General features: G+C 47.7%; 8 protein-coding genes, 1 long non-coding RNA gene, 1 other non-coding gene and 2 pseudogenes across 26 annotated transcripts; 4 read left to right on the forward strand and 8 right to left on the reverse strand.

The window, feature by feature from the left end:
* Positions 1–5,870: 5,870 nt before the first annotated feature.
* LOC110125561 (ubiquitin-like protein 5 pseudogene) lies at positions 5,871–6,349 on the reverse strand (annotated as a pseudogene).
* A 13,236-nt stretch (positions 6,350–19,585) lies between these two features.
* Positions 19,586–95,426, forward strand: TNPO3 (transportin 3). 4 transcript variants are annotated; one of them, XM_070465903.1, is made up of 24 exons: positions 19,987–20,076; positions 32,832–32,992; positions 44,316–44,516; positions 45,484–45,557; positions 46,932–47,088; positions 56,857–57,000; positions 59,634–59,809; positions 60,547–60,685; positions 61,733–61,879; positions 64,021–64,128; positions 65,830–65,921; positions 67,901–68,040; positions 70,653–70,844; positions 73,706–73,797; positions 74,663–74,739; positions 76,535–76,595; positions 77,396–77,536; positions 80,089–80,205; positions 81,056–81,150; positions 82,577–82,733; positions 84,430–84,597; positions 86,781–86,893; positions 93,490–93,581; positions 95,113–95,426. In XM_070465903.1, exons 3-23 carry the CDS (start codon positions 44,394–44,396, stop codon positions 93,548–93,550), a joined length of 2,574 nt encoding a protein of 857 aa, XP_070322004.1. In that variant the 5' UTR covers positions 19,987–20,076; positions 32,832–32,992; positions 44,316–44,393; the 3' UTR covers positions 93,551–93,581; positions 95,113–95,426. The 4 variants fall into 4 exon arrangements, 3 of the variants coding, with proteins under 3 accessions (XP_020730294.1, XP_070322004.1, XP_020730297.1); XM_020874635.2 differs by lacking the exon at positions 32,832–32,992 and having other exon boundaries at positions 19,589–20,076; XM_020874638.2 differs by lacking the exons at positions 19,987–20,076; positions 32,832–32,992 and adding an exon at positions 20,272–20,294.
* A 6,006-nt stretch (positions 95,427–101,432) lies between these two features.
* IRF5 (interferon regulatory factor 5) lies at positions 101,433–113,628 on the reverse strand. 3 transcript variants are annotated; one of them, XM_020874649.2, is made up of 10 exons: positions 112,594–112,687; positions 108,842–108,946; positions 107,058–107,263; positions 104,974–105,163; positions 104,522–104,568; positions 104,015–104,048; positions 103,562–103,837; positions 102,934–103,326; positions 102,726–102,844; positions 101,433–102,438 (listed from the first exon to the last, which is right to left on the reverse strand). In XM_020874649.2, exons 3-10 carry the CDS (start codon positions 107,250–107,252, stop codon positions 102,193–102,195), a joined length of 1,500 nt encoding a protein of 499 aa, XP_020730308.1. In that variant the 5' UTR covers positions 107,253–107,263; positions 108,842–108,946; positions 112,594–112,687; the 3' UTR covers positions 101,433–102,192. The 3 variants fall into 3 exon arrangements, with proteins under 3 accessions (XP_020730308.1, XP_070322012.1, XP_070322009.1); XM_070465911.1 differs by lacking the exons at positions 108,842–108,946; positions 112,594–112,687 and adding an exon at positions 113,284–113,628; XM_070465908.1 differs by lacking the exon at positions 108,842–108,946 and having other exon boundaries at positions 112,594–112,696.
* Positions 113,629–114,619: 991 nt separating this feature from the next.
* Positions 114,620–124,886, forward strand: LOC139034702 (uncharacterized). 3 transcript variants are annotated; one of them, XR_011487192.1, is made up of 3 exons: positions 114,669–114,965; positions 115,385–117,910; positions 121,457–124,886. It is a non-coding gene; the product is annotated as an uncharacterized lncRNA (long non-coding RNA). The 3 variants fall into 3 exon arrangements; XR_011487191.1 differs by having other exon boundaries at positions 114,670–114,965; positions 115,385–118,205; XR_011487190.1 differs by having other exon boundaries at positions 114,620–114,965; positions 115,385–124,886.
* Positions 124,887–133,028: 8,142 nt separating this feature from the next.
* KCP (kielin cysteine rich BMP regulator) lies at positions 133,029–162,056 on the forward strand. The gene is made up of 40 exons (XM_070475316.1): positions 133,029–133,107; positions 136,144–136,310; positions 136,831–137,020; positions 137,101–137,177; positions 137,778–137,858; positions 140,071–140,157; positions 140,363–140,456; positions 141,299–141,387; positions 145,134–145,227; positions 145,343–145,422; positions 145,499–145,592; positions 145,919–146,004; positions 146,079–146,160; positions 146,416–146,568; positions 146,659–146,762; positions 146,840–146,933; positions 147,930–148,103; positions 148,223–148,305; positions 148,464–148,563; positions 148,646–148,834; positions 149,177–149,347; positions 150,071–150,247; positions 150,891–150,976; positions 151,219–151,303; positions 151,395–151,477; positions 151,547–151,640; positions 153,627–153,800; positions 154,066–154,148; positions 154,701–154,821; positions 157,254–157,333; positions 157,530–157,629; positions 158,113–158,201; positions 158,509–158,611; positions 158,707–158,849; positions 159,105–159,277; positions 159,360–159,471; positions 159,566–159,667; positions 160,619–160,783; positions 161,184–161,490; positions 161,636–162,056. The coding sequence occupies exons 1-40, from the start codon at positions 133,029–133,031 to the stop codon at positions 161,902–161,904; spliced, it is 4,914 nt and encodes a 1,637-aa protein (XP_070331417.1). The 3' UTR covers positions 161,905–162,056.
* A 2,692-nt stretch (positions 162,057–164,748) lies between these two features.
* Positions 164,749–165,151, reverse strand: LOC110125551 (2-iminobutanoate/2-iminopropanoate deaminase pseudogene; annotated as a pseudogene).
* Positions 165,152–165,744: 593 nt separating this feature from the next.
* LOC139037809 (collagen alpha-1(XXII) chain-like) lies at positions 165,745–172,283 on the forward strand. Its single transcript, XM_070475470.1, has 9 exons — positions 165,745–165,870; positions 165,942–166,028; positions 166,109–166,270; positions 167,104–167,171; positions 167,538–167,644; positions 169,584–169,706; positions 170,170–171,167; positions 171,239–171,640; positions 171,726–172,283. The coding sequence occupies exons 1-9, from the start codon at positions 165,745–165,747 to the stop codon at positions 171,777–171,779; spliced, it is 2,127 nt and encodes a 708-aa protein (XP_070331571.1). The 3' UTR covers positions 171,780–172,283.
* SPMIP1 (sperm microtubule inner protein 1) lies at positions 171,964–174,526 on the reverse strand. The gene is made up of 2 exons (XM_020874664.2): positions 173,683–174,526; positions 171,964–172,137 (listed from the first exon to the last, which is right to left on the reverse strand). The coding sequence occupies exons 1-2, from the start codon at positions 174,101–174,103 to the stop codon at positions 172,028–172,030; spliced, it is 531 nt and encodes a 176-aa protein (XP_020730323.2). The 5' UTR covers positions 174,104–174,526; the 3' UTR covers positions 171,964–172,027.
* Positions 174,527–174,630: 104 nt separating this feature from the next.
* Positions 174,631–177,468, reverse strand: ATP6V1F (ATPase H+ transporting V1 subunit F). The gene is made up of 2 exons (XM_020874665.2): positions 177,217–177,468; positions 174,631–175,106 (listed from the first exon to the last, which is right to left on the reverse strand). Exons 1-2 carry the CDS (start codon positions 177,372–177,374, stop codon positions 174,905–174,907), a joined length of 360 nt encoding a protein of 119 aa, XP_020730324.1. The 5' UTR covers positions 177,375–177,468; the 3' UTR covers positions 174,631–174,904.
* A 2,980-nt stretch (positions 177,469–180,448) lies between these two features.
* FLNC (filamin C) lies at positions 180,449–208,576 on the reverse strand. Of its 2 annotated transcripts, XM_020874663.2 has the most exons (48): positions 207,939–208,576; positions 203,092–203,340; positions 201,471–201,568; positions 201,205–201,355; positions 200,995–201,113; positions 200,746–200,823; positions 200,374–200,536; positions 199,925–200,125; positions 198,397–198,534; positions 197,907–198,033; positions 197,620–197,756; positions 197,191–197,384; positions 196,984–197,097; positions 196,188–196,331; positions 195,852–195,975; positions 195,538–195,698; positions 195,230–195,320; positions 194,973–195,142; positions 194,637–194,754; positions 194,280–194,542; positions 193,075–193,672; positions 192,283–192,456; positions 192,007–192,169; positions 191,607–191,767; positions 190,688–190,855; positions 190,487–190,610; positions 189,785–189,941; positions 189,520–189,709; positions 189,400–189,423; positions 189,043–189,290; positions 188,509–188,589; positions 188,096–188,195; positions 187,659–187,799; positions 187,276–187,404; positions 187,016–187,189; positions 186,302–186,463; positions 186,003–186,206; positions 185,403–185,555; positions 185,192–185,314; positions 184,823–185,065; positions 184,381–184,650; positions 184,144–184,281; positions 183,764–183,879; positions 182,939–183,071; positions 182,676–182,852; positions 182,311–182,529; positions 181,458–181,667; positions 180,449–181,343 (listed from the first exon to the last, which is right to left on the reverse strand). In XM_020874663.2, exons 1-48 carry the CDS (start codon positions 208,291–208,293, stop codon positions 181,156–181,158), a joined length of 8,163 nt encoding a protein of 2,720 aa, XP_020730322.1. In that variant the 5' UTR covers positions 208,294–208,576; the 3' UTR covers positions 180,449–181,155. The 2 variants fall into 2 exon arrangements, with proteins under 2 accessions (XP_020730322.1, XP_020730321.1); XM_020874662.2 differs by lacking the exon at positions 188,509–188,589.
* A 6,112-nt stretch (positions 208,577–214,688) lies between these two features.
* CCDC136 (coiled-coil domain containing 136) lies at positions 214,689–242,600 on the reverse strand. Of its 9 annotated transcripts, none has more exons than XM_070465945.1 (19): positions 242,167–242,600; positions 241,270–241,377; positions 239,500–239,757; positions 239,342–239,416; positions 233,475–233,798; positions 231,145–231,256; positions 230,387–230,555; positions 229,996–230,136; positions 229,504–229,659; positions 229,066–229,236; positions 228,405–228,590; positions 226,693–226,887; positions 226,021–226,248; positions 224,072–224,584; positions 223,467–223,694; positions 222,094–222,375; positions 221,058–221,441; positions 219,180–219,286; positions 214,935–215,021 (listed from the first exon to the last, which is right to left on the reverse strand). In XM_070465945.1, the coding sequence occupies exons 1-18, from the start codon at positions 242,222–242,224 to the stop codon at positions 219,185–219,187; spliced, it is 3,690 nt and encodes a 1,229-aa protein (XP_070322046.1). In that variant the 5' UTR covers positions 242,225–242,600; the 3' UTR covers positions 214,935–215,021; positions 219,180–219,184. The 9 variants fall into 9 exon arrangements, with proteins under 9 accessions (XP_070322056.1, XP_070322071.1, XP_020770541.2 ...); XM_070465964.1 differs by having other exon boundaries at positions 221,058–221,363; positions 242,167–242,598; XM_070465955.1 differs by lacking the exon at positions 219,180–219,286 and having other exon boundaries at positions 214,689–215,021; positions 221,058–221,363; positions 242,167–242,596.
* A 9,242-nt stretch (positions 242,601–251,842) lies between these two features.
* TRNAP-AGG (transfer RNA proline (anticodon AGG)) lies at positions 251,843–251,914 on the reverse strand. Its single transcript has one exon. It is a non-coding gene; the product is annotated as a tRNA-Pro (tRNA).
* Positions 251,915–255,332: the final 3,418 nt, after the last annotated feature.

Genomic DNA, 255,332 nt, shown 5'->3' on the forward strand with positions numbered 1-255,332 from the left:
CACAAGGGTGGTGTCATCTGCATATCTGAGGTTATTGATATCTCTCTGGGCAATCTTGATTCCAGCTTGTGCTTCCTCTAGCCCAGCATTTCTCATGATGTACTCTGCATATAAGTTAAATAAGCAGGGTGACAATATACAACCTTGCTGCTGCTGCTGCTGCTAAATTGCTTCAGTTGTGTCTGACTCTGTGCAATCCCATAGACGGCAGCCCACTAGTCTCCTCTGTCCCTGGAGTGGGTTGCCATTGCCTTCTCCAATACAGCCTTGACGTACTCCTTTTCCTATTTGGAACCAGTCTGTTGTTCCATGTCCAGTTCTAACTGTTGCTTCCTGACCTGCATACAGGTTTCTCAAGAGGCAGGTCAGGTGATCTGGTATTCCCATCTCTTTCAGAATTTGCCACAGTTTATTGTGATCCACACAAAGGCTTTGGCATAGTCAATAAAGCAGAAATAGATGTTTTTCTGGAACTCTCTTGCTTTTTCGATGATCCAGCAGATGTTGGCAGTTTGATCTCTGGTTCCTCTGCCTTTTCTAAATCCAACTTGAACATCTGAAAGTTCATGGTTCACATATTGCTGAAGCCTGGCTTGGAGAATTTTGAGCATTACTTTACTAATGTGTGAGATGAGTGCAATTGTGCGGTAGTTTGAGCATTCTTTGGCATTTCCTTTCTTTGGGATTGGAATGAAAACCGACCTTTTCCAGTCCTGTGGCCATTGCTGAGTTATCCAAATTTGCTGGCATATTGAGTGCAGCACTTTCACAGCATCACCTTTTAGGATTTGAAATAGCTCAACTGGAATTCCATCACCTCCACTAGCTTTGTTCATAGTGATGCTTCCTAAGGCCCACTTGACTTCACATTCCAGGATGTCTGGCTCTAGGTGAGTGATCACACCATTGTGATTATCTGGGTCGTGAAGTTCTTTTTTGTACAGTTCTTCTATGTATTCTTGCCACCTCTTCTTAGTTTCCTCCTATATAAAAGGGGCATAAAATGAGTGCTCACCTTGTAGGGTTGGTGTGATGATTAAATGAGATAATGTGTGTCAGATTCTTAGATAAGTTCTTGGCCCATGGTAAACACAGGTAGGGCTTCTGTGGTGGCTCAGTGGTAAAGAATCAGCCTACAATGCAGAAGACCTGGGTTTGATCCCTGGGTTGGGAAGGTCCCCTGGAGGAGGTCATGGCAACCCACTCTAGTATCCTTGCTTGGCGAATTCCAAGGACAGAGGAGCCTGGCGGGCTCTAGTCCATGGGGTCACAAAGAGTCAGACACAAATGATGCTACTGAGCACTCACGTATGCAAGCATAGGCAATTTTTTGCTGCCATTTATTCTTGGAACGAGATTTGCCAAATTGGGAGATTTGCCAAAAATTGTTTAGGCTGCTATTTCTGGAAGAGAAAAAACTTTCAGGCTGTTTGGGAAATAACTTCATTATGATTTTCTCTTTGTGGTAGGGTCTATTGCTGCTGGCCCTTCTCTTGTTAAAAATTCTGACTAGTGATTTTTCTTTGTTGTGTTTTTCCCTCCATGGTACCTATAGACATTGAGGGCATGGTGAACCTGTTACTAACAGGAGGTGAAATGGTAGCACAGGAACAAGATTATCACACTGAAACTGAACTGAAATATGCTCTGAGCCTTTGAACATTTGTTGTTATATGAACCCGGGTCAGGGAATAGTTTGGGCTTTCCTGGTGGCTCAGTGGTAAAGAATCTGCCTGTGATGCAGGAGACCCAGCTTTGATCCCTGGGTTGGGAAGATGCCCTGGATAAGGGCATGGAAACCCATTCCAGTATTCTTGCCTGGAGAATTCCAGGGACAGAGGAGCCTGGCAGGCTAGAGTCCATGGGGTCAGACACAACTGGAATGACTCAGCAGCAGCAGCAGGGAATGGTATACTCCAAAAAATGTTTTCTCCAGCCATCTTTTTTGGTCAGAAATTTGTTAACTCACTCCATCATAGTTCGTCAGCCCTGTGAGAACAAGGTATATATCCAGAACTCTATATCCAGAAGAGCACGCTACCCCAGCTCACCTCTCTGCACGGGAGACCACTGCTTTCCCTTTGCTTGTTGCCCCAGCCTTGTAAGAGTTCTCTTTCCCTAGAGAAGCTTAATCCATCACCAGTGCTGAGTGGTATTTTAGAATGCACTCTATATCCTGGAACACAGTAGGTGATGACCCAGAAGGGTTCCCATGGCATGACAGAAACACACTGAGAGTCATGCAGTCTGTTCCTTTGTCTCACTGTTTACTGTTGTCTTGGGGACCGGGATGATTCTCTGAGCAGAGACATCCCTACAGGATAATTAAAAGGTAATATAAACATTTCCAGAAATTAAACCTAGGAAGCGTACTTCAGTTCAGTTCAGTTCAGTTCAGTTCAGTCGCTCAGTTGTGTCCGACTCTTTGTGACCCCATGGACTGCAGCACGCCAGGCCTCCCTGTCCATCACCAACTCCCGGAGTCCTCTCAAACCCGTGTCCATTTAGTCGGTGATGCCATCCAACCAGCTCATCCTCTGTCGCCCCCCTTCTCCTCCTGCCTTCAATCCCTCCCAGCATCAAGGTTTTTTTCCAATGAGTCAATTCTTCGCATGAGGTGGCCAAAGGATTGGAGTTTCAGCTTCAGCATCAGTCCCTCCAATGAACACTCAGGACTGATCTCCTTTGGGATGGACTGGTTGTGTCCTTAGCTCTAGCTAAATCTCGATACTAATTGTCTTCCTTTGACCAAATTCTCAGGCCTTCTTTGAAAACTTTCAAACATTTCTAAATTATTTTTATTGCGGTAAAAAAATGTATGATGTAAAATCCTAACCATTTTTAAGTGTACAGAACAGTACCATTAACTATATTTACATCATTGTGCAACCAATCTCCAGAAATTGTTCATCTTGTAAAATTGAAACTCTGGATTCGTTAAGCAACTCCCCATTCGGCCCAGCTCCTGGCAACCGTCATTCTACTTTCTGTTTTTGTGAATTCGACTATCCTAGTTACTCCTATAAGTGGAATCACACCATATTTATCTATTGTGACTGGCTTAATTCACTTAGCTCAGTGTCCTCAAAATTCATCCATGTTGTAGCATGTGTCAGAATTCCTCTTTAAGGCTGGATAATATTCCACTGTATGTGTATACCACATTTTGTTTACTCATTCATCTGTTAATGGACATTTGGATTGCTTCCATCCCTTAGCTGTTATGAATAGAACATGGGTATACAAATAAGTTTTTAGGTTCCTGTTTTCAGTTTTTCTTGGGAAAAAAAATAAAATTGTTGGCTCATATGGTAAAGGCTTCCATTCTTATTGCGAAAAAATATCACATACAAAAGAATAAAGTTCTCATAGGACATACAAAAATTAGCTGAAAATGGATGTGTTGGGCTGCACCCCACAGGCCTGCAAGGCCTGTACTTGCCCAACTTCAAGACCAGAAAAAAGAGCCAGGAATTGGTGACAGAAACATCAGGAGTTTGAAGGATGAGGGAGCTCGAGTGACACCCCACCATGGGCAGCAGATAGCAGGCAGGACAAGGCAGTAGTCTTCCCTACCACAGGAAGAGGGAGTTTACCAGTTGTGGGAGAATTGATATCAGGTTGGCTCATCAATTGCCAAGGAAACTATCATAGTGGAGATAGTTCTGATCTAAAGATTAGGACAGTTACTAGCTGGGGCCAAGGGGAGTTCAGTTCAGTTCAGTTGCTCAGTGGTATCCGACTCTTTGTGACCCCATGGACTGCAGCATGCCAGGCCTCCTTGTCCATCATCAACACCCGGAGCTTACTCAAACTCATGTCCATAGAATCGGTGATGCCATCCAATCATCTCATCCTCTGTTGTCCCCTTCTCCTCCTGCCTTCAATTTTTCCCAGCATCAGGGTCTTTTCCAATGAGTCAGTTCTTCACATCAGGTGGTCAAACTCCATATATTGAAGTTTCAGCTTTAGCATCAGTCCTTCCAATGAGTATTCAGGACTGATTTCCTTTAGGATGGACTGGTTGGATCTCCTGGCAGTCCAAGGGACTCTTAAGAGTCTTCTCCAACACCACAGTTTAAAAGTATCAATTCTTCGGTGCTCAGCTTTCTTTATAGTTCAACTCTCACATCCATACATGACTACTGGAAAAACCATAGCTTTGACTGGATGGTCCTTTGTTGGCAAAGTAATGTCTCTGCTTTTTAAAATGCTATCTAGGTTGGTCATAGCTTTCCTTCCAAGGAGTAAGTGTATTTTAATTTCATGGCTGCAATCACCATCTGCAGTGATTTGGAGCCCCCCAAAATAAAGTCTGTCACTGTTTTCATTGTTTCCCCATCAATTTGCCATGAAGGGATGGGACCAGATGCCATGATCATAGTTTTCTGAATGTTGAGTTTTAAGCTAACTTTTTTACTCTCCTCTTTCACTTTCATCAAGAGGCTCTTTAGTTCTTCTTTGCTTTCTGCCATAAGGGTGGTGTCATCTGCATATCTGAGGTTTTTGATATTTCTCCCGGCAGTCTTGATTCCAGCTTGTGCTTCATCCAGCCCAGCATTTCTCATGGTGTACTCTGCATATAAGGTAAATAAGCAGGGTGACAATATAGGTCTTTACTGATTGGGCTCTATGATTAAGAAGGAAACTCACTCAGTTGAGTAAGGTGTAGGTGAGGCAGGGACTGGTCAAGCATGGGATGAACAGGTAGCAAGAGAACAGCCATCTGGGCTAGCCAACTCATGAAGTTCAGTTCAGTTGCTCAGTCATGTCCAACTCTTTTTGACTCCATGAACTGCAGGATGCTAGACTTCCCTGTCCATCACCAACTCCCAGAGCTTGCTCAAACTCATGTCCGTTGAGTCAGTGATACAATCCAACCATCTCATCCTCTGTTGTCCCCTTCTCCTCCTGCCTTCAATCTTTCCCAGCATCAGGGCCCTTTCTAATTAGTCAGTTCTTCACATCAGGTGGCCAAAGTATTGGAGCTTCAGCTTCAGCATCAGTCCCTCCAATGAATATTCAAGACTGATTTCCTTTATAAGATGTAAGATATAAAACTATTAAATTAGAAGAAAACATGAGATAAATCTTTATGATCTTAGATTTGGCAAAAGATTCCTAGAAATGACACCAAGAACATGAGGAGCAAAAGCAACAAGTAGACAAACTGAACTTTGATAAAAATTTAAGTTTTGTGCTTCAGAGGACACTGGCTTAGTCCATTCAAACTGCTGTCACAAACTGTCACAGACTGAACAGCTTATAAAAAAACAGAAATCCTCACTGTTTTGTAGGCTGAAAGTCTGAGATCAGGGTGCCAGCCTGGCTGGGAGAGGGCCCTTCTCTGGGTCGCAGACTTCCTGTTGGGATCTCACATGGCAGAAGGGACTAGGGAGCTCTGGGGTGTCTCTTTGATAAGAGCATAATGCCATTCGTGAGGGCTGCATTCTCCTGACCTGAGCATTTTCCAGTGGCCCTACATCCTAATACCATCACATTAGACATTAAGATTTCAAAATATGAGTTTTGAGGGGCACAAATATTCAGCATGCACTATCAAGAAAGTGAAAAGATGATCTACAGAATGGGAGAAAATATTTGCAAATCATATTGAATAAGAAACTTATATCCATGTATATGTATGGCTGAGTCCCTTTCTTGTTCACCTAAACTATCACTACATTTTTAACAGGCTATACCCCCAACACAAAATAAAAAGTTTTTTTTAAAAAAGACAGACTTGTATCCAGTATATATAAAGAACTGTTATAACTCAGTAATAAAAAAGATAACCCTAAAAATAAAAAAAGGAAAAAAATGAAAAAACAAAAAAAGAAGAAGAAAAAAGAAAGATAACCCAATTTTTTTTTCAGCCTCTAAGTTTTTATTAACATGAGTTTCCAAAAACAAGCATCCATATTAGTGTGGGAAGTGAGGGTGGGAGGAGGGGGAAGGGCAGGAAGAAGGAATTCTGTTCTTTTGGTAATAAAGCTCCAGGTTCATTCCATAGTGGATTTCATAGTCCAACAGAGACATGTGGTCCTTAAAAATCGTGTACCACTTCTTCAGTACGATCTTGTTCCAACGGGTGCCAGTTTGGGCTGCGATCAGCTTCTTAAGGTCCCTGATGGTGTCATCCGTATTGCACTTAATGTGCGCCTTCTTCCCCAGACGGTCGATGCAAACAACCTCGATCATCCTGGCTGGAGCAACACAAAGCGGGGACCAGGAGGCAACTGAATCGGGACTTCAGGGGTCCCCTCAAATAGCCTGGAAGAAGCACATGCCACAACCTCCTCGCACTGCTGCCGAGATAACCCAATTTAAAATGAGCAAAGGCTATGAATGGGAATGAAGTATTATTGACCCATGCTATAGTGCAGATAAATCTTGAAAACTTCATGTCAAGTGAAAGAAATCAGTCAAAAAAAGGCTGCATAAATACATAATTCCATTCACATGAAATCTGTGCAATAGGGAAATCTCCATGAAGATAACATAGGTTAGTAGTTGCTGAGGACAGGGGTGGGGAGAGGAGGGCTTGGGGAGAGGAGTGATAGCTAAAGGGGACAGGGTTTCTTTTGAGGTGATAAAAATTGTTCTAAAATTGGTGACAGTTGTATGTATCTGTGAATCTATTAAAAATCATTGAATTAGAACTTTGAGGTGGGGAAATTGTACTATATATGAATTATATTTCCATAAAGCTAGTTGAGAAAAAGAAGAGGAGGAATTTATTAGAAAGATACAGACTTGGGACTTCCCTGGCAGTCCAGTGGTTAAGACTTCATGCTTCCACTGCAGGGGGCACAGGTTTGATCCCTGGTTGGGGAACTAAGATCTCACATGCCTAGCAGCTCAGCCAAAAATAATGAATCAATCAGTCCAGAGACTTGGGCCACATGCCAGACCAATTACATTAGAAAATCTGGGGATAGCACCCAAGTTCCAGAAACCAGGATTTTTAAAAAAGGTACAGACTCATGTAACCCATGTAACACTAAGGTGGGGCTGAGCCTGTTGAGCCCTCAAAGTTTGAGGAAAAGAAGTGGGGGAATTAATCAGATATAGACTTGGGAATTACTTGGGAATTCCCTGGCCATCCAGTGGTTAAGGCTCCGTGCTTCAGATTGGCCAAAAAAAATCTATCAATGCTGAAATTCTGGCCCAGAGGAGGGGTCCTCACAAAATTCCTAATTTGCAGCATCAACACCACCTGGAAACTCTTGGAAAAGTAGACCCTTGGACCACTGAAGAGACCGACTGAATCACAAACTCTAGGGGTGCAGCCCAAAAAACAGTGTTTTAAGGGGATGCTGATGCAGGCTCAAGTTTGAGAACTACTTGAGCACCATATGGAAGCCAGGAAGTTTCCTCCTCACTTCTGCACGTGTTTCTTTTTGGGCACATGTTTCCTTTGTTGCTGCAGACAGATTTTTTCTGTATCACCCATCCTCCCTGACACCTAACAGTAGTCTTCACTGTAGGAAAGTGTTGCTATTGTTCAGTTGCTAAATCATGTCAGACTCTTTGTGACCCCATGGACTACAGCATGCTAGGCTCCTCTGTCCTTCACTGTCTTTCAGAGTTTGCTCAAATCCATGTCCATTGAATTGAGGATGCTAACTAACCATCTCATCCTCTGTTGCCCTCTCTCTTTTGCCTTCAGTCTTTCCCAGCATCAGGGTCTTTTCCAATGAGTCAGCTCTTCCAATCAGGTGGCCAAAGTATTGGAGCTTCAGCTTCAGCATTAGTCCTTCCAATGAATATTCAGGGTTGATTTCCTTTAGGGTTGACTGGTTTAATCTCCTTGCAGTTCTAGGGACTTTCAAGAGTCTTCCAGCACCACAATTCAAAACATCAATTCACTGGCTCTCAGCCTTCTTTCTGGTCCAACTTTCCCATCCATATATGACTATTGGAAAACCATAGCTTTGACTATATGGACCTTTGCTGGCAAAGTGATGTCTTTTCTTTTTAATGTGCTATCTAGTTTTGTATAGCTTTTCTTCCAAGGAGCAAGCATCTTTTAATATCACGGCTGCAATCACTGTCCACAGTGATTTTGGAGACCAAGACAATAAAATCTGTAGGAAATGGCCACCAATTCCCAAATTTAAATCTCTTTAGAAGCACTAGCCAAATTTAGACTAGCATCCAGTTCCAACTGCAAATTCTGGGGGAGGAATTCAGGTGGCCCAGCTTATGTCAGCAACCTCCTCAAGGTTGTTCCCAATATAACCCTGGAATGGGGTTGGGAAGGGCCAGTTCCCAGAAAACAGGTGAGAGAGACAGACAAAACAATGAGGATCTCTCATGGGAGGCAAGAGAAGGAAATCTGTGGTGACTAACCACTGAGGTTTGCCTGGGACCTTCCTAGATTTAGCACTGAGAGCCTCATGTCCTGGGAAACCCCTGGGTCCTGAGCAAACTAGAACAATTGGTCACTTGAGAATTGAAGAGTAGGGTGGGAAGGGAGGGCCTTTCACTCTGGAGAAGTACAAAAGGAAAAGGAGTTGGTGAGATTCTCAAGTGGGGGCATTTGGAGATGTTGGTGTGTTTTTGGTTGTCACCACGACTGGAACTGGGGTGTGCAAGTGATACTCCATGAGGCTTGAATCACACTTGCACAAATGGTCCTGCCCCCAATGCCAGTAGCTCTCCTGCTGAGAAACTCTCAAATGACTAAATGAACATGCAGCCAACAAACTAGGTACACATTAGAACCACCTAATCCCTGACCTAGCCCCAGGGTTTCTGATTTAAGTCGTCTAGGGAGGTACCCAGGCATTGGAGTACCCAATGTTTAAAGTACCCCCAGGCAATTTTAATGTGCAACTGGGTTGATAGGCACCATTGAGAATAAAGTGACATCAGAGAGTTTTGGAAGGTGAAGTATTAGGGTGCTGGGGGAAGAGGGAAGTTGGGATGTCTGAGGTTGTAGAGAGATCTAGAAGCCTGGGGGACAGTGATGAGGGCATTGGATTTGTTCACGGAAATAGGCCCTGGAGTCCGGTTACTGCGGCATAAAACCAGAGCAGGTATGTGATCAGTGCCTGCTAAGCAGAGTGGCAGGGAAGGTGAGAGTCATAAAGTGGATCTAAATATCTAATTTCTTCCAGAAGTGAGAGCCAGCTGGTAAGCATTTGGACCCCAGAAAGTGTGTCAGTGTTTATTGGTGCTTGGCTGGTAAAGTAGCCAAGTCTTTGGCTTGTTGATTGCCTGGAGAGATCATTAATACACTATTCCTCCTATATTTGAAAAGACTTGGTTTGGGGGTAAGAACTTGTGATTTCTAAGTATCTCAATAAGACCATAAGTGACAGTTTGACTCCATATTTTTGTAAAATGCTAATTGCTTTACAGCTGCTTCGTGTGGGCACTGTTATGTCCAACTTTTTGGGAGCCCATGGACTGTAGCTCACCAAGCTCCTCTGCCCATGGAATTTTCCATGGCAAAAATACTGGAGTGGGTTGCCATTCCCTTCTCCAAGGGATCTTTCTGACCCAGGGATCCAACCCAGGTCTCTTGCATAGTAGGTGGATTCTTTACTGTCTGAATCACCAAGGAAGCCCTTAGGGGTGTAAAGAACCCAATGTAAACAATGAGCCAATTCCACGGCGCGTTCATCGATCTTACTTGCACCTCCTTGTAAGTTGGATGGGTAGGAATCATGCTGCTTTTGGCAGGGAAATCCAGTTTAGGAAAGTAGTTATTGATACTCAGAGTCACATAGGACTTCCCTGTAGCTCAGATGATAAAGAAGCTGCCTGCAATGCAGGAGACCTGGGTTCAATCCCTGGGTCAGAAACATCCTCTGAAAAAGGGGATGGCAATCCACTCCAATATTCTTGCTTGGAGAATCTCATAGACAGAGAGGCCCGGAGGACCACAGTTTGTGGGGTGGCAAAGAGTCGGACACGACTGAGCGACTAACACTTACTTACTTACTTACTTAGAGTCACATAGCTAGAAGAAAGTGCTGCTGGGACTGGTACCCGGGGTCTAATGTTTAGGATAGCCCTCCTTCCACCATGCCATATAAGGGAGAGTCATTTTCTTTCTCCCTGTAGCCAGCTGGTGTGTGCGTGAATGCCTGCTCAGGCTTTAAGTTGTGTCTGACTCTTTAAGACCCCATGGACTACAGCCTTCCAGGCTCCTCTGTGCGTGGCATTTTCCAGGAGCCTTCTGCTTTTGTGAGGGGAGTGTCATCTTCCATCAGCCTGACTGGGTGACAGTTTGACTCACAACATATGAGCACCAGTGTATTGCTTAATACACTGAAGTAAAGCTGGACTAAAAATCAATAAACTGTGGATGTTATATGACATAAAATGTTAATCTTGTTGGAATAAGGCTACATTTCCCCTCCTGTGTGTCTGGCTTCCAAAGAGAAGAGTTAACTGGGGAAGGAAGACTTTGTGAGGGATTAAGGAGAAGGAGGGTGCTGCTCATGTGGCACTAGTAGTAAAGAATCTGCCTGCCAATGCAGGACATGCACATGGGAGACGTGGGTTTGGTCCTTGGGTTGGGAAGATCTCCTGGAGTAGGAAATGGCAACCCATTCCAGTATTCCTGCCTGGAAAATTCCATGGGCAGTGGAGTCTGGCAGGCTATAGTCCATGAGGCCACAAAGAGTCGGACATGACAGAGCACAAGAAGGAACTAGGGGCAGGTGGGTGGACCTTTACTGAACTGTGTATGTTTTTTCTGTACCATTGCCCTTAGGTTCTCTGTACAGTATTTTTTTTTTCTGAAAAGATTATCACTTTGTGAATGTTCAGAAAAATTCCAACCTCCTTAGTGTCTTGCCACCCCACTCTATCAGAACTGTCCCTCAGAACATCCCTCTTTCAACAAGGCCCCTTTTGACTGTGGACAGTTAATTCATGTTCTTCCTATTCCATAGAAATTTATGATCTCTATTCACCATCCTCCTCTCCTGATCCCTCTCACTGGTTTGAATTTGCTTTGCAAGGGAAATTGGGAGCAAAGCTGGCCATGACTGAGAAAATTCTGAGCTGGAGAGCCACACAAAGGCAAATGCTGTCCTCAGCACATGAGCCCCGGATGTGGGTTTAATGAAAGGAAAGAGGTTTAATACCAGGTATATGACTGTCTTGGGTTGTGCAGCTGGAGGAATATGATACAAGATATGTGCCCTATGGGTTGAAGCTGGGCCGGAAGAGGCCTGTGCGTGCGACCTTTGGGCCAACAGTCACCACGACTGAGTTGGCAGCGGCTCCTGACGGTTATGACTTCAAGTTTACAGTGTCACTGTTTTGGGGAAAAAACCATGTTGATTTTGAGAAAATATATTTGTTAAAAGTGTAAATAATCATTATAAAGAAAAATTCAAGTCATAGAAACACTATTAATGCATTTAGCAAATATTTATTGTGTTCCTGCCATATGCCAGGAACCACTGAAAGCTCTGGGGATATGACGTTACTGAGAGCTTCCATGTTAATGGAGGGAATAGCCAAAAAATAATAAAAATATGGAAGGTGTCACGTGGTGATAAATGCTATGAAGAAATACACAGAAAAAAGAAAGTAGAAACCACTCAAAAGTCCATCACTGCAGCTAAGCTGTATTAACATTCTGTTGAAAATTCTTCCAGATACTTTTCTGCTGCTGCTGCTAAGTCACTTCAGTCGTGTCCGACTCTGTGCGACCCCACAGATGGCAGCCCACCAGACTCCCCCATCCCCAGGATTCTCCAGGCAAAAACACTGGAGTGGGTTGCCATTTTCTTCTCCAAGGCATGAAAGTGAACAGTGAAAGTGAAGTCGCTCAGTCATGTCCGACTCTTCGAGACTCCATGAACTGCAGCCCACCAGGCTCCTCCGTCCATGGGATTTTCCAGGCAAGAGGACTGGAGTGGGTTGCCATTGCCTTCTCCAGATACCTCTCTACTTATATAGAAACATAGGTATGATTTCCTGTCAATGAGTATTTTTATATGCTGTCATAACCTGTTTCTTTTTCAATAATATTTTGCTATCTTTTCATGTCAATAAATAAACTAACATAATTTTTCCAGTTATGACATTTGTTTTAATTTGCAAACTTTCAGAGAAGTAGAGACAATGGTATAGTGACCACAATTACCTATTCCCTGCGTTTAATAAATGTTAACATATTTGATTAATTGGGGGGATAGGACTTATGCTAAATTACAGTCTTTGTGAACATCTTACTTGTCCTGTTTCTACCCTAGGGGGGTGAAGGGCAAGTCAATTCTGACACCGTCTGTAGTATCAGACTCTACAGGCTGAAAGGCTCAGCCCCCCTCACTACCCTCACTTTGGATGTCAGTCTTACTTCAGGAGTCCCCAGGCCACCTGCACTACTGAGCAACTGGTTACAAATTCAAGGGTTCCCACTACCCCCACAGGTTTGAAACTCTTCTAGAAAAACTTACAGAACTCAGTTAAGCACTACATTTATAACTGAAGTTTTACTTAAAAGGGCAAGTTGTGGGAAGATGACACAGCTGTTCTGTCTGGGTGGAGTCAGGATATGTCACCCTTCTGGCATACAAACATGTTCCTCAACCAGAAATCTCGACTGAGCTTTGATGTCCAGTGTTTTGATCAGGGTTTCATTACTAGGTACATTATATTGATATCAGTGTTACTGATTGCACTTAATCTGGCCTAAAGTTGCAACCCTCTAATCACCTGATTAGTCTTTCAAGTAACCAAACCTTATCTTGTCATTTCATTGTTGAACTGTTCTTTATATATTCTGGATAATGACTAATCCCTTGAAGAGATCTCTAGTCTTTCCCATTCTTTCGTTTCCTCTGTTTCTTTGCATTGTTCACTTAAGAAGGCTTTCTTATCTCTCCTTGCTATTCTCTGGAACTCTGCATTCAATCGGGCATCTCTTCCCCATTCTCCTTTGCCTTTCCCTTCTTAGCTATCTGTAGGGCCTCCCAGACAACTATTTTGCCTTCTTGCATTTCTTTTTCCTGGGGATGGTTTTGATCACTGCCTCCAGTAAAATGTTATGAGCCTTTGTCCAAGTTCTTCAGGCACTCTGTCAGATCTAATACTTTGAATCTATTTGTCACTTCCACTGTATAACGGTAAGGAATTTGATATAGGTCATACACGAATGGTCTAGTGGTTTTCCCTACTTTCTTCAATTTAAGTATGAATTTTGCAGTAAGGAGCTCAAGATCTGAACCACAGTCAGCTCCTGGTCTTGTTTTTGCTGACTGTAGAGAGTTTCTCCATCTTTGGCTGCAAAGAATATAATCCATCTGATTTTGGTATTGATCATTTGCTGATGTCCATGTTTAGAGTCATCTCTTGTGTTGTTGGAAGAGGATGTTTGCTATGACCGATGCATTCTCTTGGCAAAACTCTCTTAGCCTTTGACCCCTTGTTTTGAAGGAGGTCAGCATTACCTCATCATAGTTTGGCCTCAAGCCAAGCTACGGGGGGGGGGGGGGCGGGGACACAGCCCCACCCATCAGCAGAAAATTGGATTAAAGATTTCAGAGTAAGACCCAGATTCCCTCAGAGCCAGTCCCACCCACCAGGAAGCTTCCACAAGCCTCTTATCCTTATCCATCACAGGGCAGACAGAATGGAAACCACAATTACAGAAAACTAACCAAACTGATTACTTGGATCACAGCCTTGTCTAACTCAATGAAACTATGAACTATGCCATGTAGGGCCACGCAAGACAGACCAGTCATGGTGGAGAGTTCTGACAAAACGTGGTACACTAGAGAGGGGAATGGCAAACCACTTCAGTGTTCTTGCCTTGAGAACCACATGAACAGTATGAAAAGGCAAAAAAAAAAAAAAGACAGGACACTGAGAAGAACTACCCAGGTCAGTAGGTGCCCAATATGCTACTGGAGAAGAGTGGAGAAATAGCTCCAGAAAGAATGAAGAGGCTGAGGCAAAGCAAAAACAACACCCACTTGTGGATGTGACTGGTGATGGAAGTAAAGTCTGATGGTGTAAAGAACAATATTGCACAGGAAATGAAATGTTAGGCCCATGAATCAAGGTAAATTGGAAATGGTCAAACAGGAGATGGCAAGAGTGAACATCATCGATATTTTAGGAATCAGTGAACTCAAATGGACTGGAATGGGCAAATATAATTCAGATGACCATTATATCTACTACTGTGGGCCAGAATCCCTTAGAAGAAATGGAGTAGCCCTCAGCGTCAACAAAAGAGTCCGAAATGCAGTGCTTGAGTGCACTCTCAGAAAAGACAGACTGATATCTGTTCGTTACCAAGGCAAACCAATATCACAGAAATCCAAGTCTCTGCCTCAACCACTAATGCCAAAGAAGCTGAGTGGCTCTATGAAGACCTACAAGATCTTCTATAAATAACACCAAAAAAAGATGTCCTTTTCTTCATAGGGGACTGGAATGCAAAAGTAGAAAGTCAAGAGATACATGGAGTAACAGGAAAATTGGCTTTGGGGTACAAAATGAAGCAGGGCAAAGGCTAAGAGAGTTTTGCCAAGAGAATGCACTGGTCATAGCAAACACCCTCTTCCAACAACACAAGAGAAGACTCTACACAAGGACATCACCAGATGGTCAATGCAGAAATCAGATTGAGTACATTCTTTGCGGCCAAAGATGGAGAAGCACTGAATAGTCAGCAAAAACAAGACTGGGAGCTGACTGTGGCTCAGATCATGAACTCCTTATTGCCAAATTCAGACTTAAATTGAAGTAGGGAAAACCACTAGTCCATTCAGGTATGACCTGAATCAAAATCCCTTAGGATCAAACAGTGGGGGTGACCAATAGATTCAAGGGATTAGATCTAATAGACAGAGTGCCTTAAGAACTATGGACAGAGGTTCATGACATTGTACAGGAGTGAGGTATCAAGACCATCCCCAAGAAGAAAAAATGCAAAAAGGAAAAATGGTTGCCTGAGGAGGCCTTACAAATAGCTGAGAAAAGAAGAGAAGTGAAAGGCAAAGGAGAAAAGGAAAGATATACCCATCTGAATGCAGAGTTCCAAAGAATAACAAGGAGAGATAAGAAAGCCTTCCTCAATGATCAATGCAAAGAAATAGAGGAAAACAATAGAATGGGAAAGACTAGAGATCTTGTCAAGAAAATTAAGAGATACCAAGGGGACCTTTCATGCAAAGATGGGCACAATAAAGGACAAAAATAGTATGGACCTAACAGATGCAGAAGATATTAAGAAGAAGTGACAAGAATACACAGAAGAGGTATATAAAAAAGATCTTCATGACCCAGATAACCACAATGGTGTGATCACTCACCAAGAGCCAGCCATCCTGGAATGTAAGTTAAGTGGGCCTCAGGTAGCATCACTACAAACAAAGCTAGTGGAGGTGATGGAATTCCAGTTGAACTATTTCATTCTAAAAGATGATGCTGTGAAAGTGCGGCACTCACTATGCCAGCAAATTTTGAAAACTCAGCAGTGGCCACAAGACTGGAAAAAGTCAGTTTTATTCCAATCCCAAAGGAGAGCAATGCCAAAGAATGTTTAAACTGCTGCAGAATTGCACTCATCTCACACCCTAGCAGAGTAATGCTCAATATTCTCCAAGCCAGGCTTCAACAGTATGTTAACTGAGAACTTCCAGATGTTCAAGCTGGATTTAGAGAAGGCAGAGGACCCAGAGATCAAATTGCCAACATCCTATGAATCAGAGAAAAAACAAGAGAATTGCAGAAAAACATCTATTTCTGCCTTAATGATTACATAAAAGCCTTTGTGTAGATCACAGCAAACTGCAGAAAATTCTTAAAGAGATGGAAATACCAGATCACCTGACCTGCCTCCTGAGAAATCTGTATGCAGGTCAAGAAGTAACAGTTAGAACTGGACATGGAACAATGGACTGGTTCTAAATTGGGAAAAGAGTACACAAGGTAGTATATTGTCACCCTGCTTATTTAATTTATATGCAGAGTAAATCATGCGAAATGCCGGGCTGGATGAAGCACAAGCTGGGATTAAGATTGCCAGGAGAAATATCAATAACCTCAGATACACAGATGATACCACCCTTATGGCAGAAAGTGAAGAGAAACTAAAGAGCCTCTTGATGAAAGTGAAAGAAGAGACTGGAGTATTTTCTCTCATTTTGCAGGTGATTATTTCACCTTCTTAATAGTGTACTTTGAGAGACAAGTTTTTAGATTTGATGAAGTCTAATTTATCTATTTTTCCTTTTGTTAACTGTACTTTGGTGCCATATCTAAGAAACCATTGTTTAATCAAAGGTCATGAAGTCATACTCCTGTTTTCTTCTGGCTTAAAACTCAACATTCAAAAAACTAAGATCATGGTATCTGGTCCCATCACTTCACGGCAAATACATGGGGAAACAATGGAAAGTGGTGAGAGACTTTATTTTCTTGGGGTCCAAATGGTGTCTGCAGCCATGAAATTAAAAGGTTCTTGCTCCTTGGAAGAAAAACTATGATAAACCTCGTCAGCAAAATAAAAAGCAGAGACGTTACTTTACCATTAAAGGTCCATATAATCAAAGCTATTTTATTTCCAGTAGTCATGTATGGATGTGAGAGTTGGACAACAAAGAAAGCTGAGTGCTGAAGAATTGATGCTTTTGAATTGTGGTATTGGAGAAAACTCTTGAGAGTCCCTTGGACTGCCAGGAGATGCAACCAGTCCATCCTAAAGAAGATCAGTCCTGGGTGTTCACTGGAAGGACTGATGCTGAAGCTGAAACTCCAATAATTTGGCCACCCGACGCAAAGAACTGACTCATTGGAAAAGACCCTGATGCTGGGAAAGACTGAAGTCAGGATGAGAAGGGGACGACAGAGGATGAGATGGTTGGATGGCATCACTGACGCGATGGACATGAGTTTGAGTAAACTCCGGGAGTTGGTGATGGACAGGGAGGCCTGGCATGCTGCAGTCCATGCAGTTGCAAAGAGTCGGACACAACTGAGCAACTGAACTGAACTGAGAGGAACCAGAGATCAAACTGCCATCATTCACTGGATCAAAGAAGAAGCAAGAGAATTTCAGAAAAATATCTATTTCTGTTTCATCGACTGTGCTAAAGACTTTGACTCTGTGGATCACAACAAACTATGGAAAATTCTTAAAGAAATGGGAATACCAGACCAAGTTACCTGCCTCCTGAGAAACCTGTATGCAGGACAAGAAGTACCCGAACTGAACATGGAACAACAGACTGGTTCAAAATTGGGAAAGGAGTAGGTCAAGGCTGTATTTTGTCACCCTGCTAATTTAACTTCTATGCAGTGTATCATGTGAATTGCCACCCTGGATGAATCACAAGCTGGAATCAAGATTTCCGGGAGAAATACCAACAACTTCAGGTACGCAGATGATACCACTCTAATGTCAGGAAGTGAAGAGGAGCTGAGGAGCCCTTGATGAGGGTGAAAATAGAGAGTGAAAAAGCTGGTTTAAAACTCAAAATTCCAAAAACGAGAATCATGGCATCCAGTCCCATCACTTCATGGCAAATAGATAGGGGAAAAGTGGATACAGTGGCAGATTTTTTGTGGGGGGGGGGCTCCAAAATCACTCCAGATTGTGACTGCAGCCATGAAATGAAAAGATGCTTGCTTTTTGGAAGGAAAGCTATGACAAACCTAGACAGTGTACTAAAAAGCAGAGATATCACTTTGCCAACAAAGGTCTGTCTAGTCAAAGGTATGGTTTTTCCAATGGTCATGTATGGATGTGAGAGTTGGACTATAAAGAAGGCTGAGCACCAAAGAATTGATGCTTTTGAACTGTGGTCCCAGAGAAGACTCTTGAGCATCCCTTGGACAGCAAGGAGATCAAACTGGTCAATTCTAAAGGAAATCAACCCTGAACATTCACTGGAAGGACTGATGCTGAAGCTAAAGCTTCAATACTTTGGCCACCTGATGCAAACAACCAACTCATTGGAAAATATCCTGATGCTGGGAAAGATTGAGGGCAAGAGGAGAATGGGGTGACAGAAGATAAGATGGTTGGATGGCATCACTGACTCAATGGACATGAGTTTGAGCAAACTTTTAGAGATAGCGAAGGATAGGGAAGCCAGGAATGCTTCAGTCCATGGGATCAGGAAGAATTGGATACGACTTAGGGACTGAACAACAACTCATCCCTTATCAGATATTTGAGTTGTATGTATTTTCTTTCATTTTGTGGGTTTTCATTTCACTCTTTTAATATTGTTCTTTGAGACACAAAAGATTTTAGTTTTGATGAAGTCCAGTTTATCTATTTTTCCTTTTGTTAATTGGGCTTTTGGTGCTGTATCTAACAAACCACTGTCTAATCCAAGTTCATGAAGACATACTCCTGTTTTCTTCTAACAGTTTCATAATTTTAGCTCTTACATTTAGTTGTTTTTTTTTTTTAATATGGTGCAAGGTAGGTCCAACATCATTCTTTTACTTGTGGATATTAATATTCCTTTTAAAGTGTAATGAGTAACTTGTATTTCTTTGCATTTAGACTATAAATTCCATGAGGGCAGAGACCAAGATGGTCTTACTAAATTTTTAATGAATAGATGAATTAGGTAACCAAAATATCAAGTTTCTTTCCTTTTGTCAGAAATTATATAGAGTACAGTACCTGTTTTCATTGCGACCTTGGTAGTTATAATCCTTTGGCAATAACAATTCAGAAACTAGTACACAGAATGTTAGAGATGGCATTCTTTAACAGACTCTGGAGCCAAATTGATTTGGATCAAATCCTGATTTTCATTCAAGAAATTTGTAACCTTGGGCAGATTACATTACCTAGTTCTTATTCTTTAAAACGGGGATTTAGTTTCTATTAACTGTTAAAAGGATTAAATAAGACCTTGTAACTACAGTGCTTCATACATTGTAAGCATTTATCAAATGGTAGCAGTTATTTATTATTGCAAAGGAGACATAGCCATGTTTGTAAATTTTCTCCCTAGTACGGATTCCAAGATTTCTATATTCGCTTGTGTATTGATAATTGTTGTAGAACTGATGTTTGACTCAGAATGAAAGGCATACACAAAAACAGAATTCAGTGTGTTTGTGCAAATACTCGGGAGTCAGTGTCCTGAGCAATAGAATTACACCCTTTTGGGTGTAAGAATTTCGCGGAAAGAGGGTTCTAGGCATTTTCTATTTTTTTCAACATGGCACATTTCCCAGGTTTGTACGCTAGTTATTTGATTGTATGTCTGTCTCCTCCATTAGAGTCAGCATACAAATGCTGTCTTAAGTCATCTTTGGCTTTCCAGTACTCAGTGTCAGGCCACAGTTGAATTGACGCGCCTTGTCCACGGGGGTCCTAAGAGATTCTGGGGGAAGGGCTGAAGAAGTCGGAAGGGGGAGGGAAGACCTCGGATCCATTGCCAAGGAGAGGAAAGCTGCACAGGTGTGCCAGCCCCGAGGGTCGCAGAGCTCCAGACCCAGGCAAGATATGTCGAGATCTTCTTACCGGCTCCAGTCCCTGTAGGGTCACTTCCGGGAGGGGGCGGGGACAAAAGAGAAGGCGTGCCGGCACGGAGGCCGTTTACAACGCACCAGACGGAAGTGTGCCAAGGTTTTGGTCCTGCCGCTTCCGGTCCGGGTAAAGGCTGCTGAGGTACGCTGCATGGTCTCTGTCTTGCCGGGACAGCCTCCGGAGGGCAAGTTAGCAGGTCAGGAAGCTACCACCGGCGTCTGGATTCAGAAGTGTGGAGTCTTGTGAGAAGATCGGGAAAAGCGACCAGGAACTTGAATACGATCTAACCTGTGTTTCCGAGGGGGTTACTTCCACGAGGAACTCATCTGCCCTGGTAACGGCCAAAGAGGAGATGGCGCCAGTCAGGGAGCGGCCGTGGCCGACACAGTGAGGAAGCGCGAGGGCGGAGCAACCGGAGGAGCCTCGGGAGAAGAGCCAGAGCCGTCGCTGCCGCCACCACCTCTACCACCATGGAAGGAGCAAAGCCGACACTGCAGCTCGTGTACCAGGCAGTGCAGGCGCTGTACCACGACCCAGATCCCAGCGGAAAGGAGCGCGCCTCGTTTTGGCTTGGGGAGCTGCAGCGTTCGGTGAGGGGCCGGGAGAGGCCGTTCTGCGCCGCGGGGCCAGGGCTGGATAGGACCTAGGCTCGAGCTGGAGTCCAGCGGTTGGCCTCGTGAGGTCTTCCTTGGGGAGGAGCTGCTCCCGCGGGGTGGGGCTGCGAACCTACATCGCCGCCGCTTTTCGGAAACTAGTTGCACTGGTCGGTCGCGAAGTGGCCCTTTCCCCTCTCCGTAGAATGTGATTTGTAAGTCCTATACTTCTTGCTTGTGGCTTCGATCTGTTCCTTTTAAGTTTTACACTTGCTGCTGCTTGTTTCTTAGGCTTTGCTTTTCCGTTTTGTCTTTCTTTAACCAAATCCAATCCCGGTCTGTATCTTCTAAGGATGCTTTATCCGTCTCTCTTCGGTGTCTAGGTGTACGTCTGGTAATTCCTTTCCAGTCGTAGCTTACATCTTAACTGTTCTTTGCTGCTTTTCACTCTAGTTTGAGTATTGTATTCTCGTAGCTTCTCAGGTTTCTCGATCCTTATCCTCGTGAGTTTTTTCTTGTGTTTTGGAGTGCAACATAAAAAAAAAAATCAATTCTGGTTTCAGAAAATCTTTGCAGTTCTCTAATCTTATCTTTCTCCTGATTTTGACCTTCTCTATGAGGTATAAATATCAAAGCTGCCTTGATTATTACAGATAATTCTGTCTGCATCCAATGAGGGGATTAATTTATTGGGAGCCTGTCTTTTAATATTCAAATATTTATTTGTTTTTAATGGCAGATCGGGCTTCCCTGGTAGCTCAGACGGTAAAGCATCTGCCTACAATGCGGGAGACCCGGGTTCAATCCCTGGGCCGGGAAGATCCCCTGGAGAAGGAAATGGCAACCCACTCCAGTATTCTTGCTGGAAAATCCCATGGACTGAGGATCCTGGTAGGCTGCAGTCCATGGGGTCGCAAAGAGTCCGACACGACTGATCGACTTCACTTCACTTCATATACATTGTATTTTGTGCGTTTGAATCACGTGCATTATGCTTCCTCCCCTAATTTTCCTACTTACCCTTGCTTTGCTTTAATTTTGTGTGGGTATGTATACTTGGTGATTTTGTTGACTTTACCTTTCTTATTTTTGCATTTCATACACCTAAGCATATTATAAAATTTGCCCCCTCCCTTCCCATTTCTTTTTTAAAACTCATACCTAGTACTTAAAGATGCTGTGCCCTTTTGAGGGCTCCTTGGCTGTAAGTGCATAATAAGTATTTTAAAATTTGCTACGTCGACTTTGAATATTACATTAAAAAAAAAATCGGAAACTCAAGTCCTGGATGACCACATGAGAGGAGAAAGGAATTAAGACTCACTGTAGGCTACATAAGAAAATCGTTTTTATATGGTCTTATTTGTCGTTATTTAGTTGCTAAGTTGAATCGGACTCTTGCTACCTCAAGGACTGTAGCCCACCAGGCTCCTCTGTCCATAGGATTTCCCAGGCAAGAAGAATACTGGAGTGGGTTTCTATTTTCTTCTCCAGAGGCTCTTCCAGACTCAGGGATTGGGCCTGCTTCTCCTGTATTGGCAGGCAGATTCTTTACCACTGAAGAAGCCACCAGGGGTCTTAGTGTTGAGTTAATTTTTGTAATCTGGGAAATATCAATAACCTCAGATATGCAGATGACACCACCCTTATGGCAGAAAGTGAAGAAAAACTAAAGAGCCTCTTGATGAATGTGAAGGAGGAGAGTAAAAAAGTTGACTTAAAGCTCAACGTTCAGAAAACTAAGATCATGGCATCCGGTCCCATCCCTTCATGGCAAATAGATGGGGAAACAGTGGAAACAGTGGCTGACTTTATTTTTTTGAGCTCCAAAATCACTGCAGATGGCGACTGCAGCCATGAAATTAAAAGACGCTTACTCCTTGGAAGGAAAGTTATGACCAACCTAGACAGCATATTAAAAAGCAGAGATCTTACTTTGCCAACAAAGGCCGTCTAGTCAAGGCTATGGTTTTTCCATTAGTCATGTATGGATTTGAGAGTTGGATTATAAAGAAAGCTGAGTGCAGAAGAATTGATGCTTTTGAACTGTGGTGTTGGAGAAGACTCTTGAGAGTCCCTTGGACTGCAAGGAGATCCAACCAGTCCATCCTAAAGGAGATCAGTCCTGGATGTTCTTTGGAAGGACTGATGTTGAAGCTGAAACTCCAATACTCTGGCCACCTCATGTGAAGAGCTGACTCATTTGAAAAGACCCTGATGCTGGGAACGATTGAGGGCAGGAGGACAAGGGGATGACAGAGGATGAGATGGTTGGATGGCATCACCGACACAATGGACATGTATTTGGGTGGACTCTGGGAGTTGGTGATGGATAGGGAGGCCTGGCCTGCTGGGGTTCATGGGGTTGCAAAGGGTTGGACACGACTGAGCGACTGAACTGAACTGAGTCTCTTATTACAGCCCTGCATCTTCACCATTATCATCATTATCACTGTTTACAGTCAGTCAGGTCCCAAGATGCACACTTGAAATAGGTTAATTTGAGAAGGGTTTGTTTTATAAAGCTACTATTTATAAAGATACAGATATAATGTGCCATTAAAGTGTAGAAACCTAGAGCCAAACAGTTAATAGCCCCAAGCCATAAGAAATAAGATAGGGAGTGGTTACTTCTTGAGCTGTCAAGAGGAGTATGGAGTTGACTGCCTTGAGAGGAATGGTAGTTTTCATTTGAAGGGCCCTAGCCATCATGAGGTGATTTTGCAGGGAGGAAGTTGGAGGAATAAATATCTACACCTTATTCTCCTGACTTCTCTTGGGATACCCCATTGGGCAAACCCAACCCTGAACTAGGAGACTCAGGAACCTGTTGATCTTTTCCATAGAGGTCAAGCAGACTGGGGCAGAAAACATGGTAGTGAAGAGTGGAAAAGTGGACCTGGAAAATAGCACAGTCACACATCATCATTTTTAGTCATCTTCAGCATTTGGATTGACAATTCAGCTGACACATTGGCTTCTTAATTCCCTTCTTTTTCTCAGTCACCTGGTCACATAGTCACATCTTGGATCTTGTCATTGCTAAAAAAAAAAAAAATCACCAACCCCCCAAATCACTGACTCACACGTTGAGCTCTAATCACATAACCCACTGAAATTCTTCTATTTTGCTGACTCAAGAATCTCAAATAATGTGATATAATACCTTTTGGTTTTTTGAAGTCTTACATAATTTTAATTTTTATAAAAATTAAGGTTATTAACTGTTGTTAGCTTAATAACAAGTGTTATTATTGTTAAAATAGTTTTAAACCAGACTTCAAAAATTTTCTAAAAGTTATAAAATGGAAATAGTTTTATAAGATTTTGGGTAAAAAGACAGTAGTCTTATATAGACTTTCTCTTATGAAAGATGAGGATTTAGGTTCCTTTCACTTCTTCATACCCCATTACTCTAACATAGGTATACCACATTTTTGGTCATATCATTACCCATTGTGAATCATGAAACATATATACCATGATAATTTCTTTTTTGTGCAACTTTTGTGATAATTTTTTTCTTTTTTTACCATTTGCTTTATTTTCTATGTATCTACAGTAATCCATCCCAAACACTGTTAGTAAGTATAAATATCCTCTTAGTATGTTCACACTGGTAATCTGTTTCCATTTTTGTTGGAAGAAAACCTTTCCTGAGAGCCCTCTATCTTCCTGCTTCAATCTGATCTGGTTGCTCTCCAGGTCTGTTGCATAATTATTGTCCTGGGATCTCACCATCTTAAGAGAATTCTGTTCTCTTGTATTGGATGCACTGAATCCTGGATCCCATTATCTTTTTTGGGTTTACTTCCTCATTTGACAGATAATTGAAAAGGGAACCTTCATCTCTTCTTTCTCATTGTCTTTGTTGGTCTTTTTTCTTGGACCACTTTTTTTACTCTGAGAGTTCTCTAGTCTTCTCCTGGGTGGGGTTGGGGAGTTATCAACTAGGCTGCTGGTGGCATGTGGGAGAATGACCACTAAGCATATAGACTTTATTTAATCTATTTTCAATATGATACTCCCATCCATAGGTGAGCCAGTTGTCCAAAAGTCCAGAGTTCTACTATAGTCTCTCCAAAGTAAACCTTGAGTCTTATGCGATGGTGAGAGGATAGTTATAGTATCCTGGTCCCTCAAGAGTCAGGGAGAAAATCTAGGAAACTAAACTGCTGAAAAAGGTTTTTGAACCCATTCCTTTGTTTTCCGTTCCATTTGTTCTGTTTTCTGTTTCTGTCTTCAGACGTACCTCAGTACTTGTGATTCTTGAGCTTTTCTGGGATTTTGCAAATGAGTTAGTTTGCCCCCTTTATTGTTGTTGCTCAGTCACTTAGTCATGTCTGACTCTTTGTGACCCCCTTGGACTGCAGCATGCCGGGCCTTCCTGTCCTTCACTATCTCCTGAAGTTTGCTCAAACTCATGTCCATTGAGTCAGTGATGCCATCCAACCATCTCATCCTCTGTTGCCCCCTTCTCCTCTTTCCCTCAATCTTTCCCAGTGTCAGGGTCTTTTCCAGTGAGTCTGCTCTTAACATCAGGTGGCCACAGTATTGGAGCTTTAGCATCAATCCTTTCAATGAATATTTAGGGTTGATTTCCTACAGTTTGCCCCCTTGACTTCTGCCATGCTTATCCCTTCTTCCCTCCCAGCCCACAGGCAAATTTCAGCTTTCTCAGACCTACTCAGAGGGTTAACACTCACCCATTAGCTTTCTGGGGCTTCCCCGGTGATGTGGTAAAGAATCCACCTGCCATTGCAGGAGATGGAGGAGATGAAGGTTCAATCTCTGGGTCAGGAAGATCCCCTGGAGTAGGAAATGGCAACACACTCCAGTATTCTTGCCTGGAAAATTCCATGGACAGAGGAGCTTGGTGGGCTATAGTCCATGGGGTCCCAAAGATAACTGAGCGTGTGTGTGTGTGTGTGTGTGTGTGTGTGTGTGCTTTCTAGTTTTCACAGTTTTGTTAATATTGTTCATGTGTGCATTCTTTGTCCTTGTGGGTTCCCTCACCTTTGGGGGGAAAAAACTTTTTACTCTAACTTTGGAAGGAACCCCCAGGCAAACTGATGTTTCACTCAGTTTGATTGAGTTAAGAAGTCTTACTTTGTTCTTGAATTTCATCAAAACCTTATTCCTTTGACTGGCCCTTTTCTTTGGTAGGTATTATATTTTTCAAATACTGTCATTCTCCTTTTTCTCCAGTATGCCACCATCCCTTCACGTCTGATTTGAAGAACTTGAGCATGTGTATCCAATTGCTTCTGTAAGATCTCGGTGCTCTGCATCTTATTTTCTGAATTCTTAGGAACCTTGATCTTTTGATTATCCTGTGTCTTGCTTATATCCTCGAACTCCCTCTTTACTGGTTCTTTTTGCATCAGCACTCACAAAGCTATAGTATCTCAAAGAAAAGCAGGTGGGTTTTTTGAGGGGAAGGAGGAGGGAAATGCTACCTTTGTCTGACTTTATGATTGATTTTTTTTCTTACCTTTGTGCTTACCTATTACTTTTTCCCAGTCCTGTCTTCAAATGAAGAAATTAACCCATCTTTTCAAAGCCTAGCTTAAATTATTTCTGTCTAAAGTCTTAACTGATTGTCTTCTGCTGAAGTTCATTTCTGCCCCTGCCCCAACACCTAAAGCACTTTAATTGTGTTTATCATATTTTTACCTTTTTGAAAACTTGTTTTGTCTGCCCCAGTAGACTGTATATAATATATATATAGATAGATTATATATATTATGTATTCAGTTTATATAATCTGATATGCATAGTTGAAGGAATAAACCATGATTATTAAATGATCAAGATGCCTGACACACACAGGTTCTTGAGAATATTCTTGAACACATAGCTGCTTGTAGCATCTCCAAAGGGGCAGTTGGATGACTCAGATTTGTCTTTATCTGTGAATTTCGTTTATTTTTGCTGTGTTTCTCTAACATATCCATGGGTGACTGAAAATAAACAGTATTACTCAGCCTCCTGTGCTGTTCTGTTTTCAGTCTTTTGAATCTTTTAAAACAACAATCTTTATGAGAAAAGTTTTTATTACCCCCATTTTATATTTTGAATGACTTGAGTACAGAAAAGGAGAACTTTTTGCCACAACTATCCTGTCTTGAAGTGATCACTAAGTGACATTTTAAACAAAAAGTGTTTTAGTGTAGTAACAAATCATGCTCGTGTAGTATCATTTTAATTTTCACTTTGAAATTGATAAAGAATTCCCTTGTGGTTCAGTGGTTAGGACTCTGTGTTTTCACTACAGAGGGTCCCAGGGTTCAATCTCTGGTTGGGGAGTTAAGATCCCATAAGCCACATGGTCCCACCCCCCCCCCCAAATCTCCTTTAGTTAAAAACAGAAAATGCGGTAACTAAAATTTTATACCATATAAAGTAGTAGTATATACCATATAAAGTAGCATCCAAAACTGTATAGTCCCTAAAAAATAGCAAAAAAAATTAAATTGGTAAGGAATAGAATCTACCTGGTTTGTTTCAAAACCACTTTGAATAATAGACGTTCTGAAAAACTATTATCTTTACTTGTCTCAACCCCATACTTTACTAACCTTAGAGCCATTTAGTATAGTTTTAATGGAACCTAGGGACAATCGATGGAGAAGGCAATGGCACCCCACTCCAGTACTCTTGCCTGGAAAGTCTCATGGACAGAGGAGCCTGGTAGGCTACAGTCCATGGGGTAGCGAAGAGTCAGACACGACTGAGCGACCTCACTTAAACTTTTCACTTTCATGCACTGGAGAAGGAAATGGCAGCCCACTCCAGTATTCTTGCCTGGAGAATCCCAGGAACGGGAGCCTGATGGGCTGCCATCTATGGGGTCACACAGAGTTGGACACGACTGAAGTGACTTAGCAGCAGGGACAATAGACTTGGTATAAAGGTGTAATTTGGATATGGTTCTGCCCATGCTACACATTAGCATCTTTTCTCTCTGAGATTTGTATAAAACAGCCATTTTCAGAAGAATCTACTTTGATTACTCATAACTTTTTTTCACCAAAATTCTTGGAAACAACTTAGAGCCATGGTTTTCCTTTATGTGACAGGCAGGTGTCACTGATATCTTCAGAGTGTTTTAAAAGAAAGAAAATTATTGTGAAACATTTTAAAGGAAACCTATTTAACAATGGACTATTTTGAATACTTAGTTTCCTTTGTTTACCTCGAAGTAACCAAAATGAGTAGAAGGTGTAGTATTGGAAGGAAAGACCATCTCTTTCTAGGGCTAATAAACTGTGCTACTCATTTGTTCTAAATTTTTAACTTAGATTAGAAGAAGGAGACTACCTTTATGGAGATAGTCTGTGGATTAGAGGTTATCTCAGAAGTTTCCTAGTTCACTCTAAACTGAAAAGATTGATGAAAAGAATTCAAAGACATAAATCAACTGGAATCGAATCCTGCTTTCATACACTAAGTTGGCATTGGTTTATCACATAGCCTTGAGAATTTTCTAAATATATCTGGAAGGTCATGGGTCATGGAGTATCAGTTTCAAACTTCTTTCCTAGTAATTTTCCTCTTTGGAGTTTCTTGATTCTTTTTAGTTCTAAAACCTAGAATCTTTGATTTTTCCCATAGCAATGTGGTCATTGATTTGATTCACCTGAAAATCTAGATATCTTTTAATGCTTCTGCTCTCATCTTCCAGTCAAGTGACTATTAAACCTGGTTTTGAAAGGCAGACTTTCTAGAAAATAGAAAGTGTTCCTGTATGACTTCTCTGGGGTTAGTTAGTTCAGTGAATATAGGAATACTGTATGTTTTGCATTACTGGAAAATGGGAGTATATAAGTGGTAAAAACCAAAGACCTTTCTACTGAATATAATAGTGTACTAGTCTGGTTATGTTGTCTAATATGATTGCCATTACCCATATGGCTAATGTGGCTATTTAAATTTGAGCTAATTTAAATAAAGTTAAAATCAGTTCCTTATTTGCATTGTCACATTCCAAGTCTTGGACAGTGCAAATATAGTCATTTCACGTCCTTGTTGTATTGGAGCTTATGAATGAAGATTTGTGATGGTATTTCAGTGGGCATTATAGTCTATTATCTGGTGACATTCATCTGTATTTTGATTAGTTTATTTCTCATCTTCCCAGGCCTTGGACCAGAGTCAATGGTTTGAAACAGAATATAAAATTATAAGGGTGCTGCTACATTTTCTAAAAGATACTTATTTGTCTGCACTGGGTCTTAGTTGTAGCACACAGGATCTAGGATCTTTGATCTTCGTTGCAGCCTGTGGAATCTAGTTCCTGACCAGGGATTGAACCCAGGCCCTCTGTATTGGGAGCACAGAGTCTTAGCCACTGGACCACCAGAGAAGTCCTACTGCTACATTTTCTAACTTACCATTTTAACTGTTTTTAGGTATATAGGTCAGTGGTATTAGGTACATTCATGTTGTTGTGCAACCATCACCACAGTATGATCAATATAGTTTTATTTCAGTTCAGTTCAGTCGCTTAGTCGTGTCCGACTCTGCGACCCCATGGACTGCAGCACGCCAGGCTTCCCTGTCCATCACCAACTCCTGCAGTTTACTTAAACTCATGTCCATTGAGTCGGTGATGCCATCCAACTATCTCATTCTCTGTCTTTACTAAAATTTTAAATATAATCATATAAAAACAAACATTTCAAAACGTGCTAAATTTTAGAAAGTTAATCAGTGCTACAAACTTAGATAGCATATTAAAAAGTAGAGACATCATTTTGCCGACAAGGGTCCATATAGTCAAAGCTATGGTTTTTCCTGTGGTTATGTACAGATGTGAGAGTTGGACTCTAAAGAAGGCTGAGCACTGAAAAATTGATGCTTTTGAATTGTGGTGCTGGCGACTTTTAAGGGTCGCTTGGACAGCAAGGAGATCAAGCCAGTCAATCCTAAAGGCAATCAGTTCTGAATATCCTTTGGAAGGATTGATGCTGAAGCTCCAATACTTTGCCCACGTAATGTGAAGAGCTGACTCACTGGAAAAGACTCTGATGCTGGGAAAGATTGAAGGCAAAAGTAGAAGAGGGTGGCAGAGGATGAGATGTTCATCCATCACTGACTCAATGGACATGAGTTTGAGCAAACTGGGAGATGGTGAAGGACAGGGAAGCCTTGGGTTCTGTAGTCCATGGGATTGCAAAGAGTGGACATGACTTAGTGACTGAACACCAATCAGTGCTATCTCTAGAATTTTTCATCTTCCCAAACTAAAACTCTGTACCTGTTGAAGAATAATTCTCCATTCTCTCCTCTCTTCAGCTCCTGGTAACCACCATTCTGCTTTTTTTTTTCCTCTAAAAATTTAACTACTCCAGGTACCTTATGAATAGAATAATACAGTACAACCATCACCACCATCCATCTCCAGAACTTTTCTCATATTATAAAACTGAAAAATCTGTACCCATTAAACATAGTTAACTAACTCCCCATTTCTCCTCATAGTCCCTGGCAACCACCATTCTGCCTATTGTCTCCATGAACTTGACTATTCTGGGCACCTCATATAAGTAGAATCATACAATATTTGTCCTTTTGTGACCGACCAGCTTGTTTCGCTTAATGTCTTCAGGGTTCATCCATGTTGTAGAATGTGTCAGAATTTCATCCCTTTTTAAGGCTGAATAATTATGTATGTACCACATATTGTTTATCTATTCATCTGTTGGTACACACTTGGGTACCTTCCACATTTTGGCTATTATGAATAATGCTGTTATGAACACAGGTGTAGAAATATCTTTTGGAATCCCTTCTATTAATTCTTTTGAGTATGTCACCAGAAGGGGAGTTGCTGGATCGTATGATAATTCTGTGTGTTTTTTTTTTTAAGGAATTGACACGCTATTTTCTAGATTTTTGTAGAATTTTAAGCTCTTCCTCCCGCCCCCATTCTTGGACTGCACTGTGTGGCATACAGGATCTTAGTTCCCCAGCCAGATCACCATGCCTCCTACAGTGGGAACTCGGAGTCTTAACTGCTGGACCGCTAGAGAAGTCTCATGAGCTCTGTTGAACTTAAAAACAGATTTAATTCTTAGAAAGCTGAGCTTGCCCAGATTGTCTCTCCTGTATTTCCCTAGCGTGTACCCTGGTACTGAAATATTTCCGGAGAGTGTTTTAAACTGGTGAAGTTCTAGAGAGAAGTTTATTTCTGTTTATTGGAAGTTCACAGTACTGCTAATGGGAATAAATTTGTGTGTTTGGCATGCAGAACCCCTTGAAAGTATCAATTTAATTTTTTCCTCTTTCTGGTTAGACTTCTCAAAATGAAAATATTATGAAATTTGTATTTTTTTTCTTTTGGTAAGAAATTTCTGTTAACAGAGTTTACATGTTTTTTTCACCTTTTTTCCCCAAGCCCATAGCACTCTTCTTTTCCGTTTTCCTCTGTATTAATTGTTACTTGTATTTTCTGTCTCAGCCATTATACATATGACCCTAAAGCAGAAGAATATACTTAGAATTAGTCCTAAAAAGGTATATATTTTTACATAAGCATTCAGAGTTTTCTGACACTTTAATGCATTTTTTATTAAATCTTAAGCTAGATATCTTATATTTCTGTATGATTAAAAAACTTGAATCTTCAGCAGGGTGTTAGTGTAGCTTAGTATGTCTAATAGTACTCTTATTCTTCAGATTTATATGAATTGTTATAAAAAAAACTTGTTCAGATAGGCAGGAATGGAGACCAGTGATAAAGGAAATCCATTTCTCATATTTTCGACTTTTAGGAAACCCTCATATGGGCTGCTCATTTGCTTGAAATGGTTTCAAGCTTGGCATTTTCTACTTTTAAAGCAGGGCTGCCCAGTGTAATTAGTAAGGTCCGCAGTGAGTTGATTTTCAAGGAATGCATGCTTCAGTCACTCCTAACCCAAGTTGATCTTACAGATCCAGACATCTTTTTTCAGGGCCAGTCTTGAGGGTTAATAGTCACATGTATAGGTGACTGAGGGTTTTTAATTTGGGTAGGAATTCTTATAGTTGTTGGGGGAAAAATACTGGCAAAATTTCTCAGTATCATAATATATGTGACCTACAGCTACAGATTTGAGACAGTTTATTTTATGACTCAGGACTGTTTGAAAATGCTTGTCCCAGAAACACTGGGATTTAATCAGAAGCTGAGGAGACCATAGTGTGCAGTATAGTCATTTGGTCTTACCGATTCCTCTCATTGAGATCAAGATAGAATGATACATATGGGCACTACAGTCTTCCAAATTGTCTTGAACAGTGTTTGAGTATTTCTTTTGGAATTTGAGTAGCTTTTGATGTTTTAAAGAATTATTTTTAGCCAGGAATCTCTTCCCTCCCATAAGGGAAATAATGTCTTCCTTTTAATTATCTGTTCAATTATTATGGGGATGGCTGTGAAAATGTAAATTGACTGAACTTAACTCTATAAATGAGCTTTTTTGCTTCTAGAAAAGTAGTTGTTTATGCAAACATGGGGATTTTATGGTTCTGGGAGCTCACTAAGGGCTTTATGATTATTTTTCATTTAGGCTCTGTGTTTGGAGTTGGGATTTGTTTACTCATTACTGCTGTGGTGAAGGTATTAGCTAAGTTTCATTTCATCATAGTTTCTGTATTTCAGGCCATCTTGCAAAACAAATTATTTTGAAAGATAACAGTTTTAGATAGTGATGGTTCTCTTTTGAGAGCTATAAAATACAAGCTTATAGCTTTTTTTTTTTTAAGCTTACAGCTTTTTAATATCCATTCATATCATTTTCTCTCCTCACTGTCTAAGAAAACCATTAGAAAGTAACTTGTGACAGACCTAGCAATTTGTCTTAAATTTGTAAAAGTTTCATAACGGATTAGATACAAAAACTTAAGATAGTTGACTGACTTAAAAAATAAATTACTTTCTCTTTTTCGGGTTAATAAAACTAATTTGTTCTTTACTTGTCTCATGAAAATGATTTTTTCTTGATTTGGGAAATTCTGATTTTCTAGCTCTATACCATATTGTTACAGGGCATATGTCTAAAATGTTACATTGTCTGGTTGACAGTGTTTTTTAAGGGTTCTTTTTACTGTACTCATACCTAGTCTTCCTCTCCTTCCAGTATACTATAAACAGTTTATAAATGTTATTCATTAATTGAAATGCTTTTAAAAAGTACAACAATCTGACACATTTATGCTTACTTTTCAAATCCCTTTGAACTATTTGGTTTTTTTTCCCCATTGAAATATCTTTATTTCCAGAATTTCTATTTTCTAGAGCTTTTCTGTTTTCAGGGAAGTATTCTGAGTAATTCTACTTAATTTGAGGAGTTTTTATATAGGATTAACTAGCAGCTCTAATCTGCTTCTGATTTATGGCAGCTAATGAATCCTTAGGCCCCTATCTGGGTGTGGACTTGCATTGTTAAGGGTCTGCTCATTGATTTCTGTTGATTCAGCAGTTTCTGTTGATAACAGCAGAACTGTTATTGTAGAAATGAGTCTTGGAGCAGTCGTGACTGTTAAAGAAAAAAAAGCGCAAGTACTTTTAGGATCTGCTGTGTAGTATAATGAAAGACTTGGAGCTTGTTAGTCAAAGGATTGCTGGGCCATCCCCTGTTTCATATTTCATCACATAGTCATGGAAATATCTTGAAAAGACTGATATAAAGGCCTGTTCTGCTACTGCTTTGTGAAATGGAAGATTGGAATTAGTTGCTTAAATGGAAAATGTTCTCTTGTTGCAGCCTCTTTGAAATGTGCTGCTAGTGGGAGCTGCAGCTTCCTCCTGCTGACTCTGAGCCCCAGGCTTCGGTTGAGATGGTCCTTTCAGAAATGTGGAGCTTAGTTCAAGCCTGGATTTCAGTGGGTAGCACCTGGCATCTGTGGCTAGAAAGTCCTATGAAGTGTAAGTGCTTTATTCTCTCCTTGTAAAGAATCCCTTTTCCTTTCTTCTTTCTGCAGCTTAGCAGAGGGGAAGAGCAGTGAGCAGTGTACTTATAGGGTCTACTGTATCAGGATGGTTGCATTTTCTTAATGATTTAGTGATTAAAACAAGATTGCTCATTGTTTGGATGCCAGCAATTTTTAAACCCTCCTGGAATTCAAAATAAAGGGACAAATTACGATCTCTTAATATATAGTACTGGCAGTATCATCCTGGGTAATTTTTCACTGACAGTTTACTTAGAAGATTGTGATATTCAAGTTTCCCGGGTTTCTTTAGAGGTCACTCTTGTCTTTTATTCTTATTCCAAAGAACAAATATTTGAAAAGAGAGGCACCATTGACCAGTAAAGGGGGGGGGGGGGCAGCATCAAGATAAATAAGGATGCTTGAAATGAGAAGACAGTTCTTTTTTCACTTTGGTTCCACTTGACACATTTACACAAGGAGCAGTATTGGAATTTTCTAAGACTGATTCTTCGTAGAATAGTCCTAGGAAATACATATAGCTGCCATCTTATTTTAGTTTAGTTAAAAAACAAAAAACTATGATAACATAATAAGCATTGGAAGATGCAGATTTTATATTTAGTTTAGTTGCCTCAGATTACCTGCTTTTCTCTCTCTCTTTTTTTTTCTATTACAGAAATACTGATAGTATTCAAAGTAAGGTAATTCTAGAAAAGATTCCCATTTAGGGAAGACTTTTTAAGTTTTCCTTTGCTGAGATTTTTCTGAGATTCTTAAATCTTCAGATTTTGGCTAGGAAAATACTGAGCTTCATTTCATTGCTAAAGCAAAATATATATTGAAAACAAAACAAAACCAAGGCTCCATACGAGAAAGGCAAGCAGAGTTCAGCAAATGAGGACTCTGAATGAAAAACATCTCATCCTTTCAGGGCCCGTGTTTTCTTTATCTGTAAAGAACTGGTTTGCTTGTTTTCTTTTGCTCTCTCACTTTCTGAACATTGTGGATTCTGTTCTTAACAGATTACTCCCAATCCAGTAAGTATCCCAGCTACCTAGCAAAAGAATAGGGTTTGTGTTGGGGAAGTCAGAGAGGTGTTATAGATTTATGAGATGATAGTATCTTGTCATCTTGATTCATGTTTAGTCGTTTAATACGTGCGTGTGTGCTTTGTGTCCAACGATTTAGACCCTGTGTGCTGTAGCCCGCCAGGCCCTTCTAACCATGGGAGATTTCAGGCAAGAGGACTGAAGTGGGCTGCCATTTCCTACTCCACAGGATCTTCCTGACCCAGGGATTGAAACTTGCATCTTCTGCATTGGCAGGGATTCTTTACCACTGAGCCACGTGGGAAGCCCCTGATTTAATATATATTTCTTTATATTGCTCTATGGCTAGGGAATTTTTGAAAAATGCAGAAGTAATTAAGGTTGTTCTTTCCTTTCTAATCTATTAGAAAAGATGAACAAAGCCCAAATAATTACAATATAAAGTACTACAATTGAACTGTTGCAGTCAAGGGTACCTCAGTAGTAAGGAAAAAGGATTTCTCCTCCAGTATTTTTATCTCTGGCTTTCATGAGTTTGAATATGATGTGTTTAGCATTTGTTTGTTTGGGAGAGTTGGGGATGGGATCATTCCCTGTTGTCCTCATCTGCAGTACAGTCTTCAGCACCTCCAGTGTCCAGTGTTCTCATTGGTGGGGCTTTCTCAGTGATTCTGTCATCCCCTGTGGCATTCACGCTCTGTCTTGCATCTGGTGGGTCTTGTGCAGGATAAATTTTTTTACCCTTCCTTCAGTGGTAGGAGACCTCTGTGGTGGTGTTATTATTATAGTATGATGGGCTCAAGACCTTGTGCCTTGCCCTGTAGGGTGGAGGAGGGTTTCTTCTGTTACCCTTAGTATAATAGCAGTGGGTCTTACTTAATGTGTGCCTTGGGGAGTGGGGTGTGTGACATGGTTTGCTGCCCCTCCGACACCAATTAAGACTTTTATTCATTCGAGGAGAAGGGTCTAGTCAGAGGTTTTTGTATCCTTTCTGCAGTTGTGGCTACTCCTGTCCTCTAGGACTGTACCACCAAAGAGGTTTTCTCTGGTCTTCTGCTCTACCCCTGTCCTTTCTCCTGAGTATTTGGAGTTGCGTGGGTAAGAGCCTGTGGGTGGTGTGAATTCCCCCTGAGTCTCAGGGGTTTTATAGTTCATACTAGCCCACCCTCAGTCTTTATCAGTTGTTAATAATTTTAATTGAACTTTTATTATCTGGTTGTCTGGTGTTCCACATCTCTCTTCTTTGTCCTGCCACAGTTGAACCAACACTTGTCTTCTGTCTCCTTGGAGAGGTGTCTTTAATTTTTAGTTTACTTGCTTGTCCTGGGACCTGAGCTTCCTGATCATTTAAGAAAAGTTACTATGTCATTTGATATTATTTATTGTTAGCTGAAAAGCAGTATTCTTTTCAACTTTCTACATCTTAGGTGGATGTTGAATTCCACTCAGGTATATAGATTCATTTATTTTAAACCCCACAAGATATTGTTGCTTTATATAGTCAGTGTTCACAGATATTTACTCACATACTTAGCCTTTCCGTTATTATTATTCATTCTTTCCTAATTTCCATGTTTCAATCCAGAATTAGTTTCTTTCTGCTTGAAGAACACCCTTTAGTTTTAGTATTTTCTTCTTTCTTCTATTAGTAATGAACTCGTTCCTGTCTTTTTATTTTTTCTTTTAGTCTCAGAGTATCTAAATTTTGTTGCATTTTGGAAGGATTATTTTGCTGGGTATAAGTAACCAACTGACAATTATTTTCTTTCAGTACTTTGAAGATACTTGATTCCCATTTTTTATGTTAGCAAGTCAGCTATCGGTTTAATTAACTGTTCCTTTAAAGGTAATACATATCTTTTTCTCTGACCTTTAAGATTTTCCTTTTTGTCTTTAGCAGTTTTTTAGCAGTGTTATTTGATGTGCTTAGGTCTGGTTTTTCTGTCCTTAGGGTTTACAGAGCTTCTTAAACTGTGGCTTGGTGTCTTTTATCAGTTTGGAAATTCCTCAGCCATTATCTTTAAATAGTGCCCCCCCCCTTTTTATTTGTTTTTCTTCTGAGGTTTCAGTTATATGTTTGTTAGATTTTTTCACTTATATACCATATGTCGCTTACATTCTTCCCTTTCTTTACCTTCTATCCTTTTTTGAATTTGTACTTCAGGTCTTGTTTTTCTATTGATCTATTTTCTAGCATGGTAATCTTTTTTTCTGTTGTCTAATTTGCTGTTTAACCCTTTCAATTGGATCCTAATTTCAGTTAACATATTTTTCAATTCTACTATTTCCCTTTGATTCTTTTTTTTTTTCCATTTATTTTTATTAGTTGGAGGCTAATTACTTTACATCATTACAGTAGTTTTTGTCATACATTGAAATGAATTAGCCATGGATTTACATGTATTCCCCATCCCTGTCCCTCCTCCCACCTCCCTCTCCACCCGATCCCTCTGGGTCTTCCCAGTGCACCAGGCCTGAGCACTTGTCTCATGCACCCACCCTGGGCTGGTGATCTGTTTCACCCTAGATAATATACATGTTTCAATGCTGTTCTCTTGAAACATCCCACCCTGGCCTTCTCCCAGAGTCCACAAGTCTGTTCTATACATCTGAGTCTCTTTTTCTGTTTTGCATATAGGGTTATCGTTACCATCTTTCTAAATTCCATATATATGTGTTAGTATACTGTAATGACAGAGCGAAGTAAACCAGAAAGATTCTTTTTTTTTAAAGATTCTATTTCTTAATGGAAATTCCAAATATCTGATTTTCTTGAATATGTTAACCAGCTACTTAATTTTTCCCAACTGTTTATTTTGAAAATTCATAACTTGAAAGAATTGTATTGTGAACACTGATTCATAATAAGCTCTCTCCTCAAACTGCCTGTTCCCATTTGCTTTTTCTCTGTTTCTTTTTCTCCCTTTTGGAATCTTTCAGAAGTAAATTGCAGATTTTATAATGCTGTATCCCTAAATACTTTTGCATATTGTTTGTAAGAACAAAGACATTCTACTAAACTAAAATCATTGTCACATTAAAGAAATTGAACATTGATCTACAATTATGTTATCAAATACATAATCCATATTCAAATTTCCTAGTTGTTTGACAGATTCCTTGCTTTTTAAACATTTTATGTTCCCTAATCCAGGATCCACTCAAGGATAATGCATTGTTTTTAGTTGTTTATATCACTTTAATTTCCTGTTTTTTTAAAAATGATAGTGATGTTAAAAAACAAATTCAGGCCCATTTTGTCTTTGTTCTTAATATGACCCACTAACTATTTCATCTCATTGTTTTCTCATGATAGTGTTTAGCTTAAGCAGTTTTTGGAAGAATCCTGGGTGAATGAAAAATTGTTGTTTTCAGCAGTGAAAGTGAATCACGTTGACTCACTTAAAATCTGTTTGTCCCATTATTGGTGATACTAAATTTTATCATTTTGATTGAGACATCACAGTTATTTTAGTGCTCATTTGATAATTCCGTTATCTAGATAAGTTATTTTCTATTGTCTGTTTCCACCCCCATCCCCCTCTTTTGCTTTTATTTGATAAATAACTGGATATATTGTTTATGAAAAGTTGAGATAATCAGTGATGTTTTTCTCCTGAGTTAATTTCTTTTGTTTCTGATAGGGTTTTGTCATAGGTCCAGATTCCTTTAGTCTAAAAAGCCCTTAGATTTTGATAGGGATTGCATTGAATCTTCCCTGTAGTTCAGATGGTAAGGTATCTGCCTAGAGTGCAGGAGACCTGGGTTCGATCCCTGGGTCAGGAAGATCCTCTGGAGAAGGGAATGGCAATCCAGTCCAGTATTCTTGCTGGAGAATCCCATGGACAGAGGAACCTGGAGGGCTAAAGTCCATGGGGTTGCAAAGAGTCAGACATGACTGGGCGACTAACACTGCTACTGCTGCATTGAATCTGTAGGGAATGAATTGAATCTTTGGCTAGCTTTAACAGCTGTAGGAAGTCTGATCCTTGAACTTAGGATATCTTCATTTATTAGTGTCTTCTTTAATTTCTTTCACAAATATTTTGTAGTTTTCAGTTGTAACAACTTGCTTTATTTCTGAATATTTTGTTCTTTTTGGAAGCTTTTGTATATGTGGTTGTTTTCTTAATTTCCTCTGCACCTTATTTATTGTCAGTATTAAAAACAACTGATTTAGGGGTGTTGACTTTGTATTTTGCAACTTTGCTGAATTTCTTTATTATTTTTAATAGGTTTGTGGGGAATCTTGAGTATTATCTACATAAAAGATCATGTCTTATGTTAGCAATGATCATTTTACCTCTTGTCGTCCAGTTGGAATGCCTTTTGTTTCTTTTTCTTGCCTAACAGCTCTGGATAAGAACTTCCAGTACTGTGATGAATAGAAGTGGGCATCTTTTTTTTGTCCCCGAGTTTTTTAAAGTTTTTTTAAAGAGTTTAGAGAAGTTTTCAGTCTTTGAACATCAAAATGATGTTCATTGTGGGTTTTTCATATGTAGTCTTTATTATGTTGTGACAGTTTCCTTCTTTAATATACGGTTTAATTCAGTTTGCTACTATTTAAGTTTTTTCTTTTTTTACATTAGTATTCCTAAGGGGTATTATTGATTTGTAAGGGTTTTTTTTTTTTCTTGTAGTATCTTTGTCTGGCTTTGGTATCGGGGTAATGGTGGCCTCATAGAATGAATTGGGAAGTGTTTCCTCTCTTTTTCAGTTTTTGGAGTGAATTTGAGAACGATTGGTGTTAATTCTTTAAATGTTTGGTAGAATTTACCAGTAAAGTCATCTGGGCTTTTCTTTGTTGGAAAGTTTAGATTACTGATTCATTCTGTTCACTGATTATAGTAATAAAGTCTATACAGATTTTCTGTTTCTTCTTGATTCAGTCTTGGTACATTGTATATTTCTAGGAATTTGTCCATTTCATCTGGATTATCCAGCTTGTTAGTGTACAGTTCATAGTATTTCTTATACTCTTTTTTATTCCTGTAAAATTACTAGTAATGTCGTTACCTTTGTTTCATTTCTTTTTTCTTAGTTAAAATCTAGCTAAAGGTCTTCCCCGGTGGCTCAGACAGTAAAAAGTTTACCTGTAATGCAGGAGACCTGGGTTCGATCTCTTGGTATGAATGATCCCCTGGAGAAGGGAATGGCTATCCACTCCAATGTTCTTGCCTGGAAAATTCCATGGACAGAGGAGCCTGGCAGGCTACAGTCCATGGGATCGCAGAGTTGGACATGACTGAGTGACTAACACTTTCGAAGGTTTGTCAATTTTGTTAATCTTTTTCAAGAATCAAATCATGATTTTTCTATGTTCTATTTTATTTGTCTTTGTTCTAATCTTTATTATTTCTTTCCCTATTCTAACTTTGGGCTTAGTTTTTTCTTTTTCCTTATTTTTTAGTTCTTAAGATATTAAGTTGTTGATTTGAGATATATTATTTTCATTTAAGTGTATATGCATAGCTATGAATTTCCCTTTTAGCACTGTTTTCACTCCATCTTGGATGTAAGTTTTGGTATGTTGTATTTCCATTTTCATTTGTCAAGCTGTCTTCTTAATTTCCCTTCTTTGACCCATTGGTAGTTTAATAATTGATACTTAGTTTTTTCATATTTGTGAATTCTCCAGTTTTCCTTTTGTTAATTTCCAGTTTCATTTAATTTTGCTTTATTTATTTATTTGGTTGTGTGCGTCTTAGTTGCCACACATGGGATCTTCGTTGCATCATACACATCTTTCGTTGTGGCATGAGCGCTCAGTCGTTGCCGCTTGCTGGCTCTAGAGCGCAGAGTCAGTAGTTGTGGTGCACAGGCTTAGTTGCCTGGCAGCATGTGGAATCTTCCCAGACCAGGGATCAAACCTATATCCCCTGCATTGGCAGATGAATTCTTAAACACTGGACCATCAAGGAAGTTCCCTTTTTACATTTATTAAGACTATTTTTGTGGCCTAACATTTGGTTTATCTTGGAGAAATTTTAGCCTTTTTGAGGTACATTTCCTGTTTCCTGTACTGTCCCCAACTGAAAATCCAGACTATTTCCCAGTCCTCTTCCTTGGTGAGCTCTGAATTCCACTTTTTATCTCCCCATTCTTGTGAGATTCCCTAAGACTCTTCAGCTTCTTAAGCCTCTTGTCTTCCATTTCAAATATATAAATGCCTTGAGGGGAGAGTTAGAGCCAAATATTAAGCTGAACTTTCCTCTTTCTTGTCTCTGGAATCTGTAGCTCATGTTCTAGGTGTTTTGGTAGTTCTGATGTCTTCAAACTAGTTCTTTTGATATTTAATTCATTTTTTTCTATTTACTTTTGGCTGGAGAATTGGTGTAAAGCCAGCTAGTATGGTAAAACCAATGTTGAGATACTTGATGAGTGCTGTGAACGTTATAGTTTCACATTGTTTAGGGAGCATGTGGTGCATGAAACTAACTCCTATATATTAAGAAGCTTCACTATGCTTTCCAAAAAAATGTGATTTAAATTTTTACAAAAAGGATTTTATGATAACATCTGCATCTTCATTTTTTAAATGTATATCTTGGGGATACCTTATATTAGGGCTGTAAATTCATATTTATTCTTAAAGACAGTTCCAAAGGACATGTTAAATAATATTCAAACATCATCAGTGATGCTTGAAAAAGAAATCTTTGCATCCGCACACCCAAGTTAACAGTTCTGCAGAGGGCCATAGCTGTTTTGTTTTGTTTTGTCTTTTGGTTCTGCCCTTCATTTTTGAGATCTCTATTTTTAAGGAGATAAGGGTATTTGTCAGAAATACAGATAAGATTTATACAGAAATACAGATAAATATTAATAAGAATGATATGATTGATTTTTTTTTGCTAGTTTCTGCCATTCAGATTAAAACACAACATGACACTGCACCATCAGTGCACTTTTCCACAAGGGTTCTAACCTGGTGGGGTTGACAGATTTCACTACAGAGAAAGACTTCATACTAGTTTAATTTAATAAGCAGTACTGAGTTTTGTTCTGTTTTGTTTCTTAAACACAGATATAGGAAAACCACACAAAGCCAATGTATAACTTGTTGAATTAAGGTAGATGTTTTGAGTGACTTTTAATCTTCTTTCTCTCCCTGTTCTGTAGAGGAATCTGGGTCATTTGACCTCTTGAGTTTCCCGACAATCTTGATTTTGTTTATTACGTAGTTAGGATGCAGTTTACTTTCATGTGTATTTCCTGTAGATTGCCACGTGGATCCTGAGGCTTAATGAGATGCAGGTTTGTTCCTTTGTCCTTGTGGTGATCTGTTCTTTCAGCAGGAAGCACATAATGTCTGATTGTCTGTCTTCATGATCTACTAATAGGAAACAAATTATCTCGAACTCCCAAGACTTTGTGACTTAAAACAGAAACCATTTCATTGTATCTCATACCTTTGTAGGTCATGAATGTGAGGAAACTCAAGCAGGGCTCTGTGAATGATTCTGCTCCATGAGGTTCCATTTGGTGGATGGACTCTTCTGCAGGCTCTGAGATGACTTGTTGCATGCTTGACACTCCGGTGGCAATGGCTGGAAGACTTGACTTCGTTGGGCTTCATTTGCTTTCCATGTCGTCTTAGGCCTCTTTCCATTGACTCTCTAGCAGAGTAGTCTGAGCTTTCTTAATAGTAAATGTTAAAGAATTTAAGGGCTTCCCTTATGGCTCAGCTGGTAAAGAATCTCCCTGCAATGCAGGAGACCTGGGTTCGATCCCTGGGTTGGTGAAGATCCCCTGGGGAAGGGAAAGGCCACCCACCCCAGTATTCTGGCCTGGAGAATTCCATGTGGTTGTGAAGAGTTGGACATGACTGAATGACTTTCCCTTCAAAGAATTTAAAACCACCACAGTAACCAGTGAATATTTTGGGGAGATAGTTTGTTGTATTTTATCATTTATCGATGAATCTTGCTTGTAGCAATTATTTCTGAGGTGTTCTAACGGTGGTGATTTTCTATTCCCCTCCTTTCCTTTTATTAACTAGCATTCTTCTGTTAAAAAGATGTGTTATATCCTGCAAATAACCTCTTCTCATTTATTTAGTTGCTACTCACATCAGTATGTACTCATGGATTTTGTTTTATTTTTGAATTATCCAATAGTATCATAATTTGTTACTCCCAGGTTTTGTAGTTTAGGCCATTGAGAGCTTTTTCGGTTGGCACCTATGTCCTTTAGTTTTTAAAATATTTTTCTAGCCTACTTTCCTTGTAGTGATGCTATTCTGCTCATTGTTGTCCCCACCCTCACCCCCCCCCCCCATTGCTATATATATGGCATTTGAACTTAGTGGTTTCTTTTTTGTGAAATTGTTTAACTTTTAGAAGGAGGCATAGCTAGGGGGGTAGTATTTCCAACTTCATAGAGCTTCCTTTTCTGTTGTTTTCAGATAATATTTCCAGATATGGTGGTTTGATTTCTAAGATTTCCTAGTTTTGTTCCCTTCTCCTTTTTCCCCTTTATCTCTGTTGTACTTGTTCTGTATAATATTCTTTTCACAGCAGTTTCTCCTCATTTGGGGCCTTGTCCTGACTTCAGTTTTAAGAATTGATAGAGGCTAGACTGTTCCATCTCTTTAGACCTTACATAGGCCTGTTTTACTCATTTGCTTTTGGATTGGGCAAAACCTTTTCTGTTTGCAGCTGCAGTTGTCAGATGGTTTCTCTGTGTTTTCTAGTGACTGCCTATTGAAACTTTTGGTGTTCTCTCCTCTTAGATCCATTAGATACCTTGTTGTTTCTCTCTGCTTCTATTTTTACTAAGGTTGAAATAGGTCTTACAGATGTCACTGACATGTCCCCATCCACTTATGTTTTGGGGTTCTTGTAGATAACTAGATAATACCTAGTTTTGTGGTACATGTACACTACATGTACAGTGTTTTGGTTTTGCTCTTTAATTGCTCTTGTTTTCATGAGGATATGGTTATTCTAAGGCTTGCTATTGGCTATTTTTTAAAATATCAATTTGAGCAAGATATATTTTGATGGCATATTAAATCATAGATATGCTTAGGTTACTGGTTAGATAATGAATGGCTAAAAACTATGTGACTTGGAAGATTTTTTGTGACATGGTAGGGATAAAAAGTACAAAAAATTAGTAAATACATTTTATCAAGAAGGAAGTTAATGTTTCATGCTTGGTTTTCATCAACTTATTACTTGCTTAAAGCTAAGTTTTATGTCATTAAACATTGTGAGTTTTAGAGTTTCTTTTCAGTTTACTTTGGGAACTTATATAGACCATTTCTTTGACTTTCCATTTATCTTTGGGAATATCTTGAAGAATCGTTGTGTATTACTTGTGAAGTGCTGTCTTCATAAGAGATTAAGTATATAAATCTATGTGATCTCTCTCTATAGTTGGCTCTGTTATTGAATTGAGATTGAAAAAAATTTTCAATCTGTTATTACCAGCCCATTTTAGCCTGCTCCCATGAAGAGGCAGTTTGGTGTAGTTTTTCAGTTGTTAATTAGTTGCTTACTTTATACTGAATGAGTTTGTTCCTAGAGTATCTTTCAAAATAAGACTTTTTTAAGTCTTACAAGTTTTTATAACTTGTAAAGAGACCAAATTTACAGAGACCAAATTCTGTGCTTTCGTTCTATTTATTATTTTCATAGATGCTCCCGTGAAAATGATTTTAGTAGCATATATAGCACTTTGGCAGATATAGAAACATAAGAAAATCAAGTATGTGAGATAGTTTTTCTGCTCTTTTAGTCAGCAACTAAAGATTGAAATGTAGGCCTATTTAAATATGAAATACCAATATATTCTCCTATTTATGGATATATTAAGATAGCTTCCAAATACAATTCTCAGAGTGAACAAAAGCTTACTTATTTTAAATGGATAAGAGAAGAAATATCCAACTTATGGATTAGCATTGGGAGCTATACAATGACATTTCAGTTTTATTAGAAACTTTGAGACATTTTTCTTTATACTCTCCCCCTGTATGCAATTAATAATTCTAATCAGCAAGGCTTAGATCACTTTATTCAATTGATAACTTTCATGCCTTCCTAGAATCAGAAGATTTTAGGTAGTACTTTTGTTGAGCTCGGCCTATAAAAATATGCATTAGTTTGAAGTTTTGACTGAATTGGTTGGTAATTTATCTTTCAGATTTTTTCTTTCATTATACTTTGGTCTAATAAGTTTGTATGTGTATTGAGGTTGCGTGGCATTAAGGTTGTTTAGAAAAGTAGTTTTTATGACTTTTCTTTTTGTCACTTTTAGGTTCATGCATGGGAGATTTCAGACCAGTTGTTACAGATCCGGCAAGATGTAGAATCATGCTATTTTGCTGCACAGACCATGAAAATGAAGATTCAGACCTCATTTTATGAGCTCCCCACAGACTCTCATGCCTCTTTACGGGACTCATTACTAACTCATATCCAGAACTTGAAAGACTTGTCACCTGTTATTGTAACGCAGGTAAATCCTATGCGTCTCATTAGGAAAATTTATAAAGCCATTTGAATTTATCAAGTTAATTTTGATTAACATTGCTAGGCCATGAGAAGTGATGTTAACTTTTTAAAGACTCATTGCTGTATTCTTAGAAGTGAATAGAACGTGAAAAATTTAAATCTTTGTATTTATCTTAGAATTCATTTGATATCAGACTACCTTAAATAACAAAATTGAGGGAGGTGTTTAGGTTTTCACAGTCACGTTATGTGGGCGTGTGTTTGCACATACACACACACACTCTTGTTAGTTTGTAGGTGATAAAGTATTGTCCTGGGTCAGAGGTCTACATAGTTGTCTTTAAAAATCCTTTCTGGACTGATTAGCTATTAAAAAGTCTCATGAATGAAATGGTAAACTAGAGCATCTGGCCTTTCCACCTTAGATAGGGAAATACATTACAAAGGAAAAGTGGATGACACTTCAGTGAATACATACTCACATGTGTTCTCTGCCTGGCATAGAAGTGCTCTTGAAGAGGAAGGAGGCTTTTGCATGAGATTTCAAAATAAGAAATGAAAAGAGAAGGGATATGGCACTCTTATTACTGAGTGAGTCAAAGGGCTGACTGTCAGTAGCTTTGGGTTTTTGACAAAGTATATAAGTCCATGAAGTTCTATGGTATTGCCAAATAAAAGTAAGTATTGATATAGTCTGAGGAAAATCTACAGTCTGTTCTTTCTGACTTCGTTATGTTTTAATTTGGTTTTTCATTTTTAAAGGTTAAATTTTAAATCCCAGCAATTTGTAGTTAGTCCAGAAGAATTTACATGATACATAGTTGTGGGGTTGAGAAGAAGAGTGGTATTGCTGTCTAAGTTGTCATATTGTTTGGAAGAAATTTAGTTTCTTTGCTTTCCAGTTGATATTGTTGCTAACTCTATTTCTGTTCATCTGTCTATTCATTTATTTAATCTCTCTCTTTACTCAGCTGGCTTTAGCAATAGCAGACCTTGCCCTACAGATGCCTTCCTGGAAGGGATGTGTACAGACATTGGTGGAAAAGTAAGTAGCTTGTTTTGACTATATGCTGGCGTTTGGAATTACCATTAACCTACACAGAGAAATTTGTTAGCAAAAGCTGGACATTTGGATTATTTCCCCCAACTTTCCAGTATTCTTGCCAGGATAATCTCCTGGACAAAGGAACTGGTGGGCTATAGTCTGTGGGGTCGCAAGAAGTCAGACATGACTGAAGCAACTGAACATGCCCAAACTTTTGGCGTAGATTTATTTGTTATTAACCTTTGTTAGAGTATGAGAAAATCAGTTAAAACTTAAGTACTATAGAAGCATGTCGTGTGGGACGTTAAAGACTCATATAGTTTACACACACACACACACACACACACCCACACACCCACACTCTTCTTGAATTAAGTACAACAAAACCTTTCGTTGTCTTGTGGATCACTCCCACTAACTGTCATATCAATGGTTTCTATAAAAATATAGTCAGAATGTTTATTCTTACTAATTGGGATTCATTTCATGTCTATAAAAAGGACAGTATTATTTTTAGGTATATGATGCTTGCTGCTTTGAATAAAGCGTTTCCTCATGATCTTGGCAAGATAATCTTGATATTTGCTTGCATTTTGGCATTTGGTTAGGAAATTATTTTTAAACAAAGTGGATGTCCTTTTTACTACCAACTATATTCTGTCATTAAAACCTTTATGTAGATAGTTTATTTTTTATTTTAAGAAACTTTTTATTGATAATATTATGCATGCTCCTTGAAAAAATTCTAGCAGTATGGAAGCTTTCAAAGTAAAAAGCAAATACTTTCATCTCTTCCTATTCCTATATTTTGTAAGTAACCACTATTAGTGACTGACTGTATAGCCCTCTAGACTTCCCTTTAAGCATTTTAAAATAAAAAGGTGCATATATGTATTAATATGTATAAACATGTATTTTCTTCAGTTATATGTAATAATATGTTTCATATACTTTTTTCACTTAATTGTGGACATCTTATGTTATGACATAGATACTCATTATAATGTCTATATATTCTCCATTGTATGATATCGTAACCTTTTTATCCTAATATGAAGGACCTTTATATTTTCCCAGTATTTTTGCTATTATTAAAAAAAAAATACTTCTGCATATACATCTCTGTGTGTATGTGAGATTTTTCTGAAAGATAAATTTCTGAAAGTGGAATTGCTGGGTCATAGATTTTTATCCAAGTTGAAAGTTTGATTTCTAGATGTCTTTCCAAAAGAGTGTATCGGATTTTTCTCCCCTTTAACTATAGTGAGAATTCTACTTTGTTGTCATGGGTTATTCTGATGGCTGTTTTTATCTTATGTGATTGTGTATTTTGGGGCTCTGAATAACTTATAGCTCTCCTCTTTTCTTACCTAGATATAGCAATGATGTAACTTCTCTGCCTTTTCTGCTGGAGATCCTTACAGTGTTACCTGAAGAAGTACACAGTCGTTCCTTACGAATTGGAGCTAATCGGCGTACAGAAATTATAGAAGATTTGGCCTTCTATTCTAGTACAGTAGTATCTCTATTGGTATGTTTGAAATGCTGAGTTGTTGCCTATGTGCAAAAAGCTTTGGTGGTTATTTTGTAATTCAGTAGCACTATTGTAAAATAGCTTTCTTAGCAAAATTTGGCAATGATAACACTATGGTGTTTATATAACACTTTACAGTTAAAAAGTACTTGCAGAAACTATACTCTTTGAGCCTCTAAGTAATGCTGTCAGGGTGGTATTATCTCCATTTTATGAATGAGAAACAGGTTTTAGAATTACACAACTGCTAATACAGAATTTGAACTCAGGTCTTCTGATTACATATCCCTTGTTCTCCTCCTTCCTGCTACCAGCTGTAGGCTCTTGAGTAAGGATTGTGCTCCAGGAACTGCGTATAAATTCACTTAAGGAAAGGATCCTCTCTAAGGGATAAATTGAGAGTTTTTGATAGGGTGGTGGTACAGGAGGGTGGTGGTACAAGACTTTATTTGACCTTTGAATAATATCATAATTATAGAGTATACTGTTCTTTAAAAAAAAGAGTTAAATGTGCTTGCATCCTTTTTGATTAGGTGGAAATTTTAATGTCCTTGACCAGGGTGGGTGAATTTATGGTCCATGGGCTATTTGTAGATGAAGTTTTACTGGGACTCAGTCATGGCCGTTCAGTTACATGTTGTCTGTGGCCATAATTTTGGACTAACACAGCAGAACTGAGTAGTTTTCACAGAGACGATATGGTCTGCAAAGCCTAAAATATTTACTATATGACCCTTCTGTGGAAAAATTTTGCTGATTCCTGAACTAATAAATGGTATTAAATTGCTTATTTAGCCCATATACCATTTTTAGGTCTGTGTTCAGGTCAATTTTCTTGACAGTGTGGTTAGAGTAGATTATTTTTCAGGAATGTATTTCAGTACTTCAGCATCATAGAACTTTTCATTTGAAAAACAAAGTTTTGTTTAAAATTGTGTTCATTAGAAGTTCATGTGTTTTCAATTAACCATTTATTTTAAAGAAATCATGTAATAGAAAATTAGAAAATATAGATAATCAAGTTACATTCAAACCATCTATCACACTCTTAATCCTTTAGTATGTATCCTCTGTGAACATGTATACAGATTTTGAAAATCCAAATGAGAATATGCTTTACCCACCCTTCTGGTGCCTGCTTTTCCAGTCCTCCAACTTCATCTTTCCATTTTGGTAAATTTTCATATCATCTAATAAATACCTAGACCATATTCACATTTCCTGAGTTGGTCGTAACATATTTGTAGCATTTTCTAGAACCATGCCTTGTATCGAGTTGTTATGATCGCAGTCCCTCCTCTTCCTTTTTTCAAAATGACACTGATTTGTTGAGACTGGACTGACTAGTTGTTTTATAAAGCATCTTCTTACTTCCTGGATTGTCTTTGTCTTTGTGTGATTTAGTTTGTTTTTTTTGTGCTCTTTAATTCTTCTGATTGGAAGTGATATCTGAAGCAGCCCTACTCAGTAGGAATTCCTCAAGAGAATTAAGCCTTAAATGCCCTAAGGCATCTATAGGTTCTCCTATATACCATTCATAGGATGATTGAGAAAATAGATGCTCAAATCATTTTCTGCAGGACTTAATTCTTCCCCAGGAACCTGGTAAGAAAGACTGAAAGACTTTGATGGGTTAGTTTTAAAAGGTTAAATATTTTTAGCTAGAAAACAACTTATGTATTTCATGCTGCAATTTATCAGAAGATATACTTTTTGGTTGACCTTCTGTTAGTGATGCTAGGATTGACTAGATTAGAATGATGACAGTTTGATTGTTCCATTTATAAAGTTTGTTTCTCCCTTTACAATATAATGCAGTTTGTATGAATGTTAAATTCTAAGTTTATAATCCTTGCCTTAATAATTTCATCGTGGTTTGCAAAATAAAGTTTTGCTAATTCTTTCTTTCTACATGCATATTAGCATTCTTCTGAGTTCCCACTAGACAGGCAGGATGAATCTTTAATTTTTAATTATCCTGTTTTCTATATAAGGATTTTGTTTTAAAGATGACTTAAATGTTACTTTTCCCCCTTGACTTTCTCTTTATAGTGTATTATGGGCTCATGAGTTTCATTGACTCAGGGTCTTTGCTTAAGTTATTCTTTTGATGTTTTAAATGTTATGACTTTGGCCACTGGAGCACATCTTTATCTCCTCACAGAAAAAAATAACTAGTATTCATCTAGTTACTGCTTTGCCCCAGATCTAGAAGCCTTGGTTCCTTTTAGTATCAGTTTGGGTCCAGTCAGGAGAGAGAAACCACCTATTAATTTATTGGGACTGTTCAGTATAAAGAATGTTTAACTATAATAGGCATCTGTAGTAATGAGGGATTGTCTAGTAAGAGGTAAAGAGAGCTCTGAAAAATATAGAAATAAAACAGATACAAGGAGCAGTCATTAAGGTCAAGGCTAAGATAGAGTTTCTAGGGAAGGAAGAGTTCACCCCTCTCCCAGGACTGGGATTCAAACCCTGTTGGTAATGGTCTGGTCATGGTAAAGAAGTCACTGTGGTGCTGCATGCCACTGAAAATCTCTCCTCTCAAACTTGCTAGAAATCTGCTTTCTAGGAAGGCCAAGAAAGTTGTTAGGGAAGGCATCTCACCAGAGGCACTCTGCAACAAAATCAGCTGGGTGTGGGAATGTCAGAGGAAGCTACTGGCCACTGTGTTCTGTAGGCACTGGAGAAGCTAAGTGCACTGAATCTGTTGCTAAAGAAGAATGTACATTCCTTAGGAGCCAGGAGCAGTTTTCTGAAAAAGTGTTGGTGAGGATGAGAGTTGGTGCTGGAGAAAGTGCTGGCCAATGTACTGCAAGAGCTGGACACCAGAGAAGCTATGAGTTTGGAGCTGAAGAAGCTGCATGTTCTTTCACAGGCTGCTTAGTGAGCACACTAGAATCAGGAAGCAAAACCCTTTTCCTTCTGCACTTTCTCTCTAGTGACCTTCTCACAAAAAGTTAGTGCCAGCTGGCACAGGACAAAAATATTTAAAGGGCCCAGATCCATTTTCACAGAGTAGTTCTAAAAGGGTGAATTTGGAGCTGAGAGGCAATAGCTCTACAGCTGGCCACAGTCTTGCCTTTTAACTTAGCTTCCATAGGTGCTCTTTTACACATATTTAAACACCAGTGCAGTGGTGTAACAAGCAGGTAGAAACTACAGTCCTCACTTATATTGATTACAAGGCTGTAATTGGTATATATGGCTTTTTTCTTCCACAACTTATTTCATGTTTTCTCTGCTGCTATAGGTTGAATATTTGTGTGTGCCCCTGCCTCAAAATTCATATGTTGAAAGTGAACCCCCAAGGTGATGGTATTGGAGATGTGGCCTTTCGGAGGGGATTAGGTCATGACAGTGGAGCCCTCATGAATGGGGTTAGTGCCCATATAAGAGACCCCAGACAGCTCCCTCCCTGTTTATGCCAGTAAAAAGACAATTGTTTATGAAACAAGGAGCAGGTCCTCAGCAGAGACTGGTACCTTGATCTTGGACTTCCAGTCTCCAGAACTGTAAGAAGGATTTCTATTGTTTATAAACCACCTATTCGGTATTACTCTGTTAATAGCAGCCTGAATGGACCACCTGCCCTGACCAGAAACGTAGCTGCTTGGGATTCTTTACTCTGTGAAGTTATCCAAGACTTCATTCCCAAAAAGCCTGAGCCCTCAATCATCCTGCCTTGTGGATTGTTGTTTCTATAGTTTTCCATTAACCTTTTGGGCATGGAAGTAACAAAGAGACTCCCTAGAAAATCCTCTGGGTTTCAGACCTAGAACTCCTTGCTTTGATTATATAGAGGCAGTACAGTATTTCACTGGTAATTGTGATTCGTCATTCTATAATCTGTAAAGTAACTCCTTTTCCTGTTGGTTCAGGCATAAGAAGCTCCCATTGTCCAGGTGGTAGTCTTATGTTCCAATTCACCGGAATTATTTTTGAGTTTCTTGGTGGAAGCATCCTTCTTTGGGACCCAGATCTCCAAACTAATAGAGCTCAGAGTTGCCCATTACTGTATTTCCTTTACTCTGATATGAGTTTCTTGATTTGATATGATACCATGATGATTAGATGTGGTATTCTTTGAGTCTATGAATGATAATGCTGACAGAAGCATTACAAGCAGGGAAGACAGTTCTATATCCAAAATTTGGGTCTATTCCTATGAGGACAAATCTCTGCTTCCTCCATGATAGAAGCCAATATAATCAGTGAACCTGTCCCCATGGGAATTGGTGCCACTGGGGACTCAGTGTTTGTCTCTGCTGTTGACAGACACTCATCAGTAGTGTTTACCTGTTAAGCCCTGGTAAAGTGGAAATCCATGTTAATACGTGTTTAGCCTCCATCCCTACTACTCTGGCCACTTTGTTTATGAGCCTATTGAGCTTACTGGGTGGCTGGGGAAAGAGGCTGACATTGTTAGAGTTTGTCATTTTGTCTATCATTGGGAAATTCCATTATAGCGATGCTCTGGTGGGTATTCACATAGGGCAGAAATCTGTGCCCATTTATGTGTCATTCATATGCCTCTTTCTCAGACCTCTTGTCATCAGTCTTCCAATCTTGTTTCTACCAAATCCCTGATCATCCATCCAAATGATTGACAAGGGTCCATGAATAAGTGGCGATCCAAATTTCTGGTCATCTCACTGCAGACATGGTGGACAGCTATACATACTGCTTGAAGTTACAGCCACTAGGAGGGTTTTCCTTCAGCACTGGCCTTCACTATGGCCCCCGAGTGGGCCTGTAATGCTGTAGCTGTCTGCCTTCAGGTGGTACCAGCATATGCTGATCAATCTCTAATCCAGGCTTGAATGTTTTCTTTTTCAATTATCCAGTTGTAAGGAACATCCCAGGAGGCCACAGGCATGGACTGAAAGGGATGAATCAATGCAAGAATAAGTGGTGTCAGAGAATCTGAGCCACCTATACTCATGTAACATTTTTGTAGCTTCCAAATCTTCCTATACTCAACCTCTTTGTATCATTTTCATCTGATGACAAGTCTCTGTTATGCATGCCCAATCTTAAGTCTCGGTAGTTCAGACAATACTTAGTTTCATGGTGGGACGCTCAGGCCACATGATCACTTGATGTCCTGTGGATAGCCTGCTCAGGTCTTATAGCAAGCCAGAAGCTGATTTTCAAAAGACAGATAGTTACCTGCAGAAGAATGCATAGATTTGTTCCAAAATTCTAGATACTTGCACTGTGATGTTCCTATTGGTACTTCCCAGAGACTCCATACGCTCATTAAATGAAGAGTCTCAAGGAAGTATACTTGTGTCAATGTTTGGCTCAATCTAGTGTTATAGTCCAGCCTTCCTCAGTCTAACACCTTTCTGCGTGTTTCCTAGGTTTCTTCAGACACATATAAGCAGTTTCACAGTTCTCTTGGTGTATAAGTTGTTTTCTCCTGTTCCCCTAGAACATTCTGAGACTTGACCTTAGTTTATGAGTGTTATTGGGGATGTTTTTGGAAGGTGTTGAAGAGATTGGGCATCTTCTTTCAAGCCCTCTGTCTCAGATGGGGTTATTACAGGGCTTTCAAGCTGAGGAAGGCTAGTCTCAGACACTGGAAGGCAGAAGCTACTTCTATTGGTAAGGGAGACTCAAAAGTGACTTGGATTACCAGTTTCATTAGGGTCCAACCAGATATCCCCATTCCAAACATCAGAAGTGCACTGTTTACCAGTCAATTTCAGAACTTTGACACGAGAAACTTGGTAGGACTGTAAATTCAACTGTTGTTTGTAATTCAGCCTGCCACACAATTAAATTTTGTATATGAGTTTGAGCAATATTATAAGAGCTTCATTTAGAGCTGTCGTGGAAGTTTGCTAGTTCTCAGACTGTGACTTGAGCTGGGTTAACAGACCCAAGCTTGTAATTTTGTAAGCACTCAAATGACTAAAAAAAATTCAGCAGCCGCTATAGTCCTTATAATCGTTATTACTGCCATGATGATCAAGTGCATTTAGCCACTTGGACTTGATTTAGCACTTCATAATTGACGACAGGTGATATCATCATGATATCTGAAAAATATTGATATATCCTTGTGGGACTTAATAAGGTCTATAAGTCTCTCATGTCTTTTGTCATGTTTTAGAACTTAGAGGATGAAATTAGTCCACAATCACCAATAAAAATATGTACTTGGCTGTGATAGCAGATACTAAAGACTTAGAATTTTTTTCATTTAGTTCCCCCATGTTCTCTTTAATGTTTTTATTCTATCTTTTTATCTTGTCAGTATTAACTTTGTGGTCCATTCAAATGGACTTATTCCTAAACATTGTATTGAACTTTAAAATTTTTTAAAATATTATTTTTCTTGCTCTTGAACTGAGCCTGGACTCTAATATTTTTCTCCCTTCATTTATTCTCCATTTTGTTAATTCAAGATCAATTATTATTTGTTCTTATTCAGTCACTAAGTCCTGTCTGAGTCTTTGCAAACCCATGGACTGGAGCACACCAGGCTCCTCTGTCCTCCCCTGTTTTCTGGAGTTTGCTCAAATTCATGTCCATTGAGTCAGTGATGCTGTCTAACCTATCTCATCCTCTGTTGCCCCTTTCTCTTTTAGCCGAAACCTTTCCCAGCATCAGGGTCTTTTCCAGTGAGTCGGCTCTTCACATCAGGTGGCCAAAGTGTTGGAGCTTCAGCTTCAATTTTAGTTCTTCCAGTGAATATTCAGGGTTGATTTCCTTTAGGATTGACTAGTTTGATATTCCTGCAGTCCAAAGGACACTTGAGAGTCTTTTCCAGCATAATTTGAAAGCATCAGTTCTTTGACACTCAGCCTTCTTTATGATCCAACTCTCACATCCATACATGACTACCTGAAAAACCATAGCTTTGACTGTACATGGACCTTTGTTGGGAAAGTGATGTCTCTGCTTTTTTAATACACTGTCTAGGTTTGTCATAGCTTTCTTTCCAAGGAGCAAGCGCCTTTTAATTTCCTGGTGGTAGTCACCATCTGCAGTGATTTGGGAGCCCAAGAAAATAAAATCTGTCACTGCTTCCACTCTATCCCCTTAGGTTTGCCGTGAAGTGATGGGACCAGAAGCCATGATCTTAGTGTTTTGAATGTTGAGTTTCAAGCCAGCTTTTTCACTCTCCTGTTTCACCCTCATTAAGAGGCTCTTTAGTTCCTCTTCACTTTCTGCCATTAGAGTGGTATCGTCTGCATATCTGGGGTTGTTGATATTTATCCTGGCAATCTTGATTCCAGCTTGTGACTCATCCAGCCCAGCATTTCAAATGATGTACTCTGCATGTAAGTTAAATAAGCAGCGTGATATTATATAGCCTTGTCATACTCCTTTCCCAATTTTGAACCAGTCAGTTGTTCAATGTCCAGTTCTAACTGTTGCTTCTTGATGCACATACAGGTTTCTCAGGAGACAGGTAATGTAGTGGAACTCCCATCTCTTTCAGTTTTCCACAGTTCGTGTGATCCATAGAGTCAGAGGCTTTAGCATAGTCCATAAAGCAGAAATAGATGTTTTCTGGAACTCCCTTGCTTTTTCCATGATCCAGTGGATGTTGGCAGTTTGATTTGCCTTTTCTAAACCCAGCTTGTCCATCTGGAAGGTCTTGGTTCCTGTATTGCTGCAGCCTGTCTTGAAAGATTTTGACATAACCTTGCTAGCGTGTGAAATGAGCGCAATTGTACAATAGTTTGAACATTATTTGTCATTGCCCTTCTTTGGGATTGGGATGAAAGCTGACCTTCTCTAGTTCTGTGTCCACTGCTGAGTTTTCCAAATTTGCTGACATTCTGAGTACAACACTTTTTTAACAGGATCATCTTTTAGGATTTTTAATAGCGCAGCTAGAATTCCATCTCCTCCACTAGGTTTGTTTGTTGTAATCCTTCCTAAGGCCCACGTGACTTCACATTCCAGGATATCTGGCTCTAGGTGAGAGACCACACTATCATGGTTATCTGGGTCATTAAGTCCTTTTTTGTGTAGTTATTCTGTGTATTCTTGCCATGAATACACATGAAATGTTCCCTTGATATCTCTAATTTTCTTGAAGAAATCTCTAGTCTTTCCCATTCTGTTGTTTGCTTCTATTTCTTTGCATCGTTCATTTAAGAAGGCCTTCTTGTCTCCCCTTGCTATTCTCTGGAACTCTGCATTCAATTGGATATATCTTTCCCTTTCTCCCTTGCCTTTGGCTTCTCTTATTCCTCAGCTATTTGTAGAGCCTCCTCTGACAACCACTTTGGCTTCTTGGATTTATTTTTCTTTGGGGTGGTTTTGGTTACTGCCTCTTGTACAATGTTATGAACCTCCATCCATAGTTCTTCAAGCACTCTGTCTACCAGATCTAACCCCTTGAATCTATTCATCACCTCCTCTGTATAATCATAAGGGGATTTGATGTAGGTTATACTTGAATGGCCTAGTGGTTTTCTCTACTTACTTCAGTTTAAGCCTAAATTTTTCAGTAAGGAGCTCATGATCTCAACCACAGTCATCTTTTTAGGTATTGTTTTTACTGGCTGTGTAGAATGTCTCCATCTTTGACTGCAAAGAACATAATCAATCTGATTTTAGTATTGACCATCTGGTAATGTCCATGTGTAGAGTCATCTCTTGGATTGTTGGAAAAGGGTGTTCTGTAACCAGCATATTCTCTTGATACAACTCTGTTAGCCTTTGTTCTGTTTCATTTTGTACTCCAAGGAGAAGCTTGCCCGTTACTCTGGGTATCTGACTTCTTCCTTTTGCATTGCAATCCCCTATGATGAAAAGGACATCTTTGTGTGTGTGTGTGTTTGTGTGCTAGGAGATTTGTAGGTCTTCAACGAATTGGTTAACTTCTTCAGCATTAATGGTTAGGGCATAGACTTGGATTACTGTGATGTTGAATGATTTACCTTGGAAACAAACAGTTCATTCTATTGTTTTTAAGACCGCACCCAGGTACTGCATTTTGGACTCTTTGTTGACTGTGAGGGTTACTCTATTTCTTCTAATGGATTCTTGTCCACAGTAATAGGTATGATGGTCATCTGAATTAAATTCTCTCATTTGAGTCCCTTTTAGTTCACTGATTTTTAAGATGTTGATGTTCAATCTTGCCATCTCCTCCTTGACTGTGTCCAGTTAATCTTGATTCATGGACCTAACATTCCAGGTTCCTGTGCAATATTATTCTTTATAGCATTGAACTTTACTTTCCTCACCAGACACATCTACAACTGAGTGTTTGCTTTGGCCCAGCCAGTTCAGTCTTCCTAGAGCTATTAGTAGTTGTCCATCCATCTTGAGTGGTCCTGTACGGCATGGCTTATAGTTGCATTGAGTTATGCAAACCGCTTTGCCATGACAAGGCTGTGAAACATGAAGGGGCTGAGATGATGAGTGCTAAAGACAATTCTCTTTATAAGATTATATTAATACAGAAGTGGAATCTAAGAAATGTAGTTGTTTCTGAAACATGTATCTTTGAACCAGTCTCTACCTCTGTGTAGCTCAGCTTCTCAGGTTAGAAAGTGGAGATAATAAAGATAATAGTAATATATACATAGTTGTACAATTTTAGTGGGGATTAAATGAATTAAGAGCAATGAGACAATGTCTGGCAAGTAAAAAGCACTTGTAACTGTTGGCTATTATTGTTATCTTTCTCAGTATCATACCTATAAAGTGATTGTAAAAAATATTTCATTTTTAACAATGTTTTAAATGTAAAAATTGGTCTTATTTTTATAATTTTTTTCTTCTTTTCAGATGACTTGTGTAGAAAAAGCAGGAACAGATGAGAAAATGCTTATGAAGGTCTTTCGCTGTTTGGGAAGTTGGTTTAACTTAGGAGTTTTGGACAGTAACTTCATGGCTAACAATAAGTTACTAGCACTCCTTTTTGAGGTTTTGGTAAGTAATGGCTTCATTTATGAAATGGCTTTTGTTTATTTCTGGCACATAGTCACTTATAATAACTGCCCTTATGGAATATAAGAGTGTCTTCAGATTTTTGCAGTGTGAGTAGGAAGTGTATGGTAAGAAAGCAGCACTGTGCCTTCCTTGTTGCCAAATATCAAATTAAGATACTATTTTTAATGCTCAGAATAGAATGTAGTTAGATTTAAGAGAAAAATAGTCTTATATGTAAATCAGTCATTTACATATTAAAATTCAAGTAACAAAAATACCATTGGCATCTTTTTCGTTATTTTTGAAGTATTAAGTTGTGTGTTTCTAATAATGACCATTGGGTGGTTGAGACAATTACGGATCAGAATATTATCTTCGTAGTTGAGATAGTTAAACATTAGGGTATATATAAGATGAATTTTGGGTTTTTGAGATTAAAAGTAGTGTCTTTTTACATACTGACTGGTACATTATATACTGAAAGGTACATTTCTTTCTTAAACTTTAAAAGTAATAATGCCTAGTAGTACATTCCTCTCTCTTGGTTGATGGAAGTGCTTAGAATAAGACTAGTTTTTAGAACAAGAAGCAGCAGTATCTCAAGCACAGATGTTAAACAGACCTTTGGAGGTGGGTGTGACTTTGTCTCTTTCTCCCTGATGGTTTCCCTTCCATGAACTCTGTATTTCCATACTGGGTGTATGCTGGTACACTATTTAGAAGATGACAGTGTGATATTAATTGATATCACTGTGGATTTAAGAAAAAAAAGGAAAATGGATTCTTCAAGGAGACGTTTTAGATATTATATATAATGTTTTTAGTGTATTTTGCTGTTCTGGCATCAGAAGCTAAAATTCAGGAAAATTAAGATGCTAGTGATTTGCTAATCATTATCTTTGTGTCCATGTCTGTTGATGCCGTACCTTAGTGATAGTAATTCTGATTTTCATCTCACCAGTTTGTGTGAAAGAGTAGTCAGTATTAAAAAATTCAGGTCCCACTTTTTTTTAAAAAAGTATATAAATATGATAACATATGAATGGAGGACAGTCTAAAATACACTTCAAACTTCAGTGATGACTCTTGGAAACTGAGATTGGTGTAAAGAACAAACTAAGTAATGTGCCAGATATATTGCTATTATTTTCTCTATTGATCCAGTGTCATGACCAGTCCTCTGTTACTTAAGACTGTTTCTAGAGTCAGGGTCAATATATTTTCATTCTTATATTCTTTCAGTGGTTTGCAATCATGTCACATAAAACTAAATAGTTTAGTTTGCTTTATGCTAGGGCTTCCCTGGTGGTTCAATTGTAAAGAATCTGCTTGCAGTGTAGGAGACGTCTGTTTGATCCCTGGGTCGGGAAGGTTCCCTGGAGAAGGAAATGGCAACTCAGTGCAGTATTCTTACCTGAGAGATCCCTTGGACAGAGGACCCTAGCAGGCTACAGTCCATGGGGTCGCCAAAAGGGTTGGACACAACCTAGCAACTAAAGAAATGCTTAGGCCAGGACCTTAATATATAGCTTTTTTTCTTATAGTTCTTTAAAAAAATATTTTAAAAATGATACTTGGTATATACAAAAAGTAAATTTGAACCTTTATTTAACTTTTGAAACATTGTAGTACAACGAATGTTTTGAGTTCACCACCACTCAAAAGAATAACCTAATGAATAATTTGTGTCTCTGTGCTTTTCCAACCCTGCTTTTATAGCTTTTTACCCCCTTGGAGATTTTAAATGTCATTGTTCTTTATTATTCACAAAAGACCAGTATGCCTTCACTAAATTTATCCAATCTCTGAGATGTTTAATAGAACCCCTAGAGGCCTCCCTCCTTGAACCTTCTAATATGCTCTAGTTGTATCAGTTGCTCCCAGTTGTCATCCTGGGGCTTTTCTTTACTCTGCTTATGGATTGGATTAACCTTTTTTTTTTTTTTTTTGACACATCTCAGATACTTTCCTCAGTAGGATATTTGGGAAATAAATGCTGAGTTTTTGCATGCATTCTTGAGAAATATTTTTATTTCATTCTTAATTAATGATTTAGCTTAGATATAAAGTTCCAAATTCAATATTTGTTTTCTTCAAAATTTCCAAGTTCTTGTTTTCCTATATACTGGCAGGTATCATTGCTAATGAGGTGAATAACTTGATTTTTGCTCCTTTCTAGTTACCTTCTCTTTTCCCCAGAAGCTTTTAGAACCTCTGTTTAACCTTGGTATTCTGAAATATCACAGTAATGTGTTAGGTTTCAGTCCTTGATACTTGCTGAACCTTTCTTTTCGCTTTAAATAGTACTTGAATATCAGAAAAAAAAATGGAGACGATTTCCATGGAAAATAGGACAGGGAACACAAGGCATTCCAGGAGGGACTAGTAAATGGGAGAAAACATGAATTTTAGAAGTCATGTGACCATGATTGAAGTACCAAAAGGCAGATTTGCTTGTCAAATAGGGAAATAATAGTCAGAAATAGGAAGATTGATGGATGTTGTCTTGTTGAAGGCCATGAATATTAGGCTATTATGCATATATAAAGTACATGTTCAGAAACAGGCTTTAATTGCTCTCCTGTTGGATTACAGCTTAATTATCTTACTTCTTTATTCCTGCTACCTCCCAGCAACAGGATAAGACCTCATCAAACCTACATGAAGCTGCTTCAGACTGCGTGTGCTCAGCTCTCTATGCCATTGAGAATGTGGAAACCAACTTGGCATTAGCCATGCAACTTTTTCAAGGCGTCCTGACATTGGAGACAGCCTATCATATGGCTGTGGCACGTGAAGATTTAGATAAGTGAGTAATTATTAAGGGCAGTAGACCATACAGCCTGGGATTCTTTTAAGTCACCTTCTGTTCATCCATATTTTGCCACTGAAGCTCTGTTTCTAGCTTCAGTTATTCTTTAGAGTTTACAGCTAAAAAACGTATCAAATTTTAACTGTACCTTCAAGTTTTAACATCCAAAATTTTTCTCCAAATTATGGAAGGAAATGAGAATGAGATTGAAGAAACTTAAAGAGTCTTCTTCATCTCCAAATCTCTAAGACATGCTGTCACTTAAGTTTGCTAGATTAAAAAAAAACAAACCTCCATTCTTCATGACCCTGTGTAAATATATACATTGCATCCTCAAGATGCTCTGCTATTCACCTCTGAACCAGAAGTGGCAAATCAAATGCAGAAGGAGATGTGATTCATGCAGAATAGTAAGTTTTAGCACTTACAGAGGATAAGGCTGTAAGAATTAGGGATGACCTTTGAAGTATCAGTGTAATTTAATGGGAATTTTCTTCAGATGTTTTAATAATTGAGAATTTGAACTGACTTAACTTACGTTTGTTTATATGTTTAAAAGTATATGATTTAAGGAAAGATGTTTGTTAAGGAGATTGTGATGCACCATAGCAAATAATCACTACATGTCTCTTAGGCCAAGGATTGTTTCTTTATTTGATTAACTGTATCTGTGAGTATGTACACGTAATATACAGATATCTGACTTGGTGTTCTTATTCCTCTTTCCTTTACAGAGTTCTGAATTACTGCCGTATTTTCACTGAACTTTGTGAAACTTTTCTTGAAAAAATTGTTTGTACACCAGGCCAAGGCCTTGGGGACCTACGAACTCTGGAACTGCTTCTTATCTGTGCAGGGCACCCTCAGTATGAGGTAGTGTTTACACTATGCTAATGCCATTATTTTTCAAATTGTATGTTGCATATTGTCTACATTCTATTATCTCCTATCCAGCTTTTTATTTATGGGAAATTGCAGTTTTATTTTTAATTAATGTCATAGAGTTTACTCTGCTGTGAATTTTTTAAAAAGAAATATATTTCAGCTTCTGCTTTGATTCTTTTCTGTTTTCCTACTTGGTTTTAGCTAGGCTGACTGGTACATAGCATGAAGGAACCTGTTAGAAAGCTTATTACTTTTCCACTGAGGCCCCCTCTCTAAGCTTTAGTTATTATTTAGAGCTTTATAGCTTAAGAAATATACCAAATATTAACTGTACCTCCAAGTTTTAAAATCCAAAAATTTTGTTCAAATTATGGATGGAAATGAGAAGGAGATTCAAAGGACTTAAAGAGTCTTCTTCATCTCCAAATCTCTAAGACACGCTGCCACTTTTAAGTTTACTAGAAAAAAAAAACTCTGTTTATTAAAAAGGCTTTATCTCCTCTTAATAGTATAAGAAGTGAGAACTCCCAAGCTCGGTTAGTTCTATTTAAATAGCTTCATTTTGGATCTTTGATGGAAAAAGGATGGTAGGGCCCCTCTCAGGGACCCTGAGGAATTTCTCTCCTTTAAATAGTGCCACATATAAGATAAGCTGTGGTTTGTACAGGTATTTGTAGGTTATCTGCTGAGAAGTGTTTAATCTCAAAAATAAATAGTTTCAGAATTTAGGGAAAAAGACTTAAATTTTAAAGAGATTTCTGTATCTGTTTCTCTAAATTTAGAATCCAGTGTACTGCTGGAGAAGTTATCCCAGGCCTAGACAGAGAATGTAAAGCCAGTCATCCTAAATGTTGAGTTTTGGGTCTAACATAGAAAGATGATTTGGGAAGATAATAATCTGCTAGAGAAAAGGTGGCTGCTAAACTGGTTCCACTCATACTAGTTTAAAATGTTTCTTTCCCATTAGCCCTAGTAATAATAAAATTGCCTTCTTTTCTGGTCCAAATAAACCATGTTTTCTCTTTTTTTTGACAGGTAGTAGAAATTTCCTTTAATTTTTGGTACCGACTAGGGGAGCACTTGTACAAAACGAATGATGAAATTATTCATGGCATCTTCAAAGCTTACATTCAAAGGCTGCTTCATGCCTTGGCTCGCCACTGCCAGTTGGAACCAGATCATGTAAGTTTTCTTCTCTATTTAATCATGTCTTGATTTCCTCTTCTTTTCAGTGCTAACTTGAAAAGGAACTGAAAAGATAGAGAATAAAGCTAATGGAATCTGCAGGTTTTCTGTCACTCTAGCTCACACTGAGGAAGTCAATACCAGTTTAATGAAGAGTGCTATGCCTATGTAGAAAGACATAAGTCCTCCTGAGTCAGTAATTCTTCTGGGAATTCACCTTAAATAATTCTGAAGAAAAAAATTGTTATGTACAAGGCGTTATCTATAAATGTAAAATATGGTAAATCCATGTACAAGAGTATAGAAGAGGCAATTCCTTGGGGAGCCAATGATTAGGACTTGGTGCTTTCACTGCTGTGGGGTCCAAGTTCAATCCCTGGTCAGGTAGCTAAGATCCTACAAACTGTGCCATGTGCCCTCCCCACAGAAGAGTTTTATAGAAGAGTTACATAAATTATTACGTAGCAACTTGATGGATCATAATGCAGCAGGTAAAAATAATTACTTGAGGGACTTCCCTGGCAGCCCAGTGATTAAGACTTTGCACTTCCAATGCAGGGGGTGTGGGCTGGAGAGCTAAGATCGCATGTGTCATGCAGCCAAAAAAGTAAATAAAAATAAATAAAACCAAAAGAAACTATAGAAAAAGTAATGCATTTTAAAAACAATAAGTTGAGATAGCAATAGTTGGTATGCTAAATGAGGGAGGTGGGAGGGGGGACCGGGATGGGGAATACATGTAAATCCATGGCTAATTCATTTCAATGTATGACAAAAACCACTGCAATGTTGTAAAGTAATTAGCCTCCAACTAATAAAAATAAATGAAAAAAAAAATAAATTAATTAAATAAGAAAAAATGAGAATGTAAAATTTGTGCTGTGTATTTTTAATAGTATAAAATACGTGGTTGGATTAAAACTAAACACAAAAATGAAATATTTGTGTGAGGACATGGAAAATAACATGACTCTCCCCTGAACACATAAATGCAAGTTTTTGTTTATATGACTTATGCTGATTTTATAATTTAAAATAAAATGTAGAAATAATCTATTTGCTTAGAAGAAAATATACAAGAAATATTATAAAATAGTTAATTGGAAAATGCTTCACACATTCTTTGCTTAGTTATTTCAAATTTTTAACTGAGTAATCCTGTCCTCAGCTCCATAGTGTTTGGAAGCATGATAAGTAAATAAAAACAGGGCTACTCTGGTTTGAATGACTGTGTTTGCTTGATCTCTTTCTTCTCTTTGCTAGTTCTGTGGTACCATTTCCCTTGTAGGTAATTCCATACATTTGTAGGTGTGCTGTGCTTCATAATTCATTATCTCATCCGAGTCAACCATTATTTCCTCCTCATTCCTTAACTTTAACTTTTTTCATCTTAAAGCGAGAATGTTGAATTAGATCAGCAATTCTCAGTAATACTAAGGGCTTTTTTCCAGAAACTCATGGTCCAAAATTCTTATACATACCCATAACCATCTCACAATTAGTAAACCTTAGTGTACTCACAGGAGGATGTTAGAATAAGAAAAACTTCAGAAGCATGAAATGTGAATGATCTCTGTATTTTTTAATGAAAAATTTTAAATATACAGCAACGGTGAAATAATTTTATAATGAACATCTGTATACCTGCTACCTAACTCCTACCATTAATATTTTATTAGACCTGTGTTATGTATCTGTACACCTATATAAAATTCTTTTTAAAGTCTAATATTCTGTTGTGTGTCTAGTTGTAGTAATGGTTGATTTTGGTAGGCCTTGAATCATAAAGTTTCAGAGGCTTATTCAGTAATAAAAAGCTAGACTTTATCTATTATAGATAGACTTATATTCTAGAACACTTTCCACCTCCACCACTTCAGATTTTTCCAGCAACAAGGCAGGATGTAGTTTGGACATGCCAAAAAAAGAGTTTCTCATAGTAAAGGTAGAGGATAGGCTGTATTGATTTGCATACCTTAATGTTTGAGATACTTTCTGTAGTAAAATTTCTTTGTGATTTATGCAATTTATCTTTTTATTCATTGGGACTGAACTGCTTAATGGTTTTTTTATTCTTTTAAAAGTTAGTGAAAGCCTTAGTGTGTTTAAAACAAATGGTGTCTAATTTGAAATTTCAGGAGGGCGTTCCTGAGGAGACTGATGACTTTGGGGAGTTTCGGATGCGGGTGTCAGACCTGGTGAAGGACTTGATTTTCTTGATTGGATCTATGGAGTGTTTTGCTCAGGTAAGCCCATTTGAAGATTCTAATCAGCTTTACCAGTCATTTTAATTGTGTTCACTTCTGTGTCTTCTCTAAGTGTTCCATCTTTTTCTTCAATCTTGATGGCTAAATGGGACAGTAGATATGCAGGTGCCTAGCACACTGCCTGGCATATAGTAGCTGTGTTTGTTTAGTATCTTACAAGCCAATTGCAGTGAATAGTTCAGTTATTGTTTTACACTATATTCTTGCTAGTGAGAGCTGTTCCACTTGTACCATTGAAATGGAAGATCATAGATAAACTTTAATGCTCCCAAGATACTTAAAGGGAATTTGGACCTAGCCAGGAAAAACAGACAAGTTTTTCTGCTTTTAATAATTATGTATCAACTCCTGGCAATCTTAGTTATTTGGCATTTCCTTTGTTCACGGTTATGGTTAGATTCCTTTGCAGTTTCATCCCAGAGATGACTGTAGTAGAGTAGAAGAGTCATGGCCTAAGGTTTTCCTAACAATCAGTGAGTAGCATTTTAGGTCGTAAGGTTACAGTCATCACCATTCCATGTCACCTAACATTAGCATTGTATCAGCTGGTTTTCATATTGCTGGATCATGCTGTCCATCCTGAAATACTGATTTTGATGGTTTATCAGTCATAGTGAACTGACCTAATTTGGAAGATGGGTAACCCATGCATTTGGTGTATTTAGGGGTATCATCTGACCTAGAAAGTGTTAATATAATTATAACTATATTTCTTTATATTAAGCAAAGTGTGTTTCTTGACCTAATTACAAAGGGTTAGGGATTCTTAGAAAGCAGATTTAAGTGAGATCCCCACTAAATCACAGGCAGATGCTCTGCTCAGATTTCAACTCTTCTGTCACTGGCTCCGTGACTTTGAACCAATTACTTGTTCTCCAGACCTCAGTTTACAAATGTACATTAATTGTGAGTCTTGTCCAAGATGTGTACCGTGGAACACCAGTCTCATGAGATATTCTTTTCTGGAAAAAAATAGTTCTGTCAATTAAAACTGGAAAATGACCTAAATAGTATATTTAAAGTTTCTGTGAAGTCATTCAAGAGAATTGTTGAATTTCATTTTACCTAGCAGTGTGTTATTTGATTACAGAAACCTTATTTAGACTAACAGCCAGTCACATTCCACTGATGGCTATATCCCTGGGAAATTTTAGGACATCTCTGAGTATTCTGCTTGGTCTCTCCCCACCCACCCTTGCTTAGACATGGTATTGTGATGGGTGCTTCAGAACAGCTACTTTTTAGGAATTTAACCTATACTACTAGTGTTGATGCAGACAAGTAGTTAAAATAATAAATGTAAAGCCAATGCATATGCTGAGGTTTTACATTGTGTTTCATTTTTAAGTGTGTTAATGTATTTATCAGTTACCAGAACCAGGAAAAGACACTCATGTAATATGTTTTGTTTTTTCCATAATACTATTTTGTAGGGGCAGACAATAATCTTGATATACTCTTGGGAATCTAAATGGATTTGTTTCAAATATTAAACTAGTATTGATTTAGAGTTAGTGAAGATTTGAAAAATGAAAATACTATTCTCCCCTGGCTCTGAGAGATAATTAAATTTAGAAACAAGGGGCTGAATTTATTTTAACTAACAGGTTTTTTGTTTTGTTTTGGAACTCTATTCTGTTTTTCTTTTAATGGATCCATAATCCACCTCTTCTTCTCTAGTTATATTCTACTCTGAAAGAAGGCAACCCACCCTGGGAGGTGACAGAAGCGGTTCTCTTTATCATGGCTGCTATAGCAAAGAGTGTTGATCCGTGAGTGTCTATAAGTCTTTTGCTGGGAACTCTTAATATCAGAGGAAGGAAAATTGCGCCATTTTTCCTCATGTGGGATATGTTTGGAAACTCGTAGAACTTCTTTCTTCTGTAATGCTGTCTAGTCTTCTGACTTCTAAGAGTCTAGTTCAGAGTAGCATGCATTGCTGATATCCATGTTTTAAACCACATTTTCTAGAGTTAAAATTCTTTTGTTCTTGATGCTAGGAAAAGAATGCTGATTTATTTTTCCAATCCAGGCTCCCTTGTGAAAGTTGTTATAATGAAAAATTTATTAGACTGTTAAATTGTTGGCACTTGCTTAAAAGCATTTGAATAGGCACTAATTTGGCTCTCACCTGCTTTTGTGATCTTGGGTAAGTTATCCTTGCGGATATTTATTTATATTGTTCTCCTTTTTTCCTGTCTTGGAGAATCATTTGTAAGTTTCAGAGAGGCATGGCATAGTTATATCTCTTAAAAGAATAGCAAAATCTAAAGGGCAATTATTTTGTTATTGCTGTTGGAAATTTTTAAATTATTAGAATTTGATTTCTCATTACTTAGCAAAGAAATTCTATTTATTATTTCAACATGAATCCTTAAAAACAGAATTTACTTTATTCTGTGAGTTTATAAATTGATGCTGATATCTGTCAAGTTTTCCTGTATTGTATGTAATCAGACTCCTGCAGTTGAGCTCTCTGTACAGGGCTTTGGTTGGAGAGATGGTTAAGGCATGTATTCATAAAATGTACAGTGCTTCTTTCTTAGCTGACTTTCAGGGTCTAGCCAATGAAATCTTATATACTTTCTAATCAAGGAAATATTTAAGGAGATCAAGTTGGTTTGTTTTTCTCTATTAAGAAGTTGGTCCTGAATCACTTATCATACTGTTTGCTTTTAAACCCTTTTTGGTATCTTTTGGAATCTTCAGTAACAGTCTGAAGATATTATGCTAATGATCTAACTGATTTGTGATTGTGTATGAGAAAGGATGTGTAGAGAGTCTCAACATTAGCTTAGTGCCTTCAGGAAACTTAAGGCATAAATGAGAGAAGATTTTATTTTGTTTTTTCTTTGTCCACATTTCACGCCAACTGCATGATTACAGGTGTGGGTTTGTTTTTGTTTTTGTTTTTTAATGTATAAAGGGCTTAATAGACTTAGTTTATCAGGAAGGAGTGTTCTTGCGCTAATCCAGGATTTATTTAAACATCTTTCATTTCTGGATTACGTTCTGGTCATTTGGGGGGCATCCTCCCCTCTGCTTAAAAGAACTTGAGCCAGTATCCTGAAGGGGTGAGAAAAAGAGAAGGAAAAGGAAAAAATAAACTCATGGAGCTGTGAAAAGTATTTGGGTAATTTTAATTTTCTCTCATGTTTTAAGTCAAAGCACCTTTATCTATTCCTGCAGCTTTTGTTCTTGATTCTTTATAATCAATGAGCTGACCCACCCATGCTTACCTGTTCTTAAGGTTTCCATTATCCAGCCATAAGAAATCTTTTGGAGAATAACAACTAATAGGAAGTGGTCTAAAAGAATTATTTATTCATTTAGTTATTCAGCAATATTTATTTATTGAGTGCCCACTATGTGCCAGGCGCTGTTCTAGGTGCTGCAGATATAGGAATAAATAAAGTGAATTCACTAAAAGACATTGGTCCACAGTAAATGCCTACCTGTCCAGTTTGAAGAGCCTTATTTGATAGTAAGATGTGTCTTTAGACAATTCACTGACATTCAGAAGATTAAGGAGCAGTGTGCTTCTCAGCTGAAACAGCGATAACTTCCATTTCTGTCTTTTACCCCTTTTTGAGGGTTAAAAATTTTTATACCAGATTTAAGCACTTTTATCCAAATGGTTACTTATTTAGAAAGAAACCCTTAGCAATGATTTGTGTCATTGCAGCCTGTTTTATGGCCATAACCTCACCTCTGAAATTGTTAACTCTGAGTGCTTGCCTTCTAAACTCAGGGAGAACAATCCAACACTCGTGGAGGTCCTAGAGGGAGTTGTCCGTCTCCCGGAGACTGTGCATACAGCTGTGCGCTACACCAGCATTGAGTTGGTTGGAGAGATGAGCGAAGTGGTCGATCGAAATCCTCAGTTCCTTGGTATGTGTGAACACTCCCCTCTGCAGCTACTGCTTCTGAGTTTTCTGATTTCTTTCTTTCTCTCTGACTTTTGCTTTTGTTTTCCTGCTTTCTCTTTTATTTATAAGTAGACTGTTTCTAGACACTGAGAATAGATACATGAGTTACTGCTCAGTTGGTACATTTTATAATCTGATCACAGATTTTGGAGAAAGGACCTTTGAAAATTAGATCTCTAGATAGGTTGACAGTTTGCTATTAGTACTCTGCTTCGGCATAAATATTTCTGTCTTTGTCAGGCTTTGGCATAGGCTTGAGCTAATCAGACTCTCCTGTGGTTCTAACCTAGAAGCAGGCAATAGACTAGAGCTAAGTGGAGGGCATTTCAGTGTTAAATACATGCACTATTTAAAAACTAAGAATTATTATTGAAACTAAGTAAGTACAAACTAAGATGAAGAGTGTTGAGTTGTATAACCTCTTTCTGTCTTGAAAAAATAAAGATCATATAAAATAATTTTAGAATTGAAAGTAAATTTAGAAATAATTTCTTCTAATTCCCTCATTTTCAAGGTAAGGAAAGTGGAGTCCAGAGAGACTAAAGAATTTATCTAGGTTAATATATATAAAGTCCCACTGATACTCAAGACTGATCCATTCTGAGAGTTTTAAGAATCCTTAAATTGGTGAATATCATTAAGTTTGATGTGCTGTGCTTATTTTTTTTGACTGTGCTGGGTCTTTGTTGCTGCTCAGGCTTTTCCTGGTTGCGATGACCAGTGGCTGTTCTTCAGTCACGGTGCATGTGCTTTTCATTATAGTGGCTTCTTGTGTTGTGGAGCACAGGCTTCCATAGTGGGCTTATGCTTTGCAGCTTGTGGGATCTTCCCAGACTGAACCCTCTCCTGCATTGGCAGGCAGATTCTTTACCACTGAGCCACCAGGGAAGCCCTGTGCTTATTTTTATTATTACCTTTTGACTTGATTTTATTTTACACATGATCTTTTTTTTTTTATTGCCTGAAACTCTTACTTGAAAAGAGTACTTGGTGGTACAGTGGATAAGAATCCGCCTGTCAGTGCAGGGGACATGGGTTCAATCCCTAGTCCAGGAAGATTCCACATGCCACGGAACAGCTAAGCCCATGTGCCACAACTACTGAGCCCGCGTGCTGCAACTACTGAAGCCCGTGCGCCTAGAGCCTACACTCCGCAACAGGAGAAGCCATAGCAATGAGAAAAGCCTGCCCACCATAACTAGAGAACAGCCCCCAATCTCCAAAACTAGAGAAAGCCCAGGCTCAGCAACAAAGACCTATCGTATCTAGAAATAACGAGAGAGATGTGTGATCCTGTTCTCTTGTATCTGTATACAGAGCATATGATAGGTAGGCTTACATTGTAGTTGAGCTGCTTTCAAGTTCAACATACCATTAATTTTTTTGCAAAATACCTAATGTCTAATACTTAAATTTCTTCACTTATCTGCCACAACATTTGGCTTTCTTTTCTGAATGATTTTTCCACAGAGAAACAAAGTGAGTTTACCTGTTTGTTAACACTTATCATTCAGTACCACCTTGTATCTCGTTTAAATTTGTGTCTCAGTTAGAAGACACAGTGCTACATATTCATACTTACTGTAGAATAGTCAAAATCACAAATATTCAATTTGAGAATCACTGAGGCCTGTAGTATTGGACAGGGAAGCCTGGCATGTCCATGGGGTCACAAGAGTCAGACACAACTGAGCAACTGAACTGAACAGTATTGGAGTTACTTGGACTAGGTTTTAGATTCTAGTTCTGATTCTCATGCTCAATAGGCTGTGTGTTGTGGAAAAGCAGGGGTTCCTGCTGGGTTGCTGCCTTATTTTTCTCATTAGGCTAAAAATGGAAATAACTTAAACGGGCTTTCAGAGATTACTTCTTTTATGATTTGGTGTGAGGTTACTGTATAGTTCACATAAAGTGTTCTTTAAACATGTATGATTTTTCTTAGGGTTTTTTCATAGAGAAGCTTTTACAAAGCAAAGGATAACTAGGATTTACTGTATAGAAATTTGCCTATAAATTGTTATATTGGTAACAAGTAAGACATAATGAATTAATTCTTCTCAAAGCACTAAGGATCTGTCTCTATGGTTTTTATAATTATAAAGAAGTAAGTATAAAAGTGTCAGCTTTAGGTAACTTGTCATTGTCCTGATTAATGTAGGTGATTTTTTTTTTTTACAAGCAGTGATTAATCTCTGAGTATTGTGGTACTCTCTGAGTTTTATCTTCATTCTTACTTTAACTGTATTCTTATTACTTGGATGGTTATATCCACCAGTGTTTCAAACTGAGTCAGAGGTTTTCAAACCATGCTTTGTGAAGCCCTAGCAATCAGCATCAGTTCATATCCACAGGTAAGAAATGCAAGATAAATAGATAGGCCTCGGGGCTCTCTGACACTCTTTGTCACTGAAATCAGCTCCATTTTTATATGTAAATACCTTGGGGTTTAAACATATTTCATTTTTAAAAAATGGTTCTTTTGCTTTAAAGGAGAATATAAACCTCTGTTCTAACACCTAGAAGTTTTCCTTGAGTTTCAAATATGTAATCTTTATGTATGACTTTTCTCCTTAGACCCTGTGTTGGGCTATTTGATGAAAGGTCTGTGTGAAAAGCCTCTGGCTTCTGCTGCAGCGAAAGCAATTCATAACATTTGCTCTGTTTGCCGAGACCACATGGCTCAGCACTTCAATGGACTCCTGGAGATTGCCCGTTCCCTTGATTCCTTCATGTTGTCTCCAGAAGCTGCTGTGGGCTTGCTAAAAGGTATTTACTTAAGATATTAAGAAAGAATAGTCTTTAAGCCACTTCTGGGGATTATCTTGTGTCAGCTGTATCCCCCTTTTCAGTTGCAGTTTACTCAATGATGAGGAAGGTCACTTTGGGAGGAGAGGATGTTGATTATGTGTGTGTGCATTCTTAGAATGTTTTAAGGCTATAGAACTAATTCAGAGTGCTTATAGAATTTATATCATGATCCTAGATTTTGAGTGGAGTTAACATACTGGAACTGAATCATAGTTGCTTTTTGAGTTGGAGCATGGCATCCGGTCCCATCATTTCATGGCAAATAGATGGGGAAACAGTGGACACAGTGGCTGACTTTATTTTTCTGGGCTCCAAAATCACTGCAGATGGTGATTGCAGCCATGAAATTAAAAGACGCTTTCTCCTTGGAAGGAAAGTTATGACCAACCTAGACAGCATATTAAAAAGCGGAGACATTACTTTGCCAGCATAGGTCCATCTAGTCAAGGCTATGGTTTTTCCAGTAGTCATGTATGGATATGAGAGTTGGACTATAAAGAAAACTGAGCACCAAAGAATTGATGCTTTTGAACTGTGGTGTTGGAGAAGACCCTTGAGAGTCCCTTGGACTGCCAGGAGATCCAACCAGTGCATCCTAAAGGAGATCAGTCCTGGGTTCAGTCCTTCCAATGAAGGAAGGACTGATGTTGAAGCTGAAACTTGAATCCTTTGGCCACCTGATGCGAAGAGCTGACTCATTTGAAAAGACCCTGATGCTGGGAAAGATTGAGGGCAGGAGGAGAAGGGGACAACAGAGGATGAGCTGGTTGGATGGCATCACCGACTCAATGGACATGGGTTTGGGTGGGCTCTGAGAGTTGGTGATGGACAGGGAGGCCTGGCGTGCTGCGGTTCATGGGGTCACAAAGAGTCAGACCTGACTTGAGTGACTGAACTGAACTGAACTGAAAGAATAAAAAGGGAAACCAAATAAACATTGCTATACCAAAGTGATGGGTGGAAATTTAAAGGTAGTATGCCCAGATCAGTCCTGTAACTCAAAGTCAAGGGTTCTGGTCACTTAATGGTCTTTAACCATTACTAATCAGTTTACACTGAATGATCGAAAGGCAAACAGCCAGGGTAGTGATGAAACTCAAAATAATAGGAGAATTAGAGATATTTATACTTGGGGAAGAGACTTACAGGAGTGGCTGTTTTTAAATATTTGAAGGATTATTTTATAAAAGAGGGAGCAGATTTATTTTATGAGTAATTGATTATTGACAGTTTACTCGTTTTTATAAAGAAAATACTTTCTAACCATGCTTTCTGCAAACAGATTGGTATGTCCTGTTGGGTAATGAAGTTCTTACAGCTGGTATATCAAATAAAAGATTGGGTGATAGGACCTGTGCGGCATCTTTTAAGTTTCTGTGAGTGTCAGACAGCCTTGTCCGGATTGGATGAGTGTTAATGTGTCAGCTAACTGTTCTTTCTCACTTCTGTGATCAGGTTCCCTACCAGCCAATGTAGATATGCATTTTTAAGACAGACTTTCTTTTTTAAGCAGACTTTGTTTTTTGTTGTTTTTCTTCAGAGGCATAGAAAATGAGGCATTAAATCAGGTCATATATTTTCTTCACTACTAACTGTGGGTATTGCTGCCATCTTGTAATTTTCTAGTGAAATTTAACCTTGATGATAGCATGACAACTAACTTGTAATAAAATGTGGTATCCCAGTTGTATTGGTGGTTTCTTCTAGATGGAGGAACCTTTTTAGTAACATTCTTTTCTGTAGGGATGGATTAAAAGGAAAAATTGTGTTAGATTTTTACCCCCTCTAGTTTTAAGTAAAAAATTTAATTCATCCATGGTTATAGACTGTTAAGAAAAATCATTCACTATTTTATTCAAATTTGATGGTTTGAATTGATTACTGTTCTGTAATGGATGAATAAAATTTTAGGAGATGAAAAAATAATAGTCAAAGGATATAGCATAATGTGTAATCCTTTGGATGTTGGGGAGATACTTCAGCATTTGGTCGGGATTGTGACACACGGGAAGCTGGATAGGAAGGATCTGGGCCTTCTGTCCCTACTTTAACCTGCCTACCTCTATTTCTTTTTTAATTATTTTATTGGAGTTCCAAGTTAAGATTTTATTTGGGGAAAAGGAGAAAGGGGAGATTTTTGCAACTATTTAAAAGTGAAATAAAGACAAACTTAACTATTACTGTTCTATCCAAAGCACTCATTTTTACAGATAAAGAAACTGATGCCCTGAGATAATGTCTTACCCAGCTCACAGGGTCTGTTATGGTAGAACTAGAGTTAATCTCTAATTTCAACCCATTCTTCCAGTAATAATAATAATGTCCCTATTTCTCAGACTTCTCTACTGATAAGAATTGCTTATAGTACTTATCAAAAATAAAGGCTGTCTTTGATCTCTGGGAAGTTTGAGAACCATTGTACTATGCTATATAAACTAGCTTTGGCATTGGCCTTTTTAAGGAGATTTTTTTTTTTTCCCATTTATTTTTATTAGTTGGAGGTTTAAGGAGATTTTTAAATTCTTTGAAGGATTGGAAGTGGAGAGACATATTTTAGCATCTTTAAACCAGTAGGCTACTGAGGAGAAATAATTTAATATTAACTTCAATTGTGAATGTCAATGTGAAAGTCTGTATGGTCTTCCTAAGCCAAATAGAAAATATCAACCATAAATAACAAAATACTATAATTTAAAAACAGTGCTGATCTTTTTTAAAAAATAGAACCAGTTAGCCTTTGTAAACCATATAATGTAGACCAATGAATTACTTCAGTTCGGCTTTTATTTTCTTCATTTGTGTCATCCTTTGTCTTTCAGGGACAGCACTTGTCCTAGCCAGATTACCTTTGGATAAGATTACTGAATGTCTTAGTGAACTATGTTCTGTTCAAGTTTTGGCGTTGAAAAAGGTGAGTCTAAATAAGAGGTGAAACAAATACAGTATGTTTATATGATAGAAAGGAAAAGAGGAAATTCTTTTATTTGCAAGTGGTCTTTTAACTACTGGAAAAGTCAAGAGAATGAACTGAGACATTATTAAAATTAATAAATTTATCAAAGTAGCTACATATATGAAATAAGTATTCCCAAATCAATAGATTTTTACTGTATCAGAAATACCATTTAAAAGATACAGTAGAGAAAACACCATTCAAGTTAACTTCCAAAACCATAACCTACCATGTTTCCTTGAAGACTGTTGAGAAAATTTCAGCTCTTCTCAAATTGGGTTTATGGTGCAATAGCAGTGAACATACCAGTGGTAGTTTTAGGAGAACTTGATGAAATGACTCTAAAGTTTATCTATAATGATATACTGATAGAAGTGTCTAAGAAATTTTAGGAAAGAACAGGAAGCAACTTGCCTTACCTCTTAAAATATAAAGGTATAATAATTTTGAAGCTTTATATTATAAAATTATTATATAAATATATATTATATAGTATAATACATATAATCTATAATATGAATGTCTATAATATCCTAATCATTATAAAAGTAAATGAGAAAAAATTAAATGATACTGTTTTCCACTGTACAATGATCATATAGTAAATGTTAATATGCAGTCTTGGCCAGGATGCAGTAAGATGGAAGAAAATAGTTTGCTAATATGAATTTAAAAGTTTTTACCATTTTGAGTAACTTTCAGGGATCTGATGTAAGGAAATAGATATTGGGACAGAGGTTGATGTACAGAGGCATATGTTGCCATGTTTGCTATAGGTTTGTATGTTTAATGACTAGGTGTTAATATCTTTCTGTCTCTTCAGCTGTTGTCTCAGGAGCCCAGCAATGGCATATCCTCAGATCCCACTGTGTTCTTAGATCGCCTTGCAGTCATATTTAGGTAAGAAGGGAAATGCCAGGTTCCTGCCCTGGATTAAAATCTCTGGTGAGACTACTATATAGAAGTAAGAAAGTGTTTTTTTCCTCAGCTTCTGAGTACCTCCTATAAACTGCACCTGTCAGAAAACTAATTTACTCCTATTACAAGGTGCAAAGGCAAATTCTAAGAATTTATTTTTGGTAAACTTTTTGTCAAAAAACTTTAAAATGTAATTAATTCTTTTGGTCCCTGAATCAGTGATGCTCAAACTTTGAAAAGTGAAAGTGTTGGCCCGACTCTTTTGCGACCCCACAGACTGTAGCCCACCAGGCTCCTCTGTCAATGAAATTCTCCAGGCGAGAATACTGGAGTGAGGAGCCATTCCCTTCTCCAGGGGATCTTCCCTACCCAGGGATGAAACCCGGATCTCCCACACTGCAGGCAGATTCTTTACCATCTGAGCCACCAGGGTTGGCCCTCTCAAACTTCAGCGTGCATCAGAGTCACCTGTGGTCTTCAGTTCCCAAGGCAGTGGATTGCTGGGTCCCATTCCCAGAGTGTCTGATGGATTGGATCTTGATAGGACCCAAGAATTTGCATTTCTTATAAGTTCCCAGGTGCTATTGCATTGTATTCCAAAGGCCATACTTTCATAATCATTGCTATGTAATAGTGTGTGGGTGCAAACAAATAATGAAGTCTCTTCCGTGACCAGGTGAAATTAAACCTTCTTTGATGTTAAGAGGAGCCTAACAATTAAAAAAGCATTAGAGTGACAGTATTCAGAGAGTGATCCTTTCTTAGTTGCATAATATAACTTATATGTCCTATAGGTATATCTGGAATATCAGTTAATATTTGTATAAAAACCTATGTGGAAGAAATTGAAACTGAGGTGTTGTTTTAGCTTGTTCTTGTCTACAAGTATCTTTTTCTGAGTTGGTATAATGCTTTTCTTGTATAATTAGGGGAGCCCCTGTTGCATACCATTCTGAGAGCATATTAACAGTCTTATTTCACAATAAATGAAAGAAAATCTGCAAAAGGTGAAATGCCTTAATGTAAAGAAAAATTATATTTTTTTATATTGGACTTCCCTGGTGGCTCAGCAATAAAGAATCTACCTGCAATGCAGGAGACTTGGATTCAGTCCCTGGGTCAAGAAGGGAATGGCTCCTCCCTCCAGTATTCTTGCCTGAGCAATCCCACGGACAGACGAGCCGGGAGGGAGGCAGTCCGTGGGGTCGCAAGAGAGTTGGACATGACTGAACAACTAAACAACAACTATGACAGCAGATTTTTATTGAGTTGCTCTTGAGCTTTTTAAAATTAAAGAATTGTTTTCCTTTAAAGAGGTTAGTAGTTAATCATAGTTTTTTTTTTTTCCTGCTTTCCTTCAAATTAATGGATTCTAGAACTAGATAGATAGTTGAATTCAGTGTATTGTGGGTGGGCCCACATTGTGTATCATTGAGTTTAGACTAGAACTGTGGGAAGCATCTTTGGTAGACCAGAGTTTCAAAAACTTTTACCTTTTAACTGGGAATTAAGCAATACTTGAGTTTTCATAGTGGATTCAGACAACTTGAATATATTTATTAATTTGGAAAAAACTACATATTCAGGTTTACAAAAGGAAAAAAAATGAAAAGGATAGTTGTAGTGCCCCATACCTACAGCCCATGTACCCCAAGTTGACTATCTGGTTTTCTTTAATCAGTGAGAATGATACTAAATAAACTAACAGGGATTAGGGCTCTGTGTCCTTGATGAAATTGCTCTTCTTTCACTAATTTGGATCATTGTCTTTCCCCAGACACACCAATCCCGTTGTGGAAAATGGACAGACTCATCCGTGCCAAAAAGTCATACAGGAAGTAAGTACTAATCGATGCCTGTGGAATAAGGCTTTCTTCCTTCTTCCTTATAAGACTCTTAAATAGGTAACTAAAGTGAGAAGGTCCTGTCTTCTAGGTTTGTAGGAAGATTCAGTTTGTTGATACGCATTCAGTATCAGTGAAAAGATGAATAGAACCATCCAACTAAATATTTTTGATTTTAGATTTGGTAGGAAAATAGGCTGTAAGGAAACACAGTGAAAGGCCTAAGTAGGAAGAGATTAACTGTGAATCCTAGAGTTGTTGAGAGGCCTGGTCAGTACTAGCAGAATGTTTTTGACAAAGCTGATTAACCATCATAGGTTCCTCTTTGACAGTACTTCCTTTGTAAAAACTCAGGGTAACATGAGGATCAGAGGGCATGTTTTGAGAAGTGCTTTTCAGACTTAAGGGGAGAAACACCACTTATCCTTGAGTGTTCATTGGTATCAGATCTCTTCCTTTAATTTGTTCTACTTCTTCCCATCCTAAATCAAAGTTCAGAGTTTAGAAAAATAGAGATCTTTGTCTTTTTAGTAAAATTAGTCATGCTAATTCTGTTGTAAAGAATTACTGTGCTTCCCTTAAGACGTGGTTATTTTTATTGATGGATAGTGTATTGAACCCCAGCACATTTACACACACCCACTGACCAGAATCAGGCCATGAGTGTTCCTGTAAAGAAAGTTTTCCCCAAATTATGTAAAAGCCAAATCAGTTGTTACCAACTTGGGAGCGTTTTTCTCAGCACTTAGTTGCTCATTATTTTCTTCCTTGTGCTCTTTTCACTTTTGACTCAGATATGGCCAATTTTATCTGAGACTCTAAATAAGCACCGTGCTGATAATCGGATTGTAGAGCGTTGCTGCAGGTGCCTCCGTTTTGCTGTTCGCTGTGTAGGCAAAGGATCCGCGGCCCTGCTGCAGCCACTAGTCACACAGGTGAGTTCCCTGTAAGATGGAAAATGTAAAGGATACAGAGTTTTGAAATAGGAGGCTTTAGAACAAAAGCTCTTGCTAATGAAATGAAGCACTTCAATATTTCTTAAATACAAACTAAAAAATACTTGAAAGATAAGTAGTGCCGTGGTAGGTGTGTTATTTTTATGGCAGATAGCCTGTAATCTGTTCTGTGTAGTGATAGTCTAAATAGCAGCACATCTCAGTGTAAAATTCATAAATGGGAATGACTTTAATGAATCAGCTCTTATGTATTAAGTATTTTATATTAATTTCCTTTCTAAAAATGTGGCAAGTCAAGCTTTGCTGTTTCTGGCCTGAAGAGATTTTCTTCTTTCTTCATTATAGTTAGTTGTTCATATAAGTGTCTTATCTGTCAGGAAATAAATTTGACTCATTCAGTCAGCATGATTGGTATGTAATTATGGTGATGTGGCTCATTGTACATGACTCTCTGAGATCATATCATCTAGAATATTCTTTTGAGACACCTATGACTAGTGACTTAATTCACTTAAGTAATTTATGTTGGAGTTAACCTAACAGCAGGGCCAGAACTAGATTTAGGCAAGTGAGGTGCCATGACCTAGAATTGATGGAGGCGAGGCAAAGTGCCAATCTTGCATTTGCAGGACTCTGAGCAAGTACCTTCTCAAATTTTGCACTCATCTGTGAGGAAAGCTACTACAGGGCTTCAGGCTAGACCTCACCCACTCAACCTGAAGTGGCCTTCTCCAGCTGGGCAGGGCATCTATTGGACCGACCCTGACAGTGAGTGCCCCTCAAGTTCTTAAGTTTTGCCTCACTCTTAAGGAAGCTCTTATCCTGAACCAGGGTCATCCTGTTGCTGTGTCAGTTGGCAGTTACATGATCACACTTCCTTAAATTATAGATTATTGATTGAAGTTTGTAAAGGTAAATATGTTAACAGAATTTTTTTAGTGGTTTTTCTGCGTTTACTATACCCTGAGTACAACAGTATGTGTTACATTTAGACTGTGTTCAGTTCTGGTCAAGTGTCTTCTTCAGTGCAATATGTTATGGGTCCAATACAATGTGGTTTAATATCCCTTTGCTATTAGAGGATATGCCCATGACTTCTGGGCTTCCCTGGTGGTTCATATGGTAAAGAATCTACCTGCAGTGGCGGAGATCTGGGTTCAATCCCTGGGTTGGGAAGATCCCCTGGAGAAGGGAGTGGCTACCCACACCAGTATTCTTGCCTGGAGAATCCCATGAACTGAGGATCCTGGCAGGCTACAGTCTTTGGGGTCACAGTCAAACAGGACTGAGCGACTAACACTTTCACTCATGATTTTTATATTACTCTTTTATTCCAATAGCATAGGGTAGCATCTTATATAGAAAGTATGTTAAAAAATCTGTGCACATGACAAAAAAAGTACAAATTCGAGGTCACTAAACTCCAGGCTGTGGGCCTGCCACTTGTTTTTTGTAAATAAAGTTTTACTGATAGTCATGCTTAATCATTTAAGTATTGTTTACTGGCCATTTTTGTGCTTCAGTGGCAAAGTTAAGTGATCAAAAGATTATAAAGCCAGTAGAGCCTAAAACCCTTTGCTATCTGGCCCAGCCTATAACTTATTAAGTACAGCATACAATTTTGAGTATACAACACTAAACAGATTCATAGCTTCCATCTTGTGTTCTTTTCATGCCATATGCTGATAAGAGCCAATTACTGGACCCTTCCACCCCAGCAAGATCAAAGAATTGAATTTATGTAATAAGATCAAAACATGTGTGTTACGATGGCTTTTTTTTTTTTTTTTTTGCTGCACTGCTTAACTTGCAAGATCTTAGTTCCCTGACCAGGTATTGGACTCCTGGCCCCAACAGTGAACGCACTGATTCCTAACCACTGGATGACCAGGGAATTCCCATGTGATGGCATTTTGAATAGATGAATGTACAGTGGCCTAATTTTTGGAGGATAGCAGGGTAAAAAATTCTAAACAATTTAAATACTTTTATTGTATTAAAATTTTTATTGTCCAGAGATCTAGATATCTTGGTTAGAAACACTGTTCTTTACCCAAAAGATTAAATAAAGGAGTTTAGAAACCAATTTAAACAATGCCTTCCCTCTCCTCTAAAATGAGGGGCATTTGATACTTTGTTCCTGCTGTGGTTGTTTTTTTTTTTAAAAAAGAATCATCTTTAATGCATATAAGAGCAACCTATTGGTTAGAAAGTTTAGGTATACTTTATTAGGGCATTGCAAATATAACAGAATCCTTGGATAATAACTTACGAATAGTTCCAGTCTGTAGTATTATACAACTCATCTACAGCATTGTTTTGAAAAAGTGAAAGGTCGAAGGCTTGAAAGAACTCTGAATAGAGTACTTGAAAATTATTGAGCCCTATGTTTTAGAAAATGTTGCCAACAAGCTTTATTATGTTGTCTTAAAGAGACCAATCTATCTCAGAATTTCTTCCTTCAGACAGCTATCTAAGCTGATATTCTTTGAGGGATGAATAATTGAACTAATTGGTTTTTCCCTTGGCAGATGGTAAATGTTTACCAGGTACATCAGCATTCCTGTTTCCTGTACCTTGGTAGTATCCTTGTGGATGAATATGGCATGGAAGAGGGCTGTCGGCAGGGACTACTAGACATGCTCCAGGTATGTTCTCTTGGAGGGTCTGAAGGCCTAGCAGTGTGTTCTTCACCATGTCTTTAATTCTGTTGCTTCTTCAGGTTTCCTTCTCAGGCATAATGATTTCCTAATATGGAGGTAGATCTTCCTAGATATTCTGTGGACAGGTCTGCTTGGGAGAATGAGAGAGATTGACTACACAAATGTGCTGGTCATTACAGTTATTGCTGTCTAATTTATGCTCTCCAGAGACAGGAGTTTTTGGGAAGGTGGGAAGATGGGCAAGTGGATTAAAAATAAAGGAACTCTTAGCTCAAGCATGATTGTATTTTTAATTTCCTGAACAGCCAGTGAACTAGTTTACTTAGCAGGGATGGTCTCGCCTTAGGGTAAATAGCAGGCATTGTAAAAGGCTTCTTATATATTGCTTTTACCCTCTCCTAGTCAAAGAGGGGAAAATATATTAGCGAGTTAAATCATGGTGCTCCTTTTCCCAAGATGTCTTTCCCTTTAAAATTGACATTTCATAATTATTATTATTAAAATGTCAGCTACTCCCTTAGTTGACCAGATCATATCTAGTACATGCAGAGTTGTCACTTTCAGAAACTTCTAAAACTTTGAGATGACATCTATCCAATTTCATCAACAGAAGTCTGTACCCTAAACCCTTTCTGAAATGTAGACCTCATATGTGAAGACTTTATGTCAACTGAGAAGGATTTTTGTCTTCCCTTTTTTGATCTGAATCTCATCACAATCTTTTTCTTACCTGTGCTTTACCTCTTTGTTCTCTGTGTATATTGTGATATTTAGCAAGTCTGAATCCCATGGCATTTATTTACAAGCATTCATTTCAAAATCACTTCTGTTTTAGGCACTGTGCATCCCTACCTTTCAGCTCTTAGAACAGCAGAATGGACTCCAGAATCACCCTGACACAGTGGATGACCTATTCAGGCTAGCCACGAGGTCAGTCCTTCTGAAAAGCAACTTTTTCTCTTACTGGTCATCCTCATCATTGCTTGGTTTGTCACCTAACATTTACCTGTTTCCTTCTCTGTGAAATTAGGTAAGAGAAGTAGGTAGAGTAATTATTCATAATCCAAAGTTAAATCGTGAACCAGAATATTCCCATAAATGAAGAAGAGTTGGATAAGCACAAGGGGAAATAACTGAGCTCCTTTCATAAAGGAGGGAACACACCCAAGACAACAAAAATGAGTTTTGCAAGAACATTTGACTAGACAGTCTCTAGAATCCTGTGTAGTTTTAATGTTTTGTGCTACTATGATGTCATGCTTGGCTTCAGCTTTTTTCTTGAGAAGCTTAGCATCCTTAAGATATAATCGTATCTCAGAATAAAAATTTACTTTTAAGGTACTTTAAAAATTATCTGGTACTGTACTTCCCATCTCTGCTCTTAGCCTGCCACCCCATTTGTTGTTTAAATTCCTTTTACTAGTATCACTGATTTTTGTATTCATTCTTAGTCCCTAGCTCAGGAATTTGATACAAATCAGTTGGTAGTGAACACTTCTTTTGGTTAGTTTTTGGACAAGTTAGAAAACCCTTTTTATTTATTTATTTATTTATTTATTTTTTGAGTTGATATGAGAAAACTGTTGGGTGGGCCGTCAACCTGTTTTCCTGGCGTGTTTCTTGAAAAATTAATCTCAAGAGATTCTCTTTGCACAAATGATTGCCTTGGTAAAATAAATTTGGAATGTTATTTTACTTTTTCTTGGAGGTTTTCTATGAACATTAAAGGATCTGAGAAAATTGGGAAGTATAGAGTTCCCATATACCCTTAGCTTCCCCCCTCCTTCCCTCACAGCCTACCTTGCCATCAGCATCCCCCACCAGAGTGGCCCATTTATTAAAATTAATGAACTTCCATTGACACATCATTTAAAAAATATTTACTTTACATTAGGATTCTGTCTTGGCGGTGGTCTTCCTATTTTTGTTTAGTTGCTAAGTCCTGTCTGACTCTTTGCAACCCCATGGACCATAGCCCACCAGTGTCCTCTGTCCATGGGATTTTCCAGGCAAGAATACTGGAGTGGGTTGCCATTCCCTTCTCCAGGGGATCTTTCCAACCCAGGGATCAAATCTGTGTCTCCTACATTGCAGGCCAGTTCTTTACCACTGAGCCACCAGGGAAGCCAAGGTCTTTCTATGGGTTTGGACAAATGTATGACATATACCCACCATTACAGTATCATAGAGAATAGTACCGTCAGCATCCCCTGTGTTTTACCTGTTCATGTTCCTACCCTCCACTCCCTCAACAATCACTGATCTTTTTACTATCTCCATAGTTTTGCTTTTTACCGTGGCTACATTTTTATAGCCTAATTTTGTAATTTTTACCTTGCCTATCTTTCCATACCAGGTTTATTCAGCGTAGCCCTGTTACCTTGCTGAGGAGCCAAGTTGTTATCCCTATCTTACAGTGGGCCATTGCCTCTACTACCCTGGACCACCGGGATGCCAACTGTAGTGTCATGAGGTTCCTCCGAGACCTCATCCATACAGGGGTAGCCAATGATGTAAGTATAAACAATGTATTAAATAGTTTTTCTACTTGTAGCTCATTATCACCTCATATATCATTCCTTAGGGAAAAAGAAGCATCTCATTTGATCTGTGTTGGTAGGTATATTCCATAGTGAATCATTCACTAACCAAAATATCAACTAGTAGATTTAAGACAACCTGTAGTACGTGTTGTAAGCTGTATCAGCTAGTCTAAACTATCTCTATTTCCAAGCCATTTGGTGTCTAATTGAAGGAGAAATAGAGTTGTAAAGAACTAAACAATAGCAGTAAGGCAATATTTGATTGTCAGATAAGTGATAAAAGTTGTGATTGCTGTGAGATCAGAGGAGGGAAAACTCTTTGGAAAAAGTAGATTGGGATAACTTTCTGGACGAGGAGGGACCACAGTGGAGCCTTTTGGATGGATTGGAAGAAAATCTAAATAGGTATATAAATCATAATCAGAGAAAAGACTAAATTTGTTAGTAGATACCTCAGAGACCTTTTTGGCTGGAGGTAAAGTGGTTCACAAAATTTTCAAACGTAGGTTTGACTAGATGTGGAGTAGCATTGAAAGTAAGGGAGAGCAGAAATAGTATGTGATAGACTAATTGAAGAGTTTTGACAGTAAAAAAAAGAGAGGGAAAAGAAGACAATAGCTAGAAGTGAAAGGCATTTTAAAAGGTTTTTTTCAACATATTAGAAATATGTATATTCAAAGACTAAAAAGGAAGAAAATAAGTAAGATTTTTAAAAAAATTTTTTTGTTGTTTTTGTGGCCACACACAGCATGTGGGAGCTTAGTTCTTTGCCAAGGATCAAACCCAAACCCCTTGCAGTGGAAGTGCAGGATCTTAACCATGGATCCCCAGGGAAGTTCCTAAGTAAGATTTCTTTGATAGAGAATATTAGATGTTTGATAGAAGTTTTCTTTTTTCAGTTGCTTTTTTTTTTTTTTTTTCATTTTTTGATTTTTTTAAATCAAAGTTTATTTTTTTCCCTTTGTTTTTGCTTATTAAACTAAATGAAAAGTTGCATTATCCTAAATTTTTCAACATGGAAACTTTGAAAACTACATTGTGAATTATGAGTGCTTCCATTCCAAGCATGAGAAAAAAGTATACTTTTTAGAAATATCTTTAGCCCATAAGCAATATATCTAAAGAACCATCAATTGAAGGAAAAAAGAACTTTTATAAACAAAAATATTTCCTTATTATGTGTGTGCATGCTCAGTCATGTCCAATCCCTTGCGACCCCATGGATTGTAGCCCACCAGGCTCCTCTGTCCATGGGATTTTCCAGGCAAGAATACTGGAGTGGGTTGCCATTTCCTCCTCCATTCAGTTGCTTTTTAGAAAAGCAGATAGGAATACTTTATTTTTTACCAGAATAAAAGGTTAAAAGGATCGCCACCCTTAATCTCTAACCATTGTTTCTCTTCTGTTTTCTATTCATGGAAAACCTAAGGGTTAGGGTTAGTCTCAACTGAAGCCCTTACCCATTTCCTTGAAACTAAATTCTTTTTTTTTTTTTTTTTGAAACTAGATTCTTAATATTTTCTTGCTAGTGACAGACAGTGCACCTTGTGAGTCCAGCTATTATATATACTTTCTTTTCTGAGAAAGAAAATTACTAAAAGGAAAGAGTACTTGCTCTTCAGAAAGTTGAAATTAGCACTTTCCTGTTGTTCCTGTTTTCTTACAGCATGAAGAAGACTTTGAATTACGGAAAGAACTAATTGGACAGGTGATGAACCAACTTGGACAGCAGCTTGTAAGCCAGCTGCTTCACACATGCTGCTTCTGCCTCCCCCCGTATACCCTACCCGATGTGGCTGAAGTGCTCTGGGAGATCATGCAGGTTGACAGACCGGTAAGATTGTTTTCATAAGGAACCCAGTCCTGGACAGTTTCTTGAGAGGCTGACTCTAACTTTGAAACTAGTTCTATTGTATGCTCTTGGAACATAATTTAAGTACATTGCTAAGTTTAATTGTTAAATTAAGGAGCCAGTAGAAAGATTCTAGAGAATATGTTTGTGTCATTGTAAGAATCTAATACAGTAGTATTTTTGTTTTTCTAAAAAGTACTCTTTGAGCACTTGTGGACTGACAAGTTTATTCCAAACATCATTGACAAGAGAAATAAAATTTCTGTACTCTTACTTTTTAATAAATATACTTAGTTTCTAGGTAACGAAATCTTATTATATCCATTTAACTTTACAAAAAATGTTGGATTTGTAAGCCTTTGTTATCTCTTATCTTTCTGATCATGACCTTTCTAACAGGCCTTAATATGATATGTCTTTATAGTTTGAATTTGCATTCCCATTATGATTGGTGGCACTGAGCATTTTTTGTGTATCTGTTGGCCTTTCGTGTATCTTCTTTCAAGAAACATTTGTTGAAGTCCTTTGCCCATTTTTTAACTGGGTTATTTGGTTTTTTACTAGACTGCTGTGGGTTGGTTTTTTTGTATATTTTAGATACTAACCTCTTCCCAGGTATATGGCTTACAAATATGTATTTTCTCCCATTCCTTAGGTTTTCTTTTTACTTTGTTGATGGTTTCTGTGCAGAAGCTTTTAAGTTTGATGTAGTTTCCTGTGTTTATTTTGCTACTTGTGCTTTAGGTGTCATTGCCAAAAAATCATTACCAAGACCTATGTCACAGTACTTTAGGCCTTTATATTCTTTAAGGAGTTTCATGATTTCAGGTCTGTATTTAGTCTTTAACCTGTTTTGTTACTTTTTGTGAGTGGTGAAAGGTAAGAGTCTAGTTTCTTTGTTTTACATGCAAATATTCAACTATCCCAGCATTGTTTATTGAAAAGGCTGTCTTTCCTACATTGGATATTCTCATCTCCTTTGTCCTATATTAGTTGACAGTATACAATTTAGTTTCTTACTGTTTTTTTTTTCGGGGGATACTGTGGTTAACTTATGGGTCATTTTGGATGCCAAAATGTTGTCAATTAAGAGTTCGTTCTTCCTGTTTGCCTCTGCTTGTTTCTGTCTGAGTGGTGTGTCGTCTTCCTTGGAGGCAACACTTGGAGAATTCTGTGGTACTTTTAAGCATTTATAGTGGAATATTACTTTTGGTCTAGTCTGTTGTGATCATGTGCTTAGTCACTTAGCCTGTATCCGACTCTGCAACTCTATGGACTGTATCCCACAGGTGCCTGTGTCCATGGGATTTTCCAGGCAAGAATACTAGAGTGGGTTGCTATTTCCTTCTCCAGGGGGTCTTCCTGACGCAAGGGCTCAGACCCACATCTCTGTGTCTTCTGCATTGGCAGGCAGATTCTTGTCCACTGCGCTACCTAGGAAACCCCATTGTGATCCTAAATTAACATAGTGGAAAAACACATACTGTAAAAAATTTAGGTATAAAAAAGTTCTTCTACAGCTAAAAACTATAACCAAAGCATACATCTTACTTAAAGACATGAAGAAAAATTAGAGCCAAAAAAGAAAACAAAAAGAGCAACAAGAAAGAATTTTCTTAACCCAAAGACTAGGTAGTTATCACAAAGGAACTGACTGGATGTGACTTCTACTGAGAGAAATGACCTTAAAATCCTTAAGATTCTGGATTCATATTTGTATATACACTTTTTAAAATGTTTACTTGTTATACTTTTTGACCCTGCTCTTTTTAGTACGTGAACTTTTGCTTTGGGTTGCCCTTGATCTCTAAGCTCAAGAGATTTTTGGCAGCAGTCTAATTTTTTAAATATTGCATACGTTTAATGATAGAAACAGAATAATAACTTCATACAGAAGCGACTTTACTTCCAAGGTAGAAGGACTTCATCTGAAATGATGTCTGCTACCCCCTTGAAGGGAGTCTGGGCATGCCTTTATAGGCTGTTCCAACCCTCAGTAGGTTGGAAGGCCAAAAATAGTACTTCTGTTAACTCCTTTATTTACTTGCAAGTCTGGAGCACTAATGCTACTGAGGAAAACTTGTGGGGTTTTGTTATTACCTGTAGGGTCTCAATTGAATAAGCCCTGCCTCCTTTTAAAATGCTTATCCTTCTTCTCTGTACAGACTTTTTGTCGATGGTTAGAGAATTCTTTGAAAGGTTTGCCAAAGGAGACAACAGGGGGAGCCGTCACAGTGACACACAAACAACTTACAGATTTCCACAAACAAGTCACTAGGTGAGTGATAAACAGCAGCTGGCATATGTAGAAAGAATATCTTTGTTTCTTACATCTCTTAGTTACAAATATACCCAGGAATATTTTTGTGTGTATACCTTTATAAATTAAAATTTTGTGTCTTCTTAACTCTTGAATTGCACAAATTGGTGTTGAAAACCAATCTGGGGGAAAATATCACCATGCTGTACATGTGTGCCTGTTTTATTGTTCATATGTATCAAACATATCCTAATAGATAAGTGGAAGCATTATGTCTTCCAACAGAACAACAGTGCCTTGAACAGCTCACTATCCTTCAGGAAATCTGTATCTTTTTAAAGTCCTTCCCAGTTCTTATCCATATTCAAGAATCAAGAATGCAGGTGTCTGACTAGGTGAAGCAGTGGTTGTAAAATATTATGGAGTGATTTCCTTATAGTGCCTCTATTAATTTTCTTTTTTTAGTATTATGAGTAATATTGAATGTCTAGCCCTTAGCTTCTTTTGACTGTTTGCCTTAAGAAACAATCACTGACTCAAAATTATGTGATTTTTATGGTTCTTGATAGTATTAACAACAGCAACTTAAATTGGATTTTGTAACTGGATTGAATTTTGACTAAATTTTTTTAGGCAGTTGCTTATATTCATATAGTTGTGTAATGATTTTAGGTCCAAAAATGAGTTATTACAGTGAGGTTGGTAATAGTGGAAAAGAAGAAGGAAAAAAATACATGTGATGATACAGAAAAATATATAAGATATAAAGGGGGAAAAAAACTTATCGTATAATCCAGTTTGATTAAGATTAAGATTTTTTTTTATTTAAAATTTTGATAAAATACAAACAAAATTTGCTGTCCTAACTATTTTTTTAAACCATTTTTAAGTGTATTATTCAGTAGTAGTATTGCATTCACACTGTTGCGAAATTAACCCAAAACTTTTTTTATCTTGCAAAGCTGAAAGTACTTATTAAACAACTCCCCTTCCCCCTTCCTATAGGCCCTAATAATCATTGGTCTACTGTCTAAGTTTAACTACTCATAAAGTGAAATCATAGTTTTTGTCCTTTTGTGATTGACTTAGCATAATGTCCTTAAGATTCATCCAGCATTGTAGCAGGAATCAGAATTTCCTTCCTTTTTAAAGGCTGAATAACATTCCATTGTATGTATATATTGTATCTTATTCATCTGTTCATCCTTTGATGGATGTTTGGTTGATTCTGCCTCTTGGCTATTGTGAATGATTCTGCTATAAACATGAGTGTATAAATATCACTTCAAGACCCCACTTTCAGTTCTTTTGGACATATACCCAGAAGTGGAATTGCTGGATCATATGGCAGTTCTGTGTTTAATTTTTTTTTTTGCATAACTGCCATACTGTTTTCCATAGCAGCTATACCATTTTGCATTCCCATCAATGGTGCACAGGTTCTAATTTCTCCATATCTGTTTTATTTTTGTTGCCTGTGCTTTTGGTGTTACATGCAAGAAATCATTACCAAATATAATGTCATGAAGCTTTTCCCCAATATTTTCTTCTGAGAGTTTTATAGTTTTGGGATTTACACTTAGGTCTTTGATTCATTTTGAGATAATTTTTGTATGTGATGTATGTTAAGGGTCTGACTTCATTCTTTTGCAGTTTTCCCTGCACTGTCCATTTTTCATTGAATGGTCTTGGTACCCTTATTGAAAATCATTTATATGTAAGGGATTTATTTCTAGACTCTTTATTCTATCCCAGTGGTTGTCTTTATTTCAGTCCCATACTGTTTTGATTATTATAGCTTTGTAATAAGTTTTGAAATTGGGAGACCTTCAACTTTGTTTTTTTCCAAGAGTTTTTTGACTATTTGGAGTCCCTTGAGATTTTACATGATTTCTTTTTTTGCACTCTAATCCTAGGTTTATTCAACATAATCCTTTTACTCTACACAACAAAGTAGTACAAACATGACATTATCTAAAATACTACAAAGTTACAAAACTCAAAACAGGAAATTTATAGTACTGAGTAGACAATAAAGGCCAAAGAAGCAGTATACACATTGCTGAGGGAACCTGCCTGGCCACCAGGAATACCAGCACAGTAAGGGGGAACTGTGTTCATATGAATTTTATGATAGGTTTTTCTATTTCCACAAAAAAATGTCATTGGGATTTTTGACTGGGATTGCATTGTATCTGTTGATCACTTTATTATAGCATTGACACCTTAACAATGTTAGGTTTTCTAATCTGTGAACATAAGATGTCTTTCCATTTATTGGTGTCTTTAATTTCTTTCAGTCACATTTTATAGTTTATTTTACTTTTTTTCATGCTGTTGTAAATGAACCAACTTGCACTTTTAAAAGCTATTCTAATACACACACATACACACAGAGGCTACTTTATTACAAATAATAAGTAGTAAATTTATGGAAAGATGTACATAGGACTTTCCTAACCTGTGCTATTTGTTTTTGTTTTTTTTTTCATGAGCATGGTATATATACTTTTACAATGAAAACCAGACCTAGTTTTTTAGAAGGAGATAAAATTAAATGTTAATCTTTTTTTCCGAGAATTGATTTCTTGCTACTCTCGAAAATAGATTACTTTTTCATTCCCCAGAGTCTCCAATAATTTTATTAGTGTTAAAATCCCTAATCTTTGAGTGTTACTTTTTTGTAGTTTACAAAGTGACCTAACATCATGCTGCAGAAATAACCGACTTTGGGCCACAGATCAAGTGACATGCATGACTTAAAAATAGCATGTGACTGCCTTCATGACATATTTTGCCAAAGGAGGAGATTTCCTTTCTAGTAGGTAGTCATATATTAATTGGGATGACCTTTAAAAAACTCTCTCTTTTTTTTTTTTTTAACTGTGAATCTTCCCAGTAGAAGTAGTATTCTACCTACAAGGTGTCTCAGGGGAAAGAAGAATAACAGTTGTTTCTCTTTGCTTCTGTTTTTCTCTGTTTTATCCAGTGTTCTTTAGAAGGACAGGATCATATTGGCCGTAGATTAGGGCAAATGAGAGCATGGGGAGAACCCTCAAAGGAGGACTGGGCTTAAAGTCAAGGCTGTTGGTTTGAATCTTGCCACTTACTGTTACTTTGCAGCAGATTTTTTATCTGTAAAATAGGGTTAGTGATACCTCGTTCATAGGATTATGGTGAAATACCAAGTGGAAATTTAAAGATGATCTGGCACATAGTAGGTGATCGGTGATTGTTAATTTTCTCCTTGGAAAAGAGCCTGCCAGAATGTCATTATGTACTTGCAAAACTAGCTAGAGCATGTCTCCCTCAGCTCTAAGGCAGCCACCCACACATGGAATAAGTCTCTACCAAGTTCATATTTCCTCATCCAGGCTAATACATGATGGTAGAAATACAGCATAAGTCTGAAATAAAAGTCATGGACATTCCATAATGTAAGGAAAATCTTGAGGCAAGGAAAATGAACCCAAATAATGCATTGCTTTAAACAAAAATATCTGTGATCTTTGTCCTTTAATGCAAGAAAATAAGATACATTATCAATCTGGCCTGCTTGATTTCTTACTGCTAAGCAAGTTTTACAGCTCCTCCTTTAGTAGGCTGTGACATATGGTGGGAAATGAACAGAAGTAAGAGGAAATACTGAGGTTCTAGAGAAAGGATTTGAAATTGCTCACCTCCTCTTAGTAATTCTCATTCTCTAATGTGTGTATGCCCTTGAACCTTCTGTTCCACACATGACTCAGTCTCCCTTTTGGTTTTAAGGTCCTGTTACTCCTGCCTCAACATGCTGCTTTGTTTGCCATCCTAGCAGGGAGGGTAAACTGGTTCAGTTTCATTTCAGCAAGTCCAAGCCTGTTTCTCATATGGTACTGGTAATTAATTCCCTGGCATTTTTAGTGGCCAACTTGAAGAAAACTGGAGTTTTTCATTCTAAAATATCATTTTTGCTTTCCAGATACCACTAAGCATGTCCAGAAGAAATTTTGCCGTCATTTCCCATTTCTCTTGTCTTGGTACTTAATCTGTGAGTGTCACTTGCATGAGGATCTCAAGGTCAGAAGACAGGAATACGAAGCCCTGACACTAGAATAGGCCAGTATGGGGGTGTCTTCTTGCTGAAGTCAGTAGTTAGAGCTTGATTACTTTCCATTATGCAGATCAGATGAAAAGGGCTACATTTCTCAGCACACTACTGGGATTATGGGGCTTGAGGAATAGTGACCATGAAATTACTCCAAGGTACAGTGAAAGTCTCCTGGGCATGTATCTGGAGAAAACTATAATTGAAGAGATACATGCACCCCAGTGTTCATAGTAACTCTGTTTACAGTAGCCAGGTCACGGAAGCAACCTCTAAATGTCTGTCAACAGATGAGTGGATGAAGATGTGGCATATATACACAGTGAAGTTCTTACTCAGCCATAAAAAGGAATGAAATAATGCCATTTGCAGCAACATAGAAGGAGCTAGAGATTATCATACTAAGTAAAGAAAGTCAGAAAGAGAAAGACAAATAACCTTATGATCTTACTTACATGAGGAATCTAAAATATGACACAAGTGAACATATTTACAAAACAGCAACAGACAGATAACAGAAAACAAACTTATGATTACCAAAGGGGAAAGGGTTGAGGGAGGGATAAATTACACCACATTTTCAATCAACTCTACTTTGATCATTTAAAAATAAATAAATAAAGGATAAGAAGGATTAGAATGGTGGGACTAGAAGCCAGAAAATTCTACAAAAATAATGGCAATTTTGAATGCATAAATATAAATAAGTGTAAATTAAAGCAATCCCAAAATATTAAATGCCAGGAGGAGTGAGGCAGAAAACAGAAAATAGTTTTAGTTTTTAAAGAAGTTTTTATTTATTTATTTTAAATCCATTTCTTTGGACTTAATCACCAAGGACACTTAAGTTAAACATTGACTAAACTCTTGACAGCAGAGTGGTTGCTGACAGGATTGGGGGCAGAAGTCGAGCTGATTTGCGAGGCTGTAACCATGCCTCATTTCACCCTGTCCCACCACAGTTCTCCTGTACTTGTATTTGGGTTTTAGTACTTTTCCTTGTGTCGTGAAAGAGGCTAAGAAGTTGTCATTTCTTTTCCATAGTTAACCATGATCTCTGGTTGAAGAAGTGTAGAATTGAAGAACATCTAAGGCTTTAGGATCACAAAAGATTTGGAGTCTCTAACATTATCCTAAGTTTATCTCTTCCCTGTTGTCTTAGTCCCTTATAACCTCAGTAATACACCACAACAGTAACTTTTCTAGAGTTACATGTCTTGCTCCTTCATGACTTTCAGAAGCATGCGTGATAGGGGTTCACTCACCTAGAAGAAATAGCTGGGGAATCCAGATGTAGGCACTTAAGGTGAAAGCTCTCATTACCTTCTTTTATGCTGGATCACGGTTAGTGATTCCCGCTCTGACATTTAACCATTACAAGAAGGAGAGTGCTTTCTTCTGACATTGAATCCTAGGTTATAGGCTGTGGTCCCTGATTTTTTCATCACCAAAGAGAGGGCCACATAAGGGTGAGCATATTATTAATTGAATGTGCTTTGTTTTCCACTATTTTAGCTGAGCCTCATGTTCAGTTACCAAAAACTATTACGAAGACTGGCAGAAAAGAATGCAGCTAGCATCAACTGGTTTTTTGGTGACAGTCTTAAGACAAAGGAAGCCTTTTGAAAAAACAGGGTCAAATGAATATTGGGCTATTCATACCACCTAGGCATCTCTGTGCTTGTCTGAGGACCAAGAGCAGCTTCCTCCTCCTCCCTTTCTTCATGCCTTAACCCTTTCCTCTCTCCTCTCCCTTCTCCTCCCACAGCGGGAAATCTTGAGCAGCCTGTTCAACTAGACTGAGAGTTACTTGCTGAACTGGGCTTTAAAACAAAATCTGCTTTTGGAAAAGAATGAGGAAACCAGGGTACCTAAGTTAGCTCAGTTCATAGAGTTAAAATGATCCACCTTAGGTGAATATGCTTGCTTTTTTACTTTGAGGGTTCTGACTTTGCTTAGATTTATCAAGGACTTTAACAAGTATTGTTACTGTTATTTGGCCACACAGCATATGGGATCTTAGTTCCCTGATCAGGGATCGAAACTTTGCCCCCTATAGTGGAATTGCAAAGTCTACCACTGGACCACCAGGGAAGTCCCACAACCAAGTTTTATTGTTGTAGCAGCCTATATTTGTCATATGCTGTTTTGTTCGCCATTCCGTTATCCTAAGCACTTTACATACAGGAACTGTTTTAATCCTCAGAACATCTTGGCATAGATAATGGATGAGGAAACTGAGGCAGATTGGTAACTTGCTCAAAGACACAATGAAACCAAAATTTAGACCTAAGCAATTTTTTCTCCAAAGCCCACTCTTTAAGGGCCACATAACTTATAATTATTCCCATATACATTAGTTAATATTTACCCCTGAGTTACAGAAAGATTGAAAGTAGGGTCAAGAGATGATGGAGAGAGCAGAGCTGGGACAGTTCTCAGGGTCCCTCAAAGTTGTGGTTGCTTTTCAGTCTATTATACTTTTCTTATCAGGCAGGGACCAACCTACCTTTCTTTTGTTTTCTAGTGCTGAGGAATGTAAACAAGTTTGCTGGGCCTTGCGAGACTTCACCAGGTTGTTTCGATAGCTCACACTCCTGTACCGTGCCTGTCACCCAGGTGAGTGGTATATAGTTCTCAGCCTTCTCCCTGGCTGTCAGGAGTACTTGAGGGTGGGCACAGGTTTTAATGCCCATCATGGGACTAGTACTATAGCTGGAATTTTGGATGCCATTCACCCCCATAAGAAAGTTACTATTGCAGAATATCTTTTTTAAAAAATTCCTCCCTTCCTCTTCTTACAGATACTTCCAGAATGGTAAGTATGTGTGGTGACAGATGAGAGTATTTTTCAACCTGGCTATTTTGGTGAAAACAGTGCTGGCCTAAATCCATGATACTTGGCACTGCCCTCCTAAAACTCATCTTTCAGATTTAAGGAGCAAAGAGGCTTGTTCTTACCATTTTTTATAATTTTAACACTGAAATGCCAGATTTTTTACTGAGGCAGGAGTTAGAGGAAAGGAGCTAGCCTCTTTGTCTAGCCCCTGATCATCATCAGTTTTCTCCGTGTACTTCCTGATTCTGAAGTAAAGCAGAGAAGCTTAGCTGAGGGAGGGAAAGACTGAGTAGTGGGATCTGGGTGCCTGTTTCTTGACTGAGAGAAGAAAGGCAGCTCTCCTGTAAGCCCACTCTTCGATGTCTTATCCTCCTTGGAGGTAATTCTTGATGAATGTGCAGCCCTCTCATTGGTGCTTTTAGGATTAAATGCCTTATGGGTGAAGATGCTGTTCATCGGTGCCTTCCCATAGCAGAAATTGTTCTAAACTTTGGTTTTTAATTAGTAATATCGTTTGGAATCCTCAGGTTTTGCAGTGTCTGAATAGCTAATATTGATGCACATAGGGTTATTTGTGCATAGCTGTGGATGTTCATAGCTGACATTTATGGAGCCCTGATTGCATGTCTGGTACTATCCTAAGTACTTTGTATCATGTACAAAGCATATTATGTACTAACTGTAAGATAGTCCTCACACAGTCCTCTGGATTAGTTACTATTATTATTTCCATTATACAAATGAGGAAATTTGTAAATGAGGTTCGAAGACATTAAGTAATTTGCTTGATGTCACAGTCAGTACTTGATAGAGCCATAGTTCACTTTTCTGGTGTCAGAATCATCATCTTTACCCACTCTACTTAGTGCTTTTACATAGTACCCTTTACATAAAGTCTAGATCAATGGTTTTTAAACCTTTTTTTAGTAGGCAGAGCCTTCTTTCAAACTAAAATCTTGCATGAAACCCCAGTATTTAAGCAGACTTAAATGGAGTTGCCAGGTTTGGTTTTGGAGTCGGCAGCCTGAATCTGCTGGCTTACTCTTTACCCCTACATATTACCCCTGAGCACACTCAGAATTGGAAAAGAACCACAGACAGTATTTCATTAAACCAGTAGCTCCTTAAAAATCACAAGGTAAAAAATCCAACTACTTCTTTTCCTTTGTTTTTAAACTGAAGTTCTTACATCAGAGGGCAGAGTGAGGTACTGGAGCATGTATAGAAACTTCTGCCTTGTGGTTGACTTTATGAAGTGCTTGCCATCTCCTGGACCACAGTTAATTGACTGTCTTCTCTCTTTTTTGTCAGGAATGTCTTTTTTAATTAGAAGACAGGAAGAAAACAAAAACCAGACTGTGTCCCACAATCAGAAACCTCCATTGTGGCAGAGGGGCCTTCACCGCCACCAGGGCATCCCGCCAGACAGGGAAAGACTCCAGCCTTCAAGGCCACCCTGAGGAGTTCCTGTTTGGGGATGTGAGGGAGATTCAGCGCTGTTTAGAGAGATGGCTGTGGCCTGTCCGGCGTGGTGGGAGGGGAGCTGGTTTCCTGGTGAACTTGTTTCTAAAAGGAAAAATAATTTTAAGGAAATAAAAAAGAAAAAAAAAAAAAGGAAAACTAAACTGAAACTACAATTGAAACATTCTCCTGGTAGCAAATGACTGCACACATACATACATGCATCTACACCTACACATGCTAGCACGCATGTGTGCACACAGAAAAATAAAATTACAAAACTTTCTGTGAAACAAAAACATTTACTTAGGGAAGATGGGAATTCAAATGAATTAAACAACTGCAATTAGAAGGAAAGGGTCAGGATCTTCTCTTAAGTTTTTCTTTTGTCCTTTCCTTCTCTCCTCCCTCGCTTCTTTTCCTTTCCCTTTCCTCTTTTAATGAAAGTGAGTCTCCTCGTGTCCCAACTCATGTCTGGTCCCAACTGTTTATTCTCACCTTTAGAGTTGTTCACATAAGGAGAAGTAAGCAAGGAACCTGTTCTGCTTTTTATCATGGTCATATCAATGATATTAGGACCTGCCAGGGCCAAAATTCATGTTTACCCCAACTCTGACCCTATTCAGTCTCTTTAAGTCCACTTCCAATCTACCTTGGGTTGTCATCTTTGGAGAGAAGAGCCAAAATCAGGGTGAGCGGAATACAAATACTTTTTAAGTTTTTTTTCCTTTTCAGTTAATTTTTTACCCATAGACTTGAGAGAGGAGAACAGAAGGTGGGAGAATGGACAAATGTGTTTACAGGGCTAACCATATTACTAAAAGATGTGAAAATTGTTGACTTGATAGGGGTGAGGCAGGAGAGGAAAGCTGAGGCAAGCCCTGATGCTTTACAGGAATCGTGACCCTGACAGGCACTAGGCACGAGGACATGTTCTGTCTGCTGGTGTCGCCACCTCAAGAACAAATCAACAGCAACAAAAGGAAAAAAACAACAATAAATTTTTAAAATTTAATCAGTGTTTGTTTTTTCTTCCTTTCACTGCCTCATAAATCTGAGATGGTACAGCCGGTGACTGCCTGAGTGAATAGTCTTAGTTGTTCTCTAATAGATGTCTGGGTATGGAGGGAGATTGAAAGCCAGGCCCCGTCCACTGCCCAGACCCTTCATATTTCAGGGGAGTGGCTCGCTCTGCGTCTTTCATTCTTCCAGCTTACCCTAAAACTCCTGCTACATTCTGTCCTCCCTTACGGCTTCAGTGGGTAGGAGAAGGGGTCACTTGTGATGTTAAAATGTGGTTAAACAAAATGGCCACTTGCAGTGGCCATCCAAGTAGATTGTTTCCTAACTACTGAATAGTCAATCTTAAAGCCCTGTAATGAAGTATCATTGACATAAAATAAGCTGCACGTGTTTAAGGTATACAGTTGGTAAGCTTTGACATAGGGGACCCCAGATAATGAAGAAAGTGTGATCACTCACACTCAACCTAGAGCCAGACATCCTGGAATGTGAAGTCAGGTGGGCCTTGGGAAGCATCACTACGAACAAAGCTAGTGGAGGTGATGGAATTCCAGTTGAGCTATTTCAAATTCTAAAAAATGATGCTGTGAAAGTGCTGCACTCAATATGTCAGCAAATTTGGAAAATTCAGCAGTGGCCACAGGACTGGAAAAGGTCAGTTTTCATTCGAATCCCAAAGAAAGGTAATGCCAAAGAATGCTCAAACTACCGCTTGTACAATTGCACTCATCTCACACGCTAGTAAAGTAATGCTCAAAATTCTCCAAGCCAGGCTTCAATAATATGTGAACCATGAACTTCCAGATGTTCAAGCTGGATTTAGAAAAGGCAGAGGAACCAGAGATCAAATTGCCAACATCTGCTGGATCATCGAAAAAGCAAGAGAGTTCCAGAAAAACATCTATTTCTGCTTCATTGACTATGCCAAAGCCTCTCACTGTGTGGATCACAATAAACTGGAAAATTCTGAAAGAGATGGGAATACCAGACCACCTGACCTGCCTCTTGAGAAACCTGTATACAGGTCAGGAAGCAACAGTTAGAACTGGACATGGAACAACAGACTGGTTCCAGATAGGAAAAGGAGTACATCAAGGCTGTATATTGTCACCCTGCTTATTTAACTTATATGCAGAGTACATCATGAGAAATGCTGGGCTGGAGGAAGCACAAGCTGGAATCAAGATTGCCGGGAGAAATATCAATAACCTCAGATATGCAGATGACACCACCCTTATGGCAGAAAGTGAAGAAGAACTAAAGAGACTCTTGATGAAAGTGAAAGAGGAGAGTGAAAAAGTTGGCTTAAAGCTCAACATTGAGAAAACTAAGATCATGGCATCTGGTCCCATCACTTCATAGCAAATAGATGGGGAAACAGTGGCTGACTTTATTTTTCTGCTCTCCAAAATCACTGTGGATGGTGATTGCAGCCATGAAGTTAAAAGATGCTTGCTCCTTGAAAGGAAAGTTACGACCAACCTAGACAACATATTAAAAAGCAGAGACATTACTTTGCTAACAAAGGTCCGTCTAGTCAAGGCTATGGTTTTTCCAGTAGTCATGTATGGATTTGAGAGTTGGATTATAAAGAAAGCTGAGCGCAGAAGAATTGATGCTTTTGAACTGTGGTGTTGGAGAAGACTCTTGAGAGTCCCTTGGACTGCAAGGAGATCCAACCAGTCCATCCTAAAGGAGATCAGTCCTGGATGTTCATTGGAAGGACTGATGTTGAAGCTGAAACTCCAATACTCTGGCCACCTCATGTGAAGAGCTGACTCATTTGAAAAGACCCTGATGCTGGGAACGATTGAGGGCAGGAGGAGAAGGGGATGACAGAGGATGAGATGGTTGGATGGCATCACCGACACAATGGACATGTATTTGGGTGGACTCTGGGAGTTGGTGATGGACAGGGAGGCCTGGCGTGCTGCAGTTCATGGGGTTGCAAAGAGTTGGACACGACTGAGCGACTGAACTGAACTGACACACATGAAGCCAGAAAGACAATGAACATAAGTTCTTTGCCAAAAGTTTCTTCATGCCTCTTCCCATCCTCCCCTGCACTCAAGTAGCCACTGCTCTCCTGTCATTGTGGATTAGTTTGCATTTTCCTGAGCTTTATGTAAATGAGATCATACAGCATGTTATAGTAATTGGGCTTAGAGCTAATAACCTTGACCACAAAGTTGCATCTAGCATTTGGAGTCCTTGAAACAAACCTCTATGCATGATATCAGCTCTGAGTTTTATTCTCTAAGGAGTCAGTGTTATAAGTGGAGAAAAAAACTTGAGCATGGAACGATATTTGAAATAAGATGATCAAATTCTGGGGATCAGCACATTACCTTAGCCATCCTGCTCATTTTCTGGAAATTTTGAAGCCTAATTCAGCCTTAGGTCCTTACAATGACCCATTGACTTTGGTCTGTTTAAGGAATTTGGCTTTTATTACAAAGTTGTATCTGGGACTGGAAAATATGGAAAGCTTAATACAACTCCAGCCAGCAAAAAATAGCCTTTGGAATATATATCCTAGTATATATCAGGAACATCTCCACAGCTACAGTATTGAAAACCAGAACTCTTGTTAATTGTTCTCACTGCTGAGTCTTCAGTGTCAGATTGCTTTAGACTACTTCATACAGATAGTCTTGCTAACAACTTTTGTCATAGCAAGGATACCCAGCTATATTTCAGTTTAAAAGGGAACTGTTTGGGATCAGGTATCCTAATATAATATTGTCTCCCTGCTTGACATTGTCTAGTGGAAGTAGAATGAATCTTATACCTCAATTAATCTGTCATAAGGTTCCCATGGAGCTGTTCCCTTATTTCCATGACTGACTTAGCCAAGAGATTTTAGTCATAATTATGTGAAACACAAATCACCCATTGGGCCTATTCCCAGCAAGATTTTACTAAGGAGATGTAACTTGTAATTTTTATGTATCTGTTCTATAAAGATCAATAACTTGAGAGCGTATTGTAAATAAGATGGTATCTTTTGGATGGCATCCACACCTCATGAATGCAAAGTATGTGTCCACCTTGTGTAGCCCTGGTAATAAGTTGTTTTACAAGGATGAAAGCCAAAATCCAGAGAAGTTAAATATCCAAGATTTTGCAACAAGGTATGCTAAATTTTGGTCAGATGTGTTACTAGCAAGTGAGAAGGTTGCCTTGTGAGAACACTCCGCTGACAAAAATGGGGGAAAGCTATCAATATTCTCTCCATGTGGACAAAGGCTGAGAAGTTCTTCAGGCTAGTGAAAAGCTGAATAAAAGGAAGGAGTCTTGAATTAAAAGGGAGTATTATGTTGGATACAAGGATGAACTTGGGGAGGAGAAGCCTTGAAGAATTGAGGGAAACTGCTGGATGCTAAAGAGGTGTATTCCCCGCCCCGCCCCCCCCCCCCCCCCCCCTCCGGATCATAAGCATCAGTATTCTGTGGATTCCAACCTTCACGCTAGCAGAGGCCACCAGGGCAAAGGCCACTACCGAGTGGAACTGGAGCCTAGTAGCTAGGGAGCAGTGAATGGCATCGCGTTGTCCTGGCTTAAACTCTGGAACTTAATGATACTCAGTATCTGCTGTTGTGGGGCCAGCAGAGCGGGGAGGGGGCGGGAGTAGAGCGGCTAGTGTTCCATCCGCCACTGGCTACTACAACACAGTTACCGTATAGGAAATGATGGCCAGGTATGCTGGGGGTTTTTGTTTTTTGTTTTCAGTTTTGTTTTATTTAAGAAATCACAATGCAAGTAGAAGCCAAAGGAGGATCCTTAGCAACCACTGCAGTATTGGAGAAGTCAGTCCAGGGATGGTCACCTACTTCATTATTTCATCTACTCTGGTGAGAATGGCACTTCATCTCTGTGTCTTCCTTGCAAAAAACCATGAGAGACATCAGATAAATCCAAACTGAGAGACATTCTAAAATGTACCCTCCAAGCCATCCAAGTCATCAAAAACCAGGGAAGTCTGAGAAACAGTTAAATCAGTGATGGCTGGGGAGACACAATCATTAAATGTAATGTGATCATTTGGATAGGGTGCTAGAACAGAAAAAGTATGAGATTAAAAACTAATGAAATCTGAATAAAGAGTGGAATTTAGATAATAATGATGTGTGCATTTTGTTTCATTAGTTGTGACAAATGTTCCATAGCAATGTGAGGTATAGTGTAAGATGTTAACAGGGAAACTGGGTGTGGGTTATATAGACACTCTATTAGCTACTTCCTGTAAATCTAAAACTATTTTAAGATTTTTTTTTTAAAGCACTAAAATCTGCACAGGCCACTTAACCATATGAAGATGCTCATCCTTGTTCATAATGAGAGATGGTAGAGTCACTATTTCTCACCTATCAGATTGGCAAAAATCCAAAAAATTGACATTATAACCTGTTGAGATTGTGGGGAAACAGCTACACTCAGAGATTTATCTGGATTCTGCCAATATCTAACATTAGACACATTTTTATCCTTTGGCCCAGAAATCCCATTTCTGTGGATCCATCCTAAAGGTACACTGGCAAAAGTAATAAAAAGACATAAATATGCACAAGCTTATCCACTGTAGTGTTGAGAATTTAGATGAGAAAGACTATGAATTGATAATTATTGAAGCTACTAGTGCGAATTTTATACCATTCTCCCTACTTTCACAGATGTTAAAAATATTCCATAATAAAAAGATAACAGCAAAATTGTTCAGGTCAGAAAATTACATCTATAAGCCAGATTCAAACAGTGACCTCCCAATTTGTATGCATTGTCCTAATATATTTAGTAGCGTATGAATGAATATACATGAGGATAACAGATATTAATGGTCCTTGGTTGAGATCCAGCCCTTTTTCACCATTTCTTATGGGAAAATTTATTTGGACAGGATCTTAGACTCTGCACATATTTAAAAGTCCACACCCTTGCTTCAGCCGGCTTCCTCCTGGAAAGCAAAGCCAGCCAGCTGAGTGCTTGTGAAGGCCCCGCTGACTCATCAGCCTGGAAGGCAGGCCCTCCCTGTGTCAACAGCCCCAGAGCAGGAGGGCAGGTGCTGGGGTAAAGAGGGCTAGCTGGCAGGAGAAATATGGTCCAGTAAACAGCATGGGAGCAACTGGTACTGAAAAACAATGACTGAGTCTGTTTTTAATATTTATTAATCCAAAAATACATAAATGTCCCCTTTCTATCCCAGGTTCTTAGTCTCTCAAGGGAGGTAGCTGCCAGACTTAGCATCTGGTGTAATAATCTGTCTCTGGATGTTGTGAGGAAATGAGGCTCAAGCTGTGTGTGTGTGTGTGTGTGCGCGCGCGCGTGCACGCGCATACGCACACTCAGTCGTGTCTGACTGTGAACCCATGGACTGTAGCCCAGCAGGCTCTTCTGTCCATGGGATTTTCCAGGCAAGAATGCTGGAGTAGGCTGCCATTTCCTCCCCCAGGGGATCAATGCTAAAGCTAGGGAACCCCAAAGTCAGGCCCATGCCCTGCAGAGAACCTGCCAGGGAGGTCTGACCCCCAGCACTTGACTCTTCTTGCCAGAAGAAATGAGGCAGCCACAAGAAGGAACTGCTCTGGGGCAAATCCCTCTAGGCCCTCTGAGTTGGCAGAGTTCCTTCCCTCCACACTGGTGCTGATGGCTGAGTTCCCCCAGAGCCAGTCCAGGAGAGACATATGCAGGAAGGCAGAGTCCTCAAAGCAAAACCTGGCTTCCAGCTTCCCTCAGCTTCTGAGGAGAACCTGGAACTCGGGCCTCTTTTCCCTCTTCATGACCCAGATTCGCTTCTGGAGACCCCAAGATAGGACCCTGCTGCTCATCAGGTGCGCCCAGGAACTTTCGCCCTCCACATCTCCGCACAGCCACCCAGGAAACCTGGGCCAGTCACTACCTGCAGCCTCCTTACTGCATGTCAACTGGGTGCATGGGCCAGGGTCCCTGTGCAGCACTGAGGCCGGGCATGGCAGGGGTTTGGGCCACAGGCTGCAGATGCTGCTGAGACAGCCAGATGTGATGGAGCTCCTTGAACTGTTCCACCATGCGGTCTTTGAGGTCTGGGTTTGAGATCTGTAGCCGGATGCTGTCAGCTGACCAAGAAAGCTCCCCCGAGAACATCTCCAACAACAGCCGGGCCGCTACGGGTACCACCTAAGCGGGTGAAGAGGAGACAGGACAGGGTGAGCCGTCTGGATGGGCAGGGCTGTCCAATCGAGTTATGCATGAGGGGGTCACCAGGGGGCAGGTGGTAGTCTACATCCGCCAGAAGGGGCCTCAACTTCTACTTCATGAAAAGGCAGCGTATGTGTGAGCAGCGCCGGTCCTCGATTAACTGAATTCACACTACCCAGACAGCCCTGCCCCTCCACCCTGGGGCAAGGGCCCAGGATTCCCCAATATTCAAGACTGAGTTCGGGGGGTTGGTGACTGGAGTATACCTGTACAGTGATGAGCTTCTTCTCCCGGGGTTTGCAGTCAGGCCACTCCTCCCCAAAGCAGAAGAAGATCTCGAACGGGGGTGGGGTGTTGGTCTGGCCCTTCTGGAATAGGATGAGCTCTGCATTGAGATGAAAACCGTTAGTCAGAGGCAGGCACAAGGCCGCTGGACGAAAAGAGACCCAGAGGAACACGAGGTGGGGCCCTCACCATTGAGAAAGTCCTCCAGGCTGAAGAGCTTGGTCTTGACCTCCCGCTGGATGGGGTTAGGGTGTGAGCCATGGGCTGAGGCACAGGGCCCGCTCCAGAACACCTTGCACTGGCACAGGCGGATGGCATACAGATCCTGGCCTTGTAGCTGAAGGATGAGCCCACGGTCCAGGACGTCTAGCAGCTGGTTGGTATAAAAGCGCTGCTTCTCGCTGGGGATATCCTCGGGGCTGGGGAAGCGCACTTGCTCCAGGCTCACGGGGCCAAAGAGCTCCACCTGCTCTTGGGTGGCCTCCAGTTGGCTGTAGAAGAGCCGGCAGCCTTGAGGGTTGCTGATGGTGAGGGCCCGGGGTGGGCGGCCCCGATATTGGAACTTGATCTCCAGGTCGGTCACTGCAGGACAAAGAGGCAGGCCCGCCCCGCCCATGAGCCCCATGCCTCCCCATTCTGCTGCCCACTGATCTTCCCTGCCCTCTCTGCCCTGAGGCCAGGCCATCATCAGTCCTCCCCGCTTCCCTCCCAGCCATGCAGGGACTGGTATGGGCATTTTTGTTTTTCTCTTCGTCACCCTCCACCCTCCCAACTGCTCCTCCCTGCCTGCCCTCTCCTTCCTCCCGTGGGTTCTTACAAGGCAGCATGTGGGGGCTGATCAACAGGTCGGGCAGGAGCTGTTCGCCTGTGGGGGGCAGGCTGGTAGACAGGGGTCCAGGCTGCGGGTGCGAGCTCGGCAGGACCTCAGAAAACACCTCCCCAAAGTCAGCGGCGTTGCCAGGAGCAGGGATCAGAAGATTGGGGCCTGGAGCAGGGGGGGCCAACACCACAGGTGGCTGGAGAGTGGGTGGCCACTTAACATCCTCTTTGGGTAAAGAATAGGGTGCCATGGCAGGGCCGGGCTGCACTGCTTCTATAGAAGGTGGGAGTGGACAAAATTTTAATGTCACTTCTAGGAACTGCCTCCAGGCTCACCTACTCTCAGCCCTGGGCCATCCCCCAGCCTCCCTTCAGCCCCCTCCCAGGTACCTGTGGTCCCCGAAGCTCCTCCTTATACTAAACCCCCAACCACACCGCCTCCCAGCCCCACCTGTGATGCTCAGGCCTGGTAACATCTTCTGGAGCTGAAGAGAAGACACAGGCAAAGGAGGAGCGAGGAGGCCAGAGAGAGAAGGGAGGACAGGTTATTAAACTGATCCGATGCTGAAGAACGAGACCCACAAGGCAACTCCTTGTCCTTCATCTTAGGCGAGGCCAGACCCTCAGGCCCAGCTCTGCCATGCCAGGCATGTCAGTAGGCTCTTGGTGCCCCAGTTTCTGCTTCTGCAGGTGGGAATACCTACTAAGCCTCAACTACTGAGGCTGAGACCATACGTGAGCATGTTTTCTACCAACAGAGTCCCAGGGAGGTTCAAGGTGGTGACTTTGTTCCTGTCCCCAGAATCCCAAGAGATGAAACCCAGAGAAGGGCTGCAGAAACAGCAGCAGGCTCCAGAGGAATGGAACTGCCCAGTCCTGCAGTGGAGTGGGACAAGCAACCAGGCCTAGTGAGGCCCAATGTACTGGCGCAGGCTGCCAAGTGTGCCCCCAAACTCACCTCTTCCTCTTCTTCCTCCTCAGCGTTATCCTCACTGGGCTGTGACTCTGCAGCGGGAGACAGAAATGAAAGACCAGAAGGGAGTCAGTGGGTGAGAGGGAGGAAGGTCTTCAGGGCTCCAGGTGGCTTCTCTCCTGCCCAGAGCTGCCCAAACACAGAGGGAAGGGCTGCTCAGCCACCTGCAATCACTGGGGACCCTGCCCCTGACCCCATGGCGCTCCCCTCCCTGGGTCACCTGACCTGCATTCACTGGAGCCAAGAACCAGGATGGGGTGAGGAAATCAAACCTGGTGGGGAGGGGCCTGGTCCATGCCAAGATGCTCCTAGCCTCACCAGTGATCCACTCCTGGGTTTCTGCCCGAGTGGCACGTCCCTAACCACTGCACGCTGGAGGGACCCCAGGCCTCCGTGCGTAGCCCCCTAGGTGGCCCACACACAGTCAGGCTGGATACCTGCGGGAGCCGGGCCATTGGAGCAGACCTCGTAGATCTTGTAGGGCTGAGGCGGCATGTCCCGGGGCCCGTCATAGATGAGGCGGAAGTCACGGCTCTTGTTCAGGGCACAGCGCAGGTTGGCCTTCCACTTGGCCGGATCAGCCTCATCCACACCCTCGGTGTACTTCCCCGTCTCCTTGGCCCAGGCCTAAGGCAGGAAGACAAGACAGATGACCACAGAGAACCTGGCCCCTTACCGAAGCCCAGCCCCTCTGGGCCGGGGGGAGTCACTGCTGTGGATGAGACCATCACACAGGCCAAGCCCAGTGCCCATCTGCAAAGTGGGAGTTAGGAGGCCAGTCTCTTGAGGCTCCAACAAGCTAAAGGAAATCTAGATTCTTTGAAAGGCATCATATTCACTGGTCTTAAGGTGGCAAACAGGTATAATCTCTAAGGAGGATGGGATGACATGGTGGATAAGAGGGCTCTGGAGAAGAACTAGGTTTGGATCGGAATCTGCCACCGCCACCTGTGTGCCAGGGTTGTGTCACTTTGCCTCTCTCTGTTCTGGTCTCCCCATCACAGCACTGCCTCGCAGTGTGGTGGTGAAGACTCAGGCCTAATGCCCGTAAAGCTCTCTGAACTGTCTCCCCTTGGGATGGACTCTGTACACTTCGGCTGTTGATATTATTATGATAATGATTTTTTTTTTTTTTGGCCTCACCATGTGGCTTAAGGGATCTCAGCTCGCTGACCAGGGATTGAATCAGGCCATGGCAATGAAAGTGTTCAAGTCCTAGCCACTAGATCACCAAGGAACTCCCAGTACTGTTATTTTGGAGAGTAATTTGGTTGATCTCCAGATTACACATGTTTCCATCCTTTAACTCAGTAATTTAACTTCTGGGAATTTATCCGACAGATAAAGATGCATCCACACAAAAGCTTACATATATAAGCTTATTCATTGCAGCTCTGTTTCTAAAAGGAAAAGACCCTCAATTATCTAAATGTCCATCAATGGGGGCTGGTTAAATTAGGGCCAACCCATAAAATGGAATATTGGGCAACAAGAAAAGAAAAGAAGGAAGTTTTTTATGTACTGACATGTCGTAATCTTCCAAATATGACGTGCAGAAGATGTAAACATCTACCATTTTTGTCAAAAGTAGGGGAGAGGATAGGCACATATTTGCTTGCATATATACAAAAATCCCTCAGGAAGGATAAACAAGAAACCGAGAATACAAACTGTCCCAAAGGAGGAGGTTGGGTGTCTGGGGGAATGTCTCCCATCTGGAAGACTTTTTGCAATTTACACTTTTTTAAATGTTGAATTATGTGACCATGTTACTTATTCAAAAATGAGAAATGGATTTGAAAGGAACCTTGAAAAGACAAACACTAAGCAATACATGGCCAAAACTTTAAAAATAAGCATTCTCTTCGACCCAGAAGTTTTTAACTCTAGGAACTAACCCCAAAGAAAACCATTTGAGATGTGCCAAGGATAAGCATTTAGAGGGTGTCCATGGCAGTGTGGTCTTCAACATGGAGACCCTGAAAGCAACCTGAGGTGTCCAAAATCTGGGACTGGGTGACCAGTGTGCTCCCTGCTCCGATGGAACATTCAGTGGCATTTCAATGTGGCATTTGTTGGAGTGGAAAAGCCAGTCCTGATGTTGGGTAGAAAATGCAGGTTACAAAATAGAATCTATAGCTCGATTCCATCTTTGCACTTCATATACACATGGAGAAGACTGATAATACAAGCGAAAAAAATATTCATAGTATTAAGATTATGGGGGAATTCTGTTGTCCTTTAAGCGCATGTGTACACCAAATGTACATCCTGGACAGGCACTCACGTGTGACGAAAAAGTACAAAGAGGAGGAGGAGGAGTTACCCGAAGGTCTCCTGGGGCCCCTCAGTCCTCACCTTGCTCCGGGAATCAGGTTAGAAAGGTTGCCCAGCGGTGATGCCTGCAGCCCCTTAGCCCTGGCCTGGGGTCGCGGCCGCAAGGCAGCTGGAAGAGTGGCCAGTCTGAGCTGTAGAGGGGAGTCCTCTTCTAGGGAAGGGCCTTCAGGGGCCCAGGGCTTACCTTGAAGATGGTGTTATCTCCGTCATGGCTGGGGCCGTGCCGCGTGGCGTGGCGCCAGGGGATGTAAAACAATTTCTTTTCCCCGTTGACCCACTGAAGCCCTGGGTACTGGCAGCTGTTGACCTGGGCCACCAGCCAGGGCTTCAGCCGCACGCGGCGGGGCGGAAGCAGGGCGGCGGGGGCCGGCTGGTTCATGGCACAGGCGTCTGCCGGAGAGAGCAGGGGGCGGTCAGGGCACTTCAGGGGGCCGAGCCGTGGCCCGTAGGGCTCCCCCCACCTCCCAGCACAGGAGGCCCGAGTCTCTCCAGCCTGTCCAGATGCTTAAGCCAGTTCTCCTCTCCAACCATCAGCTTTTCTGTCACAAGATCCCTGCGTCTGGGCTTTGTGTTTGAGGGAAAGGAAGGAGGGGTACACAGCTGTAGGGGTGTTCCACCCAGACATTCTGTGCCCGGCGGGGCAGCAATTCCCCAGCCGCTGTGAGTCCAAGCACAGCACGGAGCTGCCCATCGCGAGAGAACTGCCCTCAGCCGCCCCGCTCGGGCCAGGCCCACCCCTCCCGTCTGTGGGGGACAGCCCACAGTCAGAGACACACACAGGGACAAAGGACCGGCCCCTTTGTTTCAGGTGGAGCAGATGTGCGCTCCAGGGTCCCCACAGGTTCTCGCTGAAGCCAGTCTCCGGCTGAGCCCACATCCTTGCTTAGCTTTCTTCCTGCTTCCCCTGTCCCCCTCCCTCTTCCTCACCAAACCAACTTCCAAGAAACCCCGCTAAGACAAGGCAGAACCTGTGAGTCAGGGAGGGGTTTCCACACCCAGTCCTCAGAGCTTCCTTTCTTCCTCGGTTTCCCTCAGGGATGAAGCTTCCCATCCTCCCCTAACCTAGATATCTTGAAAGAAATCCCGTGAGCCAACTCCATCTACCGCCTGAATCGCTGGCAAGGACAGTGGCCACCAAACTTAGAACTTCTGCTTTTCGAGGCAGCAATTTCCTAGACTCCGGTTCCTCCACCACCATGCATTCATTCAGCAGCACCTTATGTTTGCTGTGGGATCCACAGAGATCGGGTCCCCACGGGAGCCAGTGCCACCCCCCACCCCAGGCCACAGTCTTGCCTCCCTGGTCAGAAGCCAGCTGGCCACAGGGAGTCCCTGCCTCCTCCCCTCCACCTGCCAGCCCCTCTCCGGACCCTGGACCGAAACCCTTCTGCACTGTCCTGAGCCCGCTCTCACTCTGCTCCACTCCTGCGTGGTTTCTCCCCTGCACTTGCCCCTCACCCCAGGGTCAGCGACAGAAGGGACAGAAGGAGCCATCAGAGCGCCCCCGTCCTGAGACTCAGAGGAGACTCTGTCGATGGGCAAGGGAGGAACAAATGGCTGAGCCACGATGAGAACTGAGGCTGCCTACCACCCCGGGCCCTAGGTTTCTGAGCACATGTGAGTTGGGTGGGCGTGCAATTGTGTGTGTAAGAGGACACACACTGCGCAGGCAGCACACTGCTCTCCCACTTCTTTGGTCCATCTGTCCCCTGTAGAAGATGCTCCACAAGGGACGGAGAGGGAGTGGTGGCCATGACGGTGGCATAGGGATGGGGTGGGCCGGGGTCTTTCCCGGAAGTCATGCTTCCTGGAACAAGGGTGCAAACACTAGCCCTCCGGGCTGGGTCCCCCAACACTCATACCTCCCTCTCCAGAGCACCATGGACCGCCCTGAACTCTTCTCCATTGAGACAAGTGGGGCTCTTATTCCACCCTGCACTGCCTCCCCCAGCCGGACATCTTGCTTACTTTTCAGGTCAGTGGGCAACCTCTTCAAGGGCAGAAGTGCCTCATTCTTTCTTCCTCACCACTCGCCCTTCCTGGGCATCTGCACTTACTGGACCAAAGTAGGACCTAAGGAAGGCCAGCCAGATGTTGGAAGCGTCTGTCCTCCAGCTGTTTATCGCTCTCCCCACCCCACTGCCACCCCAACCAACCCTGCTCTCCTCAGGATCCTCCTCTGACTCAAAGGTGAGACCAGACCCAAGAGGAAAGCTGTGAGGCCTGTGAGGCAGGTGAGGGTCTGAAGTGGGCAGGCCTGTCAGGGAAGGGATGACTGAAGGAAATGAGGTATCTGGGTGGCTGATGTAAACAGTCAGTGGGGTGGGGATGAGAAATACCCCCGTGTGGCAGAAAGACTAGGGTTCAAGTCAACACCAGGACAGCCTCCCCTGCGACAGACTACATCCTTGCTGAAGAACCTTCTGACAGCTAAAGCCACCCAACCACAGGCTGGACTGTTGCTGGGAGCAAAGGCTTCTGGGAGTAAACAAGTCTTGGTGGGCTTCCTGGCCTGCACTGGGACACACACACACACACACACACACACACACACACTATCATCTAGGCCTGCTTCAGAATGTCCCCTGAAATTCCCTGCCCAGCACCTTTCCGAGTTGTGGCGGCTAAGTGCCACCTCCACGCTGCTAAGGATTCTCGTCTGTGGGCCTCTCCCCAGAGCAGTGCTCAGCGCTGGGCTGCAACAGAGAGGATGGGAGAGCACCCGGCCCTGCCCCCAGGTCTCAGAAGATGGGTGGCTCGGTTCCCCTTTCTGAACTAGCCTCCACCCAGCCCTAGGGGAAACGAAAGTGGCCAGACAGGACAACTCGGAAACCTGACTCACTGTGAGCTGGGGGAGGGAAGGGATGTGGAGAAAATCACATTTGGGTCCCCCCGACCAAATGCTCCATCTCTCATCCTGTAGCCCATCCCCCAACCCTCAAGCCCGCTGGCAGTCATCGTCCATTGTGTGATTCACAGCGTTGGAGAGCTTCATCCAATTTGTGTATGTAGCATCCCCACACCTCCCAAAGGTCTGGGTCCTAGAACAGACGGGCGACAGTCATAGCAGCGGGCCATTCTGGCTGCGAGAAGGTGGACTGAGGAAAGTTCTGTTGACAGAGGGCAAGGCAAGCTTCCCTGATGACCCTCACACATAGTCCAGGCTACAGTTGTGCCAGAGGTGGTGAACTGAGAGGCCAGGAAGGTCGATTTCTCTGCCCAGGGCAAGAAGGAAGTCAGGGCAAGTCCCGCCGCACTGTTCTACAACACAAACTCTGACCTCTTAGCAGTAAGGTGCAGCCCCTTCTAGCAGCATAGGGCTGGGCTCGGGAGAGGGCTTCCCACCAAAAGCCTGGCCAGGGCCAAGAGAGGGTCTGCCCAGCATGCCACACAGGGAGCTTCAGCCACAGGTCTGCCTGCATCTAGGGGCATCGGGACCAGGCTCAGCATCAGCTCCCCAAGGAGGCTTCTTCCTGCCTGGAGATGGGTTTAGACCTGAGGCAAGCTATCCCAATGCCAGGAGTTCTGAATTTCAGTGCCTTAGCACTCCATCCCTACTTCGCTCCAGATAGAAGCAGGCTCCAGATAGAAGCAGTCACTCAGATTCCCAGGGGGTCCCAGAAGCACAGCCCTGAGAAAGTCCATCCTATACCCCTCCCCCACCAGGAAAGTGGCTCACGAGGAAAAGAATCTGCCTGCAATACTTTGTTCTAGAATACCAGGTTCTATTTCTGGGTGGGGAAGATCCCCTGGAGGAGGGCATGGCAACCCACTCCAGTATTCTTGCCTGGAGAATCCCCTGGACAGAGGAGCCTGGTGGGCTATACTCCATGCGGTCGCAAAGAGTCGGACACAACTGAGCAACTACACACACACACACCCCTCGTGGCTGCTGGGAGGAGGACTTGACTTCTCATCAGAATGCAGGCTGGTCAGGGGGTCTGCCCTGACTCCTCAACAGCTGTGCAGGTTTGCAGCCCCCAGACTAGCCTTGTGGAATAGAGCCCTAAAAAATGGGGGAAAGCCTGATGAGCATACATCAGCTTCCATGGAAACATCAAAGGAGGAGTTGCCTGCTGAGGACCTGAGGAAGGCCCTATTCTAGGGGAAGGGGCAGCCCAGGAGCATCTCCGGAGGTGCACAGGCCCCACAACTCCTGAAGTCCCAGGAGCCAGCCACAAGGAAAGCCTAAACACTGTGGGTACCAGGGACCCACTAGGGGAGGAGGCTCTGCAGCCTCCAGTAGTGCGCGATCAGTAAGCCCTTGCACCTCCTGAATTTGATTCAGACGTTTCCTGCAAACTCCACACCAAACTCCACACCAAACTCCTGGAGAAGGCTTGGGTGCCCTGTGCCCAGCTAGACCTTAAGCCCCTCCCCCTCCAGGGGAGAGGAGCTGAGACTCCAGGGCGGCAGATGTGGGCAGAAAGACGCTTCCCTCGGCTTCCTCTGGGGGCATGGTGAGGTAAGGCCAAGGCGCAGGGGGGAAAACCCCAGGGTTAAAAAAAGGGTGGTTTCCCAAGGCTTCCCTTGACTTGCTGGGAGCCCCAGTACCCAGCCCTATAACCCTGCTCTCTCCCGGGAGACTCTAGCTTTCTCCATCGACCCCTTCCTCGTCCTTACTGGTCCTGGTCACTCATCCCCTCTCTGGGTGCGCAGAGAGCCCCAGCTCGGCTCTGCTCACAAGACCGTCCCCGCAGGTGCCACCCGGGGCAGCTTGGCCGCGCCTCTTGGCCCAGCCCACTGAACTACCCCCATCCGCTCCCCGGCCTGGAGCGCTGGTTTAGGGTCTGCCTCTCAGACCGCTCCTCAGGTGGCGCCACCGCCCTCATCCCCGCTCTGATGGGCACAGGGTGGCGGCGAAGCCAGGGAAGTCCCCTCCGCCCCAGCTCCCCACAGCCAGATCCGGTGCCTCCGGGGCCAGAGAGACAACTGCGCGCCCGGGCTGCGCAGGTGTTCACCGTCTCCTATCCCGCAACATGGTCACACTGGTCTCACTTTCCCTCCACTTTTAGATTCTCGATTGTTTCCTTCTGATGTTCGGGGGAAGGCCGTAGAGAAACTAGTCTAAGAAGTATCACGTCCGTGCTTCTTCTCGCTTAGGAGGGTCAGCACCTTCTTTTCTAGGCTGCAAGTAAAAGGACAGCCGGCGCCTCGCCTGACACCATCTTCCTACCCACTCTCTGCCCGAATTCTTTCCACTGGCCTTAAGATCCAGGAAGAGATGAACCTCTTAAACCGCATTCTCTTTCTGGAAAGGATGAGGGGAGGGCTGCCCGGGGAAGGGGGATCGGAGAGCACAGAATTCTAGGGGGAATCGGGGCTTTCCCTCCATGGCCCAAGCCGGGCGCTGCCCATCCCATGGCAGCCGGGCGCTGCCCATCCTCCGCGAAGGCGAGAGGAAGGGAGAGAAGCTGGAGAGCTGGCGCCCCTGGCAGCGGCGCGGACTCCGCCGCCCGCGCCTCGGGGCTCCTCGGGTGCCTTCTGGACCAAGGCTGCTGGTGCGGGGCACCCCACTCTGATCAAGACATAGGAGGCATCTTGGAGGCCCCCACCACGGCGGGGCGCGTCCTGCCTTGGGCGTCCCCCACCCCGAGCTCGGGCACCTGGAAGAGCCGGACGCTGACCCCTCCCGCCCACCCGTCCCGCTTCAGTCCCCAGCCCGCCGCCGGCAGGTGCCCCGCGGCCGCGGAGAGGAGCGCGCGGCCACCGGGACCTACCTGTCTGCCGTGCGCCCGCGTGGCTGCGCCGGGGGAGCCTCGGCCAGGCGGTGGGGCCGAGCTGCGCTGTCCTGGAGCCGCGCGGGTCCGCCCGCCCGCTCGCCACTTCCGCATCACCCGCCCCCGCCCCTGGGCCGCGGCCGCCCAGCCTCGGTGCGCCGGCAGCGCCCCGCCCTGCCCCGCAGAGCCACCCTGGGGTCCCCGCGCAGACGCAGCGACCGAGGGACGGGGCTGAGCCTCGGGCCAGGCTGGTTCCCCTGCAGCTCAGGGCCTGGCGGAGACGCGCGGCAGCGCGGTGGCCTGGACGGACTGCTGGGCTTCTTCAGAAATCTGGAGGCTCAAGAGTCGTTCCACAACCTCAGCCCCCCACCCCACCCTACCATGGTGATCGGCTGGGCCCGGGAACTTTCTAGCCCTGTCCGAGCCACGTACGAGCACGGTGGGGGGACTAGTAGCGCCTGGCCCTCGCCCCACGCGCCCGCGAACCCTTCCGAGGGTCGCGCAGTCCCCAGCTACTAGCATCCAGACTCAGACACTCGCTCCACGAGGTGCCTACAGACAGGGATGCTCAGGCTACTCTAATCCTTAACCTTCGCACCTGCCTGCCCCTGCTCCCCCTCCCTGATCGCCTTGGGGACCTCTCTGGGCCAGAGCCTTGGTCTCTTGTCCCACCTCTTCACGTACCCCTACCTTGACCATCCGTCTGCCAGTCTGAACGTTTTTTTTGGTTCCACAGGCAGGCCTTGCTCGCTGGTCTCAACCCTCACACTGTCCAGTTCCCTCCCCTGGAGCATTCTTCGCTTGGTAACTCCTGCTCCTCTTCAAATTTTCTTTCAGCATCACCTCCTTTGAAAAGTTTACCTTGACTTTGTCTCCTAGGTAGGGTTCCCAGACCCTGAGGTTTATCTTCACTGGTTTTCACTTAGGAGTTTAATGTCTGATTTCCACTAGAATCAGCTTACTCAGGAACCACACCTGTCTTCTCCTATTTTCTATAGTAATTTTTAATAAAAAACATTTTTATATGAAGGAAATTTATGTCAATCGATTAAATCTTAGATAGAAACTAAAATAACATAAGTTCTAGAAAGTACTCTTTGCCCTTTAAAGTTTAGCGCCTATGTTTTTAACAAACACAGGGGTAGCAGTTAGCTGATGAATCAGAACTTTGACCTTCTCTTCCCGCCTCCATCTCTGTAGAAATACCTGGGTTAATCTTCACCCCTGATCTGTATCATTGCTCATTATGTGTTGTCCTTTTTCTCCTCTCTTGCATTTCTCTCCTTCTCCCCAACTCTTGTAGCCCTAACATAAAATAGAAATATAATTTTATATAAGTATTGTATTATTTGTATCTGCTGAATATTTCACTATTTAAGATTTTTAAGATTTAAAGTGTGAATGCAGTAAATGAGGATAGGGAGATTGTTCTGTATTTCTTTCTTTAAAAGTGAAACTGCTATTTAAATTGAAAATAGTTCCCCCCAAAATACAAACCTTTTTCACTGGAGGTGAGTTATGCTTAATAAGAAATATTCTATGTTGGACTAGAAAATGTATCTGGAATGATCGTCAAGAAGAGTCTTCTTTTATTGCTAAATGCACCCCCCCACACACACAGTCTAAGGGAGATTAAGACTAGGATTCTGCACCCTGCCAGCCCCCACCACTATCCCCAGTCCTCAGGTGAGGACCCCCACCCTAAGAGCCTCTGAATTTTGTCTAAAATTAGCCCTGGTGGTACAGTGGCTAAGGCTGTGTGCTCCCAATGCAGGGGGCCTGGGTTCAATCCCTGGTCAGGGACCTGGATCCCATCTGCTGCACCTAAGCCCTGGCACAGCCAAATAAGTTTTAAAAAAAAGAATCCTCTGGAGGCTGTGTGTAGAAGCAGGGGTACTGCCCTTGAGCTGGCATCCACTTCTGCTGTGTTCAAGCTCAGGGACCTTAGGCAGGTCCTGTGAATCTCGTTTCCTGCGGTAAAAGGGGAGGTGATGGTACTATTGAGATCACAGCATTGGCATGAAGCTCCAGGGCCAGGGGCTATGCCCACACCCCTTGGGTCCTGCCTTCCCCAGGTTCAGGAGAACCTGAACCAAGAAGCACTCTGGGCCATAGACACGGCATCAGGAAGAAGGGGTGGGGACAGAGAGCATCTCTCAGGCTCTTCCAAAATTGAAGGGTCCCCTTGCTTCCGGATGCTGTCTTATGGTGAGGCTCGAGCAAAGGGGAAATGAGACTGCATCAGTGACCCCATGTGATCACTCCAAGTTCCCCCGCAGTGGGGCCGAGTTGCACAGGGAACGAGAAGACGTGGCCTCCGCAGCCCCGGGAGCCTCGGCAGAGATGTGTGTCCACGCCTCTCATTTCCAACGGTGAGACAGCCCCTGCCCCCACTTCCCCTGGTTGGGGCATCAGATTGAGGGTGTGGTGAGAGGCCTGATTCCGGTTGAAGCCATGGTACATGAGTGTATGTGCAGGGGTTGGGGGTGGGGGGAGCCACACCACCAAAGGGAACCGAAAGCCCAGTGTGAGTGGTGGGGAGAGAACCTAGAGGTCCTGCAGGCAGCCGGACAAGACCCCCTCCCGACTCTAGACCCGTCCCCTCAACACAGGCCCGGGACCTGCCCCCTACACCTCCCCTTCAGGAGACCGGGTCCCTCAGTCTGGGCTGTCAGGCTTCCCCGTGGCGGCCTGGCCCTTAGATATTCACCCCCATTTCTGGGAACTTATTGGTGAGACACTGGGCTCTGGGATCCAGCTGGCCCGAGACACACCCTGGCTCTCCCCTCAGGAATGGTCTCATCCTGGGCAAACCTCCAACTCCGAGGACCCCCAAGTCCTGCCCATAATGTGAGAACGATAACCGCAGAGTCACAGTGAGGACTTCAGCTGCGCCAGGTGAAAGTGGCCGACCAAAGGTAGCTCGGTCTAAATTCCCCTGCCCTCCTGGAGCTTCCGTTCTGTTGAGCCAAACAGACAGTCAGTGCCTCAGTAGCAGACCTGGGCCAAGAGCGCCCCAGGGTCGCTGCACAGGCGGAGCAGAGGCGCCACGTGGTCTGACCGAGGGCTTCATGCTGCCACTCTGGCTCCTGGCTGCACAGGACATGATGCCGTGTCTGAAAGCATCACTGTGGCCCAGGACGCCACAACTGGGGCTTCCTTCCCCTTTCTTACTAAACCCTCCTCCTCGGAGCACTCTGAGGGGGGAGCTGGAAGTCCCCCACTCGGGCAGCACTGTCACAGAGACGCCTCTCGACCTCACGTCCCCCCTCTCCCAAATCTGCACCCTTTCTTCCAATGGCCTGAGTCCCAGGAAGCTCCGCGGCTGCCCTTGTCCATCCCCAGGCCCACCGAGAACCAATGCTACTTCCCTTTGGCTCCATGGTCTGCCCTTCTCCTTTCCCTAATCCTCGACAGTCTGGCTCCCACCCTTTGCCCACGGATTCTGCTCCAGACTTTGAACCCACAGCTCCAGGAGTCCCTGAAATCCTCAGGTATGCCTCAGAAACTCCAATCTCTGCATCTCTTTCTCACTTCAACTCTCAGATCCTGAGATTTCACTATTGCTTGAGTTTCCTCCCCATCCACTGTAAATAAATGTCCCGGCAATCCGCTCCTAGCTCAGCTCGGTGTCTTAGTGTCCTCCTCCACCCCACACCACCTGCCCCTGCCCTGCCTCTTGGTGCAGTCGCCATTGGTCCTTCTGCCAACTGTCCCCCGACTTGTATCATGTGCCCTACTGAGACATGAGGATGCCTTTTGCCCAGATCCTCATCTTCGCACCCCTTCCTCCCATCTGCCCTTGGTCTGATTCAGACACTCCTAAAATCTGCTTAGTTCAGTGCTTCGCTCAAACCACTTCCCTCCCCTCTCCTGGGCTGTGTCCAAGAAGGGGCCAGGGCCTCCATCCTTCCTGCTAGTCTGAAGGATTCACTTTAGAGCATGCAGCTCTTGGACAAGGAGGAAAAGAAAGAGAAGGAAGTCCAACCTGGAAACCGCAGGCTTCCAGGGCTCTGGCAGTGGGAATGGCTGAGTCCCTGCTTTGTGGGTATGGAGACCACCCCAGTCCCACAGGAACCAGCTGTAGACTTCAGTGTTTCTGCTTGTCCCAAGCAGACTTGGCTGAAGCCTAGAATTCATAGGTGTCCCCACCGGAGAGAGGAGTCCCATCTAGATGCATGAGGAACACCCATCATCGATGTGGGAGGCAGGAGGCCCTGTGGCTTCTCAGCCAGGTTCATCTCAAGTCCCTGAAGCTTATAACCAGGGCTCAGGACTCCCCATGCGGCTGGGACTATTGTCCCTCTAAGGTGGGGGGCGCGGTGCTCAGCTGTGTCCAGGATGGCAGCATCACCCAAAGGACACAGAGGGCCTCTTCTCAGCTCACCTCTGGACCTCAGGGTGGTGGAATGAGGCCAGAGCCACCCTGGATGGGAAGGGACACCCAGGACGGCTCTGGGAGTCCAGAGGAGGCACTCTCTGATCTGGAGGAGCTGGTGTGTGAGGCTATGGGAGGGGGCAGGGGCAGGATTTTTGTCCCACATGGCCTCTCAGCACTTCATCGTGGGCAGGGGATGTCCGGGCTGTCCCTCTGGCCTCCTAAGGGGTGGGCTGGCTGGGGGTCATGGCACGAGCACATCACGTGTGTATTGAAGGCAAGGCAAGAAGCTCCTGGGGGGCCGGGAGCCAACAGAGCTCAGGTACAGGTGTTTGGTTCTTCCCAGCCAGGTACCCTTGGGCCAGAGCTACCGCCCTGTAGGAATCAGGCCTGGGGGCCCAGTTGGGGAACCCCCAGGCTGCTCTGCTGCTTCTCTGGCCTCTGATGCTGCGGGCAGAAAGTCAAGAAAGCAGAGAGCCCTGAGGCTGAAGGACTTCAGAGGTGGGGGAGGTCTCCTAGGGCAGGACCACTCCTCCCAGAGAAGGGGAGTGGGTTAGGCCTCACTGGAGAGGTGTCCAGAGGGAGTTCTTACAGGCATCTGGTATCTTACCAGGCATCTGGTACCTTACCAGGCATCCTGGAATCTCAGTGTTTCACAGTTTTCCAGGTTGGGAGCCAGCTGGCACTCTGATGCCCACCCAGGACCCTGTGCCAGGCAGAGTGGGCGCATAAGGACACTGGTGGGCATGCAGGAGCCAGGAGTCTCTGCTGATCTGTGTCAGTCTGCGGACTGGTCTCCCCTACTTCTTTCAGCCTATCCTCCTCCCTTTCTTCCGGAGCAGCACTTCCAAAGCTGCAGCGAAGCCGACACGGCCTGATAGCTTGTCCAGGCCCATCAGTGACTCCCAGGACAGGAACAAGAAAGAGGCATCTGCTCAGGTAGAAAAGAGCTTACGGGGGCTTCCTCATCACCCCTCCACACACTGAAAAGGCTTTGATGGCAGTAACAGGTCACAGGGATGCCCAAAAGGACTGTGCAAGAGGGCAGTGAGCCCGAGGATCCTGGGTCCATCTGGAACTTGGCCATCTAGAGAGCAAGTGTACTCAGTCCGGCCTCCTCATTGTAGTTCAGGGTCAGGGGGGTCAGGAGAGAGAGAGTAAATGGCGGGCCTCTTGCAGAGGGGCAGCCCATCTCAAGCGATGGGGAAGAACCAGGAGAAGCCCCGCCAGACTGGTGAGTGAAGGTCCTATTGTAAAGGGACGTGGTGTTCTGGGGAGAGCAAACTGCATGCTGGGCTGGGTGGAGGAGCCCATGTGTGTGCATGTGTGCGTGCTAGGCTGCTTCAGTCAGATCCAACTCTTTGAAGCCCTACGGACCATAACCTGCCAGGTTCCCCTGTCCATGGGATTCTCCAGGCAAGAATACTGAGGTTGGTTGCCATACACTCCTCCAAGGGACCTTCCTGACCCAGGGATTGAACCTGAGTCTCTTAACGTTTCCTGCATTGGCAAGTAGATCCTTTGCCACAATCAGGTAATGCTATGAACCCCCAAGACATGCAGGACACCACTAAGCATTTTTCATACATTATTGCATTTAACTGTCACACCAGCCACCATGAGGTAGGTGGACATAATCTTTACGTGCCCCATTTGCGAAGAAGGAAACTGAGCAACTTTCCAACCTTTGGAATCTGAAGAAGTTACTCAACTTCTTTGTATTCTTAGCCTTATCTTTAGTGTTCCTTGGCTTGAAGAAGCATCACCATGATCTCTGCCTTCATCTTCACATGTTTGTCTCCTTGTGTCCATGTCTCTGTGTTCCAATTCCCTTTTTTTTATAAGGACACCAGTCATGCTGGATTTGCACCCACTCTAATGACCCCATCTTAACTAGTTACATCTGTGAAGACCGTATTTCTAAATAAGGTCACATTCAGAGGTACTGGCAGTTAGGACTTTAACATGTGGATTTGTGGAGAGGACACAATTCAACCCATGACAGTATTTAACGTATAACCCACTATCCACCAAATACAGGTCACATTTGATTCTCATAACAACTGTGCAAGGCAGGGATATGTACTATCTTCATTTTATAGATGAAGACACCGAAGTTTAGAAAGGTTAGGCAATTTCCCCAAAGGCACACAGCAACTAGTAAAACGAGGCACTGGGATTTGAACCTGACTATGAGTGATCTTTGATCACTTTAGAGTCAGACATGGAAGTCAGGTCTCAGCTGTCTGATCTTGGGCAAAGCATTCAGCCTCTCTGAGTCTCACTGTCCTTGTTTGTAAAGGGGCTTAACACCCTACTGTCAGCAAAGAACTGCTATTCAGTAGGCAGATTGGGGGATCAGGTTGTCTAGCCCAGTGCCTGGCACACAGCAGAAGAAGTGATGATAATTTAAACATAGCAGTAGCTACTCCCCAGAGCACATCCTGTGTTCTGCTGGTTCTGGGTGGCTGCCTCACTACAGCCAGCTGTCCTCGCTGAGTACCTGGGGTAGGCAGAGCCAGGGAGGCAGGCAGATCCCACCCTCTGCCAGCCCAGAGCACGCTGGGGCTATCCCCCCACCTCCAGCCGCCCATCTAACATGCCCTCCACTGGGAGAGGAGAGGGAGCTGGCTGCTAGAGGCTTCCTTCCTCACGCTGAGGCCCCGGGGGGTTGTCTCTACAGACAATGTGGCCTGTGTGTGCTGGGGCATGCTCATGGCCCCTGAGAAAGGCTGCCCACTCCCCAGCCACCTTACCATAAGAAACAGGCCCAGGAGAAGGTGTAGGGTCACAGAACAGAGCTGGGTGGGTGGATGGGGGACTGTGGGGAGGGGCTGACCACCAAGGGGGAGCAGTATGAAGTGATGGGAAGGGTTCTCTATCCTGATCTGATTGTGGTGACAGTTATACAACCCTCTGCATATGCCAAAACTCAGAACTGTACACTAAAAAGTTTTCACTGTATGTGGGGCATTAAAAATAAATAAAAAGGCACTCAGAAGATCCAAATTCTATATGTCAAGAAGTTTTAGGAATAGAGATTTCCCTGGCGGTCCAGTGGCTAAGACCCCGTGCTCCCAGTGCAGGGGTCCCGGGTTTGATCCTTGATCAGAGAACTAGCTCCCACATGTCACAAGACTTTGCATGCTGCAACGAAAGATCCTGTGTGTGGCAACTAAGGTCCAGCACAGCCAAACAAGTAAAAATAAATATTTTTTAAAAAGAAGTTTTATGGATAGGAATAGCTTAAGAAATGTATTTAGCTTGTACCTTTCCTTTCATGGAAGCAAAAGACCTATATATGGTAAATAGGCCTTAAAGAACTCTTTCAAAAAAAAAAAAACTCTTTCAGTAAGTCTCAGATAAAAATCCTAAATAATTTTAAAAAGAAAAGTAAAAGAACAGGCTCATCACAGACGCTGGGGTGGTGATTGCCCCGACCCTCTCCATTTCTTCCTCCCTCTGCCTGGTTCTTCCGCCCTTCCCCCGCTTGTCCTGCGGCACCTCTCCTGACTTCCTCCCCCTCTCAGGAACCTGAGTACTGCCTCTGGGGTTTGATGACTTCTCACAGGCCCCCCGACTGCCCCAGGGACTCAGAAAAGGGGGCCACCTCAGTGTGAACAGCTCCAGATAGGAGGCATATGAGGCAAGATTGTGACAGGATGCAGGTGAAATTAAATGGAGGCAAGTTTAGAATATTTGCAGAGATGTGAACAAGATTGGGCTTCCCAGGTGGCGCTAGTAGTAAAGAACATGCCTGCCAATGCAGGAGACATAGAGATGCAGGTTTGATCCCTGCGTTGGAAGGCTCCCCTGGAGGAGGGCATGGCAACCCATTCCAGTATTCTTGCCTGGAGAATCCCATGGATAGAGGAGCCTGGTGGGTTACAATCTGTGGGGTCGCAGAGTCAGACATGACTGAAGCAACTTAGTATGCACAAACAGGATTGACAAAGCCACTGTGAAACTTCCAGGCCCCCAAGGTGAGCATCAGTAGGGAACAGTCACCATCCACGGAAGGGCTGCCCTCCAGGATCCATGGCCATACACGATTGGCGGGGAGGGTGTGTGTGTGTGTGTGTGTGCTCCATCTGTTCACCCTCCTACCCTCCTATTTCTTTCCAATGCCTCCCCTTAGCCAAATCCACCCAGAATTCAGAGGCCAAGGGACCCCATGTCACACAGGCCCAGCAGCTTTGGGGAATGAAGTAGGACAGAGAAAAGCAGAGGGTGGTGAGGATGGGGGGCAACAGGTGAGAAACCAAAACCCTTGGGAAGGGAGGACTCTCCTGGGGAAACTGGGGGCATACCCTGGTCCCATGGTTACCTCAGGCTTCTACCTAGGGCCAGCCAGCCATCCTAGCTATTCCATGGTGGGAGTTCATGAATGAATGAATGATAGATGGGAAAAGGAATGAGTGACAGAATGAATGGGAAGGGGTCTGTTTCTATCGGCATAAGAACAAGTTGGGTAATTTTCCCCAGGATTTCTACCTTTCCCCGGTGTTTATAAACTGTGGAAAATTCTGAAGGAGATGGGAATATCAGACCACCTGACGTGCCTCTTGAGAAACCTGTATGCAGGTCAGGAAGCAACATTTAGAACTGGACATGGAACAACAGACTGGTTCCAAATAGGAAAAGGAGTGTGTCAAGGCTGTATATTGTCACCCCGCTTATTTAACTTATATGCAGAGTACATCATGAGAAACACTGGTCTGGAGGAAGCACAAGCTGGAATCAAGATTGCTGGGAGAAATATCAATAACCTCAGATATGCAGATGACCCCATACTTATGGCAGAAAGTGAAGAAGAACTAAAGAGCCTCTTGATGAAAGTGAAAGAGGAGAGTGACAAAGGTGGCTTAAAGCTCAACATTCAGAAAACTAAGATCAGGGCACCTGGTCCATCACTTCATGGTAAATAGATGGGGAAACAGTGGAAACAGTGGCTGACTTTATTTTTTGGGGCTCCAAAATCACTGCAGATGGTGACTGCAGCCATGAAATTAAAAGACGTTTTCTCCTTGGAAGGAAAGTTTTGGCCAACCTAGACAGCATATTAAAAAGCAGAACTATTACTTTGTCCACAAAGGTCTGTCTAGTCAAGGCTATGGTTTTTCCAGTGGTCGTGTATGGATGTGAGAGTTGGACTATAAAGAAAGCTGAGCACAGAAGAATTGATGCTTTTGAACTGTGGTGTTGGAGAAGACTCTTGAGAGTCCCTTGGACTGCAAGGAGATCCAACCAGTCCATCCTAAAGGAGATCATTCCTGGGTGTTCATTGGAAGGACTGATGTTGAAGCTGAAACTCCAATACTTTGGCCACCTGATGCAGAGAGCTGACTCATTTGAAAAGACCTTGATGGTGGGAAAGATTGAGGGCAGGAGGAGAAGGGGATGACAGAGGATGAGATGGTTGGATGGCATCACCGACTCAATGGACATGGATTTGGGTGGACTCCGGGAGTGGGTGGACAGGGAGGCCTGGCGTGCTACGGTTCATGGGGTCACAAAGAGTCGGACACGACTGAGCTAAACTGAAGGACTACTTCCTAAGTACCCACTTGGGGCCCTACAGAGGACCCTGAGCAAGACAAGCTGAGATCACGGGCTGAGCAGGATGGGGCTCTGTGGGCCATCAGGTACAGGGGGAGCCTGAGGGTCCGGCAGGATAAAAGGCCTGACTCCTCCTCCGTCTCCCTGGAAACCTGCTCTGGGCCTGCCTTCCCTCCCCAGGCCCCACCCTGCTCCCCAGGCCCCACCTTCTCCATCGGGGGTTTCTCAAGGACATGGGCTGGGTTCATTGGGCTCAGTCAGGCGTTGGTGCTGCCGGGGCGGGGAGGCGCGGCAGGGTGGAAACCGAGGGACCTGTCACCCTGAGTAGCGCCTGTGTGCTCACCCGCGGAGCAGCGTCCATGCTCTAGAGAGCGGGCCTCCTGGTGCGGGGAGCAGCGCCTGGCCTTGGACCCGCGTGCTCTGAGTGCCCTGGGAGGCGGGGCTGGTAGCTGATGGGGAAAAGCAGGGTAGCCACCATTCCCACTGAGCCCTGCCGCCTGTTGGTCCCTGGGGGCCGAGGGGAGCTGTGGACCAGCTCAGGGGTCCACACTGGGAGGTATTTGAGGGGCAGGATGGAGCCTCAGGGGCAGCTACCAGGGGAGCCTGACTACAGGGCTACCAGTAAGCCTTGCCTGGATCTTACAATGCGCATTTCCGTGAATGTGGACCTCTGCCGCTGCTGTCTGCCCTGACTCAAAATCTGAGGTTGTACAGCCCCACAAAGCGCCATCACAACTGCAGCCTGTATCCTGGGGCCACCACCCTGTGGCCGTCTCCCTGGCTCAGTCCTCCCGCCTGTGGCCCATCTCTAAGGCCACCTTTCTTCAGGCAGCTCTCCTGCCCACTTGCTCTGCCCAGGACCTTTCCTAGGGACAACTTACCTGGATGGGACAGGAAGACAGTAAACTGTCCACAAGTAAGCCCTAGAATAACCACTAAGAAAGTAAGAAACAAGTTTTTTTTTTTAAAAATCATTAAAGGAATAATTAAAATGATATACAAGAAATACTGACTTGTAACTTGCCTGGTAGGCCATTGGTTAAGACTCCATGCTTCCAATGCAGGGGCCATGGGTTCAGTCCCTACCTGGGGAACTAAGATCCTACCTGCCAAGCAGCATGGCAAAAAAAAAAAAAAATCACTTAATGCAAAAGGAGGCAGTCTAGGAGAAACAGAGGAACAAAAATAGGAATGATATATTTAGAAAACAAGTAAAATCACAAATGCAAATACAACTATATTAGTAATGTGAATGAATTAAACAGTCCAATCAAAAGGCAGAGATCATCAGACCAGATTTAAAAACAAGATCCAGCAAAATACTGTCTATAAGAAGCATACTCTGAAGATACGAATAGATTTAAATTAAAAGGATGGAGAAAAGTTTTTCATACAAACAGCAACCATAAGAAAACTGGAGGCACTATAGTATCACCAGACAAAATGGATTTTAAAACAAAAAGTGTAACTTAAAGTAAAGATGGACATTTTATAATGATAAAAGTATATTCCATCAGAAAAGTGATAATTATAAACATATGTGTACGTAACAACAGATCCTTACTCATTCCATATACAAAAACTAATTCAAAATGGATCAAATCATATATGGAAGAGCTAATACTATAAAACTCTTACAAGAAAGTGAAAGTGAAGTCGCTCACTTGTGTCTGACCCTTTGCAACCCCATGGACTGTAGCCTACCAGGCTCCTCCATCCATGGGATTCTCCAGGCAAGAATACGGGAGTGGGTTGCACAGGGATAAATTTTTCTAACCGTACACTTGCCTATAGTCAAAGCTATGGTTTTCCCAGTAGTCATGTACGGACGTGAGATTTGGACCATAAGGAAGGCTGAGCACCAAAGAATTGATACGTTTGAGCTGTGGTGCTGGAGAAGACTCAAGAGAGTCCCTTGGACTGCAAGGAGATCCAACCAGTCCATCCTAAAGGAGATCAGTCCTGGGTGTTTCATTGGAAGGACTGATGCTGAAGCTGAAGCTCCAGTACTTTGGCTACCTGATGTGAAGAGCTAACTCGTTGGAAAAGACTGCTCTGAAAGGTTGAAGGCAAAAGAAGAAGGGGCTGGCAGAAGGTGAGATGATTAGATAGTATCACTGACTCAATCGACATGAATTTGAGCAAACCCTGGGGGATAGCAGAGGACAAAGGAGCCTGGCGTGCTGTAGTCTTTGGGGTCGCGAAGAGTCAGACGTGAGTTAGCAACTGAACAACAATAACCATAGATTAGGCAATGATTCCTTAAATATGACACCAAAACTACAGCCACAAAAGAAAAAAACAGATAAATTGGACTTTACCAAAATTAAAAACTTCTGTGCTGCCAAAAAAAAAACCAAACCCACATAAAAATGAAAACAACCCACAGTATGGGAAAAAAAATATTGGCTATCTATATACCTGATAAGTAACTTGTATCTAGAATATATAAAGAACTCTTACAACAAAATAATAAAAAGACAAATAACTCGATTTTTTAAATGAGCAAAAGACTTGACTAGACATTTCTCCAGAGAAGAAACAAAAATGACTAATGAGCTCATGTAAAGATGTTCAACACAATGAGTCATTAGAGAAATGCAAATCAAACCACAAAGAAATACCACTTCACATTCACTAGATGGCTATCATCCAAAAAATCAGATGATAATAAGTGCTGTCAAGGAAGTAGGGAAATTAAAACCCTCATAACATCACTAGGCTTCTCTGGTGGCTCAGACTGTCAAGAATCCGCCTGCAATGAGGGAGACCTGGGTTCAGTCCCTGGGATGGGAAGATCCCCTGGAGAAGGGAAAGGCGATCCACTCCAGTTTTCTGGCCTGGAGAATTCCACGGACAGATGAGCCTGACAGGCCACATTCCATGGATTGCAAAGAGTCGGACATGACTGAGTGACTTTCACTTTATCACTTATCACATCCCTGGTGGGAATGTGAAATGATGCAGCCAAGTTTTGAAAGCAATTTGGCAGTTTCTCAAAAAGTTAAAGTCATAGTTACCATTTGCTGTAGCCATTCCATGCCCAGTAATATCCCCAAGAGAAATTATGGTGTCTGTCCTCACAAAATCTTGCCCACAAATATCCACAGCAGCATTATTCATAACAGCCAAAAAGCAGAAACAACCCAAATGTCCATCAGCTGATAAGTGGATAAATAAAATATGGTACATACACAAAATGAAATATTACTTGGCAATAAAAAGGAATGAAGTACAGATACATGGTACAAAATGGATACATTATGAAAACATTATGCTAAATGAAAGGCCAGACAAAGGGCTACTTATATGAAATGTCCAGAATAGGCATATACCTAGAGAAGAAATGCAGTTGAATGCTTGCCTAGGACTGGGGTATGGATGGTGGTGGGAAATAGTGGGGGAAATGCTAAAGGATGTGGGGTTTATTATTGATAAATGTTCTAAAATTGATCACAGTGATGACTGCACAACTCTGTGAACATACTAAACTATCAAATTATACACTTTATTATTTTTTTAATTTTTTAAAAAAATTGTACACTTTAAACAGGTGAATTTATGGTGTGTGAATTATATCTCAATAAAGCTGTTACCAAAAAAACCCAGATGAGTAAGAGTTTGAGATCAGTACTCGGTGCCAAGACATCTGGGGCCTCAAGATGGCCCCTGCTGTGGTTTTGACCCACTGGCCTCCACCCCCTCACCATCTGACTCCCTCTCTTCATATGACCTGGAACGGACAGCTGCCATTTCCCCTCCCTCAGCCTGTCTAAGATCTTGCTTGTGTCAAAACTGTGGAGTGGAGCTATGGTGCTGAGTGAGGTCAGGGCCGTGTCCAGAGGCCCCTGGCAAGTCTTGGCCCAAACTCCTGCAAGATTCTTTCTTCTGGCCAGCCTTCATGGGAAGGTCTGCATGGGCAGCTTCCTTCCTGTCCACAAAGGAAGTCAAGAGGCAACCATTCAATTACATTTCTTTACATTGCCATTTGGGGATGGGGCCTGGAGCTGCGGCGGCCACGTGGGGCTGTGCACTGCACAACTTGAGGAGGCCTCATTCATATCCCTGCCATTGTGGATCCATTACAAAACTTTCCCAGCCCATGGAAGGGAGTAGGCTGTGTTATTAAGCTCTCCTTTTCACTAATTTGCACAAGGTTGCCTTACAGTCTGAATATGTGCTACATAGCCACTAACTACATAGAGCTATTTGTATTAAAATGAGTTAGAGTTAAATAAAGCTAAAAATTTAGATCCTCAATTGCACTAGCCACATTACTACTAGGGGCTCAGTATCCTCATGGGGCTCTTGTATTGGACAGGGCAGATATAGAACATTTCCATCGTCACAGAAAGTTCTATTGGGCTGTGCTGCCCAGAACCACCAGAGGAGGTTTTATGGGATCTTGAGAGCAGGACTATGAGGCACTGAAAGAAGAGAAATGGGTGGGAAGAAGAGGAAATTACAGGCAGGAAGCCACACACATTTCCTCTCCTCTTTGCCCCACCCTCTCAGCTTCTTCAAGCCCTAATGATATCCCCAAGGATCATTCTTTGTGAAAAAGGAAGTCAGAAAAGAGATCGGGGAAGTCCCAGTTTCCCCAGTTAGCCCAAGGCTGATTGGCAAGCTCCCCTCCAGGCTGAAGAACCTCGTGGCTTCGAGGTCCCTGTGTGGCGCCTGGAAATATTCTGCCAGTACTACCCACCTCCAGGTGCTGGCTCTGTGGCAAGGTTCAGATAGGCAGTCTGACTGCACTGGTCTCTCTTTACCAAAAAGCAGTAACAGAAAAACACACACACTCCTAAACTCCCAGCAGTTTCCATCCAACAAGGAAGCACTGAGTTCCAACTCTGCTATTAACCTGTGAGCAGTGATGGTCAAGTATGTGGACTGACATTGGTAGGTGAGTAGGCATGCTGCAGTTTGGCGTAGTCCCTGAAACACAGTGAGATGGACCCCTGCAGGCATTTTAAGGGGCAGAAGAAGTCCTTTCTGGAAGGGGCTGGTGGCCTAGTTATTCTGAATCAGGCGGAGGGGTGGCCAGCTGTGGGATACAGCTGTGGAATTAGAATCAGATCTGTGATAAACAGCACTCGGTCAGTCAGGATAACCGTCGCCTGGGGTGAACATGATGTTGTGAGCGGGGAGAGAGGGTCCTGGGTAAATAGGGAGGTGGAGACAGGAACCACCAAGAGAGGAGCTTCAGGGGTGAGTGGGTGACTTGCAGAGGCAGATGGTGTGGAAGGATGGGATCCTGCATGGCCTGTTCCCCAGCACCACACCCGAACAATACCATGCATTGCTCACAGGCTTGAACGTGGTCGTGTGGGCCAGGGGATGGGTGTGGAACAACGGACCTTGTTACCATTGGTCACGTTGGTGGGGGAGTGATAAGCATGGAAGGGCTGAAGCAGGTGTCATGATGCACTTCGCCTTTATAACATTGTGATGGTTTACTTCATTTGTTACAACTGGAGTGGTTTGAAAGGTTGCTGTCTTTTAGTCAATAAGCTGTATCCAACTCTTTTGGGACTCCCTAGACTGTAGCCCGCCAGGCTCCTCTGTCCATGGGATTTCCCAGGCAAGAACACTGGAGTGGGTTGCCATTTCCCTTCTCCAGGGGATCTTTCCGAGCCAGGGATCAAACCCGAGTCTCCTGCATTAGCAGGTGGATTCTTTACCACTGAGCCACCAGGGAAGCCCCGGACTTGAAAGGCATTAAGTACAAAATTTAACAATTTTGCTTCTCCCTATCTCCCTCACTCCTTACAGCAACCTTTTGCTTCCAGCCACCAAATCCAGAGGAAAACCAGCCTGCTGCTCTTGTCATACAATCCGAAGGAGGGGAGGAACAGAAAGTAACTTAAGTTGGTTTCTTTTGTGTACCAGGCGCCACACATGTGTCAGGCACACATCACATGTACATTGCCTCACTGGACTCTCCCAACCTACAGCAGTGGTTATTACTTCCTTTTACAGATGAAGGGGCTTCCCAGGAGGCTCAGCGGTAAGAATCTGCCTGCCAATGTAGGATATGCAAGAGACGTGGGTTCGATCCCTGGGTCCAGAACATCCCCTGGAGTAGAAAATGGCAAACCACTCCAGTATTCTTGCCTGAGAATTCCAAGAACAGCGGAGGCTGACAGGCTATAGTCCATGGGGTTGCAAAGAGTCAGACACAGCTGAACACTCGTATGCACATATTACATTACAGATGAAAGATTTTGGCTTAGGGAGGTAGAGTATATGTGGTAAGGGTAGCATATAGGCTAAAGGCCCAGGAGAAAAGAGAATTCCCCTCCAAAGGGGTTAGCCAAAGACAACTTTAAGAAGGGACCATTTACAGGTCTGCAGACATGGTTACGGGACTCACCAGGGATGCTGAAGGCCAGGAACTTGTTAGCAGGGATCCACTGCCACCCTCTGAGCAGGTAAGGGGCAGGAATAGTGTGGTGAGCAGGAGGCCAGGAAGAAATAGCCCAACCACTCTCCTCTCCTGCCCGCAGGTCCTGCCTGTGCCTCTCTTTGGCTGACCCAGCAGGAAGACAGAGGGCATGAAAGCCAGAGTGAAGCAGTCTGTAAGGCGTGGAGGGGGAGGATGAATGGAAGAGGTAGAAATGGAGATCATTCAGCACAGACAGTAAGTGGTGGAGCAGGATTTGAACTCAGGACTCACTGACTCTAGACCCGGAGCCCTTCTGCTGCCTTAGTGAGCTACACACGCTACTGTGCCCACAAGCTCCGCTGAGTCCCAAACGCCCCTCCAGACATGGGGACACCCTGTCAAGTAAGGACTCAAGCCTGGGCAAGAGTTATTCCTTGTTTCTCTAGCCAGAAAGTTCCTGGCTAAAGAAAACAAGAAAGCATTGGTTTTTGGTGAGGATGGTGGCATCTGGTTCCACTAGCTGAGCAGAGAAATATGAGCCCTTTATTCCAAGCCTGACATTTGCGTGCACCTAGGGTCCTGTGTTCATGCCCCTCCCTCTGCCAGGGGTCATGTCCTACATCCCTTGGCCTGGCCCAGGGAGTTCTGCCCATTGCTCTTCCTGATTTGTTCATCCCTGTATTCCTGTATCTGGCTCAATACCTGGCTCCAAGAGGCTATGATCAGTCGTGGTTGAAACTCAACTGCCTCTCCCAAACACCATTTCCTGGGTTTTTATTTCATACAGTGACTTTTCCAGAAATTTCTGTACCTTCTGTGGCAGGCAAAGAATACTAATATTAGCTTTTCAGGTTGGGCTTCAGCAGGAGATGATAATGATGTCAATAAAAATAATAATATGCTTTAGGTGCTTAACATGTGCCGAGTACTGTAGAAAGACTTCTACAGGTGTTGTCTCATTTGTTGGACACCTCTTCTGTGAATTCTTTCAGTTCAATTCAGTCACTCAGTCATGTCCAACTCTCTGCAACCCCATGGACTGCAACACGCCAGGCTTCCCTGTCCATCGCCAATTCCCAGAGTTTACTCAAACTCATGTCCATTGAGTCAGTGATGCCATCCAACCATCTCATCCTTTGTCGTCCCCTTCTCCTCCTGCCTTCAATCTTTCCCAGCATCAGGGTCTTTTCCAAGGAGTCAGCTCTTTGCATCAGGGGGCCAAAGTATTGGAGTTTCAGCTTCAGTATCAGTCCTTCATATGAATATTCAGGACTGATTTCCTTTAGGATGGGCTGGTTGGATCTCCTTGCAGTCAAGGGATTTTCAAGAGTCTTCTCCAACTCACCTGCACCTTAATCGATTCTGCGAAGCACGCAGCTCTGCAAACACACATCCTGGCAGCGTCTCGCTTCAGACCCCAGCTGTTAATCACTCCCATCTTGCTTTGTAACTTCCATGTTGCACAGCGCTGGACACCTCGGGAGCCCACTTGAACACTTGTTCATGCCTAACTGGGAGCAGTGAATGCCCTGTGGGGCTAGCTCAGGGAAAAAGTGTTTCCTCTTTCCGGCTGAGCTGTTTTCATACAGATGGACCCATGGGATTGGACGCACAGATGCCCAACACAGTGATCAGCTCCTCCACAAGGCGGTCTTGTATCAGCTTTCCATCCTTCCCTCCCCTCATTCCTGCTCCCTGGGATCATATTCCAAAATAAACCTACATGTAAGCCTTTGTCTCAGGCTCTGTTTTCAGGGAACCCAGGCTAAGACAGCCCTTATAAGAATCACGAGGGAGGTACCATTATTACCCCTCCTCCACAGGGGAGGGACCCGGAGAAAGGTTTGATAACTTGCCAAAATCATATAGTGGATAAGGGTGGGGCCACTGAAACATTTAGGAAGGAAGGCAAGGGTATGAAATGCTCCTCTCTGGGAACAGGAGATTGGATTTACCAGGGATTTTTTTTTTTTTTTAAATTTTTGGCCTCATTACACAGCATGTTGGATCTTTGTTCCCCAACCAGGGATCAAACCTAGGCTCCCTGTAATGGAAGCATGGAGTCCTAACCACTGGACCACCAGGCAGTCCCCTTACCGGGAAACTGTAATAGAATTTCTGACGGTGTTTCATGCCCATTGAAGTTTGTAGACATGAATTTGAAGTGAATCTAGTCACCCAAGGGCTGGAATGTTCTCCAGCGATACTCAGGTGCTCTGACAGAGGACGGAGGGGCTGGAGTGGGCATGGTGGGAGGGCAGAGTGTGGGGGTTGGCCAGAGCAGGAAGCAGCTGGGAGCTGGGGTGGCCAGGGGTGGGTGCTTGGGCCCATATGGAGTATGGGCCCTGGGGCCCCAGGGCCTGGCATTGAATCCAGGCTCCATGGTTTACTCCCAGGGTGACTCACCTGACTTCTCAGCTGACTTCACAGCTAACCTGACTTCTCAGATTCCTCATCTGTAAAGCGGGAATAATGGGGTGACCGACATCCCAGAAGAGAAGTGATGAGACCTAATGCCTACGTGCCAGGCCCTGTGCTGAGTCCTCTTTCCAGCCGTTAACTTGCTAACCCTCACACGCCAATGAGGTGAGTGCCGTTAGAGCCACGGAGAAGAAAAAGTAGCCACTGAAAGTTAAATGACTTGCCTGGGGTCACAGCAGAGAGCACCAGACTCTGGACTGACTTGGAGTCTGCTCTTAGCCTCTCCTCCACCCAGCCTCCTGGGGCCCTGCTTCTGAAAGACATCACTGTCCTTAACCCTGGTGGGGACACAGTTGCCACTGCCTTGTTCCTCTTCCAGCCAGCTGGCCCTGGTGCTCTTCTGCTCCTGGGAGACTGGCTCCAGGCTTAGCCAGGCCAGGTCTCACTACTGACCCATAGCTGCCCTCCCTACCCCCTGCTGCCAACTGCTGGGGACATTTCAGGGGTCCACACTCGGGGTGGGGGGTTGGGTGGGGGAGGAGACACACCTTTCCCTTATGGAGCTTGGCGAGTGGGCTAGAGGGACATTTAGCCCTGTCCTGGGCCGACGGTGGGGAGCTCTGGTTTTCTGACCTTTGTGGCTGGCGGACCAGGGGAGCGGGGAGACTGCTGTGGCGGGATTCGTGGCTCCACCCTCCATGTCCCTAGGCCTGTGAGCTGGGGCCCATCCCCACCTCCCTTGCTTCCCAGCTGCATCGAGGAGTTTCCCAGGCTTGCAGTCCACGTGACCAGCGTCTCCCACTTCCTCCCTTTGGCCCCCTCCCCCTGCAGAGCCCAGGGCCTAGCCTGGCCCCCTGCCTGGACTCACAACGCCCCCCTCCCCAGGCCAGGCCTGAGCCCAAGATCTGGAAATGGGCTGGGAAAGGAAAGTCTTGGCATTTGGGGCCCAGCCTGGGGCTATCAGGGTGGATGGGGGTGGCGGATAGAGTCCAGGAAAGAAATGCAGAGGTGGAGAGAGGAGGAGGAGGAAACCTGGAGTCCCTGACTTTGGACACCTGGAACATCACCGCTTGTTTTCATTTGTTTACTGAGCACTTAGTCTGTGCCAGCCACTACCCTACCCTGCATTCCTTATCTCCACAGTCTCGCTTAGTCCTCACTGCAAGTCTATAAAGTAGATATTATGACCAGTTTACAAATAGGGAAACTGAGGCACGAAGTTAGAGGCCTAGGGGCACGTGGAATTGGCTGAGCTGGGATTTGAACCCAGCTCAATTTGTTTCTCCTATGCACAGGTGAAGAAGGGAACCCCAGGTGGCGGAGTGACCCAAGGGGCAGGGAGACCAGCGGTCCCAGAGCCCGAGAGTGAAGAATTTGTGCTATTTTTTTTTTTTTTTTTTTTTTTTTTAGGGCTGGCTCCTGGACCCTATGCAGGAGAAGTCACCCCCACTTGCTTCCAGCTTCCGGCCCCCCCAGGCACTCTCTTGCACCTCTGAGCCAGGGCTGGGGTCAGGATGGGGCCTGGGGGCCCCGGGTGGAGGTGCCAGCAGGGAGGCAGGCACCACAGGCCCGGATGACAGACACCAGAAGCCCTCCCTGAACAAAGGCTGGGTGGGAGGCGGCCTGGTGTGTCCCCACCCCCCCTCCCAGTGCGTGCTGAGCCAAGACCACAGTTAGCAAGGCGGGGCGAGCATGGCCAGGGCCGCGGCCGTCCTGCTGTCCCTCATTCTGCAGCTCACGAGCCGGACACTGGCCCAGGGGACCAGCAGAGGTAAGTTGGGGTGCTGAGGGTTTGGGGGCAGCCAGGTGGGACCTTACCTCTTGCTCAGCCCAGTCTGAGCGAACAGCTGGGCCGGGAGGAGGGCTGCCTCCCGGGGCCCTGCCTTGGGGTGTGTTCGCCTCTCCTGCCAGCCTGAGTCCTCCCCGTCGGTGGAGGAGCCAGCGTGGTGGCGGCAGGACGGAGGCTATGGCATGGGGTTCTGGGGTCCCGGAGCAGGAGGGGCTTCCTGCTCTGGCCTCGGGAGGAATTCCTGCAGGCAGCGGTGGGGGAGAGGCTGCCCTGGAATCTGGGAGTCTGAAGTTAATTATTTGTCTTGAGAACAGGAAAAAAAGGTCTGCCATGGGAACTGGCTTTGAGTGTCTGTGTCTGGCTTTCCTCCAGAAGGACCGGCAGGAATAGAGGGGTCAGTGTGAGGATTGTGTTGTGTGGGGGGGTGGGGAAGGGAGGGGAGCTGAGGACAGTTCCATTGTGAGCAGTCAGGCTTTAAACAACAACCAGGAGCTCTTCTCTGCAGGTCTCTCCAAGTGAAGGGCTGGCCAGATCTTCCCTGAGAATCCCAGAGGACCCCAAGTTCTCCCGACCGTGTTTGCTTAAGCAGGCCTGGGGGCAGGCAGTGGCCTGAAAGGAGAAATCATGGGGCATGGGGTGTAGAGCTGGGGTGGAGGGTATAAGATACCAGGACCCCACCCTTGGCCACCCTTCATGGGGCTGGGAAGGGAGCTAGGTACCACACCAGGACAGAGAGCCATTCCAAGTGACGACACCCTGCCCAAGGTGTGGGTGTCGGGGGGTAAGAGAGTGGGCTGAAAAGATGATGGCACTTGGGAAAGGTCACATTTGGACTTGCTGCTGGGCACCTTCAGATGTAGGATTTAAAGCGACTGCCAGGAGGAGAGGAGCAGCTGGAGGCAGGGAGACTTCAGCCTCCAGAGTGGAGATAGAAGGGAGAGGAGCAGAGCTGGGGAGATGGGGTGGGGGGATAACTGGCTGAGACCAGAGACTGATGGGGTTTGGGAGGGGTACCAAGAGGGCAGCTGAGCCCCAGATTTCTAGGTAGGTGGGGGTGGCACCTAGCTTCCCACGTGGCGCTCATGGTAAGGAACCTGCCTGCCAATGCAGGAGACCTAAGAGATGCAGGTTCAGTCCCTGGGTCGGGAAGATCTCCTGGAGGAAGAAATGGCAACCCACTCCAGTGTTCTTGCCTGGAGAATCCCATGGACAGAGGAACCTGGTGGGCTACAGTCCATGGGGTCACAAAGTCGGGCACGACCAAAGCAACCTAGCACATACCACAAGGGTGACTTTAATCAAGCTAAGGAACTCAGGACAAAGTAGGTTTGGACAAAAGGAGGCAGTTTAGGTTTTGGACTAGAATCTCCAACCCACTTTGGCGGAGGCAGTCAGGGGGCTGGGGAGTGAGTGACATTGTGCCCTTGCTTCACTGGACTAGTGTTCACCAGAAACCCTTTCAGCCGCCCAGGCCAGCCTCACTGATGAGACGCCTCTGCGGAAGGACTCTTCCCTCTCCCTCCTCCCCTTCCTCCTCACCCCCCTCCTGCTCCAGACCCTCTGCTCCCCTGCCCACCTCACCCAGAGGAGGGATGATGTTTGGGAACCAAGCCTGGAGTCAGATGATCCCCATCCACATAGTCTTTATTTTCCTGACTTCGGAATAGAGATCAAAGTGAGGTGAAAGTGGCCTTCCCCAGCCTCTCCGAGGACCCAGTGTCATCTAGAACGCAGGACAGGCTGTCTTCATTCCGATGGAGCTTTGAAAGCTAGTAGGGGCCCTGCCAGCACTTTCCCCAAACCCTTCAAGAAATGCAGCTACATCCTGCTTTCTGGAGCCCATTCTGCCCAGTGTGGGCCGCTAGGCTGCTCTGCCACATGCCTGGAAAAGAGTGGCAAGGCTTGGGCATGGCAGCACGGGGAAGAGATGCCCATCACTGTGCCCAGAAGCGGTGTCCTTTCTGAAGGTGAAACCGAGCAGATGGAGGTGGGGTTTGCTCACAGACCCCAGGTGCCTGAAAGCAGACCCATCTTTCAATGATTTGTCTCCCTCTCTTGCTGACTGTGCTGACTTGTGGGCCCTTCCAGCATGACATGTCAGTTCCCCAAGCCATCCCTGGCCAAGACCCTGGTGTGAATGAGGCTGGATGACCCTGGCATGTCCCCTGTGGCTGGGGACCCCTGCAAAGTCAGAGCAGGCTACAGGGAAACCTTGTCTATATCCTCCCCCAAGCTCCCAGTGAGCTGGGATCCCTGGGGCTTATACCTGCCTGAGGTTCTTATTACTGTTGTTCAGTCAGTAAGTTGTGTCTGACTCTTTGATACCCCATGGACTGCAGTACACCAGGCTTCCCTGTCCTTCACTATCTCCCAGAATTTGCTCAAACTCATGTCCATTGAGTCGGTGATGCCATCCAACCATCTCATGCTCTGCCACCCTCTGCTCCTTTTGCTTTCAATCTTTCCCAGCATCAGTGTCTTTTCCAATGAGTCGCCTCTTCTCATCAGGTGGCCAAATTATTGGAACTTAGCTTCAGCATCAGTTTTTCCAGTGAATATTCAGGGTTGATTTCCTTTAGGATTGACTGTTTTGATCTCCTTGCTGTCCAAGGGACTCTCAAGAGTTTTCCCAGCCTCACATTTCAAAAACACGGATTCTTCGGTGCTCAGCCTTCTTTATTGTCCAGCTCTCACATCCATACACAGCTACTAGGAAAACCATAACTTTGGCTATACAGACTATTTTTTTAGCAAAGTGATGCCTTTGTTTTTAATACGCTGTCTAGGTTTTTCATAGCTTAACTTGGGAAAACTGGTCTGGGTCACTTGTCCACCCAGGGCACCCTCCTCCTCCTGGCTTTCACTCCAGCCCCTCACAGACCATCTCTCCTTCCCAGGACGGTGGGTTTGGCAGGTGGACAAGGGTGGGGTATAGGACAGATATCATTGGGAAGACTAACCCAGGAAGCCTTGATAGCCCCTCACCCATAGGCCCTCCCTGGATTCTTGTGCCTTCAGGTGGGGCCATCTCCAGGGAGCCCCTTGGCCTTGCTGACGTCCACGACTACCAGTCAGAGGGGCCAGCCCACTCCTCAGCCCCTGCTGGGCCCCCCGAGGAACGGTGGCGCCCCCTGGAGGAGCTGCTGGAAAGGCTGGAGGCTGAGGTCACGGAGCTCAGAGAACAGGTACCATTGAAGGCGGTGGGTATGCAAGGGGCAGGGCAGGCCTGGTGTAGTGGGAAGAAAGGAGGGAAGGGGAGCCTGTGGGACCCAGAAATGGAGTTTTGTTTTAAATAAACATAGAAAGGCTCTTCTCTGAACAGTTAACATCGGTTCTTTCTTACAAGAGAAGGACCTCCAGGTATTTGTCAACCAGATTTTCATGTTCTTTCACTTATTTGGTGAACATTACGGAGTACCTACTTCATATAAGACATCGTCGGGGAAGATTTTGGATGGATAAAGGTCTTTAACTGTTGGGTAATGGGGACTGGGCCCCCTTTGGTCTAACGAAGAGGACTGGGGGCCCATGTTCCTCCGGGAGCCTGTCCAGACCCCAGGCTGTGAGAGCTGGTGCTGTCTGAGCGGGATGCTGCCCGGAGGTGGGCCCATCTCTGCTCTTCCTTCTCCTCCTGCCCTGGCTTTCATACCCTGCGGGAGACAGTGGGGGAGGCTGAACCAGTGCCTCCTACTCCCCCTTCCCCAGAACAAGGATCTGCAGGGCAGGGTGACGCAGCTGGAGTCCTGTGAGTGCCACCCGGCTTCCCCCCAGTGTTGGGGCTTGGGCCGGGCCTGGCCCGAGGGGGCTCGCTGGGAGCCAGATGCCTGCACAGTCTGTGTCTGCCAGGATGGGGCTGCAAACTGTGTCCCCAAACCCGGCCCGCCCCACTGCCATGGTGAGTGCCATCCGCCTGTCCGTGGGCACCACCCTGGGGCCTGGAGATGGCCCTGAGTGAGAGCACCATGTCCTCCCTAGGCTGCAGCCACAATGGTCAGGCCTATGGCAATGGGGAGACCTTCACCCCAGATGCCTGCACCACCTGCCGCTGCCTGGTGAGTTCTCGTGGACCCCTGGGATACCCCACCCCATCCCTCTCACCTCACCTGCCTGTCGCTGCAGCTGGTGTGCAGAATGTTTAGAAGAGGGTGTCTACCTGCCCTCCCCCCAAGCCTTGCCTCTGGCAGCCTTCAGTTGATTCGGAATTGTTGTGCTTTCTGGAGCTCAACCCCCACAACACACATAGAGGGGTTCCTGTCCTCCTGTACCCGCTCCTCACCTGTGCACCCTCAGTGTCCCCCACTCATGCGTCTGTCCCTGTCATCTACCTGCCTCTTCTCCCTCACTTGGCTCCACCTTCCTCCAGCCTTCCCTTCTTCACCCCTCCATTGAGGAAGCTCTCGGTTCCCTTCCCAGGATCTCCCCACTCTGGAGATGTGGCTGGCTCTTGAAAGCACTGGTTTCTGAGGGTTGAGAGTGGCAGGAGATGATGGGGTGGGGCAGGGAAGGACGTCCCTTTTCTGCCCTTGGGCCAAAGGTAGCCTGCAGACTCTGAGCCCGCTCAGCCTCTTGCTCCTCCAGTGGGTCCCAGCTTAGGGGGAGGTTTCAGTTCTGGAGCACCACCCTCCAGAGTTCCATCACCTGCTTCCCCACAGGACGGTGCTGTAACTTGCACCCAGAAGCCATGCCCAAGAGGACCCTGCCCAGAGCTGGGAGCGTGCTGCCCACACTGTGAGCTTGCTTAGCTTCCTGTCCGCCCCAGCCCCACCTTCCACACTGGTTCTGGGGCCCCCAAGCCTGGCCTGCCCCCCACCAGGTGCCCAGAGGGTGCCCGCCCACTTGCTCCAGTTTAGGGAGTTTCAAAGCAAAGTGCAAGTGAGCAAATGCTGCCTCTGGCCAGGGACTGAGCCAAAGGCTTGACATGATCTTCTCCCTTCCCTCCAGGAGCTTCTAATCTAGTGAGAAGATGAATTACTATAGCTAGTGTAATACAAGGTTTAAGAGCCAGTGAACAGATTAAGAGGAAGCAGAGAAAGGTAGTAAGAGGCTGGTTGCCAGAGGAGAGGGCAGGAAAGCAGGGAGGGCTCCATGGACAACGGGTCATCCAAGCTGGGTCTTCGAGGAAGAGTGGGGTTTCCTCAGAAAGAGGGTCCTCTGTGCACCAGAATGCGGAGACGTGTGTCACAGCAAATCAGCCTGGGAAAGCCAGTGGGAACAGGCTGCTACAAGCCTTGCAGTTTGGACTTTCTTCTGTGGACAATGGGAGCCGTTGAAGGCTGCAGAGCTGGCGTGTGGCGTGTTCCAAGAGGCATTTTTGGAATATTCATCTGGTATGGGCTAGATGCAGGAAGACCAGGTGGGGGTTATGGCATGCCCAGTGGTCTGGGCACGGAGCCAGGGATGACAGTGGGCTGCAGAAGGAGGGTTGTTTCTAAGGAACATGGTTGTGTCCCATGGAACAGTGGACTCCAAGCTTAGGAGACAAGGAAGGCCGTGGGCCAGTCACATGAAGAGAGCTGGGCGGAAGTGGAGGCAGTGACTGCTGAGAAGTGTTACTAGCTCATAGGAAGATAAGGTTTCCAGGTTCAGCAAATAAAAACAGGATGCCCTGTTATATTTGAATTTTAGATAAATAATACATATTTTTTAAGTATGTCTGGTACAATATTTGAGGTATACTTATACTAAAAAAATTATGTGTTGTTCATCTGAAATTCCCATTTAACTGGGTGTCCTATATTTTATCTGACAACTGTAAGAATGGTAGCTGGTAGTTTGAAAGGTGGGACAGGGGCCCAGGCACTGGTTGAGGTCTGGCAATGTAGCCTGAGAGTTTTGGCCAAGATGAGATGAAGAGTAATGTCCTTGGAGTCATTGGATCTCAGCGAAAAGGGACACACACAGAGACACACACACATGCGCACGCACGTACACACACATAACTTGTAAGATAAATGATGCCTCAGGGCCATTTCTAGCCCATATGATGTCTTAGAGAGTTGACTCATTTGAAAAGACCCTGATGCTGGAAAAGATTGAAGGCAGAAGGAAAAGGGGACGACAAGATAGTTGGATGGCATCACCAACTCAATGGACATGAGTTTGAGTAAACTCTAGGAGTTGGTGATGGACAGGGAGGCCTGGTGTGCTGCAGTCCATGAGGTTGCAAAGAGTCAGACACGACTGACTGACTGAACTGAACTGATGATATCTTTGGTGAAATTTAAAAAAAAAGTCACTCTTGCCTCACTGCTTCCGTGTGTAAAATCATGGACCTACTGATATTAGAGTCAGACACTACACTGCCATCTGCTGAAATGTTGTAGTAAATATACAAATCTGATTCTCACCTGAACAGTGCCCCTTTGATGTGGTGTCCTTGTCTTTTGCCCCAATTCTCTGGGTCCTTTACTTGGGGGACTGGCCATGGTTTTGCAGGCTGCCCTGGAGGCCACAGGGATGGGGAAACGTGGCAATTGGAGCGCTGTGTTATCTGCACCTGCCAGGTAAGGGAATCAGCACCTGGCCCAGCTACCACCTACGTCCCTGCTGTCCAGCATACCCCAGGCCTGGCAGTGCCAAGCCTGATCTGGGGGCCAGGCAGGGCTGCTGCTGCCACCCTGGCACTGAGCCCTGGAGCTGTCTAGGCCTCCACTTGGCTAGGGCAGTGGAGAAGAAAGGAGGGCTCAGAGTCTGTCCCGCAGGCAGGGACAGTGCGGTGCCAGGGGCCCTCATGCTCAGAGCTGAACTGCCTGGAGAGCTACACCCCACCTGGGGAGTGCTGCCCCGTCTGCCGGCCAGGTGACCTGCCCCTCTCCTGCCCATCCCGCCCCACATCCCGATCTCAGCCCCAGAGGGTTCCGTACCTACTTGGGGTCATGCCTTCCCCTGGGTGATGGCCACCTACCTTGCTCTCTGCTGACCGGCCCGTCTTTCTGGCAATCCTCCCCAGGCTGTGAGTATGAGGGGCAGCTTTACGAGGAAGGGGCCAACTTCCTGTACAACTCCAACCCTTGTCTCCAGTGCTCATGCCTGGTGAGTCCCCCACACCTTTGCCCAGGCCCTGCTCCTCCTGGGATGCCCGCGCCTGCCCCGGCCCGCAAATGCCACTCTTTCAGCCCCTCGCATACCTCCTGAGGCCTGGTGCCAGAGAGATCCTCCCTCCAGCCCCGCCCTGTGGCCCAGCCTGCTCTCTCTGGGAGCCAGAGCCGGAGGCAGCACAACTGTGGGTGTGTTACAGAGGAGCCTGGTTCACTGCGTGCCCATGAAGTGCCCGCCCATCCCCTGCCCCAAGCCAGTCCTGAGGCCTGGGCACTGCTGCCCGACCTGCCAAGGTGAGAGCCCCTGCCCCTTCCCTGGTGGAGCTCCACGCCTGTCAGGGGCTGTTAGGCCATTTTGTCAAGCCAGAGCCCACTCTGCAGACCCCTGACCTGGGGGTTCCGTCAGCGGGGGAGCCGCGCCTGACCACACTGGTCCAAGTTCTGCCCTTGACACTAGTGCTTGTGTGCCTCCGAGGGAGTTACTCCGTGCCTCAGTCCCCCGTTTGTAAGAGGGGGATAATGATACTGTATACCTCAATAAACATTGACTATTACCTGCTTTGTGCAAAAACACCCGGTGGACCCTCGAGGCACACCACTAGAAGGCGACACTGAGTCACAAACCAGGATTATTGCAAAAGTGGGATTAGATTACAGATACTATGGAAACTCAGAGGAAGGAGACCTAGTGGAGACCTAGTCCAACCTGGGCACAGAAGGGAGGGCGTCCTGGGGGTGGTGGGTCCTAACTGAACCTCAGGGCTAAAGAGCAGTTCTTTAGGTGAAGGGCAGAGGGCATGCCAGGAAGAGAGGGCAGGTTGGGACTGACACTCCATGTGAGGTGGGCGTGTGTTGATTGGGAAGGTGCAGGCTGGTGGGCGTGGCTTACACTGAGAGGTGGGGAGGGGCCAGAGGCAGGTGGGCGTGGCCATGCTGGCCCTGGAAGACTAGGAAAGTCAGGTTAAGGAGCTTGGGCTTGACCCTGCCTGGGGTGCTGGAGAGCTGGGGCGAGGGGTCCAGGCAGAGGCAGGCTCTGGTGGGGTTTAGGCTCTGAAGAGGACCCTCAGAGAGTAAGTGGAGGAGGGAGGGTCTGGCTGAAATTTCCACCAGGCCTCCTTTCTGCCTGTCTCCCCTAGCTCAAGGCTGCACAGAAGATGGTTCTCACTGGGAGCATGGCCAAGAGTGGACCACCCCTGGGGACCCCTGCCGGATCTGCCAGTGCCTGGTGAGTCCCCATGCTGCTCCCGTGTTGCCCCCACCATTCCCCGACCCCAGGTCACCCAGATTCATCCCTTCACTCCACTGAACACATCCCAGAAGGCACCGTGAGGGACAAGAGATGGAGGAGACCTAATTCTGGAGGCCTGAGGTTGGGGAAGGGGTCGCGCCCCGTATGTCCAGTTCCAAGCACAGTAGGTGGGCAGCATGTTTGTGAACCCAAACCAAGGCGCTTCAGGTTACAGGAGGAGTGAGGCTGGGCAGGCAGGATGTGACGGGGGCACAAGCTCCAGGGAGGGAGAAACACAGGTCGCCTGAGACGTCCGGAGCTTGCTGTCTGAGCGGGAGCCACTCCATGTGGACACTGAGCCCTCGAAACATGACCGTACCATTTGAAACGGGCTTTAAGGGTAGACTCTGCACTGGATTTCAAAGACGGATTACGAGAGGAAGGAACATAAAATGTCTTATTAACACTTCACATTAATTACATGTTGAAATAACTTTTTGGATATATTGGTTTGAGTGGAATATAATGTTAACATTTAGTTCCATCTGATTCTTTTTCTTTTTGAATTTTGACTACCAGGGAATTTTAAATGACATATGTGGTTGGTGTTATATTTCTATTGGGCAGCTCATTTCTAGAAAAACTTCGGAGTGGGGTGGTGTTTACTTAGGTCTGAATGAGTGAGTAAGATTTGAGCAGGGAGGAATGGGAGGACACTCCAGGTGCTATAGACTGACTATCTGTGTGCCCCCTTAAATTCATATGTGGAAATTCTAACCCCTAAATGATGGTATTAGGAGGTGGGGCCTTTGGGCGGTGATTAGGTCTAGAGGGTAGAGCCTTCATGAATGGGATTTTGTTGTGGTTCAGTTGCTCAGTCTTGTCTGACTCTCTGTGACCCCATGCACCGCAGCACACCAGGCTTCCCCGTCCATCACCATATCCCAGAGCTTGCTCTAACTCATGTCCATCGAGTCGATGATGCCATCCAACCATTTTGTCCTCTGTCATCCCCTTCTTCTCCTGTCTCCAATCTTTCCCAACATCAGGGTCTTTTCTAAAGAGTCGGCTCTTCACATCAGGTGGCCAAAATACTGGAGCTTCAGCTTCAGCATCAGTCCTTCCAATGAATATTCAAGACTGATCTCCTTTAGGATGGACTGGTTAGATCTCCTTGCAGTCCAAGGGACTCTCAAGAGTCTTCTCCAACACCACAGTTCAAAAGCGTCAATTCTTCAGTGCTCAGCCTTCTTTATGGTCCAACTCTCACATTCATACATGACTACTGGAAAAACCATAGCTTTGACTAGACGGACTTTTGTTGGCAAAGTAATGAATGGGATTAGTGCCTTTATTAAAAAAAAAAAAAAGACCCCAGAGGGATTTCCCTGGTGGTCCTGTGGTTGACTCCGCACTTCCACTGCATGGGGCACAGGTTTGATCCCTGGTCGGGGAACTAAGATTGTGTGTGCCATGGAGCACAGCAAGTGCAGCCAAAAATTAAAAAAAAAGACTCCAGAGAGCTGTCTTGCCCCTTTCACCATGTGGGGGACACAAGCAAGAAGACAGCCATCTATGAAGCAGGACTGGGAATACCCCTGGAGGAGGGCGTGGCAACCCACTCCAGTATTCTTGCCTGGAGAAGCCCATGGACAGAGGAGCCTGATAAGCTGCAGTCCGTAGCATCTCTAAGAGTTGTACATGACAGAAGCAACTTCGCAGGCACTCGTGCTTAAAGCAGGAAGGCCTCTCACCAGACACTGGAACTCCTAGCACCTTTATTTTTAACTCCCTGTCCTCCCAAACAGTGACAACTAAAATTTTTGTTGTTTATAAGCCACCCAAACTACAGGATTTTTATTACAGTAGCCTGAATGGACTAAGACACCAGATATAGGGAAGAGTCAGGGCAAAGCCTTGGGGAGAAAGGCAGGGACATGAAGACCTAACGTCCAGGCAGGGTACATGCCAAGGAGGGCTGTGATTCAGAGGGCTGAAGCCAGAGCCACAGAGCTTCCTGACAGCTCACCAAGGACGAAGGACTCCACTGTGAAGGCCAGAGTGCACCCACCCCTTGTTACCATGTGCTTCCCCTCTCTGTTCACACTGACACCCCACATCCCCACCCCACCTGTGAGAGAGTCTCTGGCTGCCCAGACACTTATGGGGCTGGAGGTAGCAAGCTCAGGTATAGATGTGAACTCCAGGGACTGGGTCTGTCTGGGAAAGACCATGGGGAGTTGTAGCAGCTAAGAGTTTATTAAGTGTCAGCTTCCAGAGGTGGATGCCACACCACACATCTATCTCATCCCCATTCAAGGACATGAGGCAGGACTATTATTGTCTCTTTAAAAATTTTTTTTATTTTATTATTTTAAAAAGTTCCGCATTGGAGTTAATTGCTTTACAACGTTGTGTTGGTTTCTGTCATACAACAAAGTGAATCAGCTATCAGTTCAGTCACTCAGTCATGTCCAACTCTTTGCGACCCCATGGACTACAGCAAGCCAGGCTTTCCTGTCCATCACCAACTCCTGGAGCTTACTCATGTCCATCGAGTCGGTCATGCCATCCAAAATCTCATCCTCTGTCATCCTCTTCTCCTCCTGCCTTCAATCTTTCCCAGCATCAGGGTCTTTTCCAATTAGTCAGTTCTTCCCATCAGGTGGCCAAAGTATTGGAGTTTCAGCTTCAGCATCAGTCCTTTCAATGAATATTCAAGACTGATTTCCTTTAGGATGGACTGGTTGGATCTTCTTGCAGTCCAAGGGGCTCTCAAGAGTCTTTTCCAACACCACAGTTCAAAAGCATTGATTCTTCAGGGCTTAAGTTTCCTTATGGTCCAACTCTCACATCCATACATGACCACTGGAAAAACCATAACTTTGACTAGACTAGAATCAGTTATACGTATATACATATCGCCTCCCTCCTGAGCCTCTTTCCCACCCCTCAGCCCCACCCCACCCCCCTAGGTCATCACAGAGCACTGAGCTGAGCTCCCTACGCTATTGCAGCAGCTTCCCACCAGCTAGCTATTTACATGTGGTAGTGTATACATCTCAGTGCTACTCTCCCAGCTCATGCCATCCTCCCCTCCCCCACCCCGTGCTGTAGGTCCGTTCTCTACGTCTGCGTCTCTCTTCCTGCAGATAGGATCATTCTCTGTTTTTCCAGATGAGTAAACGGAGTCACAGAGAACTTTAGGTGACACACCAGGTTATCCATCTGTATTTGTTTCTAGGGCTGCAGTAACAAAGTGCCACAAACAGAATAGCTTAAACAACATAAATTGGTCCTCTCATGGTTCTGGAGGCAGAAGTCCAAGATCGAGGTGCTGGCAGGGTTGGTTCTGACTGAAAACTGTCAGGGAGACTGTTCCAGGCCCCTCTCCAGCTCTGGTGGCTGGCTGGCAATCCTTGGCATCCCATGGCTTCTGCCTTCGTCTCCACATGCTGTTCTCCCTGTGTGTATCTGTGTCCAAATTTCCCCTTTTTAAGAGGACACCAGTCACTGGATCAGGGGCCACCCCCTTCCAGTCTCACCTCATCTTATGTGATTACATCTGCTATGACTCTATTTCCAAATAAGATCACATTCTGAGGGGGTTAGGACTGCAACACAAGAATATGAAGGGGGACACAATTTGCTCATAACAACATCTAGTAAATGGATAGCTGGGACTTGAAGGCTGTTTCTGCTACCTGGCTGCGCTCTCATGGCCCCTTCCTCTGACCCCACAGGAGGGCCACATCCAGTGCCGCCAGCGAGAATGTGCCAGTCTCTGCCCATACCCTGCCCGGCCCCTCCCGGGCACCTGCTGCCCTGTGTGTGATGGTGAGTCAGCAAGTGGTAGGGGGATCAGAAAGCGGATCATGGGCTTCCTGAGAAGACCAGGACACTGACTGGCATGCGGCCCTGAGGAGGGTCTGAGGCACCGTCTTCCCAACAGGCTGTTTCCTAAACGGGCGGGACTACCGCAGCGGGGAGCCTGTGGGCTCGGGGGACCCCTGCTCGCACTGCCGTTGTGCCGTGAGTGTGGCTGCCCGGCAGGGAGGGCCTGGCATCTGGGCCTGCCTCTCGCATGCTGACCAGGCCCTGTTGGCAGAACGGGAGTGTCCAGTGTGAGCCTCCACCCTGCCCACCCACGCCCTGCAGACACCCAGGCAGGACCCCGGGGGAGTGCTGCCCTGTCTGTGACAGTGAGTGAGGGCTCCAGTCACCTGGGGGAGGGCTAGCCGCTGCCCCAGGAGAGGCTCTGGGTCTGGAGGTGGGGGTGGTTGCCTCCACTGAACCTACAGAAGCCCCCTTGAACCAACCTAAGCTCTGTCACCACGGGTGAGGGACAAGTTCTCCCCTCGCCTCATGGCATGCTGGGCACCTGGGGGCCAGCGGAGGCTGGCAGGCAGGGCTTCCTGGAGAACACGTGTGACTGTCCTATCAGATGCGGGGTGGAGGTCTCGGGTGTGGTGAGGCTTCCCCATCAGCCCCCAGCCCTGTCCCCCTGCCCCTCTGTCGTCCTGTCCAGGCTGTGAGTACCAGGGACACCAGTATCAGAACCAGGAAACCTTCCAGCTCCAAGAGAGTGGCCGCTGTGTCCGCTGCTCCTGCCAGGTAGGCAGTCCTGCTGTCTCACATCCCAGGTCTGTCTTGTCCCCTCAGGGCCTCTCACCCAGCCTCCCTCCTAGGCTGGCGAGGTCTTCTGCGAGGAGCATGAGTGCCCAGGCAAGCCCTGCACCCTGCCTGACTCTGGCCCCCAGCTCTGCTCAGGTGTGTGTACTGGGGGCCGGGGGGCAGACAACCATGAAAGGGTGCTGCTTGCAGTGACCAGGAGTGTTCCTTCACAGTAGGTGGGGGGCGCATCCCTAAGTCCACCAGCCATTCCAGAGTGGGTTCAGAGGCTGCTGTGAGGATGGTGAAGCTCGGATCCTGGGAAGGATCCTGGGTGGTCTGGGAAGGACAGGGATGGATGGAGGTGCCTGGGTTGCCATGGTGACAGCCATTCCCCACCTCACACCGCTGTAGTCTGCGTGCTTGATGGAGAGGAGTTTGCTGAGGGTGTCCAGTGGAAGCCTGATGGCCAGCCCTGCACAACCTGCTCCTGTCAAGCTGGGGTGCCTGTGTGTGGGACTTTGCTCTGCTCCCCAGCCCCATGCCAGCACCCCACCCAGCCCCCGGGTGAGTGCCCTGCCCCGAGCTAGCTTTCTCCCCCGTGCCTTGACCAGTTCACCTTGATGGGTAGGACTCTGACCCACCTGCCTTGCCCAGGTGCCTGCTGCCCCAGCTGTGAGGGCTGCACTTACCACGGCCAAGTGTACGCCAACGGGCAGAACTTCACAGATGCAGACCCGTGCCACACCTGCCGCTGCGAGGTACCTCCCCAGGCTTTCCGCTGCCCGGCTCAGCCCCTCCCGGGACCCACCACCATTGCCCTCTCACCTGCTTCCAGGATGGGACCGTGACGTGCTCCTTGGTCAACTGCCCTCCCACAACCTGTGCCAGGCCTCAGAGTGGACCCGGCCAGTGCTGCCCCAGGTGCCCAGGTATGTACTTACTGCTCCTGTGTGGCTCAGGAGGCCCTTGGCTCTAACACTCCACGGCCCCTTGGGTCCTTAGTGAAAGTGAAAGTCGCTCAGTCGTGTCCAGCTCTTTGCTACTACATGGACTCTACAGTCCATGGAATTCCCCAGGCCAGAATACTGGAGTGGGTAGCCTTTCCCTTCTCCAGGAGCTCTTCCCAACCCAAGGATTGAACCCAGGTCTCCAGTACTGCAGATGGATTCTTTACCAGCTGAGCCGCAAGGGAAGCCCAAGAATACTGGAGTGGGTAGCCTATCCCTTCTCCAGAAGATCTTCCTGACTCAGGAATCAAACCAGGGTCTCCTGCATTGCAGGCAGATTCTTTACCAACTGAGCTATCAGGGAAGCCCCCCCTGGGGCCTAACCCTAACTTTAAACAGCAATGGCCTTCTGAATTGTCTTCAGTCTGACATAGCTTGGAACTCTCTTGAACTCACAGAGCATGGGTGGGAGACACGGTAGACATCTGTTTGTCCCTTCCTGTTACTAAACCCACCCTTCTCTCCCATCTTATACTTCCTCATCCACTGCCCACACACCTGGATCCCCCCGTGTATCTACTTGTACAAGACTGATTCAGATGACAAGTGTTCAAGTTTTCTATACCTTAGGCTGGGAGCTGGGATGTGATGTGCTCTGATCCCTGCCCACATGGAGAGTGTGTAGGGCGAGAATCACAAATACAGGCAGGCACGTGCACAAGCCCTTCAGCTCTTCACCCTCAGAGGCACACATATCTGCCTGCAGGTAAAGAGACTACACACATACACACATAGGCGTGTGCTCGGAGAGATACCCTTGCGTGTGTACACAACCCCTCCTCCTCCTCTCCCTCCATGCGGACAGCTTCCAAGTGGCACTTCCACAGTGGCTCTGGACTCAAGGCGGGAGGGGCTATTGGCTTGCTCCTTGCACTGTCTCTGTGCCCCCGTCCTGCCCACCCCCACCCCACTGTGCAGACTGCGTCCTGGAGAAACAGGTGTTTGTGGATGGTGAGCGCTTCTCACACCCCCGAGACCCGTGCCAGGAATGCCAGTGCCAGGAAGGCCATGCTCGCTGCCAACCCCGGGTCTGCCCCCAGACCGCCTGTGCCCACCCGCTGCCTAGTGTCTGTTGCCAGAACAACTGCAATGGTGAGGCGAGCAGGATGGGGGGTGGTCTCTGTGATGGCTTGGCCTTTAGGGCTGGGGAAGGCCGCGTGCCCTGGAGGGAGAAAGGCCTCTCCCGGGCCTCTAGCTGCCCTCTCCTCCAGGTTGTGCCTTTGGAGGGAAAGAGTACCCCAACGGGGCTGACTTCCCCCACCCCTCTGACCCCTGCCGGCTGTGTCACTGTTTGGTGAGTCTAGTGTGGATGGGAGGAGGAGTCCGGGGAGGGAGGACAGGGCTTGGGGAGACCAGGAGAGGTCAGCCGAGGTCAGCCAAGGTCAGGGTGGGAAGGCATGGGGTCTCCTCCACCTCCTATGGCTAACTTGCCCTGGCCTGGTCCATCTGCAGGGAGGCAATGTGCAGTGCCTGGCGCGCCGCTGCCCGCCCCTGTCCTGCCCAGAGCCAGTCCTGTTGCCTGGAGAGTGCTGCCCACAGTGCCCAGGTAGGAGCTGCGCCCCTCGCCGCCTCTCCAGGGTGGATCCCCTCCGCAGCCTGTCCCCAGCCCCGCTGATGGAGGCTCTCCCCCGCAGCCGCCCCCTCCGGCTGCCCTCGGCTGGGGGGCTTGGTCCCCGCCCGCCACCAGGAGCACTTCTCCCCACCCGATGACCCCTGCCGCCGCTGCCTCTGCCTGGACGGCTCGGTGTCCTGCCAGCGACTGCCCTGCCCGCCCGCGCCCTGCACCCACCCGCGCCAGGGGCTCTGCTGCCCCTCCTGTGACGGTAATGCCCTGGCTGTCCCCCTCCCTACCCTGTCCCCCCTTCTTCTAACTCCACCCCACTCTTGGTGCCCCTCTTCCTCCACACCCCTCTTTGTCTCCAGGAGGGCGCCACCTCCTCTCCCCACTTCCTCCTGGCCCGCCCCTCCCATGTCGGGGTTCTCACTAAGAAAGTGGGGAAACAGTGCCCACCTGATCCACAGGGCCTGGGAGGTAATGTGCCTGGTACTCAGCAGGATGGAGGGTGGTCTCCGGGATGGCTTGGCCTTTAGGGCTGGGAGGGCAGCATGCCCTGGTAATGCGCCTGGTACTCCACGAGCCCCCAGCCCCTCTTCTGCGCCCCTAGGCTGCCTGTACCAGGGGAAGGAGTTCGCCAGCGGGGAGCGCTTCCCTTCGCCCACTGCCGGCTGTCACGTCTGCCTCTGCTGGGAGGGCAGCGTCAGCTGTGAGCCCAGGGCCTGTGCACCTGCACAGTGCCCCTTCCCTGCCCAGGGTGACTGCTGCCCTGCCTGTGACGGTGAGGGGCAGGGACTGGGGGGCGGGCTGGGAGGACGGGGTCAAAGTCTTCTTGACTGCCCAGCGTGCGTGCGAAGTCGTTTCAGTCGTGTCCGACTCTTTGTGACCCCATGGATTGTAGCCTGCCAGGCTTCTCTGTCCATGGGATTTTCCAGGCAAGAATACTGGAGTGGGTTGCCGTTTCCTTCTCCAGGGGATCTTCCCAACCCAGAGATCAAACCCAGGTCTCCTGCATTGCAGGCAGATTCTTTACCATCTGAGCCACGAGGGAAGCCCCTTTAGTGCCCTCCGTTCAGTCACTCAGTCATGTCCAACTCTTTGTGACCCCATGGACTGCAGCACTCCAGACTTGCCTGTCCATCACCAACTCCCAGAGCTTTCTCAAACTCATGTCCATCGAGTCGGTGATGCCATCCAATTTATTGCCCTAGTGTGGGTCAAATATATTTATTATTATAAGAAAAAAAGTCCTGGGCTAAATTCTAGGTGGATTTTCCCTATAGACTGGACAGGGGGCTTCTTTGCAGATCAAAGGGGAGAAAGTCTGTCCTTTGGCCAGTTCATCCATCCCACTGTGGCTCCCTACTGCCGGCACTGAGCCCTGCCCTTTGCCCCCAGGTCTTTGAGCCCTTGAGCTCAGGCCAGGTCCAAGCTTAGAGCCAGATGACCGGTCTCCTGTCTGATTTCTGCTCCTCCACCTTGGCCTCCCTGTCCTCTCTTGAAGGCTGTGAGTATCTGGGGGAGTCCTACCTGAGCGGCCAGGAGTTCCCGGATCCCCACGAGCCCTGCAACCTGTGTACCTGCCTCGGAGGCTTCGTGACCTGCGGCCGCCGGCCCTGTGAGCCCCTGGGCTGCAGCCACCCGCTCACCCAAGCTGGGCACTGCTGCCCGACCTGCCAGGGTAGACCTGCCCTCCACTGCCCCTGTCAGTGGGTCTGGTCACTGTCACCCTCCCCTGAGACGGCCTCATGGCCAGCCCACACCCGAGAGTCTCCTCTGGTTTCTCACCCCACACTTGGCCTCCTCTGGGTCTCTGCTGGCACCTCACACGGCCTGTTGAACTCACCAAATAAGCAGAAGGTCTGTGTGGCCAGATCTTCGCATCCTTCGGTTGTCTCCCTGCCTTCCTCAAACATGTCACGAGGCTCGAAGGCATTCAGTGACTCCACGGCCCTTGAATCGCCTAACACACCCAGCACCTTCCTTCCCTCCTGGCTTCCTTCATCCACCCTCCCGAGCCCAACCCACCTCTCACCTTCATTTCCAGGTGGCCCTCCCTCATATCCTCCTCCCACCCTGGTCTGTGGTCTATGATCTCACCCTCAGTACCCCCTGCTTCACACACACAAGTCTCTCCACCGTGGTCTGGCCGAAGTCTTTCCTCCCATCCCTCCCCTTCCCAGCCACTCACCTCTCCCTTTCTGACTCTTAGCTAAGCTTTGGTAGAGGACCCCAGGCCCGGTGTGTGTGTGTGCGTGTGTGGGTGGGTGGGTGGAGGGCTCCACTGACTGCAGCCACTTCCACTGCATTCCCGTTTCTGCCAGGATGCCTCTATCATGGGGTCACTGCTGCCCCTGGAGAGACCCTTCCTGACCCACTAGACCCCACCTGCTCGCTCTGCACCTGCCAGGTGAGGTGGCCCTCTGGGGGCTTGGGAACCCTTCATCCCTGATCCTCCTTTCTGGCCAGAAAAAAGGGCGTTCCTCCTCCCGGGCTACACTCTGCCTGTGATGTCCACTGGGGCCAGGACTGGTCTCCTGGGCCCGGGGGCGGGGGTCAGTACGGGTACCCCCACGGGGGGCCGTGTGCAGCCCTGTTTGAGGGTGTGATGCACGGGAGTCGGGACGTGGCCAGGCGGCCTCTCTCCCCCAGGAAGGTTCCATGCGCTGCCGGAAGAAGCCGTGTCCTCCGGCTCTCTGCCCTCGCCCCCCTGCAGGACCCTGCTTCTGCCCCATTTGCGCACATGCCTGCCCCCTCCTCCCTCCCTCTCTGCCAGGCCTGAGCTGGGACGGCCCCGCAGCCTCACCCAGGGACCTTGTCGCCCACAGGCTGCCTCTCTCCGGGTCAGGAGTACCAGGGCGGGGAGGAGTTTGAGGGGCCCGCAGGCAGCTGTGAGCGGTGTCGCTGTGAGGTGTGGCAGGGAGGTGGCCGAGGGGCTGGGGGCGGCGGGAGCAAGTCACTGAGCGTGCCTCTCCCGCAGGCCGGCCAGGTCAGCTGTGTGCGGCAGCCCTGCCCGCCCCTGTCCTGCCCACTCCAGGTCACGGAGCAGGGGAGCTGCTGTCCTCGCTGCAGAGGTACGCCTGGTGGATGGGGAGCTGCCCCCTTGTGTCCGTTGCTGGGTCCCGTGTCCCTCCATCTGCCCCACCTCCCTCCCCTCCAGCCTTCCCACCTCCCTGTCCACCCATCTGGCCTTCCCACACCTCAGGCCTTGAGCTCTCACCATGCCCACCTTCATCTCTTCCTTCCTGTTCCTGCCCCTGGCCTGCCCAGCCCATTTCTCCTTCTAGACTCTTACTGGAATCTCCTATCCTGTTCCTAACCACACACCATTCATATTGGTTCAGTTCAGTCGCTCAGTCATGTCCGACTCTTTGCAACCCCAGGGACTGCAACACGCCAGGCTTCCCTGTCCATCACCAACTCCCAGAGTTTACTCAGACTCATGTCCATTGAGTCGGTCATGCCATCCAACCATCTTGTCCTCTGTCATCCCCTTCTCCTCCCGCCTTCAATCTCTCCCAGCACCGGGGTCTTTTCCAATAAGTCAGTTCTTCCAAGCAGGTGGCCAAAGTATTGGAGTTTCAGCTTCAGCATCAGTCCTTCCAATAAATATTCAGGATTGATTTCCAGGCTGTCACTGTTTCCATTGTTTCCCCATCTATTTGCCATGAAGTGATGGGACCAGATGCCATGATCTTAGTTTTCTGAATGCTGAGTTTTAAGCCAACTTTTTCACTCTCCTTTTTCACTTTCATCAAGAGGCTCTTTAGTTCTTCTTCACTTTCTGCCATAAGTGTGGGGTCATCTGCATATCTGAGGTTGTTGATATTTCTCCCAGCAATTTTGATCCCAGCTTGTGCTTCATCCAGTCCAGCATTTCTCATGATGTACTCTGCATATAAGTTAAATAAGCAGGGTGACAATATACAGCCTTGATGTACTCCTTTCCCAATTTGGAACCAGTCTGTTGTTCCATGTCCAGTTAGTTCTAACTGTTGCTTCTTGACCTGCATACAGATTTCTCAGGAGGCAGGTCAGGTGGTCTGGTATTCCCATCTCTTTAAGAATTTTCCACGGTTTGTTGTGATCCACACAAAGGTTGTGGTTCATAATGGTAATTATGATAGTTAACATTTATTGAGTATATACCATGTGCTGCACCCGGAGCTAGGCACTTTATACACACCATCTCATCAGGTAGGTATTATGATTAATTATTCCCATTTTACAGGTGAGAAAACTGAGGTACAGAGAGTTAACATAACTTACCTGTGGTCACTTAGCCAGTAGGTGGCAGAGTCAAGATCTGTATCTAGGCCACCTGGTTCTAGAATAGGGGTCTTTTTTCAGCCTATGAAGAAGACCCTTACCCCATACACTGCCCCAAATGGTATAAGAACCATGAACATCTCCTTGCCCTGGGAGGTAGGCAGGACAGATGAAATCTCCATTTAATGGGTGAGGAAACTGAGGCTTGGAGAGATGGAGTTACCTTGGGCACATGGTTAGTGATGGAATCTTTCATTCATCCCGTGCATGCCTGCTAAGTTGCTTCAGTCGTGTCCAACTCTTTGCAACCCCATGGATTGTAGCCTGTGAGGCTCCTCTGTCCCTGGGATTTTCCAGGCAAAGATACTGGAGTGGGTTGCCATTTCCTCCGCCAAGACATCTTCCAGACCCAGGGATCCAAGCCATGTCTCTTGTGTCTCCTGCACTAGCAAGCAGGTTCTTTACCACTAGCGTCACATGTATGCATTACCCTGCTACCACAGGCCAGGTGCTGCTGCTGGTGCTGGGCTGGGACGGACAGTGCCTGCTGCCTGGCTTAGGGTCTAGCAAACAGGCAGGAACAGGATTAGAACCTGGGTGTTCTGACCCTGACCCAAGGTCTTTCCCCTCCAGCACACACAGGGGTTCTGTCCCAGCTTCCCACTCCAGCCCTGAACAAGCCCCTCCTGGTTACCCACCTGCCCTACTGACTATGCAGGGTGGAGCAGGGGGTCGGGGGCAGACATGCAGAACCCAGACTCAGAGCTCATCCCGGCCCACCGCGGACACAGGCTGCCTGTTCCATGGGGAGGAGCACCCCGAAGGCAGTAGCTGGAAGCCTCCCGACAGCCCCTGCTCCTCCTGCATGTGTCATGAGGGTGTCGTCACCTGTGCCCGCGTCCAGTGTTCCACCTCCTGCGCCCAGCCCCACCAGGGGCCCAGGGATTGCTGCCCTCGGTGCTCCGGTATGCCCTTGATGCCTGGGGAGGGCTGAGGCGGGGGGTGGCAAGGAGGCAGAGCCAGTCAGCATCTCCCTGTCACTGCATTGGGCTGGGTGGCCCCCATTCCTATACACACTCCAGTCTCTGAGGTTGGGGGAGTCCAGGGGGCAGAGAACCCCACCCCTGGCATGGCGGCCAGTCTGAAAGTTCCCTGGTTTTGTTCTACTCTTACCCCACCCCACCTGTACCCCTCCCACCCCCCACCCCCCAACCTTCACCCTCCAACAAGACTGTGAGCATGAGGGTCGGAAGTATGAGCCAGGAGAGAGCTTCCAGCCTGGTGCAGACCCCTGCGAAATATGCGTCTGTGAGGTAGGGGAGGGCACCGTGGAAGGGCAGCCTCGACACTGGGGAGCAGGCACTGTGGGGTCAGGGACAGGAGTGTGTCCTTGTGGCCAGGGAGAGAGGCAGGGGCTTGGGGTGAAGAGCCGACAGGGCCAGGAAGTCTGGGGTTGTGGGGCAGGCAGTGGGCAGGCCCACCCCGCTGGAGTGGAGGGTGGCATGGGTAGAAATCTGGGGGGAGGCACCTGGAAAGTGGTCAGGGGCCCTATTGGGGAAAGTCTATTTGAAAGAACTGTGAGTCAATGGAAGGGTTTTGAGCAGTCAAATGATGTCATGGATCGGGAGATTAGGCAGTAGGACTGGGGAGGGAAGATGCCCTGAGCTTGCAGAAGGCTCAAAGGTCACACAAACGCTCACGCCCAAGTGACTACAGGAGCAGGCACCCCATAGAGGGTGGGGGGTGGGGGGCAAGTCTGGGGAGAGATTGAGTCTCTCTGCAGACAGAGTTGCCTGGAGTCCAGTGGAAAGGGGGCGGCTCTTGGCTTCCATGGCCCGGATCCCACCCTCTGCCCTCTTGCTCAGCTGCAGCCTGAGGGGACACCCAGCCTGAGCTGTCACCGGCAGCAGTGCCCCCGCCTGGTGGGCTGCCCCGCCAGCCAGCTCCTGACCCCCGGGCCCCAGCAATGCTGCCCCACCTGTGCCGGTGAGTCCCCGGACTGGCAGGGAGGTCAAGAGGGCAGGGCTGCCACCCCCCAGAGTGACACCAAATGGGCCAGCCAGCTCTCCTCCACAGTCCCAGCCCCTTCCTGAGTCCAGTGGGTTGTTCTAGAAGCCCACACCCTAGCCAGTGAGACCTGTATGGCCCTAAGGGGAAACCAGGGAAACTAATTGTTGCAGGGAGAAATATCAATAACCTCAGATACAAAGGTGACACCACCCTTATGGCAGAAAGCAAAGAAGAACTAAAGAGCCTCTTGATGAAAGTGAAAGAGGAGAGTGAAAAAGTTGGCTTAAAACTCAACATTCAAAAAACTAAGATCATGGCATCTGGTCCCATCACTTCATGGCATATAGATGGGAAAACAATGGAAACAGTGACAGACTTTATTTTCTTGGGTTCCAAAATCACTGCAGATGGTGACTGCAGTGATGAAATTAAAAGACACTTGCTCCTTGGAAGAAAAGCTATGACCAACCTAGACAGCATATTAAAAAGCAGAGACATTATTTTGCCAACAAAGGTCCATCTAGTCAAAGTTATAGTTTTCCCAGTGGTCATGTGTGGATGTGAGAGTTGGACTATAAAGAAAGCTGAGTGCCGAAGAATTGATGCTTTTGAACTGAGGTGTTGGAGAAGCCTCTTGAGAGTCCCTTGGACTGCAAGGAGATCCAACCAGTCAATCTTAAAGGAAATCAATCCTGAATATTCATTGTAAGGACTGAATGAAGGAAGAAGGTGAAGCTGAAGCTCCAATACTTTGGCCACCTGATGTGAAGAACTGACTCATTGGAAAAGACCCTGATGCTGGGAAAGATTGAAGGGGGAGGAGAAGGGGACGGCAGAGGATTCGATAGTTGGATGGCATCACTGACTTGATGGACGTGAGTTACAGCAAGCTCTGGGAGTTGGTGAAGGACAGGGAGGCCTGGCGTGCTACAGTCCATGGGGTTGCAAGGAGTCGGACAGGACTGAGTGACTGAACTGAACTGAGCTGAGCTGAAGCCTGCTGCCTCTTGTCCAGCAGGTGGTGCTACAGGGTTGCAGGTGTGCAGGCTGCTGGCTTGTTGAGAGCAGGGATCTTAGGACCAGAGGGGCACTGAGCGGTCCAGCTACAGAGGTGGGGAGAGCTATCCTTACCAACACCTGCTAGAATGTGCTGCAGGGGGAGAGAAAAATAATAATACTTTTTAAGCACCTACTGTATGCCACGTACTGCTGTTGTTGTTGTTCAGTCATTCAGTTATGTCCGACTGTTTGCAACCCCATGGACTGTAGCACGCCAGGCTTCCCTGTCCTTCACCATTTCCCAGAGCTTGCTCAAACTCATGTCCATTAAGTCAGTGATGCCAACCAACCATCTCGTTCTCTTTCGTCCCCTTCTCCTCCTGCCTTTAATCTTTCCCAGCATCAGGGTCTTTATTAATGAGTTGGCTCTTCGCATCAGGTGGCCAAAGTATCGGAGGTTCAGTTTCAGCATCAGTCCTTCCAATGAATATTCAGGACTGATTTCCATTAGGATGGACTGGTTGGATTTCTTTGCAGTCCAAAGGACTAGAGGCTTCTCCAACACCTCAGTTCAAAAGTATCAGCCTTTAAGGTGCTCAGCCTTCTTTATGGTCCAACTCTCACATCCATACATGACTACTGGAAAAAACATAACTTTGACTAGATAGACTTTTGTTGGCAAAGTAATATCTCTGCTTTTTAATATGCTGTCTAATTTGGTCATAGCTTTTCTTCCAAGGAGCAAGCATCTTTTAATTTCATCACTGCAGTCACCATCTGCAGTGATTTTGGAACCTAAGAAACTTTAAAGTCCATCATTGTTTCCATTCTTATTAAGCACCTACTGTATGCCACACACTGTACTTGTTACTTTTATTTATTTTTTTACATTTTTTGGATTCTCTTTTATTCTTTTGTACTTGTTACTTTTAATAAACAGTTTCACATTTACTTCTCACAGTTACCCAGTGATGAGGAATTTTACAGATGAAGAAATTGAAGTTCAGAGAAATTGATTAATTTGCCAAAAAGTGGCACAGGCTCTGAGTGTTGGAGCCAGGATTGGAACTGGGGTACCTGGCTCATTGTGCTTCCTTCCAGACAAAATGAACAGAAGTGGGAGGGGCAGGCCAGGCAGCTGCATGGTCCTTAGCCACCTCAGGCTGAGGAAGCCACACCTTGCCCGTTTCCAGGGTCCCCATCCTAGCAGAGTTCCTTGTCAAGAGTCCAAACTTTTCTTGGCTGAAACAAAAGGAAAAAGGATTTGTCTTCCCTGGAGTCAAGGTGTCAGGGCTATAAGTATGTCCTGGGCTCAAGAAATCCCGGGACACAGTAAGGGGGCAGGCAGTCAACTGGGCTTTCGTCCCTGCTCCCCCAGCATCTCCCATACTGCATTCTTGTCTTCACAGAAGCACTGAGTCACTGCACAGAGCACCTGCTGGGGTCTGAGCTGACCCCACCAGACCCCTGCTACACCTGCCAGTGCCAGGTGAGCCGTCTGGCCTTGAGGATTCCTCCAGCCCCCTCTTCTTCCTCCTCTGTAGCTGTGACTCCTCTGTTTAGCACCTCCAGGCTTCCCAATTGCCCCAACAGCATTCGCCCACTTGTCCTGAATGTCACATTTCACCTAGGCCCTGCGCCTTCCCTGTGGTTTCTACCTGTGCTGTTCCCATGCCCTTCCATAGGACCTGACTTGGCTCTGCATTCACCGGGCCTGTCCTGAGCTCAGCTGTCCCCTGCCGGAACGCTACATACCTCCTGGGAGCTGCTGCCCCGTGTGCCAGGGTTCGTGCCCAGTTTTGTTCTGCATCCTCAGAACATGCGCCAGGAGGGAGACAGGAGGCGTGGCCTCTATGGGCCAAGTGGGCAACCTGGGGTGTGCACTCCGAATGCAGGGTTTGTTCTTTTATAGAAATGGAGGGCTGTGCATTAGCGGAGGGACCCGTGAGGTGGAGGGAGGAGTGAATGGAGCCTGGATTCTCGAGGGCTGGCCAGAGAGGGCCAACACTCTCAGAGGGCATTGCACTGCTGAGCTGGCAGCCAGACCAAAGGAAAGTTCTGGCTCTTTCAGTTTCTGGGACGCTCTGGATATCCTGGGCTCTGACGTAAGGTCTGCCATTTAGTCCGCCATGGTGCTGCTGGTTGAAGAAATTAACACCCCCAGGGTACTAATTAGATGGGGTGGGCACTGCCCTGCCCCGGGCCTTCAGGGTGAGCTCATGCAGCCAGAATGACAGTGCCTCCCCATCCCCATTTCTTTGTCCTCAGAATGTGTGGTGGAGGCTGAGGGCCGGACAGTGGCGGATGGAGAGAGCTGGCGGGACCCCAGCAACGCCTGTGTCACCTGCACCTGCCGTGTGAGCTGGGGGAGGGAGGGTGGGGGGTGGAGGACCTTACAGACGGATAAAGGGAAGGGCCTCAGGACACCGGACCAGGGAATATGGGGTCTTGGAGGTAATTATAAAAAGGCAGCCCCTCTGGGTGAGAGGGCAGAGGTGCCCCTGTGTGAGGGCAAGCAGCTGAAGGTGATTTCACCCCCTACTTGATCATGAAGTGGGTGCCCTTGTGGGAGAGGGGTTGCTTGCCCAGTCCCTGATGCAGAAGTGTGAGGCAGGGACTCCAAACCCTGCCGGAAGTCCCTAGAGCAATGACGTCTGTCCTCAGCGGGGCCACGTGGAGTGCCGCCTGGAGGAGTGCCAGGCGCTCACCTGCCCGCGCGGCTGGACGAAGGTGCGGGAGGCTGGCAGGTGCTGTGAGAGGTGCCAAGGTGCGGGCCAGGGCCATGGGGCTGGGGGTCGGGGCGCGGAGCGAGACCCAGCGTGAGGGACGGGCATCTGACCCTCGCCCTTCGCGTCCCCTCAGCCCCCGCCCCGTCGTGCGCGCACCAGGGCCGGCTGGTGGCCTCCGGGGAGCGCTGGGACGTGGACGCCTGCACCAACTGCTCCTGCGTGGCAGGCACCGTGCGCTGCCACAGCCAGCGCTGCCCGCCGCTCTCCTGTGGGCCCGTGAGTGCCAGGGTCTGGGGCGGAGGGATGGGTGGGCACGTGGCACCGCCCACCTGGAGCAACGGGGAAGTAGGAAACCGGGCTCTCCCGGGTCGTGCAGTGTCTGACACGGCCACGAGGTGGCGTCCTGATCCCCGCCAGCCGGAGCTCGGGAGCCCGGGAGCCTCCCCGGCGAAGCTGGGTCCCCCGGGGAGGCTCAGCATGGGGCCCGGCCGGGAGCGCGGCGTGTCTGATCGTGTGCGGGGCGGAGGCCAGGAAGAGGCCCCCGCCCTGAGTCCTGGCAGCTGCTGTCCCCGCTGCCTGCCCCGGCCCGCTTCCTGCATGGCCTTCGGAGACCCTCATTACCGCACCTTCGACGGCCGCCTGCTGCACTTCCAGGGCAGCTGCAGCTACGTGCTGGCCAAGGACTGCCGTGGCGGGGACTTCAGGTGCGCCGCTCCCTCTGCCTTTCTCCCTGCCCGGCCCCACACCCGGCCCTGCTGACCCCTAAACCCGGGCCTCCCACCGCAGCGTGCACGTGGCCAACGATGACCGGGGCCTGAGCGGCGTGTCCTGGACCCAGGAGGTGGCTGTGCTGCTGGGAGATGTGGCGGTGCGGCTGCTTCAGGGCGGGGAGGTCACGGTCAGTAGAGCCAAGGATCCGGGGACCGCTTAATCGGTTCTGTCCCCTCCTCTGTCCCGACCTCGCTCCTCCTCCCACGTCCCTTCTCCTCTAGGTGGACGGGCGCCCCGTGGCCTTGCCCTTCCTGCAGGAACCGCTGTTCTACGTGGAGCTTCGGGGACACACGGTGGTGCTGCACTCCCAGCCGGGCCTCCAGGTGCGGCCTGGGCCAGGGTGGGGCAGGGGGCGCCTCAGGCCTATCCTGTAGGAGGGGGAATACCAACTACCTACCAGGCCACGAGGCCAAGGAGCTTAGAGAGTTCTGCGGGTTTCCAAGGGGAAGAGGAATCAGAGCTAGAGAACTCCAGGTGTGATGAAAGGAGTTCTGAGCCTGGTGTCCAGCCACTGATGTGCTGGGGCTCTTAGGCCATTGCCTTAAACTAGCCCTCTGGGCCTCAGCTTTCCCATGGTCAAACCGGGGAAGGGTGGGGTGGGGAGACAATGTCAACTATCCTCTCCTAGATGATGGTTTCAGAGATTCCAATTCCCATGTCAAAGAGTAATTCACTCCCCTGCCTCCAGCCAGAAGCACATTTGTAAGTCCACAAAATAAGGCTTATCCACACTTAGGATGGGGCTTCCCAGGTGATACTAGTGGTAAAGAACCTGCCTGCCAGTGCAGGAAACATAAAAGATGCAGGTTTGATCCCTGGGTTGGGAAGATCCCCTGGAGGAGGGCATGGCAACTCACTCCAGTATTCTTGCCTAGGGAATCCCATGGACAGAGGAGCCTGGTGGGCTATAGTCCATGGTGGTTGCACAAAGTCAGACACAACTGAAGCGACTTAGCACCCACGAAAACTTAGGATACCAGACTCTACTTGTGGTTTGTCCTCTGTAGGGCCTGAATGCCCGTGAGGGAGTGAATCTCTGGAAGTGGGTTGCACTTCACGGGGAAGCCTAGCTCAGGGATGATGGCGGGAGAAGGTGCCCTCCTGCGGTGCCTTCCTGACCTTGGCCAGAGCAAGCGTCCCTTCCATGAGGCACTCCAGCTGTCCTTTCTCCTCCCCTCCTGCAGGGGGCATGCTGACACACCACTGGGATGGGCCCTGGGCTTCCTGGGGCCCCTGGCTTTCTCCTGCTCTCCAGTCCCCGCCTCTCTGCACAGGTGCTGTGGGATGGGCGGTCCCAGGTGGAGGTGAGAGTGCCTGGCTCCTACCGGGGCCACATGTGTGGGCTCTGTGGCAACTTCAATGGCTTTGCCCAGGATGACCTGCAGGACCCTGAGGAGCTGCTCCGGCCCACTGAGGCTGCGTTTGGGAATAGCTGGCAGGTGAGTTGCACAGAAGTGAGGGGCTGGGGGAGGCACAGTTGAGCCTGAGTGTCAGAGCAGCCCTCTGGTAAGGAAAGGGGGGGTTGGGCTTTGGGGCTTTCAGGAAGGTTTGGAGTCTTCTTGCCTGTTACGGTGCTGGGTGGGGTGGGCCTGTTGGAAGGGATCTCATCAACTGAATCCCCAAGACCTGCTTCATCACTCACTGACTCTAAGTCTTGGACAAGACACTTAACAAGACACTTACTTTTAAGGAAAAGTAGCTGATGCTTTCTTTGCTGTTCTTGTAAGGAAGTTTTTGAGGCTAAAACAAAACATCTGGTGCAAAGCACTTGAAGAACATAGCATACGGAGGTCAGCTGCCAGTGGATGCTGTCATATCAGGGCCGCTTTCCCCACCTAGGTCCCAGAGGGCCCAGGACCTGGTTGGCCCTGTTCCAAGGGCCATGAGGTGGATCCATGCCGGGCAGCAGGGTACCGTGCCAGGCGTGAGGCCAATGCCCGGTGTGCGGTGCTGAAGTCTGCCCCGTTCAGCCGCTGCCATGCTGTGGTGCCACCAGACCCCTTCTTTGCCGCCTGCGTGTATGACCTCTGTGCTTGCGGGCCCGGTTCCTCTGCTGACGCCTGCCTCTGTGATGCTCTGGAAGCCTATGCCAGCCACTGTCGCCGTGCAGGGGTGACACCGGCCTGGCGGGGCCCCACACTCTGTGGTGAGGGGGCAGTGCCCAGGACAAGCTGGGGGAGGGGGTGACACGGAGGGCTCAGGTCTGGACAGGGAAGGTTCAGGGAGGGTCACGGGGTTGGTGGGGGAGCCTGGAGACTGGACGGTGACCCTGCCTTCCACTCCGTCCGCAGTGGTGGGCTGCCCCCTGGACCGTGGCTTCGTGTTTGATGAGTGTGGCCCACCCTGTCCCCGCACCTGCTTCAACCGGCACATCCCCCTGGGGGAGCTGGCAGCCCACTGTGTGCGACCCTGCATCCCCGGCTGCCAGTGCCCAGCGGGCCTGGTGGAGCACGAGGCCCACTGTATCTCACCCGAGGCCTGCCCCCCAGTCCTGCTCACTGGGGACCAGCTGCCCAGCCCTCCGCTCAACCCCAACCGGGAGCCCCAGGGGCCAACCTGAGCCAGGACAACACCAACCAGGACTCACCGGACATGAAGTCTCCCCTTGGCGAGCACGTCTCACCCTGCCTGGGTGCTGGGAGGCTGGGCGTGGCTCCCACAAAGACCCCAGCTGTGTTGCATCGGAAATAGTAAACTTAGGGTCCAGCCTAAGGTTTCCTTGTGTGTATATGTGCTTCTTCCCGGTGCTGGGGTGGTGGTGAGGGGGGCTGTTTGGAACGTGGGGTCCAGAGATCAGTGTCCCAGAATTGGGGTGGTGGCAGCTGTGGGGACTCGGACCCGGACCTTACACACTCTCTGAGCCTGCATCCCTGGGCTGCCCTGCCTGCCACACCCTGGGCTGCCTGGGAAACCCTGCTGTGGGCAGGAGGAGGACCCAGGAGTCCCATCCCAGCCCTGTGCTTACATGTCGTAGGCACAGCCTGTGGCCCCTCTGCGGGGGCTTCTGTGGATCCTTGTGCAATCGTGCAGGGGCTGAGGAGCCCGGAGAAGGGTCTCAGTCCCCATGTTGCATCCCCTTTCCTCCTGGTTTCAGGGATATTGAGAGCTCAGGCACCCTGTGGGCCACTCTAAGACCTGGTGACAAAGGGACCCCGAGCCTGGGGTGAGGAAGAGGAAAGACAGTATGTATGTGATGACATGCAGACCCATGATGGACCACACACACACCTCTCAGAAGCCCAGATAAACCCACGCACGTACTCTGTGTGTGTTCGCAGCTACACCCACCCCTGATGGACATGGGGGCAGGGGACACATGTGTAACTTTCAAAGACATCCTTATAGGGAAAAGAACTTGGAGTCTGAAATCGAAAAAAAAAAAATCTCCTTTTTTGACGGAAAGTCTCTTTTCAAAGAGAACTCTGAGTTCTCTCTGCCGCCTATCAGTTATGTGATCTTGATATTTTAGGGAACTTAGCTAAACAATTGGGGTTGGGGGACTCAGTTCTCCTGATGGGGCCCCCAGTATTCCAACAGGGTTGAAGGCAGGGCATTGGGCTGAACTGAGACCCCATGCCTGCTTGTTCAGCCTGCTTCCGCTGGGGCCCCTTTCACAGAGCTGTTACAAGACGTAGGCAGGCCAGGATACTTCTGACAGCAGGGGAAGATGACAGACCATCCCATATGTGTCCTCACCCGCTTTATCTCCTGTGTTGTGGGGAATAAAGAGTGACCACGGACAGTTTGGAGCAAGCATTAGGGAAGTGCGTTATAGCTCACACTTGGGACCACATCTTCCCGGAGCCTGTTTCTTGGGCTGTGTGTCTCCAGATGAGGGAGACAATGCCCTGTGTTAGTTAGGGCAGCTTACTCTCTGGGGCCTGGTCTTCTCATCTGTGAAGTGGGGATGAAGATGATACCAGTTACTTCATAGAGTTGCTTCAAGGAAGGATCACACGTCCACAGCAGCGTCTTGTGTCCTGGCATACGGTAAGCTGTTGGGAACTGCTGCCTGTTTGGCCATGTTGTTCAGTCGCTAAGTCATGTCTGACTCTTTGAGACCTCATGGACTGCAGCACACAAGGCTTCCCTGTCCTTCACCATCACCCGGAATTTGCTCAGACTTATGTCCATTGAGTTGGTGATGCCGTCCAACTGTTTCATCCTCTGTTGTCTCCTTCTCCTGCCTTCAATCTTTCCCAACATCAGGGTCTTTTCCAATGAATTGGGTCTTCGTATCAGGTGGCCAAAGTATTGGGTATATATCACATCTATAATGCAGTTGCAACCTTCATATATACAGTTTGGGGTGTTTTTTTTTTAATCTGCATGCTACTTTACTTCCATTAGAAAAACATTATCTCTGTAAAATTTGGTCCAGTTTCTTCTCCTTTACCACATTCAGACTTTAATTTTACTCAAGTAAAAGCAGAATCACAGATCTGACATAACAAAATAGTTCACATCATTAAATTAAGAGTTTAATTGAATTAGATGTGCTCATTCTTATTTCCTGAGGAATAGTAACTCATCTTTCCTACATGTTATTTCCTTCTGCTTTTATTTTTCTGAGTTAAGTAAGGCATGTCTGTTTTCCCACATCCAGCAATACAAGTGTTATAGAAGTGTAATTTATAATATTGGTAACTAGATTCATCATTAATCTTCAATTCATGTTCAGTTCCCCTTATTTTATAGTACATGGTATTGTATTTTCCTAATATTTCAACCTTAAACTTGAAAGGTTGTTTCTGAATCACGCAAAGACGCCAGGGTTCTTGGCCTCCGGAGGAGAAGAATTCAATCCGGGGCCAGAGACAAGGCTGGATCACTCAGAGCTTTTGTGAGATAAAGTTTTATTAAAGTATAAAGGAGATAGAGAAAGTTTCTGACATAGATATCAGAAGGGGGTAGAAAGAGTACCCCCTTGCTAGTGTTAGCAATGGAGTTATATACTCTCTAATGAATCCAAAGAATGTCTGGAGGTTGTAAAGACCTCACCAGACCTACTCCCATAATTTACATTTTAAGATAACAGAGTTGGCCAGAAGGTTTAATCCAAAGACTGTCCTCAAACAGGATACATCCTTGTAAAGACCAGACCTACTCCCATAATTTATGTTTTAAGATAACAGAATTAGCCAGAGGGTTTAATCCAAAGACTGTCCTCAGGCAGGATACATTATTGTTATATAATCCTAAGGAATGTAAAGGAAAAAAGTAAAAAGTTTGTCCTTTCTTCCTCCTTGAATATTCCAGACCTCTCTCTCCTTGGGGACCCCCAGACTTCTTATCAACCTGCCTAGGAAATGACTCTCTCACACTCTCCAACAAAGATTAAGCCATTAGTTTAAAAATATTAAAATTTCAGACTAAATAACTAAATAACTGGGCCCACTTAGAATCATGCTATTCCGAGAGGTCCTTGCACAGCTATTTCTTTGCTCTCAACACAGTCTCCTTTGGGCAAAGCAGCAACCTGGTAAGCAGCTCAAGCAGGAAAACTACTCTGGAAATATTGTTTGTGGATGTCATTGACAGTATTGAAGTCATTTATGTCAGCCAGCAAAACAGTTGTTTTACCACATACGTGAAGTCGCAGCCTGCTGATTTCAGAATTTCACCCATGTTTTTAAGAGCCTGTTTAGTCTCTTCTGCCACCCCTCCTGGCACAAGCTCTCCACTTGCAGGGTCCATGCCTAGCTGTCCTGAAATGTAAATGGTCCTGTTGACTAACACAGCCTGTGGGGACAAATGGCCACTGGGGCTTTCACTGTGCTGATCGCCCTTCTGATCAAAGATGACATGGCTAACCCTTTTCCCTTGCTGCCCCTCAGAGACAACGACCCAGTAAATGACTCTTACCCGTTACTCTCGGGACTCCATATATATAGTTGACATTTGAACAACATGGCTTTGAACTACACAAAAGCACTTATACTCAGAATTTTTTTCAGTAGTAAATACTACAGTACTGCACCCTCCCCGATAGCTTGAATCCTTGGATACAGAGGGCAGATTGTAAGTTATATGTGGATTTTTGACTGCAGGGAGGGTCAGGGCCCCTAATCCCTGTGTTGTTTAAGGGTCAACTGTATACATAAAACAGATGCTTATGCGGGGCTGCAAACGAGAACCTGCACACACCTCTCTCTGTCAGAGTCACAGTCCTCACCCCACACTGCCACCCACGTGGCCAAGAAACCTGGATCCAAGTCAGGCCAGCGTCTCTAGGAGACTTGGCTGAGGTCCAGGCCTGGGTCAGATGTCAGGGACCTGTGTTAATGAGCTCAGGAGCCTTTGTCTCCTTCTCGTCCCTGTCCCTGGTTCCTGGTCCTTCTCTTCTCCAGGAGAAGCAGGGAGTAGGGGGTGGGGAACACCCTCCCAGGCCCCCAACTCCATGGAGCAGGCAACCATCCTGGGGGGCCTAGGGCTCCCTTGTAGCCCCAAGCAAGTCTTGGCCCTGTACCAGCACCTCTTCCGGTTCCCTGCAGGCCTAGACCAGCTCCGGGCTGCCCTGCAGCAGGTGAGGGCCACAGGGCACCGTCTCTGAGTGGGCAGGTGTCCGTGGGGTCTGATTCCACCTTGCCTCCCCAGGTGCAAGAGGGCCAAGCCTGCCTGTCAGTCCTGGAACTGCCCAATGTGCTGCTGCAGATGGAGCGGAGCCGGCGGGCCCAGGAGCAGGTAGGGGCCGGCTGGCCAGGGGGTGCGGCAGAGGGTGGGGCAAGTGCCCCCTCACATCCCAGCACCCCACCTTCCTGCAGCTCCTGTGGGATTTGGAGCTGCTGACCGGGGCGGGCCTGGGCCTCTTCTGGCCACCCTGGGCCCAGTTCTGTGACCTGAGGGCCCAGGTCCAGCACACACAGAACCAGCTCAGCAAGCCCCGCAGCAGGACAGATGACAACTCTGAGCGGCTGTCGAGTGGGGTGAGCTGGGGCTTGGCTGAGAGCTGGGGGGTCAGTGAGACAGTGGGGCACTCGCAGTGGCCTAGAAGTGGGAGGAACATGGGCTTTGGAGACAGATCTCAGTTCACATCTCCGCTCTGATGCTTCCTGTGGACTGGAAGCCTGTTTCCTTCCTCGGCTACAGGATGGGGAAGATAAGAGCTCTTTTCAGAGGGCTGCTGGGAGGCCCGTGAACTCATCTGTATAGACGGTTTAGCACCCTGCTGGACATACAGGACCATTCCGGCCTGTTACTGTTCCATAATGAACTGTTCTAGTCCAATCAACTGCATGGTAACACCATGCCTTTAGCCATGCTACAGTGAGAGAGGAAAGCAGGTCTGATGGGGCCCAGAAGACAGAGGCGCTGATGTTCAGGGTGCCCCTGAGATGGGACCCTGAGTAGCCCCAGCCCCAGGTCCCTCCCTCCAGAGCTGGTGGCTCCCCCCCTGGCCTGCCACCCCGGGAAGGATGGTGCTGTGGTGACTGGAACTAAGATGTGCCTCCTAGTCCTGGCTCAGCACCCTGCTGCCTGAGGCCCTTTGGGCAGGTTAGTAGCTGTAGCAGGAGTGGGTGTTAGTCATGACTACTGAGGAAGTATCCAGCCAACATTTTTGGCCAGGGCTACAGTCTCATCTGAAGGCTGGAGTGGGTAGGAGGGATCCGTCTCTAAGCTCCTTGACATGGAGGGAAAGGAGAGGGGTCACACAAGGGCACAGAAGCCAGAAGATGGATCCCTGGGAGCTGTTTTAGAGGCTGCCTACCACACTGGGGGATGATGCTGTGTGGGCTGGGGCACCCCCCAATCCTTCCAGAATTCCAGGCTGTGCCCACCGCCCCAGACTGAGGACTCCCTAAGCCAGAACCATCAGCTCCTGGAGGGGTAAGTCTCCATGGAATTCTGTCCACTCCATGTTGCCACACAAAGTGACCAAACCCGGGACCCTTTGCCCTGTAGCTCTCCAGAGCCCTGCCCAGCGACCCCTCCTCATGCCCCTAACTCCTCCTGGGGCTTTTACTCAGTTGAACCCACATGGTTGCCCCACAGTCCCTGAAAAGGATAACCTCAAGTTCCAGCTCCTAGCATTCAGTGGTGGGTGAGAGGAGGCTGCCATGGACTGAGTTTGGGTGATGGGGTGGGAAGACTCCTGTAGCTTGCTGTGGGTGGGGAGTCCTACACCCCCCAACCCCCCTGGCAGCAGAACCAAAAGCAAGAGGTATGCCTGAGGCAGTCCTTGCATTCCTGCAGGGGCCGGGCAGCGGACCTGCCATCAGCCCTGGATCTGAGGGAAGCCAGCCTGGATGCAGACCCAAGGCAGGAGAGCCCTGGCTTGCCTGCGGAAGGGCCCACATCTGGTACTTTGACAGGAGGGGTTGGCAGCCAGGAGAATAGAAGCCCCTGGGTTGAATTCAGTGAAATAGATGCTGTGAGCTTAGGTTGGGACAACCCAGGAAGCCATCACCCCAAGTCCCGGGATTCTGGTTCATCCTCACCTATTCTTCCTCTCATACCTTTTTGTGGGGGTGCCAGGGGCAGCCAGGGACAAAAAGTAGGTTTTCTTTTTCAAAAAATAATTTTATTTATGTATGTATGTTTGGCTGTGCTGGGTCTTCATTGCTGCACAGGCTTTTCTCTAGTTGCAGCAAGCAGAGGTTACTCCCTAGCTGTGGTTCAGGCTTCTCATTGCAGAGGCTTCTCTTGGTTCAGAGTACAGGCTTCAGTGGTTGTGGCACTTGGGCTCCATACTTGCTGCTCCCAGGCTCTAGAGCACAGGCTTAGTCGCTCCACCGCTTGTGGGATCTTCCTGGACCAGGGATCGAACCCGCGTCTCCTGCCTTGGCAGGCAGATTCTTTACCACTGAGCCACCTGGGAAGCCCCAGGTTTTCTTTTCTATGCCAACTCTACCTGATTGGTGCCAGCCATCTCAGGCACTGTGTCCAGGAGGATTCTGAAGCTAAGCTGGGGCTCAGAGTAGAGAGTGCTGGGAATGTCTGTCTGTCCTCCCTGTCCTCCAGCGGGGATGGAATGGAATGGCAGCTCCAAGCTGCCAAGCTGCCACCCTCATGCCAGGCACTGGGGAGATACAGGGCACTTGTCCTCATCTCCGAGGAGATCACAGCCTAGTGAGAGAGTGTGACAATAAACAGGTGATTAGAATTCATCAGGATGGATGCTATGAGCCCTGGGCCTGTTCATTTAAATAAAACAGGCTCTCAAATGATTGGTTAAATAATAAGCCTGGCAAAGTCACAAGCTTTTTAATTGTGACATCGTGTACGGGCGAGAGGAGGAAAGTACAAATGATTATTTTCTGATCAACAGAAACTTTACAAGTATATTATCTCTTGGGACTACATCAGCAGAAGATATCTATTACAGCATTATAACCAGTAAAATAAATGATCCAGTAAGACAACAGATCAGAATTACAGAGGGACGGGGTTGGAGGTTATTTTCATAGTTCATGGCAATAATTTCTGAAGGCTTGGGACTCTTACCAGATGTCTTTGTTCAAAACTCTTCCAAAGACAGATTTGTTTTCACAGAGAACATTCCCATTTGGTTACTGTTATGAATATTCACACATCCATGTTGCATAAAGATGGCATTTCTTATGAGAGTTCTCAATTTAAGACCTTATGAAATCAGGTTCTTTTAAGTGGTTTTATGAATGCAAAACGATGCTCCTTCCTCCACAGCTGCAAAGGAGCAGCGACATTTCATCTCTTTTTTTAGATTCCTTTTGTTAATTATAAAGACTTGCAGTTTTTAGACTAGCCTCTGGCCTAAAATTCCACTTCTTGAATTTCATTTGATTTTGCTGTCCAGAAACCAAGAAAGAGCTAAAGAGGATTATCCTTAACAATAGAAAAGTCAGGCGCCCATTGTGGGGCTGGACAGGCACACGAGAACAAAGTAGGGGGTGTCCTTAAGAGGGACTGGTGGCCCTGGCAGACAGTCCCTTCCTGCTCCTGGGCTGCCTCTGGCGGTTTTGAGGAAGACGGTGTATAGGTTCCTCCGAGGTGGTCCTTGGCTGAGAGGATGAGGAAGATGGGGTCAGCTGTTGGCAGGCCAACCTGACAAGCAGACACATAGCAGGCTGTGTAAATAAAGGTGGAATGGTAAGCTGGGAAGGCCTTGAAGTTCCAACACCAGCCCTCAGGGTACCCTACCACCGCCACTCAATTCAGTCCCCTCACCTGCTGGGGACTCCCTGGGCTTCCTGGTTCCAGTTCAGGGGTGTTGTGTGTGAGGGGCTGGGACATGAGCAGACATCTGTCTTTCTCCTTCAGGTTGCTTCCAAGAGCTGAACCTCACCACCAGCAGTAGCCCTGGAGAACCAGGAATCTCAGAGTTCGAGGTGAAAGGGTGGAAGTTTCCTGGGCAAGACCCCTCTCAGATTGGGGATAGCAGAGGTGGGGTCTGCCTGGGAGGAGACTGCTGGGGTGAGAAGCCCGCAGCCAGGTGGAAAAAGGGGCCATCGCTGAAGCACCTTTTAAACTACATACATGGGTCTGGGGCTTCCCAGGCTATCTTCCACGAGGCTGCAGTCAGGCATGACTGAGTGACTAAGCACAGCACAGCACAACATGGGCTTTACAAATGCAGGAGTCAGGCCAGGGGCCTAATGGGAGTAAGGCCGACCAGGGCCCTGGGGCTCCAGGTTCCCCTGAGGGAAGTGGCCCTGGAGGGAGGATTCCCTCACAAACCTGGGACCAAGTGTTCTTCCTTCCTAGGACCTGGCCCAGAGGCAAGAGGGGAGCCAAGCAGAGCCCACGCCCCAGAGGCCCCATCAACTATCATCTGGGAGCCTACAGGAGAAAAAGCTGGCTCAGGGAGCCCCAGGGCGCCCAGGCCTCCCCTCCCCGGGCCTGCCAGAACCCCAAGATCCCCTGGAGGGGCTGGGCTGGAGCCTGGGCCAGGAGAGAGCAGAACAGAAGAAACTGCTAAGGAATGAGATTCCTCACAGTCAGAGAGAGGGGGACCCTCAGTGTCAGAGTAAGAGAGAGACAAACCAGGGTCCGAGTGGGGAGGCCACTCAGGCTCTGATGGAAGAGGTCTCTCAAGGTCAAAGATGGGAGGGCCTCCAGGGCGAGCACAAAGGGGCGCCTCCAGGTCAAAGCGAGAGTCGCCTCAAATGCGAGAGAAAGGAGGCCCTCCCGGAGCCGAGTGCAGACTCCCCTCGGGGTTCGGGAGAGAAGATCCTCCAATCTTCCGAGGGCAGAGCCTGTATCCCACCAGGCTGGGAGGCGGCTTGGGGAGAGGGGCCCCGGGATAAAGGCGGCTCCCCGGGGGACATCTGCAGGTCCCTGGGGGAACGGATGCGGCAGCCTGGGGGAAGGGCGGGCCCGGGGCCCCGGGGTAGGACCACCCAGCTGATGCAGGTTAAGACCTACGGCCTGAGAAGAGACAGCGCACCGGCCCTGGGAGCGCAGTGGCCCCTCCGGGAAGCGTCGCGGGCTCCCCTTCAGCTCGCTGGGCCCCTGACCCGGCCACTGCTCCCAGGCCCAGGAGCGGTGATGCTAGAGGCCCCATGCACTGGGGTCTCCGGGCAGCGGGAGCGCTCCGCTGCTCTCCCAGGGCACCTGGGCCCGGTGCGCGATCCGCCCTCGCTTCAGGGCCCAGGAGAAAGCCCTGGCCCCGCGGAGCAGGAGCGGGGCGGCTCCACGGGGCTTCCGGGCGCCTTCGGGAGACCGAGGGGTGCTGCGGAGGCCCCCAGAACCTCGAAGACCGCGTGGCCCGAGCCCCCGAGCAGAGACCGGGCGTCGGCGGGCATGAACGCCGCGCAGCAGGCGTCGGCTCTGCAGCGGCTGCTCGAGCTGAATCGCGAGGCCAGACGCCGGCGGCAGCGGGACCGCGAGCGGCAGCGCCTCCGGGTGCGCGGCCGGGCTGGGCGGGCGGGGCCCCGAGGGGCGGCCGCTGGGCCGCTGACAGTCGCCTCCTGCAGGTCCTGGAGCGCCTCCGCATCGCCAGGAACCGCCACTGCCGGGTGCACCCCCTGGAACCCCCACCGAGCCCAGCTCAGCTCCCACCACAGGCAAGACCCCCAGGAGAAGGCGGTGGGGCCACAACGACCCTGCCGGGGCGGGGGCCGGTGGCCGAGCTGGGAGCGACCTGGATCGCTTTGCCTGGAGTGTATCCCGCACTTGCCATAACACCTGCGGAGCGGGCCGACCCGGCTGCTGCCCTCTGCTGGCCGCTTCGAGTCCGGAGGCCGGGAGGCACGGGCAGGTGGTCAGCGTTCCGTCCCTCCCCAGGAGGACGCGGCAGGGCGACGACGCGCCCTGAGGGAACAGCTGGAGCAAACGCTTCGGGAAAGGACCGGGCGGCTGCGAGCCCTCGGGGCCAGGTGAGGGGACGGAAGGGGAGTCTTGTGGGGTGGTGGCGGTCACTTTTTCCTGACATCTGGGATGAAAGTCCACTCTTTTCCCCAGGAATACCCAGAACTTCCAGCAGCTACTGTGGGCCCCCGGCGCTGTGGAACCTGACGAGCATCACCCACCCTTCCGAGGCCCCTCTAAAGTCTCTGATGAATCCTCAAGGAGATGATTAAAGAGACGCGGGTTTAAGGGAAAGGGACGAGGGCAACCGGCAGGTCGGAGGGAGTTTCAGAAAGGCCCAGAACGCAGCCTCCGCGCCTGGGAGAGCCACAGACACAGACACACATGCAGCTTCGCCCCACCAGGAGGTGTGTTATTTCTTCTTCCCTCCCCTAAGCTCTCTGCCCTGCTCAAGGTCAGAGGGCCAAATCCCGGGGATCAAGGAGCGCGAAGGCCCCATTCTTGCGGAAGAAAGATTCAGTGCGGCACATCTTGCAGAAGACCAGTTCTTGCTTCACTGGAGGGCCTGGGAAAAGATGTCAAAGGCCAGGAGTGGGTTCCTGGGAAAAGAACCCACAGAGCACAGGAGCCCTGCCTGCATAGCCCTAGGAGTCTGCCTGTGTTGTATCCACTTTGTAAGTGTGCAGAAATAAAAAGAAATGCTTCTGAGAAGCGGGAGTTACAGGGAAACAGGGAGCTGGCTGGCTGCCCACCCGGATTAGCAGTGATGGCCAAATGCCAGTCAGCTGTGTGCCAACACCTCCCCCAGCCTCAGAATCCTCCAGAGGTGGGTGGTGGGACTCCCATCCGTGCTTGCTACAGGGACAGACAGAGCTGGATTTCTCTGGGGGCAGACAGGGCTTCTTTCTACCTCCTGCTTTCATTTGGAAATTATTCCCTTTCCTCTCCCTTTAGGGCCCTGGGGCAAATCTCCGTTGGGCCCTGGGGGGATTTTTTTGTTAAGGCCAAATTTCAACTGTGTTTATCCTCAATCATCCACCTTTTCCGTGCAGGAACTGGAGAAAACACCTGACTAACTAGTCTCACCTGAAATTCATGACCACAGACAGCAAAGGAACTCTCCTTCAGGCAGCAAACCCATGACACTCCCTGGCATTTTCTGTCCACACCTTGACTCTTAAGCTCAAACTACACCATTGCCTTCGCTCCTCTCCTACCCAGTTGACGACCACGAGTCAATCTAGATGGACAGCCTTCTTGCCAATTCCATGTCCCTACATATCACTGTGTCCCCCCACCCCTGCACCTTCTCCCTGCGTGATCCAGCCTCTGGAGCAACCTGGGTGAGCCCACCCACTCTCAAGGCTTTAAAGAGCACCTATATTCTGATGACTCCCAAAAATGTGTCTTCAGCTCAGACCTCGCTCCAGAGGGCCAAATCACTGACACCTCCAGCAAAAACACGGCCAACGCTGACCTTCACACCCCCCAGCACCCTCCCTACCCCCAGTCTCCCCTGCTGGAGCTGCTTCAAACACCTGCGTGTTGCCATTGTGTTCTCTCCTTCGGTCATTCAAACCACCAGTAAGTTCCATTGTGTCTTCCTCCAAAACACATCCGGAATAGATTTCAGCTCAACTGCTAATCACTCAAGCCCAAGCCACCGTCTTTCTTGCCAGGATAACTCAACCATCTGTCAGAGTTTGTTCTTACCCCTGAAAAGGCCACTACCTACAAAATAGTCAGGGTGATTTTTTTTAAGTAAATCAGTTTCATTCACCTGTTTAAAGCTCACTGTGGCTTCCCCTTAAACTTAGAATAAAACCCAAACTCCTCTCCCTTGTCAGTTAGCTCACTCGGCCTTTAGGTCCTCAGAGAGGCCTTTCCTGACAATCCATCCTAAAGCTGCGCACGCCCCTGCCTCCTCACCCATCAGGCCATTTCATTCTGGAACTTGGCCTTCTCTTGTTCTTACGTTTCTCTACTAGGATGGATGCCCCCAAAAGGAGTGTCCATGTGTCTTGTGTGTCTAGTGCCAAGAGCACTGCCTGGCTCGTGGCAAGTTCTCTGTGTCTGTGAGGTGGATAATTTCCGGGAGGTTGGGGCTCACCCAGCTGCCAGCCATATGTGAAGTTGGTGGTGATGGGAAAGAGGTAGCGTTTCTCTGGCATGTCCAGTTTTCGGGTGCTGAGGTAGCGGTAGCGGCCCTGGAAGTCATGGGAGATGCCTTCGTACAGCAGGGCCCGGGTGGCAGGCGGGACTGGGTACATCTCTGACTGAATAGGAGCCTCCAAGGAGGGGCTGGAGGCCCTGGAAGGAACTGCTTTGGGGGGGGGTGGGGGTGAGAGTGGGGCTTTGGGGGGCAGGGTTGGCAGCTTGAGGGGCAGGCGGGCTGCAGCCTTGGCCTTCTGCTTGGCCTTCACCAGGGACCCGTACTTGTGGTGCCACTCGCAGCGCAACATCTTCTCCCTCAGGTATTCCTCCTTCCAGAAGTTCTGCCGCACCGTGTCCATGCTGAGTTGCCGAGACATGGAGGCACAGGAAAGAGCAGGAGCGGGGTGCCTGCCGCCAAGGGGTGAGCACAGCAGGCAGAGTCCCTCTGACAGCAGGTGGCTGCCCAGGGACAGTCACTCGGCAACCGTGCCTCACCTCACACAGGGCCATGCCCTCAGCATACTTCACCTGCCTTGCTTGCTGAGGCAGCCTCAGGCCAGGGCCCACTGGCTAAGAGCCTTGACCCCCAAACCTCTTGCCAGACTCAAGCTAAGTATCTCTGGCTTCCAGGTTTGCTGTGGTTCCTGCTTCCATCCCTTGAGGTCCCGACCCCTCCCAGCCAATAGAGACTCAAGCAGGGGCATCAGGGGTCTGGACACAAGCCTGCTTCCATTCCTCCCTGCCAGAGCTGGTTACATTTAATTCAGAAGACCAGGCTGGCACAATCTTCTCAGTCCAACTCTTCTAGGCCTGGGTCTTTGGCAAAGCCTTTTCCAGCCCTGCCAATCAAATCACCCCCACAAGAGCCTCCTTCCACATGTCCTTCCTAGCACCCAGCCTCAGATTAGAGAGAAGCAAGAACATTATTTTAATTTAACATCAACAATGACACTGTGTAACAGCACAGGGAAGAGGTAGTGGAGAGAAGACACTCAGGTTTCCTGTACCCCAACCAGCCTTAATTTTAATGGCAGAGCCCCAGCAACCTTGGAAGCACCCCACCTCTGATGCCTCTCAGTGGAAAGGGAAGGGGCAGGGAATTGGAACTCAGAGGCTAAGATCTTAAAGAAGGGCTGATGGCAAGCCTGGGGAGAGGCCGCAAGGCGGAGGGGAGTCCTCTAGCGCAGGTCTTCGGCCGTGAACATGCCCCTGGCCCTGCGCAGGATGGAGTCCTTGGCAGCATCATACGGGTGCTCCTTGGACGGGATCTCCAGTACGGCCGGAATGGAGCGCTGGTGGGCGTCAAGGGCGTGCCGCACCATCTCTGCGATGTACTGGTTGATAAGGATGATGCCAATGTCATCCCGATTTAGAAACTGCCTGGAAGGAGAGATGAGAAGGGAGTCCAGGGAGGCCCACTCTGAGTTGGTGGACTGGGCCACAGATGGAATGGGCTTAATCCAGAGAGCACAGTGGACAAGAGAAAAGGGTGCTACACTAAACTCTCCACTCTGTTTAGAGTCAATTTCATTCAAAAGCTAAAGGCATGGCTTCTACCCCACCCCAACCACCTGGAAGACTCCCAAATGATCTGCTAATGAAGATGAGGGTACGTGCTGGTGCATTCCTTATGGTGCCTTCAGGTAAGAATGGGAGAGGACAAGACTATATGTGCCAGTCTCTTTGTATCTGCATAAAGAAAAAAGCAGAAAGATAAAGAAAAAAATACATGATGAAGGAAGGAAGTAATGAAGTAGAAGAGGTCAGCAGTTGAGACTGTGACTTCTCAATGTGTATTTGAGAATTTACAAATATTAATTTACAATTTACAAATAAATTTACAATTTACAAATATTAATTTGTAAACCAAATGAACATGTTAACTTTTCAAAAGGAAACAGGTTAAATTTCTAAACACACACACACACACACAAGACCACACCACGTGGCACGTGGGATCTTAGTATTCCAACCAGGGATGGAAATCCATGCCCCCTACTGTGGAAGCATAGAGTCTTAACCACTGGACTTCGAGGGAAGTCCCCATAAAAATTTTTAAGGGGGGACGGTGCTGTTCAGACCACTCATGGTCTATGCTGATGAGGGCAGGGGGTGGATCAGAGGGGAAGTTTGGCCTGAGCCAGGAACACAGCATAGGAAGAGGAAAATCAGTAATGAAGGAATCATACTTTCCACACAGAAAGAACCTGGCATTGGGCTCTTACTTTCTTGTGATCACCCACATATTCATTAATTTATTTACTCATTAAAAACTATTTACTATTAAAAAATAAAAACTATTTACAGAGTAGCTACTCTTTACCAGACACTAAGGGAGGTTAGATTTGATGATTTCAGAGGTCCCTTTTGGTTGGAAACTTGAAAAGATCTTGAAGTAAAATTTGTCCTTCTCTCAAGACAACTTGAGTCACTTTACCAGACTGCTTAGAGATCAGCCTCCTGGGTCAGGGCCAATCATACCCCAGGCAATAGGAACCAGTCTTAGCCGGCAGCTCAGGGCTAGGCTGTTTAGGGGAAAACAGGCGGGAGAGGTTTGTTCTTAGCACTTGGCATAGGGACTCCAGAGAAGGGGCGTGGGAAAGGACAGGTGGCTGGCGCTCTCAACTGTAGTCACCAAGTCACCTCCTGGATTAAAAGACATGGCTGAACCCACAGCTTGAAGCTCCTGCTTTTAACCCAGGACAGGAAATGAAGATCTGAAGTGCAAGGTATCAGTAGAAGGTAGGATAGTCCTGATATTCTGTCCGCTGAGCTCAGGACAATGGGAAATTCCAAAGCAGACCGAGAGCTGAAGGAGCAGAGTGTGGCCCTGGCTTAAGAAAGGCAGAAAAGGTGAGACTGGGTTCAAATCTTTCCTCTATCTTTTTCCAAATTGTAGGACTTTAGTGTGTGCCTTTAACCTCTCCGAACTTTAGTTTTCTTACCCGTAAATGGGAATAACCCCTATCTTACATGACGACTGTGAGCTTCTAAGGGAGATGAAAACACATGAAAGCCCGAGCCCACTGCCCAGGTGTTCACTGAGTGGTTCCTTTAGGGGTCACAACTCACAAGAGTCGAGCGCTTGCAATGAATGGGTCCTGCTCTACCGGTGAACCGGGAGCTGAGAGTGGCCGTCTCCAGGCCTGGGCACTCTGGAAACTCAGCTCTGGCCGGCCAGGTTGGACCAAAGGGCGGTGCCCGGCGGTCATGAGCTGTTCCCCTTCTTTCCTGACACACGGTCATGTGAGAGGGGCCTTTGTGGCCCCGATCTAGCCCTGGTCCCACCGAGCCCCAAAAGGGAACTTGGGCCGCAATGGCCTCCTCTCAGTCGGTGGACCGACCCCCCGCCACCGACCCTCGAGGACGGAGTCTGACACTTCAGCCAAAGTTTGGAAGCCCAATGCCGACCCCCGCCCCCAGCCTTCTCCCTCCCCGCGCTCCCACCAGGCAGCAGAGGGTCCCGTCCAGGCCTCGCGGTCTACCTTACCGGAAAGTGTCTTCGATCTCATTGATGGTAGTATCCTTCTCCACCACCAGGAAATTAGGGTGGCGGTTCTTGTTAAGCTCCCCTATGCCGCCCAGCAGGAAGCCAGTCACAGTGTCCTCGTCTCCGATCACGGCAATTAGCTTCCCCCTCCCCGCCATCCTCACAGACAAGCCGAGATCCTCAGCGACCGCCGGGTGTCACCGAAGCCCTGCCTTCGCACCGCACCGCCTTCTGCCGGCACCTCAACCCCCCCAACGCTTTGGACATGCGCAGTTGTACCACTCCGCCTCCCGGGACATGCGCATTAAGAGCAGAAGCGCCTGACTCAGAATTCGCCTGCGCCATAATGGGAGGCCAGAATCGGGGACTACGATTCCCAGAAGTCCGCGCGGTACAGTCGACTCTCGCAGGTAAGTTCGCTGCTTCGTTGGACGGAGGTGAGGCAACTGCTGTTAGACGTCTGGACGCCTACGGAGAGACGGTTTCTGTTCTCCAGGGTAAGGTCCAAGTCTCTGTCGTGTATGTATGTGTGCATATAGTTAACAACTAGTGCATATTTGCTCAATTAATAAAAGGATAGATAAGTTAATGGTGATACTCTTTAGTGAGTAGTGTGTCAATTGTTAAAATGTGAAACGTACGTGGAAGCGCCCATCAGTGTAACTAACCCATGCGAGAGAGGGGCCGCGCGAAGAAGGTCGCTAGCTGGATGAGGCTGGTAGAGATGAGGACAAGAGGGTGGTGTTGGGGAGAGAAACAGCACGTGTGAAGACTTAGGGACTAGAGAGAACCTAGTGCCTTCAAGGAAAGAAAAAGAATTTGGAAGTTATCCTGAGGACAGAATTATTCTGAAGCCACTGAAGGATTTTAAGCAAGAGAATGATATGGCCAAATTTATGTACTAGCGATAGGTTGAGACCTGTGCTGTGTGAGGAGGCAAGACTGAAGAAGAAACCATTGTGGGAAGAGAATGATGGTGGACAGATCCCAGGGAGTGGGAGTGGGGGATGTGAGAGTCCGGTGGAGCCAAGAGATATTTAGAGACAAAGTGGACAGAACTGGTATTGGATATGTTTGGGGAGATAGACAAGATGACTTCCAGGTTTCTGGCCTGTGCAGCTAGATGGACGGGAGTCACATTCCTGAGAGAGTGAACTCTGAGATGAACATGTTGAAGGAGAAAGGTCCACTCGCTCCCCCTCCCTTCTAACAAACAGATGTCCTGGCATCTGGCGTTTGATCTGCGGATTGAGAGCACTTGAGCTGTCCGGATGGTCTGGTCTGGTGGTTACATGTGGGATAGGCTCATGATTTGAACATAAGTGGTATGAATCTCAGCTCTGCCACTTAGAGGTATGATTTGGGACTCATCACCAAAATTCTCAGGACCTTGATCTCTTTAGGTAATTATGTGCCCATCTCAGAGCTGTTAGGATTGAGTGAGGCAGAGTCTCTACATGCTCAGCACCTGGGACCATGCTACTACTGAGGGTGAGCAGCAGGACTGGATGTTCATAAACACATCACCTCACAGGTAGAGGGCAGCAGAAGTTGAGGAGGAGGCCGGCAACCTGACAGGAAAAAACGCTCCCATCTTGGGGCGAGGTGGGAGGGGAGGCAGAGAGTGAGGAAGGATGTGTGTAGAAGCACCTGGCTCGGTGCCTGGCACAGAGCTGGCCCTTAATGGCCATGAATGGCTGGGAATTTGAGAAGGGATCTCACCTTCAAGGGTCTGTCAGGTGAGGGAGCTGTGAGAGCACCCCATTCATCACACACACCATTCAACCAACCTTTATCAGCTGTGGCCATGGAGAGGCTAAGGACATGAGATTGATAAAATAGTTTCTGTCCTCAAGGAACTCTCTTGGGACTGAGGGGAGAGTAAAAATATCACAGGGAGAGGGATGGACTCACAGAAAGAGAGGCCCTCAAGGGGTCTTGAGGGGGAAGAGAAAGATGAGAGGAACCAGGAGGCAGACATCCTTTGAGTGAAGAAGTGGGGGTTGGGCGTATTTGGAGCCAGGCCACGTGTGTTGGGTTTTCTTTGGTCAACCCACCGCTACATGCCAAATGTCTGGAATGAGTCTAGAGCTGGGGGATCAGTTGAGTGAAGCTGCCTTGCTCTGCTCTGGCTACTCAGTTGCTCATTTACTTGTTGGTCACACCTGTCTGTATTGGACCTCCTAGGTCAGGGAGTGCAGTCTGGTGGGGCAGGCCCACCCTCAGATTCACTGTTACAGATGAGGGTAGTAGTAATAAACGCAGTCAGACATGTGCCCCAGGGCAGCACGAGGGCTGGGGGTGCAGGTCTGGGAGGATAGGGAGGGGTTCAGGAAAGCTTCCTGTTGGCCAGGAAGGTGAGGAGGGTAGAGAGGCAAGGATGTTCCAGGGCAGAGGCCCAAACTGTAGCATGTGGGTCTGGGAATCTAGAAGTTGTGAAGAGGGTAGGAGGTGGAGGGTGTGATGAGAAAGGGCACACTGCCAGCTTGGCAGGAGGTTTCGATGAGTGGGTAGGGAGGCTGGTGTCTGAACCTATGGGCTTTGGGGGCCTTGTTAGGACACGTAGACCAGTCTGGAGAGGAGGGAGCCACAGAAGCGCCTTGGACCAGAGAGGGACACAGTTTCTGTAATGTGGCCACCCTCCTCTGGCTGCAGTGTGGTGAGCTGGAAGGGAGCTGCTGGTGGTTCAGGAAGGAGAGACCAGTTCAGGAGGGAGGCCCTAAGCAAGGTCGGGCTGGAGGGATGGAGGAGACCCCGCTTTGACCCAGGACCTAGCTGGAGTGACAGGATCCTGGGTTCGTTTGTGGTTCTGCCTGCCTGCTGGTTGAGGAGTATTCCTGCATGAACCAAGGGTGACTGTTTTTTAAGGTCCTGATTTTGAGAACATCCTTGAGATCCGGCTGAATAGAAACTGGCCTCCTGATGGTCCCCGGGGCAATCTTCTATAACACAGTGTCCGCCTCCCTCTCCCACCCCCAGCTCTCCAGGAATCTGAGGACCAAGCCCACATCCCTGACATGCCCCCCTTTCTTTGGAGCATTCTGTCAACATTCCAGACCTCCCCAAATAGATGGTCCAGAGGGGTGCCTCTCTGCCCCAGGCCCTTCCCCTGGACCTGACTCTGTCCTCCAGGGGACAGGCAGCCAGCCTCTGCCTCCCAAGGCCTGGTTCAGGGTCAACAGCCAGAGCTGGCCAGCCAAGCAGAGCACACACACAAGAACAACCACACCCCTGCGACAGGCCGCACTTTATTTGGAGTTTTCCGCCTAAACGGCTCCCAGCTGAGCCGCATGACATGTGCAAAAGCCCCCCAGAAAGCTGGGCCTCGCAGTGTGTAAAAAAGGCCCCCCCATGGGGCAGAGCTGTGCAATTATTAAAAAAAAAGAGAGAGAGAAATCGTCCTCCAGGAAGCCTGGCTGGGGTCTCAATCGCCCGGAGCCAGGACATGTGTGCAGCTGCCGCTAGGTACACTTTCTCCTCTGACTGTGCTTCGTTTTCCAAGTTGTAACACTCTGGGATTGTGGCCACCAGAGGGGCTGGATGCAGTCCTCAGTGACTAGGAGGCCCGGCTGGCAGTGCGATTTGAGGGTGACCTCTCTCACACATGCAGACACCCCCAAACACGTGCTCCCCCACTGGCCTCAGCCCCACCAGAAAACACAGGGCTTCCCTGGCCCCCCAACCCCCAGTTCACCCTCATGTCACATTTGAAGTGAGGGACACTGCCCTGAAACAGACAAGGCCCTCCAGCCAGAGGGCCTGGCGGGGAGGGGGCAGTGCCGCTCTGTCCACACCCTAGGGCAGGTGTTTGTGGTGTCTGATTCTGCGAGCGTGCATCTGGGTGTGGCCCATTTATGTGTATGTGTCTGTGTGTCTGTGTGTCTGTGAGTGTGTTTGGCCAGAGGTGGGGGCCGAGGCTGGGGGAGGCACTTCTGGGATTCAGGGCACATTGACTTTGAAGGGGCTTCCGGGGACACTTTCGTCGCCCCACTTGACGATGAGGATGTAGTCCCCTTTCTCCTTGACGGTGTAGGTGACGTTGTACACCCGGTTCCCCATGTGCTTCACATACACCTCCTCACAGGGGGTCTTGGGCCCGTGCACGCCCACCATCATCATGTTGGTGCCTGGAGAGAGAGGCAGCGAGGGACAGGCTCACCCCCGGCCCTTGGCCCCATGTTCGCGCACACTTGCCCACCCTGGGAGATGGCCCCCTCTCCCCCGCTCTGCCCGCTGCCTGCCTGCTTTGCTGCAGTCCACGGTGAAGGAGTTCTTCTGGCCCACAAAGGCCTGGGACAGCCCGGGGCCCCGCGTCACCACCTTGCTGGCATCTGAGGAGAACTTGGGGATGGAGCTGTAGCTGGAACCCCGGCTTGAGGACGACTTAGTCACAGTCTCCACCAGAACCGTGGATGTTTCGTGAAGGCTGTGGCCTCCAGACAGCCGGGGACCTGAGGGGCAGGGTGGGGTTGCCATGAGCTGGGTCAGAGGCCTGCTCTTCCCGAGGCGGTAGGCACCGTGTGGCAGCCCTGACAGCCCACATTCCCTTCCTCAGCAGCAGCATCCTAGGAGCAGCAGCCCATTTCACACAGGGTTCTCGGGCAGGCTTATCTCCAGGTCTGGGGCCTCCATGGCTCTGTCCACCCCACCCCCACCCTTCTGGGCTTTGTCTGGGACCCGAAGTCACACGGTAGGTAGAGCCCTGCTTTAAAAAGGAACAAGTATCCAACCAATCCTTCACACAGCTTTCAAAAGGAAAATCGGGTAAATGTCTGCTGAGCTCTGTCTTCTTAGAAGTCAGAAATGGGGGATGCTAGGAGGGCAGAGTTAAGTGAAAACTTGGGGAGCCACTGCAGGGAAAAGATTAGTCAAGGGATGGACAGTAGAGAGGGATTTGATTTTTTAAAAATGATGTACATGAGTCTACACATAGAAGGTAGAGAATGGCATGTTGTGTAAAGCCAGGCCCGCTTTATTCTTGGTAACCTGAAACCCTGATGTTTGGGGCCAACTCTGACCCAGATGTGAATGGCCACTGGAGCCAGCCCAGGATGGGCTGGACTGGAGGGACCTCGCCCCACCCAGAACACTCACCTGTGACTTTAGCCTTGAAGGGGCTGCCCACGATGTGCTGGGGGCCACCATACTTGATGGCGATGAGGTAGTTGCCAGGAGCCATGGGAGTGTAAGTGACCACGTGACCCTCAGGACACTCCCGACAGTCCAGCTGCACCTTGGAGGGGCCGTCAATGGTGACAGACAAGGCCCCTGAGCCAGCATTCAGGGTGTTGACGATGAACTCTGACGACACACCTGGGGACCAGAGGTAGCAAAGATGTAGACAAGAAGGGCTTGGGGCCCAGACCTGGGATAGGCCCAGGCTCCCCGAAGCAGACCTCAGCCAGAACTTGCAGCTCATCAGCACTGTCCCACCCTTCTCCCCAGCCCCAGGCACTCACCTGTAGTGCCTCCCTCGAGCCCAGGACCATAGGCTGACACCAAGCCTGGGTCCCCAGCCTGGCTCTGCTCCCCAACTCGGATCTTGAAGGGACTGCCAGGGATGTGGGCACCGTTGAACTTGACGTCGATGGAGTGGACGCCATTCTCATGGGGGATGAAACGGATGGTGTGCTTGTCTGTGGGCAGAGGTTGGTGGGTGAGCCTTAGTCTTTTCCCTCCCCTTTCCAGAAGGTCCTAGCCTGGCAGGGACAGGCCAGCTCACCACTGTCCAGTTCGGAGACGTAGCACTCCTCCACGGCACCTGAGGGCGTGTGCACCCTAGCGTCAATCACGCCCCGTGCGCCGTTCAGCTGCACCGCAAAGGACGCCGGCTGGTTCACCTTGAGCCCGGTCTCCTGCAGAGACCACAGAGGGTGCTGCTGAAGGGCTCATGTCTGCAGCCTGGCACCGATCTCCCTTCCTGCCCAGCCTGGAGGCTCCCTCCTCCCACCCCCAGCTGCCCCCTGCCGCCTGGCCCAGCTCAGGGAGGTTCTCAACAAGGCTGCAATGGGAGGCGGAGGCTAGGTCTCTGGCCTTGGCAACCACCTGCTAAGAGGTGGGGCCTCCTGGCTGTGCCGGGCATGGTGGGGGACCAGAGATGATGTGCCCTGTCCTGGTTGGGGAGGTGAGACCCAGATACCATAAAGCGGGCCTGATAGAGAAACCAGTGCTGGGACAGTACTGTGTGGACTGCGAGAACTCAGCAGCTGGGATGGGAAAAGAGGTGTGTGGGCTGGACTGCTCTGGGGGCACTTGATGGAGAAGGTGGGGCCGATGGGGAGGCTGGGGGTGGGGGCAGGTCCTGAAGATGAGCCCAGTTCTGGAATGGGGGAGGGGGAGGAGGGATACGATGGCACCTGAGGCTGCTAAGACTAGCCCAAGGGGCAGCTAGTACAGCTAGAGCCCCCTGTTGTCCAAACACTGTCCAAACACTGTCTGGACCTTCCAAGGTCACTGCTAAGTCCCTGGTCACATGGGCCTGCCATCCTCTACTCCTGCCCATCTCTCAGGGTGGCAGGAGGGCCCCACCCTACCCCTGGGCACACACCTGGAGGCTGGTGACAGTGAGACGGCGAGCATCATCTGAGAGGGAGGCCACGGGTACCACGAAAGGGCTGTCTGGGATGTGCTCGTCGTTGAACTTGATGGAGACCTCATAGTCACCTGGGGAGAGAAGACCAGTCAGTGCAAGCACCAGGACAGGGGACAGCATAGGGGGGAAACTTCCCACCCTGATCTCAGCCCAGGATGAGCTCTGAGGTCGGGCTCAGCTCTGGAGACACGTATTCCTGGGAGTGTAGGGTGGAGGGAAATGGGGCAGAGAAACTGCAGTGGCCCAGGTGAGGGGTTGGTTTGGGAGCCCCGTCTCTTGCTGGGGCAAGCAGAAGCCTGGTCTGGAAAGTCAGGCAGGCCCAGCAAGATGCCCACCTGGCTCCTGGACGACATAGGAGACCCCACACGAGCCGTCCTTGCGGTCCTCAAATGAGATCTCCGCCTTGCTAGGACCCTCCACGGCGATCGATAGGCCCCCGGCACCTGCTTCTCGAGTCCAGATGCTGAACTCGGCTGGAGACGGAAATGGGACAGGGGCAGGTCTTCAGCACCATCGCCCACCCTGCTGGCTGTCCTGCCCCCACCCCCCGTCCCGGCCACCTGCCCGCTTACCTGGCACGCCAGCCACCCCTCGCTCCAGCCCTGTGCCTCCAGCTCGCACCTTGTGGGCACCGCCTTCACCCAGTGGCCCCACAGTGAACTGAAAGGGGCTGCCTGGCACATGCTGGCCGCGGTACTTGACCGTGACCGTGTGGGGCCCCATCTCCTGGGGCACGAAGCGGACGCTGTACGCGCTGTCCTCCCCCTCCACAATCTCGGCGGCTTCCGTCTTGCCCGATGGGCTGGTCACCTGTGCGGTCATGTCCTGAGAGCTGGCCTCACCTGCAGGGGGCGGAGAGTGTCAGGGCCACACCGGGGCTGCTCCAGGCCCTCGCCCTTCCCTCCCTCCCTCAGTAAACACCCCCTCCTCTGCTCAGACCAGCAGCCTCCCCATCCTGTCCTGAGGGACAGAAGGCCCACCTCCCTGTGAAGACCCCCGCCCAGTCCTACTCACCCTCCTGCTGCCGGGTGATGCTGCCAAAAGAGCCCAGGCGCTCCCGGCCCAGGAAGTCCCCGAAGACGGCGGGGAAAGGGTCTCCGCCAACCTGGGTGGACTCCTCCACCCGCACCTCGCGCTTGGTCTCCCCGCCCCGCGTCTTGCTGATCTCCGTGCGCTCCGTGCGGGTGTAGGTGTGGCTGCTGCGGGTGAAGGTGCGTGTCAGGCGCTCCTGGGCGGACACCATCTGGAACCAGTTCCCTGTGGGATACGTGGAGCCAGCGGAGGGGAGGGAGGTGAGAAGTAAGCCAGAAGGACAGAGGCCCCGGGGACAGGCTCTGGGTCCTCCCCGCAGCCCCGCCCCACCAGGCTCTTCCGGGCGCCCACCTGGGATCTTGAGGTTGAGGTCGCAGGTGCTGCCGATGGTGGCGATGGACGGTGCCTGCCTGCGCCGGGTGATGCTTTCCTTCATGCGGCCCTCGCCAGTGACCTTCACCGTGAAGGGGCTTCCTGTAGGAGCGAGAAAGAGCAGGTCAGCCACCTCAGGCCACTCATCTCCGGCCTCCTGGCCCATCCCGGCCACAGCCCAGAGCCTTACCAGGTACGTGCTTGTCGGCGAACTTGATGTTGATGATATAGGTGCCGGGTTCAGTAGGGCAGTAGGTAACTTTGCATGTGCCATCCTCCATGTCCTCGCAGTTGATGTCCACCTTGCTAGGGCCTTCAATACTCAGCCCCAGGCCCCCATAACCTAGCAGGAGGCAAGGGACACGTCTCCTTCAGTCCCTACTGGCATCTGCTCTCCCCTCCCCAAACTGCAGGCTCCACCCAGAACAGATACCCAAGGGACATCATAACCACTAAGGAAAGGTGACTCAGCAGAAGAAGGAGGGGTGAGCCAGGCACTGACCCAGAGGGTTAGGGATAGGTAGTCTGGAAATTTCTCTAAGGCAGGCCTCTTGGGTTTTGGTGAGCGAGGGAGAGACAAACCCAGGATGGCTGAGCTTTCTCTTAGACATAGGAGAAGTGACAGGAGGGCATTTACTCTTCCCAGACGGGCCCCAGAATGGGAATCTCAGCAGAGACTGGGCCAGGAAGTTCAGGAGGGGAGGGTGTGGTCCAGGGGCGCTGGGAAGGAAAGGACTGGTCCCCACCGGAGGCACCAGCTGCAGTGAGGGGTCTCCGGGGCAAGAAGCACCTGCATTACGAGTGTCCACGATGAACTCCGCCACCTGGAACGTGTGTCCCTCGGACAGGCCCTTGCCCCAGACCCGCACCTTGCTAGCGTCCCCGATCTCAGACGGTCCCACCAGGATCTTGAAGGGGCTGTTGGTGACATGCTTGCCGCTCTTGCGCACGCTCACCACGTGCTCCCCAACTTCTTTGGGGGTGAAGGAGATGCCTGTTGCAGGGGGAGGTCAGGCATGAATGGAGCTCTGGGCCTGGCAGTGGTCCTTTCCCAGCTCCCCGGGGCCCCTCCCGTGGCACCACGCTCACCGATGTGCCGGTTGGGCAGACGCTTCAGCAGGCAGGGCTCCTCGTTGCCCGAGGGGGCACGGATGCTGGCGGTCAGCTGGCTCAGGTCACTCTCGGTGATCTTCAGGGACACATCCGTGGAGGTGCCCACGTTCAGCTGTGACGTCCTCATCGAGTCATCGCCTAGGAGAGAGTTGGCGTGTCAGGCGGGGTGACTCCAGGCAGGCCCTGCCCTCGTGGGGATCAGGAGACCCCCTGGATTCAACAGAGCCTTTGCCCGCCCCCCCCACCCCCCAAACAGGCACAGAGAGATGGGGAGAGCACAGTCTCCATGCACATGTTAGGGGCCCAAGATTAGGGCCCCAGTCCTGAATGGGTTAAACCCCTAATTTACATAAATTTAAATTCTAAGTCAGGTAATTTTGAGGAACCAGAAAAGAAAACCGAGTCTAGACCACACAGCCCAGAACCCTTACCTGCTGTGTGTCGCCCTTCCAGGCCTACTGGTTTCCTCACCTATCATCAACATCCTGACTTAAAAGACTGTGAGAGTGTGTTTTCAAAGGGTGGCTGAGTGTTTCTCACTTGCTATAGAGAACAGCGCATTCCTTACACGTATCCAAAAATGACCTCTTCCACCTCGAGGGCACCCAACCCTAAACACCCCAGAGACCTGAACGTGCTGGGCTTGCACAGCCATCGTGTGCTGGGGTGTGTGCCCATGCATCCACCCACCTGTGATCTTGGCCGTGAAGGGGCTCCCTGGGATGTGCTTGTCGTCGAAGCGCACGATGATGCTGTAGTCTCCGGGCGCCGTGGGGAGGTAGGACACGGTGCAGGTGCCATCCTTGTTGTCCTTGCAGGTGATCTCTGCCTTGGACGGGCCCTCCACGGCCAGGGACAGGCCTCCTGTGGGGGGAGGCAGGGCCGTGGTCAGAGGTCCTCACCCCTGCACCGGCTGCCCGCCCACAGCCCCTGCCAGCAGCTCCCCTCACCTTCCCCGGCATCCTTGGTGACAATGGTGAAGGTGGCCGGCTTGTTGACCATGCCATGGCTCAGGCCTGGTCCATAGGCGCTGACGTGGCGGCTGTTGATGGCGTCCACGTAGAACTGCAGGGGGCTCCCTGGGGGTGGTGGGGGAAAGGGGGCTGGGTCAGCAGTCAGGACAGGGGCTGCCTGAGCCTACCTCAGACCCCCACACCTTCCCATAGCCTCCCTGCCAGGCCCTGCATCTGTGCCGACGGGGTCTCCCACCAGGACACCAGCCTTCCCGGGGCTTCACACGTGTCTGCATACAGCACGTGCTCAATAATTATGAGTGAAAGAAGGCTGATGAGGAAGTCACTGTGGGCTCCCCTCAGCCCGGCCCCTGACTTACCGGGGATGTGGTTGCCGTCATACTTGATCCCCATCTGGTGCAGGCCCTTCTCGGTGGGCGCGTACCTCACCGTGATGGTGCCGTCCTTGTTGTCAGTAATGTTGGGCCGGGCGGTCTTCCCAGAGGGCATCCGCACCTCCCCTGCCAGGCAGACACGGGTACGTGTGGGACCCCAGTTTCTCCTAGCTCCACCCCCTGCTGTCCCAGGCTTTCCCCCCGCCCCAGGTACCAGGAGACAGCCAGGGGCCTCAGTGTGAATTCTGACCTGGGAGACAGAAGGCTGGAGTCTCGAGTTCCAGCTCTGTTCAGCTTACTGTGTGACTCTGGGGAGCTTACTTCCCCACTCTGGGCCCCAGCTTTCATCTCTTAAGGAGGAGCTGGGCCTGGACACCTGGCCTCCCTTGGGGCCATCCTGCCAAAGGGCCCTGGGGCAGTACCTGTGAGTTCCCCTTTCTGCACAGTGAAGGGGATGACCAGGTTGAAGGGTCTCAGCATGGACTCCATGGGTTCCGCAGGCACTACCGGCTCCTCTGTGGCCTGTGGCGGGGGAGAGGGAATAGTCACTTGTCTGGGAAAGGTCTGGGGAGCTCGGCCTGAGCCGTGACTGAAGACAGAGAAGGTGAGGAAAGAGCAAGATGGTTAATGGTGAAACCAGAGGGCAGGAGAGGCGCGTCAGCTGCAAGAGAAGAGGTGCCGTGCCCAGCTCCGGGATCCGTCTGCCCCGCCTGACTTCCCGCCTGCTCCCCAAGATGGCCCCCAAACCATGCCCCGGCCCTGGCCGCTGAAGAAGAGAAGAGATGAAGGAAGAGGAGGCGGGGGGCGAGTGTGGCCCGGGTGGGAGGGGCAGTACCCAGTGTGTGGGGTAGGCGCTGGGCCGGTGCAGCTGCGGCACGTCAGGGGGCTCCTCCACGCGGGGCATGGCCTCACACGCCTGGGAGGCAAGGCATGGGAGAGCATGGGCTGTGACAGGCCAGTCCCCGCCAGCTTGGGTGACCACAAGCTGACTCAGAATGGCCCAGGGACCTGATATCCTGGGCCGCCCCTAGGGCAGGATGGCTATCTTGGGTGCTTTACTCTCCCGAGGGCTTCCCTGTCCTGCAGGGCCACCTGAGGAGATGGACGGGGATAGTGGGCCCGAGGGTCAGAAAGAACACGGCAGGTTCTACCAGAAAGAGCTGACTGATGCCCAGAGGGGCCAGAGGCAGGGCTGTGAGTGCCTCCCTGGGTTGGGAGGCTGCCAGGAAAGCACAGGCTCCACCCTGGAGCACTCTGGGCCCAGGATCCATCAGACGTGGGGACGGGTTCTGGTGTTCCTTGCTCCCACTGAGAAGGCCTGGCCCCCCTCCCTTGCCACCCCCAGCTCTGCTGTAGCCGCTGAACTTACCAGCACGTGGAAGGGGCTGTTGGGGATGTGCTCGCCTCCGAAGCGAATGGTGATGACGTACTTGCCAGGCTCGGGTGCCGTGTAGTAGATGTCGAAGGTACCATCGTGGTTCTCAACCACGTCCACGTCGAGCTCCGCCCCGTCAGGGGTGGACACTGTGCATGTCACCTTCCCCTTGCCTGCTGCCTTGGCGTCCACTGTGATCACCGTCTCCTCCCCAATCTGGATGCGGGGGCCCAGGCAGGCACCTGCCACACAGAAGTGCCTAGTCAGCGGTCCGTGGGACCTGTGCCCAGTCCCCCCGCTCAGTTCCCAGCTGCCCCCATCACCTCAGCCCACAGGAAAAAGGACACTCACCCAGGCCGTGGCCTCCAATGGACACTAGAAATAGAGAAAAGCATAAGCCGTAGTGTTAAGGATGAGTAGGTGTGAGGGATGGGGTGTGTATGGAGGGGACGGGCAGGGGTGGGTGCCCACCTGTGACCAGGCACTTGCTGGCGTCCCCAGTGGGCAGGGCATGGATGCGGAAGGGCGAGTAGGGGATCTCATCGCCGCCATACTTGATGGTGATGGTGTACCGGCCACTCATGTCTGGGAGGTAGGACACGGTGTACGTGCCATCCCCGTTGTCTCGGATGTTGGCCTTCTTGGGCTTACCCTCAGGGTCCTGGGGGAGAAGCAGCGATCAAGGCCTGCCTGTGTCTAGACCCTGACCTGAGAGGTGGGCGGCACGTGGACTCACCAGGATCTGGACAGTGAGCAAGCCCTCCCCAGCATCCCGGGCATCGATGGTGAACTCCACGGGCAGGCTGGCCGGGATGCCAGAGGCGTTGAGGCCAGGGCCACTGGCCCGCACCTTGCTGGCATCATGGGCTGGAAGCACCTTGATCTTGAAGGGGCTTAAGAGGCAGAAAGGATAGACAGTTGGCTGAGATTCAGGGGGAGAAGGATTCCCATCTCATTTTGGGCCTGGAGTCCTCCCTACATTCACGAGCAGGGGAGAGGAGTCCTGGCAGGAAGCAGGGACCAGGTCACAGCTTGGGTCTTAGGGGAGGGTCACATAGGTGTGCCCCTGACAAAGCCTGGGCATTTCTTCTCCATTCTCCGGGAAGAAGCTGCAGATGGTTTAAAGAGGAGGCTGCAGGAGGCTGCCCTGTCACACCTGTTTGTAGCTACATGGTGCCTTTTCCCAAGGTGCTGATTTTGTAGCTAACTGGCGGGACAGCCCAGCCAGAGGAGAGCTCCTGGGGCTGCGCCACCTCCAGGGTAGAGAAGAAGATGGGCAGGGGGCCCCGAGAAAGAGTGGGATGGGGCAGCAGAGAACAGATGAGGCACAGACAAGTAGGGGAGTGTTTCCAGGGCCCTGGAGTGGCCCTGTAGCTGTGGCCCTCGTGGGAGCTCCCCAGAGCCCAGCAGAGCACAGAAGCCCCAGGCTGGGCCTCACCTGCGTGGTACCTCCTGGTCGGCGTACTTGACAGCTACTGTGTATGGCCCGTCCGTGGCTGGGGTGTAGTGGACGGTGTGGGTGCCATCCCCATTGTCACGTACCTCCACAGGCTCGGCCACACCTGGGCAAAGGGAACAGTCAGCAAAGCCTCCTGGCACCCTTTCCATCTCCTTCCACCTGGCCCCAGACACTCCGTACCTGTGGGGCCCAGCACGGCCACCTGCAGGGGCGCCCGGCCAGCTTGGCTGCAGTCCACTGTGAAGGTCTGGGGTACCCGGGCCCTGACGCCAGCTCCCAGCCCTGGGCCCGAGCACTTCACCTTTCCGGGGTCCACCACGTCCTTCACTGGCACCCGGAATGGACTCCCTGCAAGGAAGAGGGACATCAGCCCCGGCCTACCCGCCCCAAAGGGTCCCCCTGACTCAGGACCCAGGAAGATGAGGCCTCCCCTGCTTTTGAGATGCCCCTGGGAGACCAGAACTTAGAAACTTGCTAAGAAAATTTAACAAGGAGAAATAAAATCGGCTGCAGAAAGCACCTATACTCCAATAAAAATTAATAAAAGTAAAAGTTAAAAACAAGACAAAAACTTGGCTACAGGCTGAGCCTGGGTGAATCCACTTATTTAGGCCACACGCCTGAAAACAGGCCTTCCTAAATTAATAAATTGCTAAAAGAAGTATTTGTAAAAGAAAATGAATTTTTTCCAGTGTGAAACTAGATAAGTGAGGCGGGGAGAGTCCCATTTCAGCAAGCCCAGGTAATGTGATAATTGAAGACACCAACCACCCTCAACCCCTGCTGGAGGGCAGGGGGTGGTTCCTGGCTTTGCAGACAGAGAGAGGGTGTGAGAGGTTGTCCTGGCTGAGCCCGCGACACTGGCTTGGACTGTGAGTGATGGAACCCACGAGATCTGGTGCTCCAGGCAAAAGGGCCAAGACACCAGTGCTGGGCCTCTGGGAATGAACTGTACCCACCGCCCTGCCCCTGCCCTAACCTTGGCACCTGTGCCTGCCTGCTCCTTGTCCCTGCTGCTGGTTTGGGGCTTTCCTCCTCATCCTACTTCCTTCCAGTGTCCCTCCTGCTGAGCAGGCCCCCTGCTCCCCCCAGTGCACACCTGGAATGGGCCGGCCCCCGAAGGTGATGTTGACATCATAGTCTCCGGGGGTGAAGGGGATGTACTCTACAGTGCAGCTCCCGTCCTTGTTGTCCTTGCACGACATCTTGGCTTCTGACGGGCCCTCGATGGCTAGGCCTAGGCCCCCGGTGCCGGCTCCCCTACAAGATGACACCCTTATGTCAGCACCGCAAGGACCAGTGAGTGGGGATGGAGGAGCAGGTGAAGGGGGGTGGGGGCCGGTGGAGAAGGGACCAGCGGCTATAGCAGGGAGGTTTGCAACCTTGACAGGGGATGGGTGTGGATGAGGTCCACACAGGAGGATGAAAGGGGAGGGCAGGTGGCTGGGCTCAGGGAGGCCACAGCATCAGGGCCAAGGTTAGGAAAGGGGTGGGCGCACCTGGTTTCCACGGTGAAGCGGTTAGCCTTGTTGACCAAGCCCCCCTCCAGCCCCGGCCCAAAGGCCCGGACACGGGTGGGGTCACAGCCCTCAGTCACGCCCACGCGGAAGGGGCTCTTGGGCACGGCCACATCGTCGTACAGTACCTCCACCAAGTGCACTCCTGGAAGTCAGCCACACGGCACAGGTCAGGGCGTGCACGGCCCCTACCACCCGCCCCCCTCTGAAAGCGCTGGGGCCAGATCCCCGCCGTCCTGGCCCAGCCCAGCCCCTCACCCTCTTCGTAGGCTGTGTACTGCACGCGGTAGGTGCCATCCCCATTGTCGGTCACGTAGGTGTCTGTCTTAGCGCCCGAGGGGTTGAGCACGCGCGCCGTCACGTGGCTCCCACCCGTGGCTGTCAGGGATCTTGCGTCCACAGTGAACTCGGTGGTCACTTCACGCAGGACACCTGGGTCCCAGGAGACAAGAGCTCAGCCCTCATACAGCTGCCCACCCCTGCCCGCCCTCCCCAGCTCCGAGGCGGCTCCTCCTCTCCACCTGCTGCTCCTCAGCCTGGACCATCCCCCCAGTCCAGGCCCTGCTTGCCACAGCCCTTGCCTTCCCTCCCTTCAGCAGATAGTGACATTCTGCTCACCCGAGTCTCCCCACCCGGCTGTGGGCCCCTGGAGCGCGGGGCTGGCTCTTCCAACCCTCTGCATGCCCCACCCTGCCTGGCCCACAGTCTGGCCCCCAGCAGATGGTAACTCAGTCACTGAACTGAGCTGAACCATCTCTGACTCTCGTCACCCTCGACTCCAAAGTCTTCCCTCTGTACCATCGAGCGCAAGATTCTTTGATTTTCAGATCAGCTGATGAAAGTCGAGGATCTCCCAAAGAAAATGGCCACGGGCAGAAGCAATCTTGCCACCAAGACCAAGGCAAAGCTCCACGCCCTGCCCTTGGCTTTGACACTTTCTCAGAGGTAATCTGAGCCCCTGAGATGCCAGTGCTGCCCCCCAAGCCCTCAGCCCCACTTCCCTCTCCCCCTGACTGGTGAAGTGACCAGATCCAGGTTTCTCTCACTCACCGTGCGGCTCCACACCAGGCCCTGAGACCTTGACCCCACTGGTGTCGACTGCAGGCTGCACGTGGACGCGGGTGGGGAACTTGGGTACGGGGTGCCCGCCGTACTTGATGGTAATGGTGTAGGTGCCGGGGAAGGCGGGGCTGTAGGTGATATGGTAGGTGCCGTCTGCATTGTTGTGGATCAGCACCTCGGCCTTGACGCCGGCGTCTGACAGGATCTCGATGGTCAGCTCGGCCTCGCCCGCCTCTGAGCAGTCCACAGTGAAGGTGGCCGCCTCCCCAACCTTGCCACGCTCCAGGCCTGGCCCGCTGGCCCGCACCTTGCTCGGGTCGAACACGGGCCGGATGGTAGCCTTGAAGGGCGAGCCAGGGATGTGCGCTTCGGCAAACAGGATGTTGATGGTGTACTCGCCCGGCTCTGTGGGCAGGTAGCTGACGGCACAGGAGCCATCCCCATTGTCCTGGCACTCGATCTTGGCCTCGCAGGGGCCCTCCACGGTCAGCCCCAGGCCACCGGTGCCCGCTCCCTTGGTGTCTATGGAGAAGGGCGCTGGCGTACCTACTAGCCCGCCTTTGAGACCAGGGCCGTAAGCACAGACCTAAAAGAAGGAGCAGATGTGTGGGTTACCTCGACTGGTCCCATGCCCAACCTTCATGGCTCCCAAATCAGCTAAGCACTTTCAACTGTAGCAGCTCCCACAGGCTGAGTCCTCATCACAATTCCACGTGAGGAAACACAGGGAGATTAAAAAATGTGTCCCAGCTGACGGACCTGGGGTTGAAGCCCAGGTCAGGTCCAAGGCCAAGCTCTTAATGACTAAGCTGTCTTGATATGAGTTTTTATATATGGAATGGATAAACAACAAGGTCCAACGTATGGCACAGAGAGCTATATTCAATATCCTGTGATAAACTATAATGGAAAAGGGTATTTTTTTTAATGTATGTATTTGTATGCATGTATAACTGAATCACGTTGCTCTACAGCAGTAATTAGTACAACATTGTAAATCAACTATACTTCAATAAAAATATAAAAAAACAAAAACTAAGCTGTCTCAAAGGCAAGTCCTGTGGTGGGGCACTACCTCGGCACAGGACCCTTGGCTGTGCTCACCCTGGGGCACGAGGCCTCCGGCCTCGGCCCCTGTGAACGACCCACCTTCCCTATAAGCCCCCAGCTCCCACCCACCCCTACTTCCTCACCTTGGAGGGGTCAGGGGGCAGGACGCCCTCCACGGTAAAGGGGCTGCCAGGCACCGGGTGACCATCATAGGTGATGTCCACCTTGTAGGGCCCCTCCTCAGGGGGCATGTAGCGCACTGCCTGGGTCTCAGCTCCACCACCAGGCTCCAGCTTGCAGGGGATGGGTCTTCGGGAGGGCGAGGTCATCCGCACATCCAGGTGGCCCTGACCGCCAGCCCCTCGCGTGTTCACAGAAAATGCCTGTTCCTGCCCCACAGCCACCTCTGTGTGGAGAGGGAGGGATACGATGAACAGAGATTCCAACCCACCGCCCCCCTCAACCCTCCTCACTGCGGGGGCAGCTCCCGCCCCACTTACTGCTGTTGAGGCCTTGAACCTTGACTTTGCTGAGGTCCAGCGGCGGTGCCACGTTCACCACGAAGGGGCTCTTGGGGACAGGGTCTCCACCATAGGTCACTGTCACCGCCATGTTGCCCTAACGGATACAGCAGGAGGTCAGAACTGAGGGGCTGAGACCCAGCCCGCCATCGGTCCTCGGCTGGCGTAGACCAGAGGCTCAGAGACCCATGGCAAGAGAGGATGGGGAGGCAGGAAAGGGGCCAAGACCCCCAACGGGCCCTGTGAGGCTGGAAGAAGGAGCCCCACGCCCCCAGTCAGCCAGGACAGGAGGGCCAGGGCAGGGGGCGGACACACCTGCTGCACGGCCGTGTACTTGACAGTGTAGGAGTAGTCATGGTTGTCGATGATCTCAAAGTCTCGCACGGCTTCTCCCTTGGCAGCTCCGGCAAAGTGCACGTCCAGCTTGGCCTTGCCGGCTCCCTTGGTCAGCACCGTGAAGTGAGTGGGCTTCCCAACTTCCACACCTGGAGTGCCCATCCCGAGATGGTGGTGAGGGACTGGCAGCCACCCAGCCCCAGCCCAGCCCAGCCCAGCCCAGCCCAGGCAGCTACCTGTGCGGTTCAGCCCAGGGCCCTCTGCCTTGACCTTGCTGGCATCGTGGGATGGGTCCACCTTGATATGGAAGGGGCTGGCGGGGATCTCCTGGAGGGAGAAAAGGCTTGGTCAGAGTGGACACTGGCAGTGTCTAAAGAGAGTCCCTTGTCCCTTTTGCTTCCTCTGAGACACGTTGTCCACACACAGGAAGTGCTCAGTCAGGGGCAGCAGAATTGTCCCCAAATGACAGCCTCTCAAGCTGCTGGTTGGGATGGGGTAAGGGGGTGAGGTTAGGGTTGATAACCAAAACCCAAGCACAGTGTACCTGGTTGGCAAACAGCACCATGATGGTGTAGCGGCCCGCCCCTGGAGGTGTGTACTTGACTGTGAAGGTGTCGTTGTCATTCTTGATGATGTCAAAGTCGATGTCAGCCTCTGCGGGGCCCACCACGCCGGGGGCGCACTTGATGCCAATGCTCACATCGCCTGAAGGGAGGCAGGCACGAGGCCATGAGTTGAGGGGGCTCCACAACCTCCTGCATGTGGCCGGTCCCACTCCCGGGAACAGATGGAGGGCAGCAGCGCCTCCTTCCCGGACACCCCCCGGCCCCGACCCCCACTCCCTGCTCCTGGACGCACCTTGCCCCGCCTCGCTGCAGTCCACTGTGAAGTAGGTGGGCTCATTAGCCTTGAGGCCTGTCTTCTCCACGCCGGGGCCATACACCTTCACCCGCTCGGGGTGGCTGCCCTCTCCCACGTTTACCTGTGGGGAGGAGTCGACAGTCAGTGCAGGGCCCCCTCCCTCAAGGTCTGTCTCTTCCCCAGCACTTCTAGGCCCGGTCTTAGCCTCTTCACAGGGGCCATGAGGTGGGGGCAGGGACAGGGCCCAGGGATAGCCAACATCCCCCGCTTGGGGCTCCACCCTCCCTCTGGGGCTGCTGGCAGGGGGCGCGGGGCAGGGCTTGGAGGACACACCCGGAAGGGGCTCTTGGGGACGTTGACGCCTCCCCAGGAGACGATGATGGTGTGCTTAATGGGCTTGGTGGGCACATAGGAGCAGCGGAAGGTGCCGTCGCCGTTGGGGATGACCTTGATGTCGATGGGGCAGCCGTCGGCGTCCTGTGGGCATCACCCAAAGCAAGGTTCTTAGAGCACCCCAGCTGTCTCAGAGCACCCCGGCCGTCTCAGAGCGCCCGTGCCCGTGCCCGCTGCTGGGCTGCTTGCCCACCATCAAAGCCCCTCCCCGCAAACAGATCACAGACCTCCAACCACGGGTACCTAGTGCCACGAGCTCTGGTGGCCAGGCCACACCCTGGAGAGCTGAGGAACCAGGTTCAAGGTCATCTGTGTGGCCTGGTCTCTGAGCCTAGGTCTCCAAAGTGTGTTGTCAGGGGAAAAGGCTCAGCTAAACCAATGTTCTTAAAACTGAATAAACAAACTTTCAAGAAAGAAACATCCTCCTGGACCAAAGAACATATTCATTAACCTCTAGGGGTCAAAGGACACCATTTTGAGAAAGTCACCTGGAAACCAGTATCTTAACCCAACCATCTTTAAATTGCAAATGATTAGCATAAAAATACATGTTTGGTAAAATGTTTTTTAAGATTATCATTAATAAGAAAACACAAAACTTTGGACTTCCCATAGTTCAAATGGATTCATGAGAATCAGTCCTGTGATGCCTTGATGCCCTTTTCTCTAATCTACCCTACCCTCCCAGGGTCCCCCCTATGGCAGCGAGGGGCAGAAAGATGGGGCAACACCCTACCTGGGCGTAGAGCTTCAGGTCTCCCTTGCCAGCAGCCCGGGCATCGATGGTGAACTCTGCTGGCTTGTCCACGATGCAGCCGGTGGGCTCCAGGCCGGGCCCAAAGGCCTTCACCTGTGCAGGGGCAAGAGTGGAGGGCTGGGTTGGGGACCGGAGGAGGGTCTGTTCATCCTGTTGCAGGCCGGGGTGTGGGAGCTGGGGACAGACCTTGTCTGGGAAGCAGTCGGGTGGAGCTGGCTGGATGTGGGCGATGAAGGGCGAGTCCCGAATGTCCTCGTCATCACAGATCACGTGCACTGCATACTCCCCAGGCTCTGTGGGCCAGTACCGCACATCGCAGGAGCCATCTCCCTTGTCATCACACTCGATCTTGGCCTGTGAAGGCCCCTCAATGGAGAAGCCTGGGTGAGAGGTGGGGAGGGTCAGGGGGTACCAGAAGCGACTTGGACACCCAGGCAGGTCCCCCATCACTCTCCCAGCATCACCACCCCAGCCACCCCCATTCCAGTGCCTGTCTCATCTCAACACTGGCCCAAATTCCTGCCTCCTGGCCTCCCCACCCCCTGGTCACTCACCAGTGTCCCTCCATCACACCACTCCCCGGAATTCCCATTTGTTACCACCTCGGCCACTTACCCAGTGTCCCCACCTCTGTGCCAATGGCCTCCACCACAAAGTCGGCTGACTTGCCCACCTGGCCAGTTTCCAAACCGGGACCCCAGGCCCGGACCTTCTGCATGCCTGCCTCTGGGCTCACCTGCACCTCAAAGGGGCTGGGCAAAGAGGGAGCTGGTGTCAGCGCCCCGAGGTGCCCCCATCAGAGGTACCCCTCTGCCCTTCACTTGGAGCCCCAGGCAGCCTGCCTCCCTCCGCCCACCCTGTGAGGGCCCAGGCTGGAAGGCTCAGGCCTGCGTGGTGCTCACCTGCGGGGAATGGCGTAGCCACCCCATGTGATGGTCACCACGTACTTCCCAGGCACCACGGGGTAGTACTCACACTCGAACACGCCATCCCCGGCCTCCCGCACCTTCACTGGTTCCTCTGTGCCTTCTGAGAAGATGTGGGAAGTGGAGGGATCAGTGATCTGTGCGTCTCCGCACCTCAATCCCCTCAAGGACCCTGGGGACTGGGCTGTGGGACATTCCCTGGCTGAGGACAGCGCTGCGAGCAGGCACCGTGGAGCAGGCACCAGGTAACAGCCTCGTGCAGCCTTCCCAGCTTGCAGCCTGGGAGACTGGGCCAGGCGGGCAGTTCACCTGAAGTCCCACAATGTCTCTGGTCAGTGTCTTTCTGGAGCCCCTCCCCCCAGGGGAGTGCATGGTGCTGTCCTTGCCCTCAGGGGGTCAGAAGCACTGGTTGCCTTTCCTCCCAGCTCCCCGACCCCCCACCACAGCCCTGGGCCCTGGTACTCACTAGGTCCCTTGACTGTGACCTTGAGCTCCCCACTGCCAGCGCCCTTGGTGAACACCTTGAAGTCAGCCACTTCTTTGACACGCACACCCTTGGGCTGCAGACCCCGCCCAGAGGCGCGGCAGGCATTGGGGTTACAGGCTGGGAGGAAGAGGAGAGATGAGGTTGGGGGTGCTGAGGGGCCCTAGACAGAGCCTCAGCCCTTACCACTCGTCCCCACCTCACAGTGCGCAGTCCTCCTGACCGACCACCCCCACCCCTGTCCCCTTCCCCCAGGCACAGGCCGTGGCCTCATGCAGCCCTCCCCTGTGCTCCCTGGCACCCCCAACACAACTGAGAGCCATGCTGGGCAGAGAGCGGCCACAGCGCCCCCAGCCCCTGTCCCCAGGCTGGTTACAAGAAACCCTTCCCTCGGGGCTCCTCCGGGTCAGGGTCAGGTGGGACAAAGGCCGGGCGGAGCTCAGAGCTCAGACAGACCAGAGGGGCCTTTCATCCACCCCACAGCATCCACCAAGAGCCCTCTGAGCCTTCTCGGAGCCACCACAGCAGCTTCAGGAACCGAGTCATGCCACAAAACACTCAGCCACACCATGGAACGAGGGAGGGTCGTGTGACGAGAAGCCTGCCACAGGTCACAGGCAATGCATGAAGGTCAGCCTGCTGCGGGACGCTGCCGGTGGCAACTTTGCTGCTGAACACAGACCATTGGACAGGGATCTCAGCCCGCCACGGGACACATAAAATGGCACGGAACCCATGGGGTGCCAAACAGGCGACGGTGTATTATCCACCCAGGCCTGCCCCAGAACACAGACAAACGAACGGCACAGCGTCCGGGGACTGCCACAGAACAGGCGACGGCACGGGCCCCAGACCCTTCTCACAGAAATCACCAGGCAAGTCCCGAGAGACTAGAGCTGCCACAGAACAGAGGCAAAGGCGTGGAACCTGGGGCCTGTCACAGAATGCCATGGAAGGGGGCGGCGAGTCCACCCCGCTCGGGCCATGCCACACAGCACAGGTGAGGCCAGTCAGCCGTGGCCATGCCCGGCCTGCCTCCGCCGGTGTGTACTAACGTGGCACCACTCTCTTGGCCTGGTGGACGATGGGCACGGAGGGGGCGGGCGGCGGCGGCAGGGGCTCTGAGTGGCGGAGAGAGAACCGGGTGGGGGAGTCACTGCCTGAGAGCCTGGTGTGCAGGTGCGCCCGTAAACATGCCCTTCCACCCACAAGGTCCACTCGCTTCCCCCTCAACCCTTCCACCGTGGCACCTGTCTGGCATCTTTCACGGTGGCCTCCTGACCATCCTCAGGGGCAGGGGCTGGACAGAGGAACTCTCGGGAGCCCCACCCCTGGGCTCTTCCTTCTGTCCACTTTAAGCCTTCAGAAGGCTCCCCCTGACCCCATCCCCACCCACCCTCATCCCCCTGGTTGTAGTGCTTCCTTTCCCGTAAGTCCTCAGGCTTGGGAGCAACACTCTGCATCCTGGTCTTTGGCGAGGGGGTCATGGGGGTGGGTGAAGGGCCTTTACCTTCTGCCACGTGGACGGGGAAAGGACTGCGGGTGATGGGGGCTCCAGCAAAGGCCACATGAACCGTGTGGGGTCCCTCCATCACAGGCCTGTATGTGCAGCGGAACGTGCTGTCGCCCTTGTCCTCCAGAGCCACCTCCACGGTGTCCCGCCGGCCCTGCGGGTCCACGATTACCACGGCAACGTCCCCAGTGCCGGCCCCTATCATGACAACGGCTGTCAGTCCCTCCTGCTCGGGCTCTCTCACCCTGAGACCACAGCCTCCTGGCTGGGCCCAGCCCCCAGCCCCCAGGCACTGCCACCCCCAGACAAACAGTCATGGGGTGTCCCTCCTGCTCAGGGCTCCCTCACCCTGAGACCATGGCCCTCTGGCCAGGCCCTGCCCATGGCTCCCAGGTTCCCCCACCATGAACAGTCATGGGGTGTCTGGTGGAAGGGCCCATCCCCACCTGCAGTGTAGATGTCAAAGTACGTGGGTTTGTTGGCCACATTGCCCACAGGTTCCAGGCCAGGACCACGGGCTGACACCTTGTTAGCATCTCCCAGGGCCATGCCCACGTTCACCTCAAAGGGGCTGCGTTCGATGTTCTGACCAGCAAAGAGCACGGTCACCTGGAGGTCAAAGGCCAAAGGTGAGCTTCTAGAGGAGAGCAGCTCTGGGAGGGGGGTTGAGGGGCGGGGCAGAGCCAAGCAGGGTGGGAGGCAGGTGGGGCTGGTGCATGGGGGTGGGGCAGGGTGCGAGCTGAAAGAGGGGCCCATTCAGCCAGATGCAAGGATGTGAATGGAGTGGGGAAGACATGGGAGGGTCTACAGGGGGATACCTTGTGCAAGCCGGCAACCTTGGGCACGTAGGAGACAGCATAGGTGCGGTTCTTGTCATTGTTGGGAACCACTTTGGCCTATAGGAAGGGAAACGATTGGCCATCAGAGCTCCTCCTGACCCCACGCTTCCTGTAACCGCCATGGTGAGGCCTCCCCCTTCTCCAGCATTGGAAAGTGGCCCCAGCAGCCATCTCCAGCCCATTCCGCTGGTCTGTGCTCTTGTCTGATCCCCAGTGGCCTCCCCATACCTCCTCGGTGTGGCCCTCAGGATCCTCGATGTAGACCAGAACCTCGCCCACGCCAGCATCCACTGTCTGCACGGTGAAATGGGCAGGCTGCAGCACAGTGTTACCCTGGGGCTCGATCCCTGAGGGCGGAAGGCAGAGCCAGAGTTTAGGGAGAACCATCCCAGCCCGTGTCCAGCTGCCCAGCGAAGACCGTCAGGGCTCAACACGTACCAGGCCCGTAGGCGATGGCCTTCTTGGGGTTCAGTTGCTTGGAGCGAACAGGGGCACCAGGTTTGAGTTTGGCCTTGGGGAACTGGGATAGGTAGGTCATGACCGAATGTTCATCCACGTTGGGGTCCACGATCTCCTCAGGGGCAATCACCTGCCAGGGAGGAAGGAGTCAGAAAGTGTCCTCCATCCCCAACGTCCTGCCCTGGGAGCCTCACAGACCCAACCCCATGGCTGGCCCTCTCCGGGTCTCTTTGCTCTCCACCTACCTGGGGCACCCCGAGCCAGTCATCCGCCTGCTGCATGGCCTCCCGGGCGTTCTCCACAGGCTGGTTGGGGTCCCAGGCCTCCCAGTCAGGGCAAAGGCCTGGAGAGATGGTGGAGGGAAGTGATGACGAGGGGGAAGCGGTCAGCCAGGACACAGAGCACTTGCTCCACCAACACCCTCCCAGGCCATGGGTTTACACTCCCTTCCCACACAGTCCCAGGCCCCTGACCAGCCAGGTTCCTGCTGAACTTACAGCCCGTCAGCTGGGATGCCCATCACTGTTTAGACGCACCACAGCCCTCCCGAGCACCAACAATGAGGCCTTTCTGCCCCAGCTGACGCAGCCTGGCACCAGTCCTGCCAGCCGGCCTCTGGCCTGCCCAGGCCCCAGCACCAACCCTGAACACCAAACCCCGGGGGAGCGCACCCCTCGCGGACCTCCCACCTCATCCCAGGTGCCTCAGGGGTGGGCAGTCCCTGTCCCACGAGTGCCTCTGACCCATCTCCTGGGAGGTCTCCTCACAGCTGCCCTGAAGCCCTAGGTGTCCATGTACTTTTCCCGTATCAGCCTCGGAGCATAAGACTCTCTCTGCTTCCTAACTTCCGCCTCGAGGAAATGGAGGCACTGAAGGGCTTGTTTGAGAGGCCGAGTTCTCTCTGGCCACCCAGAACCCAGCCTTTCTGATGGGAGGACTGCTGAGGTAGCTGCAGGTCACTCCTGGGAAGGGGTGCAGGGGTTAGGGGGTGATTGGTCCAAGCCAGAGCTGGAGGAGAAGGGTGATGCTCCCTGGAGGGGAGGGGACCAGCTCAAAGGCTGGAATCCATGACTGGCCAGAACAGCTGAGCTCACTGCTGGCAGCCGAGCCAGCCATGGGCAATGGCTCAGCAGCTGGGAATGCTTCCCAGGCGGCTGGTGCCCCCGCCTCCCACCCCTTGCTCCCCAGCTGACCCCAGGCTGAGGGAGGATTCCCCCAGGGGGACATGGCTCCAAGAGGTGGGGAGACGACAGATCGTTTCAGGAGATGAGGGTCAGAAAGGGAGCTGTACGTGGGGTACCGTTCTCGTCTGTGACATCTAAGTCTCATGGGTCCTCAGTGGCCCCCACCTGCCCAGGCCAGGCCTGGGTCTCCTGCGGCTGGGGCAGCGTCACACCAGCCTCAGACCACATCATCCTGGGCCTCAACCCCTTCTCAAAGCTATCCCAGGGGCTTGCAAAGAACAGCCTTCTCCAGGCCTAAAGTCCTGGCCTTTTCTCTACAAGTCCCACCATGTTTTCTTTCTGCTGGCTGAGCAGAAATGACCCCTATGTAGCAAAATAGGAAGTTCATGGAGCAGGGAGTTCCAGGTCCTGGCCGACCTCTGATTCAGTTCTGCCACAAATAAGCTGTGTGGCCTCAGAAAAGTCACTGGCCTTCTCTGGACCTCAATGTCCTTGCCACTGCAGGATCTGGCAACTCATCGGGAAGGGTCTAACTCCAGAAGTGATTCTCAGCTGCAGCAGGAGGCCCTGATTCCCCCAGTCCTGGGACACACATTCTGACAAACACAAGCCTCGGCATCACCAGCTCACCCCGCACCCCTTCCTGGCTCGGGGAGCCACAGTGTGCCACGGGTCCACTCACCAGGGGCACAGTTGTCCACCAGAGCGCCCAGAGCTTTGCCGTCCTGCCAGTCGCGGTTGAAGTTGGTGATGGGCAGCTGGGGCACCTTGTTCTGGATCCAGCCGAGTAGACGCTGCTTGGGTGTCTGCTTGCGGGCATCCTCGTCGTCCTCGTCCTCCCACATGGGCATAGAGATGGAATAGTGCAGGATCAGGGTCCAGATGAGCCCCAGGATCAGCTTCAGGTTCCCATCCACGATGGCCTTGCTGTCTGCAAGGAGGAGGGGACAAGCAGGGCTCATGAGAGCCCCACTTCTGATGCAGAGCCCTCCCTCTCCTGGCCCAGCTTCTGAGGCTGCTGCTTGAGTGTTGGGTCTGGGCGACTCCTCCTGGAACCTACCACTTCTCTGCCTACCACATTCTGCATCCCATGAGGCCCAGCCCTCGATGTATCTCCCACCCCCCTCAGAACAAGGCTATGTCCCAATATGTCGCTTGGGCAGGTACTTTCAACTCTTTGACAGCACTTGCGTGGGCCTCCTATCAGGCTACAAGCATCTATACAGTTATGCAAGATTGTAAATCTCTAGGGGCAGACACTGTTTTGTTTTGTTTCCTTTCTTGTTTGCTTGATGTACAACAAACTGTACATATTAGAAAGTACAACTGGATACGTTTTGACAATACGTGAAAAATGAAAGCGTTAATCGCTCAGCCTTGTCCAACTCTTTGTGACCCCATGGACTGTAGCCCACCAGGCTCCTTGTCCATGGATTCTCCAGGAAGAATACTGGAGTGGGTTGCCATTCCCTTTTCCAGGGTATCTTCCCAACCCAGGGATTGAACCTGGTTCTCCTGAACTACAGGCTTTACCATCTGAGCCACCATGGAAGCCCTACCTTTGATGATATGTGCATAACCACGAATCAAGATAGTAAACACATCCACCCTTCCTCAAAGTTTCCTTTCTTTTGGGAACCATCACTCCTGCCCCTTCTAGTCTATCCTTTGAGACAACAACCAATCTGCTCTTGGTCACTATACATTAGTTCGCATTTTCCAGGATTTTATACGAATAGAATCATAGAGTATGTATCTTTTTTGTCTGCCTTCTTTCACTCTAGATACTATATTTTTCTCTCCATATGTTCAGAGCCTAGAACTTAGTAAAATCTCAATAAATACTGGTTGAATGAACATTTTAAAAAGTGAAGTTGGAGAGGAGTGGGACCAACCTGGTTCCAGCCAAATTCTCCTTTGAATACTATAAAAGGCTTTTGGAACAAAGTTCTGGGAGGAGGAGGGGTTGGGGACAGTACACGTTCTGTTAATGGCAGGGACCAGTGAGATTTCACAAGAGCTGGGGGAGTGTTACCCATGTGGACTCAAGTCTCAGGAGCTGAGACTCTAGACCCATCCTCTCCCTTGATAAATATTATGGACCAGAACTCCAAGATTGGAGTTGGGGGGGAGGCCTAGTTCCCCTGTAACAGCCAGAGAGAAAGATCCAGGAGCCGGAGGTGGCCTAGAGTATAGGTTATTGGAAACCAGCTTACTTGTGAAGGGCAAGGCAGGCCTGAAATCCACCAGCTTCCCTGAGCATTGCTTTCAGGAGGTTGGGAGGGGGTGAAAGACTCAGCCTTGTTTACTGGTGTTACCCGAGAGATGGGAAAGGGTGGGGTTGGAGGTGCCCCCTTACATATCTTTTCCTGCCCCGCCCCCCCTAGATCTTGGGAGACAGCATTTAGAGAGTAAAGATCCCAAAGCTGTCTCCCCTTACATATCTTTTCCAGAATGCCCCCCCACACACACCCTGTCCCCAGCATTTCCCCAACCTGCCCCCTGGAGGGGAATCTCAGTCTCTCTGTACCTCTGGTCTTGGGCTCTGGTCCCCTTGGCTCCCCCACCCTTTCACTGATTCATCCTTCCTTCCCCAGCAGCTCCCCAGGCCCGCCCCCTCTCCCCCTGGCTCTGCTGCAGCACAATGGTTTGGCAGCTTGCAGATTCCATGACACACTCACTCCCAGCCTCCCGGTGCTTTGGTGCAGTCTCTCTCAAACACATACAGGCCCAGGACATTTTCACACAGCCTTGACACCAGGGCCTTACGGCCTCTCACAACCCTGACAGCCTCCAAAGCTGGTGCTCACACACCCAGAAGTGCTTCTTGCAAACTGAAGCCAGATCCTAGGGAGGGAGGCCCTGAGGCCGCCAGGATCGCCAGGATTGGGAAGGGGTGGGGGGAATGAGGGGGTCATTCATATTTGCTGCAGGGAGAGGTTCCTGCCCAGCAACTGGCCCTGGGCCAGACAGCAAGTGGCAGGAGAGGGGTGGGTCCGGAGTCCCACTCTGGGAGCAATGACCTTCCTCCCCCTCCTCCCCCTCGGAGGCCAGGCAGAGGAGGGGAGCTCTGCTCGAGCCAGGCCTCTTCCTTCGTTGCACCCCACTGGGGATACCACCAAAGGGGTGGGAGGAGCTCCAGAGCCAGCCCCTGAGGACACCCCAGGCCTTGTGTGGAGTGGGGGGGAGAGGAGAGGACCAGTGAGGGAGGGGCTGGGACAGCTGCTGCCCCCTGCAGCCCCTCCCTCGGCGGTTGGCTCCAGGAGAAGGAATAGCAACTGGGGAACAGCTGCGGGACAGAGCGGCCTCTAGGCCTCTTTGTTCGGAGGGGTGGAGGGGGCCGTGCGGGTAAGGAGGGCACACCGCCCCTTCAACCCAGGCTGTGTACCCTGCCCTCCTTCAGAGGGACTGCTCAACACCCAGCTCCCACTCCACTCCTGGAAAGGAACATGGGGTGCCTAGAGGCTCACATTCAGTCCTGAGATGGTACCCAGAGAAGCCCCCGTCCCAGCCCCTTCCCATCACTAAGTGGGACCCAGGGAACCAGAGGAAGCAGAAAGGGGAACCCCTGACACCTCCTTCCTGATGGATGGGTAACCACTGCTGTCTGTGCCCCCTCCCCTCCAGCCTCCGCCTCGGGCCCAGCAGCTGAATTGCTGACAGCTTATCTCATCGGCCTCGGGAGTCAGCCACTTGGCCCAAATGGGGAACAGTTCCCCGCAGGAACGGGAAAGAAGGGTTCCTTCCCGCCCCCAAGCCAGCTTTCCCTCCTTCCCCCTCTATTCGGAGCTGGCCTCTCCAAACACAGTTGAGCCAAGGGGGCTGGAGCCGGAGGCACCACCGTGGGGGAGGGGAGAGGTGTGCACTCAGGAAGGATGAGGCCAGCAGAGGGGCCGAGCGCCCCCGCTGCGGGGAGCGGAGGAGGAGGTCGAGCCATTTCCTATGAAGTCTTGGTGAGGCCCCAGGCTCTCCCCTCGGGATCCCACCTGGGACAGTCAGTCCAGGCGGTCAGATCGCAGCTGCCAGGGGGGTGGAAGGACCCAGGGCTGACACCTCGCTGACCCCTGCCGTCCCCCCCAACCACACACTCTCGGGCAGCCCTTAGTCCCACGACACACACCAGGGTGGCCCCCTCCCCCACCCCCTGTCCTCAGCCTCGTCCTCTGGAAAGCTCAGAGACATCTGCTGTGTCACGGAGGCAGGGCTATTTCCAGGCCAGAGCGGGTGGGGTGGGGGGGGGACAGTATTGGGCAGGAGGGGGTAAGGCGTAGAGGGGACTGGACAGGGCCAAAGGGCCCCAGACTGACCTCAGCTACTAATTCAGGAGGCCCAGAGATGCCCTGAGCGAGGCTGAGGATAGACAGACCTTCAATTATCTGAAGAAATCTCTGGGGCAGCCTGGGGGTGGGCACTGGGCCCCCTGTGAAAGTCCCCTTCTGGGGCCCTGGGGTGCACTCTGTTAAGGGGCACTTTCCTGAAAATCACAGCAGGACACTAAAGAGCTCACCATAGGGGTAGAGGTCTCGCCCAGACCCCCAGCCTGAAGGGGTGACTTCAGAGCTGAGAGGGAACGGCCAACTCCCAGGCTCTCAGAACCCATCCTTGGCTCCCCCAGCTCCCCAGCCTGGAGTGCCTCCCCACCCCCACCCAGCACTGACACACCTTCCAAATCTGGTTACACTCAATGACTTCCTCCCTTTTCCAGGCCTTGCCTCCCTCCCCTCAGCCCAGATCATTAGCTGTAGCCAATCGGGGCTTAGGGGGTGGGCTGGGGCCGGGAGTAGATGGGAGGGAGCCCCCTCCCTGGCCTGCTGAAGTCGATGTAGGACAGGCAGGGGTTAAGGCTGCCTGCGCTCGCTCAGAGCCTTTTTAGGTTTCCGAGGCCGGGCCCTGCCGGCTCTGGCCCCTGGGCCTGAACCCAGCTGCCGAGCACATGCCGGCGGGGGGCCCGGGCCCCGTGCCCGCCCAGCCACCCACTCTCCCGCTCTCCTTGGGATCCCTGGGACCGGGCAGCGATGGGGACCTGCCTTCAGCCTCTCCTCCCCGGTGGAGGTGCTGGGAGGCTGGGAAACCATTTGCTTTGTCTGGGGGCGGGGGGGGGGGGGGGCACGCCCCCCACCCCCCCCCCCCCCCCCCCCCCCCCGGGAATCGGCAATGAGCATTGGCCCCGTCCTCTCAAGCCTGGGCTGGGGGTGCGGGTGGCAAGAAAGGAGACGAGCGGGTAGAAGCAGGTTGGCCAAGAGCGTGCGAAGGGACCTGAAGCTGGAGGGCTCAGAAACGGCCGGCACTGGATGCCCCCCGGGAGGCCCCCTCGGGATGCCAGCAGACCAGAGCCGGGTGTGAAGGCAGGGCCCCCTCGGGGCCGGCGTGGGTGGGCTCCGGGAGAACCGGGTCAGGATCCTCTCCCGGTGCCGGGCACCCCACCCTCGGCCCTGCCTCGGCTCCCCGCGCGCCCACCCAGCCCCGAGCGCCCTGTCCCCGTGGGTCAGCCCCTCGTCGGGGCACTGCCCCCTCGCCGCCCGCACTGACCGATGGACACCAGCTTGATGTGTTCGCGCTCGAGGAACTCGAGGGCCACGGACACGTTCTCCAGCTTCATCTGGCGGAAGTTGGGGCGCGGGTGGAACTTGCGGTACATGCGCTTTTGGCTGAGCACCTCGAGCAGCGCGATGAGGCGCAGCCCGTCGCTGAGGTCGCGCTGCAGGTCGGTGAGGCGCTTGCCCACGCACTTGAGGTGCTCGTTGCACCAGCGCGTGAACGTGTTCTGCTGGATCTTCTTCCACGGCGCGTCCTCGGCCAGGTCCTTCTCCGTGGACGGCATGTCGTCCACCTCGTCGCCCAGGCCGAAGCCCGGGGCCTCGGAGTAGCCGCTGTTGTTCATCATGCTGGCGCGGGCTGGGGCGGGGGTTGGGGGCCGCCGGGGCTCGGGCTAGGGGGGCGCTGTCCGGGACGGGACCCGCGGCTGTGCGCTCCGCGGCTCTGAACTTTCTCTCGCGCCCCTGGCTGGCGGGACTCGGGCGGGCCTCCTCGGCTCCTCGGCCACACTCTGTCTCTCTCTCTCTCCCTCCGGGGGCGGAGCGGTGCTCTGGAAAGTGCGGGCCGGGCTGAGGCGGGGGGTTTAAGAAGCCCCCGGGCCGCGGCCCCCCCGCCGAGCCCGCGGCCCCCGGGTCCACGTCAGAGCGCCGGCCTCCCAGGAATGCCGCCCGGCCCGCGGGTGGGGGCCGCGCCGAGCCCGCCGGCCCCGCCTCCCTCCCTCCCTCCCTCCCTCCCCTCCCCCACGCGGCCCTCCGTCCAGACTGGGGTCCCAGGTCTGCTGCCCTCACCCCGGGGGAAGGAGGCTCTGGCCCGAGGCCGCCAAGCTGGACAGATGAATAGTGGAGCTGGAAAATTAGGGGGAGTGACGGGTCCCAACACCCCCAAATTAAGCATCGCTAGTCAGAGATGAAATATATACCCCCCACACCCTGCAGGACTAAAGAGATGCAAAGGGAAACTGAGGCCAGTGTTTCGGGCAAAACACGATGATCGGGTGTTGACAGAATTTTCTGGACTGGCTGGTGGCAGGGCTGTTGACAGGGCCGGGGAGACCTGGCTGCTAGCCCAGGGTATTGTCCACCTGCGGACCAGCAGGGGAAGTGTGTGTGCTTGTGTGTAGATAGACAGAGGAAGCGACAACTCCGTGCAGGCCGATTAGGGAGAAGGCCTGGGGTGGGGGTGCTCCACTTTGCAGGTAGAAAAGTCTCCTCTGCAAGCATAAAAAAAAAAAAAAAAAAAAACCTCTGCAACTCCAGGGTCCCAGGGGAAAGACGGAGGTTACCCCTGATTCAGTCCCTGTCACCAGTCCGTCTGCCCTCATCCTCTCAGAATGAAGCTGAGCTCAGAAAAAGTGTACCCTGTGACTCACACTGTGCCCCCTCCCCCCAAGTCTGACTCAACTAAGGTGATGTGAGAGGAGGCAGAGCCTCTGCCCTGTACTACCAGGGAGCCCCCTGGGCAGTGTGCCCATTTGGGCCACCGGGCAGATCCTTCCAGTCAGAGGGCAGGTTAACCAGACAAGAGACGGAGAGCCCTGCCCAGAGCAGCCACGGGGAAGTGTGATGGGGGCTGGGGGACATGGAGAGCCCTAGGGAGCTCGCCAGGAAGCCTGGGCAGGACGGGGCTCAGGGTAAGCCAAGGGCAGCTGACATCAGGGAAACTGAGGCACTCAGAGCAGCTGGCCTGGGATGAAGTGAAAAAGTGGTAGAATATACTTACACAAAGAGACTATGTATTCTGAGATTCTGTAGGATAACATGTATTCCACACCTCCTGGTACCCCTTTTAGGCCAAATTTCCTCCACTTTCCCATCCTTCTGGACCCTTAAGTTTGGGCCCCAACTCAAATTGTGTGATGACTGAAATTGGGCACGTTTCTGGTGAATCATTTGACCTTATTGCTCTTCCCCAACCAAGCCCAGTTAAAAGGGAAGAGATGGTGGGCATCTCTGAGGGCATTGTGAGGGAAGAAGTTCAGGAGCTTGGTGGGGGGGTGGGCAGCAATAACAGTGAAAGGGCTCCATGAATGATTTCTTTCCCTTCTCATCAGTTAGGGAGGGGGAGGAGGAAAGAAGGGACCAGAAACAGAAAAGGGACCTGCTGTGCGTGACTTCGGAGGGGGGGAGCTCTGGGGGCCCTGAGAGTGACAGGCGAGATATAAATAGCTTGGGCCCCACGGCTCATGTTCTGTCGGCTGCCTGTGACGAGGTGCTCAGGAATTCCACTCTCCTGTTGGCACCCCCTTGCCTGTCTCCAGAACTCTCGCTCCCCCCATGCCACCTTTGTCCCATGGCCAAGACCAGCCATCAGCCATCAGTGCTGTCTGTCTGCTTGAGAGGCTGAGCTCTCCTGTGGAGAGATGCCCAGCTCCTGGGGACACATGACATGTAGCTGGGTCTCACAAGGGAACTCTGTGTGTGTGTGTGTGTGTGTGTGTGTGTGTAAAAAGGCAGACTTCTGACACCCAAACTTAGGTGCCAGTTTGGGGTTCAATGATGAAGAAACTGAGATATATACATCTGGAAAAGGATGGATCCCTCTCCCTGAGCGCCTAGGGAGAAGAGAGAGGGATAGAGCGGTTTTGCTTGGAGCTGACAGCCTTTTACAAACACTAACGGCTCAGTCTTGTTTTGAGGGTGTTCCCCAAGGTCCTCCAGTAAGTTGAGGTTCTCTCTTAAGGTGGTGGGAGTTCAGAGGGAAGCCAGCAAGTGGACAAAAGACTCCCCTCTCCCGCTTCTTGTTCCCTCTCTTCAGGAGAAGTCTGTGTGCAGCCCCAGGGGAGTGAGTGAATGGTCAGCAGAGGGTACCCGGTGCCAAGGATAGTTCCCGGCACCCTTCTCACACCTCCCCTCCCCACCCCCACCCCAGAAACCAGAGCCCGTTGCTCTCCAGGATAAATCAGGGCCTGACTCAGGCCCCAGCCAGCCAGTCACAGTCAGCTACCCAGGCGCAGGTTGGTGACTCAGCCCTCAATATAGCCCATGAGCCCGGGCCGGGCCGTGAGAGCTGGAACAGGCCGTGCACAATGCTGGTCCTGGGGCCTGCCAAGCGGGGGGCCCCTCCCGGAGGAGAGCTGACATGCTCCTCTCGGAGCCAGGCAGGAGCTCCTGGAGGGGCTTATGGGGGCTTTCATCAGCTGAGTATTTGGGGGCTTTGCTGCTGTGGCTACAGACTGTTTATAGCCCCCTGACTCACCACCCGCTGACCTGTCTCTGGAGACAAGGTTTGGCCTTTCACCTGGCCCTGCCTTTCCTACCAAGGGGCACTACTTCTCTGCCACCAACGCTGCCCATATTTGACTTGAGCTGAGAAGCATCTGAGTGAGCGAGTCCTTGTCTGAAAGGCTGTGTATGAAGATCCTGTGTTTCCATAGTCACCTGTGATGGCACCAAGTTGGCCAGGTTCCCAGCAGGCACTTTGTTCAGTCTGTGATACTGACATGGCCCTGGCCCAGGTATGGTAGGGTTGGGAAGATACCTAGGCTGAATTCCAGCCTCTTTACCTCTGGTTCTATAGCCGTGATCAGGAAATGTAACTCTTTGGGGCCTCAGTTTTCTTATCTGCAAAATGGAATTAATAGTACTCTCACAGGGATTTTTTTTTTAAATGGGTGAAGATGTGAAAGTAGATAACAGGTAAAGTGATTAGCATGGTGCTGGGCAGTTAATAGGTGATCAGAAAAAAGTTTGCATCCTCTGCTGGTATCCTGGGGACCATGTGGGTTCTAGTGAGCTGGGCCCTCCTCACAGCTACCTCTGCCCCGTGTGGCATCCACTGCCAGCATCTTCCTCGGCTCCACTGTTCCCTTCCTTGCATCCTAACACTCCACCTGCCAGAACCAGAGCCAGAGTACTACTTACAATCTTTAGAGCCACCCACCCTGCCCCCCAGTAGCAGCTGGTCGTGGACAGAGGTGACAGGTGGTGTGCCTACCATGTGGCCTGGGAGGGGAAAGCAGAGGGGGACCGTGGTGCAGGGAGAGAGATAGGCAGCAGTTATGCAGAGGGCAGTAGAGGGGGAAGATGGAGGCCCCAGAGGTGTTTTGAGTCCTTGGTTCTATCTGTACCTGGGCCGGGGTGCGTGCCTGACTGTGACATCCCTGTAGATTTAAAGCTAATTCAAGGGACTGTTTCACATTCAACAGGTAGACCTATTTAATCTACTCTGGTAACAGTGCACCTGCAAGACCAGAAAGCACAGAGCCCAAATCACTGAAGAGCACAGTCTTCCAAGATGAGCCCACAGGGACAAGTGTCCTAAAGGGAAGAGCTCTATATTTCTAAGCAAAAAGACTGAAGAAAAGGACTACTTCCCTGTCATTGCAGGCTCTGGGTTTGGGCCTGGAAAGGATCAGATAAAAGTCCTTAACAGGGGCTGACTGCCTCCCAGACCATAACTTCCATCTTGGCTTCAAATTCGAAATTAAAGCAATGATACTCAGTGGTGGGTAATCTTCCAGTCCTTTCTACCACACATGTTCTCCAGCCAACTGGTGGCTGGACTAAACTGGATAAAAAGCACAGTCTCAACAGCAAGGGGACAGGGTAGCAGGTAGATTGTGAAGGAATGTCAATTGGGTTACAACTGAGAATACACAATCTGATATAGTTGAAGGCAGTGCTGCTCAAATTTTATTGTGCATACTAATCAACTGAGGATCTTGTTAAAATGTAGATTCTGTGTCTGGGCTTGAGCTGAGGGCTGAGATTCTACCTTCCTAACGAGTTAACAATGCTCATGCTGCTGCTCCATGGGCCACACGTTGAGTAGCAAGGGGCCAGTCCCCTCTAAATCCCTGTCTTCAAAGAGGAGTCATTTAGAGGGAGACCAAAGGGATCTGTCGCACTGTCTTCAATCTGCCTACTTGCAACCCTGTATATAGGGGCTGGTCACCACTTGGGCCCTGGCCCCAAGTCTCCTAGGGGTCCCAGTCAGCCTAGGCACCCCTCTGGGCTGCTCACAATTTTAAAATCTCCTAATTCTAAATGTCTTTGCTACTCCCCCAAGGAAAAGACTGTGGAAGAAATGAATTCATTTAGTGCTCAGTAGTGCCCACCCCAGTATATACTCGATAGTTACGTGCTGCTTTGGATATCTGGAGAAAAGAAACAAACTCCTTTGGTATCAGGTAGAAAGGAGGCAAAGAGAAGAGTCCCAGGAAACCAGCAGTTATGGGGACCATTCTGCCCACTATGGTGTATGAATACATGTGGGGACTTTATTATTGATTTATGGTTGTGCTGGGTCTCTATTGTCGTGGGTGGGTTTTTCTCTAGTGGGGGTGAGGGGTGCTGCTCTTCGTTGTGGTGCACGGCCTTCTCGTTGTGGTGGCTTTTCTTGCTGCAGAGCGTGGGTTCCAGGTGCAGGGGCTGCAGCAGTTGAGGCTCGTAGATCCCAGAGCGCAAGCACAGTAACTGTGGTGCCTGGGCTTGGTTGCTTCCCTGCACATGGAATCTTCCTGGACCAGGGGTTGGGCCTGTGTCCCCGCATCGGCAGGCAGGTTCTTATCCTCTGTACTACCAGGCAAGTCCCTGTGGGCTTTCATGTGGAAACAGCCATGATGAGAACAACCCATCACAAAGGGTTCCACAGGAACGAAGGTCAACAGGAACACTCATCAATTATTCTCATCATTCTGCTTGCTCCCACTGAGACGGACTCAGTCCTCTGCCTTGCTCCAAACTGCAGGAGGCTGACCTTGAAAGACTGTCACCTGGGCACCTCTGCTCTCTAGCCGCTAGTTGCGAACTGGCAGGAGAGAAGAGAGGGTGGAGCAGCACATACACTCCCCATCTCAGCATGGCTCTGACAAAGGCCACAGCCCCTGTGGCCACTGCGTGTGTCTGGCCCATGCCAGGTCTCCAGCTCTTGCTTCCTCCCCTTCCCCCTTCAAGCCGATGATGGCAGCACTTTTCCACTGTTGCTGGTGCCTGGTGCTTGGTCGTTCAGTCGTGTCCAACTCTCTAGGGCCCTATGGACTGTAGCCCGCCAGGATCCTCTGTCCGTGGAATGTTCCAGGCAAGAATACTGGCATGGGTGACCATTTCCTACTCCAGGGGATCTTTCCAACCCAGGGATCATACCTGCTTCTCTTATATCTCCTGTATTGGCAAGTGGATTCTTTACCACTGAGCCACCTAGGAAGCCCACTGTTGCCCGGGGACTTTACCGTTTCTTGTTGGTTCTCCTACCTCTGCCCTCTGCACATAGTCTGTTCACTAAAAACTCTTCAGCTAAAGTTTTTTACTTTTTTTTGTCTGCATGGCTTGTGGGATCTCAGTTCCCCAACCAGGGACTGAACCTGTGCTTTGGCAGTGAAAACCTGAATTCCAACCCTGAGGCCACTGGACTCCCTTCAGTTCACTACTAGGAGCCTGGGTGATTTTCTGAGGGTAAATAGCTCAAGAAGTCGTAAGAACTAAGCCACGAAGGCCCACACACAGATCTTCTCAGGGCATCCTCCTCACGGGACCCAAGGGCAGGCCATGTGGGCCCCTCACACAAAGCACCCAGGTCATTCCATTTCTCTATGCTCAGATGAGTTCCTCGAGATTAGGGTGAGTGTGGACAGAACAATCCATTTGTGACTTGGCTGGCCACACAAGGAGCCAACCTCACTGTTGAGGTCATTGGCAGGGTCAGAAATTGTAGGGAGGCGCAGACCCTTAGTGTGTGCCTGGTTAGAGGGAAACCACTCTGTTCTGGCTGTGTTGTGAGGTGCTGAGCAAGTAAAAAGCCACGAAGTCTCGTAATTCAGCTGACATTTAATTACAAGGAACCCAGGTTCTTAGACAGGGCAGGAGATGGGAGCCAGCAGTTCCCTGTAAGCCTGAATGGCGGAGGCTAAGGAGATGGGGACACAGGGAACATATGGGTGGGGTGGGGTTGCTGGCACAGTATGTCCTGCCCAAAGATGAGGGTAGTGGCCACTGGTAGTCTGCCCCCTCAGCTGGCCCAGGCCTGCCATCACTCCATGAGGCAGAACTCTGTCTCTTGCGGTCGCATGTTGGGTAACACATACAGAGCCACAGCTGCAAGAGCCAAGAACACCACAGGCTTCCACATCCCAAACATGTTCTGTGGGGACCAAAGACAGATGGTGAGTGCCCAGTCTTCTGAATCCTTCCCTAAGCCAGAGAATGCCCTGCTTACTGGTGCTGAGAGATACCTCAGCAACATCATTATGGTCCAGTTTCTCTTACCTCCTGGGTGACCGTTGCAGACAATGAGGGCTTAGCCCCAGCACCACTAGGTATCTGGAACAACACTATGTGGATCCCCTGAGTGGGCTGCCTCCACTCACGTCCCATGGGGTGGAAAGAAAACCAGCCCCTGTGTGTAGGAGGCAAGCTCAGGAGCAGATTTTAGAGCATCCAAATGGTTGCCACAAAGGATTAGATGCCATGGCAGGAAAAAAGAGGGTAAATTTGGGTCCGTGGGAGAGGCAGCAGCATCATTAGCTTGATGGAGGAAAAGTGAACTCAGAGTCAAGAGGGAGGATGCTAAGACTGGCGGGGAGAAGTGAAGAAAGTGCACCATGAAGTACAGGCCAACGTGAGGTTCTTACGCAGCCCAGACTGTGAAGGACAGATGTCCTTGAAGGATGAATTCAAGGAAGCTGGTCACTGGCCCTGGGAGACAAACACCAGGGTCATTACAACACCTCCAGTCACCAGGCTTGGTGACTGGCTTCCTGAGCATGTGCTGGAGTTGCGGAGGCTTCCAGACTCTGCAGACCACAGCAAATCCTGCTGATTCTTGGGACCGAAGGAAAAGGATCATTCAGGGAACGTGACATCTTGGACAAGAAAATACATATAGTTGGGAAATTGTTCTTATTTTATATTCCTGTTTTTTTTTAACTTAGAAGACAATTTGGATTTTGAGTCATAAGTATAAAGGCATAAGGCATAAAGTAACAGAAGAATGGTTTTAGGTAAGGACAAAGAATAACTCACTATGCTAAGGATGCATTTGCTCAGAGAAAAATGGGTCTAAAAAGATTTTTTTTCTGGTAAGTACTGCCTTATTTTATTGTGGCATTATTGTTACACCTTTTAGGTGTACCATCTTCACATTTATTTCCTGTTTGTCCTATTGTTTTCTGTTCTGTTGTTTCTCCTTTCTTGCCTTCCTTGGGTTAATTAAAAAGTAATTTCTGAATATTATCTTTTGGCCTTTTGGCCATACTTCTGTATTCTAAAAAGAGGATTTTTAAGCCAAGTATAAAGATCAAAGAAAATCTCCTAAATTTGTAGAAACAGGTTCTGAGAAGAGAACATATGAAATGAAAGAAAAGCAAAACCATGTTGGAAGTGCAAATACAGAGTACTTCATGTGAGAAGATAACTGAAAAGGGAGCTAGAAAAACATTTACTCAGATGCTTACAACCTAACATGCACTGTAAAAAATATCAGTCTGGGACTTCCCTGGTGGTGCAGTGGTTAAGAATCTGCCCTGCAGTGCAGGGGACATGGGTTCAGTACCTGGTCGGGAAACTAAGATCTCACATGCCGCAGAGCAACTGAGCCTGTTGAGACACAACTAAGACCCGATGCAGCAAATAAATAAATTTAAAAAAGAAAAATATTAGCCTGATGTTTTTAAAGGAGGAAAGAGCTGAACCCATAGATATGAACTTGTGGCCTTTTACACCAGGCAGAGCCGAGACTTTAGATTGGCTGAGGTGATGGTGGGTGTGGATGTCCCTAAGGACTGAGTCATGTCAGGCTTTCCTTTCAGGCTGCATTACTGAATTGACTGATCAAGGAAATAGTGTTTGGGGGACTTAATCAAGGTGTTTGACAAGATTTTCCATGCTGTCCTTGGAAAGAACATGAGAATTCAAGAGCAGGCTGACAGCAGCCTGTTGCATGAGCACTCGTGTGTGACTAGTGAGCCTGAGCCTGCAGAGGGCCTCCAGAGGCTTGCCCTCACCTGTAACTCAGGTGAAGGCAAGATGGTGGCTGGTCAACCCTGAGCATGAGGGAGTGAACGTGAATATTTTGAAACCACAGGACCAAGAGAAAAAACAAACAAAAACAATCTATAGGTGAGAACAGCAGACAATGGACTAGACCTCACAGAGCTGAATGGAAAATTCTGCCTTAGATCCAAAAAATCAACTGCAGGCAGAGGACAGGGAAAGAATGCTCAGCATATGCAATGTGAAAAGGGGTTTTATAAACAATACATGAAATAAATTAGCAATGTGGTATTAGTTAGCAAGAGAGCCAATGAGATCTGAGGCTGCACTAAGAGGCTGCTGAATGGTGTCTTCCTAATTACTAGGACGTAACCAAGGAAAACTGCTCTAAATGAGGAGAGATACAGTGAAACAGGATGAAAATTCTTTTTTTTTCTTTTTTTGGTCACACAGCATGGCATGTGGGGTCTTAGTTCCTCAACCAGGGGCTGAACCCACACCCTACCTGCAGTAGAAGCACAGAATCTTAACTACGAGACCACAGTGAAGTCCAAGAGATTAGAATTTTATCTGATGCTAATACTAAGACCTTAGAATCTGATTCACAATTTACTGGCTGTATTACATATCCTCTCTAGGCCTTAGTTTTACCATGTATACACTGACGATAGCTACCTTGTTGGGTTTTTCTGAGAATTAAATGAGTTGACACTTACAAGGTGATTAGAATAGTGCCTGGCATATTGTATGCATTATGTAAGAAGAGTATGTGCTCATTATTATTTTTGTGGTGTTCTATCATTTATAAAATATTTTCATACACATGAACTCATCTGTTCCTCATATGAGGAAGCCAGAGGACTTATCATCTTTTGCTTACATTTGAAGAGACTAATGTTCAGATTATCCATTTTGCCCACTGGGACTAAGCTGTAAGAGACAGACTCACCCAACGTCCCTGCCACACTTGCTACTCGACTCTGAAGCCTCAGTTCCTGGATGGGGGGCAGCATACTAGGGTGCAGCCAGGCTCTGGGCTAACAGGTTCCTCCCCGAGGACCCTTACCCAGGAGTTCCTTCGGCTCCCCTGGACCAGGCCTGGCTGGGTGTGAGTTGGTGAAAGGTTATGGCCAAGTGCTTTGAGTGAGTCCCATCCCACAGGGAGGGACTCAAATCCAGGAGTGTAGAGGGAGAGAGTCCTCAGTCCTCACACCAAAGGAGTTAAAGACCGTTCGAGAGGAGTAACTGGAATTGTCTAACAGAAGGGAGGAGACGGGTTGAAGAGAAAATAAAAGGTGAGGAGGAAAACAGGAAGGAGAGAAAAGGAAACAGAGATAAATGTTACAACAAATGGTCCAGCAGTCACTCTGAAACTGCGTGTGCTCTGAGTCAACTGCACTCCATTTACAGGGATGTTAGAAGAGAAGGGTGAGCGATGGAAGTGGCAGGCAGAGCATGACAAAGGAGCCAAAATGGGCCAAGGGAGAATAGTTTACGGGTTCTGGAAGGGTTCTACTTTGGTCCGTTCTACATTCTACCGCCTGAATTTCGTGTCCTGTTAACTGATCAGATTACGTGGACTGGTACCCAGAATATATCAGTTTGGTTCCCTGAGAACAAGGCATCTCTGGTGAATGGAAACTTTTTACCAATACCACATCCTCTTCAGAAAGCCTAGCTTGGGAAGCCAATTACAACAGAATCTGACCCCCCAAAAGAGATGTGGCTTTCTTTTTCTGATTTTTTTTGGAGACCAGAATTCCCAAACCAGAGAACATCTCAGTAGGAAGTATATAATATGGTGGAGTTTGATGCCAAGGAGGACAGACAACTTAGACTGCCCTCATACAAATGACCCTTGGGCTCACAGCTCTCCAGACCTCCTCTCTCACCCAAGGGGGGAGGCGGTAATTAATAGTTATAGTGAGAACTTAGCTCTAGGGCTAAACAAAGACAAAGAGCAGCCAGGCGAGCCCTGCAGTCAGACATCTCTCATCGAAAGTAGTTGAAGGGGCTCTGAAAGTAGCCACAGGGCTGCAATCATCCAGATTTTTCCAAGCCAGAGGACAGAAACTCAAACTGTGTCAATGGTGAGCATTCCAACTCCCCACACATTAGGAAGCCATGCTCCAAGATGTTATGGGCTTTGCCCAACGGGAAGCCAGGACTAACACTCAGTCGTTACTGTCACCTGTTGTAAAATGACAAAAGCAAACAGCAAGCCGCTGAGAGAAAGGGTGAAGAGGAGAGGCCAGGGCAACCTGCAACCCCCTCTATCCCTAGGAAGGAGAGGACGCAATACCAGTACCTGTGTTAGGATGACGTCTCGGCCCACCAGCACCAGAGCAAAGCCGATATGACCACCAGGCCTACGAGAGGCAAGGAGAAGATGGGGGGATCGGGGGCAGGGGATGACTGCAACATGTCAAATGAGGAAGAGGCACGAGGAGAGACCAGGAGATGAGAGATGGTATAAAAAGACAAACATACATGAATCCAACAGATAATGAAGATGATAAAACAAAGGGAAGAGAGAAAGAGATCAAAAGGTTAAACAACAGGTCAGCTAGAGCAGTGGTGTTTCTTTTCCACAACTCAGGCCTGGTTCTTCCCGCAGGTAGCCTGCAGAAGACGCAAAACTGAATGGGTTAAAAGCAGTAGCTTAGGTCCAATTCGGGACCAGGTTTCTGGCTTGTCACATCCCACTTGTATCTTGTCAAGCCAGGGTTATCTGCACCAAGACGTTTCTTGTGGATCAGTACCTCTGGGGAAGTGAAGCTCCAGGGGGTAAAGCTGGGCGCTCCAGATGTGCAGGATGTCTGCTCCGCCTGGGTCACTCTAGGAAGGGCAGTCTTCTGCCAGGCCACCTGGCCCTTTGTTAGCCACGTGTTCTGGCTGCTTTCCACCAAGTCTGTGCTCTGGGCTCTGGTCCCTACCATCCCTTAGGAGTCTGATGCTGTCATTATGAGACAAAATGCACTAAAACAAGCTGACAATGGCAAGGGCTAGTCGTGACTGCAACCATCTTCCAGAGAGAAACTGGATTTGCAGGCAGTAACACATATGCCAGTAAAGCTGCTTGTAAAAGAGGTAGGACCCACAGAGGTAAGGGGACATCTCCATAAGCAGACACAAGAAATGTACTAGATTTTGAAGTAGAAAAATCCAGGCTGCTGTCTAGAAAGATGGCACATGAGGCAAGGAGATCTGTGAGGAGGTTCTGAACAGGCATGTGGTGGGATATAAAGACTTCAAAGAAATGGAACCCTGCAGGAGGGGCTGAGCTTACTCCTACTTCCCACATCCTAAGTCAAGGTCCTCTGCCACAAGATTGACAGAGAACTGTAACTGGGTCCTTAGCCAGTGCCACAGACTGAACTGATAGAAAATTCCAGAAAACCTTAAGAGTTGACTGGGACATCCCACCACAAGAAACTGACTTTCTTACCCTGTGTTCAAAGGGACAAAAAGAATCAGTACTATAAACTGAGGACTTCTTCAGATACTAATCAAACCCTTCAGAAATCAGAGCCCCCAGTTAACTTCAACCAGGGCAGAGATTCAGCTAGTATGTTCCTGTATAGATGTACCAGTTGTTAAAATATAGAAATGCTTTTGTACTGTTGGTACATTACCCAGGACACTCCTCTCCAACCTCCCAAGATCTGGTAACTAGAGGGTTAGGGCTCTGGTTGGCCTCCCGAGATTGGCCAACGGCCCTGCTGTACAGATGGAATGTCCCAGCACTTCTGATGGGTTCCGCCCCCTTCCTCATGCCTGTAATACTATATAGAACCCAAGAGGCACACCAGCCTCTCCACACCCCTCACGGCAACAGAAGTCAGCCCTAGGGGTGCACCCCAGAAAAGCAGGGCTGGATGACTTGCCCCGGCTGACAGAAATGTCCATCAGTGTCCTCAGCGCAGTGCTACGAGAGGGTGAAGAACCCTCCTGAAGTAACAAGGGCTACGTCATAGATGAAAGGAGGCGGGACTCCAACCAGCACACTGCGGTTCCCAGAAAAGGTGGTCCCCACCTCCATTCCCACTACCCCAGTGTGGTGCCTCAGAGCTTGCTGGCCTCTGTTCCTGCCAAAGTCCATCCAGGGGCTGGACCACCCTCAAACACTGGGCACTTGCAACCAAGAGCCCATTTCCCACACAATCTAGCCTTCAGCTATGGTTACCTTTTTGCTCTCAGAAAGTGTGAGGGGGTTGCTTTCCTCTGAAGCTTCTTCATCATCCTCCTCCTCCTGGTCGTCTTCGTCCTTAGCCTCCTGGCTGGGGAACTCTTCGTCTTTCTCCTCCTCATCGTCTTTGAACTTAACCTCTTTAGGACCTGTTGGCTCAGAAACCATCCCGTCCTGGGACTCCTCCTTTGTTTCCTCCTTGGCTTCCTTCTTCTTTTCCTCTTCTGTTTCCTCTTTCTTCTCCTTTGTTAGACCATCCAAGGATGTGTGGCTGGCTTTATAGTACAGCACCACCTCCAGACTCTGTGTGCGGGGGGCAGGATCGGGGATGCTGCTATCACCTTCAAGACGATGCTCAACTACCTCGGGAACACGTGCTTCCTGGTGTGTCATGGTGCATACAAAGTACTGTGTCCCAGGACCCAACTGATGCCCCTGTGCACCAGGTGAGGGTAGCCACACCCAACTTCTCTGTGCCTGTACTACACCTACCTGGGACTACAAGCCTACCTGGGACCACACACCTACCTGGGACCACACCTACCTGGTCCTATACCTATCCGGCCATTAGCCATTTCCAACAGTTCCCAGAGCTAAAGATCCTACACCTCAACTACTGTTTCCTACCCTTGCATGGTGGCTCCTATTTTATCCAATCCTCTTCTGTCTATGTGTACCCAGGGCTTTGAATAAATTCCTTTCTTTTCATATATTTGGTGCTTCTCTTGGGCATGTGACCCAGAAAAAACAACCTCCCACCCCTCTGCAAATTGCACTGGGCTACCTGAAACAGTCATCCAGCCTGGGGGCTAGAGCTCCAGATCTGAGTGGTCCATATTCTACCCTCCCCTTGACCTCACAAGAAAAGGGAGGACCAAAGCACTACTAAGATGAATCTACTCTAGTGGAGTTAAGAGACCGCAGAAGCTTCTCCACAGTGACCTCATCTGGTCACAACGGTGGTAAAGATGAATTTTCTTCCCAGGATCTCTGGTAACTTCCTACTCGTCTGACTACTAAGGTTATTACTCACCTTCGTGGTCTCAAGGCCGCTCTCAGTACTCTCTAGGTTTTGCTTGGCCACCTTTTTATTTTTCACCCCATTGGCATTCTTATTCATGTTCTTGTTGCCGTTCTTGTTCCTGGTTTCCTTGGTAACAGAGGACTTCTTCTCTTTGAGCTGGCGGAGCTCTTCCTGGCAGCACTGTAGCTGCCCTTCCAACTGCTCCTGCACGGCCAGAAGCCGCCCCTGCTCATCCATGCTGGCCTGGTACTGCAGCTGCAGCTCCCGCAGCTTGGCCTGCAGTTCTTTGATCTGTTGGTAGTGGAGAGCCCATTACCCGCGGCTGGGCCTACATGATCAGTCTGGCCCCTGCCTGGGGGTCACAGCCTTAGAATCTCCCTGCTAAAGCCCGTGGGGAGGCAGATAATACAGAAAACATGAAAACCGTGGAAAATGAGCCTCAAAAGCAGTTTTACAAAGAGGTTCTCCCTAACTTGAGGCACATGACTTACATCTAATGTGATAAAAAAAAAAAAGGATGACTTAAATTATGCTTTTACTATGAACTGGCGGGCGAATGACTGCTGGGCTAACTGAACCATGGGGCTTGATTACCTAGTGGTTTTTGATAGGAACTCCTACTTTGCTCAGGCTATTTCTCTAACAGGTCAATCATTACCATAGGAACTGTGTCGTATGCTTCTGAGACTGGACTGGGCTCCTGCACCTAGCCCTGGAAACAAAGGCAACTGCCAGCCCTGCTCACTACTCACTGGCTTTTGTCCTTCCTGGCTTCTGGCAGCACACTGTGGCCTCTGAGGTAGGTACCAACACCAAGCAACTGAGGCCCATGTGTTTCCTGCTCTCTGAGCCTCTTCCATGCATACAGTGACCCCCACTGGACAGTGGACTACTCCTGGTCAGAGTCAATGCCCTCTAATCCATTCCTAGGGATGCAAAGCATTCTGCTTAGTATTATGAGAAATCCAAAAGAAGACCTGGCCCTGTCCTTGAGGGGCTTACAATCTAGTTAAAGAGACAAGGTGGAATACACACAAACTAACTAAAGAAAACTGGCAGGAAAAAAAATTGCAACTCTACATAAGTGCTCTAGGACAAAAGAGAGAACAAAATGGCAGAGGGGAAAAAAAAATCATTTCAAGGGGTCTTGATGATCAGTAAATTCCAGCACAGCGGGCGCCTGAGAAATGCCCGTCAGAGGCCCAGCAGACTGCCCTGCTGCCTAGGGTTCAGCCCCTGCTCCGTCCCTCCACCAGGAGGATGGCACCTGTACAGAGCAAGCAGTGAGCTCCTGTCTCACCCTCAGCCTCTCTGAAAGGACTCCAGCCTCCTTGGGCTCTGGGGACACCTATGAGAAGCCCTGTCTCGATGAAGGCGGTTACCTCAGTCTTGTCCTTGTCGTTTGGGCAGGCGACGGGCTTCTCGAGGCCTTCCATGCACTCCTTGAGTTCCTTCTCGCAGGCATCCAGCTCCTCCTTGAGCTCTTTCTGCTCATCCAGCAGCTTCTTCATCCGCTGCTGCAGCAACTCGTGCTCCTCCTGGCTGAGCTGGTACATGGCCTGCACACTCTGCAGCTTGATCAGCACCTTGGCGACCACGTCCTCAAGGTGCTGTGGAGGGCGAGGAGTGAGGAGGGCACCCTGAGGAGCCCCTGCCCTCCACCCGCTCTCTTTGCTGGGCCCTCTTATCTCATGGGTACAAAACACTGGCCGAAAGGATCTGAAGCTGCCCAAGGGGAGAACACTGGATTTCTTCCCATGAAGAACACATGACTGTGTTGATGAAAAGTCCAGAATCTTAGACTTCAGTCCAGATGGAACTGTATCTCCATAGGAGGTGGGGAGAGCACCTCATTCATTTCCTGACGGTCAGCCAGCTCAGCTCTGAGCCCGCTGCCCACTTCACCTCTCGGGCCCTTCCCCATGGCCTCTCCTAATGAGACAAGAACCTCTGTCCCCTGTCTGACCGGACACCTGACTGCCTTTACCTCCACAACTCCAGGCTCAGCCAGCTCGTCGTCCATGCTGCTGCTGACGTAACTCTTGTGACAGGTGTTGGAGCTGCTGCTGCTGCTGCCATAGCTCCTCTTATAGGTGTCGGAGATGCTGCTGCTGCTACTGCTGAGGTAACTCCGCTGGTAGGACTCGCTGGCACTGGTGCTGCTCTGGTAGCTCTTGAGGAGGCTCTCTTCGCTGGCCTGGCTGCTGCTGTAGCTCTTCTGGTAGCCCTCATCATCATTGATGTCGCAGCTCTTGTGGCAGTTCTCGTTGCTGGCGGTCGTGCTCGTGTAACTCTTCCTGTAGGAGTCCAGGCTCATCTTGATTGAAGGGGACTGGTCTTGGAGCAGCTGCATTTCTTCTAGACAGAGCTGCAGGTCGGCCTGCAGCCTCTTCCGCTCCTCCAGAAGCCGCTCCTGCTCCTGCTGCAGCAGCTCCTGCTCGGTCTTACTGGCCTCGTACAGCTCTTGCAGGGCCTGCATCTGGGCGATGATCATCTTGGACTGGCGGGAGTGGGTGGGGAGACACCAGCGTTACTTCAGACGCTGCAGTCCTTCCAGCGGAACCCCTCCTGGTGAGGATGTCTGAGATCCCAGGTCAGGGAATGGCACACCTGGCCCTCCCAGCTCACTGCAGCCCAGGACTTCCACTTAGCCTACAGGTACCTGGCATGTTTCAATTTCTTACTCACTGGAGAAAATCTCCTAGGGCAGACACTCCGCAATGTCTGGGCTCTCATTTCCCCTGGCTTCTATGCTCTGGTAATCCTCTCTCCCTGGAGCAGCACTGAGTGGGTCTCAAGGTCACTCAGCCTCCCTTCTCTCTTCTTAGTCAGGTGGACCCATTATCCTGACCTCTGGGGTTCAGTCCCCTCCTCCACTCCCAATTCTAAAATCAGCCCTGGCCATGAACATGAGCGTACGAAGAACTCCTTCCTTGGAAGATGCAGACTTCCAATCAGGGTCTCACTACGAGTCCCTGCACCTCCTGCCTCAATTCCAAATCTGGCTTCTGGGCATGCTTCCTGGGCCCTCTGGGCCTGGCTCCTTGGCAGCTGATGCCCAGGATGAGGCCTGATCAGTTAAGGAAATATTTTCTATTTCCTGGTCTGGTTCCTGGTCTATGTTATCCAGGCTGAAATTGGATGCCCCTGGAACCCGATCAACCAAATCGCATGGTTTGGACTTCTGCTGCTCCCTGCATCTATCTGCCTGTCTAGGCTAATATCTGGACAAAGCGATCTCACTTAAATGGAAACTGTCTTCCTGCTCTTCCTTGCCTACACTGAGGCCTCAGACTACATGCATCTCCCAATCCTGAACACACCTGTTTAGAAATTTCCACCAGTATGACCTCAAAGGCCTGACCATTCACTGGTGCTTGAGACACATGTATTCTCTAGTCTAACGCCTCTGACCTAGCTGTTACTGCTACAAAGTTTCAATCCAATGAAGACAGTGAGGTCAGTACCAAGAACACCATATGCTGGGAATTCCTCTCTTGGAAACAAATGGCCTCATATATGCCTCATGGAGAACACCAAAAGGTTACAGATTTGGATCACTGGAAAGCAAACTTCTCAATCATCAATCAGCTCACAAGGAAAAGACAACATGTTTAGAGTCAGTCCTAAAGAACCCAAACAAACACTAGGTTGATCTACTTCCAACTACATCTGGAAAATGAGGTATTAAAGAGACTGAGTTCAAAGTATTAGGAGATCACAGACTTCCTTGTCATCACAATGCTTCAGCTGGGCATCCATCCGGAGCAGCTCAGGCCAGACCTAAAGCCGTGACTAAGGAGCACATGAGTGGGCTTTAGCTTCCTCTCTGCTCCTGGCCCAACAGGCCTTCAGAACTCAGACCCTGCTATGGAGCCCCTTTCCCTAGCATGCTGCTGCCCCCAGAACTGTCTCCCTGCTTCTTGCTATGGTTACCTTGTTGTGACCACACTTTGAGGACTTAGGCCATTTGGGATCCTCGGGATTCTCCAACACTTCCCGGAAGCTGGACTCCTTGAAACGATGCAGCGCTCCTTGCAGTTCTAGCTGTTCTTTTACTATGTTCTCTTGGTTCTGTATCAGTTTCTTCTGCTCCTCCTGCATGCCTTGGTAGAGCATCTGCACTTCACACAGGTCCTGTAACTTTGTGAGGAGCTCCTGACTCTGTGAGGTGGAGTGGAAGGAAGTGGGCAGCACTGTGATGGTTACACAGAAAGACCTCTGCCTCCTTCCCGCTGGGGACACTTCCCTCAAAAGAATTGGCTTTGCTCAGCCCACCTGGGACAGGAGGGGAGTCTTTCTACACAGACCTGCTAGTGGAGGAGTAAAGACCTCCTGTGGGTGGATGTCTTTTGTTGTTTACAAAGTGATTTCAAGGACATTTTCTCCAGATGGACTAAATATCTAAAATCCTGGACAGATTCCAGAGTTGAGGATGTATTTCAAGATTTAAAGCCCTAATCGGCTATATTGAGCAGTTTTGTGTAAGGAGACTGGCGAGAAAGTGAGGAGTTAAGACAAAGTTCTGTTTGCACCCTTTCACTTCTCCTCAGGTTGCTCACATCCGGGAAGGGCCTCGCAGCTGACGGCCGCCCTGGCCGTCATTACCTTATGGAGGAGACCAGACTTGGGGAGTGGGAACGTGAGCCTGTGCAGCTCTTCTTGTAGCTGGCCCTGCTCCTCCTGCATCCTCCTCTGCTCCTCCAGGAGCTCACACTGCTCCATCTGCAATTGCGCCATCTCCTTCTGGCTGGCCTTGTAACTCTCCTGCAATTCTGTCAGTCTGAAGAGCAGCGCATCACACTGTGGACGGGGCAGGGCACACAGGGTGGTCAGTGGACCATGCCTGTGTTCTGTCCTGTGATTCACCAGGGTCTCCCGCCCTGTGGTCACCGTAGACTAATCACCCCAAGCCCCACTGCGCCCCCTAGAGGCCTAGATGCTGAACAGGAACCCCAGCAGGAGGCTCAGGACTGGTTTGGCTGTGCTGGAAATTTTGCCTAATAGTCCTCTCTGAGGGTGGTTTTCAAGGGAGTGTTGGCAACGCCCCTCCCTTTTTACCTCCCCCTTGCTTCTTTCCTCTGGTGAAGACCATTTTCCCACCATGCTGGGAATTCTAGTTCTCCAGTTGTTTCTATAACTGATTATGTTCCTTACCAATAAGGATGTACTTTCACCCTAATTTCCCCCCATTTTTGTTTTCATCATCAGCTTTAAGAATCTTTAGAGAAGTATGAACTATTGCTGAGCTGAGGTTGAGAAGACTAAAGTATCCTGTGACTCCAAAAACCCAATCTTCTAATATCAGACTAGTCTCAATGCCCTTTTAGAACTAAAGACTGGCTTTGTGTGCCAACATCCTTCTCCCTTCCCATGGTTCCCTCCCCTGGTAGAGGAAGTCATGAGCAGGATATGGACCTGGACCTCTCAATGGAGTTGGTGTGGCGGGAGGAGGGAAAGTGAGCCTGGGTGTAGAAAGGCAGGTGGACTACTAGGGCAGCCCAAAAAACATCTGCGGCTCTGTGTCTTGGGAAGGCCTTCCCCTGGGTACATAGCCTGCTGTGGCAGGAGCGACAGAGTATTCTAGCAGTATTTTGCATCATATGTTGACATTTTTTCATTTCCTATCAGTGATCAGGAGCTGAAAGTACTCAATAAGGCTAACTAATAATGACTTGCATTTTACACACTATGGAGAAAAGGGAAAGTGAGGAAGGAAGGCCTTATTGATCACCAGGATTTTCCACTAAAACAAAGTGAGGTAAGAGTAGTATTCTGCTCATTTTAAAAAGGGTAAGATTTGAGTCGAGAATTTAACTACTCTGGTCATGGGAATAAATCCGGGAAAAGCCCAGGTTCTTCTAATAACCAATCAGCATTCAGGGCACCAACCATGCCTTTGGACAAGAGCACCTACAATCTGCCTCAGAAAATTAGACCTTCTTTTTCTAGTTCTAATAGTCATGGTTGTATATATGGGCCTACATGTATGTTCTCCTCCACAAATGACAGGATATCACTATAGGTCAAATAAAAAGTATAAAGTCTACACTCATGGAATCATGTGTAAAATCTTCAGGTGCTCAGACTGGACCCAGATGTATTGATTCTACTAAGCTGTAGCTCAGGCTCAAAGTGAAGGTTAAGTCAAAGCTTTAATGTTAACAGCATGGATTCTGCCTCTGTTCCCTGCCTTTCCACACTCAGCTGTGACTGGACAGGAAGTCCATCAAGCCTCTCAGCTGCACGACTTTATCTCTTGCCCCTAGCCCTCCTCTCTCCAAGGCTCGGGAGACCTCACCTGTCTTAGTTACAATTACCTTATTAGCACACTTCCCCTTGTCCTCTAGGATGGACTGGGTGCTCCTGAGCTGCTGCAGCTCCTGCTGGCAGAGCAGGAAGTCCTGCTCCAGCTGGTCATACATGTGCTTCTGCCGGTCCAGAGTTTCCTGGCTGCACTGGTACAGCCGCTTCGTCTCCTGCAGCTGGGCGTGGACCTCTGCACTCTGGGGTGGGGAGGCAGACCCCGCCATTATCCCCAGAGCCCCATGGCCGCACTCTCTCCTCTCAGGCAGGGGCTAAGGGGTCCTACCCTGTCCTTTCCAGGTCTAGGGGGGATTCCCTGAGATGAACCAACCCCTAACAGGCTCTCCACAGACACTGGGGGTTTCCTCTATGGGGAGGCAGAGAAGGGAAAGGGCCTCCTTTCTACAGCCCTTTCGGACTTAAAATCACAGGAAGCCGAGCATGTTGTGACCCTCTGAGGTCACCTTTCCACTGAGCACAGTCATAGTTGTGTATATGGACCTACATATATGTCATTCATGAATGACAGGATATCATTATGGTTCTAATAGTAAGGTATAAAGTCTCCTCACCAACAGCTCCTCCACAGAACTACCATCCCTCTCTCCCGTGGACCCAGCCTCTGATGGGAGGGTCTGCCGGGCTACCTTCTTCCTCGCCTGAAGCCTGTTTTACCTTCTCGCTGCTCTCCTGGTAGGTGGCCACAACACCCCTGAGGTGCTGCACCTCGGCCTCGTGGCAGCGCAGAGTGTCCTGCAGGTGCTGCTGCACGTCTAGCAGTTTGTCCTTCTCACATGTGATGCTCTGGCACTGCAGCTGCAGCTTCTGTAGCCGACACTGTAGCTCCTGCGGTGGAGGGGGCCTGGGGCAGTGCCTCTGCAGTCCTCCACCCACTCACTCTTCTGCTGGAGTCTCCCTCAGACACAGACAGTCTGAGAATCCACTGGTCCCTGCCCTGTGCTTACGGGCTGCCCTCTGGTCCAATTGGGGACTCGAGGGCAGCTAGAGTCCTGGACCTGTGGTGCCTGGAGCTATTTCAATGTTCTACTCTCCTCCCCACTCTGCCCAAACCTCTTGGCACCTAAGCAGCCCCTCAACTTGGGTCACTGTTACCTTCTCACTCTGGCTTTCTACTGTGCTTTTCATGATTTTGAGCTGCCGGAGCTCAGACTGAAGTTGTAGCTGCACCTTCAAGAGCTCACTCTGCTCATCCTGGCTAGCATCGTATTTCTGCTGCAGGGCACAGAGTTTGGTCTTCAGCTCCTCATTCTGTGATGGGGAGGATGTGGGAAGAGTGGTTACTCTCAGAAATCAGCAGACCCCTCTCCACACCAGAGTAGTTCTTTTTGCTGAGTGGACATCTTGAGGAGCTCCCCTGGGCATTAGGGTTTAGTTTCTTCTCTGCAGCAGATGCTCCATCATGACTACCATTCTAGAATGCAATGCTGTATGACTTCTCCACTTGCTTTCCAGTTGACAGTACCCCTGGCTGGAGGCCAAGAGTCAGTAGAGCGCAGCCCGCCTCTGCGTTCATCCTCCCTGGAAGCGGCAACTCCAGTCAGGCCCTTCTGCCCTCCCCTGGTGCCCAGCCCCATCCATGTTTACCTGGGTGACGCTGTGGGATGTCTGAAACCGAAGCACCTCATTCTGTGCACACTTGAGCTCCCTCTGCAGCCGCCTCTGCTCCTCCTCGCTGGTCCGGCGATGGTGATGTAGCTCTTGCAACTCACAAGTCAATTTCTTACACTGTGTGGGAAATGGAACAGGAAGCCTGAATTACTACAGGGACCATATGCACTCTGGGAATGGACCTGGGCAGAGTACAGCAGTCCTTTTACTGGAATATTCTGTGAAAGGCACACAAGGGAGACCCCAGAGTCTGATCTCTTGCCGTAAGCACCTGTCCCCCTTGTAGGCCTTGTGTCTAAGGAGATGCTGCTGCCACAGGCCAGGAGAAGGTAAGAGCGAGGCAGTGAAGGGGCTGGCCTTCCCCTACCTTGCTCTGCATGTCATGCATCTGCTCCTTGGCTCCCAGCAGCTGCTGCTGCAACAAATGCATTCCAGGATCGGGCTCCAGGAAATCCTCTTCTGAGGTCTGAGACTCTGCTGACTTCATGGTCCGTAGCATTTCGGACTCCAGCCACCTTTCTGTTGCTCTTCGTGTTCTGTAATTCAGAAACCCAGAGCCACATTCAGGAGAGGGCTCTGCCCAGCACCACCTGCCAAGTATGCCTGGTCCCAATGCCTTCATTTAAGGCAAAAGACAGTTAAGGAGGCTTCTCTTGTGATTTACCTCTCAAACACACTTAGAGGATGACAGAAAAAGTCCCCAGCACCTCAAGCTGCAAAGGCATGTCTGGCTCTGGGAGACCCTAAGGGTCCTAGTCCAGTCGGGCTGCAGGCTAGGACTGGAGTCAAGCCAGCTCCAATTTGGAGGCAATGCATCCTCAGACTGGATCAAGTCTGGGAGGACAACAAAGGAATTGCTTCTCCTCTACTCCAGAGCAGAGTCAATCAGACCTAACTGCCTAGAGTGGAAGAAAATGAAATTTCAGAACTCGCCCAGCTCTAGTCCTGAGACATCTGGTTGGATTCCCATACCTGCTTCTCAGCAGTATTGAACCCTTCAGATACCATGGGAAGGACCAGCTCTCCCACAGTGGAGGGAGGCTGGGGAGCCTGACATCAGCCTTCACAGGTTCTATTCAGGGAACAGCCCTGTCCTAAAGAATCCTGTGGGCCTGTGGGCTGTACCTCTCACTCTCCAGATCCGCAAGCTGCCCTGTGAGGCTGCTGTTGCTCTCCTGCAGGGCCCGGTACTCCTCGTTCAGGAAGTGGTAGCGTTCCCGCAGTTGCTGCAACTCTTCTGCAGAGGACAGGTGGAGAGGTGAGAACCCAGGGAGGAAGCACAGAAGACCAGCCCCCAGTTTTCCAGCCTAGAAATCTGGCTGCAGAAAGCTGAAGAGTTTCTTTTTCTAGAGACAGATGAGATACCCCATGCAGAGGTTTAGAAGACGGGGCCTGAAAAGTTTCATGTTGCAATGGGTCTTTGTCCTCTTTCAGTGTGCTACCCTTCTTTTCAACTTCCCAGAAGACTGGCCCTGGGTGTCCATCTTCAAAACCTCAACCAAGAGGGCTGGGGGGGAGGGGGGGCATGGAGGTGGCAGGGGAAAAAAGCAAAACCAACCAAGACAGCGTCTTCAGATTTTTAGGAGCTTTTGAGGGTTTAATTAATTAACTGTGAGGAATTTTGGTTTATTGTGTTTAAAGTTCCCATTCAACTGTTTATGGTTAGTGTCCTTACACTTTTAGTACAAAAAGCTAAGAGTGTGAACTGCCAGTCCTCAGCTTTCAAGACAACTCAGGCATCTTTACACTTCTTGTTGCCCTTTTACTTCCTTTATCATTACACCCAATCCATCGGCCTGCCTATGGTCAAGAATTTTTTCTAATGATCTTTTTCATCTGCCAACAAGAAAGCCCACCACAATCGAAGCCACAAATCACACATCCGCAAGCATCAGCAGAGATCTGGTTAAAATGCCCCAGCACAGATCCTAAGTTCCAGATACCAACACTTTTTCATGATGTAAAAATAGAAACATACATATCTGCTTTGTTTTTTCATGATTAAGAATTAATTCTCTCAGAATACTAATTCTACTGATGTTTAGAGAACACTAACTTGCTCCAACTAGAGCCCAAGGCCTATCTTTCCCACTCTAAGAGTCAACACCCTGACATTCACTTCTAGTGTTTCTTCTTTAGTCCAATCAAAAGTCTTTGGCATACTCCAGATTACCGTAGAAGGAAGGAAACTAATCTTTAATAAAAACTAACCATGTGCTAAGCATTAGACCGGATGATTCCAGCCTTGGAGTTAGTTGTGTGTGAGTGCTTTCAGCATACTAGGCATTTCATTTAATCCCCAAAATAGCCCTATAAGGTTTTCTTTCTTCCTTTTTAAATAAACTTTTAGTGTTAGAATAGTTTTTGATTTACAGAAAAGTTGCAAAGATAGTGCAGAATTCCCTGGGAGTATTCTCACCTAGCTTGTCCTCTTGTTAACATCTTTCCATGGGTACATCTGTCATGAGTAAGGAATGAACACTGGTACATTACTGTTAACTAAACTCTATACTTTATTCAGATTTTTCTACGTTTTCCCTAAGGTCCTTTTCCTGTTCCAGAATCCCATCCAACTATAAAGTTTTATTAATCAATTTTCACAGCTATGGAAACCGTGAGATAATAACCAGGCTAAGTTTATCCTGCTAATTAGCAGAGCTGAGATTCTGAACAGCCCAAGCCTTCCCACTGTGTTAGCCTCCTTCTCAGAGTATATCAGTCCAAAGGCGCTTCTGAGAGGCCTGTTACAGCTGGGAAAACTTGCAGTTCTTTTGATTCCTTGTTGACTGCCTCTGCTTGACCTGGCCTAGTACAGGGCCTCCCATTATACTCAGATCATAAATCTAGCCTCAGAATAAAGGCAAAGTCTCTGATGTCATGAAGCCTAGCAACTCGCTGGGAGACTCCGAGCAGACTCTAAGCTTTTGTGTACCTCATGTATTACTGGAAATAACCTCTGTTCCTCTCCAGCTGTCTTGTGCTCTGGTTTGTTGTCCCCTAAAACTTCTACTTGGGGAGGGCTGTGTGCTATGCTGTGCTTAGCTGCTCAGTCGTGTCCGATTCTTTGTGACCCCGTGGACTGCAGTCCGCCAGGCTCCTCTGTCCAAAGGGCTTCTCCAGGCAAGAATACTGGAGTGGGTTGCCATGCCCTCCACTCACATTCTTTACCATCTGAGCCACTACGGGAGTAGGAAGGGCTTTAGCACAGGCAAATCAACAAATATATGATGGCTCTGTGAGGAAGAATTCTCAGGGGACATCTCCATGGTACTATTTTTTATACCACCATAGACTGGTTACATGACCTCAAGCTTTTCTCTCTTAATAGTCTTGAATCCCATCTAGAAGTTTCCTCTACAGGCTCCCAATTCATGATCTAAGCCCACCTTCTTGCATCCTAGCTCCCTCTGCTTGATTTGACTCACAGACCAGGAGAAGGGCTCACTTTCTCATACCTTGCATCTCAGAGAAATCTGAGAGACTGAAACTATTGGAATGGTCAGAGTTCTTCATGTCTATTTCTGCACGGAGGGAGGTGATCTCCATCTCATATTCTCCTCGGATTCGGTCCATGTCCTCGAGTTCATTCTGCATCCGGCAGATGTCCTCCTGCAGGGAGGCTATGTCACTGTCGTGTTCGGTCGCAGAGTCCTCCGCTGCTTGCCGCAGAGTCTGGATCTCAGCCCGGGCTAAATGCAACTCCTGTTCTATTTCCTTAAGTTCAGATTCTTTTTCACGCTCTAACAGGGAAATCTCCTCCCGCAGGGACCGCAGCTCACCTGCAAAGCCCAAAGATAATATTGAGATGATCAAGAGGATAACCGACCATATTCTAGAGGCACAAAGTTAAAGGAAGGCTTATTTCTTATCTGGAAACTCCTGACAACCTGGTCTCTACCCCATCAGAGAAGTATAGCTTCACCTGATATGGAATAAAGGGAATACCTAAGAGAACAGAGTGAATCTAGGTAGTAAGGTGCAGTAGGAAAGCAGATCTTGAGGCTTGGCATCAAAAACAAATTAGGCAAAAAATAAAAAACAAAACAACCCCAAAAGACAAACAAACAAAAAAACAAATTAGGCTACCCCAAACAAAAAGTATTAGGTACTTCTAAGAAATCACCTGACAGTTAAAGACCAGAGCTAATTTTCAGCATTTTACTTATGCCCTGAGTCTTCCCAAAAAGTCTCTTACTAAAAAAACACTTATAGACTATTCTCATCTATTCAGTCTGGGAGCTTAGAAATTACAGAGCCTCAGATTTTCCACGAACTGCTTGTGTAAGTACTGGTCCCAAAAGAATGTGTATTTAGAGCTCACAGCTGAAATTCAAATGTAAGCTCATCGCAAGGTAATCAAACATGGGGAAATAAACTAGATGCCAATCAATAAGGGATTGCTTAAACTGAAGAAGATGAAATAGAATATTGGCTGCCATTTAAAAGAAAGTGGCAGATCTATAGAGAAAACATGAAAGGGTTTCCATAATATACTAACTACAAAGAAAACTGAGCTGTAAAATACATGGTATTATCTCATTTTTGCAAAAATATTTATATATGTAACATATAACACAAATATACAAAGACATAGAAAAGGGTCTGGAAAGATATAAGTCCTTAACCATAAAACACAGTTGCTGCTAAGGAATGATTTAGCATGTGAGAGGGACTTTTACTTTCCACATCATATATATCACTGCTTTGTAACTTTTCACAACAAGCCTATTTTTATAATAGGTTTTAATGTACAAAATAAACATGTCAGAGCTCTCAGTATCTGTGGAGCATCTCAGGGTTTCTGAACAGAGGTACCCAGGAGAAACTAAAAGTGGAGCAAGAGTAAAAGATATTGCCACCAATACAGAATCCAAAATTGGGGGGTCAGGATTAGGAAATTAGGATTGAGTTAGGAGGGTCAGGACCTTCCCACAAACTCTTTGCAAGGCACCCCCTCCCTAACCCTTGCCTCCAACTCCCTTCAGATTTCAACTTTCCCTAGCCTCTCCCTCCACCTTCTCAAAAAATTAAGCAAAGTCCTTCATTAAATGCTCTCATAACCCCTTGTACTTTTCAGTGTGTGTGTTATTAAAACGCTGGCCTCCCCTTCACTTGTAAGCTTCATGAAGACAGGAATCATGTCTGTTTTGCTCACCATTACAGCTCCAGGATCTGCCAGAGACCCTAGCATAATGCACTCAATAAATATTTGCTGTATACCTGCATAAATGAAGCAGGGGATACAACTAGTTCACAAACTTTTACTGACGACCACGGGCGCAGAATTGTATGTTTGGGTATAAAAAAAACAAAAACACTAGAACAGAAAACGGAGGTTTGAGAAGAAAAACTTGGACATACTACAGACATAAATGCTGAGCCGATGGGGAGTCCGGAGGCAGGGTGGAAGGTCTCCGGCCCTACACTGCCAAGCTCACAGGTGCGGTTCCGGGCACAACTTTTGACAGTCTTCCCTTCTCTACAGGCATCCTAGCAGTCTCCTCTACTTAAACTATTAAACAAGTATTAGTTGATCACCTCTGTGCCAAGCCCAAACATCTCTGCTTAGATTCTCTGACTTCCTTCCTATTTGAAGGAAATAAAGTCCTTGCTCTTTTTACTACTGAACGGTCTGCCCCTTGGAGCATATAGCCTAGTGGGGGAGACACACAAGTCACAGGCCATTAGGATAAAGGCCCGGGTGGGTTTTCTGTCGGAAACCTCCACTTCCCCACTCTGCCCCTGATGTTCCGGTTCAAGTATCCCTGAGGTTCTCCTCTATGTCTTTTTTTTTTTTTTTAAAGGACATTCTCAGATCCACTGAAGAATGGCGGAGGGTCCCTCTAAACCTTGAAAAGTTCTTAATTAGAAACACACAGGGGCAGAGGGGTGGAGCTTGCGGGCACCAGGGAGGACCTTATCGGAAGGCTGGGCTGGGCGGCCCCTCACTGGGGTGGCCTCGCTAGGAGTTGGAAAGGCCGGACCGGGGTTCTGAAGAGCCGGCGCCGGTTGACAGTGAGACTGGGACGGTCGGGGCGACGCCGAAGGCCCTGGAGCCGGGCGAGGGGCACAGAAAAATCAGTTCTCACTCACTGGTTATGGCCTCCATCTCACCGGCCCGCCCCCCACCAAGCGGTCTCTCTTGGGGGGCCTCCCGCCGCCGGCCGGTCCCAGCCCCCGAGGGGCTGTGGCGGCCGGAACGGCCTCTCAACACCAGCTACCTCTGAGGCCGCGCGCGCCCCCTCTTGGCGGAAACCGGCAACGCGCGTGCGCAAGGATTCCTCCTCCGCGGGGTGGGGTCTGGGCGCCTTCCCCATACCGTGTCTCATAGCTCAGTGGGTAAAGAATCTGCCTGAAAGGTAGGAGGCAAGGGTTCGATTCCTGAGTCAGGAAGATCACCTGGCGAAGGAAATGGCAACCCACTGCAGAATTCTTGCCTGGAGAATCCCATGGACAGAGGCGCCTGGCAGGCTACAGCCCATGGGGTCGCAAAGGTAGGATACGACTTAGCGACTAAACCACCACCACCCAGACCTGCAGCCCTCCGCCCCGACCTGCAGCCCTCCGCCCCATCCCGCTGCCCACCCCTACCCCACTCCAGTGCTTAGGTGAGGTCTAAAGCTCTAGCGGATCCTTTCTTTCATCATACCAACATGATCCAGTGTGACCCATCCCCCCAAAACGAAACACCGGGAGCTGTCCCTTGGCTTCCTTTCCGTTGTTTCTCTGCTTCTCTCCAAGACATGACTACTGGAATTATGCGTACTCACCTTCTCCATTTCACCTCCCCTTTCCTCTTCAAGCCGAGTACAGTCAGGCTTCTATCTTCACTGAAATGTCTCAGAGCCCTCCGTCTTGCCCAATCCAATGGCCGTCTTACTTAGCAACTTTTTTTTTGTTTGTTTTTCAAAAGATTTATATACAGGTTTGAATCCAGAAATTAAGGTTAAAAGCATAAATATTGATAATTTCAACAGCGCTGATCACTGTCTCTTTGAAGCACTTTTTGTTCTTGGCTTCCAGGTCACCAAATGTTTCAGTGGTTCCTCCTACTTCAGTCTCTGTTCATTTCTCCTTGCCTGTGAGACTTTTAACTTCCAGAGCATCCCTGGGACCAGACCTTTTTCTCTCCTTTTCCTGTATCTCTCCAACGGATTTCACAGTGATCTCCCATGGATTCAAATGTCATCTATATGCTAATAAGTCCCACATTTATATCTCCAGTCCTGGTTTATCCCCTAGTTCTAGATTCATATATCCAGCAGCTTCCTTTAATATATTTACTTAGATGTCAATAGCTATTTCAAACTCAACATGTAGAAAACATGTCTTAAAGGGTTCTCCTAGCCCTGAAATTTGTTTCTTGTCAAGTTGTTCCCATCCACTCACTTTCTCAAGGCAAAGTCACCTTTCATGCCTCTCTTATCCCCCAATCCAATTCAGCAAGTCCTGAGAGCTCTAAATTTCAAATTGTATTCTCAATCATCTCCATTTCTACCGCTCTAATCCAAGCAACCACCATTTCTTTGCTGGACTATTGCAATTATTTGCTGACCAGACTCAACTGTTTTGACTCTTCTGTTGTCATTCAATTTCCACAGAGAAGCCAAAGTATTCTTTTAAGAATGTAAAGTGGATCATATCCCTCCAGCCCTGGCTAATACCCTCCCATGTTTTCCACTATACTTAGAATACAAGTCAAACCTCTCAGCTGGCTTATAAGGTCCTCTGTAATCTGAACTCTCCCACTTCCCAGAACTCTCTCTTAGCAAAATCCTCCACATGCACTTTGCTCCAACCACGGTGGCCTTCATTGTGTCCCTAAAGCACATGAAGCTTATTCTTGTCTCTGAGCTTCTGCAGTTGCTAGTTCACCTACCTGGTGTGCACATCCTCAGATTTTCTTCATGATTCAGGTCTTAGCTCAAATGTCCCCTTCTCAGACATTTCTAATTACTCTATCAAAAATACATTTCCATCTTACCCCTGTCCATATCATATTGTTATATTTTCTTCCTAGCATTTATTTTCTTCCTGAACTGATGGTGTTTGTCTGTTTTCTGCCTCTCCCATCAGAATGTACTCTTCATTAGGACAGGGATCTGATCTATGTTGTCTATAGCTGGTCTTCCAAGTATACAGGTACTCAAATGGTTGATAAAGCATATAAATCAGCCCTATTTTACAGCTAAGGAACTGAGACTCAGAAAGATAAAAGTGACTTGCTCAAGATCACAAAGCTTGTTATGTGCCAGAGCTGAGCTCAAGAATCTAGGTGACCTGAGAACAATGCTCACACTCTTTCCCCAGAGCAACATGGCTCCTGCAGTTTTTCTCCCTCCCCGAATGGCAGTCCACTCCAGAATTCTTGCCTGGAAAATCCCATGAACAGAGGAATCTGGTGGGCTATAGTCCATGGGGTCACAAAGAATTGGACACAACTGAGTGACTAACACTTTTACCTCCCCACCCACCTCAGCGCCTTTATTGTCTACTTTTTCTGTTTTATTTTCTACCTTTGCTTGCGTCTTCTTTCCCTCCTCCTCTCCCACCTTGGCTTGCTCCTCTCCAGGCCTGCTTGCCAGCCTTCCTTATTTTTCCATTTATACTTCTCTTTTGGCTTGATCTCAGTTCTCCCTGGAGAGTCCCTGCAGTTTTCTAGGGCAACTCCCCAAAACCTTCCCCAAGCCCACAGATGTAACAAAACCTGCCTCTTTATTTGGTGGCACAGTGGACTGTAGGATGCCTGCTTTGCTGCTTCCCAGAGATGTGGGCGTTAGGAAAAAAAAAAAAAAAAGGGCTTTGGGGGCCACTAGCTCGGTCCTAGGTAGCAAGAGAAGGGTTCTCATCTGCTTCCCTTAAAAGATGCACTGAGTCCCCTCCTGTCACTTCTCATTGGCTCACCATTCTTCCCATGATGCTCTTGGAGGGATGGGGGGGAAAGTAATATGGTTTGCAATTCAACCATGACTACCTACCCCTGGCACTGACCAGGAGAACAAAGAAAAAGGGATGCAGGTGTGAAGGGGAGAGACTGAGGGGAGAAGAGGGAGTTAGCCTCAAGGAAAGTTAGCCTCAAGGGGATGAAATGGGAGGGCAAAAAAAGGGAAGGAGGAGGGGGACAGAAGAGTCAGTTAGAGGTGCAGGGAAAAAAAAAAAAGGAAATTAAGAGGGTAATGGAGAGATGAGGAGAAAAAGGTAAGAACAGTAGAAGAAACTGAGGAGAAAGTACCAAGTGCAGCTCCACTGGTCTGCTGTGCCTCTGCTAAACCCTCAAGACACAAGTACTCGGATGACCGCCAGTCTGAGTGCAAGGATTTACCTTGGAGCTGCTGGATCTGCTTAGTGAACACCTCTGCCTGCTGGGCACTGGCCAGCCGCTCGTCCTCCAGGAGCCCTGCAGGGACAGGGGAGCTGGTGTCAGGCTGGGGACCCAGTGCCTTTGGGCCCAAGACCTCCCGCCCCATGGCAGGCACTCACCCTGCAGCTCCAGCGAGTCATCCTCATGCTGCCCTGCCAGCTCCCGGGTCTCCTCCAGTTCTGCCACCAGCCGCAGCACCTGAGCTCTCAGCTCCTCCAGCTCCGTCTCCGTGAGGCTCAGGCCTCGGTGCTTGCCGACTGACAGGGAGCCCGCGTTGCCACCTTTCTGCCCTGGATCATCCTCTTCTTCCATCTCTTCTTCCTCCTCTTCCTCCTCCTCCTCTTCCTCCTCATAGAGAGCTGGGAGTAACACTTCCCCTAGGAGAGACCCCCCCCCAACATCCCACCAGCTTTCTTCCACAGTCCTTAGAGGGCAGAGATGGTATAATAGTGCCACCTGGTGTCCTCCAAGGAGCCCCTGGGCAGCACCTGCATGCCTGAGGAGCCCTGAGGTGTGAGAGTCAAGTTTGGAGGTATCCATCCCCCTCCCAGGCCCTTTCTGGACCAGCATTGCCTCTGGGGCCTCCAAGGACTGCCTTCAGATGGACTAAACAGCCAGGGACCAGCTTGCACAAGGATACCTGCTTCTTCCATTCTTGTCTCTGGGCACAAGTAGTCAAGAAAGGATTCAGACACTGGGTGTGTCTTTAAGTCAAACAAGGCAAGAATTATAGTTTGGGGGTTTGCACAAAGTTTACAAATGATCCAGGTGGCTTGTGAGAAACTAGCTTTTCCATAACAAGACAGTATTGCCTGTCAGTAGGCAGAGAGAGAGAACAATTGAATGAAATGATCTAAAGGTTTTACTGGACAAACACTGGGGCTGCTCCAAATATATTCCATCGAATAGCCTTTTTGAATTTCTACCAAGTCCACTTTTCTTTTCCTTGCTGAGTGTCCAGGGGTCTCCCTTACTCCCCTGCTGACCACAAGGCAGTTTTTAGGGGGAAGTCATAGGTTGTACTTGTGTGTAAAAGAAAGCCTGCCATTTTAATGAGTTAAGAAGCTGGGGTGTGCTGGTCCCCAGTCTCTGGCTGGCAAGCACCCCCTCCTTTACTGCAATGCAGTTCCTCTAAATAGCAAAACCTTATCTGGATGGCAACTGTTTTGTTTTAGAATTCTGAATCTCTGGTCTGGTTTTGTCCAGTAACCACAGCCTAAGATTCATCTGGTACTCCTTGCATCATCTGTCTCCCCGGGGTCGGGGAGGGGGGCAAGATTGTCCACACTGGATGTGCACAGGGACCTGGGGACCCTTCACAGGAAGTCCTGGCAACAGGACCAGCATCCTTCTAGCACCCTCCTGGTGTTGGCAGCAACTGCCAAGTCGCATGGGTGTGGTAGGAACACACGTGTGTTGGGAAATTGGCCTTTTCAGCAGCCCCCTTCCCAGGCTCCCTCTTTCAGGCAGTAAGGTAGCCTAGAGAACCAAAGCCACCAGGCTTCCATTTGAAGTCAGTGGTGGTGGCACCAGAAAGATAGTTCACACGTTTACTTCCCTGTTTTTCAAAATAAGAGACAGCTTGAGATCTGGGTCGGGAGGCAGAGAGAACAAACCCCCTGCTGAAAGTCAGCTTCAAAGCTCTGTCCAAAGAGGCCTCTTTCTGTCTGGCAGCTCCCTCAGGACACACAACCTGGTTAGCTGGTGATTAAAACCCCAAAAGGATGTACCTTGAACTTCCCTCAAAGCCTGAGCCCTGAGGAGGGCTAGGGGCTGCTGAGCTGAACTAGGGGGAAGGTGTGTGTCCTGGCTCAGAGTTCTGGGGGGTCAGAGGGAGGAAGGAAAATTGGGTTAGGGGGAAGGAGAGAAAGCTTTATGGGAAAACTCACCCTCCATAGCTTGCATTCCCCGCCGTTCCAACGACCCCCAGCGTTGGCCCTTCTTCCTCTCGCAACCCTCAGACACCTCGTAGGAGCCTAAAGTGGTCACTGTGGGTCCTGTGAGCAAGGAGAGAGGAGGGATGGTGGGGTGCCGGGGTGGCTGGGGTGAGGCAGGGAGGGGAAGGGACACACCTTCTAGCCCTTCGGAGCCCTGGGGGTTTTCATCCTGGTGGAAGTACTTGGCTCACTCTGCCAGGCGTGATTCCTCTCCCCAAGCTACCCCTCAAGCTGGGCCTCTGGGGACACCGCCCCGCCCTGCCCATCCTCCGCTGCAACCTCTGTTCCAGGCTCCTCTCCCCTGCACAGGCAGGAAGGGTGTGTGTCTTTAGCCCAGAGGGGACGAGGGGGTGGGGGACGATGGACAAGGATGGCAGGGGGTGGGAGCCAGTAAAGAGGCTGAAACGGTGAGGTGGTGCGCCTAAAGGGAAGGTGGGGAGGGGGGACGGCGATGGCTGGCGGGGGTCGTGTGGACCGGAGCCCCTCCCCTCCCCTCCTTCTCTCCCTAGACTTCGTCCACCCCACCCGCGCCCCGCGCTCAGAAGCTTTGGGGTGCGAGTGGGTGCAGCATCTATAGAGCTCCGAGGGCTGGAAGCAGTATGAGGCTGGAGAGTCGAGACTGAGAGGGCTCAGGGCAGGGACTGTCAAGGAGGATGCGGCCGGTGTGGGGAAGACCCAGCCGGGAAAGATGGAGACCGGGCCCGGGTCGGGGGCGGGATGGAGGGAGGAGGAAGACTTCGGACGTCAAGGTGGGGAGTAGCGGGGGGAGAGGCCGTGGGGGTCTGGAGGGAGGAGAGATGGAGAAGAGGAAAGAGCGGCAGTGGAGAGGTGAGGGAGGGGCGCTCTGACCTGGGCCCGGGCAGCTCCAGCCCGAGGCGCCCGCGCCAGCCCCGGCGCCCGCCTCCATGGCCGCTCTCGCCGCCGCCGCTGCCGCCCGGAGCAGACGCCGCCGCCGCCGCTGCCGCTGCGAGGCCGGGTACCGGAGCCGGGTGCGCAGGGGAGGGAAGGCGGGCCGGCCGAGGGGGCGGGGCCTGGCCGGGCCACCTGACACCGCCCCCGCCGCCTCCCGGAAGCCGGTCGGCCGCCGCAGCTCCCGGGTGCCCCGAGGCCGAGCGAGCGGGCGACGCGAGGAGACCCGCGCGGAGAGTGCGAGCAGCCAGGAGTCGGCTGCGCGGGGGGACCCCTCGGCTCCGTGTGCCAGGATCCCGTCTCGCTCGGTGATGAGGCAGGAAAAACCAAAGAATGGACGGATCCTCCCGGCATGTTTCCTGCAAACAAGCGGATGCTTTCGCACTCGCCTGGCTCCCTACAGCGCAGGGCGCCCCCACCCCCCGCCCCCCCGAGCTCCGCAGTGTGCGCGGATTCCGGCCGCTCGCCTCAGCCTCAGAGTTGCGTGAGGGTAGGAGTGGGAAAACTGAGGCCAGGATATGTGAACTCGGGGCCCTGATCGCTCTGTTGTCCGTGCGTGCGCCCCTCACTAAGCCAGAAGCAGGAACCCTCTTCGGAGGGGCGGCTCCGTGGCCCTAAACAGTCCTTAGTGTCCGAAGGCCGCCTTTCTCCACCGCTTGCCTTCCCAAGAGCCCGGTGGGCTGCGAGCATGATCCCCCACTCATCCTGCACGCGTAGCTTGTTCAGGGTGGGCACTGCTGATTTACACTCTTAAAAATGGGAGAAGTGAAACTTCTGCGGGCTTATTTCACTTAACTTCTTCATTCATTCAAGGAACGTCTTGAAGAAGCAATTGTTCTGACATCTCTGAAGGTCTTAGCTAGGGAAAATATGGGTACACTTGAGCACTGGGGCGTCCCAGGACATCCAGAAAAGCACTGGGAGATTCCTAAGCCAGGGACACACACCGATCCCTTCTCTCGCCCGTCCACTCGCAAGGTCTTTGGCATATAGTGTCTTTGTCACAGTCACAGGCTCCCAGGTTCACGAGCCCTCCGTATTCTACAGGGGAGAACCTTTGGTCGCCTGGACATCCCCTACTTATCCTTCAACCCTCAGCAGGGAGTCATCTCTAGGCAGCCCCTCCTGACGCCCCCTCCCACCCCATTATACACACCTGCTGTTTTCCACCCTATCCTCCTTTCTCTCTAGGGCAGCGCCAGTCACTCAGGGTTGTCAAGGTCAGGTTTTTAATTTTCTGTCTGCCCATTTTCTTGAAGACTGGGAAGTTACCATGGCCTTCTGTGTATCTCTGCTGCTGCTTAGTCACGTCAGTAGTGTCCAACTCTGTGTGACCCCATAGACGGCAGCCCACCAGGCTCCCGTCCCTGGAACTCTTCAGGCAAGAGTACTGGAGTGGGCTGCCATTTCCTTCTCCAGTGCTTGAAAACGAGAAGTGAAAGTGAAGTCGCTCAGTCGTGTCTGACTCTTCCAGACCCCATGGACTGTAGCCTACCAGGCTCCTCCCTCCATGGGATTTTCCAGGCAAGAGTACTGGAGTGGGGTGCCATTGCCTTCTCCTCTGTGTATCTCTAGCATTTGACAAATTCTCTTACATGTAAAGGTAAATCTCCCAACTTCACATCTGTATACTTTGCTTATCATTTAGTTTCACATCTGTATAATCTGCTTATCATTTAGTATATGATCTCACACTCAAGGAGTTCAGTGTTGCCTGTTAACAATAATGTTGCCTCTCAGCCTGTCTGTCTCTCTTTCCCTCCCTCCACACCCTGCCTTCTCTCCTCACCTTTCTTCCTCCCTCTCATACTCCCAGCCCAGTATGTGCTCAGAGAGATGGTGACCACAGATCAAGATGTTTCTTGTGCTCCCTGGGGGATAGGGCTCCACTCCAGACCTTGTGGTTAACGTGATCCAGCTGTGGGGAAAGACTGTTGGGCAAGTCCACCCAGACCCCTTCCAGAGGGACTGCTGCAGACTGTAGGTTTGTCAAAACTTGGGGAGCAGAGTGCTTATCAGGGATGGTGGAAGGGGTTGGCGTTAGGAAGGTAGAGGGCATAGGGTTGGCATCAGGAAGATGAAGGGCATAGGGTTCCCAGGAATGATGGAGGCTAATGCTGGAAGTAGAGTGACTCTTTGTTCTGCACCAGCCCAGCTCCTTCTGGTTCTGACTGACCAGCAGGGTCAGTTAGCAGAACTTGACTGCTGACCTCTTGGCTAATAGAGGAAGGGACTGGGAAGAAAGTTGTCAGCTGTAACATCCAAGGGTCCAGGCTCTCCTCAGGGAGCTCTGATCCTGAGTATTAGGATTAATCTCTCCTTGGCTCCTGGGGGCAGGTCATCATTTACCCTTGATTTGAGGAGTATTCAGGGGACACTTGAACCAGTCTATTCTAGGGATCCAAATGTGGGTAATCCCTGAGCAGAACAGTACTGGGTTGAGCGTGAGAGTGGAGATAGGAGACAGGAAGTATGGGGGGAAGTGGACTGTGGTCTAGAGATGCATCTCTGAAGGGCTTGGAGTGCTGGGAATGCCAACCAGGTGATCAGCTTAGGGGGATGATCTGAATTAATCCTCATAATCCCTGGACCCAGGACTCAGCCTCCCTCCTAATCCCATCCCAGCAGATCATCCTCTCTGAGGATTGATGCAGCCATTTATCCCCATTTACCCTTATTTCTAAATACCTAAATCCTTTCATTAAAAAGAAAAAAAAAGTGAATCTTTTAAAGATGCATAAAGTACAATACAGAAAGTAACATAATAAATATCCATGCACTCACCACTGAAATCTAACAACTGTTCATTTCTTGACACATTTGATTCAGATAGCCCATCTATTATATATTTACTTAAATATATGTATCTACAAACAATGGGCAATATATTGTCACTCTGGTTATTTAACTTATATGCAGAGTACATCATGTAAACTGCTGGGCTGGATGAATCACAAGATGGAATCAAGATTGACAAGAGAAATACAACAACCTCAGATATGCAGGGGATATCACTTTAATGGCAGAGAGTGAAGAGGAACTAAAGAGCTTCTTGATGAAGGTGAAAGAGGAGAGTGAAAAAGCTGGCTTAAAACTCGACGTTCAAAAAAACAAAGATCGTGGCATCTGGTCCTATCACTTCATGGCAAATAGATGGGGAAAATGTGGAAACAGTGTCAGATTTCATTTTCTTGGTCTCCAAAATCACTGCAGATGGTGATTGCAGCCACAAAATTAAAAGACTTGCTCCACGGAAGAATATCTATGACAAATCTAGACAGTGTATTAAAAAGCAGAGACATCACTTTGCCAATAAAGGTCCATCTAGTTAAAGCTATGGATTTTCCAGTAGTCATGTATGGGTGTGAGAGTTGGACTATAAAGAAAGCTGAGCGCTGAAGAATTGTTGCTTTTGAACTGTGTTGGAGAAGACTCTTGAGAGTCTCTTGGACAACAAGGAGATCCAACCAGTCAATTCGAAAGGAGATCAGTCCTGTGTGTTCATTGGAAGGACTGATGCTGCAGCTCCAATACTTTGGGACTTGATGTGAAGAACTAACTCATTTGAAAAGACCCTGATGCTGGGAAAGATTGAGGGCGAGAGGAGAAGGGGGCGACAGAGGATGAGATGGTTGGATTGCATCACTGACTCAATGGAAATGAGTTTGAGCAAACTCTGGGAGATAGTGAAGAACAGGAAAGCCTGGCATGCTGTAGTTTATGGGGGTCACCAAGAGTCAGACATGACTTAGTGACTGAACAACAACAAACAATAGAACAATACTGGTTTGTGTGTTTTAAAAATATATTTAAATGCAAACATTCATGCTATTTCATATAATGCCAGTTCATAAATTTTAACTGCTGAATACTGTTTCATGGTTTGGATATACCACAATTTATTTATCCATTCTTCTGCTAATGGGCATTTAAGATGTTTTCAGTGTTCTAGATCATAAGCAATGCTGTGATAAACAGTGCTGTGTGTGCCTCTTTGGCATATATGTAAGCACTTCTCTAAGGTAGATACCTAGAAGTAGAATTTGTGGATCATAGGATACATGCACCTTAAACTTTACAAAGTATTGCCAAATTGTTCTATAAAGCAGCAGGACCAATTTACATTCCACCAGCAGTGGCTTTCAGTGCTTGTTTAGATTGATGAACATATTTATAAATGTCTTTGCTCATCATTCCTTCTTGCGTTTCATGCCTTTCTTCTTATTTCAGTTTCCTTCTTATGAAGCATATCCTTTGGTGGCATTTCAGAAGTCTCTGAGTGGTAAACATTCTCAGTCTTTGTCTTAAAAGATCTTTTATTTCAAAACACAAATGGCAATTTAGTGGGCATAGATTTTTAGGCTGACAGTTTTCTCTTGGCCTTTTGAAGATATTCTATTTTTTCCTATAATCTTTTGCAGTGAATAAGAAGTCAGCTGCCAGTATAATTGTCCTTCTAGGTGAACAGGCTTTTTTTCTGGTTGCTTTTAAGATTTTTATTTTTCTATTCAGTATTCTGCAATTTCACCACAATCTGTTTATAAGCTCAGTTTCAACCTGAGAACTGTGTCTTCCTTCTTTTTGGAAAATTATGGATCATTATCTATTGGAATATTACATTTCCCTCATCCTCTATTTTTCAAGAAACTTTATATACATATAGACTTTATATGTAAAATATACCAGTACATTGCATTTATCAGTTTAGTTCAGTTGCTCAGTCATGTCCGACTCTTTGCGACCCCATGGACTGCAGCACACCAGGCTTCCCTGTCCATCACCAACTCCCGGAGCTTGCTCAAATGTCCATCATGTTGATGATGCCATCCAACCATCTCATCCTCTGTCGTCCCCTTCTCCTTCCGCCTTCAATCTTTCCCGGCATCAGGGTTTTTTCCAATGGGTCTTTTCCATACCATTTCTGTCCTTTATTGAGCCACTATTTCCCTATCTATTTGCCATGAAGTGATGGGACTGGATGTCATGATCTTAGTTTTCTGAATGTTGAGCATTAAGCCAATATTTTCACTTATTGGACCAAAGTATTGGAGTTTCAGTTTCAGCATCAGTCCTTCCAGTGAGTGTTCAGGAATGATTTCCTTTAGGATTGACTGGTTGGATCTCCTTGCAGTCCAAGGGACTCTCAAGAGTCTTCTCCAACACCACAGTTTAAAAGCATTAATTCTTTGGTGGTCAGCTTTCTTTATAGTCCAACTCTCACATCTGTATATGACTACTGGAAAAACCATAACCTTGACTAGATGGTCTTTGTTGACAAAGTAATGTCTCTGCTTTCTAATATGCTGTCTAGGTTGGTCATAACTTTCCTTCCAAGGAGTAGGCATCTTTTAATTTCATGGCTGCAGTCACCATCTGCAGTGATTTTGGAGCTCAAAAACATAAAGCCAGCCACCGTTTCCCCATCTATTTGCCATGAAGTGATGGGACCAGATGTCATGATCTTAGTTTTCTGAATGTTCAGCTTTAAGCCAACTTTTTCACTCTCCTCTTTCTCTTTCATCAAGAGTCTCTTTAGTTCTTCTTCACTTTGTGCCATAAAGGTGCTGTCATCTGCATATCTGAGGTTATTGATATTTCTCCCGGCAATCTTGATTGCAGCTTATGTCTCTTCCAGCCCAGCGTTTCTCATGATGTACTCTGTATATAAGTTAAATAAGCAGGGTGACAAAATACAGCCTTATCTAGCTTTTTTCGTAGTGATGCTTCCTAAGGCCCACTTGACTTCACATTCCAGGAAGTCTAGCTCTAGGTGACTGATCATGCCATCATGATTATCTGTGTCATGAAGATATTTTTTGTACAGTTCTGTGTATTCTTGCCACCTCTTCTTAATATCTTCTGCTTCTGTTAGGTTCATACCATTTCTGTCCTTTATTGAGCCCATCTTTGCATGAAATGTTCCCTTGGTATCTCTAATTTTCTTGAAGAGATCTCTAGTCTTTCCCATTCTATTGTTTTCCTCTATTTCTTTGCATGGATTGCTGAGGAAGGCTTTCTTATCTCTTCTTGCTATTCTTTGGAACTCTGTGTTCAGATGGGTATATCCTTCCTTTTCTCCTTTGCTTTTCACTTCTCTTCTTTTCACAGCTATTTGTAAGGCCTCCTCAGACAGCCATTTTTCTTTTTTGCATTTCTTTTTCTTGGGGATGGTCTTGATCCCTGTCTCCTGTACAGTGTCATGAACATCCATCCATATTTCATTAGGCACTCTGTCTATCAGATATAGTCCCTTAAATCTATTTCTCACTTCCACTGTATAATCATAAGGGATTTGATTTAGGTCATACCTGAATGGTCTAGTGGTTTTCTCCACTTTCTTCAATTTAAGTCTGAATTTGGCAATAAAGAGTTCATGATCTGAGCCACAGTCAGCTCCCAGTCTTGTTTTTGCTGACTGTATAGAGCTTCTCCATCTTTGGCTGCAAAGAATATAATCAATCTGATTTTGGTGTTGGCCATCTGGTAATGTCCATGTATAAAGTCTTCTCTTGTGTTGTTGGAAGAGGGTGTTTGCTATTACCAGTGCACTCTGTGATTTTGTGCAGTAATTTTGGAGCTCCCAAAATAAAGTCTCTCAATGTTTCCATTGTTTCCCCATCTATTTGTCATGAAGTGATGGGACCAGATGCCATGATCTTAGTTTTCTGAATGCTGAGTTTTAAGCCAACTTTTTCACTCTCCTCTTTCACTTTCATCAAGAGGCTCTTTAGTTCCTCTTTGCTTTCTACTATAAAGGTGGTGTCATCTATGTTATAGATGTCATCTGAGGTTATAAATATTTCTCCTGGTAGTCTTGATTCCAGCTTGTGCTTCATCCAGCCCAGTATTTTGCATGATGTACTCTGCATATAAGTTAAATAAGCAGGGTGACAATATACAGCCTTGATGTGCTCCTTTACCAATTTGGAACCAGTCTGTTGGTCCATGTCCAGTTCTAACTGTTGCTTCTTGTCCTGCATACAGATTTCTCAAGAGGCAGGTCAGATGGTCTGGTATGCCCATCTTTTTAAGAGTTTTCCACAGTTTGTTGTGATCCACACAGTCAAAGGCTTTGGCATAGTCAAAGCAGAAGTAGACATTTTTCTGGAACTTTCTTGCTTTTTTGATGATCCAGCAGATGTTGGCAATTTGATCTCTGGTTCCTCTGCCTTTTCTAAATCCAGCTTGAACATCTGGAAGTTCACGGTTCAGATACTGTTGAAACCTGGCTTGGAGGATTTGAGCATTACTTTGCTAGTGTGTGATATGAGTGCAATTGTGTGGTAGTTTGAACATTCTTTGGCATTGCCTTTCTTTGGGATTGGAATGAAAACTGACCTTTCCCAGTCCTCTTCCTTATGAAGTATATCCTTTGGTGGCATTTCAGTCAAAGTCTGTGAAAGTGAAAGTGAAAGTTGCTCAGTCATATCCTACTCTTTGTGACCCCATGGACTGTATAGTCCATGGAATTCTCCAGGCCAGGATACTGGAGTGGGTAGCCTTTCCCTTCTCCAAGGGGTCTTGCCAACTCAGGGATCAAACCCAGGTCTCCTGCGTTGTAGGCAGATTCTTTACCAGTTGAGCCACCAGGGAAGCCCAAAAATATTAGAGTGAGTAGCCTATCCCTTCTCCAGAGCATCTTCCTGACCCAAGAATCAAACCAGGGTCTCCTGCATTATAGGCAGATTCTTTACCATCTGAGCTATCAGAGAAGCCCAAAAGTCTTTGAGTATATATATGTATGTATATATATAGTGTTCTTTTCCTCAAGTCTTTTAACTATTCTTTCATATTTTCTATCTCATTACTTTCCCCTTTCCCCCCTTATTTTGAACACTTTCATCAGCCTCCTCCTCCAGTTCATCAATTCTCTTTCCAGCTGGATCAGGTCTACTGTTTAATGCATTGAGTCTTCAGTGATATATCTTTCATTTCCTAAAGTTTTGTTTTTTTCCCTCAGTGAGCGGCTTTTCTTCATAGTGCAATATTTTCATTATTGTTTATTTTCTTGTCTTTCATCTTTAACACTTTTAAGAAAACTTATACAGTGCTTGTCATATATTTCTATCATGCACCATTCTTAGAGTGTTAATTGTCCTGTCTGCTGTGTCTGCCAATTCTTCCTTATGATGGATTGCTTTCTTGTCTCGCTTTTAATATTTTATTGTGAATTCTCTTTCAGTAGGTGTTCTTGACTTGTCACTTTTTAGTGAGATTTCCATTTATTTAGTGAGATATACCTTGGGTTATGAAACATGCTTGAAGAGCTCTTTCCTGCTTTCTGTGGCTGTGTGGTATTCCTAGGGATTCCTGTGGTATTCCTTTGTGGTATTCCCAGGGAGTCCTGTGGTATTCCTAGGGATTTTCCTAAACCAATTTATATTTAATTTCTTGGCTTCAGGATTCAGCATCATGCAGATATGTTGCCCAGAGGCAACACAAGCATCTTCTCAGGCTTGGACTTCAGTTTCTCGGAGTTGACTTATATTTCTCCCCCTTTTTTCTCTGCTTCCTTGAACTAGAGTGTGCCATTCTTAGTCTTTCTGCCATGGATAAGGTAGATCTTCGATGTTCTAAACTTTAATGCAGAGGGTTCAGTCCCAGCTCTTTGTCTCTGCTGGGCTGAGGGGACATAGCCTAGAACTGAAAGCAATATATCTGTTATCTGTGTCTGAAATGAACCATGGGCTCCTGTGATAGCTCTTTTCCTTCTTCCCATCTCCCTTCTTTGTTTTGTATTCCCCTTTTTTTTTTCTTTTCTACTTTTTGGCCACACAGTGCTGTATATGGGATCTTAGTTCTCCGACCAGGGATTAGAAGCAGAATCTTAACCACTGGATTGCTAGGGAAGTCCCTTGCATTCCTTTTCAAATTCTGATATCTGGAAATTTCAAAGTCAATTTTGAAATTGTTCATACTTTAATTTTTAAATTCTATTTTAGGCAATATTTCTGTGTGTGTTTTAGGGAACACTAGGTGAAGGAAGAGCTACGTTAGTTCAGTCTGTCATGTTGTCAGAATTTCCTTTCTAGATTCTCTACCTTTAGTAGCATTCCTAACAATCCCTGTCTGTAAGGTACATTATAGTTTGCAAAGGGCTTTCACATATAGTTTCTGATTTAATCCTCCTGACTTTGAGAAATGAATATTATTGCTCCCATTTTACCAAGAGGAAAGCTGAGATTCCAAATTGTAACTTTGAGCCTAGCTTTTGGACTTTGAAGCCAGTGTACTTCATAGCTTGGATTTTGCGTGGCGGGTTTGCCTTTTCTTGACCTCCAACTCAGACCCACTCCTCAGTCCTGACCTCCTGCTCTTTCTCTGAGGCTAAGAGGCTTTCTGCCTAACACAAGGCAACATTTTGGCCCTATAACCTTCTCAGGTTCAGCACCTGGAGCTATGACAATCTCCTTCTGCTTGGTTTGGCCTCAGTGGGAATAACGCGGTATATACAGGACATGACTAGTGGGGAAATTGACTGGCAGCTTGTCCTGAGTCCTTTATTCACGCACCACTGGATCATCTCTGCTTCTAACTTTAGAAAAGGCAGGCAGTGTATACTTGTGTGTGTGATGGGGAAAAGGGAATGGAAAAAAAGAAAAATCCAGAAAAAATAGGGCTCGTCCGGGATTTGAACCCGGGACCTCTCGCACCCTAAGCGAGAATCATACCCCTAGACCAACGAGCCACTGATGGTCATTTCTTGCCAGATGTGCCTTCACTGCCACCTCAGCAGCAGCCACAGTCTGTGGCTCCTGGAAGAGTTTCTTCGTCCAGGCTGGCTCCCAGCCCAGGCCGGCTCCACTCCAGCAGGCCTCACCCCTCAGCGCTCTCCGCTCCCCGCCAGCCCACTGTGGGGACTGTTCTGTCTTCCCTGTGACCATCCAGCTCCCCCACAGGCTGCCAAGTGGAGGTCATGGGGTGCTGCTGGGGAAGGCAGAGAAGGGGCCAGTCTCCCCCAGCTCCCCTTGTGAGAAGCCCAGGGCTGAGGGGAACCAGTTGGGTGTTTCCCGCACCCGGAACGAACCATTCTTCTCTCTTATCTCATGATTAGACCACCAGAAAATATCCTCCGAACTCATCAGCCTCCTAGATGGGGACCGAGAAGCCTGTCCTAGATCACCCTTGATTGGGTGATAGTTGCTAAATGACTCAATTTCTTCATCTGTCAGTTGGGGAAGGAACACCTGCCCTGTCTCACAGGGTCATTTGAGGATCAGGTGAGAAAACATAGGTGAAAGCACTCTACAGGGACTTCCCTGGTGGTCCAAGGTTACCACTGCCTCTTCCAGTGCAGAAGGTGGGGGTTTGATCCCTGGTCAGGGAGCTAAGATCCCGCATGTCTGGTAGCCAAAAAGCCAAAACATAAAACAGAAACAATAATTGTAACAAATTCAATAGACTTAAAAAAGAAAGAAAGTACGCTGCAAACTGTAAAGTGCCAGAAAAGGAAAGGAGTTATGATGATGTCATCTGAGGGCAGGGGAAAAAATACGCACTAGGAGAGCTGCCACTTAATGCTTACGGTGGCTGAGTGGTGTGATCTGCACTTTACAGCTCTTACTTAACTTCATGGCAGCCTTGTGAGATAGCTGACACCCCACTGTAAGAAAATGAATCTTGGCAAAATTCAGCTTATAAGGATCACATTTATCTGAATCTAAAGCCTGTTTTAAACCAGTACACATGCTACCCAGACTCTCTAGAAAACCAAAAATGGGAATACATTCTGTAAATACACACACTCCCTCCCTCACCCAGGCCTGCCCTGTTCATCCCGTCCAGGGAGGCTGCAGGGATGAGCTGGCCCATCAGCTAAGGGTGGCCAGGGTGGGGTTCTTCAAGTTGGGGTTCCCCAAATGAGAGAGAGGGAGGAGGTCACCCCTCTAGAAACTGGGGCCCTTGTTGGAGACTCAGGAGGCTCTGCCACGGCACCACACCCATCACATCCCAGGACACTTGCTTGCTTCCAGGGGCGTCTGCCTCCTAGGAGGCTGGGAGCTTCTGGGGGGACAGAGATCTCTCTTATTGATCTCTGGATCTAGGCTGGCATCTGGCATTCGGCAATCCTGCTGACAAAACAAACGACTCTCAAGCACTTCTGTGTGCCTGGTCTTCGGTAAGCACTCTATCAGATTAATCTAGTTGCTGCTGTAGATATCTCTCAGCAAATGACTGTAGTAAAAGAGTGCAAGAATGAAGAAAGGAAGTCAGGAGTGTACACAAAAAACCCACCAGGGGCAACAGATACTCACTTGGATCGACGTAAAAACCATAAGCCTAAAGAAACCCTTTCCACCCTCCATGCAAAAATAGGCTTCCTAATAAACCAACCCCTTCTCTTGGATAGGAGGAAGAATGGTTCTCACTTTAGAGAATGGATTGGCCAACATTCCTGTGTACCCAGGGGATCAAGTTTTATTATCTCCATCCAGGAGTGTCTGGACCAGATGACTGACTCAGCTAACTAGTCATGGCCAGAGAGAAAAGCAACAGCTCATCTATTCTCAAACCAAAGGGACTTTTTTGGGTAATTGTTCCCCAGCTTCAAACTGGCTTATAAATAAAAGCTACTCAACACGTCATTCCATTACCTCAGTATGCATTCCCTAATTGTTTCTCTCGCTGGGTGTGCCAGGGAGTGAGGTGGCTCCTAGTAAGGGCTCCAGGGGGACTTTGCAGAGAATGTTTCAGGGCTGAGATTGGGGTTGGGCCCCAGCCCGGGCTTCTCTCTGGGGGTGTTGATGGAATTTGAGGCCAGATCCTTCTCATTGTGGGCGGTCTCAAGCAATGTCCTGCCTAGTCAATACCAGTAAACCCTTCTTTGCCCAGAGCCATAAGACACTCTCTTCCTACCCCACACTTCCCTGGTGCTTCCCTGGGCCACCCCTGATGGCTTAGATGGTAAAGAATCTGCCTACAACGCAGGAGATCTGTGTTCAATCCCTGGGTTGGAAAGATTCCCTGGAGAAGAGAATAGCTACCCATTCTAGTATTCTTGGATAGCTACCCACTCCAGTATTCTTGAGGCTTCCCTGATAACTCTCAGATGGTATAGAATCTGCCCACAATGTGGGGGATCTGAGTTCAATACCTGGGTCAGGAAGATCCCCTGGAGAAGGGAATGGCAACCCACTCTAGTATTCTTGCCTGGGAAATCCCATGGACAGAGGAGCCTGGCAAGCTACAGTCTATGGTGTCACACAGAGTCAGACCCTACTGAACATGAAATGTGTTTTAGCAGTTTTAGCTTCTTTGCCAAGAGCCATAAGACACCCTTCCCCCACCCCCACACTTCAAATGCCTCCAAGATGGTGGGGTCAGGGAGAGGATTGCTTTCCTGGTGGCAATCCGTTGGCATCTACCATGTGTTGTTTTCCAAAGTGACTCTTGGCCTGGCTCTAGGCAGTCGGAGTTCAGGCCCTCAGTGACTCATTTGTCTCTGCATTTCAAGGCCAGCAAATGAAATTCTCTAGGGAGAGTCATGATTCTACCTTGGGGTGGGGATAGGGGATGGGGGGCGGTTTCTGTCCTTTCTTCCCAGATATGAGGATGGCATTTGTTCAAGTAAACCGTGGATGATTTCTCATTTTCAAAAGAGCGTGTGTGAACCTTTCCCTTATCTCACCACTTCTCTGGAGAGTGTCCGGTCAGTATTTAACAGACAACATTGTCAAAACACATCATTTCAAGCTCGTTTTCACCCCCTACGCAGGAAAAAAACAGCAAAAGGCAAACACTGGTTGCTTCTGGAGAAGGGAATTGGGAGCCTGGGTGGGAAAGAAATGTATTGTTCACTGTATATTCTTTTGTATTTTTTGAACTTTGAGCCCCGGGCATATACAATCCACTCGAAACAGGATTTAAATGATAAAAAACCAAGCGGAGATGATTCAAGCCTCCAGAGAGTTGAAATGTCCTGTGGATCAGAGCAGCCTGGCAGAGCTGGTATTTGGCCCCCCGGGGAATGGTTCTGGTTTATGTCCAGTTCTGAATCATGCCTTGTGTGGAGCCCACATTGATGGTACTAGTCAGCAGTAGACCCAGGCCAGTGAAACTGGTGGTTGTGCTACTCAGGAATGTTGTTAAGGACCTTGTTTATTATG

This window comes from Odocoileus virginianus, chromosome 1 (assembly GCF_023699985.2).
Source record: "Odocoileus virginianus isolate 20LAN1187 ecotype Illinois chromosome 1, Ovbor_1.2, whole genome shotgun sequence".
NCBI classification, from domain to species: Eukaryota; Metazoa; Chordata; class Mammalia; order Artiodactyla; family Cervidae; genus Odocoileus; species Odocoileus virginianus.

Coding starts and splice junctions, on each gene's coding strand:
- LOC139037809 (XM_070475470.1), top strand. CDS start 165,745: ATGGAGCAGGCAACCATCCTGGGGGGCCTAGGGCTCCCTTGTAGCCCC. Junction 165,871..165,941: donor TCCGGGCTGCCCTGCAGCAG/GTGAGGGCCACA, acceptor TTGCCTCCCCAG/GTGCAAGAGGGCCAAGCCTG. Junction 171,168..171,238: donor GCGAGCGGCAGCGCCTCCGG/GTGCGCGGCCGG, acceptor CGCCTCCTGCAG/GTCCTGGAGCGCCTCCGCAT.
- KCP (XM_070475316.1), top strand. CDS start 133,029: ATGGCCAGGGCCGCGGCCGTCCTGCTGTCCCTCATTCTGCAGCTCACG. Junction 158,202..158,508: donor GTGTCACCTGCACCTGCCGT/GTGAGCTGGGGG, acceptor GTCTGTCCTCAG/CGGGGCCACGTGGAGTGCCG. Junction 158,850..159,104: donor CGCCGCTCTCCTGTGGGCCC/GTGAGTGCCAGG, acceptor GGCGGAGGCCAG/GAAGAGGCCCCCGCCCTGAG.
- TNPO3 (XM_020874635.2), top strand. CDS start 19,957: ATGGAAGGAGCAAAGCCGACACTGCAGCTCGTGTACCAGGCAGTGCAG. Junction 59,810..60,546: donor GCACGTGAAGATTTAGATAA/GTGAGTAATTAT, acceptor TTTCCTTTACAG/AGTTCTGAATTACTGCCGTA. Junction 73,798..74,662: donor AAGTTTTGGCGTTGAAAAAG/GTGAGTCTAAAT, acceptor CTGTCTCTTCAG/CTGTTGTCTCAGGAGCCCAG.
- CCDC136 (XM_070465970.1), bottom strand. CDS start 242,224: ATGGAGGCGGGCGCCGGGGCTGGCGCGGGCGCCTCGGGCTGGAGCTGC. Junction 241,378..242,166: donor CTGGAGCTGCCCGGGCCCAG/GTCAGAGCGCCC, acceptor CCTTGCTCACAG/GACCCACAGTGACCACTTTA. Junction 230,137..230,386: donor TGCATGACATGCAGAGCAAG/GTAGGGGAAGGC, acceptor TTTCCCACACAG/TGTAAGAAATTGACTTGTGA.
- SPMIP1 (XM_020874664.2), bottom strand. CDS start 174,103: ATGTCTCGGCAACTCAGCATGGACACGGTGCGGCAGAACTTCTGGAAG. Junction 172,138..173,682: donor CACATATGGCTGGCAGCTGG/GTGAGCCCCAAC, acceptor ATCTTTTCCCAG/GCCCTCCAGTGAAGCAAGAA.
- IRF5 (XM_070465911.1), bottom strand. CDS start 107,252: ATGAACCAGCCGGCCCCCGCCGCCCTGCTTCCGCCCCGCCGCGTGCGG. Junction 104,049..104,521: donor AGGAGGAAGAAGAGGAAGAG/GTGAGTTTGGGG, acceptor TCTTCTCTTCAG/CTCCAGAAGATGTTACCAGG. Junction 103,327..103,561: donor CAGCCCCCACATGCTGCCTT/GTAAGAACCCAC, acceptor TTTGTCCTGCAG/TGACCGACCTGGAGATCAAG.
- ATP6V1F (XM_020874665.2), bottom strand. CDS start 177,374: ATGGCGGGGAGGGGGAAGCTAATTGCCGTGATCGGAGACGAGGACACT. Junction 175,107..177,216: donor GAGATCGAAGACACTTTCCG/GTAAGGTAGACC, acceptor CTCTCCTTCCAG/GCAGTTTCTAAATCGGGATG.
- FLNC (XM_020874663.2), bottom strand. CDS start 208,293: ATGATGAACAACAGCGGCTACTCCGAGGCCCCGGGCTTCGGCCTGGGC. Junction 189,424..189,519: donor CAGCAAGTGCCTGGTCACAG/GTGGGCACCCAC, acceptor CTCTATTTCTAG/TGTCCATTGGAGGCCACGGC. Junction 187,800..188,095: donor GCAGAAAGGGGAACTCACAG/GTACTGCCCCAG, acceptor TCTGCCTGGCAG/GGGAGGTGCGGATGCCCTCT.